Source organism: Polyodon spathula, chromosome 15 (genome assembly GCF_017654505.1).
Source record: "Polyodon spathula isolate WHYD16114869_AA chromosome 15, ASM1765450v1, whole genome shotgun sequence".
NCBI classification, from domain to species: Eukaryota; Metazoa; Chordata; class Actinopteri; order Acipenseriformes; family Polyodontidae; genus Polyodon; species Polyodon spathula.
In genome coordinates, this window is record NC_054548.1 from 24,680,691 (window position 1) to 24,929,360 (window position 248,670).

Below are 248,670 nucleotides of genomic sequence, written 5' to 3' on the forward strand. Positions count from 1 at the left end.
GGTTTAGGGCTCAATTCACATGTTGATTTCCTTCAGTTTAAAGGCAACTTCAAAATCCTGTTCTGTCTCACAGTGTTCTGGAATTATGGAGCCAGGTAGCAACCCTACCTGTAACCTGTATTATTCCAATCTAATGTTCATTAATGTTTATTATTATTATTATTTATTATTATTATTATTATTTATTATTATTATTATTATTATAATAATAATAATAATAATAATAATAATAATAATGGAGATATTAGTATAATCATCATCATCATTATATTCTTATTAGCTCCATTTTTTTTTATATAGCTCCTTTCATAGTAGACCACCATAATAAAGCACTTTACAAGATACAAGACTATAATTGTTATTATTATGTGGTTGTTTCAAAGTGACCACACCCTCCAAATTGGGTTACAGTTTACAGGGTCATTATTGGGGGTAGCAATCAAATAGGTTTTTTATTATTATTATTGTTTTAAAACTTCTTTTTTTTTTAACTTACACCAAATTTGAATCTGAAATGCATTGAACAAGCAGTGACAGCACTAAATAGTGAAAAACAGCATTGTATTTAAATTAAGCGCTTACAATTTTAGTAAATTTAAAAATGAAATTGCTAGCTGACATTAAAAATGTATTTGGGGCAAACAATGGTAAAACCCCTTAATCTGGAGGATAGATCAGTTAACAGTCTTGTCTTGTCTACCTTGTCTCCTCAGACAGTTTTACTCAGTGGGAAGGAAAGCTGTATCTACTGTGGAGTTGGCAATTTGCCAATAGTGTAAAAAGACCAGGTCTGATTTAAGCATTTCCCTAAAAACAGGTTTTACGTTAACTTATTTTTTCGTTGGGGGCTGCAATCCACCGATCACCAAAAGCTTAGTTTATCTGGCCCACAGAAAGCATCTTTAATGTATTCTGGACAGTTTCCTACAGTAATCGACTTGGCTTTGAAATGATCTTCCAATACCAAGACCTCAGAGAAAATTGTTAAAATTGGCAATGGCTTTGAAAAATTCTCATTAATTGAAAGAAAGCATTTTGCAGCATTGAATTGGTAAACTTCATTCAAAACTAACACAACGCAAGAAATAAATTAATTTTATTCTGTAGGCTGTCAAGGCGATTACAATAGAAGACAGTCATATTGGTGATTTTGAATTTTTTTTTATTATCCACAGGTAATTACATTGTTTTTCCTTTGAAGATATCCTTCATTTGAGTCTTTGTTGACTGAATTACTTAGGTGGTGGTAGCAGTAGCAATTCTCTGTGTATTTATTACCGTTCACATTATCAACTGAAATACCTACAAATACCTACAAAATAATGTCTTGCTAAAAGGCGAACACAGAACTGTTAGAAGTTTACCCACAGCTAGTGCCAGTTCTGCACATCTTCCTGCACATCCTCCTCAGAAAATACCAAAAATTGTTCTGTACTGCAGGGTAAGAAGGCCACAGCCACAGCTGTAGTGGTATTGCCCATTGGTAGATGTATTATGCTATCATCTAAATTGTAATGTAATGCCTTTTCCACACACTGCAAGTTTGTGACAATAAAATGTGACAACAGAAATCTATGGGTTTTTTTCTTCCTGGTGATAGAAGATACAGTGGCAGCGACATGTGGTGCTCTACGGGTCAAAGTTACAAAGGAGACTGTCCAGTGTAAAATGAGGAAGAGGATGAGGATGATGATAAAAACATTTTATAATGATTATAATTGACATAATGAGGTTTGCAATGTTTAGAACAGAAAAGTCATTCAGATAAACTGATATCTCACCGTGAAGGAGATGAATGTTAGTCTTATGGATTTCTCAATTGCCTGAAATAAGAGGTTAGTACTTTTTTGTTTCCCTGTACAGTCTGAGTGTAGTGTTTCTAAAAGTTTTACTATTGCTCCAATGCATTTCAAATCCCAATGATTTAGCACCCTGTGACAGTTAGTATACATCACAAACCCACTGTCAATGAAGCACAATGGAAGCGTCTGCTTGAAGGAGGTGCTGGACTGAATTGCACGGGTTCTTCAGAATAAAAAGCTCTGGTGCCAGCCAACCCCATGCTTGTCTGCCACCTAGAGCATGAGCACTAATTCACTAGCACTGAAGGACGAGGGTAATAATATTGGAATTGTTGGCCTCTATTCAAAGCCTAACCTGCAAGTTATTTAAATATTGTTGCAAAACCCTGTTTTTAATAAAATACAGTTTATATTTCATATCACTGTTCTAGACTGTTGTTGACTTCAGAGGTGCTGGAACAATTTTTACAGTGGGGGTGCTGAAAGCCACTGAGCAAAACTGTAACCCCTGTATATGATGGAAGCCATGCAAAGCCAGGGGTGCTACAGCACCTCCAGCACCCCTAGTTCCAGCGCCCTTGGTTGACTTATTTAAATAAAATAAAAAAGTAATCTATAAGAGCAGTCTCATAAAAAGCCAGTTATATTTTGCTTACAATGACAATTAATATTTTAATAACCCAGCCATTGAGTTTTGTGGAATAAAATACTGTATTTTAGTTCATGACTCTGAATAGATAGAATCGTTAGGATAGAATCTCTGAGGCTGAAATTTGCCTGTTTCCAGAGACAAGTTGTTAACTCAGGTTGAGTTTTATTGCCTTCCCCAGACCCAGACACATTCCAGACGTTACCGCTGAGGTCACTCAGCATGAAATTTAGTTATTTAGAAAAGTCTCAGCCAACATCAATTACGCTACTAAAGAGGCCTTATGGTCCTCGATAGTGGAGAAAGTCAATGTCGATGTTCCCAGACAGTCAACCAGATGATGAAAAGGTGAAATTGGGTCTAGGATGACCTGTGGAGTGGATAACACCTTAGCACCGCATCCTCCGGAATCCCAAACAAAGTGACCCTGAGTTTTAATATGCAGTCTTCTCCATCTTGCCCTTCTTCTTCAAAGGTTTTCCTACAGGTCCTTAAGAGCCAAGGTTCGCCACATCAGGAAGTGTACCACAGCAGCCATCCTGAAGGTGTGTGCTTTTATACAGCTCTTAATTACTTACTTCTACAATGGTTTACACCTTGTAAGAGGTACAATATTTTTGTAGGGTTTGCAATTGCCCAAGTGCAAAATCTTTACATCTCTTTAAGTTTGCGTCCGCTTAGTATACCATATCCCCATGCAATTCCATGCTCTTTTCTTCATTTGAATACATTTCAATATTAGTTAGATGGATTAATGTTGTCAAAGTTCTAATTCCTATATAGTGGGTGTAGAACGGCAGGTGAAAACCATTCTTTACATATAGCTGGTGCATGCAAAATGCAGATTTTGGCCGCAATATGGGCGTTTTGAAGCCGCACATCACTTTGCAGATTTCGTTATATTAGCCCCTTAGTCTTATGAAAGAATGTGTTCATGATGCAGATTGGTACAGGACAAGGCACCTTAACAGATAACGTTTTCTCTTCTATCCTATGGAAATAACGGCTTAAAATAATATTGTTTTGGCAATTACTCCAATTTGCATCATAGGAAAGATATCATTGTATTCTACATCCTCAAGATAAGCTCACAGACCACAGGCTCATAACCATAAGAATCTGCTTTACAATGAAGGGAAGTTGCGTTCAAACTCAATCTTAGTCTCGGAGGCCATCATTGGTTGTTAGTGGTACCAACTTGAACATTATGATAAAATGTTTTTACCTACCTGATAACCGGATCTGTTGTTTTTTTTCACATTGCCAATATGTTAGTAATTGCTCAACCTCTGTATTGATTGCAGTTCATGTATAGTATTTGGATTAACATCTGTTTTAACATTATGACTCTCACAAAAGAGTACTGAAAATGTTAGCTGAACAGCCAAATCTATTGGTTTTAAAGCTACCTTCATAAAACAGTATTTGTATTACATAAAAAAGACGATAATAGTTGCATAGTAGGTCTCTTTGACCTTCATCCATAGTATGTGCAATATAATCTCTTAATTACCTCTGCACAGATGTCGGTAAATTGTGGAAACACAATGTACACACACACACACACACACACACACACACATATATATAGGAGCTAGGGCTATACATTGTCAATATGGAATAAATATATCCTCCAAGTGTCTTAATACAAAGTATTCATAGTGGACAGACTATCACAAATAAGAAAACATAACCATCATTTCCTGGTTTCTCGCGGCAATAAAAAGTGTTTCTAAATTATGTTGCACCCCCAATATACAGCGATTCCTTGTGATTTCCCTTTTTTGTATAAATCAGAGCTATGTAAAAGTAGTTTCTGGCTGCAGATAGCTTGGTCTTCATTTTAGCTTTTCAAAATGTCATGAGATAATGGGACCTCTCAACAGCTAACAGTCAAAACATCACAGCATCAGATTGCCTATAATGAGGTAATGAAAAGACTGGGCAATCAGGACTCAGCATTAGCAGTGAAATTAAGCTTAAGTCCAGGCACTGTGAGGTAAACATAATATTCACTTGACTCCACCACACGTGAATAGCAGTTACTGTTTAAAAGAATACAAGAACTATATAGTTTAAACACAGAAATAACAATGCAAACTGTACTAAATACAGCAAGATTAATTTAAATTTCTAGATAGGGAAGAAAAGCAGTGAGGAGAGCAACATGTCAACAGATAAATCGATGCCTTGTTAACAACACACAAAATACAAAGAGTGTGAAAGTTAAAACAAATATTATTTCAACAAAGAAATCTTTACACAATTACAGTGTCAAATCAAACTGGACAGAGTCGGTGACAGGCATGAAGAGAGGTTCAACATTGTACTGCACACAAACAATATGTTAGATGCCCACATTATGCACATCATGTTCCCCATGATAAGAGATTTTCAACCCTGAATAAATGTTCTGAAATATATACATTGTTTGGTAAATCAATATTGACCTTACAAGTTCTAACATGAATTATTTGTGTTACACTCTTGCCCAAAGTGGATGTAAGAAATTCCACATTTGTTCCACTTGGTATTTCTTATTGATGGTTACACTGTGGTGAACCACATCTCACCAAGATGTGATGACCGAAACTGAAAATAATACAAATACGGACAAGAAGAAAAGTACATGTGATAAACTCTGAGAAGAGTACGGTACTAGCAACAGTTATTAAAAAATTCTTAGCCAAATGTAATCAACATTAATTACAAAGCATAAGGCAAACTGGATGAAAAAAGTCAATGAAACCATTTACATCATTTACCAAACTACCAATTAACTCAGCTTGATTAAAAAAAAATAAAAATAATGCATATATTTTCACCATTATTAAAACATTTATCAAATGATACATACACGCAAGATGCAATGATCCTGTACCTGCTAATTCACACAGCTGCGTTTAAAAGACCAGGGCTCATAACTAGTGGAAATGCAGCCTCTCCTAGGACACTCTGTAACAATGTCTTTTATAATTCACATTAATGCAGTGATTATAATATATTACAATTATTGTGTCAGGACAGCAAGACAGGCTGAACTCCTGCATGTGTCCACACAGTAGGTATAGAAAAGGGAAGCCATTGGGCCCTGGACAGTCCAGCTTCTATGACCATCCAGTTATTCAGAGGTGTCCAAAGTTGACCCTTCTGGTCCTTGTTCCAACCCTTTTCTAAATTGTTTAATTAAACCTCTATCTAGGCCCTGAAGTAGTTAATTATATAATCTGACCTATTAAACCTGGAGTGGAATAGCCCTCCAGCACTGTGAGTTAACACCCCTGCAGTTATTTATATAGACTGCATACATAAGTTCATACCCAGCATCTTCAGTGGTTTTGTGATGTGGAAATCCAGTCCCCAGGATCTAGGCTCAGACCCACAAGCATGCCCTTTGGTTCCTATCACGTTTGGCTGGAATTCTAAATGGCTGATAAAGATGGAACAAGGTCCTGTCCACAGAGTCACTGGTGGTATTTCTCAGCAGGCCGCGTTTCCATTTATAGACAGCATTTGGACAGAAACAAAACTAACAATAAGCTAGTGCTGCTGAACCGATTATTGGATTATTCAGAGTGAGCTCTCCACAGAAACTAGGTGCTGACAATCTGGTCAGGGTCAATGGTATTGGACAGGGCTAGCTTACCAAGTGAAACAAGTGAAGTAAGCTGCTGGGGTTAGTGGTGATTGCTGCTTTTCTTAGACTGTGGAGAACAGCAATCCACACAAACCCAAGCAGCTGTTTCTTCACTCATTGGAATGCTAAAGTAGGCCAATCAACACCAATAACACCTCACCCCCTAGTTCTTCATCCAAATACTCGAATAATTCTACTCCGTGTAGCACTACAATGAGCATCTTATTACAATTACATTGAAGAAGCTATGAGTAAATATCAAAATATATATGTAAAATATATATATATATATATATATATATATATATATATATATATATATATATATTTTTTTTTTTTTTTCCAGAAATGCTAAAAAAAAAAAAAAAAAGCTGCTTTGCTTCATATCACCATACTTCTTCCACTCCGGGAACTTTTTTCCTGCAACAAAAAAAAAAGGAAAAATGATGCAGAAAAAACTGATGTTTTTTTCTGTCTTTCCTCTGCCAGAGCTAACACATTATAAACAATATGCTGTAAATTTTAATCTCATTGGATAAAATCCCTATATAAAGCCTCCCCTCCTCAGTTTATTTACTGTTTTAATATGAGCATTTGTAGTTTGGTACTTACTGAATATACATCATTGTTGCGGTGTGCATGGTTGTTGGCTCTCCGTTGAAGGATATCTACCGAGCTGTAGCTGGGAGGCTTTTCCGGCCAGTCTTCTTCCCGGTCCCAGTTGCGACTCCTGCCGTTGCCTCCCCTCCAGCTGAGGTCTTCGTCAGAGCTCCAGCAGCGCTTGCCTGGCGGGGACAAGCTCCTCTTCCTACGCTGTGGGTGCCGTGGTTCATTGAAGAGATCATCCCTGCTCTTCGATCTCCAACGGCCCCCATACTTGCTGCCACCGCTGCCTCCAGTGTCACCACGCCCCCTCCTCCCTGCGGCAGGCCTCCTGTGGCCATCGTATTCCGACTCGTCGCTATAGCTGCGCAAGTTTTGCCGGCGGGGAGGGGAGAAATCCCTCCTGGGGCTCCGTCTGTTGTTCTGTACATTGTCTCTCCTCCTCCTGGCATCCTGGGGCTGTTGCCGGTTGAGGAAGCTGGAGTCCTGACTGGATCTGGATCCTCCCTGGTTGCGGGGTCCTCTGGCACCCCTATCGCTTCCTGAATAGTAACCCCTGTTTCCCTGCGATGAGTTGTCACGGGACAGGCCCTCAACGATGGCCGGCAGTTTGATAACGCGCCTGTCAATCTCCCGCACCTCAATGTCATTCAGCGATGACAGAATGCTGGGTGGGCCTCCCCGGAATGGGATGTTGTTTGCTCCGCGTGGTGGCGGCGGTGGCAGCTGCTGCAATGGGTGGTTTGAGTCCAGGGTCCTCATCTGATTCTCAATGTAGTCCAGGACAGAGTTATTGGCAGAGTGTTGAACTGTCGGGGGAGGCAGCGGCATCATTGGGATGTTCTGCTTCAAGGAATAGTCTGAAAAAGCAAATCATCATCAACAAGCAAGTGAAACAGAAAATAATCATCAGAAAAGCAAGACTGTTGCTTACAGATAGACGTGGATTTGAGATCTTTACTAACTGAGTGAAAATCAGCATATGGCTAATCCACCGTGGCTTCAAGGCTCATCAGATTACACTTTTCAAACCAATATGACTATAAAAAGTTATTTTACTTTACTTTCAGCTGTAATATTGTTCAACCCAGATCAATCTAAAAGCAGAGAAATATGATTTAAAAAAGTGACTCATGTTTTTAAACTGTAAACTCAATATGCTTCTAGATTTGATTTATTTAAAAAAAATTACAACCACTCAACTTGCTAAAGATATACAGTGCCTTGAAAAAGTATTCAGCCCCCATCCCTTTTTTCACATTTCAGATTCTGAATTTGAAATAGATTAAATTAGGATTTTTTCCCACTGATCTACAAAGCTTTGAGCACCATGTCAAATTAAAAGAAAAATTCAAAAAGCTTTCAACAATTTACCAAAAATGAAAAAACTGAAATTATCACATTAAAAAAGTATTCATACCCTTTGTAACTGCAAGCCTAAATTTGCTCAGGTACAATATATCACCTCAGCAAGTCACACAATTTGTTGATGGACTCCACCTGTGTAAGAAATTGGTGGATCACCTGCTTTAAATTAATCTGTGAGGATAAATACCTCTCCCTCTGTATGGTCCCACAGTACGGTAGAGACTTAAAAAAAAAAAAAAAAAAAAGAATCAAAATGAAGATGAAAGAGCATTCTAAGCAAGTCAGGGATGAGATTATAGAGAAGCACAAATCTGGGGAAGGGTACAAAATAATTTCAAAGGCATTGAACATCCCTTGGAGCTCATTGCAGTCCATCGTACAGAAGTGGGTAAAATACAAAACCAGCACACTGCCTAGATCAGGCCACCCCTCTAAACTTAGTTGCCGGACAAGAAGGGCACTTCTTAGGGAAGCTACTGTGAGGCCAACTGTGAGACTGAATGAGTTACAGAAGTCAGTGGCTGCGATGAACGATGATGTTCATGTATCAGCAATCTCCAAGGTATTCCACAAAAAGGGCCTTTATGGGAGAGTGGCAAGGAAGAAGCCCTGGCTGAAAAAAAACCATATCCTTGCCCGCAAAGAGTTCACAAAACGTCACCTAGAGGATACTGCTGTTATGTGTCAGAACGTCTTGTGGTCTGTTGAGACTAAAGTGGAACTTTTTGGCCTGAACTATAAACGGTATGTGTGGCGCAAATCAAACACTGTACACCAGCCAGGTAACACCATCCCCACCATAAAGTATGGCGATGGTAGCCATATGGGGATGCTTATAGGGATGCTTTTCAGTAGCAGGGACTGGCAATACTGTCAGGATTGATGGGAGGATGAATGGCAAACAATACAGAGAAATCCTGGATAAAAAAACTGCGCTTCTCTGCCAAAAAACTCAAACTGTGGAAGAAGTTTGTCTTTCAACAGGACAATGATCCAAAGCACACTGCCAGAGCAACAGTGAAGTGGCTTAAAATGAAGAAAATAGATGTCCTTGAGTGGCCCAGTCAGAGTCCTGACCTTAATCCCATCAAAAATCTATGGCAAGACCTCAAAATTGCAGTCCATCACTGTTCTCCAACTAACTTGACACAGCTTGAGCAATTTTGCAAGGAGAAATGGGCAAAAATTACTAATAAGTTAAGTTAATAAGACTTATCCGAAGAGACTACTGGGTGTAATAACTGCCAGAGGTGGTTCAATCAAGTATTGACCCAGGGGATGAATACTTAAAAAATGATGACATTTCAGTTGTTTAATTTTTATTATTTTATTGTTTACTATTTAATTTCTTTTTGGAGGGGGACTCTGTGAAGAAGAATGTGTGACTCACAAATAAAAATTCCCAATTTAATGCAAAAATCCCAGGCTGCGAGACTCTTAAATGTGAAAAAAGGGATGGGGGCTGAATACTTTTTCAAGGCACTGTATCTAGGTTGCCGGTACTGTAGGCTTTAGGCTGTATTGCTTTGCTTTACTGCCACCTACTGGCAGGAAGAAGTCCAGGAAAACATAAAGTCAATTAGACACATGCTCCAATGAGGAATCTTTATCATAATGTTGTAAATGCTAGTTTTATTACCAAATTTCTTTTAGTAGTACTGAATATATAATTGTTTTTTATTTTTACATTATTTATTTATTTAGTGTGTCCAATTATTTTACCTCCTGATTTTCTCCCCAACACAGAATCTCTAGTTTTTTTCCCCTCACCATAAGTTCCCCACGCAGCTCAGACCCCCTCACCACAGTGGTTCCCCACACAGCTCAGACTCCCTCACCACAGTGGTTCCCCACGCAGCTCAGACCCCCTCACCACAGTGGTTCCCCACACAGCTCAGACTCCCTCACCACAGTGGTTCCCCACACAGCTCAGACTCCCTCACCACAGTGGTTCCCCACGCAGCTCAGACCCCCTCACCACAGTGGTTCCCTACACAGCTCAGACCCCCTCACCAGAGTGGTTCCCCACACAGCTCAGACCCCCTCACCAAAGAGGTTCTCCGCACAACTCAAAACTGAAGGTTCAGTGGGCGTCCTTCGATCCCACAACCAAGCCAGCTTTCTCTTTTACACTCAGAAGCTCGAGAGTGAATGTCAGCGAGCTACTGGCCTCTGGAGCACAAAGGCCAGTCCTGCAGGTGTCCACCTGAGTTCACACAGTGCCTGGCCAGTACGGCGCGCTGTAGTGCATTGAGAAGAAAAAATCCCTGCCTCGCTAACCCATGGAAGTGCCAGAGCCAATGTGACACTCTCTTCGGAATTCACAGCGAAGTCCGGCAACTTTGCACAACCAGGATACAAACCTGCACTCCCCTGACTGTATGACTCACCCTGCACACCACGTGGCTGTGCTTTTACTAGGTGAGCCTTAATATATTATGATTGAGTGTGAAAAGTTCACCCGAACTGTTGCGGTGCATGGACTAAACAAAAAGCAGAAACATTGCAGATAGCTTTGCATGTTCACCATGTAACAAATGCATTGAAGATGCACAATACTCAAAAAATAAGAAGCCCTCTTTCACCGTAAGGCAGTGCTGTACTGTACCTCTAAGCTGTGGGTTTGAGCGGTAGGCTGAAGATCCAGAACCCACCGGTGCATAAATAGGTTGTCCCATTGCCCAGGGCATAAGAGCCTTTTGTGCTTCTTTTACCATCTTGTAGCGCATCACAGCTGAAAAGAACACAGAGATGGATACATTAATATGTGCAGATATTGAGAATGTATTACCACATGTCAAGAGGCATAAAATACAAAAAAAAACCAACCATATGTTTTACACAAAAATCATTTTTAAAAAGTTGAAAATAATTAAAATCACTTTTTCTGTTTACCCTACATGAATTAACAAAAAGTGTGTGTGTGTGTGTGTGTGTGTGTGTGTGTGTGTGTGTGTGTGTGTGTAATATTATATACAGTGGCTTGCAAAAGTATTCAGACCCCTGACCAATTCTCTCATATTACCGAATTTTTGATATTTTATTTTTAAACACTGAAACTCAGAATCAATTGTTGTAAGGTGACATTGGTTTTATGTTGGGAAATATTTTTAAGAAAAATAAAAAACTGAAATATCTTGCTTGCATAAGTATTCAACCCCTGTGCTGTGGAAGCTCCCAGTTTGCACCGATGAAAGAAATTGCCCAAACGAGGGCACAATTACCTTACAATTGGCCTCCACCTGTGAACCATTAAAGTTGCTGTCACATTTTCTGGATAAAAACCCCACTGTTGAAGGATCATTGGTAAGGCTGTGAATCTGAAGGAAAATGAAGACCAAAGAGCAATCTACAGAAGTTAGAGATAAAGTAATACAAATGCATAGATTAGGGAAAGGGTACAAAATAATATCCAAGTGTTTGGATATCTCAGTGAGCACAGTTGGATCAATAATCAGGAAGTGGAAGCTGCATTACACTACCCAGGCACTACAAAGAAAAGGCCGTCCCTCAAAACTCAGCGCTCAAACAAGGAGGAGACTTGTGAGAGAAGCCACAGAGAGGCCAACAACCACTATGAAGGAGCTACAGAGTTCAGTGGCTGGGAGTGGAGTAATGGTGCACCAGTCAATCATATCAAGAGCTCTGCATAACACTGGCCTGTATAAGAGGGTGGCAAGAAAGAAGCTGTTACTCAAAAAGTACCATCTGAAAGCACTTCTGGAGTTTGTCAGAAAGCATGAGAGTGACCCAGGTGCGATGTGGGAAAAGGTTTTGTGGTCAGATGAGACCAAGACAGAGCTTTTTGGCCAAAACTCAAAGCGCTATGTGTGGTGCAAACCTAACACTGCCCATGTCTCAAGACACACCATCCCTACAGTGAAGTAAGGTGGTGGCCATCATGCTGTGGGGATGCTTCTCATCAGCAGGGACTGGGCATCTTGTTACAATTGAAGGAAGAACGGATGGAGCAAAATACAGGAAAATACTGCAAGAGAATCTGCTTCAGTCCGCTAAAAAATTGAAGCTTGGGAGGAAATTCACCTTTCAGCAGGACAATGATCCCAAGCACAAGGCCAAAGCAACATTGGAATGGCTCAAGAACAAAAAGGTGAATGTCCTACAGTGGCCCAGTCAAAGTCCTGATCTCAATCCCATTGAGAATCTGTGGCACTATTTGAAAATTGCGGTCCACAAGCGTCGTCCAACCAACCTGAACAACCTGGAGCAAATCTGCCAAGAAGAATGGGCCAAAATCACTCCGACACTGTGTGCAAAGCTGGTACATACTTACCACAAAAGACTTAAAGCTGTTATTGCAGCGAAAGGTGGCTCTACCAAATATTAATGTGTGGGGGTTGAATACTTAGTCAAGCAAGATATTTCAGTTTTTTATTTTTTTTTTTTAAATATTTCCCAACATAAAACCAATAACTGATATCACCTTACAGTAATTGATTTTGATTTTAAGTGTTTTAAAATAAAACATCGAACAGAACGAAATTTCAATGTACCATTTGTAATTCAGTAATATGAGAGAATTGGTCAGGGGTCTGAATACTTTTGCAAGCCACTGGTGTGTGTGTGTGTGTGTGTGTGTGTATATATATATATATATTAATATATATATAATATACTATATATGGCACTGATGCGTTTATTTTAAATTGATCAAAATGACAGCGACGCTTAAAAGGGGGCGGTGGTTATACGAGGACAACCTTTACTAATAATACAACGACTTTCAAAACACTGCAATATTTTATTACATGATTTATGACATTTTATAAGTGTCGCAGTTGCCTATGTGTATGTAGCAGCGTGTGTGGCTAACCTATTTTGACTACAGTACATTTATCAGAGACAGTTACCGAGAGCCTATTAGGTGGGAGTTGGAAGGTCAGAAGAGTACTGTACCAGTGAATCAGAAGTGTGTATTGGTTGTTAAGGGGCGGGACAATGCTGGTGTGGCAGTTAAGTCCAAGAATGTGACATAGTTGTTTTTCTGCAGAATATCAGTTAGATTATTGTAAAAACTACAATATATCCTACTCAGTTATTTTTTCTCACTGTAACTTGCTTGTTTGTAATTTCTCTGCAAGAGAAACCGAAGCTAAATCTTCTCATAGATAGTAAGCATATTATTTTTATTTGTACGGGATTGAGTACAGGAATTACAATTGAACTAAAAAGAAAACAGCAAAACCACCTATAGGAACTTCAGAAGGACTGTTGTTCTGTACATAGTCTTACTATGTGTGTGTACATTAGTTTGTAATTTACGTGCTAGGTTGAGGCTCCCATCTCTCGGGGTGTTACATGTACATAGTCAGTGCTGCACGTTTATTTGTTTACTGTGTTTTTTTTAGTAGGGGGAGTGTAACGGGAGGCTTGTGCTGACTCTTCTGGTGCATTGATAGTGGTACAGGAAAGGGCAGCAGGCTTACAACACCCACCTGTCGGATATGGCAGTGACAGTGAGAGGTGGGAGAGAGGGTGTGTGGCTTTCCCTTTCTCTTGAGTGGCTGAGAGAAGGGATTTGGGGGATTGCTGGCCCTATAAAGATTATGCTCTGTGTTCTCTCGGGTTGCCCCCTCTAAGACGAAACGAGCCAGCTGGCGGAAGTTGGGCTGGTGGATCGAGCACGGCCAGCAAAACAAAAACAAGCGAAATAAATCGAACAGAGAAAGATTGTAGAGATCAGGGAATCCTTGGACAATGAACGTGCATAGGTGGAGGGAACACTGTAGTGTAAGACGGAGACCCGGGCCGTGAGGATAGCGGCAGTTGGTGTAACGCTGCCGAGTGCAGCACCTTTTATTTGTAGTTTTGATTACTGTGTTTTCTTTTCCTTTTTCCTTTCGCCTTTGGTTTTTGATTATTGTTTTGAGCACCTGGAAGTGTGTCCGCACTTGAACTGTACCACCTTTGGTATTCCCGTGGTTTGTTTTTCCATCGCTGGTAGGCAGGCCACGATCAACAGCGCCCTCTGCGGGCTAAAAAGTGAAAGCACCCTGTCAATAAAACTGGTCACCTGTGTGGTGTATTCAAGTACCCCTGTCTGTCTCCTGTGTCAGTGAATTACCCACCATCCTTCCACAAGGAGAAAAAAATACCTTAATGTTTCTTTATTGATAGAACGTTTATTCGCGGGCGGCCTTTATTATAAAGCTGATATATGACTGCGGTGTCAATACAAGGGCGGCACCAAATTGAAGTAATACGGTGTGTGTGTGTGTGTGTGTGTATATATATATATATATATATATATATATATATATATACACAATGCCTTGCAAAAGTATTCAGACCCCTGGCCAATTCTCTCATATTACTGAATTACAAATGGTACATTGAAATTTCGTTCTGTTTGATATATTTTTTTAAAACACTGAAACTCATAATCAATTAATGTAAGGTGACATTGGTTTTATGTTGGGAAATATTTTTAAGAAAAATATGTTGTTTAAGTTTGAAAAGCTGCATCACACAGTTGTTTGCAAAATTTGTCATTGACATTCTTCAGACACCTCCATGAAAACCTCAGGGTGTAAGAATTGTTCCAGTGGTTTGATTTCATATGCACAACAAATCAACACAACAGAAGCAATGGGGTTTTCCAATAAATGTGCTCTCTATTGAATATACATATCTATAACAAAAACAATGTAAAAAAATAAAAATTAACAAAGTCAGAAAAGCGCAACAGCTGTTTATAGTGGCGATACCAAACACAAGAGCCTGAGTTAGGAGAAGCAACAGGGGCAACCTTGTCAAGCATCAAGCAAATAGGCACAATTGGAAAGGTGCTGGAGCTCAACATTCATCATAAGTGAGTAATAGAGAGTAATAAGTAGAATAACATAAGAGAAATGAGAAAAGATTTTAAAGTAAAATAATGGTAGAAGGGACGTTTGGACAGTATTGAAAGTGTGAACACTGTATTATTTTCGTTGCAAATGTACATCCATGAGCGGTGAAAACAATATGTTTAAATGTGTTAATTGTTCATTTTCCCCTGCACCAGGGAGGTATTGTAAATTAGTGCCAGGTGCAGGGTATTTAAGAAGTGCAGTCAGTTTCCTCGAGAAGGCTGAATAGAAGAAAGCAGGAGGTGTACCCTGCTGCCGAGCTGTCACACGATACATGCTGTGTAAACCTGTGTGGTTATTATTGTTTTTATACCAGGTAAAAGGCTTAGCCTTCCTGCGAGCTAGTCACATAAGTGTTTAGTAAGAGCTCTGAAGGAGCTAGGTATTTGTTTTGTTTTTTGTTTATTTTTGTAATTAAAAGTGCGTGTCAGCACTATTTTTTCCAATTCCAGTGTGTGGGTTGTGATTATAGTAGGGAAAAGAACCGGAGCGAGCCTAGTTGGCGAGCAGGCTTTTACAGTAGGTACAAAACAATGTTATGAATGGTTAAAAAGGTACCTATGTATGTCAGTGCTAAAGGGTAGTATATTAACACATTTTAATGCTGAAAAAAAAACATTATTCTCCTTGTTATAGAGGTGCTATGAACTTAGGCCAATGTAAGGCATTTGTAAAGCATTAGGTCTCTTCATAAAAAGGCCATATTCATGTCCTTTGCATTTCCTGGCCATGGTTTGACTTCAATGAGTACATCATTTGCAAGCACCCATTTTCCAGTGGCACGCACAGCAAGTTGAAGAGCTGACTGAGTAAGTTCACGTTTCATGACTGGAGAAGTTTTGCATTGCCTGCATTTGCTACCAAGAATCATTGCTCATTTGTCATTTCTATAAATGAGTTCTTCCAAACACATGGAATCTGCACCTGCAGGTACATGTACAGGGTAAACATGCAATACCTGTCGGTTTGATGAGCGGTAGTTACATCTAGTAGCATAGAATGTCATGACTGAAACCATGCAAGATACTTAATGACACATTTCATATAATTTGGTGAGAAACTCTGCAACATCTTGCTGCTCACCTCTATTGAAGGCTTTTCCTAAGAAGTGACAAATATGCACAGTAGTTAGAGATGCAGTGGATGGCAAGTGGTCGTAGTTGTGAACAAAGCTCCTGATAGCCTCTTGTTGACTGTGTTTTAATGAATCCTTCAGAGTTTGCAAGTGAGGAAGGCACTGCAATGTTGCATTTGCATAGCATGAGGTGAAACTGGGGTTGCTCAAGCCTGTGAATGGATGTGTAACTGCAAGTGTGCTCTTAGAAGATTGAGGCTTTTGCTGTCCCTAAACATTAGTGATGGCTCGGTGAATGAAATGCTCTCGATATTTTACCTTCTGTCCCTTGTGCCTGTTGGTCTCCTTCAAGCTTATCAACTTAGGGCAATAAATCCCTCTGAGCCTACTGTACTCTGCAACTGAAGTTTGAGGTGCCTTAATGCAGGTGGGGTCAAAAAGTTGACAAGGTGGACAGCGCTTAAGGATGGAACTCTGGAAAGTGCAATGAAACTTTGTCCATAGGAGGAAATGGAGTTAACAAGATCCATCCTAACTGTTTTTGGAGTCACACCCTGGCATTTGTGAATGGTGATTGCATGAGCACCAATGACTGTGAACTGCTCTCGAACAATGTAGACACTCTGTCCATGATTTCAAACTAAGTGTAAACGTTCAAAGGTATGGGTGACTCCATTGTTAATTTTGATGGTTATGACCATACTTGTGTTTTCCAGATAGTAAGAAAAAGCTTGAAGCTTCCTTATTGCCCCATTGATGGGACCAGTGGCAATGTCAATGTTCTCGCAAATCACTGGTTTGCAGCCTATTTTGACTCGTATGGTAGTTTCCAGTCCAGCTGTACGACTTCAGTCAGCCTTGTAGGCGTTCATTTTTTTAAGATCATTTCTCTGGAAGTTACAAGGGCAGTCCACAGTCCATAACATATATGTCTTTCATGTGTTTGATCGTTTGTTTTTGTAGCTGGAAATATCTCCTCTTCCATAGGTATCAATCATAAAGTCAACGATCTCCAATCAGCTTGGTTGGTGGCTCCGAGTCGAGCACAGTTAAAAAGGTTACCAAAAGATCTGTCCTGTTTCTGGTGCATATTAAGTGTGAGTTGATCATATGCAAACAAATTTCACAGATCCACTGATCCCATGGAGCCAGTCAGTTTGTGCAATTCCTCTTGAATAACTGGCACATAAGATGGATTCTGATGCACAGGAAATCATGGACACCTCATCAATAATGAGGAGGGACACATGTCGCATGTCTGTATGAAGGCACTACAGTACTTCATCAGAGAGGTTACGATACACTTGTGTTTTTCCATGTTCCACTGGAAGCATTAGTAGTCTGTGAATGGTCATCCCATTGATATTGTAAGGTGCAACTCCAGTGGGTATTGTGATTACCACTTCTTTTCTCAGGCTTTGTTTCACCCATGCTGTGACAGTTTGAGTAAAAAAAGTCTTCCCTGTGCCTCCAGCGCCACTCACAAACATGCAGAGGATGAGGGCGTTTGTTTCAGTTTGTTGTTGCAAAGTTTTGGCAATGAGGTCAAACACTCTGTTGATCTTTATTAAAAGGTGCTTGAGCATGTCTTCTACATTTTGTAGAAGAGATTGTGCCGCCACAATTCAGCCATTGCCTCTGCAGCCTGCAGAGGAGCAAAGTGAACTTGATTTTCAGGTCCTTCAGTTTCAAACTCATTGTCCTCTTTAGCCTCTATTCCCTTTTGTTTCTGCTCTACTAGTCGGGTTAACTCCTCACCAGCTGCAGCTTTTTTCATGTAGTTGGTCATGATAGGCCATAGCTTTTTGAAGGCTATCCCTAAAAGCATGGAAGGATTCCACATAGGAATGGCACCCTTCAGGAAGGTCTGTTCTGTCTTTCCATGGCTAGAAAAGTAGGCTAGCATAGAAATGAATATCCATATTGCCTTCCCAAGCTAGCAAAATGGCTTGATTGTAGTCACTGGTTCTGGCTTCTGCACTACTCCATGGTAGATCACAGCCTGCCATGAGGTTTGAGTGCTTTCCGGCTAGCAATGGCTTCAGTCACATCTCAGATTACCACACAGTTTGTTATTTTCTGGGAAATCCAAAGCGACAAACTATCAACACCTGTTTTTGATTTTCTTGGATCTTAGACAGTACTTGTTGCATTTATGTTGCTGCCATTTCAAGACACAGTCTCTGAGTACAGGTGCTCTCAGGTCATTTGAAATGCTACAGGTGACATGTTGATTAATGTACTGTGCAATTTGTCAGTTGGGGAAAACTCCAATAAGTGGTGCATCTTCCACCCAAAGAAGCATGTGTAAGTGATGCATTCCACGACCCTGGTACTCTCTGTGCCAAAAGTAATGTGTAACTTTCCCGAGAGGGCCATTTGGGGATGTGATAAAATGCAGGATTGCAAGAAACTTGTTGTGCATGAACCGAGATGCACCGACAGGACCTCGTGCGACAAGTTCACTGATGGGCATGTTTGCAAACCCTGGTCGATTCACCTCCTCTACGTATTGTCCCAGGTCAGTCCAGGTCCTCTGTTAATCTGGAAAATATTGGCCTGATGCTGCAGGTGAAAGATACATTGCTGATTCAGCCTAAATTGCGCGTGGCAAACTCTTGGATTCAAACGGGGCGTCCGATCAGCATGCATTCCATGAATTCCATTATTGTACAAGTCTGGGAAACACAGTAGGTCTAGTTTTTTCCCCCCAGTCTTCCAGAGCGTCATCCTGTATGTGAAGCAATTGGTAAAGATCAGTAGCTGTACCTTTCTTTCTTTCACTGTGTATGTATGGTAAATGACAGCCTCTTCATCCAGTTGAACCTTACGTAGCAAAGGTTCTTTGGGGTGAGGTTGTTCTTTGGTTGTTTCCTCCACAGTGATTTCATCGTCATCATCTTCTTTATTGTCAGAATGACATTGAAATGCTTTCAAGTTGTGATTAGTAAGCAAGTTGACAGAGTTCTGTGGCAAGATTGCCTTTTTAGAAAGGATTGCTTTCCTTCAACTTCCATAAAGGATTATACACTTTACTGACATCCACAATGTCTTCACAAACAGTTTTTGACATTGCTGGTGCACTGCATACCAGGATGTGGCATTCCAAGTCATCTGGCAAAGCTTGTTTTGGCAGGGGCAGTTTGCTAAGTGTTTCCTAAAGATCTGTCTGTTTGTGAATAAATTATTTTCCTGTTGTTGAGTTTGTTTGTTTAGCTGTTGGTCTCAATGATGTTGTTCCTGCTGCTGTTGGGGTCTGGTCTGTGGCTCATTGTGATGGTGATTCTGCTGGTTTGTGTTACAGACAGCTGAACGACGGTATTCCATAATGGGCAGATTTCGTTCTTATAATGTAAACAACAGACGCTACAAGCAGGGAGTCCCAAGCTTTAAATGTGTTACTGTTTATGTAAGAACTCAACTTTATTATGAATAGTGTGTAATGTTTTAAGCAACATACTACAATAGTGTTCATTATGGTAAATGTTTTTTTATTAGTTTTAAAATGATTCGTAAAACGTGACCTATTGTTTAACCTCATTAGTACAACCAGCCCCCGTGCTAATGACATCTTCAGTCAGGGTCGTAACCCAGTATAAATCTACACATTTCTGTAAATGACTTTAGACGTACTTCTAAAGATGCAACGTGTTTCAGCAAACACAAACGTAAAACAAGAGGGGCTGACATTGCAAGGGAGATGAAGGGAGGTCTCACAGTTCTGATGAAGAGACTGTTTTCTAAGCATCATTTGTGAATGCTTATTCGCCATTGCTACACCCTTTTAGAAAATTTACTTCCCTGCATTTTTTAAAAATGATTAATCACTTAATCATAAAATCACAATTTACAAGATTAAATACGCTACTATACTCCTACTGGGAGCTGCCACAATAGGGTCACATGATACCGCACGCCGCTGGCTGTTGGATTTTGCTAAATTAGAAGCTTGGCGTATAGCGAGTTATGGAAAGTAATGATCATTTGAGTTGTATTTAACGTGGTGTATATAGTGTTCTGAGGACAAAGGACATTGAACATCAGAAAGTAGGCACTGTGAGATGAATGATCCTGCTTTTAGCTCAGTTTTGGTGTGAAAAGCGTATATCACGTTTTGCATCTAAAAATCATATATATATATATATATATATATATATATATATATATATATATATATTATTATGATTGTGGAGCTGCATTTGTGCCATATAAAAATGTGAGAAACGTCATCCATATGTGTGTGTGTCCATCTGTCTGCGGTTAATGTTCTTAGACAGTTCTACGGTTATGCACCAACACACGGTTTATATTTTCTGCACTGTTAAATTAAGGATAGTTCATACACTAGTTCAGGGTGGTCTGTCAGCCCTGTCGACTCACTCATATGTGTTCATGGGTTGCTTTGAGCTCCCTATGAGATATTCGGATACAAATAAGCCCTGTATCAAGCTAATTTGGTACGAATCATATGCAAAGTTTGAAATGTACGCATGTTTTCAGTACTGTAGGAACTATAGACATTGTCATCACAAATATATTGCAAAATGTCATGGACTTTCTTATGTTATGTTCTTATGATGTTATATTATCAGGAATCTACACTGAATGAACCTTAATCTAATTTGTCTAGCTTTGCCTAGAGATAACGATCAACCTAACACCTTGAATGCACCAGGCACTCAGGAAACAAAAGGCTAATCAAACCCGGCTCCGTGATTTAATTAACCCGTCTAGTGAGAGAGAGGTGGTTTAGCATAGGAGTCTGAAAGAGAGAGAAAAATGTCTTAAAAGATTTAAGACAAATTTCACATAATATTGATTTAATACCACTGAGTACAAAATGCAAGCTTTTTCATTCTTAAATTGCCTAACAAGTATATAATAACCCAGGTAATCTGAATTATTCAGCAAAAGTTATGCCCGTTTTAAAGTTTCCCCTTTCCAGATGATAATCAGACAGAGGAAGGGGGGGACAATCAATCAAGATTGCAAGCCCATGTGCTACAAAATAGCCAATCGGAGCATGCAGCGGGAAATTCAAATAATCTCTTTGTTTGAAAAGTATAAAACCCCTGCTTTAGCCCAGCACCTTGCTGCCCCAAACCTTTGCTAGCTGCCCCAGACCTCTGAAGCTGCCCCGGACCTTTGATGGCCGCCCCAAACCTTTGAAGCTGCCTCAGACCTAAGAAGACTCTAACAAACTAAAGACTGCACCTGGAGCCCTCAGCTCTAAGTATTTATCCATCAAGGCTGGGAGCCCTGACACTCGGAGAAACGCAAGGTAACGGAATGCTGAAAGTGACTACTTTTCAGGCTAGGTAACAATACTCTTAAAATATCTATTCAGGTATTATGACCCCTTGTGTCAGTATGTATTAGTATTTCTTTGGTGAATTGTTGTTTTAAACCTTAGTTCTCATTGTGAGGCTTTTAATGTGACATTTAATTATGTAACTGTTTTGTGTGATTTTCAAACTTATTTTGGTTGCATGCTTAATAAATACCATCTTTCTAAGAAGAGATTCCCAGTATTGAATCATTTGCTCATGTTGAACAAACATGATTTATGAACTTTGAAGAGTCTGGAAAAAAAAAAAGTCTTGGTTAGATAAATATTCACCCCCCTGAGTCACAAATTAGCAGCAATTACAGCTGTGAGTCTTTTGGGGTAAGTCTCTACCAGGGTTGCTCATCTGGATCATCCTTTATTCGACTACTCTTTTTGGCAAAATTTTTCAAGTTCTGTCAAGTTGGATGGGGATCGTTGGTGGACAGCAATCTTCAAATCTTGCCACAGATTCTCAATCGGATTCAGGTCCGGGCTTTGACTGGGCCATTCTAGGACATTCACTTTCTTGTTTTTAAGCCACTCCAGTGTCTTTTCAGAGTCTCCCACATGCCTTTTTGCAAATTCCAAGCAGGATTTTACATGGGCTTTTTTCAGAAACGGCTTCCTTCTTGCCACTCTTCCATACAGGCCAGATTTGGAGTACCTCAGCTATTGTTGACACATGGACAGTTCCTCCCATCTCAGCCATGGAACGCTGTAGAGCTTTCAGAGTTGTCATTGGCCTCTTGGTGGCTTCTCTGACCAATGCCCTTCTTACCCGGCTGCTCAGTTTGGAAGGACGGCCACTCTAAGCAGATTCTGGGTGGTGTCGTATAACTTCCACTTCTTAATGATCGACTTGACCGTGCTCCAAGGGATATTCAATGCCTTTGTAATCTTTTTATACCACTTCCCTGATCTGTGGCTTTCCACAACTTTATCCCGGAGTTGCTTTTAAAGATCCTTGGTCTTCATGGTAGTGTCTTTGCTTTGAATGCACTACCCAACTCTGGGACCTTACAGAGACAGGCGTATTAAATCTGAAATCATGTGAACCACTTTTACTGCACAAAGATGGACTCCATTTAACTGTGTGAATTCTGAAGGCAATTGGTTGCACCTGAGCTTATTTAGCAGTGTCATAGTAAAGGGGGTGAATACTTATCTAATGAAGACTTTTCAGGTTTTTATTTTTAATTGGTTTGTTTTTCATCCCCCCATCATTTTTTTAAAACATTGAAAGTGTTAAGTAGGTTGTGTAAATAAAAAGGGAAAAAAAATCCCATTTTAAATGCATCAAGATTTCAGGTTGTAACACAACAAACTGTGAGGAGGGGGAGGGGGGGGGGGGTGAATACTTCCTATAGGCACTGTAGGTCATTGGTGAAAAGTACCAGACATCATTGTGGCTGCTTACATCTTATATAGTTTTTTTTTTTTTTTTTAAAGTCCACTTATCCAATGAGCCGCTCATCAAAATGTAATTGAAGTTGGTTTAGCTATTCAAGTACAGCACAACTAATTCTATTCTTAACAACTATGTGGCACCACTTACTGTATTATAGACATCGAAACATTAATGAAGTCTTAATCCCAAAAGGTTTAGGATATATTGACAGTACAAAAAACAGAATGCATTCCGCATTCTTCAGCCTTTTCCTTACCCTTCTCCGGGCAGCAGCACCTGGTAGGGCAGCAGGCACAGCGCACGTAACAGCAGCAGCGGTGTGGGCAGCACTGGCACCAGCAAACCCCGAGCAGCAGGATCAGAAGCAGGATGCCCAGGATGATGAAGATCACTACCAGCCAGTCTAGAAGAGGAGATCAGAGGAGGACAGAGTGATCAAGGTGACGTGAGAAATGATCGTAATGGTTTGGCTTACCAAATACATTTTGCAACCACATAGACTCTCCTCCTGTACAGCAGATATCAAAGCCCCATCCGAGTTAAAAACTCACTTTCCTTCTAATAGTACTTGAGGTGGTGGCCCAATGCCTTCTGCACAGGAAGTCAAGTCAAAAGTGCCTTAAAAGAAACTTGAGTCAAGCAGACAAACATTTTGTCCAGTGCCTTCTTTAGTGTACTTCTTCTCAAGGCTCTGGGCATTTATTACTTTAGTTTATTAGTATTTCTAATTAACTCATTCAATATCAAGGGACTAGAATTTTTTTTTTTTTAAAAAAGCAGCTTTCACACCCACCGCCCCCCCACTTACTATTAAAAATCAGTAAACGGATAAAAGATATTTCTCCAGTTACTTACTGTAAACCACCAGTTTGATCTCCTTATCAGAGTCGCCTGTGGTGTCGCCCGATGCTTCAATGGAACAAAAATAGACCCCATGATCCCACCACATCACTTCACTAATCACCAGGTCAGCCTCTGGGAAAGAAGAGAAATGCAGCGATTATAGTCCTACAGCACACCACCCCTTCAAGAACAACATAATCAATTCTATTTACTGCAATAGTGCCAGGTTGGAGACTTTCCTTCCCCTATGATCTTATTAAATCCTATAAACACAACACTGAACAGCAAAAGAAATTAATGTGTCAGCACAGCTTCAAGCCTTCCCAGTTAACCCTCCTTGCAGTCTCGAGACTCCATACGGAGTCACGACAAATCCCAATAGGCTGAATGTGAGTAGCCACACATCAACAAGGCACAATGGCATTAATACCTTGTATCAAGTCCATATGAAGCTGAACATACATTTTGCAAGGCCTTGGGGTTTTCAGTTGAAATCAACTACAGCCTCAAACCCAGACCTTGTAATCTTCCGTAGGTTTTTGTTATATTGTACAACATTTTATGCTAAATTCATTTTTATTTATTTATTTTTTTTATTGACAATATATGATTGACTAAACAGTAATTGATCATTGAAACAAAAGGTTTAAACCTTGACTGCAGGCTTATTTATTGTTAAACCTAGGAAAGAATGCAGCAAATCTTTACCCAAGAATTCTATTTTAGTATAAAGCTGAGCAGGATTTAGGAATGCTAACTTTAAAAAATGTCTTCCTCCAAGGCTGAAATGGATAGGACAGGTGGTAACTACAGCAATTTTATTAGTGGTCTTGGGACTGTGTTTACATACCAGGTGTTTCAAACACTTACTGTCTTGAATGGTGATTTTCCGCTGCCTGTATTCGATTCCCAGGACAGGCTCATTCCCCCCTCGTTTTTGGATCACTACCCTCACCTCTCGCATGCTGTCCGAGCAATCATTGGCAGGGTCCTGGCCCAACTGCAAGGAAGCCTGATACCCTGGAAAATACCATGCATATACATTATCAATCACAAATTCCTATGTGTTTTGTCCTGCTGCTAAACATACTGATGTTTTTGGTTTTGGAGAACGTCTGCCGAGTAAGACTTACTGGAAATATGGACAAATTCTAAAAATACAATTGGTTGATTTTTCATACGCAATTTATAATGTGCAAACCAGTAGACAAATTCAAGGCTCAGTTTATTTATTTATTTATTTATTTTTTTATGGATGTGCGTTTTGGGGGTTTTTTGGGAGGAAAAAAGTTAGCTTTAGACTGATTCAAAGTGAAAATTTAAATTTCTAAAACAAGCATGCTGCATCTTAAATAGGCATGCCATAGAGAATAGTGTTTTGTTTTGTGCAATCTTTGCTTCTGTCCAGGAGGTATTTATTTTACCAATCAACATGTCTTATATTCTTGCATTGCATCAGTATAAGCAGGTCTGTTTCACCCACTCATCCTACATCCAAAACGGACTGCAAACAGCTTTCATTGCTTACCTGCAGAATAGTAGTCAAGGATGGGGTCCTTGCAAAAGGACTTGTAACGCCAGGTGACCAAAACATCCTGAAGGTTGCTGGAGGTGGAGTAGTCACATCTTAGTCTAACAGTGGCAAAGAGTGAAGTGTAGCGCTCTGTCTCAGGCACAATCACCAGGATAGCAACGCATCCTGGAGGAGGAGCGAGCGAGAATGAGAGAGAGAAAGAGACGCTTTAAAAGCTCTTTAATAAATCAATTACATAAAATATAAACAAACAACATTGTCATCAAAACAAAAGGAACAGGATTAATCAATATCAACAATACAAATTTTAGACAAATTAACCCTTAATTCATCACCCTCACAAAGAGCATTGTTAATACACCATTTGAGGGTTATTTTGTAAAATGTTAAATCAATTTTAAGCCTAGTGACTATCAGCAGCCTTAAAATACACAACACACTGTGAACACCTCCCCTCTCTGACTTGTGCGATTTTAAAACAGCTACTTTGGCTTGGCCCACAATAAAGTTGACAGACAGACAGACAGACAGAAGCATCAGTGGCATGTAGAGAGACCTAGAACAGGAAATACAGGAGTACCTGCTGACTTGGAGGTTATTTGCATTCTTGTGTTGTATAAATATCCCTGTTGCAAGGGCAGTCACGAACACTTGATCTAACACTTTGATAGTCAATGGCAGGGGCTGGATTACCAGGCGCTTCCACATCTAAGATTTGAGCAATGGTCAAGTATCCCAGGGACTGAAATAAGACTCCTAATGCATAGTTGTTTCGCCCATTCCAGTTTTTACTAGGAGCATGATCATCCACAGTGAATAGGTAGCAAACTCAGGTCCTATTAAACTTGTAGTAATTCTAAGACCGGATCAAACTGCTATGCCATGGGAGTCTAATTTCCACTCTTGTATCCTGACAGCAGACTTGTCATGTTGTATTACTATCATTTTGACTGCCTATTGTTGCCCTACATGCTATGCATTATGCTAGGTGGTTTTGTTTTCAGTCACTGTATGTGTTTGGTATAAGCAAAATGACAGGATGGGTGGGGGGGGTGGCTTGTTTGTAAAATTTGACATATGAAATAATTTTCAAATCAAAATCAAAAGCAGCAGGTGGGCACATTTAACCCCACCATAAAACTGGACTATACAATAGTTTGGTAAGCCAACAAGAGGCTGTTTTTACTGAATCTACAAACTAAATCTCTCATTGGCTCCCTCACGTTTATTGACAACCGTATTGAACCTACAGAGGAGAAGCTACAGTATATACTTCTCCAATGTGACTGGGTCTGATTGATGTTTTGTTACTAACTGTTCCTGCAACCCAGGGGTTCCCAAAGTGCGGCCCGCAGGCCAAATGCAGCCTGCAAAGACGTTTGGTGTGGCCCTCCAAAGCCAGCCCCTCCATTCTGACCATTTACTTTATTTTTACATATTCTGAATTTTCATAAAAAATTGTGCATGTAATTTGGGGGAAATTAATAATACACAAAAATCAAAGTTCATAAAAAATTCCCTAACATACATTTTTTACATGTTTTGGATCAAATCTGGACCCTTGCAGTCAAATTTTATTAATTAAGTTGTTATGGTCATTATATGTGCACTGTCCCTTTAAAAAAAATAAAGGCGCCTGTAGTGCACAGTAGATTTGCCATGCTGAAGGAAAATAACATGGAACCTCCTAAGAAAAGAAAAAGCGCTTCTACTTTTCTTAAATTATTATTTTGTCATCTCCTATTGCTTTCCACAGGGGAAGATACTCAAAGACTCTAACATCAGTCAAAAAAACTACTCGCTTCTAAATCTTTTGTAGTCATTTTTGTATTACTTTAGTATAAATACATGTTAATTTTCTATACTTTTGAGGCATAAGCAATGTGGAAATAAAGACACACATTTGCCCGTTTTCCCATTGGAAATAGTGATATTTTGAAATATCTGCACTTTAAATAGAAATGTGTGATTATTTTGTTGATTTCATAAAGAAAAAATAAATAAAAACATCAAGGTAAAATGCAGTAACGTCTGTGTTTTACTTCTGCACATTTACTATGGAAATAGCTCTAAACGTCCACACCATGGGGCAATTTACATAATTTGTTTCATTTGAATTTTGCACATCTCAAACTATGGTCCCCAGAGATTTGAATTAAGCAGAGTTCACTGTATTATATTTAGCTCTCAGTGAAGTGGTTAGTTGTACAAGTCAAGATGCATTCTGCCTCACTACTGAAGAAAAGAGTTTAATTGGTATAGTCTGAAGACTACATATTTTGGTATTATCTTCTTTAATTGTTGTGACCAGGGCAATGCAAGATGTTACAGCATAATATTGGTGCTCAAACCTAAGCCTGCTGTGGCACCAAGACACAGGATAAAATGCAAATACATTTCAAAGCTGCTGGTGTTGCAGTGCTAGTAATATACATTCCTAATTTAAATACAAAAATGTATAGGTAATAAAAAAGGTAGGATTTGGGACACATTTCAGTTTCTTGAGTGGTACATTTTCTTGTGCGGCCCCCCATCCCATGCAACCCCCAAAAACTGGCCCTCCATCACCAAAACTTTGGGAACCCCGGCTGTAAACAAACACAATATTGTCAGTGCACAGCAAGCCAAAATGGGCACCACAATTTCTCTGCTTCTTAATGAAGAAACAATGTGTGCAAGAGAGCTGTGAGATAGCAGGAGAGAGATCAGGATTTTGCTTCTGAACGTCAGGATGATGAACATCTACTGGGAAATCATGAAGGAACTGATGGCATGCATGACTTCCTGTCCTACTTGTGTGTACTGGACAATGCAGATACTGGTAGATCAATAAATCCAGCTGAAAAAATAAATTACTGTAATACTGAAAGGTCAGGGCAGTCCAGGTCCTACATTTTCCTCAAACATGACTACAAATTTGATGAAATACATTCCCTACCCTTTTAAAAACAGAATAATAAGTGGATTCTCAAAGTCTGGAGGAACATACTTTGTGTACTACACATAATCTTTGTGTGAGCCTCGTCTTGCACATAAGGTCACCTTTACTTCACAAAATGTATTGTGTTTTTATTTTTGTATTATCAGAACCTCAGTGCCCCGTACCCGTCCCCATTTCTCCTTGTTCAAACGCGGAAAACTAGTTTTAGTTTCCAGCTGAAAGCTGTGATTCCCCAGTAACATTTTTGGTTTACTTTTCTTCTTTACTGTATACAAAAATATTATATGTAATATATTTGTCCATAATATTAATTTTATAGTTTAATACATAGAACTACTGCTTGGAACCTTCTGTCTGAAAAAAAAAAAAAAAAAAAAAAAAAAACACAATGCACAAACTCTATCCCCAAATCGCTGTCAGTCATGCTAGAACAGAAATGTAACTAAACGATTTAGCGAAAAGGCTAAAACCTGTTCCATTTCCAGATCGAACAAGCAGAACGTGCCTGAATGTGTCCGTCTCATGCAATTCTGCCTTAATTAAGAGATGGTAAAATTTCAGTTTAAAAAAAAAAAAAAAATTACGTGTTTTTGGTATATTAATTTGATAAGTGAATGGGATTCAATAGACCAGTGTTTTTCAATTCCGGTCCTCGGGGACCCCTGTCTTATGGTTTTCATTCCAACTGAGCTCTCAATTACTTTCCTAAACCCTAAATTGAACTATGATGTATCATGGAGGCACGTCCAATCTCTGGGGTCACTTTACAATCAAAATTTACCCTTCGTTGCAGCCCTAAAATGTAGTTATAATTATGTTTGACAAAACTCTGGTAATAACAGGTTTACTGGCTTCGTCACTGTGAAAACTACACCACACCAAAACTTAGCTTTACTGTCCATTGTTTATGGTTTCAGTGCTGGGCCGCACAACCGAAACAAAGACACGAATACAATGGTCACTTCTCAACACTAAATTCTCAAATGTAAACTGAAAAAAATAATTTAACATTTATGGCAGCTGATCCAACATACACCACCCACAAGTTCCGCTGTTACCTCAATACACTATCAATACAAACTTCTTCCCCTTCTTATTATTATTACGAACAACAACAGAATGAATACACGCACACAATGAAACATACTTCCTACATTCAAATAAATAACACGAACAGCACAATAATGTCCCTAATACTGTTTTGTTGTTGATGAGTTAATAGTACCAGTTTCACCTGTCGGGCATTAACCCTGAGCGCATGCGCCATTTCCCTAGAACGCCGACAGTCAACTTTTTAATTACTTTGTGGGTTAAAAGAGTAAAATATTATCGTGTAAGCATTTGATTAAATATGTTGTATCGACGTTAATGTGTGATAGTACATCAAAATCTTGGTTTTAAACTTACCTGTTGAAAGGCAACCAAACAGAAACTCAGCCAGTATCAGTTTCCTCATTGTATTTGATTCTCAGTTCCCAAAGGTTACCGTATTCATCCGATTTATTTTTATTTATTTATTTTTTAATAATCACATTGTAATAAAAGATCGACGTTTCTAGATTCTAGATTTTTTTGTCAACACTTATAATCTTAAATTCTGTGTTTTATCTGTTGAGATCTGTATGCGTCTGGTGGTATCATGTTTTCAAAAAACCGGTTTCAATAATTTCCCTTTAGACAGCTCTGCATAATAAAAGCATGTCCTCCCTCTTCTGTTTGCACTTGTTGCATGACCCCTCCCAGACACAGGTGAGTCACATGACATTCAAGAGAGCAGGCTGCCCGTGCGTATTGTCATGTAAAATGACTCGGAACATAAATACATGTTGTTCTTTATGCGTATTTAAACCTCAAAATGTCGGTTCCACGTTACGATATTAAAATCGAGGTAAACTGGTTTGCTGCAGATGTGGTTTCTGTATCAGATAACTTACACAACTTAAACACGGGTTTTTGAACAACTTGGAAGTTGGTTACAAAGCACCGTGTCCTTTTTCAGTGTGTTTTAACTAACTTACACATCTTGCTCAATTAATATATTGCTACCATCTGAAGGATAATCGCTCCCTCTTTAAAAAAAAAAAAAAAAAAAAAAAAAAGAAGAAAATGTTAATAAAAAAAAAAAAATCTATCAGCAGCATAGTTGTACCCCATATATTACCGGCTTGTTTTGCCCCATTTACCCCCTTAGACAAATTGCTCACTACATATCGAGGTATCGCAAGTTCTTCTTCGTATTAAGTTGAAGTCAAAGAGTTTTAAGTTTTCTTTCAATTAAAGCTTATCCTCACCTCAGTTTAATAATATTTTATTCGCAGAGAGTGTCTAGAACAGCCATTGCGAGCTCCAGTTGTTCTGCGTTTTATTCACTATATCTGATCTCCCATATAAAATACCTAATCAGCTTTGACTAAACTCGTGGGCCCTAAAAAGAGGGCTGTCCTGGGAAAATCAGGACGGTTGGTACAGTAGCATTACTAGGACCAGTAGCCTACTACTACTAATAGTAATACCATGATAATAATAATAGCTTTTTAAAATATTTTCAATATTGTATTTTCAATTATAATACTTGTAACTCACCTTAGATAAAGGTGTCAGCTATATTACTACTACTACTAATAATAATAATAATAATAATAATCCTAATAATAATAATAATAATAATAATAATAATAATAATAATAATAATAATAAACACAACTGTCTTCTCAGTTCATAACAATTAGTAATGTGTTACAATTAAATCTAATTCTGGATCTTAAGTCATATATTTTCATATGGTCATATAGATATAGTCATATGTTTTGAGTTCACACCTCGTTACTGCAATTCTTATTGAGTTACATACAGTCTTTGCAAAGTCCCAGATTATTGTATGCTTTTTTGCCGTTTTAGTGTCAAAATCCATTTTGGGCAAGGATAAATACACATGGGTGAGGTAGAGAGATTCCTCCTTTGAAATAAGTGGCCAAAAGCTATGGATGAATTGGATTATAACATGCTGACTTGTTATCTGTGCCATGTTTGCACGCTGTTTTCATATCAAAATCCTTTTTGGGCTGGGATAAATACATATGGGTTCCCCATGTATGAGAATCAGCTTTGAAATAAGTGGCCCAAAATGATTTAACCCCTGGAATATCCTAGTAATTTATTCAATTTGTGTTACATTTGCGGGATGCGATTAAGAAGCTGGAATGCGATTCAGCAGTTGAAATGCGAATAAAAAGCTGGCAAATAAGAAGCTGGGGAATAAGAAGCCAACTTTAGCATCATACTTTGGACCCCGTTTATCAACAAGAGCAAAGGGATTCCTATGCATTTTTATTGGTTACACTTTGAGGTGCTGCTGCTCATGGGGTACGGCTTGCTCACTAAAATCTTTAGTGCTTTTGCAGAGGGGGTGATCATTTATCTAGGTATTCTAAATACCTCTATATTTAGTGAGCAAGGCGTCTAAGGGGGTAAATGGGGCAAAACAAGTGGGTAATATAGGGTACCGCTATGCTGCTGATACAGGTTTGTTATTAATATTTTCTTTTTTTTTTTTTTAATTTTTTAAGAAGGAGCGATTATTTTTTAAATAGTAGCAATATATTCACTGAGCAAGATGTGTAAGTGAGTTATTAAAACACACAGAAAAAGGACACCCCGCTTTGTCAACTACACCTCAACTAAGAAACCGGGAATAAGTAACCAACTTCCAGGTGATGGTTTTTGACTACCGGTATTTGCAATAAATAAATACATAAATAACGTAGCATTTGACCCCACGTTTCTCACAGGTGAAAAAACGCTGAAATAACAAAGTCCATAAATATATTTAAATGTACTACCATTATAAATGCAACTCATCTACTTGGCAGATCACCACATGTCACTAACTCCAACAGCTTACTGATCAATCACCCGGCAATCTTTTCTTTCCCATCTCTAACAGGGGGAGGGGGTAACACAAGCTACCCAGTGAATCTCATAATGTATGTAAAGCAGTAGTGAAAGTTCAGGAAACTAGTGCACACATTTGTAGCCTGTGTGGTCAGATGATTTATTGAATTATACTGGTAGATACATTTAAAATAATGTCATATTTAAAATATTTAAATCTTGTATCTTTTTTTTTTTTTTTTTTTTTGTGAAATAACATCACAAGAAGCCATGTGGATATAATAAGTAATCTTCTTACTGCTGCTGAAGTACCATTAGTAAAAGTCTTGAACGTTTACAATGACTAAGCAGGCCATCCAAGCGACCCACAAATTGACATTAAAGCAAACGTTCCAGCTGATGAAACTTGGGACCTCTGCTAAGTGGCAGGCAGAAGGAAGCATGCAAGAAGGTGATGCAAGCAGACCGTAATGCAAACAATGACAGCCTGCACTGATGAGTGTACAGAAGATTGGAACTTTAATTTCTGAATTGAACCATGACAAGTCTATATTTGTTTAAATCATTTTATTGACATGGGTAATCGCCACATTTTTCACTGGTTGATAAAAGCATTTTTTTTTTTATTTGGCCTCGGGTTTAGTCCGCAGTGTGAGCTGTCAGACGTCAGCCTGAAAAAAAGACGACGACCGGGGCCCCAACTAATTACTATCAGAAGGCAGCAGTTTGCCTTTCATCCTCTTCTGCTCACACACAGGAACAGCGGAGGGCTTGTTATCCAGTGGGGGAGTGCCTGAGAACAGTGTCCTGAGTGAAAGAGGGAAATGTCTTCATTCTTAAAGGGATGCATTTAAAAAGTCTTTGAGAGTAGATTTAGAGGGATCCCATATTACAGCATTAGGCCTGGATTTGGACATGGGCCAATACTTATGACTTTTAAAAGGTATTAACTCTTAACTATACTGACAACTTTGAATGCCTCTACAAAAGCGTGGTTTCTCTTTGTATTTTACCTTCTTGTAATACTGCTGCCAAAATTAAGTTTTCTTAGAATGGTCTAGTTTTAACCCACTTGTTTGTATATTGGCTCGAACCGCATATTAATGTTCTTTATCTAATCGGCTATTAGATAAGTTACTGGTATGAATTACAGTAGATCAGTCCCCTCTAAAGTAGGCTGGCCTATTTAAATCCTGTTATGCTTACATAGTTACAGTTCTGAGGCAGAAATACTAGCTTAATTCTCAGGTGAACAGCTTACTGGTATTGAAGTTTCGGTCTGGGAGCTTTGCTAAACACCAAGTAAGTTTCCTCTGACATCGGAGTTACCCTGCATATCAAACAACTGCGTTGCAGTGGCTGATTAAACTGTTTCTGGACTGCTGTAATTCAGTATTCTAAAATAGAGCTTGATATTTCCTGAACACGAATACAGATGGTAGGGAAGGTGTATTGTACAGTATTAAGGTAGTGGGATTTCCTTACTGCTTACATTTATCATATCACAGTACAAACATTGGTGGTGGTTTTGTACAGCCTGCAGACCTGGCTTTGTGGGGTTCTCCCCTTGAAAACCATAACTGATTCCCTAATAGAGGTGACCTTGACTGAGATATTTAATTAAATTTACTGAAACAGCAAGGCTTTTGTCTTGTTCTCCCAGTTAAACGCTTCATGTATTTACTAAAGTAAATTGTTTTTAATTTCACACAATAAAAAATAAAATAATAATAATAATAATAATAATAATTTGGTTCACTGCTCAGCTGTTATTCTGTAATGTTGAATGTTAGGAAGGATTTTCTTTTTAGCATTTAGACACAACTGGTTAGCAAATAGTCTATTCTTTCATTCCATGTCAGATGAACCAAAATTAAACTACAGAAGGTGTTAAAAGACACAATATTTTGAAAATAAGTCATAATAATAAAAAAAATAATAAAATGACTTTTTTTAAATTTTATTTTACACAAATAAAAAATATACATAAAACAAGATAGAGATAGATCGTATCAAGATGCTGTATAAAGTAAGACTGTTCAGGTTAAACAATATAGGATACAGGTTAAACAACATATGATACAAATAGAAACAAGACAATAAACTGATGAAAGCATTTACACCAGTCTGAAAGGTTACTCCTATTTTAAAAAAATATTACAAAATGAGAAACAAACAACTTGATAGTGCTGAAAAGATTCACACTTTGAAAACATGTCCCCTGGTTTCCTCCTAGTTGTGAAAAATCTCAGCGTTATGAAACTAATCAAATGTCTCACATTTTGCACCGGAATGCCCCCTGAACCCCCATGTAAATCCCCACCTCGTCTTTGGTTCACAGACAGTCCATTTCCCCTGAGTTTACTGTGATGTGTTTCTACAATACTACTTTATCCCAGAGATGGAAATAAGACTTATTGCATAGCAGTGTTGTCCATTCCAGGTTTTAATAATGTACAAGCTTGATTAAGCCAGTGTATAGGTGAAAAGCTCAGATGAGTCTTACTAAACTAATGGTAAAACCAGGAACAGATCAAATTGCTATGTAACGGGAGTCTTATTCCCATCCGTGGTATCTGCAGATGGCTTTTGTCAACTCTTTGCAAATAACTTACTTCTATGCTGTAGCCATCTTTTTGCATACATCCCCACTGCCAAGAGTTAAATACAAAAACGGAACCATCAGTATCATGACCATGTAGATCACCATGACTACACCCACCTTCTGTACCTGTAAACATGTCAAACTGAGCCATTCTGCACGTATAATAATACTGTTAGACCACACTTTCTTTGCCAGATGGATCATTCTTACCAAGTTCTTTCTTTTGAATAAATCTATCTTTTATACACCGTAATGAACAGACAAATAAAACATTACAAAACTAATGGCAAACAACGTAGGCACACTTAGACAAACTAAATTAATCTTCTGGGTTGTTTGTTTACCAGTTTTATATACATTATATATTTTTAATACAGCTGTATTTTTAATTCACAAAAAAATGGTGTAAACCACAGTTTGGCGTAAATATAAACATGGCCCTTCTTTAATGTATAAATAATGTATATTTGTTAAGAAATACAGTCTTGTATATCAAGGGTAGGTGTACAGCAGTGGTCACACAACAGAAACTTAGTAGTTAAAAAACTGGGTTACTGTGAAAAAGCTTACGGATTCAAGAACTAGCATGGACATGTGCCTGGTTCTTACAGAGCTGCCTCAGCTGTCTGTCACACTAACCACATACTGTAACTACTGTGTGCATTGAGTAAGCATAATGAAACACATTTGACACCAGCTTTGATTGCACTTGGAAGGGAAGCTAGGTGATATTAATACTATATTTCACACCCCTTTTTCAGTCTACTCACAAATGTCTGTTAAGGTTCTCTCTTGGGCAGAATCAACACCTGTCTTCACACACAATGACAACTATAAAGTGTCCGCTTGTAATGTCTTATCAAAGCCTGTCAAAGATGAAATCCTCAGTGTCTGGTGAAATGTGTTCCAATGAGAAATAACACAGAGGTAATGGTAGGTAGCTTGGTCAGCCATTCACAATGCTATGTAAGGTTACTTGTTACCTTAATTTACAATGCTTTCCAGTGCTTTACCATTCTTTCACTGCTTTATTACACTTTGCAATACTTTTACTATGGGAAACTTTTCTAAAGGAACTGCAAGCAGAAACTCTTCTGCAGTCATTGCAGTGGAGACTCCTCCTGTAACACTGATCTTGTTGGGGGACACCTTGGGGATCATTAAAAACCCCACACTGACTGCCAACATTAAAGTTGTGATAAATAAGGTTTAAAACTCCCTTCTCATGTTCTTATTATTAGTGTCGCCTGATGAAGATGAAGCTGCTGTTTGTTGCTGCAAACTGCTAAGGTAGCCAGATAGTTTCTCTACAGTGTTTGAATGATTGCATATCCTGAATGAATGTGAAAAACCAAGAACCGTGACTTTCTCAGCACAATAAAAGAGGGATCAATTATGTTAAAAAAAAAAGCTAGTCAGAGAAAATACGTCATATAACAGCCTTTAAATTATGCTTAATGGTTTATTTGTAAATGTTTTTCTTATCTTGATGTGTGCAGATAAAGCACTCTATCGTACTTTAAACTAATAACTGCTTGCTATTTGTTTTGTGGATAAGTAATCTTGAGTATGACAAATATTACATTGGTGTGTTGCTAACTGAACTTCTTGTATGTATTGTGTAAGTATAGAAATCTGTATCTAATGTACACAAATATATAATCTGCAACAAGAGTTTACCCCTGTGCGTTGCTTACATACAACATGTACACTGTGTAGTGCAATATTCTATAAAGTAGAATGGCATTCTTATAACATACCTAGAGCTGGTAACATGGTCAGCATCCACTTACACCTCAATCAAACTACACATACACACTGGAATTCACTTAGGCAGGCTTGAGTGTGTGCCAAAGAATGCCAATTCTGAGTTACCAAATTGCAATTCTCATCAAGAAGATTTATATTTAAGTTCTTAATGTGTTTAAAATAAAAAATAAGGCTAAAGTGAACACGTGAGCCAGTGAAAGGCACACGTGGTCACTGCAGTCATGGCTGATCCAGTAGCTGGATGTAACTGCTCTTCCCATGGTACAAGAGTCACTTTTAATAAATAACACAGAGAGTAAAACATGCGAGTTCCCTGTCGTTTTGCAATTCAAGGCAGCTATATAATGGCTGTGTGTGGCAATGTTGCCCCGCCCCTGGGTGTATTTTTGTGTTGTATGTTGCATGTAGTGTGTTAATGTTGGTGTAGTCATTGGTACACGGGATGTAATATGGGGTATGCACACTAGTGTTTAAAATGTTTATTTGTATTTAGGCACAAGGATTGCACAGCACTTCACGTGCAGGTAAAATGTAGTAATATGTGAGCACGGGGAATTGCACTTATTAATTCACGTGCAGTTGTACCGAGACTCCAATTGAATGATTGATTAGCAATCAAGTCTCGGTACAGCTGCATAAAAGCAGCATGTTTTCACTCACTCGGGGTGGTGTGTTCGGTGAGTGGAGAATGGGTGTGGAGAAGGAGAGTAAACAAAGTAAAATAACGTAAATAGAACTGTCTTGACTCACCGTGTTTGTTTGTCTGTTAGTCCACTGTTTCGTGTAGTGTTAATCTGTTTTGTTTGTCTGTTTATTTTGGCCTCAAGTGCCATGTGCTGGTTATTTAGCCTTTTTATTTTCTGTCTGTTTGATTATTAAACTGCGCATCAGCTCCTTCACCATTGCAAAACCTGCATTCTGTGTTGGTTCCTGTTTCTGGTCTGACGTCACCCACTGCAGTGGGGGTCGAGAAGAGCTACTTCCTTGTAGTGACCCCTGGGCAACGTCTCTGACGGCAAAAAGCTCTTCAAATCGAACTTACCATGCAATGCTTAAGCAAAGCAATGTTAGGCTTGGTTAGTACTTGGATGGGAGACCACCTGGGAATACTGAGTGCTGTAGGCTGCATGTTAAGCTCATACGATATATATATATATATATATATATATATATATATATATACCCGCACTAGCCGTCTTTGTGACACTGTGTAATGAAGTATTGCTTGCTATACACATAATAAAAGGAAGGTGCCATGTGGAAAATATTTGGCTTGAGATGGGAAGACCCCCTGTCTTGTAATCTTGGTTTAGAGTATCACTATTTTATTCCTGACACTCCATCCGTTATTTTATCAAGCTCAACAGACATTATAAAGCAGTTAGGCTCACTCTTCCTATATCTAAAACACTGAATATTTAGACATGTAGCAGCACACCATTAACTTCTGTGACTATATCCTTCTGACAGAACTTTTCCTTTTACAGTCAGTAGAGCCGGGGAGTCTGAATCTGAATCTTGGACAAGTCAATGAATCTTTCAGTGCAACTGTACCTCCCTGTCACTTGTAATGTTATACAAAGACACAGGACCCTAATCTGTCACTTGAGACCCTACTTGAAGCTGATCAACAGATCATCATTTTGAAATACCGTTTTTTAAAACACTGATATGACCATGGATATTAAGTGTAAGCTATTTTCTTCTTTTAATTATACAGGGTGGTTAAAACGTCATCCAGACGCTGCACCGGTAGAGCAAGCGAAATTGTAAGTGGAGTTATCAGGTGATGGACCTGTTTATTAGCCAAGTGTATCTGTCCTTAAAATGCATCTGTTTAACACATCTTGAAAATAATACTGCACCACCATAGTCAGACTGTCATTTCATTCATACAGCAGAGATCATTAATTGTGGCAATCTGGTTCATGGCTCTGATTTTTTCCACATGTCATCTTTCCTCATTGTAGACAATCCTACAACTCTGAATTTTAAAATAAAAATCTAAAAAAAAGAAAAATAACTGATAACCTGAAAACTCAGGTTAGCTACTAATTAGTTTTGGCTTCAGTCTTCAAGTAGCATGGTAGAAACAGCCAGGCACACTGATGTGGCTTTGTAAGTTTGAAAGTCTGAAAGCTGCACAGTGACTTACAGATGAATGTTCTTAGAACACTGTGACATTGACAGTACTGAGCTGGAGTTCCAATCCTGGCTCCTCTATCAATCCTGGACTGAAATCTGTAGGTAACCAGTCGGGCAGTACACAGGGGCCTCTAATCCATGTGGTACTTACAGTACATCTCCATCAAACAATGCCAGGAGAGTGAAACCTAACAGTACCATTGGACTCTGGTGTTCCCTTCTCCTTTGAAAAAAATTGATTCATCTTCTTTTTCAGTTTCACACTATAAGGGAATCTCTGCTGGGTACAGTGTTCTGTAAAACACCAAAAACGAGGTTAAATAAAGAGCTTTTCAAAACCTCACATAAACATGCACGTGACTACCAAACAACTACACAGCAAAATCAAGAGATTGGTTAGTTCAGGCTGTAAAAAATAAACCACACAACCTATAGCATTACCCGGAATTAGAAATGTGCAATCAAGTGTACTGTACACCAGATTAAATATCTGTTGATTAATATTCAAAAACATGTCAGTGAGTTATCTTGCATACACATTGCCAAATTAAACGTAAAAGGTCCACAAATGAAAAATATACTTCATATTTGATTTCTCCGCATGACAGTACTGTATTAGTCTCAATTCATATACAGTACTCCCTCGCTATAACGCAGTTCTCGGGACACACACAATATGAGCATAAAACCAAAGAGCGTTATTAACAGGGGAGGGAGTGGAGGGCTCTGCAGGACACATAACACACATCTGACTAAAATACAAAATAAAATAACTCCCTCTCTATAATGCACATGTAGTGAAGCAAAAATTTAATTTTCAGTGAACTAACGATACATAAAGCACCATGTAATCAATGGTATATTTTTTACAAAAAAAAAAAAAAAAAGGTAACATTAGCAGTTTTAAAACTATAATTGGCCTGGCTAAACGATGGTCGGGAGTTCAGTTCAAAGTGACAGACAAGCAAACCAAGTGCGAGAAGGAGAACAGGTCGGGCGAAGGGAAGAGGGAATGGGCTTGCCCCAGGTTCAGTTGCCGGAGCGGGGCTGAAGCGAAGCTGAAGTGTCTCATCTCCTGGAGAAAGCTGCAGCTCCTCTCACAGCAAAAAAGTAAATACAGTAGGAAAGATAACCACATAATAGGCCTAATATTTATTTGGTTAGAAAACTAATATTAATAAGATGTCTGTGTTATAAAGTGCCAGCGCGGCTTTTCTTCAGTTCAGATACTGTATCAAAAGGGAGAGACAGAAACGGAAGTTACTGAGAAGTTGTTTACTGACTGAACACCACCGGTACTGTATTTACTGTTGAAATATTGCATGAATCACTAGTATAGGGAATTGGGGGACTTGCTGTAGGAGTGTTATATCCAAGGCGCATTATAATCGACAGCCTTATAGCGAGGGAGCAATGTAATTATACTCTCACTCATTCAATACTAAATTAAAACTAAATTGCCTATCTTTGTAAGCTTTATTTTGTGCCTATAATTGGATGGCGATAATCTTTTTTGTATGTTAAATGTGCTACAATAACAAAAAGTCAAGCTAATAACACAACATATTTTACAACTGAGTATTGCTTTGCTTCATGGAGGGGTACTTATATTTTCCCGATTAGGTGTACAACAAACCTACAAGTAACTCACCGTCTTCCTGAGCTTCTCCCTTTCCCTCCTCCCATGCGCAGCGTGCATGCTGATATCATGTGTGCCATCCCTTGTGTAGGAAAAATGCCTTGCTGAGGACTCCAGTGGCCTGTGCCGCTCGGCGTCTCTCTCCGAGTAAGGTGGCAATGAATCTTCCTCTTCGCGCCTGTAACTGGGAGATCGGTTGTAATTAATGTCGCCGCTCTTTTTGGAGCTGGATTTGAAGGGAGTCTCACAGTTGAAGCTCTCCTCCAGACGTCTGCCCCTGGCTTTCTTTTCCAGAATGCTTGTTAGGTAGGTGTTGTCGTAGGCCCTGTTTGCAGTAGGGTACCGAGGCGGGTAACAGTCACTGAGGTCTCTCCTCTTAGAAGGAGGGCTGTACGGTTGCCCCCTGTCCGACTTGTAAAAGCCCTCCCGACTTCGGTCTCGCTTGCTGTAGTACTCGTCAGGGAAGGACTCCTGGTACTGGTGCTGGTCCATTCTGGCTGGCTTGTCATCATGGTAATGGTGCTGGTCTCTGAATGGGGGTGGACAGTGTTCCTTGGTCTCGCAGTCCTGTCTGTAATCCAGCTCCGACTCCCTGTACTCAGAGCGCCTCCCTTTTTGATGGTAGGATTCTGCAAACTCCTCCAGCTCATCCAGAGACCCTGTGCGTCCACTGGCTGGCAACATTTTTCTCTGAAGATGCTCAGATCTGGGGTTCCACCTGCTTTTATAGGAACAAAACAGTACTCATCATTCTCCATGTCCCAAGCCAATGCTAGACAAGCTTCCTATTTAAGGACGGTTCAACATTGAATTATTTTTTTAAAGATATCTAAAGATATTTTATATATATATATATATATCTATATATATATATATATAGGATATATAATATAATTATTATATAGATATATATATATATAATCAGTACCCTAAATAACATTAATAACCAAAATTCTAATAAAATTGGCTGCTTATTCTTTCCTTAGGTACTGTAAGCCTGCATGCAGCCTGTAGCATTGAGGTCCACATATTTAACTATTTCTTCATATTTTGATAACCTGGTTGTTAAAACCAGTGCAAGGCAGTGCACCTTGCAATTGCTGTTTTGACACATGACAACATTTGCATATGTGGCAGATTTTTTTTTCTAATTTTACTTACATTCTCAATTTCTTTGGCCAGCAACATCATTCAATCCCATACAGTACAGACTCCTATAGGTAAAGTTTATCATAAGTAAGAGAAGCCTTCCACCTAGTTTTCAGGTGGATTTGACAGGGTTAACGGACCACACCCCACAGAGCACAAGGGTGTGTATTCAGGCCCCAAATTACAAAGATAAGAAAGTGCTTCTCTGTGAGTGATTTTGTGATTAGCCTCAGTATTTTGAAGTGAGTGCTAAAGCCAATTAAGACTTATGTAATGAAGTGATATTCTCAGTGGATGTATTTCAAGTTCACTACTGACTGTGTGGTGTACAGTACTTATTACATAAAGACACACACACACACAGACACGCACATGCAGACACACAATTTCACATTACATTCCTATTACATTCCTCTTCAGTAAAGTATACTTGACTTTACTAAACTTAAGTTTGTATATATCAAAATGCTGTCTGTCTAAATTAGCATTTATATCTACCACCTCACTTTCACTTTCATTATTTCTAATCTGCTATTATCCACATTTCAATCCACAATCATAATTACTATTTTAATTAAACATGTGCCTGCTTGGGATACAGACATTTTATCATTGAACAACAGGCCTGCTATACCCAGTCCTCCTTCAGTGCCTTGAGATTTAGGGATATGCATATTCCTTAAGTGTCCAGCACTTGCATATAGCATATTAATAATACATTGTATGCCAATAATACTGTATGTAACCTTCTATCATCAATGGGGGCATCCTATGAAAAAAGGCTCTTAAAAGCTTCTGTTTAATTATTTCTGTACACAGTGAAGCAATTTCTCTTTTGGAATAATACATAGGACATATTCCAGAAGAAAGCCATTTGTTTTGGAAAGAACTACTCTACTGTAAAACTCACCCATGTAGCACCTGGGGCATTTGGAATTCAGTTTAACCTGTTAAAAGTCTCAATATCAAATTCAAATGTGATTGCTCTGTGAGTAAGGCAGTGAGAGTGGTGATAAGGAGGTTTTAATAATGAGATTTAATATAGTCGAGAGCCTAAGGTCTTGGGAGACTATGTTTAGCTAACTATTCTGTTTTGCAAATGTGGTTTTTTTTTTTGTATTTTAGTATTACTAAGTTAGTCGACATTGTGGATGTATTTTATTTGCAGATTATTCTTACTTATGCATATCAAACTGTAACAACTATTAGAGATTTAACTGCAGTGTGTCGCAGAGGTTTTAAAACCACAGTTGGTGTAGGTGGTGCTGTTTTGTACTGGAACTCCTAATGGAAGTGGATATGATTTCTTTTGCACATCCTCATTGCTGACAGCGACAAAAGAGGCCCCAAAAAGTCTATTATATAACACCAGGTCCTCATGGTAGGGTGTGCTTAAATCCAGGTTAGCAGGAATGAAAGGTGAATGCTACCTGCTGTGGTACTGCTCTTCAGACCTGTTCATGCGCTGGGGGTGCCGGGCCGACTTCCTCACGTGGGCGGCTGCAGTGGGGGTGAAGGCAGGGTCGTCATCTCGGTCACCGATTGGTGGAAGAGCCTTTTTCTGAGCCCGCCGGTAGGACTGACGGAAATCAGCGTCCCCTTCGTGAAGAGAACTCAGCTCTGACATGGTGCTGGCTGTCGAGACATGAGGCATACAGCACACAGCCATCCGTTAGCTACGGTCAGACAAACTGGCCTACATTAAGGGGTGCGGTAGGTCTGAGCTTGGCATGTATCCATTTCAAAACAGTTAAAGCGGATGAAACTTCTAAACTATGTTAATGGATATTTTAATGGATAACAGCATATCCCATATACTATGTGTCTTATCAAAAGTAGAAACAAAAAAAACATTACAGTCACAGGCAGGAGAAGTGGTGTATTGTTTTTACAAAGCAAGGTCAGCCTCATGTTAGCGACTTCAATGTACTGATTCGAAGTTCTGTGCATCTCTAGGTTCGTGTTATGTTTTAACAAGCTATAGTTTGCAGTATGCTATTGATTTACAATGAATGGAAGCTACACAGCTGCAGGGTTCTTTTTATATACTAGTGTTTAATTTCTTCCTTTACAGGCAGTGAATTGGTTCTTGCTGTAAAAAAAAAAAAAAAAAAGGGGAAACCTATTCAGGTTTGACACTCATGACATCAGTTCCCTAAAGCACCAGGGCCACATAAAGCAATCAACACTTCACAATGCTTGACTTGTAAGCCTTCATTGATTTCAGAAGCTATTACAAACAGTACATGACTGGCATGCATTTACAGATAGTTTTACGGTTAGATTTCAAGAAGACTGCGTTTTCCTCGAGTTCTTGTGAATCACTAACCCGGGGAGCCTTGTTGTGTGGAGTCAGATCATCTCACATGCTCGTGTTGATGAAAATCTTGAAAGTCAAGTCAAAGTATGCCTTACATTTCTCATACGTTCTCTTGGCAGGATCAAACTGAGCAAGCTCCTTTTCTACGTAGTACAGAACCTTCATACAGTCCTGTTCCTTATTGGCCTGGATTCGGTAGCCACTGCGAACTGGGGACAGAACAATAAACAATGCGGACATGTGATAAAAAAAAAACATCTTCCTCACTTAAAAGGGAATAAACTTTAAGGGTTTTTCCGACTCTCATAAGTTAGGTTACAGAATGCTGCACAACACAACCCAGGCTTCTTTCAGCTACAGAATTAAGGGAGCCACACTTCAAAATAAGTGTTCAAAACGAATTAATGATCGGGATGGCGTGGGCTGACTTTATTTAGACATAATTACTTTTCAATTACCAACATTTATTATATATTACCACAATAGGCATGTTCCTCCCCCAGTTACAGTGGTTCCCGTTACCACGGACTAATACAGTGCATGTTCCTGGGGTTACTATTTTTCTATGTAAGCAAATCAACTGTAACTTGTAAATCCCCTGGTGAACCATCAAGTTCCACAGTGCTCTGTAGAAGTTCTTACACAGAAGCCCACCATTGGTGCTGTTTCAAAGCACTGCAGTGCTGACAATGAATGTGTTATTTCAGCAGCAACTAGTATTTACCATTTCTAGTTTGAGTTCAGCAGCTTACATTAATCCAGTGCTACAGCAGACCAATTAAAAGCTTTGCATTAAGTTTTTAATCAAAGCATTATTATGGCATTGCTGTTTCCTTGCAACAGGTTCTGACGCAGTGCATGGTAACGGGAATCCTGGTGAATACAGCAATCTGTTTTTTCCTGGATCCCCATAGGTAGTGAGTCCAGACAGCAACACAAGAAGCTGTAGCACCTGCAGGGCCTGCTGTACCCTGGGTTTCCCTTTAGACCAGACACATGTCATATTCATCCCACAACTCCTGGAAAGTGATGGTAAACTTGAATTAAATGTTTTATCTCAAGCCCTGTACTGTTTTCTATATGCATTGGTCAGTTCAAATTCATTGATGGTCATGGCATTTAGCTGTAAAGTTAGTTAGACATTTAGTCAGTTAGACATTTAGGAGGACTACACGTCATTCTGATGATATAGCGCTATTGAAGGCACTAGCCAAAGGCAGCTGACACGATTCAAAAATAGACCTAGAAAAATAGTTCTCTCTAATTAATAAATTAGGCAGCAGTCTTTTTTTTATCCCTCCTTAAATTTATAAAAGACAAACAAGAACTGGATTTCTCCTCTGTGTTTTTTATGTAAAAGATATGCACAAAAAAATATTCATATTGCATTTAACAAAACACAACATGACCCACACCTTTCCCTTGCTGCAGGCATCCTTTAGGCTGACTAGATATAAACTAATAAAATGTCAATTTACTAGTTACAAATACAAACCAGTTATCTACTGTGCCACTTATAAAACGTCAGACAGCAGTGACTAGTTGTGACAGGGTGCAGCCTGTCTATGTGTTTTTGTGGTGTTTAGAGTGGATGTGAGTGAGTCTGCAGGATGGATCTGAGTAAATGAATTTGTGTGAGGAATGCGTGGAATGTGCCCGGACTAATGAGGTGTTAATTAATCAGTTAGTCCAGGCACCTGTATAAAAAGAGAGTGGTTGAGTAAGAGTAAAAGAGCAAGAGGACCTGTTTGGTAGCAGCGAGTGAGAGTATGTTAGCAGTGTTTTTGTTAGCTGTTTATTAGTCATTGTTTAGATTGTTTTATGTGTCTTTATTTGGCCATCGTGCCCTTTTGGTTTGTGTGTTGATTATTATTTAAGTGTTTTATTTGCTGCACTTTCTGACTGAGTCTCCTCACTTTGGCTACCCTGCAACAGTTTGTGTCAGCAGAGTGATAGCGCCCTCTGGAGACTCAGTGCAGTTTTTTTTGTTTGCTTTGTTGTTAGGGGGGGAGAGCAGGCAGCAGCAGAAGCTGCAGCAGCAACAGCTGGAGGACTCAGCCAGCCAGCTTGTTCCCATGGTGCTCCTATGCGGGAAGGCGGACCACCGCTGGCAGGTATGTCCAGATGGGCCACCGGCTGACTGATGTGGTCGCTGCGAGGAGGAGAGGCACAACTGGGTGGGATGCCCGTATGTGCCGGCCCAGCCATCCGCAGCAACACCGGTAGCTCCAGTGCCACCGGGTTTACCCTCATCATCTGGGATTGGTCGATGGACGCGGAGGGGGGCCGCTTGGGCGACCTCCCGCTGGCTATCAACATGCTGTGGTGTCGAGATGGCGAGCAATGGGAGGTCTGGGAGAGACAGCACCACCCAGCGTCCCTTTACGATAGGACAGCCATGGTGCTATGTTACCTGGCTGAAGATATGGCAGAGATACCATCATTCCAGGTACCAGAGTGGATGGAGCTGCCATCCTGTGAATCAGAGGAGCCATTGTTGCCATCCCAACAGCTGGAAGGGGAGGTGCCATTGCTGCCGTCTCAAGAGCCGGAAGGGGAGGGGCTACAGTCCTGTGAGCTGGAGAGGGAGGAGCGGGAGGCCAAACCCCCAGATTTTTTTTTTATTTCCTGCTGAAGGGAGCCTTGTGGAGATGCTCACCCCCAGGGACAGGGTGCAGCCTGTCTGTGTTTTTGTGAGAGCACCTTTTTGGCAGTGGTGAGTATGTTAGCGGTGTTTTTGTTAGCTGTTTATTAGTTATTGTTTTGTGTGTCTTTATTTGGCCATTGTGCCCTTTCTGTTTTATCTGTTTTATTATTTAATTAAAAGTATTTTATTTGCTGCACTTTCTGACTCTGAGTCTCCTCACTTTGGCTACACTCCACAATAGTATACTCCCTGAAAACGGAACACAAGACCCCCCTGCATACCTTACACACATTCTTCAAATTCCAGTCAAGCAGCAGAACACACTGACTGTTACTTGACTCATTATATATATACACACAACAAAGTTCAAACATTGCTCACAAGGGCAAAGTTGTATGTTTCAGCTAATCGGCCTCCGATCCAAACAGAATCAAAGTCATTTTGCTGTACATGCTAGTACAGCAGAAACAGCCAACACATCCCCAGCACGAATCAACTGGGTGCGAGTTATTGCTTCTCAAAGAAAAGAATTGAAATCAATCAGCCATGACACAATAAACAGAACCACACAGTTCAAGAATAACTGGAGGACTAACACATGTACAATGAGGACTTTCACTATAATATTATAGTTGAGCTTTTATAGAAACCAAAAGCTAAGTTTAGCTGTGAAAGCAGGTTTTTCACCACTGTACTTTAAGTACACATAATGTATCATAATAGAGCAACGTAAAATACAGTATATTATTCCTAAGTAATTTACATTCTTGCAGTCTCATTGCAACTAAAAAAAGCATGGAATTGATGACCCTTAAATATAAGAGATTACAACACAAAATAAGGTCTCTGTTGTAACTACAGTACCTCACAGCAGCCCATAAACCAATATTCTGGACTGGGAGATTTCCAACCCACCTTCTATTCTACACTTCTCACACGGTCCTGAGCATTAACTATGAAAACAAAAAGGTTTCTAAGAAACAAGGTCGAGTTAAGTCAACCTCTCCTCTAAAAACACATAACCCTGTACGTTACTAAATAGATCAGATTTAGAATTTATTTTATTTTATTTAGATACAAGTTTTTCTCCTCTAATTTAAGTTAAAGACAATGGTTACATACAAGCATCTGAAGCTAGTTTGTTGTATTTATGCACATGTGGTTCACAGTTGAGGAGGGCCCCACACATGAATGCAACACACAATGCAGGGTGGGGACTGGTTTGTCTTTTAAGCAAAGCCTGGCTTGGTACCATTGTACCCCGACTGGGCTATTCTAAGGAAGAGCATGGCTATTGTCACACACTGTTCGGACAAGTCCCTTTTGTGCTATAAGTCATTAGATCCTTTTGCATGGAAGGCCTCAGTTGCAAGGGTGTGCGGTTCTTTGATGGACCCAGATTCAGTTAAAATGTGTTTGCCCACTGCTGATGGGAATGAGAATGTAGAGAAGGGAGCCCAGCTAACAAGATTTAAGTTTTTGCAGGTATCAGGCTTTTAAAGACTGTCACCCACACCTGTGAGCAGAAACTGACCCAAGACTGTCACAGCTACTGGAAGCAGGCTGATCTTTGGGATACAAATTGAACATTTATGAAACTGCAACAAATATTGTAATGACTGTAACGTGTTTTAGAAAACATTTTTAGCAGATCTGCATAGGCCTGTCATGGTGTTCGCAGAACCAGTTCGAGCTGAGCCTGGCGCAGAGTTCAAATCCTGTTGGGAACGTGCCAAGTTCAAATCCTGTTGGGAACGTGCAGAGTTAATAGACATGGATTGGATGATTTAAACTGGCCTGTATTGACTGAAGTAATATGATATACTCTGTCAATAATTATAGTAATACTGTATATGTTCCTTTCAAAAAGATCTGTATACTCAGTAGAAAACAATGGATAGCTGTTGTATGCAGTCTATGAAAGCCCCTGCTGGAAGGAGGCAAACTTGGCAGGCTCTTATCATAAGGCCTTGTTATCATATTCCAGTTTTATGAGAAAAAGTAGCTTCTTTTGTTACTTTACTTTCATTACTTCATGTCTCTTATTAATCAACACCAAAAAATTGGCAAAAGGCTAGGTTGTCTTAAAACCTGCTTCAACTGGATTTTGTTTTATGAACAGACTTAATTCAGTAAAATAACATTAACTGTTATACTGAAGTAACTGAATTAGAAATACATGTTATAAAATTATTTAAAGTTAAACTGTTATACAAACAGTATTATTGTTGAAAGAACATATTACAGTTAAAACTGTACTAACTGACACTGTCAGAATATTGTAATAATTGTGTTTTAAAGACTATAAAGCCAGCATACATAATATTGCAGCAAATTATGAACAGGTTACAATGATCTGAACTAAGAAAACTGAACAAGTGTTAATGTTAGAAAAAAAGCTTGTCTATGTGCCTTTGTCATTCGTGCACATACACTCTTGGAAGCCTGTAATCTTGAAAGAAGCAGGTATCTGCGAGAACTAAACAGAGGCTAGATATTGCAAATTAGCAAAAACAAAAGGGTAACTGTTTTTAGACAGAACGATATTTGAACCTAAAAAGACCTATTTGATTTTATTTGATTGTGTTGTTACTAAACATAGAGGTTTTAAATAAAAACAAACATATCCTGATCTAATAATAGCGTGACAAAACTCTGAAGAGAAATAATATGTTTTAAGTATTTTGGTCTATTAAGAAACATAATATTTAAACTAACAAGTGTTTTTGCTTGTTTAAGGCTCTGAATACAAATAGACTGTAAAAGCAGGAGCAATCATTTAATTGAATCAATTTAAGAATTAGTTCAGTTTCTTTCTCCAACTAAACAATTTGTTTTTAGACATTACAATATCCACTAAATTAAAGAATATAAATGTTTAGTTTATATAAAGGTTTTACTGCAATAAAAGACAGGAACTGGTTACAATATTACAGATAAAGTGTAAACTGTATTCAATAATTTTAGTACACAAAAAACCTACATAAAAATAGCCTTGCCCTTATCTGCTTGCAGGCAGAGCGGTTCTAGATATGGAAGGATCTTTTTGGCAATTTTTACTTGTAGTCCACAATTTTGAATCCAAGCTCTTTCTATGATAAGAAAACCTGGCAGTAGAAAGGAGCTTTACACGAATAAGGGAGCTGTGTCCAGTATCAGATTATCAAATAAGTAGCGACTTTGGGAGAAAAAAAGACTTAATGCAGTGATTCTGGAGAAGCGATTACAATGGTGTTTCATATTAATCAAAACAATAGTCTTGGCAAGAAAACAGGGTGTTTGAATCGTGCTTGAGCAGCAACTTTTAGAAACAGAGAGATAGAAATAGAAGATGTTTTAAAGACCTTGACTTCACTAATTCAGAACCTAATTTAGCCAAGCTTTTATGTTAATGCCTGTGGAAATTAATTTCCAGCTAAAATCCTATTAACCAGTATGAGATAACCTTTGATTTTCACCATCAGCTTGTGAAGATTGAGATCAAGTTAAATATACTGAAGTTATATTCTTCAATTTCAATGTAAATGAAACATGACTCCTTACAAAATGTAAGTTTGAATGTACTTCCTATTGGGATAGAAAATGAAAAAATACACTCGGACATTCCTGTACCTACCCCCTGTGACACTGTTCTCCATTACTGGAGGCTGTGTCTTTGGACCCATCATTGCTGGAGGTCCAATGGCAGCCATGGGGACATTAGGCACATAATAGGGAGGGTAGACCGGTGCAATATGAGGGGAGGCACATGTCTTCACTGTTTTACCAGCTTCATACACTAACAACAACACAAATGAAAAACAAGAGTTACAAAACAGGTATGGGTCTAACAAGTAAAATTATGAAAAATGTACTGAAGGACCTTTTGTACCATAACCCTACAGGTACCATAGAATATGTATCTTTTTGTTTGTTTTTCTATACTGTTCTCTTTGGATTTTCTAAAGAAAAAAATAACTTACAATGCTAGAATTTTGATCAGAATTATCCTGCCATTGCAAGTTTAATTTTGTTAAATTATTATTATTATTTTTTGCCATTAACCCATTCTAAAATGACAGGGAACATTGTAGCCCAAATTCTTTATCTTTGTGAAAATCAACAAATATTTTGTATTTAAAGTTATGTGCATACAGCCCACCATTATCTCTACTGAGAGCACTTTTCCTTCCCGGCAATATCTGATTCAACCAGGATGACGATGTGTAACCTCTAACAGGTTATACTGGTCTGTTTAGATTAATTGCCATTACAAATAATGTGTTTAATCTGCTGTGACTGTTAGCTGTTAAATGGAAGAGGCGGGTCACTTCTAGCTTTGACACAGTCATGTGACAGGGTGGTAAGAATGAGGACGAGATTCCCGCAGTGTACTCACAGTGTCGCGGGCAGCAGCATGACTCGGGGCAGCAGGGACACTGCACATAGCAGCAGCAGCTGTGAGGACAGCACTGGCACCAGCAGATACCCAGAAACAGAATGAATGTGAAGGCTCCCAGGATCACCACACCCACAAACACCCACTCTGGAAAACATACACAGAAATATAGGGACCATCAGGGACTAAACACACACACAGAAATATAGGGATCATCAAGGACTAAAAACACACACACAGAAATATAGGGACCATCAAGGACTATACACACACAGAAATATAGTGACTATCAGGGACTATACACACACAGAAATATAGTGACCATCAGGGACTATACACACAGAAATATAGGGACCATCAGGGACTATACACACACAGAAATATAGGGACCATCAGGGACTATAGACACACAAATATAGGGACCATCAGAGACTACACATACAAAGTTTATACATAAAAGAACTGTATGTTACTGCTGTTTGCTACAGAATGTACCAGTATAAACATATTTCAGTAGTGCAAGATAAACCCCAAAGACACAGAATTTGAGAATACTGATATATTTTATTAATGATCATGGAGTATGATAAGAGTTGAGCAATTTGGCAGCTAATCCGCTTGGTTTGAGGGCCACCGCCTGGCCGGCTGGATAAAGTCATAGACACTCCCCCCCCCCATGATTTAACCAAGAGGAAATTGAAAAAACAAAAAGAGGACATTGATTGGGGAGGTGGGGGGTCCGAATCAATTGCATTTAAAGGACAGGTGTGTCTGGTTTATTTATGATCTCCTGATTGTTTAGTAGATGACGTAATGAGTGTGGGGGCAGTCCTTCCCCTCCAACTAAACTTATAAACTGTTATCCGGAATGCCTGGTGACAGATCAATGGTCACATAAACCAAGTGATGCTATCAGCCAATTCAAACCTCACCCTCCTCAGACCCACACTGAGTGGCTCTGTTGTCTGCCATGCTATAGAGGCTGAAGTTTAATTGAGAGGGGCCTTTGATCTCATGTAAAACAATGTGGGGTTTTAGGTTTTAAATCTGCTACCATGCATGCCCTTGCTTGTGACATTTATTATTCCCATGTATTTATCACTAATGGCCAGCAAATATCCCTTCCAGAAATTATCCAGTGGATTTCTGTAAACCTGTTATATAATTCATAATGCTCCACTGAGCACAATACATATATCCCACCATAATGTTCTCTTTAGTGAAGTTCAATTAACACATCTAAGCTCCACCTCAGATCTGACACGTTTTCACTGTTTGAATGAGCTTCAGGTGTAACCCTTGTTTGACGCCAGCGGAATTTTGAGGCTACTTTTTATAAAAAAACAAATATTCAGATAGTCTTACTAACACACATGCCTGCTCCCACTACTTCCCCAGCAGAATAAAATAATTTCTAAAAACTGCAGGTAATATAGCAGACAGCTAGGACTTGGAAGTCCTGTCAGCAACTGCAGTGTAAAAATAACACTGTAAAGTTCTAAACACAACAAAGTTTAGAACAATAAACAAGCACAAGTCACTATGGCAGTATTAGGAAAGTCAAGACTAGCGGAGATTCACACTGGCTACAGAACAGGCTTTTAACAACTCCTGTCCTGCAAGCCTGTACTGCCTTAGGACAGACTTTGTTTAAGCATAGAATCACGAATGGGTCATTCCTTTGGGTATGTTCATAGTTTTCTTCCTACCACCTGCTGTTGTATTTTTAATATGCAATCCAAAATACAGACAGTATTTCGGTTTTAAAATCCTACAATATGTGAAGAGCAATGCATTTTTTTTTTTTTTAAAACATGTAGCATTTTGTTGTGTGGATTACTCCACAATACATTTAATTCAGTATTTTAAGTAGCTTGCTAAGAAATAAATGAAATAGTAATACAAATATAGCAAGTTGCTCAAACCATGGGAATGCTGCTAAAACCCTAGTACAGTGCTATAAGGGGAATAACCCTTTACCACCTTTCATTAGCACAGCAACTTTTTTGCAAATCCTTCATTATCTGAGTGTGTGGAACGCTCAGGTGAAGAGCTGATACCTGCTACACAAGAAGCATATCTATATTGTGGTTGCAGGATAACATTCAAGCTAACTAGTGATCAGAAAATGTTTTTTTAAGCCTTGAGTATCACCCCTTAGAATAATCTGTCCATTTGTACACAATTAAGATAGCAGACATGCTGTAGATAAGAAAACAGTAAAAGATCTGAAAAAGTATAACTACAAGCAAGCACTGCAAGTGTAATTAATCGATTCTGATGAGTGATCTACCCAGACTATAATTTTATAATTCAAAAAGGTGAAGCAAGAGCTGGTCTTAATGTAATGCTGTGCCTTTAAAATTTAAACGATATTTGTTTACAAATATTGCGCAAAACCAGGAACCCATTGCAGTTAAATCTGACTTTTTTTTTTTTTTTTTTTTTTTTTTTTAAAAGTGCATCTTAACGGCAACATTTTGGAAGGCCGGACAGACAGACAGCGGAACGACTGGTGAAAGTTAATGGTACCTGGCATAATCTTCACATCAAAATAGGGCAAGAGATCATCAAGCAGCCCTGTCTTACCTAGAAAGAGAAGAAAGGAAAAAACAAAGTACAGGAAAGTAAGGCAGGTTCTTGGCCCAATGCAAGCATGAGAGAAAAATCTTGTGTACTGTAAAAGTTTCACACTCTGCTATTTGTTGGCTGTGTGGTCCAGTGGATAAAGAAATGGGCTTGTAACCATGAGGTACCCAGTTCAAATCCCAGCTCAGTCACTGTGACCCTGAGCAAGTCACTTATCTCCTTGTGCTCTGCCTTTCAGGTGAGATGTTCTTGTAAGTAAACCTCAGCTAATACATAGTTTCACACACCCTAGTCTTGTAAAGTGCTTTGTGATGGTGGTCCACTATGAAAAGGTGCTATATAAAGATTCTTAATAATAAAAGTATTGAAATAAGTGGATGAAGTACAGAAAATGCAGCTCAACTGCTTCAGATATGCTTTGACTCCTTTTCAAAATTTCACCGGCAAATAAATACAACTTGAATTTGCAAACTACCTTAATTATAACTGTCACTTCAACTACATTTGAAGTAAGCATGAATTACTTTTGAAATAATCTTTTAAATTGTGTATCAGTTTCACAAAGTAGAGGTTGTGATTAATTCGTGAACACCAAAACCTTTCATAAACGCTATCTTACAAGTAATAGAGCACATTACAAATGTATAATAGCAAAGTTGTGCATTTCATGAATTGGCCATTATCTACACAGTATTTGCTTGGGATCGTGCCCATAGCATCCCACTCCATTTTCTCAATCAAAAAACTGGTTGCAGACAACAGTCCTCCACTACACAAGAAGTCATGTTTCAGAGCACCCTGCCTAATAATGGAGGTGGGGGAGGAAGGAAACCTTGTGCTGCTGTTGTGGAACACTGAGCGAGACAGTCATATACTGACAGTATGACATGTAAATAACTGGGAAATATTAAAAAAAAAAAGATGTGAACAGCAACGCAAGACCATGCAGTTGGTGTCTTCAATATCTCCCCTGAACCAAATTAAAATTCCTACACTGGGCCTGTGCACAATTAAACAATTCTGAAATGAGACACACCCATCTGATAACCATCACGCTTGCAGCCCCCTTTGTCTATCAACATGTTGCAGTCTACTTGCACTGCAGTGAAAAGGGGAGTTGAAAGGTCTTGCAGTGGCTTCTTAATAAATGATTTTACCACTTTAGTTTTTGTAAGCTAGGTATCCTATACAATACGACTCGTAATCCAGTCACTGTGCTTCACATATCACTTCCAATTCTCAACTTAAAGAATAATTCCAGGCATACAGACTTCCCAATCTTAGGAAAACAATAAGCTTTTATTTGCTTACATCCAATAATAGTCAAACAAGTGGAACATCCTTCCAATACAGAAAATATGTTCATAGACACTAACTCCGTTCAAAAGCATTAATGAATATTCTTTAGTTTAACTATTGTCTTATCCTTATATCTTTATATCCTTTATCCTTAGGTCCTTTTATATTCTTACCTTTATGATTTCTATGTATACAGACTTTTTACTAATCTACATACTTATCAGCGGTTGAAAACTGTATTTGTGCCTCCGCTTACAAAATCTTGTGTGTCATCTGCCCTCTTTCTTTTTACCGTTTACTCTCAAAACCGCATTCTAAAATAATAATAATGTCATTAGCTATAAACATAACTACTACTTGAGGGTGCCGTGCATATAAAAGGAGCACATATCAAAATACAAAATTGCAGGTCTTTCATTATTGGCCACACCTTTATTCTATACCCCAAACACAAGTTCCCTCTTCCCACATTTTCCCCCAAACCTTAAAAAAGTCCCTGTTTGTAGCGAGGCACACAGCACTTGTTAATTATTAATCATATTCATAGTTCCAGAATATTTTTTCCATATAGGTTACTATACTAAATTAAAAGTATGAAAAACTATAGAAATTAATGGTAACAATACAATAGATAGGGGAGACCGGGGACATTTTTTGCATTTCTCTCCATTAAGCACAAATGATTTGAGCTAGTGTAACCAGGGGTTGACACAAACAACTTACAGTACAACTGTCCTCTACCAATTCCCATAGTTATCCTGTTATGGCAAGAGGGCTTGAAATGGTGTCCGATGTTACAACTGACCCCATGGCCAACATTCTGTGAAGAATAATTAAATAAACAACACATTTCATTTAACTCAAGAATTGAATGTTTTATTGAAGAAGATCAATTTTTACATGAAGCAAATATGTTTGTTTTATTTAACTCATAAACTAAGTACCTTTATTGAAAAATTGACTTCATAACATCCTGTTCAACTAGTCTATAGAAGGTGTTAATAGATGCATTTGGGCTAAAAACACTTTTTGGTTTAAATGGTGTAATGTCCCGAACAGTGTTCTCGCTACCTGTATATGTAGTCATATTCATAGAGAATAAATGTCTCTGTTTGATTTTCCTGAAGAAACTAAACAGATCAACCTTGACATCAAAGTAGTTTCTTTAGTTTTAGGTACAAAAGATAATCCTTTAGACTGATGATTGGGAGTTTCTTACTGGAAAGGTTAATTACCGTGTCTTGTTGCAGTTGCGAGTCTGGGATCTGTATCTCGTATTGTCCTCTTTCCTCTTGCCCCTCCTGCAACTCTTTTTGGATTGTGTGTGGATCTTTAATTCAATCCTTCTCTGCCTTCTAAAAAAGTTCCTGTTTGTTGACTCGAATCATTATCACTTGGGCAATCGCGCTCAACTTTTAAAACTATTTAACATCCATAAAATTATAGGCTTTACCAAGCAAGAATATGTCACTCTGGGTCACAACTGTAATATATGAACATTTTGTTTCATTCAGTGCAAGATTCATGTGCCCAAATATAGTTCACCTGTGTATAGGCTCAATTGTAACACGTGTTACAGAGACCTGAACTGAGCATGTGCCCAGTGAGTGATGGCACTCTAGCTTGCTTGTGATTGGATAAATTCAAGGTGTTACAATGTCCCATGTTACGATACCCAGTCTCCCCTATGGTTATAGTGTGTAGTTAAACGTGGCCATGAATTGGACAGGGAAGGTGCAGTGGTTGTGCAGCAGTTAGAGGTTGTTTTAAGTTAATGTGAAAAACAGTAATACTGTAGACTGGTTTGTTCAGATGATGGAGTTCATGTTAGATTGAAAATATCACATGAAAAATACAATTGGGTATGTAATTCAATATGGTAAAGTAACATTATTCAGTGAGTTTCATTCGAGTTTATGAAGCAAATTTTGTTAATTATATCGAGTGATGCAAACCTTTTGGCCATAGTTGTAAATTGTTTTAATAAAACTCTCCCTTTCCAAAGTCAAAGAACTCCTGTTTGACAACCAATTAGATTGATGAACGAGTGGGTGAACAGCGTCTTGGTTTGAACTTGTTTCACCTTGTACATCGAGTCAAAGAATACCATTGCAATTTTGGTGCACCACACAGCAAAATGGAAACAGTGACAGCTATCCTCAACTCCCCTCTTCAGACAGTCACCTCAGCTCTGATTTTTGGAGCTGTGTTTTTGTTAATTTTAGAGATTCTCAGGATCAAAAAAAAAACCACCTGGGCCCATGCCTTTGCCTTCATCGGAACACATAACATTTGCGCAGGTAATGTAACAGCCTGTACTTCAACTTTGGCATACTCTGTAGCATAACCCGAGATTAAATATGAAATGCTGAATCTGTCTGTTTATGTGTGAATATAGAGTGAAAGACTTGCAACTCACACAGGTTAAAACAGGACCCAGGACAGAGTTGCAGTTTAAAGCGCTTGCGTGCACTTTTAATAACACAGAAACAAAAATAAACAAACACAAAATAAAACAACTAGCTCTTACTAGAGCACTAACAAAAATAAACCTAAACTATTCAACAGGACAGCTAAGCTGTTTACCCGTTACACCAGCTAACAAAACACAAAAAGAGGCTTTCACACAGTACCTTTTTTTTGTTTTCGAATGGTTGAAAGCACAATCAACCGGGCCCGCCACACAGCAGCAGCCCTCGGCACACTGGCTGCTTCCTTTAAATACCCTGCACCTGGCTCTAATTTACAATGATAGCCAGGTGCAGGGGATAATTAACAATAACACAATTAACACTAATCTAATTCAATTAACAAACACACAAATGTGCATTTGCACATGTTTTTGGCAGGGAGGATATTAACCCCCTCCCTGCCGTGTTACTCATCCTCCCCTTTGTCTTTACAAGACACTGGCCATTTAACGGCCACCTCCCCCTCCTCCCTTAAAAAAGACCACCCACCCTCAAGTCCACAAATGTAAATTTTCGCCCTATTCCACGGGCGGGCTTGAGGGTGGGCTGGTCCCTCCGGCGCTTCCAGGGAGGGACCGCGATCCGGTGACAAGGGACCCCACCATGATTACTGCAGAGACGACCGGGGAACAGGCGGCTGCAGCAGCAGACATAGGTCTTCACCTGGCCTAGTGATGTCCGATCACCCAGGGGGAGCACAAGCACATCTGGCAGCAGCCGAGCGACATCTGGGTGGTCGGGGAGAGCGGAGTAGGGAACCAGGGGCAGAGCTGTGGCCGATGGTGCAGAAACTGGTCTCCAGGTCTAGCGCAGGGAGGTCTAGGAACATTGGCAGGGTGTCCAGGAACAAGAAGCAAGGTACCACCCACAGTAGCGCCGGACTGTATTGCAGGGGTGGTGGTCGGGGCTGTGGTAGAGGTGGGTTCTTCACCTCCTCCCCCCTTGTTTGTTGCTTCTCCCTCAGGCGCTGGAGACTGCGGGGCTTCTCCCTCAGGCGCTGGAGACCGCGGGGCTTCTCCCTCAGGCGCTGGAGACCGCGGGGCTTCTCCCTCAGGCGCTGGAGACCGCGGGGCTTCTCGTGCCTGCTCCCACTTTTAGAGCAGCAGCTCCAGCTCTGTGGTTCCCACTCCTTTGTTTCCAATGGGGCTAACCCCAGCTCTTTCTCCCATCTCTTGTTCTGCTCTAACTGAGCATCGGTGTTCCGGCTGATCCTGCTGATCCAATTCTTATAAACCCATTTTTCTCTCTGGGTCTCTAGGGGCGCCCACACACGATGCCACCAATTGTGAACCAGGCTTCAACTCTGCGGTTCGTTGCCCCTTCAAAAATGTAGACCCAGGCACAAGAACTGCAGTTTCACTTTTAATAACACAGAAACAAAAATAAACAAACACAAAATAAACACCTAGCTCTTACTAGAGCACTAACTAAACATAAACCTAAACTATTCAATAGGACAGCTAACAAAACAAAACACAAAAAAAGAGGCTTTCACACAGTACCTTTTTTTTAAATGGTTGAAAACACCATCAGCCAGGCCGTCCACACAGCAGCAGCCCTGAGCACACTGGCTGCTTTCTTTAAATACCCTGCACCTGGCTCAAATTTACAATGATAGCCAGGGCAGGGGATAATTAACAATACAACAATTAACACACAAACACACAAATGTGCATTTGCGCATGTTTTTGGCTGGAAGGATATTAACCCCCTCCCTGCCGTGTTACTATATATACTTTTTTCACATTTTGTTGTGTCAGTGTCTCAGAGTTTCATACATTTAATGATGATTATTCCCACTTATCTACACACCATACTCCATACTGTTAAGGGGAAAAAAAGTTTTTGTTGAGAAAAAAATTATGTATTAAAAATACAAAACTGAAAGATCATAATAGGATAAGTCTCCACCCCCCTGAGTTAATACTTGGTGGAAGCACCTTTGGCAGCAATTACAGCTGTGAGTCTGTTTGGATAGGTCTCTACCAACTTTGCACACCTAGATTTGACAATATTTGACCATTCTTCTTTACAAAACTGTTCAAGCTCTGTCAAGTTCCTTGGGGAGCGTTGATGGACAGCAATCTTCAAGTCATGCCACAAATTTTCGATTGGATTTAGGTCGGGGCTCTGACTGGGCCACTCAAGGACATTTACCTTTTTGTTCCTTAGCCACCCCAGTGTAGCTTTGGCTGTGTGCTTTGGGTCATTGTCATGCTGAAAGGTGAACTTCCATTCCAGTAGGGATGGTGTTCTTTGGGTGATGTGCTGTGTTAGGTTTGCGCCAAACATAACGCTACATTTAAGCCAAAAAAGTTCCATTTTAGTTTCGTGAGACCACAAAACTTTTTGCCACATGGCTACAGAATCTCCTGGGTGTTTTTTTTTTTTTGCATACTTGAAACAGGGTTCAAGATGGGCTTTCTTGAGTAATGGCTTCGTTCTTGCCACCCTACCATACAGGCTAGATTTGTGGAGTGCCTGGGATACTGTTGCCATGTTCACATGCACACTTTGACCAGTCTTGGCCATAAAAGCCTGTAGCTCTTGCAAAGTTGCCATTGGCCTCTTGGTAGCTTCTCTGATTAGTCTCCTTCTTGCTCGGTCAGCTTGGAGGGACAGCCTGATCTAGGCAGGGTCTTGGTGGTGCCATACACCTTCCACTTATTAATAATCGTCTTGACCGAGCTCCAAGGGATAGTCAAGGCCTTTGATATTTTTTTATACCCATCCCCTGATCTGTGCCTTTCAACCACTTTGTCCCAGAGTTATTTTTAAAGCGCCTTGATACTCATGGTTGAGTCTTTGCCTTGAAATGCCCTACCCAGCAGAGGGAACCTACAGGAACTGCTGAATTTGTCCTGAAATCGTGTGAATCACCACAATTTAACACAGGTGGAGGCCACTTAACTTGGTGTGTGATTCTGAAGGCAATTGCTTACACCTGAGCTAATTTAGGATTGCTATTAGAAGGGGGGTGGACACTTGTCCAACCAAGCTACTTCAGTTTTTATTTTTAATTAATTTTCTACAAATTTCTAGGATATTTTTTTCACTTTTAAGTTGTGGGGTAGGATGTGTAGATAAATGAAAAAAAAAAAACTATTTTAATTATATATATATATATATATATATATATATATATATATATATATATATATATATATATATATATATATATATATATATATATATGTATGATGTATGTATGTACAGGTAGTGGGCAAAAAAATGGAAACACCTGGGTAAATGAGGGACAGTAAGTGGCCGGTGTGGCTCATGCGTTAAATAAGCAAATAACATCCCATAGGGTAACATCATGCATAGGGTCATGTATAAAAATTCTGGACAGGCCCGATTACCTGTAATTATGGCTAGCATGACTGCAAGTGGAGACCTCAATGACTTTGAAAGAGGGGTGATTGTTGAGGCACGTTTGGCAGCAGCTTTAATGACCAAGACAGCTCAACTTGCTGATGTTTCACGAGCAACGGTGTCTAAGGTGATGTCAGCATGGAACTCTGAGGGAAAGACATCATCAGCAAAGGGCAACAGTGGGCGGAAGAACATACTCCAAGATCGTGATATCTGTGCATTGATTCAAAGTGCAAGGCAAAACATGCTAGCAACTGCAGATCAACTGACTGCAAATTTCAACCTGGGACAAGAGCAGCCAATTTCATCAAAAGCGGTCCACCGAGAACTCCACAGAGCAGGACAGCATAGTCGGGTTTCAGTGCACAAACCGCTGAACACACCTGGCAATGCACATAAGCGAGTCCAATGGTGCAAAGAGCACAGGCAATGGAAAAGCAGTGGAGAAATGTGATATGGTCAGATGAATCATCCTTCACCATGTTCTCGACAAATGGATGACTGCACGTGTGGCGCCAACCTAAAGAACGCTACAGCTCTGTGAGTGGTTGATTCCAACAGTGAAGGGTTCTGGTGATTCAGTAATGTTGCGGGGCGCATTTTCCTGTCATGGTTTGGGTGCACTCATTCCCTTAGAAGGCAAGGTCAATGCTAATCGATAGTTAATGGTACTGAGTGATCATCTTCACCCCATGTTGCAGCATTTCTTTCCTGCCGGGGGGGGTGTCAATGCCCCCATCCACGTCGCCCAGTGGTTTGATGAGCATGACACTGATGTTATTCATATGTCATGGCCTTCTCAGTCATCAGATCTGAACCCAATCGAGCATTTATGGGATATTCTGGAACGATGCCTGAGACAGCGTTTTCCACCTCCATCAACCAGGCGAGAGTTGATTGACTTTCTCGTGGAAGAATGGTGCCGCATCCTTCCTGCAGAATTCCAGAGGTGAGCAGACTCTATGCCATAACGCATACAGGCCGTACTAGCCGCATGTGGTGGCCCAACCCCCTGTTAAGTGACTTTACATTGGTGTTTCCATTTTTTGATCCACTAACTGTATATATATATCTATATATTATATATAAGATATATATTATATATAATATATATAATATATATATATATATATATATATATATATAGGTATAAGTTTGTTTAGTAAACACTGTAAAAAATATGGTGCCGGTGCCAGATCTCCCCAAAAATAACGAGATCAGGGCTTTTCAACCGACTCAGAAATAACAAAACTAATACATTTAAAAAATAACGATCTTGAATTTTATTTTTAAAAAATGTTGAAAACCACTTCTGTAGATGAATGCAAGAAACCCTTTAGAACTGCATATAATAATACTTCTAGTGTGCTGAGCGAAGTAAAAAAAAAAATGAGTCGAGCGGCAGTGCATCCATAATTAAGCTTAATTTGTCACAATGACCTTTTCTTCCTGTTATTTAGTAACAAAGCAATAAATATAAAAACTCAATAATGTTAATTACACTTATATTCCATATTCAACAATATAGTCGTAGTTGCATATGTATCAATGCTTTTACACAACACATAAAGGTGTGTGTCTTTTATTCACAATAAGTTTTTATAATTGATGCTACGTAAATATTATCAACCAGTTTGTCAGCCAATAAATATAGTTTTATATATATATATATATATACACACACACACACACACACACACACACACACACACATATATATATATATATATATATATATATATATATATATATATATATACATATATACATACATACACAGTGCCTTGCAAAAGTATTCAGACCCCTGACCAATTCTCTCATATTACTGAATTACAAATGGTACATTGAAATTTCATTCTGTTCGATATTTTATTTTAAAACACTTAAACTCAAAATCAATTATTGTAAGGTGATATTGGTTTTATGTTGGGAAATATTTTTAAGAAAAATAAAAAACTGAAATATCTTGCTTGTATAAGTATTCAACCCCCACACATTAATATTTGGTAGAGCCACCTTTCGCTGCAATAACAGCTTTAAGTCTAGTGTCGGAGTGATTTTGGCCCATTCTTCTTGGCAGATTTGCTCCAGGTTGTTCAGGTTGGTTGGATGACGCAATTTTCAAATAGTGCCACAGATTCTCAATGGGATTGAGATCAGGACTTTGACTGGGCCACTGTAGGACATTCACCTTTTTGTTCTTGAGCCACTCCAGTGTTGCTCTGGCCTTGTGCTTGGGATCATTATCCTGCTGAAAGGTGAATTTCCTCCCAAGCTTCAGTTTTTTAGCAGATTCTGAAGCAGATTCTCTTGCAGTATTTTCCTGTATTTTGCTCCATCCATTCTTCCTTCAATTGTAACAAAATGCCCAGTCCCAGCTGATGAGAAGCATCCCCACAGCATGATGCTGCCACCACCATACTTCACTGTAAGGATGGTGTGTCTTGAGACATGGGCAGTGTTAGGTTTGCACTACACATAGCGCTTTGAGTTTTGGCCAAAAAGCTCTATCTTGATCTCATCTGACCACAAAACCTTTTCCCACATCGCAGCTGGGTCACTCTTATGCTTTCTGGCAAACTCCAGACGTGCTTTCAGATGGTACTTTTTGAGTAACGGCTTCTTTTTTGCCACCCTCCCATACAGGCCAGTGTTATGCAGAGCTCTTGATATGGCTGACTGGTGCACCATTACTCCACTCCCAGCCACTGAACTCTGTAGCTCCTTCAAAGTGATTGTTGGCCTCTCTGTGGCTTCTCTCACAAGTCTCCTTCTTGTTTGAGCACTGAGTTTTGAGGGACGGCCTTTTCTTGGCAGTGCCTGGGTGGTGTGATGCAGCTTCCAATTCCTGATTATTGATCCAACTGTGCTCACTGGGATATCCAAACACTTGGATATTATTTTGTACCCTTTCCCTAATCTATGCATTTGTATTACTTTATCTCTAACTTCTGTAGAATGCTCTTTGGTCTTCATTTTCCTTCACAGCCTTACCAATGATCCTTCAACAGTGGGGTTTTTATCCAGAAAATGTGACAGCAACTTTAATGGTTCACAGGTGGAGGCCAATGGTAAGGTAATTTTGTCCTCGTTAGGGCAATTTCTTTCATCGATACAAACTTGGAGCTTCCACAGCACAGGGGTTGAATACTTATGCAAGCAAGATATTTCAGTTTTTTATTTTTCTTAAAAATATTTTCCAACATAAAACCAATGTCACCTTACAATAATTGATTCTGAGTTTCAGTGTTTAAAAATGAAATATCAAACAGAACGAAATTTCAATGTACCACCAGGGCCGTTTCTATGTGAGAGTTTCATAACCTTTGGCACAGGTAAGGCAGGACCAGATGACATACAGTTGGAAATCAGGTGGAGACAGAGTTAGGACAGTGGGTAGGAGACTGTAACAGGACAGCGTCACAGCCCAAGCTGCCTTACCGGCAGGAAAGAGACCCAGAGTCAGCAAGCTGCAGTTTAAGCGCAGGTGCGCACATTTATTAACAAATACTCAAAACAGATGGCGCACAAGGGTCACAATAAACTGTTTGAACTAAATAACTACATGCAAGCTGGGCACTGGCCTTCACTACAACACTACAAACCAGTGTAAAGAATCACAGCACAAACTCCTTCTTCAAATCAAAGCTTTTCTCCTTTCTATACATCTGGCCACTCCCCAATTGGCATAAATTACCTAATTGGAGAATGGCCACACCTGTGATTGCTGGCAGGTGTAGATTTAACCCCATCCTGCCAACCTTACATTCCCAAACACACTATTTACAGCAGCTGGGCTTCTGCCCTGCCAGAGACACTTCTTCACACAGAGAGGGGCGAGGGTATGGAATGCCCTCCTCTCCTGGAGTTTATCTTGCCTTTTGGTACCAGTACTCCCGATCCAGCCGGCTAGTTTGGTCTGCTCCGAACCCCCTTACCATTCCAAGTGATCTGTCAGAGCAGGGACTAAGCGGGCCAGGCCAAGTGAAACACTTTGGGGTTGGGGTGGGGCGCTACTACTCATCAGAATGCAGATTAACATGTAAATACTACATGCTTGATTAGCCACAGTGTATAAGTAACAAGCTCAGGTTGTCTTATCAAACTACTAGTAAAACCAGGAATGAATCAAACTGCTACGCATGCGAGTCTTACCTCCATCCCTGAAAAATGGTCATGTACTGTGTCAAAAACCTGATGAAAATATATATTGTAATAAAGTAGGTGTTCCCAACCTTAGTTTGGAGGCTTTAGGACCCTGGGAGTTTAGGGACCATCTACTCCATCTTGGTGAGGGTATCTGCAAAAGGCAGCTAAGTTAATGAAAATGGTGTAATTGGTTAATTTAATTGTATGATTTGTTAATTGTTTTGGCAGGTGGCATGACCATTGTAAATCAGAGCCAGCTGCCCACACTTGTTACTGAGGGACATATAAGCCTCACAAGTTGTTAATTCAGTGCTGCCAAGTTGGAGGAAGCAGAAAGCTATGTGCGCTGCTTCCAAACAGTTATGTAGTTTCATATTGGTAAGCAGCTTAGCTGCCTGCTGGTCAGTCAGGGACTGTACTCTGTTTAGTTAGTACTCCTTTGAGGAGTTAGGTTTTTGGTTTTTTTTTTTTATTTATTTTTTATGAACAAATATACAAGCCCTGTCCTGTTTAAATTACATCTGTGGTCCAGTACATGTTTCTTTTACACACATGAAGACAGTGAAAATGTCCTGAATTGTGGCAAGGCACCCCCACTTTGTCACAATAAATATAAAAAAAAAATTATTTGAAAACGAAAATCTGCTGATGGTTCAAAAGGAACACATATTTTTTGGTTGAAAAATGTTAAAAGTTAGTGTGTACTCTGCAATGCAATCACTGTAGTGAGGCACTGCCCCTGCTGTTACTGAAACTAAAATCAGAACTTTGCCCTCTGCCAGAACTCTTGGAGTGAATCGGGGGTCACTGAGCAAAAGGACATTCCAATGTTGTGTTTGTAAATGAGTCAGGCAGAGCACCAAGACAAGTGTATACTAAAAAATAAAAACAATACAAATAAAAGGACATGGCTACAGGTTACAGCATATGAGCATCTTCAAGGTACATGTCTTAGAATCTCACTATTGTATGGATCTAACCAAAGTAAACTGATAATGTAGTGCTAAAGTTTCCCACTTTCAGAAACTGTATTACATTAAAGTGTTTCTCTTTTAAATTAGTGTCATTTCAGCAAATAAGTGTTTGTGTAACTATAGTTGAACTGTAAATGCAATGAGAATTATAATAACCATTTACTTTGGATAACAAAATAGAGATTACATGCAGTTAAACTGTCCTATACAGTAGGCCTACAGTGTTTTTTAATTTACTTTCACTGTAGTCTTTTCTCTAAATGGGTGATGGGGATAAAATAGATAATCTCCCAAGTTTTAGAATGTCTGGGAAAGGTTCCAAGACATTCAGGAACTTCAGGGAAAGCAGATTAAATACTGTACAGCACGTCCCTCTCCTTCTTCAAATAATAACAGCTTCCATTGTTAAGATGAACAGGGTTAAAATAGGATGTTTATAGTTTCTCTGTCCCTTTTTTATTGTTTTAGTTTGCAACTCCTTTCCCAGATTGTAGCTGCATTGACTCGGTTGGTTTCCAAGGGTAAGAACCATCCGGAATGATTCATGTTGTTTGGCTCTGTTACTGTCTTGTGTCATGACAATTCTGCTGTTACTCTCACATTATCACTATTACCAACCAGACCAAAACATTTGTATCCTCCCCCTGACATACTTCATCAGCAAATACTTTCAAAAGCAAGGATGGCATGACAGAACACATATCTGCCAAGTCTCCTAGTTTCCACTGGCTGATATGATTTAAGGTAGTTTTGTTTGAATTTAATTTTACTATGCATCCGCTACAGTATTGTAGTTTTATAAAGAAAACAAAGTTGGTTTCAATAATGCAAAGTTATGTATTTTAGTGCAACAAGCACCTGAACAGATTCCAGATTCCTCCTATTTTTGAAAAGCAGTAAAAACACCTAGAATTTTATAAAACTAGAACCTAACAACTAAGTTGATATATTTCAAGTAGTCTTAAGATCTCTCAAAGGGTTTTGTTTTTCATTTCGTAACATTAACATGATTTTCTTTCTCCTTTCAAAAAAAGGAGTTAATTAAAGAATGGAAGAACTGCTTTGAAAATACAGTCCATAGTTTCCTGTAGTTTGTCCTGCAGTATCTATAGGAAACTATAGTGTAAATTTTAAAGAACCAAATCATAAGAAGTAATTCTAGGCCCTCCAACAAGGCATACATGGGCCCTGTAGCAGACTATGCTATTGTGTAAACTGCTAATATGGGACTAGAGTCTTGAGTAATGATGCCATCCATAAAATCATCAGAATGCAGACATTTTACAGCAACATCATTGACAGAGGGTTCTCAGTTGAGCTAAACAGTGGCTCGTCTAAATACCGACACCCTTACCTTTAAAAACAAAATACACTTAGGAGATGTTGCAACTAAAACAAACTTTAAAATGTTATTTGGTCTTTAAATGACCCAGTTCAGACATTTATTTTGAAGAAAAATGTTACTTAATTACAGGCATCTACATCATTATAGTTAGGTGTATCATCAGACAAGCTAACCACCACTGTACAGAAGGTATAATTTATTTATTTGCAAGCTTTTGCGAAGCAGTTAGCAATTACAGTTGTCACTAGTTGCCAAGCTACAGTACAAAGAGCAGTTTTAAGTTTGAAAGTTTTCATCTAAAGCTCACAAAATCACAGGCACATTTAGCACAGGTCTCAATTACAGTGTTACTAAGAAATCACGTGTACATTTAGTACATGTACTGCTTTTGGTGAGGTTGTGTGTTGAGATAAGACAGAATTTGAAAAAACTACTTTACATGTGTCTGTAAGCTTACATTTCAGTCAATTAACTTAATGAACCCACACACTTTTAATTGCTGGAAACTGCACTAACATAATGCACACAAAGAGATACCAAAAAGAAACAGCAGCTTTTAAATCGATTTTGAGTGTCAACATTAAAGAGAAGCTAGTAATAATCTTACTAGTAATCATTCAAAATGTAAGAAATGTATGACTATAATTATGTAGATGCTAATTATTGTCTAACATGTTTACGGCAATATGTGGTGACGACTGGCAAGAAACCTGCTGAAAACAACAAGCACTGCCAGCAGTGTCCAGAATTGCAGGGCTGTATCTACCCTGCATTTATGGAAGGGACATTTTAAATTCCTCAGCTTGAGCATCAGCGCACATTTCCAAAATGTTTTATATGATAGTATCCAAAAATAGTATGCATATGAAAACAAATCTGTAAGAAAATTTAAAGTTAAAACTTTGTCAGTGTTTGTCTACTTGACTCATGTTTTGCCTTTTAATCTTGATTGAGTGTTTGTAGTTATGGCTTGGTTCTGTGAAAACACACTTGGGGGAGCTCAGGACTGAGAGCACATTTCCTGTACTGAAAGCTGGCTTCACAGGAGTGTTATGTTCTTCTGAACCAAAATTAGTTTATAAGATTAAATATTTATCTGTAACTTCAATGGGATGTAATGTAGGGTTTATGCAGTGCCATTATATTGCCATACATTTACATACAGAATTTAAACAACTAAAGGCCAAACAACTGTGCATAAAATCCATCTTCAAAGCTTTTTTTTAAACCGCTACTAACACTGATTATAAAGAACTTGTATCTGTACATCTGGCTGCCCAGTCCATCCCTTGTCATGATTGAACTTAACCACATTAGCACAGGAAAAGTACGGTTCATTAGTAAATGTGATTCAGGTCTACTTCCCATTGCTTGCTTATTTTGTAGCATAGTTAGACATGGCTCTATAACACTGGTCCTCAAAGTAATTTGGGCACGGGCATAAATTGATCTTACTTGGCTGTTTGCGGGCACGCTAACTATTGCATAGGTTCTTATCTTAAACACTGCCTCCTCGCGACATACACAGCATAATATATATACTCACTTGGCTTCAATTTTCATGCAGAATACCGTGAACTGCCTTTGCTTGCTTATAATTGAACAACTGCATAAAACTTGGCAGATATCTGACTCTCGTATTGGTTAGGACACAGTTTATGTCCCACCCAGCTAACTTATGATTGGGTTACCGCAGAGACAATGCAGATATTCAATTGGTTGATCGTACCGCAAAAGCCATTCTGAAAAAAAAAAAAAAATGTCACGTACATACAAGCACAGCACTATCAACAGGCCGGTGTGGTGCTTTTGTTGGAAAAAGTGTCTAAAGCTTTCTTTATTTTCCCATGCTACGACCCGCCAGAACTGTGTTCACTACCTGTAATTTAAGAACAGCTGCCGCAGGCACGATGGCCTGGCTTCGCGGGCATGGCTTTGAGGACCACTGCTCTATAAAAAGCTAAACCACTTTCCAACATATTCTGGGACAGAGACATATGTTCAAAGCCTTTACTTAATTAACTCCTATTTTTCAAAGCAGTAAAATTAGAAGTAAACACTAGCTTCTGATATATATATATATATATATATATATATATATATATATATATATATATATATATATATATATATATATATATATATATATTTGAAGCACTCTTAATCACTCTCAGTGTGTTTTGTTTTTAGATAGTTTTAAATGTTTCACACGGGAATTCGTCCAAATGCTGCAAAAACAAAACAAACAATACCCCAAAAACAGCTCTTTCCGTCCACAATGAAATCAACCTTCTAATCCATTAAACACTCAACAAGCAGCTATTTCTACAATGGGCAATACAACAGAAAACAAAAGTTTGAGACATCAATGTCAAGTTTCAACTCCTAAAAAAACAAAGTTGGTTTCAATAATGCTAAGTTATGTATTTTAGTGCAACAAGCACCTGAACAGATTCCATGGTGTGGTTATCCCATACAAATAGGGCCATGTTTTCTAAGAGTTTACTCCAGGTTTTAATTAACTCCTATTTTTGAAAAGCAGTAAAAACACCTATAATTTTATAAAACTAGAACCTAACAACTAAGTTGATATATTTCAAGTAGTCTTAAGATCTCTCAAAGGGTTTTGTTTTTCATTTCGTAACATTAACATGATTTTCTTTCTCCTTTCAAAAAAAGGAGTTAATTAAAGAATAGAAGTTCCACAGGCTTTCTATACTACCAGCAGCTTCCTGAAACCTTTGTTCTCTGATTGCGGCATCTAGCCTAGTCTGTCTCAGATTACTTTATAGTAGAAAAAACATTCTTGCTCTGAAATCAGAAGAATTCAGAAGCGTTAAAAAGCATGTGATTCATAATAACCATTATACACATCTTAACAGTGGTGTGCCAAGTGGATTTTCCCCCAATTCTTGTGAAAATATAACCCTGTGAATTCGGATTGGAGTCACGCTAACCAGAAAACAGCTGTGAAATGAGCTAAACTGTCCTTGTCTGAGAGCTACCCGTGCCAAGGCTTATAACATTGAGGAGAAATGCAGAAGTAAGCATTTCATTTAATTAAATTAGAAAAGTGTTCACAGTGAAATTTCTTATCAGAAAAGCAGTGACTTTAATTGGGAAGAAGTGTGTGAGCCAAAAAAAATGCACAGGAAGAAAACAAGCTAATTTAATTGGCTTGAGAGTGTGTTCACAGTCAAGTTTCTTATTTAGAAAAAGAGGTAACCTTGATTTAGAAGCAGTCTTTAAGCTAAACACACGTATTCTAACCTAATTGAAACAGAAGTATTTATTACAGGGACACTGTCAATGTTTACAAGTGAAAGAATCAGTACAAGCGGTGATCAAATTGAATAACCTTGGAAGCTACAAGTCTGTTTTAAGCACACAGTGAACTTACTGAAAAAGGGGACGATTACCTCATATATTTTAGAGATCAGAAAGGTAGAAAACCTGAGGTCATATCCAATTCATTTTAAAGGAGTTGCCAAGACTTTTTAAATATATTATTCATTTAAAGATAAGAGCTGCCAAACTAGACCAAATGTTTACATTTAATTAAGTCTTCTGATGCACAAAGCAGAGGAAAAGTTCTACAAAAGTCATGGCAAGACCCCAGTCAAGTATCATTCAACTTGCTAGCACAAGCTGCTTGGCCCATTCTCTGAAGATCTCTGAAAAAGCTGGTTGCTGTGTGGTCATATTCAGAAGCCTCTGTCTTCAAAGACAGCTCTTGTCATTACTTACAATCTACACAAAACTTCCATATACTGGGAGGTAAGCATAACCTTGAATTCATATCTCACTTATACTGATGCACTGCTATAGGGTTAGGAATTATATTTTAGCTTTAGAGAGTGACATATTGGATGCTGTAGAATTTATCGGTGGGCGCTTTAGTGTTTTGCATGGATGGCCTAAGGGCAAAACATGTGATAACCATAATTGTACTAAGTATAAGTGTTAACATTGTTAAATTTGTAAAGGCACTGGATCGCCCAGATTGCCTATCAGCTGGAATCCAACGTGGTCTTTAACCACTCAATACATTTTTAAGCATTTAAGAAACGGAAGGAGTACTAATACTGCTCTGATTCGTTAACACTTCAAACCTGAATGGGTCTGTGTTTCAATTGTCTGGAATATATTGTAAGCCAGTGCACGAACAATCCCCTTGCAGGAGTCTCTCCTTAGATGTCCCCCGAGTTTAAGAGTGTGCTCAGAGCATAAAAGAAGTACATGGAATCTGACAGTGCTAATAACCACAGTAAAAGAAAGTCTCAGTTTTTACTCTTGACAATGCAGTGCAACTGTTGCAAATGTTTTTTTTCCCTTTCATTTCACACCAGATATGTTAGTACCATCAATAGGTAAGAAACTGCATCCAAGCTACATTTAACTTGCAACATAAACGGGATAAAAATGTAATTTTTCTTTGACTGACTACTTCAGTAAAAAATAAAAAGTAGTACTTTGATATTATCATTTGATCTATTCATTTAGTAGGCTTGTGTCCAAAATGAATCACATGTGTCTGCACTGTTCCTTAATCTTATAGCACATTACAGTTTTAAGGACAACACTTGTTTCATACAGGCCATCCCATAGTCTTGTGGTTCCCATGACAACAGCATGGTCTACTAATTGGAAGCCTGCATTTTCTCCTTCTTTTTGTGCAATAGTCCTTCAGTGTGAACTTTTTAAAATATAACAAACAAAACGTATACAACAGCCTTCAATTTACTGAAGGAGTATGCAGACCCAATTAATTCATTCGTTCTCTTTTTATTGGCTGCAAGCTTACTGAAAAGCAGAAAGCTGAACAAAAGAACTGCTTAGAAAGGATCAAAGGCTGTTGCCATGACTGCCCTGGTAACTGAGGTCTGAACTGTGGAAATTGTCAAGGGTTAAGGCTTTTTACAATTGTAAGAAACCCTTGCCATCAATACATTATGTGAAAACTTAAATACAGGCATACTAGCCACATTTAAATATACATCTATTACAATAGCTATTAAATATATAGCTTAATTTCACAGCCAAGAATCAGAGCTGGCTCCAAACTAGAGGTGTATCGATTAAACGTGAATCATGATTTCTTCTCACTTTCTTTACTTGATATATCGTATCATAATAGAGATATGTATCGTATGTACTGTGATACAAGAACAAAAGCACAACACCACAGCTCACTGTCATTCACCAAATGGATCTTGAATGAAGAATAAATGCGTTATATTTGGCATGAATAGATACACTCCTTAATATTCCATTTTTGTCTTTTGCCATTTATTAACAGCTCAATTTGAAGACATATCTTTTACTGTGGCTGCTGGCAATTACTAGAACATTTGAACACCTTTAAAGTAGTGGGTTGCCTCTTGATCTCTGTGCTAGTGTCTGGTCATGGGATAAATGAGCTTACTCTGTGTCACACATTAGCACAAACTTTGCTAGATGACCAGGAAAATCAAAAAGCATCGCGTAGCAAGTGACTGCTGTCACAGAAGGTTCTCGCAGGTCCCTTTTGTCCTATAAGTCATTAGATCCTTTTGCATGGAAGGCCTTGGTTGCAAGGGTGTGTGGTTCTTTGATGGATCCAGATTCAGTTCAAATGTGTTTGCACACTGATGATGGGAATGAGAATGTAGAGATGGGAGCCAGCTAACAAGATTTAAGTTTTTGCAGGTATCAGGCTTTTAAAGACTGTCACCAACACCGGTGAGCAGAAACTGACTCACAGAGAGCAGAAATTGACCCAAGCCTGTCAGAGCTACTGGAAGCAGGCTGATCTTTGGGATAAACATTGAACATTTGTGAAATTGCAACAAATATTGAAATGGCTGTAATGTGTTTTAAAGAACATACAACCAGTAGAAAATATTATTAGCAGATCTGTGTAAGGCCTGTGAGAAGGGAGTTCATTGCATTGAAGGTCGGGCTGACTAGCTCTTGTCAAACCCTTATCAGAAGTAGGCAACTCTTTGATTTAGGTGCCAGACCTTGGTAGCTAACTTTCTGGAGAAAGCTGCTGAGCTGAGTAAAAAAGGAAAAACATACTGTGAAATAAATATATACATGTTCTGTTAGTGTAGATGTTTAAGGTAGAAAAATAATAAAAAACCTTGTAATGGGAAAACTAAAAAGACTTAGAAAATGAGTGTACAGGGTAACCGGTTAAAAGAGCAGACTCACAGTCAAGTCTCTTGAAGTAACTTACAAAAAATGATGGTGATTAAGTAGATTCAAGAAAATGCAGAGTTCTTTTCTTCAATCAGTTGCCAGGTTTACTGAAATATGCAGGGAGTCTGGTCCCAGGTACAGGACAAACAGAATACTCATCATTACAATGTTTGCATGACATTAAATACCCTTCTGTATAGATGGTCCACCTCTCCTTTCTCTGACACTTAACCAATTGCAAAGGTAATTTAATTTATTGTGTGAGTGTGTGTGTGTGTGTCTGTGTGTGTAGTCTAGTGTGACAACCTCTCAACTCAGTGCATTCTTCACACTCCTGGAGACAAAAGGTCCATACATCTGCCTTTTGTTATCTTCATTCGACCCCTTTGATCCCAGTGGCATTATCTCTTTCGATCTCTCTGAAGTCTTTAGAGCCTGTGCTAATTGTAGTCCACAGCATTGTTATCTCGTTAGCTTGCAGTCATTGTTGGGCAAGAGCTTGTAGACGCAACGTCTCTATCAATGGTTAACAGTACATGCAATTTGAACCAAACAGTCTGCTATCTGCAATATTAGTCTCTTTTCAGAAAAGAACACCAGTATAGCTCTGCCAGTCCACATGCGTAGCAAACTGCTAATCAATTCTCGATCCATGTTTTCCAACATCTCTTATTTAAAAAAAGGAGTGAGTCTGAGAAAAGAGTGATGAAAGCAGAATAATTGAATCAACAATTTAAAGTCTTAGAACTGCTGCTATATTTATGGGAGCTAAACAAATGCATATTGTAAATGACTAGGCAGTCATGTATCTTATTTTAAGTAAGTATTAAGACTTGATCTAAAAGGAGCCCTGAGTTAGAAGTAAATCTTTTATTTAGATTACAATAATACAGCTATTAGAATGTTGTATTTAAAAGAAGCAAGGCAATAAAATAAAATAGTATAAAATGTAACTCGAACAGTAAACTGTAATAAACAGTAAACTTACTAAGGGAATACAAACTAATGTTGTAACCTTGGTTCTCACCTGCTTGTAGTACAGGCAGTGTTGAAGATGATTCATTGATTTTGGCCGATGAAGCAGGGATTTTTGACGGTCAGCGATTTAAAAGCCAAGATCCTCTCTATACTGGGCGATCTTGTTAATATTAACGAACGGAAATACCATTCGGATAACAGAAGATAGGTGTCTTACAATAATAATTTTCTATATATAATATAAATTAATTAGAACCTGGCAGGAAGAGATGGGAATGGAAAGGGCAGAACGTGTTAATACGTTAAGTTAGATATTGGTTTGAAATTATGAGTACTGAAAAATGCTTACGATAGTGTTTCATATTAATTAACCCTAAAATTGGCAAAAAGCAAAGGTTGTCTTAAAACCTGCTTTGACTGGATTTTGTATGAACAGTGAAGAAGGTCAGACTTAGTTCAGTCACTATAACACTGTACCATTCTAATATGTTAAAAGTGGCCTGTATTTAGATAAATCACTGGACCTTTGTGACCAGGATGGCTTTGCAGGGGTGACGTCAGAGCCAGAAGAACACAGACTCCAAAATAAGGACTGGCTGGTGAAAACTGAGATGCGCGGCGCTCAGTATATTTATTAAATGATAAAACAAACAAAAGATTTCAACAAAATACACAACACTTGAAAATAAAGGGCGCGTTGGCCAAACAAACAGACAGACAAAGCAGATGTGGACGAACAGAAAACAAGTACCGTGCTGGAGCTTCCAGCACGAAATAGCAATTGTTATTGAGATATCAACGTCCATCTCTCCCGTTCTCCACTCACGAACACACAACCCCGAGTGAATGAAAACATGCTGCTTTTATGCAGCTGTACCGAGACTCGATTGCTAATCAATCATTCAGCTGGAGTCTCGGTACAACTGCATGTGAAGTAATAAAAGTGCAATTCCCCATGCTCACATATTATTACATTTTACCTGCATGTGAAGTGCTGTGCAATCCTTGTGTCTAAAGACAAACATACATTTTAAACACTTGTTCTCGTAACCTATAATTATAGCCAGTGTATTTTATACATAAACACCAACATTAATATAAACATTATAAACATAAACACTACATACAACATAAAACACTAATAAACATAAAGGGGCGGGACACTCCGCCACAACCTTCCATTCAAAACTTAAAAGATTTATCAATGATAACTTAACTTAATTAGAAATACATCTTATAATGCCATTTAAAGTTAAACTGTTGAAAGAGCCTAGTAAAAGTTATTATAACAGAAGCATGGTGTTGACAATATTGTAAATATATTAAGAATATACATGTTTAGTTCATATAAAGATTTTACTTCAGTAATAAACTGAGGTCATTTGCAGAAAAAGCTGTAGAGTTTGAAAGTGAAATAAATAATTTTGGGGTCTGCGGTTTTTCTGTAGATGTTTGTCTCAGACACACAGTATAATTTTGGAAGGGCATTAGACCTTCAAATGATAAGGCTTAGTCTTTGGCACCTCAAAGCAGGATTCGTGGTTGGCTCTTAAAAGCGGGATTTGCCAACTTTGAATGATAATCAACAGAAGGTGCTATAAGAAAGACAGCAGTATATATCTCATTATATTATAAGAAAATAATGAAAGCTTAGTTATACAAATTTGGATGTACTCTTTTTTGTATTATCTGAAAAGATACCGGTCCTGACGTCTCTTGAACGACTTCATGCGGTGAATTTGAAAAGTGCTTACAGTGGAGTTTCATATTAATTAAAACACCGGCCTTGGCAAGTAAACTGGGTGTCTGAAACCTGCTTGTGCAGGCGAATTTTTAGAAACTGAGAGAGGGGTCAGTTTTAGTCCAAGCATGGTACAAGTTAATATAAGGCTATTATATTTAACATGTTTCATTATAGCTTAAATTTAAATGGCAATAACTGAACGGACCACTGTATGCTTATTCAAAGGCTTGTGATAAACCCCTACAGTGTTTTTGTTCTACACTTTGTTAACACACATTTGTACATTAAGTTAAACTGACCCATTGACAACACACTGAAAAGGTAACATAATATGTGGCTAAGAAGTTAACGGAATTAAATAGATCTGGTGTTACATATTAGAAACATCTCTCATATACACACATGTACTTGTATTGCATTTGGTAGCAAGGACCCTGGGAACTCCAGTTCACCTCATTTTTTTAGGGAAAGGAGGGGTGGAAGATATTGAACCATGAGCTCACATTCAGTTAATTTTGAAAACAGAGTTGAACGGATCCTTTTAGAAAATATCATTAACTCAAAGATAGGAACTGTCAAGGCCGAGTGATGATTAAATTTACTTGGGACTTCTGATGTATTCAATGGAGGCAAAATCTTATATAAGCCCAGAGCAAGACCTCATTCGATATTGCTCAACTTGATAACTACAAGTTGTGTGATCCATGCTCTGAGGGCCTCTGAAAAACCGATTGATGTTTGGTCGAAGTCAAGTCTCTGCCTTTTGAAGACAGTTCTTATTTTTCAGTATATCCTATACTGCACGTCCATACACTGGAAGGTAAGCATATATTTGAAATTAATACCTCTTTTATATTGATGCTTTGCTTTAAGGTATAGAACTTATGTTTTAGTCTTAAGAGAGTGACATATGTATATTGAATGTTCAAGAATTTAGCAGTGGGCATTTTTAGCTTTTTGCATTTTATAGCCTAAGTGCTAAATATTTGATAACCACATACATATTACTGTATTGAAGTACTAATGCTGTTAAACCTGTACGGCACTGAATTGCCCAGACTGCTTTTTACTTGGGATTTATGGTGGTCTGCGCAACCAAACAATCCCATTTTTAAAGCATTTAATAAACCGAAAGAGTACCAACACTGCTCTCATTCATAAAACTTCAAATTAAATAAGTCTGTGTGATTTTCTTGAATATTAAAAAGTTGTCTGGACATATAGCCCACCCAGTGCACGAACTAAACCACTACAGGAGTTTAAAACATCTCTGTCCTCCCTGAACGTCTCCCGAGTTTAAGAGTGTGCTCAGAGCATATATATCGATAAAAAGAGTATGTGCAAAAAATTCTGACTCTGCATTATTGGCTTAAATTGTGTTTACAGAAAATGAGCCACAGACTTTTCCATTTCAAAAATGGTAAAAAAAAAACAAAAAAAAATTCTTTATTACTCACCCAACACTAAGAGCTCCATTCTGTCCTCATTCTGTCCCATTAAGTCATCAGAAGTAACCACCTTGCAGTAATACACCCCACTGTCCCCCCACTGAAGCTCTCCAATTCGGAGATCGGCATCTAGAATAGGAAGCAAATCACATATTACACAGTGGTTGGATTTCATTGTTTTTTGGTTAAAATGTGATGCACTTCAAGGGGGGAAGCAGCTAGATCTTTTAAACACTGTCTGTTCTGCATTCTCACCCATGATCTCTCTGAGACGCTCCCTACCAGCATGTCAATAGGCACATTTGATTGGGATGTTTGTGGTGAAACAGTAGGCTAAGAACACTAGAACTCACTTCACTTTGCACCCAGCATACTGACGTGGACCCCTACCAACCTGGAATCGAGCTTGCAACCTCTGAGGGACCTTTTTACTTTTCTTTATTGAGTGCTTAAATTCCCCTTCATTTATGTTATTTATATCTCAGATTAAGGGATATTCAATATGAAAATAAATTTAAGTTAAGAGTAAATGGAAAATCTGAAACAGATGTAGGGTCAACAGAATCCAGCTTGAGGTCTATGATTGATGGGGGTTTATCTGGTTTTGATGGAACTGCACAGCTTTTTGTGATGCCACTCTTTTGCCACACTCTCAAACTCCTCAAACTCTAGAATGTCCTAGCAGGTACATTTATAAGAAAAATACAGATATTTAAAATCTTGGTAATTTCTTGCATTCTGATTGGCTGATGACTCTCCAATCTTGTATGCTGAAGCGCGCAACCATTTTTCTGGCTGACATCCAATATAAGAATGATGGTACCCTACAACTTTAAGACATTATAAGGAAGGCTTTTTTCTCTTTCTTTTAGTTCCAATCTATTGTTATGCATGTACCAACAACACTATTTACAGAAGAGGAAATGGCTTTCACAATAGGGAATGCTTGCAGCTGTGGAATGGATCTACCACACGCACCTTATCTCACACAGCTCCTTCAGCCAGTTAAAAAACATAAAGCTGGTCCCCTTCACAATGTACTTTTATAGGATATCCTTAACACAACCTAGCTCTATCCACCCACTTACAACAAGCCCCTACAAATCCAAAGCACAGACTGAAGGGGCTAAACGCAGCAACTCTAAAGAAGTCAACGCCACAGATCTTTCAACCTGTATTTCTGCTACACTAGTATCAGTTTCTTAGGACAAACCAGACTTTTTTTTAAATAGAAAATTCCAGTGAGGGGTGTCCTGATTATCTGAATAGGAAATACAATTAAAACCCATACACCCAAAGGAAGTAGCAAAGCAACTAAGCTAATTTTCATTTTAATTGGAATTGTAGATTAATGTTATATAAAAATTAGAGACAAAATTAGTAACATGGTATGAACCTGAACCTTATTTATTTAATAACTGACCTTAAATTGTGTGCTAATTTATCTATATGCAGAGCTTATCACAATGTGTAAACAGTTTATTTACCATAACCAACATTGATCTTTTTTGTATGCTGACAACATTCAATATTAAAGTTGAACTGAATCTGACAGAAAGGAAATATGTACAATATCAAAAGTCATTGAGAAAGACATCACAGAAGTCTAGAAGTTTATTTTTAGTATTACAGTACTATAAATGAATATGGAGATGTTGATAGCAGACCAAAGCTGACATGTTGAAGATTCCAGTCCGCATAGTACTGTAGGTCTGCTATGTATGGCTCATAAATTATATTTCGTCTCCTTGCGCAGAAAATGAATCCTAGCAAGCAAACAAAGGAGACATAAATCTGTATATAAATGTAATTGTAGTTTTAATACAGACAAAACATTATGACAACTGATTATTTACTCATTATAATACTCATTTTCTAAGACTGTATCAGAGGCAAGAGAGAAATGGAGGTTGTGTATTTTTACAATTGTATACACATTTTTATATATTCATGCATGTTTGTATATACTATATGCTTTTGTGGTGTATATGAACGGGTAATTAATAACACCAGATCAGATCAGGGGACAGACACATTTTTGCAATTGGGGATCTGATTCTACTTCACAGTTTTCTGTCCCATCCCCCAGTGGTGGTAAATAAAATAAAGTGGATAAACAACCCTGTTTGGTTGAGTTGAACAGACAGATTGAACCAATATGAACAGATACATTTGTTATTGGCCCTCAGCCAACCTGAGCCATCCCTTTCAGGTGCTGTTCACGTGAACAGCCACAGACCCGATGGTGCGCTTCACTGAACAGTTCTGTGATCGTCCTTTCATGGGATAGGATGAAGAGTACTAGCACCACACTGCAGGTCCAGTGTGCCTAACAAAAATAACATTAACAGAACATAAACAACCAATCACAGAACACACACACACACACACACACACACACAGAGACACAGAACACGCAGTCCAGTGGCTACGCCCCCCTACTCGCGCCGCAGTTCTGAGAGCTCTAAGCTGTCAGTCTCGCACCCAGCAACGCAACACAGACGCTCACCGTTAAAATATCTTGTCTTTAACCCAGGATTTGCACATCACAGGAGAGTAGAAGTGAGTAAACTCTGTATCCCTGTGTACAATGAGAACACTGTGGATTCTGTGTACTTCCTCAAGGCAAACAGACACATGTAAAATGTCAAACTGTCTGAGTTTAAAAAAAAAAAACCCTGAGCACATGCAGTCAAAATGTTGTCAAAATGTCCTTGTGTGCTTGGTTCCTGTCACACAGGTCAGTGCAGTCCAAGCAGTTTTACAAGACTTGGTTTCCCTATACTCTTACTTTCATATTTATATAACGTGACGAAAATGTAATATTGCCATTTCTGTAGTGACTTAAAGCCCTTTATAAGCCTTCTCAAGCCCCAAACAAGAAATACATCAGCCAACTTTCACAAACTGGTAATTTACTTAACAGTCCAACTGTAACACACGTTTCTTTTTTACTAGTATATTGAATAAAGTTAAAGCCAATAAAGATCCCAAACCAGAAATAAAAGCATTTTAATTTAGGGGCTGGTAAGCAGTCTTAAGTTTTTTCCTAATTGTTTTAGGATCATAATTGGTGTCTCTCCTTTCAGAAGAAAGACTACGCTAATGACGATTTGGAGTAAATGACTTGGAGACTCTCTATTCTGTCTGTTACTGCTGCATTTCTCTGTAATTTTCCATATATATATATATATATATATATATATATATATATATATATATATATATATATATATATATATATATATATATATATATATACAGTATGCAGGAAGCCACCTCTAACATTTCCTGTTGTATCGGAGAGAGGGTCGATGAGTAAGCCATCCTGGAAATGTGGCTTAAAGACATTCAATTCAAATAGTTTTTCAGCAAAATTAACTCAGGGAGGCACTCCCACTGAGAACCAATTGTTGAATTCAAATATTCATCAGTGTGACACAGTTACTGTAAATGGTGCTTTTTCTGCACAACGATCATGTTTTTTTTTTTTTTATTCTTTGCAGAACTGCTTTCCTTGCACTGCCTGGTTTTAGATAGGCAAGTCCTTTCACACATTCTTCCTGTAAACTGGAGCTCCTTATTAATGTGTAACAAACAACTGATTCGTGTCGGCTTTTCTTGTTTATTTGCCTGCTATGGGCACCACAGAAATTCCTAATTCATGGTAAAAAAAAAACTAAAAACTAAAACAAACAACAGTACATTATTGTTCTTTCATCGCATCAATAAAGGGTCACGTTTGTACTGTACATGTCTAAACTTAGCTGTTCTTTGAAATCTGTATGGGAAAACTTCTTAACTGACTTTTCGCACTGCTGGTTATTGTTACAATAACATTAAGAAAGATCTCAGAATGGTCTTACTGTTAGTAATGGTGATGTCTCTTCCCTTGTAATTCTCCCCCAGTGTGAATGTAACTCCTTGGCGAGACGCCACAGGCCTGACTGTTCTGCTGCTGTCCCTGCAATCCAGGTGGGAAGTGGAGCCTTGGTCTGGGATCTGGTGGGTGACGGAGTCTGTGAAGCTGAATGCCTCCCTGGTGCGGTCGTGGCAGTAGGACTTGTACCACCACTGCACCACGGGCTGCTGACTGGAGGAGGTGGAAAACTGACAGCGAAGAACCACGGACTGGAACAACATCGCAAACTTCTTCTGCTCAGGAACTGTCACCTGGACACCTTCAGACCACCCTATTAAAAATAATGCATACAACCCTATAATAATAATAATAATAATAATAATAATAATAATAAGGTGGTCCTCCTTTGAGAATGAAATAAAAACCCTTGTCAGTGAAATGAAAAGTAGGGTGCTACTGTTGTGTGTTTAACTTCTTTTTTTTATAATTGTGTGTAGTTTGAGCGATTTTCTTGTAGTGTGGAGTGGTGTGAAAATTTTAGCTGAAATTATATTTTCCCCAAAATTATTGAAAGTTGGAAACCACACGATGTGAACTTGTGAATAAATTACAATTTTATTTCAGGAATTTTCAATTTGTTCACATAAATGTGTTATTAAACTTCTTCAAAGCCACTGCTGGCACTGTGAATTGCAAGGAGGTCCTCACTCAAATGCCTTGAATGAGCATTAATTAGCACTAACTTTATACAGTTTAAAAAAAACATACACTCAGATCAGCAAGAAACCTCACCACTGATGCTCTGAGGAAAATACAAAAAATTCACACATCATCAGAATGCCTTATAATACTGTTCAAAGTGCATTCTCCCAAAATGACTTTTAAAACATTTCTATATCAAAGACTGGCTTTAATGAAGCACCCTATTATACGATAATGAATCACTCCTGAAATTTACTTTGCAATTGTTTATCATCACTGCCATTCTCTGCTGCCGTGGAGATGAAAGGGTAACAAACACTTTTAAAGAAAACAGAAAGGAAAATTAATCCCAAAGTGCTCTGACAGCCTAATGAACTCCTGATGGAGTGGTGCTGGCTGCTAGTTGATACAAGACATTAAGCAGAGCACACATCTTCTGTTGCACAATTTTTGCTAACATAACAAGATGTGAAACTTGAGGGAAAAAAGTGCAAAATTGAATCTAAAATGCAATCAGTCAAATAGAAAAGCAACTCCTTGATAGCACAATTATGAATGTGAAGGGAAACAATGGTATTACATAACTGGGATTTTCTTTCTTTGACCTTTACTTTGCAGTTGAACTGCCTGGAAAATACCATCCTGTGTTCAAATGCCAAACATTCAAATAACTCTTTTAAAGCACACAGCACACCTGTAAACCCAATGGCGCACTGCTAACATCTTCGGGAGCTCAAGTGTTTGACCCTCAGCTGAGATGGACTTTCTTTAGGTCTACAGCTAAAGCTAATAATACACTATGCTAGTCACATGGAAACTGCTCCTTCAACATATGGAACAGGAAATACTAGCTTTATTTAGACCATTATTACAACTGTCTTATATTATCAACAGTGCTTGTGTTCACTTAAAGCAATGCTAGCCTTGACTGTCACTATTTTCATCCTGCCTAGTACATTATTGATTGGCTGTGCTGGTCCTCAATCAGCAGGTGGGCGGGTCTCGACCGAGTGTCCGTCAGGTTAAAAACATCCACGGGAGATAGCTCGGGGCTGCTGCAAGGCCTGCCGTTTTCACGGCACCTTTGATTTATAATTTGTTGTATTGTGTTTTATTTTGAACTTTTTGTCCTCCTTGCGATACCAACGCTGGTAACGTCACATGACCAACTTTATTTACTTTTGTTTTCTGTTTGTGAATAAAACCAACGCGCCTGTGTCGGCGTTTTCAACTTCACCCCAGTTGTCTCTCTGCAGCTACCCACACACGTGACACGAGTAAGACCCTGTCACACTGGTCAACCTTCCTCAAGAATTTATTTTTATTACCCGCTGTGCCATAACCTTGAAGTAAAATAAACCCAGTACCAAAAAAAAAAAAAAGAATATACCTGTACACCTGTATATACACAAATTTATTTTCAAACATTTGTTTATTTCATTTCTTTACCGTTTTATGAGGTTGCGCTTTATGTAATATGTCTGCATATAAACACATTTCTGTTCAAATGTCCATTTATTTACAGTGTTTCGGTTGTGTAGATGCTTTACATGATGTTCCTGAATAAAATTACGACTTGTATTCAATTGTTTGTCGTTTCATTATAATATTTATGTTGTTTTTAATAAGCCGGTGAAATTGACCACTCATGGTTGTTCTAGGTATGCTTATAAATGCGGTCGTTCCAGTGTTAAAACAAAAGTTTAAAAGGTAAATGACATACCTGACTTTTTTTTTTTCTTTTTTTTTTGTAAATGCTGTATTGTATTTTATCATTATGAACAAAACCTCAGCTACAATAAGCACACAGCTTGTATATAACTAATAGGGAGTTAGGTTCGTATTTTCAGAGGTTGGAGTAGGAACTCATAAACTAAATACAAAGGTTCACAGGCTAGTTAACCTTCACAGCTGGCACGGCTCAGCTTTGTTAGGTCAGTGATATAATGGTGCAAGCAACTTTTCATCTTTATAAATGAAATCTACTGTATGACCAGCCATTGAGGTAACAAGCACCTCAGAAATCACCAGCAATTGTTTTGTGGATTAAAACACAAATCATCAAAAGATTTGTGTGCCTTGATTTTTATTATCTTGTTTAAGCTTCTTTCTAAACTGAAAGACTTAAAATACAGTTCTAAACAGGTTCCTTCTTTAAAACACAAAATATCTTTACAAACAACCAAGTCCTGGCACAAGGAGCTTGGCTTGAGACCAGATGAAGCCTAGTGATTCTTTCACTTTGAGATTTCCACTGCTAGCTGATTGAGGCCACAGCTGAGGATCTCTTTGTCCCTCAGTTTAATCTACATTGTTTTGCGATTGTCCTGCCCCACTGGGGTCCTGGTGGCAGCGCACCCTCTGCCTGTGGGACCCATTCAAGCGAGATGAAGGCAGCGGATGTTCCTCCCTGCTAATGAGATTAGAAATGCAGGACTCCTTGGATCATGACTGCTGGGTTCAGCTATTTCAAATCTAAACAAGAACGGTAGAGCTCACAAGCATGCACTGCTTATTACACTTTACAGGTTTTCAGATTTTCTTATTAAAGTTTCACACCATCCTTTTACGAAACACGGGCACAGACTTGAGACCAGCTCTGACATCACTGACTGGTGCAAAGCGTTACATCTGTTTCATAAAAGACTAAGCTAGATTCTGACGCAAGTGCACAAAAAAAGGCAGTTTTTTTTAAGGAACATTAATAATATTGGTGGCTTGCGGTATTGACAGTTATTGATGTGTTTTGGTATTGCATCCAGTGTTAGTATTAGATAACTGCACAGCTAAAAGCCAAAGGATGAGCTTAAAATGTAACCCTAGGGGTATTTTTTTAATTAGTTACAATAAAAGCTCTCTGTGTAAGGTGACTGTTGCATCGAGCAAATTGGTGGCATGTCCCCTTTTGACTCGACTTTTTGATATCCTTTCCACAAAGTATATACTGGCATTGGTGTGTGTGTGTGTATATATATATATATATATATATATATATATATATATATATATATATATATATATATATATATACACCCACAGAACTGTTACTGTACCAAACCTGATTTGCCCGCTTTTCTAATAAGGGTCACTGTGAACTGTTAAGGCCTCGTCACACCGGCAACCTTTGATGATGGCAACAGCGCCATTTATTGAGCGCCATTTGTGCCAAAACTATCCGGCCGTAAGTTTGTCAATTCCTTTGTTAATTCGTGAATTTGTCAATTTGTGAATTGGTCAATTTGTCCAGCAATTTGTCATTCATACAGTAATTCATAAACTGTATTTAATTCATCTCATAATTAATTAATTAATCTGATTAATACGAAAGGCTGTACGGACCTGCAAATTCTGTGTCAAACTTCCCAACAACTAGACTGTTGAATGATTGAATCAATACGCTTCTTTAGACCAATGTTTCTGCGCATACGCCAACGAACGGGACAGTGCTCAGAAAATAAAATTTTTCATAATAACTACGTACTGTCAAAATCTACTTCAAAAGTTTTATGCATTTTTCTTAACATGGCAACATTTAACGCCTTCATTGACTACAAATAATTTGAAGTAGTAACTGGTACTATCACAATTAACTTCGCGCAGTGAGATACACTGTCTCCACACTTTCGATCAACAGAGTCGAGTATCTTGGCTAATAGAGTATCTTTTGAAACGCCCTTCTAAATATTATTGGCTGAATTAGTTTTAAGTGAGGTTGGATTTTCATATACAATATACTAATTACATTATAAAAAATAACCCTTAAATAAATAAAATAAATAAATAAAAAACGAAATTCTATTTTTATTTATGTATTTATTTATTTTTGTCACAAATTATCGTCCATAACTGCATACACGGTAAATTAATTTAAAATAAAACAGATTTAAAAATAAATTAAAAAAAAACCCCGCTACACGTGCATTTTACTACTGTAGAATTGTATTCATAGCTTAAATATGCTACTGTAATCGTGGACATTAACATTCGCTTATCCACGTACACACTGTATTGCATATATAGACTACATATAATTAACTGGATGAAATGCAGGAATCAGAATGCATGTCTGTGTCAAATTTGATTGGCTAGTACTGAAAATGTTGCCTTCGTATTACCTGAAAAATATAACGGTAAAATGTACAAATTAATTTGAAGTAACACTGGTACTGTACTTTAACTTCACCATTGTTGTTACACTGTATTCACACTTTCGATACCTGGTTTAGTTCGTTGGCTAAATTACTTGTGGAATTACAAAGTAATTTAGAACAATAATTTGTTTAGAAATTGCTTCTATTTCTGTTAAATGCCTTTATGGGAGAAAAAAAAAACCCTTAGGCATACAGCCTAATAATAATAATAATCAACTATAATAATAACAATGCAAATAATACGGTTCTAGTTCAGTTATGTTGCGCACTGTTTCGTGAAATTCCGTACACTAATTAGCCTACAGTGCAAGTTTTCAAACTTTAGCTTGAATCAAGAAGAAGAAAACAAACACAATAACGACGTACCTGTTAAGCATAGAGAAGCAAGCCACCAAGCGAGTAAAATCCTCATTTTCCAGCCCATAATGTCTGCATTTTTCAAGAGTGGGAAATCATTTTTCTCACTTAACTGTTCTCCTCTCTTCTCTCTTCGTGGGGAATAAAGCACTACTGTCAATCCAGCATTAGAAAGGAATGCACCACTTTATCGAGGGATGGGAGCGGTGTGAGAACAAGTTAAATACAGTTCTGTATGGAAACTGTGAATATAATTTAACTCCTGTACATACCATTTGAGCCCATTGTTTATATTTTGATTTGCTTTTTAAACCCAAAAATAACTGTGAATAAAACACACGCATGTATGTAACATAGACACCCCTGTGTATTTTTGTGGTATATCCCATCACTTGTCCTAAATTGTGAGGCTTTTTTGTGCAAATGAGAAGCTTACATCATTATACAGATAGGGTGGTTAAGTATAGTCTTTATATGTGTGTTTGTGTAAATACATTTAAAACGATGTTATTTAAACGGGTTGTCTATTTTCCGTTTTTTTAAATGAAGGGATGAACTAACTGCAATAACTATTTTGTCGTGTTACCGTTAAAAATATTTAAAGTAAATTCACATTATGGACCAATTGTAAAGGCATATTTTCAGACATATATAACTACATGGTTCATTTAACAACCATTTTAAGTCCATTTTTATTTCATTCATTCATATATATATATATATATATATATATATATATATATATATATATATATATATATATATATATATATATAAATTACAACTTCCTTAGAACTTTAATTTAGAACTTAGAACTACAAAAATGAATTGTGACGCGCACAAAGTTTAATAAGGGTATATAGCCATTAACATCTAAAGCTAGTTAAGCTTAATTAAAATAACATATTAGCTATAGTAAGGGTACATCTAATTCAAAACAAGTTATAAAATCTAAAACAAATCTACATTGATTAGAAACCAATACTGCTGATTATCTCATGGACTGTGAACATATCTCCTGTTTATTTGTTTAAACAACAAGCCAGTGTTTGTTTTAATTTCCAGATCAGCCATTTCATTGACCGCATAACACTGAAAAGCTGCAGACTTCTTGAAGTTTACAGGTCCTATGGAACAGTTTAAAACTATTTTTCACCCAAAGAAAATCCTAAAATGCACATTCCACATCTCCATTGCCATATAATCCCAATAAAAGCCAGCACCATCCAATGATCTGCCACTTTGGAAACAAGGTTCCTTTTGTTTTGCTGGCAATACACTGCTGTGCACTAGGTGGCACTGGTGGTTACTGATATAGGCATGTTGGCTGATATAGCTTTTATTACAGATGTTTAGGGCAGGCAACTAAAAATGAAGAGCCACTCTTGACTTCATAGTCAAAACACCTTAACACAGATTCATCAAAATAACTTAAACACAGTATTTGAGAAATTGAAATAAGAACCACAAAGAATTGGAAGAATGGAAATGATATAGAAAGGAAGGGGGGAGAAATCAACAAAAAAACAGAAGGGAGACCGCATCAAAACAAGAACAACAACTCAGGTAAGACAACCATTAAATGTATTTATCTAAATGCTAGAAGTATCAGAAACAAAATTCTGGAACTTGAAGCTACTGCACTAACAAGTAACTATGATGTGATAGGTGTTACTGAAACTTGGTTGTCTGAGAGTGATGGGGACGAATATAATATTTGTGGGTATACACTGTATAGGAAAGACAGGCAGGACAGAAGAGGAGGAGGGGTAGCGCTATATATAAGAAAAAGTCTTGAAGCCCAGGTGTTAAACCTGGACAAAGAAAATAAAGCCGAATCAATATGGGTCAGAATAACGGACAAAAATTCAAAGGGCATAATAACAGGAGCATGCTATAGACCGCCAGATTCAGACGGTGAGCAAAATAATCTGTTATACAATGACATTAGAAATGCGTGTAGCAAAGGAGAAGCCATACTAATGGGGGATTTCAACTTCTCCCATGTAAAATGGGAAAACCCAGTGGGTAGCACGAAGGATGAAATTGAAATGGTGGAAATGGCAAATGACTGCTTCCTAACACAATTTGTCACGGCACCGACTAGAGGGGAGGCATGCCTTGATTTAGTCTTTTCAAATAACGAAGACAGAATAACTAAAACAGAGGTCAGAGAACCACTGGCAAACTCAGACCACAACATGGTCTCATTTGAAGTGTTTTTTAAAACCCCAAAAGTAAAGACTAAAGCTAAGATTTACAATTTTAGAAAAGCAAACTATGAAGGTATGAAACAGAGACTAACAGAAGTAGATTGGAGTAAAATAGAGAAAACACCCACAGAAGAAGGATGGTTGTTCTTCAAAAATGTAGTACTAGAGGCGGAAAACAATTACATCCCTAAAGTAGACAAATCTAAATGTAAAACTAAATTGCCAAAAGGGTTTAATAGATCAATAAAAAAAATATTCAGCGGAAAAAGGCACTTCATAGAGCATTAAAAAAGGACCAAAAAGAAAGTACGCAGAAAGAGTACACGGAACTGCAAACGCAAGTCAAAAAGGAAGTTAGAAAGGCCAAGAGAGAAATAGAAATGAACATTGCTAAGGGAGCTAAAACCAATTCCAAAATGTTTTTCCAATATTACAACAGCAAGAGAACATTCAAAGAGGAGATTAAATATTTAAGAGATACAAATGGCAATTTCGTAGATGAAGAAAAAAAAATAGCAAATATATTAAATGATTACTTTTCACAAGTTTTTACAAAGGAAGATACTGACAACATGCCCCACATGTCATCCAGTTCCTATCCAGTTTTAAATAACTTTAGCATAACTGAGGCAGAAGTGTTAAAGGGACTAGGAGCTCTTAAAATAAACAAATCCCCTGGGCCGGATGAGATCCTCCCAGTAGTACTCAAAGAAATGAAAGAAGTTATTTACAAACCGCTAACCAAGATCATGCAGCAGTCTCTTGACACAGGGGTGGTACCGACAGACTGGAAAATTGCAAACGTAATACCGATCCACAAAAAGGGAAACAAAACTGAACCAGGTAACTACAGACCAGTAAGCCTGACTTCTATTATATGCAAACTTATGGAAACTATAATAAGATCCAAAATGGAAAATTACCTATATGGTAACAGGGTCCTGGGAGACAGTCAACATGGTTTTAGGAAAGGGAGATCTTGTCTAACTAACTTGCTTGATTTTTTTGAGGATGCAACATCGATAATGGATAATTGCAAAGCATATGACATGGTTTATTTAGATTTCCAGAAAGCTTTTGACAAAGTCCTGCACAAAAGATTAATTCTCAAACTGAACGCAGTAGGGATTCAAGGAAACACATGTACATGGATTAGGGAGTGGTTAACATGTAGAAAACAGAAAGTACTGATTAGAGGAAAAACCTCAGAATGGAGTGTGGTAACCAGTGGTGTACCACAGGGATCAGTATTAGGTCCTCTGCTATTCCTAATCTACATTAATGATTTAGATTCTGGTATAGTAAGCAAACTTGTTAAATTTGCAGACGACACAAAAGTAGGAGGAGTGGCAAACACTGTTGTAGCAGCAAAGGTCATTCAAAATGATCTAGACAAGATTCAGAACTGGGCAGACACATGGCAAATGACATTTAATAGAGAAAAGTGTAAGGTACTGCACGCAGGAAATAAAAATGTACATTATAAATATCATATGGGAGATACTGAAATTGGAGAAGGAATCTATGAAAAAGGCCTAGGAGTTTTTATTGACTCAGAAATGTCTTCATCTAGACAATGTGGGGAAGCTATAAAAAAGGCTAACAAGATGCTCGGATACATTGTGAAAAGTGTTGAATTTAAATCAAGGGAAGTAATGTTAAAACTGTACAATGCACTAGTAAGACCTCATCTTGAATATTGTGTGCAGTTCTGGTCACCTCGCTATAAAAAAGATATTGCTGCTCTAGAAAGAGTGCAAAGAAGAGCGACCAGAATTATTCCAGGCTTAAAAGGCATGTCATATGCAGACAGGCTAAAATAATTGAATCTGTTCAGTCTTGAACAAAGAAGACTACGTGGCGACCTAATTCAAGCATTCAGAATTCTAAAAGGTATTGACAGTGTCGACCCAAGGGACTTTTTCAGCCTGAAAAAAGAAACAAGGACCAGGGGTCACAAATGGAGATTAGACAAAGGGGCATTCAGAACAGAAAATAGGAGACACTTTTTTACACAGAGAATCGTGAGGGTCTGGAATCAACTCCCCAGTAATGTTGTTGAAGCTGACACCCTGGGATCCTTCAAGAAGCTGCTTGATGAGAGTCTGGGATCAATAACAACCAAACGAGCAAGATGGGCCGAATGGCCTCCTCTCGTTTGTAAACTTTCTTATGTTCTTATGTTCTTATAAACAATATAGGGGTCAATATAAAAAAATGAACACAATTTGCGCAGTAATGGTTTGCAATATATAATCTTTTGAAATTCCTGAAGTGGAAGATATTATTGGGATTACATGCCAATGGGGAAAATGAGCTCCATTAAAATAAACCAAGCGATTTGTTTTCATTGTTCAGATTGTAGTTGTACAGAGACATTACCTCGAGCTTCTGGTCCATGCAGGTTAACAAGGAATATGACAGTAGCATCACATGGCTGTAGTTGTGTGGCAGCAGAACTCAGGAAAGATATTTTCTCAGCATGACACTTGTATGGCGCTGGTTACAAAAATTTGATATTATACATAATGTATAAATTTTGAGATTTCATTCATTTATTTAAAAGACTGCTGCTCTTGTGTCACCATTTACTCTTGAACCAATGCAGTAGCATTGAAGATCATTTACTATCATGTATTATGCACTTTCCGCTGTATTTAATGTATTATGCTTTTTTTTGTACTCTATATCGTGTATTATGCATTTCTCTGTTTTTTCGTTGTTACTACATCTTGTAAAGCACTTTGTGATGGTGGTCCACTATGAAAGGTGCTATATAAAATATAGATTGATTGATTGATTTGGTAAGGGAATGTACAGTGAAGTAGATTAAAATAACTAACATTAGTGCTCATAAACTGCTCCATTAAAAAAAAAAGACAAAAAGAAAACTGGAACATAGATAATAGCAAAAACAGTAGACGAAAGATAACAAATATGATTTGCGCTCACAAATAGTTACATGTAGATGTCTACAAGCAAACAGAGCTATGCATATACTGTAGAGATAAAACTTCTACAAACAAGGTTCTTCCTGAATGGAAAAAACGCTGTTATGAAAGCAGATCTTTCATTTTTAAGGTAATTATGCATGAGTATTATTCATCTAACTGTGTGTATTTAAGTGTTGCTTAAATTGGTTGTAATTTAATAACTGATATTTACATGCAATCTCTCCTAGACAGCAATGAAATTGCAAGACATTCTGTTGCTTCTTTATAAGGATTCAGTACCAAATCCAGGCTAATTGGGTAGATTCCTTTTTGACAAGTCAATATTGGTGGTTCATTTTTGGATGATGTGGCAGGCTGGCGAGTGGATAGAGGCCCAGAGACAGACTGCAGTTCAAAAAAATAACTATTTTATTATAAACACAAAATGAAAGGGCACAAGGGCCAAAACAAAGCAATTTAAACACAAAAAAAGATAAAAAGCAAAACTTACAAAAATAACAGTTTCCAGGCTGGGCAATGCCTTCACTGGATTCAAACTTTCTAAACAACCAAAAAAAAAACCAACCTGCTTTCTCAGCTCCCTCTCTCCAAATGAGAAGCAGAGGCCTCCTTTTATATCAGGTGGCTGGGCGCTGATTGATCGTTAATCAACCTAATCAACTAATCAACCCCAGCCACCTGAACATAATAAACCCAGGCAGGCAGGGGAAGTTAACCCCATCCCTGCCAATTTAAAGGGCAGAGCTTTGCTCTGCCACACACCTCCCCCCATGTACAACGTACACCGGCCGCAATCGGCCAACTCCCCCCTTCCCCCCACCCTCCCCACCCCCCTCCCCCCAAGAGTCCAATTATGTCCCTTGGGTGGGCTGTTATGGTGGGTGGTGGTGGGCGGGGTTGATGTCGGAGCCCCCAAGCCTTCTTTGGTTGAGGGGGCCCCGAATCTCCAAGGTAGGCGGTACGCGACGGCTGCCGAGGAACAGTGACCGGGGCATCGGCCCGGCTCCCTCTGGTGGCGGCGGCGGCGGCGGCCCGGCTCCCTCTGGCGGCGGCGGCGGCGGCCCGGCTCCCTCTGGTGGCGGAGGCGAGGCGGCGGCGGCCCGGCTCCCTCTGGTGGCGGAGGCGGCGGCCCGGCTCCCTCTGGTGGCGGAGGCGGCGGCCCGGCTCCCTCTGGCGGCGGCGGCGGCGGCGGCCCGGCTCCCTCTGCCGGCGGAGGCGGCCCGGCTCCCTCTGGCGGCGGCGGATCCTCACCCCTCTCTGGCTCTGGGGCGACGGCAGATCCTCCTCCCTCTCTGGCTCTGGGAGCGACGGAGGCTCCTCCTCCCTCTCTGGCTCTGGGAGCGACGGCGGCTCCTCCTCCCTCTCTGGCTCTGGGAGCGACGGCGGCTCCTCCTCCCTCTCTGGCTCTGGGAGCGACGGCAGCTCCTCACCCCTCTCTGGCTCTGGGGACGACGGCGGCTCCTCTCCCTCTCTGGCTCTGGGGACGACGGCGGCTCCTCACCCCTCTCTGGCTCTGGGGACGACGGCGGCTCCTCCTCCCTCTCTGGCTCTGGGGACGACGGCGGCTCCTCACCCCTCTCTGGCTCTGGGGACGACGGCAGCTCCTCACCCCTCTCTGGCTCTGGGGACGGCAGCCCCTCACTCCTCCCTCTCTGGCTCTCGGGAAGGCGGCTCACCCCTCTCTGGCTCTCGGGAAGGCGGCTCACCACTCCCTCTCTCGGGAAGGCGGCTCTCGGGAAGGCGGCTCACCCCTCTTTATTGGAGTGACCGGGGCATCTCCCATGTCTACCGCCAGGTAATTAACCACCATGAGGGCAACCTCTGGGAAGGAGGCCGGGTGGTGCTGTTCCTCCCACTGTTCCCACCTCTCCCCATCTCGACGCCACAGCGTGTTGATAACTATGGGGAGATCGTGGACGAGGTCTGCCTCAGGGTGCATCAACCAGTCCCAGATCCCTGGATCTCCTGGTGAAGGTGGTGGTGCTGGAGGTAGTGGGGTGGCTCCTGATGCCCGGGGTGAACACGGCACCTCTTCCTGGGCCTGGTTGTAGGGGCATCCTGCCCAGTTGTGGCCGTCCTCCTCACACCGGCCACACCAGTTTGCCGGTGGCACGTCTGGGCAGGACCGCCAACGATGGTCCTCCTTCCCGCACCAGGAACACCAGGGGAAGAGGCTGGCCGGGTCCTCCAGCGGTGGCTGCAGCAGCTTACATTTCTTCAGCTGCTGCTGCTTTTCCTGCTTTTGTCGCTGTCTGCTCTTTCCCATTTTTAAAAAAAAAAAAAAAAAAAAAAAAAAAAAAAAATTCCCAAAAATTCCACAAAACAAAACAAAAATACTGCTCTGAGCCTCTAGGTGGCGCTATCCCACTTTGACACCAAATGTGGCAGGCTGGCGAGTGGATAGAGGCCCAGAGACAGACTGCAGTTCAAAAAAATAACTATTTTATTATAAACACAAAATGAAAGGGCACAAGGGCCAAAACAAAGCAATTTAAACACAAAAAAGATAAAAAGCAAAACTTACAAAAATAACAGTTTCCAGGCTGGGCAATGCCTTCACTGGATTCAAACTTTCTAAACAACCAAAAAAAAAAACAACCTGTTTCCTCAGCTCCCTCTCTCCAAATGAGAAGCAGAGGCCTCCTTTTATATCAGGTGGCTGGGCGCTGATTGATCGTTAATCAACCTAATCAACTAATCAACCCCAGCCACCTGAACATAATAAACCCAGGCAGGCAGGGGAAGTTAACCCCATCCCTGCCAATTTAAAGGGCAGAGCTTTGCTCTGCCACAGATGAATAATAAGGTTTTTAAAAATATATATTGCTACCTAGCAGGTCAAATAAAAGTTTTTTCGATTTATTTGACTTAATTGTATTAGTTTATTATACTAAATAGCTAATTTCTCCCAGTGTAAAACCAACCCATTTGACACCTCCTTTTCTGTTATTAACCTACTAGCTGCTTCCCCTAGACTGACATACTTTGTCAGTGAAGACATTGCTGAGGTGAAATGACCTTATAAGCATAACAAACTACATGAAAAGTAAGGATTTCAAACCGAGAGCTTTTCTTTAACTTCAAATGAGCCTATAACTGAATATTATACACTCATGTTCCAGGGAATTAAAGGGAATTGCCTTTATTTGTATCATCATTTTACAGTGATTTCAGACCATAGCAATAAAAGCCACGTAACATTAGTTTACAATGCTCTTTCAAATTATAAAAAAAATAAAAAATACACACATATATATATTGCATCAACCCAAAGTTTACAGTTATACCCGATACCAATATACAAAAAAAAGTATTATATACCAGTATATGTATGCGACAAGAGAATAAAAATAAACCACTGTAAACAATATGGTTTTAGACGCATACTCATCATTAAATTGTATTCCCCTCGAGGCCAGTGACATCCTCTAATGGGACAAGAGTAGAATACATTCAAAATTGCTTAAAGTGACCACTTCAGGGGCTGACCCAAAATGGTTTATAAATGCAGCTGTTTTAATTTGGGATGTACACATGGGGATTCATTAGAGGTCGCTACACACAAGCATTCCCTCTAGTAGTCTGTAAAGTGCTTTGTCATGGTGGTCCACTGTGAAAGGCACTATATAAAAATAAAGATTATTATTATTATTATTATTATTATTATTATTATTATTATTATTATTATTATTATTAATAGAGGTTTGTCTGTAGTATATATCTGCACAATCTTCTAATCGTTTTCACTGACAACAAGGTGACAAAACTACTCTGATTCAGGATTCAAATATATGCTGTGTCCCCTTTATATCAGACTGCCCATTATGCTGCAGACCTGGTTATACAGTGGAATGGGAATGGGTCGATTTAACCCATTGTGCTACAGACTGCAGCACTATAAAGAGGGAGCACTGTACTGTACACGGTCCATACTTCTTGCATCATGTATGTATGTATGTATATATGCATGTATGTTTAGATCACATATTTCTATTTACAAAAACCTGACCACAATTCCTATCATCTCCTATTTTCGCAACTTAAAGTACAATTATGCTTAGAAAATACTCATTTTAAAATATGTTTTATTATGTAATTACAACACCCATACTATATACCATATTACTGAAAACCGGCAACTTCATTTTATAAAATTCATTAAATATAAATTCATTATATACCTAATATGCAATTGGTTTCTGAGGTCTCCACTGCTACACCTTGCCAGGTGTGTCAGGAACCATCTTATGGGGCATGTTAAGGTAAAAAGAAAAAGCAAGCAACTGAAATTCCATTTGGCAATACATGGTTAAGCATAGTAACTAAACATGATTATAAAAACAAACATGTAAAACATGACATTTAAATCAAATACAAAATATTTTAAAGTATAAACAAAATTTGAAAAGATATTTTGACTGTGTGTGTTTTGAGCAAGCGATGTGATTGACACCCGCAGAAACCACATTTCTAAAAGTGTTCCAGCAGTTCTGCAATCACACACATTGCAGGACTAGTTATACAGTAGATGCGTGAGATTGCATACTTGCCAGAGTACTTATTTTTGCTAAACGATATTTCTAAGTTCTAAAAAATAAACAGAGGAAATGACAGGAAAGAAATAAAGATGGCTGGATTCACACCCTACCTTACCTAAGGTAACATTAGGTAGTCCAATATTAGTGCCAAACTGGGGTCTGTTAAACCCTGATGTTTAAATTGAATTAATAAAATAAAGGGATCCGTTCTCCAGTGCTTAGTCTCTTTCTAAAAACAATACAGCAAGCAAGTATACTTAAGAATCAGAATGGCTCATATCCTGTGGCTTGCTAGGTGGCATCATGGGAGTCCTGGAGCGTTCGTTCTCCTTCTCCTCCTCCTCCTCCTCCTCCTCCTCATCTTCCTCCTCCTCCTCCTCTTCCTTCTTCTTCTCCTCCTCATCATCAACATAGTACATGTCTCCGTTGTGGGGGGGCTCGGTCTTTTCATCACAATATTCTTCTGTGTTCTTCTGGGGCTTGGGTTCCTCTCTTGGAACCCTGTAAGAAAATGAATATTGTCTCAACAAACAGTACAACAACCACATGGTAATTAAATGGGAGGGACAGCTGAGCCTGCACACAGAATTCAAGATGCCCTGGTAACAGTACAGCATGAATTATCTTGTCAAACATTTTTATGCAAGTACAGGTTTTACAGGAAGAGCCGACTGTGCCTTTTGGTAAAGCTGCACCCCACACCTGGACAGACTTGTTTATGTCACTGTCTTGTGGATGGGTTATTACTGTTGGATTTGTAATGGGACATGAAATGAAGACTTAGATGAAATCAGTAAGTTCCTGTGATCATCTCTGCCTGGGCAACCTTGTAAACACGATGAATCACCTCAAATGTTTTTAGAAAGTTTAAATGAATTAATTAATGAAGGAACACAAGCAAGAATAGTACCTTTATGTTCTAAGCCTTGACAAAAGCTACAGTAGGCAGAGAGGACCAAACTGCTTTTCTTTTTACATAACCCCCTTCAATGATATAGTCTGGCTCTGATTGCTTGCAGCTCTAGAATTGAAAGTTAGTACTTACTCCATTTCATATTCCTTGGGTGGTCTGGTTGTACGGCAGCAGCAACAGTAAACCACTATTGCAATGATAATGAGAGCAACAATGCTGGCTCCAATAATCCCGGCAGTCATAGCAATATTCATGGAAGCTGGAAGACAACATTAACATGCTTATTGTCTTTCTTTTTTTTTTTTTTTTTTTTTTTTTTTTTTTACCAATGCAATTTGCAATTATTTCAGAAAAGTGGCCTGTTTTGGTTCTTTTCCTTACACACAAATGCAGATGTTTCACACACTCTCTATTCCCAGAGGATTTGGAAGTGGTGTTTTGCTATACTTTGTTACTTCCTTGTTATAGTCAATTTTTATAAATCCCTAGTTTCTTTACATAACATCTTTTAATGGATACTATTATGTTGGAGTTGTGCCTGCATGTCTAATGTTCATTAGACTGGAATACATGAGAAATCTTTAGCAACACAAGACTGTATGTGCTCTACCTCTTAACAAATAACAAATACGCACCATTCACTGTATAAAACTGACAGCTTGGAACTTGTACAATCTTGTGTAGATTTAGGACTTGCACACCTAAACTCAAAAGATGCACCATTCTAGAAAGTCTCATCTAGCTTAACTATATCATTAGGGGTACAAATCGCACTCACTCATTTATAGATTCTACGTGTCAAATTTTATACCAGATCTTGAGGGATGACTCAAACGAGGCCCTCCGTTTTATTCGTTGCTTTTCACAGTTTGTCATGACTATTGATTTGTGTGTGTGTGTGTGTGTGTGTGGGTGGGGGGGGTGGGGTGGGGGTGGGGGGGGGGGGGGGGGCACGACATGTTTCGGTCAGCTAATGTTTACAAGTTCTTACAGGTAATGTTTTTCAGAAAACTTGCCCAAACCTTAACCCTACAGCAATGTTTAAAACTGTAAATGAATCCACAAGAACCTAAGGCTGTGGGTGGTGTGCGAGTATCATTTAAAATTGAAATTGGTTCTCCTCGTACACGTTTTACCCAGATAGCTTTTTGTAGAGCAATTCACCTGACCATTACTTAGTCATAGTGTTTAAAGGCTGTTTGACTTTGATCATACCACAAAGGTTGTGGTTTGCTAGTTTCCAACATAAATATTCCATACAGTAGGAAAATGTGTTTTGGTCATCTATTTGGTTTTGCTAAAGGGCTGAGATTCAACAAAAAAAATAAACGCTAGCACAACAACAGAAAATGTTAATAGTAACGTGATTATTACATTATTGCAAGACACTCACTTTTCCTTTTTCTACTGACCAGGGAAGAGACAAGGCTCCTGATCCACAGCTTTTCTAATGTTTAGTCTAACCTGATCTTATTGAGTCAAAAAGAACTACTGTTGAAACCTGTGACAGATATTCGGGAAACAGCCGAGTTACTGAGAACTTTCAGTAAAATATCCCCCAAAGCATGTTTTTGTTTGGTATCACTGAGGTGATCTTTCTTAATACAGCAGAAGATTGGGGGTTAAGCACAGGACCATAACAATATGGCCCAGCATAGCACCCCAATTAATACATTCAGTTGAAATGGGAGGCATAGTTAATCGGGAGCTTCTTCTGGTCCCCTCCAAGTCCCCATGTGTTTACCCAATTACTCACGAGGCATGACAGCAAGGGTAATGTTGCAGGAGGAGGAACTGATTTTATTGGACGAGGTGCAAATGAAGAATCCAGAGGTGTCCATGGAAACATTCAGCAGAGTCATCATTCCATTTTCTAGTGTGACAAAATCATAAACATTGTTTTCATGAAAAGAAGAATGTCTTGTCTTTGTCAACTCTTCCAATGTTAATTTAACAACAAATTTATTTACTGATTGGTTTAAGGCTAGTAGTGTTTCAATTGCTCTCTACTGGGAGTTGAACCAGACCTCCATAAAGTACCAAGATAATCATCTAAGCAAGTTGAACACTGCAATCAGCACTAATATATAAATGTCTCTGTCAGTACAGTTGAGTTATCTGCAGTATACTAACCTTACAGCTTTCACACTTAAACACACGTCCAGGTCTTAAGCAATTCAAATTCAACCTTAACTTGCTGTAAATATTGACATGAACGTTTCACCTACCCTGTTTGGATTTTGGTGGATCCGGCCTCAGAGTGTTTCTTACATCATAGCTTGTCCACTTGTAAACTGGTGGAGGAGACCCTTCTTCTGAGAAACATTTCAGTCTGAGGTCCTGCCCATATTCTGCCTTTCCTTCCAAGGAGCACAGTGGCTTTGATGGAGCAACTGTGAAACAGCAAGTTGGCAATTTTTGTATCTGTGGCTTATTGCAATTACAAACAATAGGGAATCTTTATACAAGTAAGTATGTGAAGTCATCCATTACAGATACACTAAATGGGAGGGGCTCCGGGCTCCTGGGAGACTTTGCAGGACAGAATCAAAAATCAAAAGTCTACTACAACACAGGAGTTAACTGCCAGCCAAGTTGCAACGTGAAACATTAGCGTTTACAAACTGCACAACGAAATCAGGGCGCAGTCCAACTTGAAAAGGCCTGAGGGAAACAAACTTAACTCACCAGTAGAAATAAAAAAATCAAAAGAGGAAGCTCAACGACAAAATAAGCATGGACCCTGATTACTGTTTTAAGGTAACAAGAAACTGAATTTTTTTTTTTTTTTACATAGGTGAGCGCTGAAGGAATTTAGTGAACTGAAACTGAATCGAGTTTTCTTTCTACACTGCTGTAAATACAGGTGTGCAGTAGATGGCGCTGCTGCTTACTAAGTTTCAGACAGAGTGGCTGATCTAGCTGACAGTATGCTACGTATGCCTGTGGCTGGCAAGCCACTCATGATTACAAACTTCACAAAAAGGCAGAAATTACATTTTGAAACAGCTCCCCGCCATGATATTTAACAGCAGGAAATGCACTCCAGGGGCTAGGATGTACTCTTAGATGTTTGTTTATCTAGACTATTGTTGTTTACATAGAATATTGTACATAATTGATATGCCGCTGTGTTCTGTGATTCTGTTAGTCAAGTTCCATTGTAGGTTCCAGTAATAAAATGTCCATTTCACTGCCCCATTGTTTTGAACTTTGACTTTGCCCATATCAATTCTAGGGGTCTCATGCTTGATAACATATTACAACCCATTTCATCAGAGATGCCATTCCCCTTACATTGTGCTTTGAGGGATGCTTGGCTTTTGTTCACAAAATAAATAAAATCCAGTTTCTCGCTTGCTTCTGCTTGCCAGCCACAGGCATACGTAGCATACTGTCAGCTAGATCAGCCACTCTGTCTGAAACTTAGTAAGCAGCAGCGCCATCTACTGCACACCTGTATTTACAGCAGTGTAAAAAGAAAACTCGATTCAGTTTCAGTTCACTAAATTCCTTCAGCGCTCACCTATGTAAAAAAAAAAAAAAACAGCATTTCAGTCACTGCAATAAGAACTAAATTAAGGGGCCAGAAAATAAAATGTAATTTGAAGCTACATACATTATAATGATTAAAATGGCACCTGTTCTGCTCAAGCTAATAGATGCTAATAGCTCAAGAGTGCTGCCTCCATCTAAATCTTAATATTAGGTGTTGATAGAACAGAGACATTTAGCATGCACTGTTTATATAATCCTGAAACTCTAAAAGTCCAATCTGCCCTGGAAGTTTCCACTGAGAATGTGAAATAGTTTATGAGATACGCACAGCTGAATGGGGATGCCCAAGTACTTACCCAATACAAGCAGATTTGTTGCACGCGTGTTTACCCCAGAATTGTCTTTTGCAATGTTGACAGCACACTCCACAAAGCCACTGTCCTCTAGAGTCACTTTACTGAGGTAGATAGAAACATCTCCCGTTTCAGGTTTCGACACAAAACCAACTCTTCCTTCATACTTTGCATTAATATCCAACTCATTGGCTGGATAATAATAATCAAGTATTTTTGACTGTGAAAAATAAAAGGAAACAAAGCGATTGTATAAAGATGCATGGCAGACCGTTAAGCAGGTTTATTTTTATAATCAACAACCAGCAGAGAAGAGATTTTTGTATTGTTAAGTATGCACAACATAAGGAATGGCATACTAGAAGGGTAACATTTTGAAACCATGTATTACAGCATTACATTCCAAGGGCTTGACTGACAGAGATCCGGGGTTACTCCATAATCATCAATACAACTATCACTATTCTCAAATTCTGCGTTTTGGAGTTTGTCCTGAACTACTGAAACTGGATTTACGAAAAAAAAAAAGTTGAAAAATCATGGGGGGTCTGTAGGGGGCACTGTCTGGGTAAAAATGATATATGCATGTGCACAAGTTGAAGAAAGGCAAGTGGAAAGTATCTTGCATTTGTAGTTAAGTGCTTTAAAATAAAAGTAAGAAACGTAGACTACTGAATGAAAAAAAAGGTTTTATAATATAACAGAGCTCCAGTTAGCCTACATTTACACTGTGTCTAATTAACAGTATTAGTAATACTAATAACAACAACAATAATTGTGTAAACACAAGAAAAACATAAATCAAGCGTATCAATACAGCTAATGAGTCTCACAAATCAATGCATAGGAAGCACTGATTGATCCTATGCTGACTGATCCGACCGCCCGGTGTCTTTTACAATGCATATACTGTGAAAACCAGCATATAAATACTCTGCAGCATTTATATGTTAATATACTATAGGCTTCATGTTCAGAAATTAAGAGGAACAACACGACTGCAGGACTTGTGTGTTATCGTAAAGGTTAAACAATGTAAGCTTCTTCTGAGTGCATGTTGGGAATACTTCTGGTACTGAGCCAAATTAAACCTCTACATATGGGCTGTGCCCCTGTGCCAGGTTCTCGGCTTGACTTGGTTACTCCAGAAGTAAACTTGTTGCAGTCCTTCAGCAGCCACTTTGTTATTGCTGAGAGGCAGTGTCAGGGTGCGTTACCTGGGGTTCAATACAGGAAACAACGTCAAATCAGAGGCTTTTAATTGAGGGTGTAACGTCACCTTCGGCTTCAGAAATCGAGCCCTAGATGTTATTTTACCTTAAAAATTCAGACTCTTGCTCAATACATACAGACTAATGTGTGATTAAAAAAATTGCACATAAAAACGTACCGCGGGATCTTGTGGGTTTTTTGCAAGTCGAGCCCAATGAACAGTCAGGACTTTAATCTCGCTCAGAATCAGAGTTGACTTGAAGCTACATGGTATCGTCACATTGTCTCCTCTTGCAACCTCATATACATCTTTAGGTATGCTCACAGATATGGCCAAAGCAGCAGATAAAACTGGAGTGACAAAAGGAAAAAACAAACACTATAATTGAAATCTTCCCTTTTTTTTGGTAGACATGCTTTAAGAAATATAATTGGAATAAAAATGTAGGACATTAATCAACTGACACAAGTTATTTGTCTGTACAGAAGTGTTTTGTAAGACTTAGATAATAGTACTGTGCAAATATATATATATATATATATATATATATATATATATATATATATATATATATACACACACACACACACACATATATATATATATATATATATATATATATATATATATGTTGTGGTGTGTGTGTGTGTGTGTGTGTGTATATATATATATATACATAAACATGTATGCAGTTACTATATTTTGACTTTTAAAATGCTGCGACTGTAGCCACATGTGATTTGGCTGGCTCTTGTATTTTGTAATTTTTGCATATTTCCCTACAACCCATTGCTTTTAAAATGTTTCAAATGCTTTTATGCAAATAGACTTACATAGACTAGGGTGTGAACACTGCATCAACAATTGCTGCTGCAGAGTCACTTACAATAGGACCTTGGATTTACGTCTCATTCAAAGGACAGAGCACAAGGAGGTTAAGTGACATGCTTAAGGTCACACATAGTGAGGTAGTGGCTGAGCTGAGATTGAGCAGAGAACCTCTTTGTTGCAAGGCCTTTTCTTTACCCATAGGACCACTAAGCGTTATATTACACACACACACACACACACGTATGAATGTAACTTTTCATTAAACCAACAGGTTAAATAGAGAAATACATTAATAGCAAGGCATATATACAGTGTTCTTTCTTATGTGATTATACATTATTTCCTAGTTCCATAACCCTCAGTAACTTTTAAATTCATAAAAACTTAAAAAGCCCCCAACCCCCACTGAAATGGTCTTACTTGACAGACCCATTGGTATACAGTGCATCCTTAGGAAGGCCAGCTGGGTGAAATGTAATGGCTGCCCTTACACTGGTTTACCATGGTATTTTTGTACTTTTACCATGTTGTTTCCAAGGTAATACAATGCATTAACCATAATTTACCATGTTAATATGTTTTACCATACCTCACTGTTCTTTACATTTCTTTGCTGTGTTTTACCATGCTTTCGCTATGCTTTATTATATTTTGCTATGCTTTACCATGCTTTCACTATGCTTTATTACACTTTGCTATGCTTTTACTATGGTAAACGACTGTGCCACCCTTATGCACGGGTATTGCCATTGGGTCCCTGTACAAGGCTCGGTTCTGTATCCAAAAGTTGTCTACGAGTAAGAATTTCATACAGGCAAGTCACAGTCCCAAAATAAAAATATTCCAATGCTAAGCTTTTCCTCGTTTTTAGCAAACATTACTCACTCCAGGATGATGAAATGTTTACTGATGCAGAGCCTTTGGTTAAGTGTTTGACTTTGACTAAGCCTACATTACGGAAATGAAGCAACATCCATATAAGACGTCTCAGAAGGTATTTTTTTCCAAGTTCTTCTGCCAACATATGAAAAATAAATGATACAGGATCCTGAAGGCTCATCCGCATGCAAGGTGAGTCAGATCTTAACTGTACTACGATTGTGATCTCGGATGGAGGACCACATTGATCTTAGCTGCCCAGCGGGTTCAGACATACAAATCCCAGGCTGGGCCCTTACCACCAGGGTCCAGGAGCGCTGCCACATTTCAGCTGACTTTGTGGATGAAATGAGGAGGGGACAGTAGGAAAGAAGCTCACTAGTTAGTCTTCCTGAGGAACGAGGCACTATTCAAACTGGAAGCTATTTTAAAAAATAGACAGACATATTTTGTTTAACACAGCAGAGGTGTAATTTGTCAATATGCAAGCATGCACTTACTAAAATGAGGTAAACATGCAAGCATTTCCCAGCAGTAGCCTTAGTATCACAAAAAAAGAAAAAACATATGTCACAGGAATAGATAAATAAAGAGAAAGACTGGGGTTGGAACACGTGTTAGATGTTTTAGCCATTCGCTGTATAGACACCCCGGCTTAAAAAATAAAAATAAATAAATGCAATAACTTCTGTAAATAAAAACCATGCAAGGCTTCATTAAAAAAAAATGACATCTAATCAGCACACCCCATTGAAGTATTTAGGTGGCTGCCAGATATCTCCAGGACTGAAACTGCTGCCCAGTTAATGATACGTTTACATATCTATGTTATTATGCTGCATGTGATGGCAGCTTGAATTTACAAAAGCGCACATGTGAGCACTAACACTGTTCCTGAATAAACTCTATGATGTGCACATGGGTCCAGTAGATGTTAACATGTTTGAACTAGGCCTACTTTCCACTTGGTGAGTTTAAAATCTGCATTAAAGAGTAAGTAGTGAGGTTCTGAAAAAAAAGTGTTGCTACAACTATTTAAATAACAATTCCAGATTTTTTTAAATCAACTGATGGAAATGTCCAGTCTACTTTTATTGTTTTCAAGCAAATTGGCTTCATCACTGCCACTCTCATGTCCACTTTGACACTTTACACATTCTTTCCCTTGCCCAACGCTTCTTTAACATGTTATGCATGCCAGTCTGACACAGGGCGAGATCGCTATGAGCACTGTATCCAATCAAAACTGGCCAAAATAAATGATCCACTCGTTATATGGTATAGCCTAGGGGGTGATGCTGGGACGCCAGAATCAGTGTTGAGTTCTCTTGAGGTGTCGTGGGCTAGTCAACGAAACACAGAGGATGGAAGATGCCCACTTGAAGACCCCAGAGATGTACCCTACTTAGGTCAATCCAGATGGTTGTCACGCTGATGCGCTGGTGAGACCGCACTGGGTTGATCCCCGGAGCCAGCATCGCAGCCGTTGTGTGTGCTGATGCGCGGGGGAGGCAAAATGAGTTGATCCCTGGAGCCAGCATTACACTTCAGCAATCAACACCAGACAGAAGGATATCTACATCATCAGATGAAAAACAACGCAAATGGATGGAGATGCAGATGAATCAAATTAGTTTACTGCAAAGCTACGTTTTAGTTGGTGCTTATCTTGGCAAGAGCCGAGTTCAAATCAGCATGAAGTTCAACATCTACTCTCATGTAATGGAAATCATGAAGATCTGGATACATCCAGTGATTGCTGTGAATTGTGCAGCTGGCAACAAGGGAAAGACCTCCTGACAGCATGGAGAGACAGCTGACTGGAGGAAAGAGACCCCATTGGGGCTGGCAAGGGTTAGCTACCCTGGTCGGCAGTATCCAGCTCTTTGTTTTCAAAGGTAAACAGGATGCTGGAGATGCCAGCCCAAGGCTTCTAAGAAATTAAAGAGAAAAATACCCCTCGAGTCTGCGAGAGGGGGGCAGAAGATGACTCAACGTTGGATAACACGGTTAACGATTTAGGAATGGAAACAGGTGTGAGGATGGAGAGCACTTCACAAAAGACTAGTTCAAGATCTGCAGATAGCAAAGACTTGGAACTCCAGGTTTGTGTCTGCGGCTGGAGCAAGGCAACAACAGTCAGGGGTTTGAAGAGTCATCAAGGGAGAATGAAATGCTTGAGGGAGAAGGGACAAGGGCCTCGCATTGGTCAGTACTTCTTACGAAGTCAGTCAAGTCAGTCGAATGAAATCCAGCGACAAGAAGCAAACCACAGTTCACAGGATATCAGCACCACTGTCATAGATGTCAGGAGGACTTGCGTGCATACAACTAGTGATGAACCTAATGATCCTTGCGAACCCGGTCATACGAACCAGGGTAAGAGAGAAAAGAACCTCAACAGGAACAAGCCTGGAGTTAAATGGCCAAGAGCTTGTGAGAAAACTGCGTGGGACACAGTAAACACGGATCTCTGTTTTACTTTTGAAAGGTTAAATGGAACAGTTGAAAAGAAGCTGGATAAATTTGGGGACCTCATCTACACATATGGAAGCGAGAGGTTTGGAATTGAAAAAAGGAAGGAAAAAGTACAAACTATTCCTGGAAAGTCTAGACGGCAGCAGGATATTGAACGCTTAGTTAGAGAAAGGAGGCAGTTGAGGAAGCAATGGAAAAAAGCAGAACAAAGTTAGAAGGAGGGACTCAATGTGTTACAAAGGGTCATAAAAGATAAGCTTGCAACATTGCGCAGAGCTGAGCACCTACGGAAACGCTACAAAAAGAAAGAGGGTGCGAGAACTAACTTTTATAAAGATCCATTCAAATTTGTAAAGATATTCACCAGCGAGAAAAATGGCACATTAAAATCATCAAGTTTGAGCTGGAGAGATATTTGGAGGAAACGCATACAGATTCAAAAAGGCAGCAGCCTGTGTTAATTCCTTCAGACATCCCACCTATCAATCCACCCGAATACCAAATGGAGGACTGTGCACCTAAGTGGAAAGAAGTAGAGCAAGCTGTGAAAAAGCAAGGACATTATCATCTCCAGGGCCTAATGGAGTTCCATACAGAGTGTACAAGAGTGCTTCTGGAGTTCTACGAATCCTGTGGAAATTGATGAAAGTGGCATGGGAAAAACAGGTTGTACCAAGAGCATGGCGTCAAGCAGGATGCTTAGAACACATCAGCGTAATCTGGCAACAAATTCAATCAGCAAAAAAAGAGCGGAAGGAGCTCCATGTGACATTCCTGGATTTGGCTAATGCATATGGTTCAGTGCCACATGATCTTCTTTAGGCAGCATTTGATTTTTTCAGCGTAACGATGACAATAACAAATTTAGTGAAAGCCTACTTTGGAGATTTGAAACAAGAGCTGGTCAAGACACGTGGTTACAGTACGCTGGTGAGCCCCAATAAGGATGAAACGAGTGTGTAGTTACTGAATGTTTCGGCTGCTTGTATATCTATGAAGTTCTCCAAAAATAATTATTTTAATAAATATTTGGATTAACAGGTAATAAATACTACTTTAAAAAGCTGAAATCGAATACTGATTTGCAACACTAGGGTGGGCAAACGTGTTTATAGATCCAAACTCAAAATCAGAACACGTAATGATCAATCATGCTGCAATTGAAACATTTTAAAATAAATGTAGAAAAAAGTTTATGCACTTAAGTAATGATGGTTATTGATTTATTTGTTTATTTACTTATGTATGTATTTTAAGTCGCCTTGGATTCTCCTATTACACTGTACTGTTTTGAGTTTAATGTTGTATTTGGAAAAGAAAAATACTCAATTCTTTTGTTTAGGGGTTGGTTAGGAGGATCTGCCCTCATAATTTGATCAACCACTGCACTAGGTGTGGTACAGAAAAAGGCGGTGGCACCTTCTCACTGTCAATGAGGCAGGCTCCGAGCGCACAGCATATTTATTACCTACCGTCACTCTAGCAAAAATACCTTAGTTGAGTGGCTAAAGAGCAATGTATATTAATATTGATGACATCGGGTATTAAACAGGCTTCTAAGTATAACAACTCATTTCAGACTAAAAAAGACACACTTGTAGCTGTGTTTCTATAGTTCTCAGTTCATTTTCATTCACCAGAATGGAAATAGTAACAAACACAAATACCACATTTTGAATTTATTTTTCACAAACACGAAAGAAATTATTATTATTATTATTATTATTATTATTATTATTATTATTATTATTATTATTATTATTATTAAAAAGAAAGATCTAAAAACATAGTTTAACATAAATTGGACGGATCTTAACAATTCTGTCATTGTTACGTGATTCATTACCAAGTGTCCACCCTCTTGACACTTTTTGAATCATTTTGAATCACCCTCTTGACACTTTTTGAATCATTTTGACACTTTTTGAATCTCAATTTCTTATTACGCAGCTCAAACGTTTGCGATTATGAAAATGAAAACCGTTAAGGCAAAATCAGAATGTAGAATATATTACCGAGATTAGGCAATTCCTCTATCTCACGTAACTAGCGGACAGTAAAAACGTACACAAATTACCGGCACTTCCCCTCAGCATACACCTCAAAGAAGGCTATCATTTGAAAGCCCGCCTTGAAAACGAGAGGATGTACACATCGCTTCACAGTGGTTTACGAATGTAAAGAGTAGAGCATTCATAAACCGTTTGTTATTTGTGAAACTGGTATTCTTATTTCTATCTCTCAAGAGACTTTTGTTTTCACATAACATGTTGGGACAGACAGTTACGTGAAAACGTACGACACCTTCTCATGTTGATTTATCATACTGTGCTTCCCCTATTAACATAAATAAAGATGTACACAGATTCTGCACTTCTGCTTCTTTGAACATGTTAGCAATTAGCTGTATACATTTGTCCTGATTTTATGTAATCATTGTTTACTTTTATGAAAACTCGATGTCCCATTTCTGGTCTGCCGAAAGTGGAGATTTATGCCCAAGACATCCACGCAGAAAAGAAAACAGTACATATGCAACAAAACTGTCTCTGTTGTCTAAATAATCTTCAATATTTTACAAAAAATAACTATCATTTTTCTATTCAGATAAAATACCCCATGCCTTCCACTACTCTAAAAAGGAGCTCTTAAGCAAATAGAGCCATTTCTATAGATATTTATTTATACATTAATTTATTTAGGCCTATTAGTTTATTTTTCATTTTGGCTAAAATATCCATCATATCCGGGTGCATGAAAATATAATGTAATTAATACAGAACATAGATTTACAAAATTGTGGCATACAATGAGCCCTCCAACTTTTTCTCTCTGTGTGTCCTGAAGAACTTGCTTTATTATATTCAAATAAATGTATTGTTCTGAAATGTATCTTCACCTGTTTCTCCATATCGCCTGAAACATGTCAGTTTAGTTTTTCTCCGCCTTTACTACCTTTCAATCCCACCTGCTGATTGACTGAAATCCTGAAATCATTAACATATGGGTTTCATAAATACTGGATATTTATTCCGCCACTTTTATGTAAGTTTCACCTATTCCACCTGTCGGAAAACAGCAGAAAGGTTTTTAATTTTATGATGGAAACAACGCTCGGGCTGAAGTTTCACTTTTGATATTCTGGGCCATTGTTCCTATAGATGCGAACATTCTACAGCCCTGCCACAAACCACAAGGTTTACAGTTTAATATTATATATTATATATATATTATATATATATATATATATATCTATATATAATATATAATATATATATATATATATATATTAAATATTGTTGAATGGTAGAAAGTGTATATTTAATGTTTTTAATCGACGGGCCCAGGTTTGAAGTTAACAGATGTGCAATAAAACGTGTTTGGCTTTACAAGTAGGTGCTTGACCCACCTTTTTATTTTCAGGCTGCTCAGCTACGCTCAGAATTTGCTAAAACTTTATATGGCTGATTTTCAGAAAATAATAATAATAATAATAATAATAATAATAATAATAATAATAATAATAATAATAACTTTTGCAATTAATTTAATAAGTTTATTTTAGTATTTTGAACCAGTGGTGTTTAATAGGTATGGGTGTCCTACCCCTTCAAAACACACAACATAAAACACTGGGCTCCCAAGAGTCCTCATTTTGCATATCGATTTGCATGGATTTTTTGACTGCTCCCTTCATGTACCATTAATAGACCAATAGAAAAGACACATTTGAATTACTTTATAAAGATGTTATGGGATTTTAGTTTTGAGAAATTGAAATTCTCTTAATGTCCCAATTTTTTTTTTTTTTTTGTTCGTTGTTCATTAAGTATTTGGAAAACTACAAAGCGTATGTAATATGTTACGGTAACATTATTCAGCAGGTTTCATTCATTGTTACTTCTATTGGGTGATGCAAAACTTTTGACTACAGCTGTAGAGCTTCTGAAACTACTATGGAACGGGAGTCTTACATTTTACCTAATTATTCTCTCTCTCTCTCTCTCTCTCTCTCTCTCTCTCTCTCTCTCTCTCTCTCTCTCTCTCTGTATAAAGTAAAGGCTAACATTACAAATTCATTTTTATATTCGCCACCATGACATTGATCAGAGCCATCTATGTAAGTATACATACCTTAATTTTAGGATTTGGGGTTCAGGATTGTTATTATTATTACTACTAAACAAGATATACATTATTAACAAGCAAAACCATTCGTTTTCCTATAATAATAAAGCTAAACAAACTATTCATATAGCTGTTTACTATGTTTGCTATTCATATAGCCTCCACAAGTTCTAGTATACACCACTTATTTTATTCATCACAGGGTGTGTCTTTTCCACGCAACCTGTCTCAGGCGAGGGAGCGTGAATAAAGTGCAGCAAGTTAAGATATAAAAAACAACAACTTACCTGAAAATATTGTCACCAAAAAATATAAAGCCATTGTATAGTTGATTTTCCTTTACAAACACTAACGTTATAACACAAAACAGCGATGTTTACAATGTGTTAACAAATCCGCATTTCATTCGACTTAAAAAAAAAAAAAAAAAAAAAAGAAGTCCTCAACCAGCTGAAGTTGTTGCTGCTTGTGTTCCACCTCTCTTACCGCCCACCGTTTTGTTTGTGTGTTTGAACGTCACGAACTGAGTAAAGCAATCGCACAATATCAGAAGTTCACTCCTCTGTCATGGAATTAATTAGCTTGCCCACATGGGAAACGCTAGATGTATCGAATTATTTTTTTAACAGCCGCTACTGAGAAGCAATAATAACAACAACAATATATATATATATATATATATATATATATATATATATATATATATATATATATATATATATATATATATATACGCGTTAGTTATCTATCTGTCTAAGATAAATAAATGTAATATACATTTTGTAGATTTTAAAGCGATCTTTATTGACGGGAGTATAGATTCATGTGCTACAGAGGCAGAAGTTATGGCAACTGTAGACCCCCTAAATAGGCCCATGCACGTATAACTAGACTTAAAAAATAAGGATTGTTTTAATTACGACGGCGCAATATATTACGACGGCACAGCTATTAAATACAAGAACGATCCAATTCATATTTTATACAACAATAACAATTTCTCAGTTATTGTATTTAAAGACAATGAAACTGGAAGAAAATCTGAATACTGTGGCACCATTAAGAAATATAATTAAAAAAACAAACAAACAAACAAACAAAAACAAACAGTACAAAATAAACCAGTTTAAAGTAAATAATAACCTGCAAAATAGAGAACTAAACGTGACAGAGAACAGAAAAAGAAAGACAGGTGACCCAAAAATGGAAATGGTACTAAATACACTAAAGATAACACAGAAAACATGGTATTTAATTTATCAAGTAAAACTTTAACCATATCCCAAAAAGCAGGATTGAGTAAAGGACTTAAGTCTATACCGATTAAAAATACACTGATAAAGATAAACTGGCCACCAAATTAAAGGAGTGGGAGAGATGCATGAGATTAGCAATCGCATGAGATTAAATAATCTCAGATTCAGAGGGTAATTATGAGTATGAGATTAAGATTAATAGTACAAGCAGGGACTCCTCCGGATGGAAGAGATAAATGGTAGCTATGTATATTGAAGTAGTTAAACAAGAAATTATAGTAGGACTAAAGAAAACATGTAAACTTAATTTAACCAATATTGAAGAACAAGCTATGACTGAGTTGTTAAATGATGATGATATAAGTATAAGACTAGCAGATAAGGGATCGGGAATAGTGATAGTGAACACAGATGACTATATGAAATCTGAAAAATGTGAATTAAATAATACAGATACATGTGAAGAAGTTAAAATAAGATCAATAAATCGGTAAAAAAGAGGTTAAGGAAATTGCAGAGAGACTATACAATAAAGGCATTATATCAAAAGAATTAAACAAATACATGCAGCCACATAATGCAAGAACAGGCCTAGCAAGAGGAAATATTAATATGCACAAAAAATATCACCCTATGCAAATGAGTCAGCACGATTGATAATCCAACACACATAATACCTGAAATAGCAGAAAAACAATTTGGGTCACACGTTGAGAAATGACCAAGCTATATTAAGGATACAACACAATTTTTAAAAAGACTTGAAACACTAAAGCACAACATTCCAGAGAATACAATTGTCCTAAGGTGGAATAGTAAACACCACATTGGCATCCTAAGGTGCCATAGAGTGTAGTACAGATGCTCCAAATAGTGGAGCAGAGGAACCAGTACTTTCAACCGGTAAAACCTCATAAAAGTATGCAGTGTAGCCCAACTGGCTGCTGCGCAAATGTCAGACACCAGCACCCCTCTAAAGAGGGCCCAGGATGTCGCCATACCCCTAGTGGAATGCGCCTTCAACTGCCCTGGTGGTGGAAGGCCTGCAGCTTCATAAGCTAACTTAATAGCATCCACTATCCAATGGGAAAGGTGTTGTTTAGACAACAGCTGACCCAAGGTCTTGGAACCATGGCATATGCCCGCACAGGGCAGAGCATGTGTAACTGTTCTTCCTCTGGGGAAGAAAAAGGAGGAGGATGGAACGCCATCAACTCGACTGGTTGGTTCATGTGAAATGGAGCTATGACCTTAGGTAAAAAGGCTGGATTTGGGCGCATGGAGACCTTAGAACCGTCTCCTGCGAAACGAGTACATGATGGATGCACTGACAGTGCATGTAACTCGCTGACATGTTTGGCTGACACCACTAACAGCAGAAACGCGGTTTTAATAGACATGAGCTTCATATCCGCAGTGTGGAGAGGCTCGAATGGTGCCTTGGTAAGGGCTTCTAGCACCACGTCAAGGCTCCATGATGGTAAACTGGTCGTTCTTGGGGGTCGCAAACGTCTTGCGCTCTTGAGGAACTGCGATGCCAGAAAATGGCAAACTGGTGATAACCCGTCAATGCGTACATGGCAAGCTGATATGGCGGCTAAATACACTTTAAGTGTAGAGGGAGATTTCCCTTCATCTAACAGTTTATGTAGAAACTGTAATATCGCTGCCATAGGACACGATATTGGGTCATGGCCCCCCACCAGACACCAATCTTGGAACAACTGCCACTTGTACATGTACTGTGACCAGGTAGAGGAGCATTAGCACTCTGGCACTCTGAATGGTCGAAATCACCGCCATCGAAAGCCCTAAGGCTGGCAGGTGGTCCCATTCAGGGGCCAAGCCCATAGCTGCATGAGCTTGGGGTTCGAGTGCCAAAGTTGGGGTTCGTAGCGTCCACCAGTGGAAAGGACACTAAACCAGCTTCACTGGCCCCCTGCATAGTAAAGGCCAAAGCCTTGCGAGAAGTCGCAGGAGCAGAGGCCGGAGCCCCCCAGGTAGACTGCACCTCCTTAACAAAGTCCAGGAATGCCGGAAGCATCCTAACCTGATGGGACTGGGCTGAAGGCGACTCAAACAGAGATCGCCGGGGAAGCTCTGTCTTAGGCCAATCGATGCCCAAGTGGCGGGTTGCTCTCTCCACCACAGACCACATAGGGTCATCGGTATCCAGCACCTCGGACTCAGTGTCCTGATCTGAGTGCTGGGAGGCTACCTCAGCCTCTATACTGTCCCCTTCCAGGATGTCAGATGCATCCCTGGAAACCGCATCGATATCCCAGTCCTTCTGAGGTTGCATTGGAAGGGAGGCGACCGGTGGAGGTTGTTGAGGAGCCACAGGCTGGCTAATGACAGACCCAGTTGGTTGTTCTGGGGCTCGGGACACCGCATTGGCTAGGGACATGAGGATGGACTGCTGCCCCATCATAACCTCCATGAATGGAGACATCTTGGAGGTTAACTCCACCACCTCTGACCTGTCTCTGTATCACCTATCGCGACGAGAGGAGCGAGAGCATCCTCTGCGTCGAGACGATCTGGAGAGCGACCTAGACTCCTGACGAGGGCGTACCCGAGAAGGGGAGGGGCTGCTTGCCTGAATGCGTCTGGTGGGGGACCTCTGACCAGAAGGGGAGTCGGGCTGCTTGCCTGATTTCGCCCTTTGTGAAGGGTGATGTCTGGAAGCCAGCACAAAGGTGGCAAAAGGCTCTATCCACCAGCGCAGATGCGGCGTGCTCTGGTCCGAGACATGCCACGCAATCATCATGTGGGTCACTGGCAGGCAGCTTTGCCTGACAGGACGTGCAGTGATGAAAGCCCGACATCTCCGTCGAGCATGGCGCAACGAACATTGAAGGTGCATAGAGCATCGAGCGTCGAGCGCCTAGAGTCGAAGCGTCGAGTGTCTAGCGTCGAAGCGCCGAGCGTTGAGCGTCAAAGCGCCAACGCGTCAAGCGTGTAGCTTCGAAGCGCCGACTGTGTAGGCGAGCGCCGCGTAGAGCGTCGATACGCCAAGCGTAGAGCACCGACGCGCTGAGCGTCGAGGTACATGCGTCGAGCACCGAAGCGTCGAGCAGCGACGTGCCGAGGTGTGCGCGTCGAGGTGCGCGCGTCGAGTGCCAAGTCCGAAGCGCGGAAGCGCTGCACCAAGCGCCGAAGCGCTGACACCACGCAGAGTGTGAGTACCGAGCATTGAGACTCCAGCACGAGACGCGTAAGCATCAGCTGACCCGTAGAGCGGAGACGCTAGTGCTGGTACAGTGTCTTATTGGTGAATACTAACCTTGTTGCTTAAGGGAGTATATATTTGGTGGTCGTCTTCTGAATGGTGAAAAAAGGGAATTTTTTTTTGGGACGTTTCAGCAAGTGCTTAGTGACTGTAGGAGTGACTGTAGGGCAGGCCGTACAGCTACCACGTGGTGGGGAAACACACAGCAGTGAAAAGATTTATATAGGGCTGCAGAGCAGACTCCACACACACGCAGTCTAGCCAGAGGCAAGACCGAGGCTGCAGTGCACACATGGCCAAACCAACAACACGCATCCTAATATATATATATATATATATATATATATATATATATATATATATATATATATATATATATATATATACACAAAATAATATATATATATATATATATATATACAGAACACCCAAAAACACACAATTAAATATTTATAATAATATATTAATAAGAAAAGACGAAGACCACGAGAATAAACAAAAACGCAATGCCGAAGCAAAGCGTGAAGGATTATATAAAGTAATATATAATTATATATACAGAATTATATAAACAAAAAATACCAATAAAGAGTGTAACTGAAATAAACTCGGAGAAGGGGTAAAAAACCAGCTTCTCAAGCTTAAGCTTAATGAGTACAGTCATTGCCAAGCTCTAGTACCTACCATTAACGATGCTGAAGACAAAAGAGGAAGAGAGTCTCCGCTTGCTGCGTATAATAAGCTCCCAGGGGGGCGGGCTTACACGTCAGCTCGCGCAGAGGCCTATCGGCAGCTTTGCTATAAAGCTCAGACAATCCCTACTGCCTGACGGCAATGTCCCATACCTTGATGGTTATTTTCGACTTGAAAGGGAACAGCTAAGCTGTTTACCTATTACACCAGCTAACAAAAGGCTCTTTATTTTTTTTTAAAATAATGATTGAAAGCACCATCAACCGGGACCTCCACACAGCAACCACCCTGGTCACTCTGGCTTCTTTCTTTAAATACGCTGCACTTGGCTCTAATTTACAATGATAGCCAGGTGCAAGGGATAATTAACAATAAAACAAATAACACAAATATCGTTAAACTAAACCAATGTGCATTTGCACATGTTCTTAGGCAGGGAGGAATCTAACCCTCTCTCTGCTATCTTTATATATATATATAAGTAAAGTAAACAGGTGCTTTAATATCAATGAAATACTTATCAAAACCTCATTTACTTATTCATTGTTTTCACTGCATTTTGTTCAACTCTATAAACTTAATTTGGTGAGTCCTAATTTTATGTTTTAAGAATGTTTTGATAGAAGAATAACAGTCTTGAAAAACTGTATTCAAAAGTTTTATTTTTAACCAAATAAAATGTGACTGAAAGACATGGGAAGTGAATTATGACATACCTTCATTTACAATACAAACAGCCGTATAAAATCCTACAAGGTAAACCCTTCAGAAGTGACTGTCAAAAGTGCTTTAGCTGCTCAAGGACGATTCTTCTGGTTGTGTTGTGTAGCCAGCATTGTACCAAGGCTAATTCTAAACAGTGTCTGTAATGCAATATTATTACAATTATTCTCTGCATATATACATATTAAACATATACAGTGCCTATAGAAAGTCTACACCCTCTTGAACTTTTTTCACACACCATACTCCAATCTGTTAAGGGAAAAAAGTTTTTATTGAGAAAAAAATTATGTATTAAAAATACAAAACTGAAAGATCATAATTGGATATGTCTCCACCACCCTGAGTTAATACTTGGTGGAAGCACCTTTGGCAGCAATTACAGCTGTGAGTCTGTTGGGATAGGTCTCTACCAACTTTGCACACCTAGATTTGACAATATTTGACCATTCTTCTTTACAAAACTGTTCAATCCCTGTCAAATTCCTTGGGGATTGTTGATGGACAGCAATCTTCAAGTCATGCTACAAATTTTCGATTGGATTTAGGTCAGGGCTCTGACTGGGCCACTTAAGGACATTTACCTTTTTGTTCCTTAGCCATTCCAGTGTAGCTTTGGCTGTGTGCTTTGGGTCGTTGTCCTGCTGAAAGGTAAACTTCCGGCCCAGTTTCAGCTTTCTTGCAGAGGGCAGCAGGTTTTCCTCAAGGACTTCTCTGTACTTTGCTCCATTCATTTTCCCTTCTATCCTGTCAAGTGCCCCAGTCCCTGCCAATGAGAAACATCCCCATAACATGATGCTGCCACCACCATGCTTCACAGTAGGGATGGTGTTCTTTGGGTGATGCGTACTGTTGGTTTTGTGCAGACCGCAAAACTTTTTGCCACATGGCTGCAGAATTTCCTCAGTGTTTTTTTGCATACTTCAAACAGGATTCAAGGTGGGCTTTCTTGAGTAATGGCTTCCTTCTTGCCACCCTACCATACAGGTCACATTTGTGAAGTGCTTGGAATATTGTTGTCACATGCACACTTTGACCAGTCTTGGCCATAAAAGCCTGTAGCTCTTGCAAAGTTGTCATTGGCCTCTTGGTAGCCTCTCTAATCAGTTTCGGTCATCCAGTGCCATACACCTTCCACTTCTTAATAATCGTCTTGACCGTGCTCCAAGGGATATTTAAGGCCTTTGATATTTTTATACCCATCCTCTGATCTGTGCCTTTCAACCACTTTGTCCCAGAGTTATTTTTAAAGCGCCTTGATACTCATGGTTGAGTCTTTGCTTTGAAGTGCACTACCCAGCAGAGGGAACCTACAGGAACTGCTGAATTTATCCTGAAATCGTGTGACTCACTACAATTTAACACAGGTGGAGGCCACTTAACTTGGTGTGTGATTTTGAAGGCGATTGGTTACACCTGAGCTAATTTAGGATTGCTATTACAAGGAGTTTTTATTTTTAATTAATTTTCTACAAATTTCTAGAATATTTTTTCACTTGGAAGTTGTGGGGTAGAATGTATAGATAAAAAAAAAAATATATATTTTAGTGCATTTTAATTCCAGGCTATAAGGCAACAAAAGGTGAACATTTTGAAAGGTGGTGTAGACTTTCTATAGGCACTGTACATATTATTCCTCTTGGAATGAACATTATATTCTGACATAATCAAAATATCAAGTTAGTTTAGTGCACTGTGTTTACTTTCCTTTCTACACAGCTGAAGAAGGGCTTTTCTCAAAAAACACCCTGAAATAAATCATTTTTTTAAATAATTTAAACCTTTTGTGTACATCCAAAAAAAAAACACTTTTCATTTTTGTACACTGCAGTTATATCTCCTTTCAGATCTGGATATTATACATATACCTCTGCTACTGGGTTCTCAGAACAACTTGTATTCAAACTGGAGTGAACAATTGCGATACATCTCTGCTATGCCACTTCTGCTATCTAAGCGACCATTCCTCAGTAAGGCAGGTATATTGTCAGAAATGGATTGCCTGTGTTGACAAGCCTTTCCAAAGCTTTCAAATAATAACCTAAGTGCTTCAAGTGTAGGTGGGGGTGGGGGGAGGGATTTGTTTATGATTTCCACAGCATGTGGTTAGAATGAAAAGATACAACTGCTGGTGCCTTGAGCGGCAGAACCGGTTTTTCAGCTCTTGTAGTTTTATGACTCATATTCGAATAGACGGGGTGTTGTGTTATTTAACAGAGTTGTCTGTTTCGCAGTATTATTAGTCAGAGGCTTTGTTTTCAACTTGAAAAACTGTTCACTCAGGTGTGTCAGTTTACTTCTCACGGCTTTCATATCCCTAAACAAACCCATTATTGAAATGTTGCTTGGAATGCATTCTAATCTCCATTTTATATTTTTTAAATCATATTAAGTATGTTGAGTGTAGCAAGGGGGCCAGTGCGATGCAAAGGGCAGAGGAGCTGCCCTGCTACCAGAAGATGAATACAGATACTACCCATTGTATTAATTAACTTATTCAATTACTGCTATTAGTTAATGGCAGGTAATAATAAAGTAGTTCTATGCACAAAGTTACTTTATTTGGAAGAGCAGATGGACTCTCACCACACATGCAGACAGGGGTTCACCACACCCAAAGGTTTGTTTAAAATGAAACAGTGTATTGTTGTCACAGGATCATCCCAGTTAAAAAAATAAGCCAATTCCAATGCCAATGTTTTTCAGCAATTATACACGTAAAGGCGGATATAGGAACAGGACATGATTAGCAGCCTTAAATAATACCTCAGCAGGTACTGTATCAACAATTATCATTAACTCATTTCAATAGCTATCAATAACACCACATAAAAGAAAAAGCATCAATCACTACCCACCCCAATGGCTAGGGTCCTGAGACACACAAGCACTTGTAGCCGGGATGACCCTAGGCAGCCAAGCACAGCACGACCAGTTAGTTCCCCCTTACCTGAATGGCGCCATTTCATTGACTAAGCTTTTTGCCTACACCAAACCCTCTATTGTATAGAGGATGGTACACTGAAAAGCTACTGCTCCCCTACAAGTAGCAGCACTCTGTACACAGCTCAGGACACCAGGAATACAAGACCAAAAAGAGACAGCTTTGTAAATGTCCATACATTGTAAATAAGTATTTTTTCATTTCATTCAAACCACGTTTATGTATAATAACTAAAACCAGAAAGAGAATATGCACAACATTTTTGAAGTATTATACCTCACTGGGAGTGCAGTATGTCAGATTGCACATACTTCTTTTATTGCTGTCTGCACACTCTTAGACTCAGGGGAGACGTTTATGAAGGACAGAGATGTTTTGGACTCCTGTAGTCAATTGTTCATGCACTGTGCTTGCAACCTATCCAAACAACTTTTAAATAATCAAGAAAATCACACAGACTCATTTAATTTGAAGTTTTAATGAATCAGAGCAGTATTAGTACTACTTCGATTTATTACATGCTTAATAATGGATCGAGTGGTTGCAAGCACTTTGGATCCCTGCTAATAGGCAATCTGGGCGTTTCCAGTGCCTTTACAGGTTTAACAGCATTACTACTTCAAAACAGCAATACAAGTATAGTTATTATAAGCTAGCCATGCAAAAAGCTGAAACGCCCACCACTAAATCATAAAAAATACAATATACTGTATCACTCTCCAAAGCTACAATATAATTCCTATACGTTATAGAAATGCATCAATATAAATGAGATATAAATTCAACATTTTTCTTAGCTTCCACTATATGTAAGTGTAGTTGTAGAATACAACATAAAAACAAGAGCTGTCTTCAAAGGCAGACTTCTGAATACGACCAAACAGCAACCAGCTTATTCAGAGATCCTCAGAGCATGGACCACACAACTTGTAGTTAGCAAGTCGAGTGATACTTGACTGCGGTTTTACCTCAGCTTTTATAGAGCTTTTTCTCCATATACTGCAATATGTCAGCAGACCGAATTAAATCTAAATATCTGGTTTGTTTTGCAACCCTTATCTTTTAAGTGAATAATATATTTAAAAAAGTACCATTGACTCCTTTTCTGAAACTAATTGGACATGATCTCATGTTATTATATTAAGTTTCTTATTTTAAAATCTCACAGTTTTCTATTTCTTTAAATACTTTTGTTTTTTCTTACTATAGTAGAACCACAATCCTATTTTTAATTCAGTTGTTTCTGGCATATTAACTGTGCTCCATAGCCATAGCCACCATTGCCAGTCTGTTCTCGCTGGATCGGATTGTTTGAAGTTCTGAGTCTAATTAAAAAAGGTGCTTTTGCCTGATAAGGGAGGTTTGGAACTTTCAGCAGGTCAGCCTGACTTTTTGATATGAGGAGAACTCTTTTCAGACCTTACACATTCACTAATAATATTTTCTACTGTTATACTAGAATAAACAGGGACATAGAATCCTACAATATTCTCATAGACTAATACAGAGTACATTATACATATATTTTTTTCTGAAGTGTGTTTTAACAATTTGTTTAATATTTCAGCTGGCTTTATATTCTTTAAAATACAGTGCAGTCATTACAATATTTGTTGCAGTTTCATAAATGTTCAATTTGTATCCCAAAGATCAGCCTGCTTCCAGTAGCTGTGACAGTCTTGGGTCAGTTTCTGCTCACAGGTGTGGGTGACAGTCTTTAAAAGCCTGATACCTGCAAAAACTTAAATCTTGTTAGCTGGGCTCCCATCTCTACATTCTCATTCCCATCAGCAGTGGGAAGACTTCAAATAAATTAAGCTATTTCTATCAACGAGCCATACGTCATACACCTTTCACTCAAAAAAGGTGCTCGCACCTTGTACAAGGGAAGGCTGGTTTTAGGATCACTCGTGAAAATTAAAATAAATGGACAAAGCCCCCGATATAAAATAATGATCACGCTATGCAAACCAAGAATCACACTTGAAAATGAGGCTGTCGTGTGTATATTGTTAACCACTCAGCTGACCTCAGAGAATTGAAGAGAGACCCGGCTTTTGAGACAAAGTGGTGAGGGCAACTGGTGTTTCAGTCTGGTCAGAGTCATTAAGCTGGTGGTGATTTTGATCCAATGTGCAATCATTGGGGCCAAGCACTATCTGGAACTGTTTTAATGCTACAGAAGAATGTCCATAGCAATCCCAGAAATGGTTTTCCATATGTCCCTTATGTGTCAGCCATGATACTGGCACCCACATCTGCACCACTGACTTGCAACTAGCTGGTTTCGTCACGTGCAAGTGGGAGGCATCCAAGCCAGTTGTCTTGTTGTGAGCGCCCTATTTAATGTAAAGTTAGGCAGCCTGTCACAAGACCAAAGTGCTGTACATTTGGGTTTTGCTCCACTAAGACATCCAACTAGTGGTGCTGAAGCTGCCCAAGCATGTGTTCTCCAAGGTGCTGACAAATGGAACCGTGTTTGATCTCCTGGGATGTGAGCTAAAAGGCACCCCTTTGGAGCACAGAAGCCAAGTTTAATTTGCCTTCGTGCTGAAGAAATCCTACAAGCTATTACTGATGATACTTTTCTTTCTGACACAGATGCCTCTACTGCTGCACCCCTTTTCAAGTTAGTAATCTGGATGCTCATTACAGAGCCCTACCTGGGTAAGTGGAATGCCTTGTTCAGATCCTGTTATTTCAAAAGGGAAATTATTTCAGATTCCCTTTGCTTAGAGGTTTGAGCCATTCTATGTTCCTGTCAGCCTATATTCCTTGTTTCCTGTACAAAAGGAACATGCTGTGTCTAATTAGGCTTAATGGCATAAGCTGCAATGCAATGAGAGCCATACCCTGATTACTGTGGGGCCTCATATTGGGTATGCATCCCACTCAGTAGGGAATAGCCCTTAAAAACCTGCATCCTCACACATGTCCTTTAATATTCAGCCCTTTCTATAAATGAACAGTAGGTGGCACTAAGAAACCGAAGTTTATGTTCTTTCACCAAACACAGCAGATTTCAAATTAAAACATGATGCACGATGTATCTGATGAGCATACAATAATCCTTTGTGAAGAATTATTGTGAATGATGTTTTGAACAGGTTTTAGTATATATATATATATATATATATATACACATACACACACACACACACACACACACACACACACACACACACACACACACACACACCGTATTACTTCAATTTGGCGCCGCCCTCGTATTAAAGATGCCCTCGTATTGATGCCACAAAATAAAAACAATGTGCTTACTATCTATGAGAAGAATTAGTTTCCGTTTCTCTTGCAGAGAAATTACAAACAAGGAAGTTACAGTGAGAAAAAAATAACAGAGCAGGATATATTGTAGTTTTTACAGAAATCTAACTGATATTCTGAGGTAATTTTTGGTGCAGAAAAACATCTACGTCACACATCTTGTCCCACCCTTAACATCCAATACACACTCCTGATTTGCTGGTACACTACTCCCCTGACCTTCCAACTCCCACCTAATAGGCTCTCGATAACCGTCGCCGATAAATGTACTGTAGTCAAAGTAGGTTAGCCACACACGTTGCTACAGACAGGTAGGCTACCGTATTACAGAAAATAAGCACCTGCGATACTTCTAAAATGTCATAAATCATGTAATAAAATATTGCAGCATTTGAAAATCGTAGTATTATTAATAAAGGTCGCCCTCGTATAAAGGCCACCCTCTTTTAAGCGCCACAGACATTTTGATCAATTTAAAATAAATGCTGTGGTGCCAAATTGAAGTAATATATATATATATATATATATATATATATATATATATATATATATATATATATATATATATATATATATATATATATATATATATACCATCTTCATCATCTTCAGCCTTTTTCAATCCACTGCTGAAGGCCTTCCCGAGATTCTTCCACAAAAGCCTGTCTGCTGCGTCTCTCATCCACGTTGCTCCAGCATAGTTTTCTAATTTCATCTTGCCATCTTCCTGGAGGTCTTCTTGGTTGCTTTATATCTCTTGGGATCCAGTGTAGTGTCTCTTTGGTCCAGCGATGGTCTGTTCTTCTTGCTACATGTCCAGCCCACTGCCAGAAGGCGAAGTGACATATATACTGTTGTGTATTTTTACAGATTGTATTATCAGAAAATTCTTCATGTAGGAAGGCCAGATGAACTTCAGGTAGCTCGGTTTTAAAGGCGTCCTAGTACAGCAGCAGGTTACAGGTTTCAACAATACGCATAATGACAAGATACTACACAAAGTACACACTACGTTTACACAGTACATACACTTGGTCTATTTAAGAACTGGAACAACAGTTTTGCTTTTGTTTTTTAATTACTACAGGAGATGTCAGATCTGTAGCAGCAGAAAAAACTAAAGATTTTCTTCCTGCAGCACTTTTTACAGATAAATGCCACAGACATTAGGTAGGTAATGTGTTATGTGCCTGAGGCAAAGTGATTGAGTGGAAACAGGTGCAGCAGTGATACAGTGCATGGTTAAAGAGACAAAGAGTTATAATCCAATTGGAAACAGGTTTTATTAATCCAGGTCTGACGACCAAATAATAATCATTGGAACCGCACGGCCCGAAGTGGTTTATACCACTTATAACACGGCTACCTGTCATTTGTGGGAAGAAAAATAATAAGAAATAATTAAAACACATTCAAATTAAGACAAAACCAGAAACTTTTATTGTGTATATATCCGCAGTGTAATATAGTCCCAAATTTTATTTACTTAATTGTTCACTTATTAAAAATAAACTGCACATGTTCGTTTATTGTGAATTTCTGTATCAAAAGTGCCATCTCACTAGAGGACAAACTAGATGATGGGCGGAGTTTCAAATTACACTAAGGAAGTAAGGAGAGCAGCTGATAGAGACTGAAGCCGGATCTATAAACTATAAAGTTTACACATATTCTAGTACGTTTTCATTCTTTTGGATCTCAAAATATGTTTTTGTTATTTGTCAGACACCCTTGTGTCCAAGTCTTGCTAGATTAAGTTGACGATCGAACCAGACTTCACGTACCAATCCGACCGCGGTGTCAGGGGACAGTACCTCAGTTTCCTGCAGATGTTTAAAATCCTGGCCGGTAATTAGACGGGTCGTGTCTGGCCTTGTCGTTACCTGCTTTTCTAAGAGTTTTCCTGACTGACATGAATACATTCCTGCTGGTTTTAAACTCGCTGTCAGCAGAGATGTTAAAACGCTAGTTTACCTACCATAAACCTGGTTCCCGGAAAGAGAAGATGGCCACCAAACATTGTTATGGGATACACTCCTGCCTACTTGTAGATGTCACTGAGCTCCTATGTCAAAGCCTTTCCAGCCTCAAGCAGATCTTGCAGAAACTGCAAGATGGCAGGTATGGGACAGGAGATTGGATTATGACCGTTAGAACGGCACCAATCTTGAAACCATCTCCACTTACAGGCATACAGTAACCTAGTGGAATGCGCCCTAGCATTCTGCGGTGTACCCACAACCACATCTGAAAGCCATAGGGCTGACCAGCGGTCCCTTTCAGGGGCCAGACCCATAGCTGGAGCCTGCCCGGCTCCAGGTGCCAAAGTGTGCCTCTCGCCTGACTGAGAAAATCCCGGCGAAGCGGGATTTCCCAGGGTGGGCTGTTCAGTAACTGGCACAGGGATGAAAACCAGATTCTCCTGGACCACCTGGGGGCTACGAGGAGAACTGACGCCTTCTCCGACCTGACTTTCAGGTCGGAGAAGGCGAGAACGTGTAAAGGAGCGCTCTGGGCCATACGTGGGTTAGGGCATCTACACAGAGTGGACTGTCACAGAAGTGGAGGGAGTACCATAGGGGGCAATGTGTCATCTCCGCTGAGGCAAAGAGATCGACCTGCGCCTTCCCGAACCATTCCCAAATGCGCTCCACCACCTGAGGGTGGAGCCGCCACTCCGACGGATGCGGGCCCTCCCTCGAGAGGAGGTCCGCCGCCCGATTTTCCACGCCTGGAACATGCGTCGCCTGAAGGGACAGCAAGTTCTGTTGGGCCCAAATCAGCAGCCTGAAGGCTAGGCGGTGCAATCCCGGGGACCGAAGGCCACCCTGGTGGTTGACATAAGCCACCACTGATGTATTGTCTGTGTGGGTCAGCACATGGAAGGCAAGGAACACCGCTTGCAGCTCCAACTTGTTGATATGCAGGGACGTCCTGTGGCCTGACCAGGGCCCGCTGACTCCTCTGCCTTCGCAGACCGCGCCCCAACCCGAGTTGGAGGCGTCCGTCGTCACTACCCTGTGGGTGTAAACCACCCCCATTCAGACTCCTTGGCGCAGGTGAGAGGGATCCTCCACCAGCACAGGGCTGCCATACACGAGACACACTGTCAGACGACGGTGCCTGTCGCATTTGGGATGCAACCAGAACGCATTGAGCCACGCCTGCAGCGGGCGCATACGTGGTAAACCCATCCCGATGCTGATATTGCTACAGCACAAGACAAGGGGCACCCTCGATCCATGTCGAAACAGGGAAAGTTGGTGCTGGAGAGCTGTGTTGTCCGACAGGTGAGCTTACTTTTAATCGGCTCTAGCATCCTAAAGGGGAGACCCAGTCTCAACCAGATGCTTCATCAGAAATAGCTGTGTGGGCACCATTCCTTCCTGCGACTGGGCACATTAACCAGTCATACAGGCAATCCATCACCCTGATCACTTGCCGCCGCAAGGGAGCGAGGGTGTCACCCGTGCACTTGAAACGCACGGGGGTAAGGAGCCAACGGCCTAGCGAGCCACCATACGGCTCAGCCGTGTATTGAAGCACTTAGGCCCCAAGGGTGCAGACACACCGAGGGCACTGAGTGAGGTAAAATACACTACTGGTGCACCGAGCATCGGGGACACAGAGTGTTATTAACACAAAGCATCGAGGCATGGACGTGAAGTCAACACAACCCGGGGTAGTGCATAGCAGACACTGGGCTGGATACATAGCTTGAGTGACTGCAGTATGCAATCAGGAGAGCAGTACAGGGGAGCGCACGGTGCTGCACCATGATGCAGGGAGGTGATAACCTGGTCCTGGGCCGCGTGCAATCACACCACGTGGCAGCGTATAGTGTATGCCAGAGTGGAGCACAGACTCAAGGAGCTGCGGTATTTTTTGCAGGAACAAAGTGACACATTCCCCATGCCAGACGGGTGACCAAGCACGCCAATAGGCGGACTAAAATAAACCTGCTGATTCAACTCAACAGTGGGACCCTGCAGAGGTGGGTCTCAGTAGAGGAATCACGCTGCTACTACTTTTTCTTTTCAAACTGCAAGGCAGTAAAGAAAAACACATATACACAACAACAAATGTGAATGTAAAATAACAGGTCAACATGGCAGAACATGTGTCTGTTCCGTTTTGTTTTATAAACAGCGCGCCGAGTAGGCGGGCTGAAAAGGCTGACGTATTCAACTCAACAACAGGAACACAGCAGAGCTGGGTCCCTGTAGAGGAGTCACGCCACTACTTTCTTTTCAACTGCAAGGCAGTAAAGAAAAACACATATACACAACAACAATTGTGAGTGTGAAATCACAGGCCATCACGGCAGCGCGTGTGACTGTCTTGTTTTGTAGACAGCGGGCCAAGTAGGCGGGCTGAAAGAGCTGATGGATTCAACTCAATAGCGCTAACACAGCAGAGCCACTTACGCCACTACGTTTTCTCTTTAAACTGCAAGGCTGTAAGGAAAAACACATGTACACAACAGCAATTGTGAGTGTAAAAGCACAGTCACCACGGCGGGGTGACACAAGCTGGCGGATTCAACTCAACAGCGAGACACAGCAGAGCTGGGTTCCCATGGAGGAATCCCACTTATTATTACTTATTTCTAACTGCACGGCAGTAAGAAACGAACACACATACATACAGGCGGGCTGACCAAGCCGACGTGTGCAACACAACAATGGACGCAACAAAGCTGGATTCCGGTAGAAACCATATGACATTTTCTCTTTAAACTGCAAGGCAGTAAAGAAAACACATATGTACACACCCAATTAAAACGGCGCGCCGAGTAGGCGGCTGAGGGAGTCCAGCAGAGTCAACTCTACAGCGGAGCACGGCAGAGCCAGGGTCCGATGGAGGATCACGCGTCTCTTTCTTTTAAACTGCAACAGAAGAGGAAACATCAAAAAGCGAGCGCTGTGAGGTTTAAGTAGGCTGCAATCGCAAAGCGATGCAGGCTGTTAAACAGAAAAAGAGTAACACAGCATAATGGCCGGACAGGGGTGTCTAGCCTGGACTATGTGCAGTCACATGACTGGGGCAGCGCATAGCCTACAGCGGAGTGGAGCACCGTCTACAGGTAGAGGCAATGAGGCACTGTTGCGCTAGGTCTAATGTGGTCAAGTACTGTGTGCACTGCGTGCAACGTCTACCGTGCAGCATCAGATACCACTTGCACTGAGTACTGCATGCACAGAAACACTGAGTACCGTGCAGCGCCAGGCACCGTGTACCGTGCAGTACCGGCGCACTAGCCTGTATCGGTACAGTGAGACAATGAGCACTGTGCGCACTGTAGTACCAAAGTAGCACGGGCAGAGTTTTACTCACCGCAGTATTAAAAAAACACCGGGGCAGCTGTGCACAGTGTCTACCCTGACCACGTGGTCACACACCTGAGCAGCGTGTAGCGTACACTAGGGGGCACAGGGCCGAAGCCGCAGCGGGTTCATAGTCAATAAGCACCCGCGCACCGTGGTACCGAAGTAGCACGGGCAGAGTCTCACGCACCGCGGTGTTAAAAAACACTGGGGCAGCTGTGCGCGGTGCCTACCCTGACCGCATGGACACATGCCTGAGCAACGCGTAGCGTACAACAGGGGGACAGGGCCAAAGCTGCGGTGGCCGATTGACTTACAAACACAGTAATAAAAACAGTTTTTAAAATACAAAAAACAGTTCAATATTACAGGACAGATGGGGGAAAGCACTCTGTCTATTGATTAGAGCGACCTACACAAAGGTGGTTTAAGTTTCAACCCAACAATGAGGGAAGCCTCGTGAGGAGTATATAGCCGTGCCCGGCGAAAGCAACCGCAGAGCGCCTAGCGCTCTACGTGAGTACAGGGACGCGTTCAGCTTAGGGTAACCACCCGTCCCTAATTGGGCGGGACAGTCCTGAAATGTAAAGATCAAGTCCCGGTCCTGGGCTTAATGCCTCTGGGACGGCATTTGTCTTGAATTCGTAGACAGTGCAATCTTACAGTTTAGCATCAGTCAAACTATAGCTTATGTAATAGGTTGAAACTAAGCACTGCCCTTTTAAGGAAGAAAAAAAAATAGTTTCAGCGGGAAGATATTGTATCTATCCAATCAATATGGATGAGGGGCGGGACAAGTAGGCTTGGTCTGAAGCATGATGGAGAATACATTTTCTGCAAACTAATTTTTTAATAATTTTTTTTCCCCTTACAACAGAACTGCTATTTATTTTCTTGTTTTTTTTAGAACGAACTGTGCTACTGAACGTTCTCTTCTAAAGCAGACCTTGCCAGCGAACTTAATTTTTTTAAAAGATAGATTGAGAAATTGGATTGGACTGAGCTAAAGAGCTTTATTGTATGTGGATTTCCTTCCAAAAAGGAGAACAAGAGGGGTTAAAAGACTCACAGTTAAGGAATGAAACACCGTGTTAGTTGTACTAAAAAACAGCTTACACTGATTGATTTTTTTTTTTTTGTGTGTAGTGAAGGTGCCGCTATTGAGTATATATTTGTACTTGAAATGTTAAAGTTTGAGTGTTGAGATTTATTATTCTTAACTGAGAGTATTGTGTAGTTTGGGGTGTAACTCTTATTACTGATAATTGGTTAATTGGGTAGCTGTCACCTGACAGAAGGGGACCAAATTTAGAGTTCAAGCTTTTCTCCCCAAATGGAAGTAGTTGCTGTTGGTGAAAAAATAACACAGAAATTAAAGGAAAGTTTTAATTTTATTTCAGTTTAATTGTTTTTTTGTTGAGTTGTGAAGCTAAGATTTCTTGTAAACCGCTGTTAAGGGATATCTTTAAACTAAAAGTTATTTCCTATTATCACTGACGTGACGGTTGTAATCAGGCCCTGTGATAGACAACCCCACGTTACACGTTACGTCAATGCTCGCTTGCCAGTTAAAAAAAAAAAAAAGTATGTTTTTATCCAGGCACACTCACAGAAATCTTTCACATGGTACGCACAACTAACCACACCAACATCTCATCTCATCTCATGCCGATAACGACTCTGCATCAACGTGCTGTAAAGTGTTTCAGTCAGAGTGCTACATTTCTGTTCTTTCCTGAGTTTCCGCTTTTGAAAATGAATAACATAGCACGCTGCCATCGAGACAGAACAGCAGCTACAGTGACAACAAAATTTATTTCAAACCTATTTGAAATACAGACTTAAAGGAAAAATTAGCTCAAATATTTGATGCTGGTTCCATTTCTAATCATTTAAATCTAACAATCACTACAAATAATCATTGCTCCGACCCCCCCCATCCCCGGTCATCATAGTTCAGCTACAATCAAAACAAGGCCCAACCGCGGCTGGTGGGCAAAACTCGACAACGGGAACAAGGCAAGCGCGGTCCTGTGGAGTAATAGCGCTCTCTGAAGTAAGAAGGGGTGAAAACACACACAATTCTTTAGAGGAATACTTACCGTACTAAGATGGACAGAGAGAAAGAAGCAGCCTGACACGCGGAGCGAGCAGGTGCTGAAAGTCAGAAATAGAATAAAAAGCCTACGAATTTTTAAACTAAGGGGAATAGTAGCTTGTTATAAGAAGTCCATGCAACACAGCTTTATACCTTAACTGTGAGACTGAATTTTCTTCCCCTGAGTGACGATTAAGTACCCTCGGGAGGCGGGACCAAGGACGTCATTGGGGGAAGGGGGCCTATCGGCAGCTTTGACATAGGAGCTCAGTGACATCTACCAGTAGGCAGGAGTGTATCCCATAACAATGTTTGGTGGCCATCTTCGAATTGAAAAGGAACTTCTACTGTTAAAATATGTGTTTAGTCCAGCTAAGCGTTATAAAACTGGAGACTGAATACTGGTTTAGTTTAACTTCTTGCACGGGCATACAGTTCCTTTATGTTAAGATTTTTTAAAATTTATTTCCATAAAATGAATGTCCAATTTTTTTTTCTTCTTTAAGTACATTAACCAGTCTATGCTGTTTTTTTTTTTTTTTTTAATATTGTTTTCTTCTATTTCATTTATATGTTCCTCATCAACTGTTGTGTCTATTCTTGCTCGTGCACTTATTTTATTTTTTAATTTTTTTCAGATGGACTGCTGTCTTCACTCAGAAAGTTGGTGTTGTACCAGTTATGTGGATTCTCATCCCCAAATATATTAAAGGAAATAAGTGAAATGCCACTCATTTTTGGCAGTGGTTTTGTAACTAATAACAAATAAAACGGCAGTTTGTCATGGAATTTAGAATGTAATGGTGATTTATTCAGCGTGAAGCGGCTCATTAGTATGCAAGCCATGGTATACGCTATATATATGCATGGTCATGTGATGCTGTTTATCATTCAGAGGTGGTTATTTTTCCAAGCCATATATATATATATATATATACACACACACACACACACACACACACACACACACACACACACACACACACACACACCCACACACACAAAATGTATTCTTCTTTGTTCTGCAGATCTTTAAGAACATATCTTACAAGTACTGTACAAGTCTAATAGCTTCTATCTATATATGATAAACCCTTTTTTGCAAGTTTTTTTTTTGCAACATGTAGTACTGTATCTTATCTATGAACATATAATTATATGAACTAGTCGTTTTTTCCTCAGATCTTGACATATATATCATTAAAATAGACAAAATATGTTTCTGTTCATGTGCTTATCAGACAAAACATCACAGCAGTGTATGTTTTTGACGTGGGCACTAATTAAAGAGCTTATTTTACAATTACTCTTCAGCCAAATTCATTTGACCATAATATTCTGTAACTCTGAACTGACCTATCATACAGTACTTGAAGCAATCTAATGGTAAGAATAAAAGGCATTATAACAACGCCAGATTTATGAAATCGGCCATGTAAAGTGATCTCAGCATTAACACAATTGAACAAAGGGGGTTGTTTTTTCTTCTTTAGAATAATGATCTCATCACTGTAGTTCATGTTAATACTTCTAGTTATAAAATGTGATCTCAATGTTAAAGAGCAATTGACACCCATTTCATTTGCATGTGTTTTTACTTCCCCCTTTGTACATTGTTCATGTTGTAGTCATTGTGATTGTTCCTTTTTACAGTGACACGAGTCACAACATTTGAATAATTGCAGTATAAACTGTTCAGAATGATTGCAAATATAATACAGAAAAAGTGTATAAAAATGATGTTTGATGATCCTTGCTCTTTGGCATAGTGAAACGCCTTTGGCGTCATTTGTCAATGTGAACACTATTCACTACTGGCAACACATTCCACAGAACGATAAAAAAGGGCCAGCGCTGTCTTTTCAGTTTGGTTGCTCTCCTTACCTTGGAACCCAGACATTTCCAATGCTAATTAAATTGAGCATTTTTAAGACTTTTTTTTTGGATTTGGTGAGACCCATTTATCTTGCCACCACACTATAGATTCATTTCCTGCAACAGGTGTTAGGACCTTCCCTGAGCCTCAAATTACTGTACATTTCTATCTGCCACTGGGATTGACTGTTTGATATCAATCAGCAGCAGAATCAGCATGCAGAGAAAGGTTGAATATAAAGGCAGTATGTCAGACACTGTATCCCCTTCAAGGACACTAGTTTTCCATTATACTGTTTTCCACTCCCTTATGTTGTTGAAAGCATGGTAAAGCACAGATATGCATTCTTAATCATCATAAGTAAGGCATAGTAAGCAAATTACATTGACATGGCAAGGGTACCCGTGAGAAAAGCATGGGAAAACTGCAAAGCTACTGTAGCTCAAGGGGTTTTTATGCCAACTGCAAAGGGAACTTAAAAATCTGTAGGTGGGTTGCTATTGGATACCCTATTATTAGACCGTTAATACACCTGTATTTCAGCAAGAGCAGATTCAAATCCCCTTAATTTATTATAGTTTTAAATTAGATTTAAAATGTATTGAGAAATAATGTTTTCATCTATGGAAATATGCCTCATTGCAGTCTATAGCTAACCCATTTATTCATGAGTGGACACAGTTTTATTTATTTATTTATTTAAAGATGTTCTCTTGTATGAATAATACAACACCATGCTCTTCCTTGCAGGGGACATTTTTAATACTATTATTTTCATAATATTATTTTATATTATTACTCAGAATATATTTTATATTTAGCCCCACCCACATTAAAAACCTTGTGTAGAAGGTGGCCATCTCCCAAATTAATTAAGTGATTAATTTGTTGCTAATTAGGAGATGGTCAACTGCATACAAGCCTGCAGCTCTATGCACTCGGGGCGGGTGTTCGAGAGGAGGAACGAGCGTGAACGAGAGGCGAAAGAAACAGAGATTAAAATAAAAAACATAGGATCAGTGATAGCAATCTGCCCAGTCTGAAGTGTGCTTTGTGTTCATGATTTGTTTTGTTTAAACTTTTGTTTTGCTCTGTGAGCAAGTATGTTTTTTTTGTTAAACCTTGTATTTTATTTTTCTGTTGAAAATAAAATGGCGCATGCCATGTCTTTTGCCCTGCAGTACTGCCTCTGGCCTGACGTCACCACAAAGCCATCCTTGTCACAGTAACTCTTTTAGATTACATGACATACATTGCCATTAACATTAATTACTGTTAACTGTGTCTTACTTAGGTGAGTGTTATTTGTGGGTTAGACCCAATGAATCTGCTCACGACAACAGTTTAGTGAAACAAGACTTTTTTTAACAGCATGTCGTAGAAATACAGAAAAGGCATTATTTACCAATTCTGGAGATACAGAGTGGCAGTCTTCTCTCCTCCCTCTGATCTAACATCCTTTCCTCATTGTCACTGCTTCTCTTTACATCGTTCCTCAATCCATTATAAGTGTTCACCAGGTATAGCTTAACCTTCCTATACTTTGTCTCATCTGGCCACTTCTGAGTTTCAAAAACAAACACACTTATAACTCATGCATTAAAAACATGATACAAAAAGACACAGAACACCTCAATATAGCATACCCAAATAAGAAGTCTACTGACTTGTTGCATAGACATGTGTCATGCTGTCACCATGCAATTATATCAGCTAAGCAGATGTAGTTACAGTATAAGATTATGGACCGTTGGTAATTACCCAGTTATTCCATTCTAATTACAGTGATGTTCATGTCCAGTAATCTAAGTTCTACCCGAATTTTCTCCCCTTCCAATTGCAAAGTCACCCTACATATGAGGTCAAAACATGATGCAGCAGGCTGAAGCCCAGCTGCTGTAGACAGTGTGTGTGGGAATATAAGGTTGGCAGGGATGGGGTTAAATCTATTCCTGCCAGCAATCACAGGGGTGGCCATTCCCCAATTAGGTCATTTATGCTAATTGGGGAGTGGCCAGATGTATAAAAGGAATCAAACTTCCTCCAGCAGGCAAAGGATTTCTCTTTCACTTTTATACATGTAGCTTCTTTTATACAGATGTAAACCCATCCCTGCCATACACCTTACACCCCCCCCCCCCACACACACACACATACACACACTATTTACATCAGTATGGCTTCTGCCCTGCCACACATGGGATAAACTTTTCATGTGAAGTTGTTCATTTTAAGTTATCCTGTTACAATACAATTTTACAAACATGAAAATGAGTGGTTCTTTCATTTCCAATTTGAGACGTGCATGGAATCCAAGGTAAGAATCTTGTTTTGTCATTTAATTAAAACTATAACATTATTGTGACAGGGTTGGCTGAGTGGTGACGTCAGGCCAGAAGCAGGAAGAAACAGAGGCAGTACTGCAGGGCAAAAAGACGCGGTGTGCGCTGTTTTTTTAAACAAAATAAAACAAATATTTCAACATAAAAACACTGCTCACAGAGTAAAATAAAAGTTTAAACAAAATAATCACGAACACAAACAATAAAACAATCCTAGGTCATGCTGGACAGTTGCTGTCACTTCCTAGAATGTGTTTGTTTTTCTTTTTCAGTTTCCTTTCTCCTCTTGCTCTCCCGTACTTCTCCTCTGTACTCGCACCCCTCTACAGAGAGCTGCAGGCTTTTATGCAGATGACCACTTAATTAATTCGGGAGATGGCCACCTTCTGCACAAGTTTATTAATGTGGATGGGGCTTCCCATCCATGCTGAAACACAGTACAAAACAAACCACACGGCTGGTGGAGGTGGGAGCGGCTCCTTCTTGGGCTGTGGATGCACCATCTTCCCCCCCTTCAGGCGCTGGACGCTTGGGCTCCCCCTCTGGGCGCTGGATGCTCGGGCTCCCCCTCTGGGCGCTGGATGCTCGGGCTCCCCCTCTCTGGGTGCTGGATATTCGGGCTCCCCCCCTCTGGGTGCTGGACGCTCGGGCTCCCCCTCTGGGCGCTGGATACTCGGGCTGCCCCTCTGGGCGCTGGGTGCTCGGGCCCCCCCCCTCTGGGCGCTGGATACTTGGGCTCCCCCCCCTCCCCCTCTGGGAGCTGGATGCTCGGGATCCCCCCCTCTGGGCGCACCGACTCCTTACTCTTGGCCTGCTGCTCTCCCTTTAGTGGTGGAAGCAGAGGTCTCTTGTGAGGTTACGGAGGAGCATAGCCCCTGGCGATGAAGGCAGGAACAGGAAGCCCTTCCATGGAGGTGACGATAGGAGTGGCAAGCAATCCTTCTCCAGCCATAGGAAGGTACAGGTGGTCGTCGGGGCAGCCGACGACCCAGTGGCCCTGTTCCCCACAGGCAAGGCACAGGTTCTCGGCCTCAAGAATGCTGAGGCAGGCCTCCTAGCTCCTTTCTGGCTGTCTCTCCACCTTTCCTGGCCTAGGGCAGTTGATAATGGAATGGCCACTCTCCACACCAACTCATTGTCTCCACCAGGCAGAAGTATTCGTCCTTCCCTGGGTCCTGGATGCTGGGGAGGCTGCTGCTGCTGCCTTCTTCTGCTGTGTTTGCCTACGTTATTATTATTATTATTATTATTATTATTATTATTATTATTATTATTATTATTATTATTATTATTAATTTTTTTTAAGAAAAAGATTTTCCAAACCAAATTAAAAAAACACAGTCCTTCCCTGGTCTGACTTGGAGACTGTGATTTATAAAACACAGGACACCATATGTGATCAGGAGGGCTTGAGTGGCTGTATGCTGACGTCACGGACCAGGAAGAAGTGCAACAACAAAATGGGTACAGGTGCTGAAACTGAGCGCATTGGCCAAACAAAACATACACTAACTAATATGCTTTCTTGTAGCGAGTACCTTTTCCGCTGGTCAGTAGCATTTGCTCATTCTCTCCTCCTTCTGGCCTTTGCAGCCAAAGCTGCAGGTTTTTATAGTGGTGACTGAGGGATTAACTAGCTATTAATTATCTTGTTTACGCCTTGGTCACATTCTGCATGGGTTCACTATGGATGCATGATTGTCAGCTAATTATATTATGTAGCTGATCAGTCACACATTCCCACAAGGTAGTTTAAAAACTAAAACAATAACAAATAATGGCGGCAGCTTTTCGTCCGCCATATATAAATAAACTCATAATACAATAAAAATAAATAATAACAGCACACATAATATATACATAGGGGGTGGGCACTTTGACACAGGAGGTCATGCTTAACTAACCTACTTCAGAGGATGTTACAACTAATGTAGATCATGGCAACGCTTAGAAGTCTTTCGACTCCCACATGAAAGACTTTTACATAAATTAAAATCAGCAGGGATACAGTCGAGGACATGTAATTTTATACAGAACTGGTTAAAAAACAGAAAGTAGGTAGTAATTGTACATGCTTACCTCAATACATCTGCACAGTAATTTTGCAGTTTTTGCATACTTTTTCTACACCATACATTTACCACAATTGACAATTCTTACCCATGTTTTAGCATGTTTCACTATGCTTTTACCAAGGTAAACATTTATACGGGGTGATGCTAGAATTGTTTTTCCAAGATGATTGTACACCCTCTGGCTTTGAAAATGATCCCTGTTCATGATGAACCAACTGCCTTGGAACATACTGTACCACTGAGAACGGCAGTTAATACCTGCCAAGGGTGGGATATTTAATAATATCACTTAGATACTATCAAACCGGTTATGTCAAAACTCTCTCCCATGTCTTCAAATGAGCCACCAACGCCTGCCAGAAAACCTGTCATATCAGTTGTGGGGTTTGTTTTTGAAACAGTGTCCCTAGAAGATGACAATGGACCTCAAAGAAACTGAAGGAAGTTATTTCTCGTGCTCCCTGTGTAAAATTACCCCAGGCTTCCACTTATACCTTTCAAAAACATTGGCTTGCTGTTGTCATAGCACAAACATCTTGTTTTAACCTGCTTTTTGATAGGCTATAATTTAAGTTTACAACAATAGTGAGTGGATCTGGTTGGATGTTAAATATCAGCAGGTGAGTTTCTGAAGGATTTACATGTTGTCGCTAGCATGTGACACAGCATATAACAAGTTTTTGTTACAGTTTTATTGAGACAAATTTGAACTGACCATACAACTTTTAGTCATGCGCTTCAAAAAACAAATAAAGTGCCTGGCAACAGAGTGCATCCCAGGAAGAGCATCTACTGCTTTGACTTGATAAGAAGTTGTTGCAAATGTAGCTCTTGATGTCATATGATCTGTATGTACTGTGCCGTCTCAGTGTTACTATAAGCCATGGGCATCAATACTAAAAAGCTTTTGTAACTTTTTAGTGTTATAATGAATGCAAGTGTGTTTATTTTCGATGAGCAGCTATTTCAGAGTGTGTCTACCCTTATAAAAGTTTACCATAAAAGTAAAAGCACAGCAAGTACAGCATGGTAAAGCATTAATAAACACTGTAAAGGCCAGCAAGGTATTGTAAAGCATATTAATAATCATGGAAAACCAGGATAAACTATGGTGCAGAGTATAACCAAGGCATGGGGGAAAACTTCAAAAAACAGCGGTACATTTTTATAAGGGAACTGTCTGGTTTTAAAATAGCACCTCGTGGTTAAGATGTGACTTGAAGAGTCCAGAGCAAAATTAAATCCTCTAATCTTCAACAAGACTCCCCAGGGATAGTCAATGTGAGGGAGGGCCCCACTGGAACTGGAGGAGCCTCTTCTGGAGGAAATCCAGGCCCTGGATGCAGATGGCACACGATGCGACTCCTGACCTGGATCTCCATGGGTCCCTTCCCCCATGTTGGTGGCAGGCCTCCAGTCACAGTGTGCACTGCAATAGGAACCAGATTCTCCTGGGCCACCTGGGGGCCACTAGGAGAACTGACGCCTTCTCTGACCGGACCTTTTCGATAAAGGCCGGGAGCAATGGCAGAGGTTGGAAAGCATAAAGGAGCTCTCTGGGCCATACGTGGGCTAGGGCGTCGACTCAGAGTGGACCGATGCAGCGATGGAGGGAGTACCATAGGGGGCAATGAGTCGTCTCTGCCAAGGCGAAGAGATCAACCTGTGCCTTCCCGAACCATTCCCAAATGCGCTCCACCACCTGAGGGTGGACCCGCCACTCCGACGGATGCGGGCCCTCCCTCGAGAGGAGGTCCGCCGCCCGATTTTCCACGCCCGGAACATGCGTCGCCCGAAGGGATAGCAGGTTCCATTGTACCCAAGTCAGGAGCCTGAAGGCTAGGCGATGTAACCCCGGGGACCGAAGGCCACCCTGGTGGTTGACATACGCCACCACTGATGTGTTGTCTGTACGGATCAACACATGCTTGTTCCACACTACAGGTAGGAAACGCTGGAGGGTAAAGAACACCGCCTGCAGCTCCAGAATATTGATATGCAAGGATGTCCAACGGCCCAACTAGGGCCCGCTGACTCCTCTGCCTTCGCAGACCATGCCCCAACCTGAGTTGGAGGCATCCATCATCACCACCCTGTGGTTGTAGACCACTCCCATTCGGACTCCTTGGCACAGGTAAGAGGGGATCCTCCACCAGCGCAGGGCCACCACGCACTCAAGACACACTGTCAGCTGACGGTGCCTGTTGCGCTTGGGATGTAAGTAGAAAGCATTGAGCCATGCCTGTAGCGGGTGCATGCTCAATACACCCAGCTCGATGGTTGATATCGCTGCCGCCATCAGACCCAGTAACTTCTGTAACTAAATAAGGGGCACCCTCGATCTCTGTCGAAACAGGGAGAGGTGGTGCTGGAGAGCTGCTACCCTGTCGTCCGACAGGTATGCGCGCATCGTAGTGGAGTCCAGCCGAAGCCCCACATACGTTGTGCACTGCACCGGCGTCACCTGACTATTGTCATCATTGATGGTGAGGCCCAGCCTCACTAGATTCTCCGTCACCAGCGCCGTGTGGACCACCGTTCCCTCCCGCGACTGGGAACAGATCAACCAGTCGTTGAGGTAGTTCATCACTCTGACCCCATGCAGTCTCAAGGGGGCGCGGAAAGCGTCTACACACTTTGAAAATGTACGTGGAGCTAGGGAGAGGCCGAAGGGCAGCACGGAAAGGCGAAGCGGAGATATTTCCTGTGCTGTGGACGAATGGGAACGTGAAAATACGCATCCCGCAAGTCCACCGTGGTGAACCAGTCACCCGGCCGGACAGACTGGAGTATGTGACGATGAGTCAGCATTTGGAACGTCCTCTGTTTCAGAAACCGGTTGAGATACCACAGGTCCAGGATGTCCGAGGTGCATGCCAATAATGCAGCTAGTGTGCCGAGAGGTGGGTCTGAGGCCCAAGCCTTCAGGAGCCCTGCTGGGGCTGCTGGACTTGTGGCTGGTCAGTCTGGGGTGGCTGCCTAGGGTGGTGGCCCTGGAACCGCCTCCTGGGACGCTGGTGCTTGGACTAGCCACAAACTGCGTTTCCCCTGCTTGTTGGGAGGGGACAGTTATTCACTGATGTGCCCTATAAGCAATGCCTTATGTCACCCAGCGGGACCGTGGGAACTGGAACTGTCCTGGTGACAGTCTGCATCTGAGGAGCTTGTCTGCAGTTCGACCTGCCCCACATGGGAGTGCTGGGATGTGAGCAACGTGGCCACCTACCAGGATACCTTACGCTCCTGTTGGGATCTCTGCAAGATCTCCTCCACGGCTGGCCTAAAGGTATGTCCTGGGGATATAGGCATGTCTAGAAGCATGGCCTTTTCTGCATCAGGAACTCTGGCTTGTGACAACCCCAGCTGTCCACGAGCCACCGCTAGGCTAGCTAGGCTCCGGCCAAGAACTTGCTCACACAGAACATCGTGTATATAGGCCGCCAATATACCTGCCGTGTTCGCCAGGCGGGTTACCTGTGCCTCCGCGGCGTACGCCCATTTTAGGTGCATCTCCATCACCCTCCATTGCGAGTTCAGACACTCCAGTTCTCTGGCTAAGCCTCCCACTGGCGGGGCCTTGACCAAGGCTGCGATGGTGGAGTCTACCGGGGGGCACCCCGCTAGGCCCAGCTTGTCCATGGAGGCTCTGTCCAAGGAGAGTGCTATCGAGAGCGTATCCTCCTTTGTGGGTTGGGGGCGCTTCTTCCCGTTCACCCTGATCTCCCCTGGGGGAGGGAAGGTATGGTACTTGGGACAGGGTTGGAGCTGTGGCTGCGACTGGAGACGCAGGTGCCTGTCAAGACAGGAGCTTCAGGACCTGGCGTCTTGACCTTTGTGTCTTGAGGTCCATAATGTCCCTGGCCTATTTAGACCACTTCACCCTTCTCATCTGTTGGGATGGGAAGTTCTGCGGGAGGCCTGTGCGCCGGAGATGTCCAGCAGGGGGTCCTGGAACAGTTCACAGTGAGAGGGGCTCTGGGGCTCCAAGACCTACCAACGGTCCGGCCACTGAGGACGCGGTACTCACCCTCGTGGCTCTCTCCAACCTGTTCTCCTTCACCCGGGGCAGAAAAGCCGCACAGATACTGCACACCACCTCTCTCTCTTTAGGGCCAAGGTGGCATGCTGGTCACCCAGGCACCGCGCACAGAGAGTGTGTCTGTCCTCCTGAGGGATGTTGGCCCTGCAGGACGTACAGGCATGGAATCCGGTCTTGCTCTCGACTGAACACAGCGTGCACCGAACACTGCTTGCATTGGGTACACCGTGATCTATAATGACGTGCTATCCAGCAACTATTGCACTGCGTGCACCCCGGGCACTGTGTGTACTGAGTGCTGTGTGCACAAAGTACCATGGGCACTATGTGCACAGTGTACCGTGCAGGGCCATGTCCGTGTCTGTACACTGGCTCTGTAGCGATGGGCACAGTGTTCCATGTGCAGTGAGCACCGTGCGCACCTAGATACCAAAGTACCAAGGGCTATGCATGCACCGCAGTACCGAAGAACCGGGGGGGCTGCCATGCAACAGTGTCTACACAGACCAGGGAAACACAGGGGCTGAAGCCGTGGAGGGCGAGTTGAATCAGACAGCAAAAAACCACGGTAGAAATAGATAAATAGGTGAGAGCACACTGTTTGTTTACAATGCCCGACTCACCGAGGTAGGCGGGCCTACACAGCCGGCGAGATCTAGTTGACAGCGGGGATGTGACAAGGCCTAGCCCTGTGGAGGATCTGTGCTCTCCCAAGAAAGAATAGACAACCACTCGTAAGGGTGACTGCACAGGCAGTCGCTCACACACGACAGACATATAAGAAAGAGCGGTTTACTACGCAAGCGAGGAGGCCGCTGAAAGACAGAAAGGCAAAGAGCTTTTTCAGAGTCTTTGATTCCTGGAGAGAGGTGAGCCAACTTTCAGCACGAATGCAAAGGAAATATAATCAACTCGATTCGACTTGAGAGGCTCTTTTCTATCAACACGCTGAACGCAGAGGTTCTTATCGTACCGTCTTGAGAATGAAAAAGAGAAATGGCTTCTTCAGTATGGTGGATTTAACCCTTCTGTGGGCGGGACCGAGTGCATCATCCCAGGAAGGGGTCTACCTACCCAATGGGCAGGCATATCCCATACACAAGGTAGTTGGTGGTTGTCTTCAAATTGAAAGGGAACGTGGTGTTGTCTAATCCCCCATTTCTCGTTTACTGGTCCTCGTATAATACCAGAGAGAAGAAAACACAGGCTTTATTTGTCCATTGGAACCTACCTACAGTGCTTACTATTAGCATGCCAGATATACACAGAACTGTATTCTAAGTTTGTGAAATGCTCTTCAACAGTGCTGCCATGGTGCCTCAGTCTTTTCCAATTCAGAACCTTGCTTTGTTACTCAGTCAAACTATTAGGTTCAGTTGGACAGCTGGAACAAGGTACTAGTCTACTCAGTTAAGTAATAAATGACATGGTTTGAACAAGGTCATAGACTGAATGAAAAGAGACACACAAGAGTATCAGTACTCTACAAGTAAAGCTTAAGGCGAGTCAAATTCACTTCTACCCCCCCTTTGCATACTGTATTTCAGTAGTCCTTCCCGCAAATCAGTGGTTCTCACAGCATAGTGGCATCCAATCAGAAAATGATATACTTCCTGGACCTACAGCCAATAATATTGATCCTATTCTTCACAAGGTAAAGTATCCTCCGTGGAATCAATGGCTTAAAAATGTTACATATTACTTTGTTGGGGTACTTTCTCTGGCTTAGAACATGGATTAAGTGAGTAGTCCTGACAAAGCTCACAAAGCAAAACATACAAACAAATAAAATAAAATACATAATTTAGAAAGGGAATTGTTTTTAAAATGATATTATATATATATATATATATATATATATATATATATATATATATATATATATATATATATATATATATATATATATTTTTTTTTTTTTTTAAATATTGCACTGCACCTTTCCATAAGGGAACTCTGTTTTCAGGTTTAAAAGTAGTAGCCTATTGAAGAGCTTTTATTTAAAGGAATCACTAAGTTTAGGCAAATAAAGTGTTTATTTTAATAAGTTGTGCCTTAAAATGATTAATACTTTCAAAACTCAATAAAAGGAAGGAACAGTGAAGCAGACATATTGACATGTATCGTAATACAGTGGATTCCTTTTGTTAAGATTTACCAATGAGACTGAGTTAAATTGTCTTACTACGGAGTTGATCCAAATATAAAGAGATGTTCAGAGCTAGTCTCGAGATGGGAGTTTACTATACGTGCTAGTGGATCCAAACAGCTGTGCTTGTTTTAAGAACGCAGTACAGACATGTTGTTGAGGCAGAATTACTTTAAGACCCAGCTTGACAAAGTTTTGAGGTCTGAAACAGACAAGATTTGATGTGCCTAATGGCCTCTTCATTCATAAATGTTCTTATGAGTAGTTTATTTTTATTGAATCCTAACGGCAGCATGAAAGAAATGTTTTTATTGTAAATGTTTTGATTTAACGTATTAATATTGTCACGAGAGAGCAGTTTTGGATTTCAGAACTTGCATTTTAGTCTTAGTCTAAATTTTATTCTTTTGGATTTCAGAACTTGCATTTTAGTCTTTTTTGTATTAAATAAAGCTTTAATGCTTTATTAAAAAGCAAAGCTGTCTCTGAAAAAAGGAGTTAGTGCCCAGCATATTTCAGCTTCTGTGTGGTTACCTAATAACAAAACAGAGGACAGCAGGAAATACTGTGATACAGTAGATCAGAATAACACTTTCGAAATAATTCCTTTTCCGGATTCCTCAAAGAATGCTTTGGCAAATTCAAGACAGATTTGTGCATGTGGGTGAAATATTCAACAGCTTCCCTGCATCTCTGGGATTGTGTAGATGGCATGATCATATTTTACAATACTGCACAGCTGCAAAGAAGAGCCCTAATTATAATTTTCCAAGCGTAAAATAAGACTTTAGTCCTTTTTAAGCTTAATGGCCTAGAAATGAACAACAGTGTTTCTAAAGTGAGATGACTATTTGTCAACTATTAGAAGTAAATTTCCAGTATAATCGTAAATCTCGAAAAACTACTCACTTCTAAATCTTTTGTAGTCATTTTTGTATTACTTTAGTATAAATACATGTTAATTTGGATTCATATGTTGTTTTTTTCTGACTTTATGTGAACGAAAAGACACACATTTGCCCGTTTTCCCATTGGAAATAGTGATATTTTGAACTATCACTGTCCTGGTCACAAAAGCAAAGTTTGTGGGGAATAATAGCCATTTTCTATACTTTTGAGGCATAAGCAATTAGGAAATAACACTTACTACCCAGGAACAAAAATTGTGTTACGTAGTGTTATCAATGAAAACTGTGCATTATTACATTGCTTTGGCTAAGTGGTGCTCAAGTCTAAGGCTTTTCAGAGGACTTCATTTTAATGTATGTGTTGTTGGTGTGGGCTCCAATTTGACATTTTTTTTATAACTAAAAATTAAATACAGCAAAAGGTTGCCTTTATTCATGGCAGACTCAAAACGAGGCTTGGTGTGCAAATGTCAGCTTCTGGCAGCAAGTCAAACTGCAGTGGAGTTGTAGTCGGAGAGAAATATGGCGTTGCATTGTTGGTGTCTTATTCTCCATGTGCTTCCATATTTTCATCGCTTTCCCAAAGCGATGTATCTTCACATAACAATATGAAAAACTTAACCTTGATCTTGGTGCAGGCCACTTTGTAGTTTAACAAATTATTTATAAATGAATAATGTTTTATAAATAAATCCAAATACATAATGTATATACAGTAAATTATTGTGTTTTTAACCCTGTGTTTTTAATACTCATATTCAGAATACTGCTGATCTTATTACAAATATGCTATACTTAGCAGTACTTATTTGGAATACTGAGTATTCTGAATAATAATATATTAGCCTCTATGTAAATATATTGTTTGTTGTATATGAACACTAATATGAATTCAGCACAACTGCACAAGATTCAAAACACATAGGTTACTTTATACCTAGTCAAATATTACATTCAACACATTGTAAAATGCTGATTAACATTCATTAGTTATGAAAAATATTACGTTAAGTTACTGGAAAAATAAATGTGAACAACATTCATGGGACATCCTGTATATGGTGTGTCTACTGATGTAACAATAAAGGGCTTGTCAATTAAAAATATATACTTGAACTTGAAATGATTAAACAGGTTACACAGCAAAATGGTAACACTGCAATATACCTGGGTGTGAGCTTCTGTGACTGGGCTATACAAGTCTTTATTAACGCATGTGTGGCAAAGTGGTGAGTACGTGCAGGTGAGTGCAGTGCAGAGTGGATTAATCACACAGACAATGATTCACAGGTGCAAGGGTGTTTATTAATGATTATAATGTCCAGAGTCTTATGGCAAAACCTGTAAATAATAATGATGGAAGTGGTACAGTGGCTTCAGTTTTTGTAAATCCCACGGGTTTGACCCACAACCAAAAGTCCCGTTCTTTTTCACCCACACAAAACACAAACAAGACACAGTTCTTACAGCGTGTAAATGACGTGCTCATGGTGAAAAGACAGTTCCTCAGTGAAAAAGTGAGTGGTGATATCCGGGTTTGATGCTGGCCTGGGGCTGCAGCTCCGGATCGTGTTAGTAATCTTGAAACAGACAATACAAGATAAACTAACAAACAGTCACGGTTACTTTCACAATTCACGATACTCCTTCTAGGTTGTTTTGATAACCATATACAAAGGAAAAGATCACTTTCACTACGCCCCTTATTTATACCCTCACCCATGACCCCTAGGTTAACGAGTGCATCAGCTCCTCCAATCATCGATTGTCACACCATCTTCTGTCTGAGTCATTGAACTTGTGTGCCGTATAGCTCAGCCCCCTTCTTAAATGACCAATTTACATCTCCCCTAAGGAATAAATTGTCATGCCATTTAGTTAAGGGTACTCCGTTCCTTTTACACAGTGCGCTCACAGGTCAGGAGGGAGATCTAACACCAAGAATCATTCGATCTCTGTCACACGTGTTAAAATAACACACAATGTGTTTGAATAAGTAAAGAGTTTGTCACAAAATGCGTGACAGAAAGGGCATCCTTTACATTCTCCTGTCTCTTAACTGTATTTAGAAAGAATGCACAAACACATGATTAATACCAGTACACATGGAAACAATACACAAACAGGTAGTTAATAGCAACACTGGACATATTAGTTAAATTAAACGTTCAAACTAAACCTGACAGACAAACACTTTTTTGAGGATATACGTTAACACAGTACGGTATTCACTTTCCGATTTTCAGATAAGACACTTTATAATTCACCTTCAATCTCATGAATGTAACCCTCGATCCAGCTGCTGTACCCTTTGTTGTGTGCTTTTAGGAATTTGCATATCATTATTTGCCCAGTTATCAATTTCCCTGTTTAATTGGAGGTACACAAATCGTTGATTCACTACACATACCAGTGGCTGCGGCAGCCATGCTAGCACACCAAGCCTCGTTTTCAATTCCTACATGGCCGCTGCATGAATAAAGTCCATTGACGCACTACCTGTTACACCACATTTAGGAATCTGGCAGCCGGTTTACTTTGCTTCCGGTAAATGATTTAACACACCGCATAGAGTAGCCCGATTTCTTTAAAATGTCTTTAAAGAAAAAGACACCAGCTGCATCAGAAATATTTCAAGAAGGGGGCATGTCTGTTGTTATTTTTACATTTATTTATGTTTTTGTTTTGTTCGACAATTCACCGATGGTGAAAATAGAATGTCTTTAAAAGGTGGCGATAAAAAACAAAATATTCAGAAATTTAACATATACTGCTGTTCAGTTAAGTATTTAAACATTTTAAGAACATTTGTTGTATAATATCTCTAGAGAAAATGCTACATTTTGAATGTGACAATGCTATTTTTTCTGCTTTAAAAAATACTATGTTTAATGGTAGAATATCTTGAAATACCTCTTTTAGACTGAAATGCTGTGAAATAAGCCTTTTTTTTACAGTGATACAAATATAGCCCATGTCATTATTAATTGGAGATGCTAATCCTTCTTTTGTTGCCATTTCTTCAGTTAAGCATTCTGGTACTTCATGGTGGTGTGACGTGCTGATATATCATAACAGCATTGGGTGTTAGAGAAGACTCCTGTTTCTTTATTCTGTCTTTCAGTGGGAAGCTATCGTGGTAGTCAAATTGTTGAGTAAGGAAAGGTAAAATACAAAGCACATAGTTTTGTGCTATAAGGGGATCTTAATAGAAACATTTAACAAATAATTCCTTCAGAGTTGAAAAAAAAAAAAAAGCAGAGATGACAAGTAGAACACTCCAGTTACAGCTGCTGTAAACCCAGATGGCCATACATAGTTGGTACATATGGTTCTTTAAAGCACGTGACTTTAACCAGTATTGAAAATAAAACACAACTGAACTGACTGGTACCAAACATTTTTTTTTTTTTTTAATTTAGTCATTGCCAATTATTGTTTGTTATTTTCTCCCAACATGAAATGCCCAATTATTATTTGGGCTCGCTCACCGCTACCACCCCTGTACTGACTTGGGAGTGGCGAAGACGAACACACGCTATCCTTCGAGGCGTGTGCCATCAGCCGACTGCTTCTTTACACACTGCGGATTCACCATGCAGCCACCCAGGAGCTACAGCGTCGGAGGACAACGCAGCTCCCGGGCAGCTAACAGGCAAGCCCACAGGCCCATGAAAAGACTGCAGGTGCTGCCGGTGCGTGGTGAGCTGAGGGCGCCCTGGCCGACCTAGGCCCTTGAGTTGTGTTGTGCTGCAAAAGGTGTCACATTTATTATTTATTTATACAGTGCTCAAGGTCGATTCTGCCAATTGGAGCACAGCTGACCATTAGTTTATGTAGTAACAGCTAACATCCAAACCAAACCATGTCAAATTTAAACAAAGCAGTTGTAGCGAAGCGGTGTAATTAGACTTTTATATACAGCCCAGGATGAAACAGGAAATTATGAAGTAGAGTAGCAGAGCCGGGTTGCCAGGGGAATATTTTCATCGTCCCAAGACAAGTGGTTGCGCTAGCCAAGTGTAGTCATTCCTGAGGTTGCCAGTTGATGATGATCCATTATTTCACTGATACAACGTGTTGGATATAAAAGTCTACAGCTCCTTCTATCTGTTGGTTGTTTTTTTAAAGGACTCCAGTTGTGAGCTCAGGTTGAAAGAGGCTGTGTAGCAGCTATGGAACTTGAGTAACGAAACTGAGATGTGTTTGTACTGAGCCGTGGCACGTGAGTCACGTCAAATTAAACTGAGTTTTGTCTGGGGCTGTAGTATAACTGATTGGCTATAATTACATGTTTATCTATATAACTGTATACCTGAGAGAATATTTATATGGTTTGAGTTAGGTTTGTGCTGCTAATGTGCAATGTACTGTATGCAACAGAGACCATATTTGAAAATATTCTGAAGTCTTATGGTTATTACCTAAACAGTAAAGAGATATAAGAAATATCCAATATTTCCAGTAGGGCCATGGCTTGTTAGATGTATGCAATGCTACCAATAATTAATCAAGAGGGAGAAAAAAGAGTTCTATTAAAATATATTGGCTGAATCAATGTTCTGCTTTCCTTCCATACCTAAGCTTAAAAAGTATGTTAGTACCAACTGTGATGCTCTGTTTTACTCTTTTTTTTTTAAACCCATGACAGTATGAATAATTGGAATAAAGACATTTGCCTTCCAAAAATTGCATTGTTTTAAAACTTATATTAGATGAACAAACATGAACTATACAGTAGCAGTATTGACAGAAATACATGTAAGGAGTTTCCACAGCTTGTCTGCCTGTTTCAGGGATAACAGGCTGTTAAGCGTACATTGAGAAATACAAGCAAAATGCAGGTCAAGGGCTGGAAATTATGGAAATTTTGCATTGCGTTGTTTTAAAAGCCTACTCCTACATTTGAAACTTTGTTGTTATCTTTATCACTGAGAACCTTACCGAAAACCACATTGGGTTACAAGGCCTCACTACTGGTGGGTCCTTTTGGCACTCAGAAATGGTTGCTGGAGTATTAAGTACTTGAGTTGAATATGTAGGTGTTAATAGGCAAGCTAGTACCATGGGAATGGTAGGAGAGCATTCTGAGAAAGTGTGTTAGAGGAAGAACAGGGAAGCAGTAGCAGGTATAGGCAGTACTGTAGACACAACATAGAAAACAAACCTCAGAAAATCAGAAAACCTCTCTCAGAACGTTACAGCCAAATAAACTTCACATAGAACAGGGATCAATTAGCATCCTGAATCGTTAGAACAAATGCATGTTTCAAAATAAATACAGGTTGCTAAAGTATCAAATATATGAGGTTAATTTAGGAGACATATATTGTGCCATAAAAATTGTTGATAATTGAACTATAATTGAATTTCACACAAAAGGCAGGGGATCTACACAAACAGGTGGCGGGCTAATGGGTTCTATTGAACATCTGATGTTTGATTTCCCCTCTGCTTTGGCAGATTTTCTGCCATGGGTAAATGGAAAATGCATCAGTAAATGTAATCTGCTTGACCTGAAAAAACCTGGAGAGCTCTAAGCATGTTCAATAAATCTAATGTGAACAGCAGCATCTTATTTTACTCTCTGACAGTACGTGAGTATCCACAGAGCTTTACAAATGAAATGTTTTTAGGCTGTTCTTGAGAAACCAAACAATATCTTACCAATTTCATTTAAAACAGGCCTTTTAAGAAAAGGGCACAGTATTTTTCCATCTGCGCTATGAAGCTAGTCTGTAAAACTTGTTTGATCTGCAGTCTAATGTGCCTCCAGACGTTACATAACCTTCATAGCTCGTCTAAATGTATCACGATTTTACCATCTGGTTATTCATTCATCAACATACACAGAGACAATTGGACCAACAGAAAAGCAGCCTGTTGAATTGGGATGCATTCAATATTTTGTGCCGAAGATAGACACAATGCATTTGGACAAGCAGTGTTTCCATTAGTTTAGCAGGTCTGCCATCACGTGTGGTGGAATTCTTCACACACACCACAGGGAACTGCATACTGCATTTGCTGCAAAACATGCAACCTGCCATACATCAGAGAAACAAAGAGAACTCTTACAAAGCACAAAGATTCATTCCAGCTCATCATCTGCACCTAAAAATGTTAATACAAATGGACATGTATGGACATTGAAGATGTGTTTTCCTGACCAATGTGATCCATGCCGCCACCTCTGTCCATATGATTTCATGATCTTAATCTTTACCTCCCGAAGCACAAACGCTCCTAGCAGGAAGTGCTGAAGGGCATTTTGGTTTGATTTTGCAGAATGTGACTTACTCATGACTGATGACAGATCATTTATTCCACCCTAAAACCTGCCTTTAAGAAAACTGGAATAAAAATAAGTTATTCTACATAATATTTTCATGGGGTAGCTATAGTTTTGCTAATAACTCTGATCCAGAACTTTTAAGACTAATTATTGTTCACTTTGACTATAATAATGTTTTCCGTTCAGTTCAGTTCTCAAAGAATTTGTTAAATTCACCAGTGCAGGGATATAAAACAGGGAGTCTGAAGTGGCCTCACATTACTTTGATTTGATGGAGTTTTTTGGCATCCAAAAGAAGGGCAGAACTAGGTACACCATTTTAATAATTATTTACATATAGTTTTCACCTTGGAGTTTTTTTTGATGATTCACCAACGATTTTGAGTTTCCTTTTGTGTCTAACGACAGATTGTTTGATTTCCGAGTGCCACTGGTGTTAACAATCAGTGAATATAACATTATATGGAAAAAAAAAAATAATTTGATCAACTTGAAGGGGTGACCCAACCTAATAATAATAATACTGTCCAATATTAGGGTAAATACAGTATAATCGTAAATCTCGAAAAACTACTCACTTCTAAATCTTTTGTAGTCATTTTTGTATTACTTTAGTATAAATACATGTTAATTTGGATTCATATGTTGTTTTTTTCTGACTTTATGTGAACGAAAAGACACACATTTGCCCGTTTTCCCATTGGAAATAGTGATATTTTGAAATATCACTGTCCTGGTCACAAAAGCAAAGTTTGTGGGGAATAATAGCCATTTTCTATACGTTTGAGGCATAAGCAATTAGGAAATAACACTTACTACCCAGGAACAAAAATTGTGTTACATAGTGTTATCGGTCTGTCCAAAACAGTAACAAAAGCAACTAACATCTGTGTGATTGCCGACCTATTTAATCTGACGATGATCACAGGACCTTATATATCTTGGAAAGTAGGCAGAGTTCTGCCTCAGCTGTAAGGATGTAGAAATTATAAAGCATGGGAAGGCAGTTTAATTTCTTACTTAACACCTGTGACATGGAGAGCCCTGTTGCTGGTTCTTGAGTGCATGTGTGCCTTTATGGAAGCAGCTTGGATGTGGAACAGGAGATGCCATGCTAAACAATTAATTGAGCAGGTAGGCTAGTCTGGTGCTGAATTGGTCTGGAGGTCTTATTGGCTGGGATGAGTGCTCAGGGATGCTGCGGGCAGCTCAAGGCTACTGCACAGCCATAGCCATACCATTGCTGGTACCCTAGTGGCAGCACAAGTGTTATTAAATCTGCATGCCTGTGCGGCGTGTCAACACTCAATGCTCTGTGTCTGCCTCAGTATTATTCAGTGACAACCCGCATATGTAACATCGCCCTGTTACAACACTGTGACAAAGTGGCTGGTGATTGTGAACAGATGTAGAGGTGATGCAGTGCAGGAGTAATCACAGACAATTGTAATCCAGTTTGGAAAGCTTTATTGTAATCCGGGTCTGGTGACCAAAAGAAAATGCCACGGCAATACACAACAATGTGTACTGTGCAGAGCCAAAAACCACCGCGTTTACAGTCCCAACCAACAATATTTATCCGCCCCAGAATACTAAAACATGGTCACCAGTCCAGGGTGTGTGTATTAGTGCTCGTGGTGGGTGATAACACATAATTTTAGTGACTCTTGTGAGGTGCTGTTCCGGCTTGTGCTGACCAAAAAGTGACAGCTCCGGGATCGTGTTTAGCTGTCTGGTGATTTAACAAACAAGACAATTACTAACAACACCGAAAAACAAACAAACACTCGCTAATATTCTTTTCACACAAAGACAGTTCACTAGCAGGAACTACTGCGGCTCTCACAGTCCTTCCAGGTCAATGAACAAACCAAAGCAAAGGAATAGATTAACGATTCTCTGGCCCCTTTATGCTATCACACATGACCCTTGGTAAACGATTGCAGCTGCCTTTGTTGCTTGCTTTACATTCCTTCTTCCAGGCTGACCGACTTCCCGACCCTGGAAATGAACTGTCAGGTCAGCCCGTCCAAAGACTTTCCCTTTCGCTACTTTGTGCCCTCACAGGTCGGGAGGGAGATTTCCAACCAGAACTCATTATATTTCCATCACAAACACCATTAGGACATTTCAGTCCAACTGATTTATTGACATTTGCATAATACAGAATCGATTGGGTTTAGAGAGACACAGCAACGCCCACAGATTGCCCTATTTAGAATGATTTCACTCTGTTGAGGCTACCTTGGACAGATGCACATTGCTGGGTGTGTGCCTTGTCCATCCAATATCCACCCAGGACATTTGACCCTTTCTAGGCTAAACAAATTCAGTTCCCTCCTGAAAGCTCTTCGCTGGACCATTTCCAAAGCCCCAGTGCGATGACCGGATTTGCACATAGAGTTCTCAATGCGGCCCAGACATTACATCATCATAATCACCCTCGATTTGTAAATTGACTTTCGATTCAATCAGAAGCACGGAGTACAAATCAAAGACTTCCCAGAATGCAGTTCTTCTTTAAAGTCGTGGTATGTTGATGTCATGGAAGCAGCTATCATTTTTTTCTACAGTGTTAAAAACTGAATTTTATAGTAGCTAATTATGCAGAGACCCATGCATTACGCTGCCTGGCTGATAATGCTATTTTTGTTGACTGTTATAATTCAGTGAGTTTCAAATAAGACTCAGAGCCTAGCAGCGTATTGTAAAGTGCCGTGCTGTGATGAAGGAAATAATAATGCATAGGCCTTATAAACAGTTCTTGTCTGAATGTGACTGTCGATGATATCTATCTTACTACGTTCAAATTTTGAACAGTGTGACCCATGACCTTTACTCCCTAAGTTAGGTTTTCATTTATATTCTTATATAATGTAATACTCCACTTCCTGTTCTTGTACTGTAGAAAATAGGTTGTAAACTTTGTTTGGGCTTTCTCAATTGACTTTGTTTCGTTAGCAATTATATCCGGTATACATTATACAGTGAAGTATGGTTCAATTTCTGTTCTCCATAACTGATTGGGAACTCGCCAAGAGGTATTATTGCATTTTCAATTTAATTTAATTATTGCAATAAAATTTATTGCAATTTGCAAAAAAAAAGGTAAGTGTATTGTGGGCACAAGCAAGCAATCCTGTGTGTACAGTGTCTCTCACAGTATTATATGAAACATGTCCTGGGCTGTCTAACAACAAGTGGTAAGGCACATTTTCTAGCAAGAATAGGAAAGAATAAAGAAGTAACAGGAAGATACTAGCAATCTTTTTCTTAGACCAATTTACCGGCTTCTTCCTGCAACTAAAGTGGTTTCTTACTAGGTTTATAACATTTAAATGCTTTATTCCTTCCATAAAATGTGCAGTTTGGCTGGTAAATCTGTGCAAAATTTCTTTTTTTGTGCTATGTTCTATAGGTTGACACCTGTACACAGGACAAAATGTACTGGCAGTTTTGCAATTGAAGACAGAAACTGGGCCAATGTACCGGTATACTTTTCAATTCCAAAATAATTCTTAATTGGCTAAGAGGTGACTAAGTTAACCTAGTTAAGTTAAACTGAAGTGCTTCCAACAGGTGTAATGAAATGCAGGACACTGCAGTGTTTGATGGTTCTCAGATAGCTCTGTTGTGAAAGCATGGTTTGTTGGTGTAGACTGTAGCCCTGCTAAAGAGTCAGCCAGCGAAAGCAGAATAGACTTACTGTATAAATAATTTACGGTAACACCTACAGTATTGGAATTTAGGGTATTTCTGTTGGTGGCAAGGCTCATGTAGAGTCTATTTGAAAATAATTGCTATAAACAACAAACCTCAATCATCCAGACAGCTGTGTCTGCCCTAGGCATAGGAGGAAGCTCTATTAGTGTTTCCAGTACATAAGTCTGCTGTGTGAGTGGGTGAAGTCTATTAAGAGATAAGGGAGTCAGGCATGTGCATTCAATGGGTATGTGGTAGGAAATGGCTGAGCGGTGACATCAGACCAGAAGAAGGAAGCACACAACAATGGTATCTGCAGTTCAAAAAGACACTCTGTGGAGCGGTTTATTGCAGAACAAAAATAAATAAATACACTGAACAAAAACAGAAACTCAACATGCAACAATTTCAAAGACTTTACTGAGTTGCAGTTCATATAAGGAAAACAGTCAATTGAAATAAATTCATTAGGCCCTAATCTATGGATTTCACATGACTGGGAATACAGATATGCATCTGTTGGTCACAGATACCATAAAAAAAAGAGATAGGAGTGTGGATCAGAAAACCAGTCAGTATCTGGCATGATCACCATTTGCCTAATGCAGCGTGACACATCTGCTTTGCATAGAGTTGATCAGGCTGTTGATTGTGGCCTGTGGAATGTTGTCCCACTCGTCTTCAATGGCTGTGCGAAGTTGCTGGATATTGGCAGGAACTGGAACACGCTGTCGTACACGTTGATCCAGAGCATCCCAAACATGCTCAATGGGTGACATGTCTGGTGAGTATGCAGGCCATGGAAGAACTGGGACATTTTCAGCTTCCAGGAATTGTGTACAGATCCTTGCGACATGGGGCCGTGCATTATCATGCTGAAACATGAGGTGATGGCGGCGGATGAATGGCACGACAATCGGCCTCAGGATCTCGTCACGGTATCTCTGAGCATTCAAATTGCCATTGATAAAATGTAATTGTGTTAGTTGTCTGTAGCTTATGCCTGCCCATACCATAACCCCACTGCCACCATGGGGCACTCTGTTCACAACATTGACATCAGCAAACAGCTCAGCCACACGACGCCGTACATGCTGTCTGCCATCTGCCCGGTACAGTTGAAACCGGGATTCATCCATGAAGAGCACACTTCTCCAGCATGCCAGTGGCCATCGAAGGTGAACATTTGCCCACTGAAGTCGGAATTACAGTCAGGTCAAGACCCTGGTGAGGATGACCAGCACACAGATAAGATTCCCCGATACGGTTTCTAACAGTTTGTGCAGAAATTCTTTGGTTGTGCAAACCCACAGTTTCATCAGCTGTCCGAGTGGCTTGTCTTTGATGATCCCACAGATGAAGAAGCTGGATGTGGAGGTCCTGGGCTGGCGTGGTTACACGTGGTCTGCGGTTGTGAGGCCGGTTGGACGTACTGCCAAATTCTCTAAAATGACATTGGAGGTGGCTTATGGTAGAGAAATGAACATTCAATTCTCTGGCAACAGCTCTGGTGGACATTCCTGCAGTCAGCATGCCAATTGCACGCTCCCTCAAAACTTGAGACATCTGTGACATTGTGTTGTGTGACAAAACTGCACATTTTAGAGTGGCCTTTTATTGTCCCCAGCACAAGGTGCACCTGTGTAATGATCATGCTGTTTAATTAGTTTCTTGATATGCCACACCTATCAGGTGGAAGAATTATCTTGGCAAAGGAGAAATGCTCACTAACAGGGATGTAAACAAATTTGTGCACAAAATTTGAGAGAAATAAGCTTTTTGTGCATATGGAAAATTTCTGGGATCTTTTATTTCAGCTCATGAAACATGGGACCAACACTTTACATGTTGCATTGATATTTTTGTTCAGTGTACTTAAACAAAAATAAACACTTGCTCACAGAGCGAAATAAAAGATAAAAGATCGATCCAGATCAGGCTGGGCAAATCGCTTTCTCTGATCCTAGATGTTTCTTTTTTGTTTTTAAATTAATCTCTCTCTCTCTCTCTCTCTCTCTCTCTCTCTCTCTCTCTCTCTCTCTCTCTCTCTCACTTGCGTTCTGACTCTGAACACCCCACCCGGCGTGCCGAGAGCTGCAGGTATTTGTGCAGGTGACCATCTCCCGATTAGCAACAAATTAATCACTTAATTAATTCAGGAGATGGCCACCTTCTGCAAGAGGTTTAATGTCGATGGGGCTTCCCATCCACACTGCAAAACAATACAAAAACAATTACAAAACAAAACGCACGGCTATCCCCTCGTATTTACAAATATAAAACAATAAACAAAACACACAGCGGTTTGCCGTCATCTATATACAAAATAAAACACAATACAAAAAACAAATAATCACATACAAAATAACACAGGGGCGGAGGGGGAGACCCCGTTCTAAAAATAAACAAACAATACATGTAAGCAGGGCTTTCCTACCGCCTACTGTATTCTATGATTCTGTGGATATCATACAAAGAAAATGAAACGTTTTGTTTTACCTAATATTGAGGTTATGAGACACAGAAAATATTATCCTTATTTTGGTGCATTGCTGAATTCTTTGGTTTCCTCTGTTGTTCAGTAAAAATAAACCATCTTAACCTCATATCAATGATACTGACCTCATTAACTTTGAGATACTGGCTTTGTAGTTACATTCCTTCAGTTCCATGACCAGTGTTGTCCAGTAAAAATATATTATTTCATTGCCACATTGTTTTAGCCACAGCCCATATTATTGATACAGTTCATTTTAACAATTTATTCAGGAATGCCATTCCCCTTACAGTCCCTTTTGATTTTGTTCACAAACAAATCCACTGTTTATATGTGTATAGTATCTGATAATAATGTTGATGGTTGACAAAAAAAGAACAAAGAAAATCAAACAGCTCAATAAGGCCAGCTGTCATCATTAAATTCCGCACTGTAAGTAGAGCATCTACATCGAACTGTTGCAGCTCGCTTTTGTTGCAGTGCACTGAATAGCATTAGCTTTGTAAACGTATGTAATCCTAGTGCTTGGAAATTTAGCTCATCTAAATAAACAGGCAATCTGTTTATTTTGGCACTACTGTAATTTATATACTATGCAGTTACTGTGAAGCAAAAATAAACACATATAAAATGTTCTGCAGTTAACTACAGGCCTCAGCTGAGGTTTTTAAAATATTGTTTTGATTTGCATCATAGTGGTAAGTTTGAAAAGGTCAGTAATATGGGAAATGCAGGATAGCAACCCCTGCTGAACTTGAATATGGAAAAAACAGCTAACTCAGAATGTGACCCTGTGACAGAGATCGAATGACGCTTGGTGTTAGATCTCCCTCTCGACCTGTGAGGGCACTAGGTAAAGGGAACGGAGTATCCTGGACTAAAAGGCATGACACTTTATTCCAGTGGGTAGGTGGAAGTCGGCTGGCTAGAAAAGGGACTGAGCTACGGTACCCGAACTCAATGACCTGAACGGGAAACGGCGTGACATCAGAGGATTAGAGGAGCTGATGCGCTCGTTAACCTAGGGGTCATGAGCGAGGGTATAAATAAGGGGTGTAGTGAAAGTGATCTTTTCCTTTGCATGTGGTTAGCAAAACAACCTAGAAGGAGTATTGTGAATTGTGAAAGTAACCGTGACTGTTTGTTAATTTGTCTTGTCTGTTTCAAGATTACTAACACGATCCGGAGCTGCAGCCGCAGGCCAGCATCAAACCTGGATATAAAATAGAGGTGTAGCAAAGTAATCTGTTCCTTTTCAAATGGTTGGATTTCACCTTGAAGGAGTAAAACGTATTGCTGAAAACCGTGAGTGTTTGTCTTGTGTTTTTTAGTGTTGGTTGTTTGTCTTAACTAGACTACCAGTCACATGATCCGGAGCTGTAGCGCAAGCCAGCATTAACCGAGACATCACTTTCACCCCTGCATTTCACAGAGTACTGTAATCACACCACTAGCACCTAATTCCACTCGCTGTCTTGTGTTTGTTTGTTTCTTGTTTAGAGACATTAGTAGATTCACGCGACAAATGCGGAAGGGAGGCAGCACCTGTGTTGAAAACTGGAAGAAAATGGACGGCAAAGAAAGCTGTGAAAGATGCTAAGGCTGCCCTTCGAATAAGAGATATTATGGGGCAAGTTCAGCATGGAAAAGGAGGTTTTGGTCTCAGTTCAGCTCCTCCTACATGGCATAAGGCAACCCCAGCTCAACAGAGGAAGCTGGTAGTCAATGAGGTGCAAATGCAGGAGGAGAGGATGAGGTGTCTAAAGGCCATTTCCCCCAGGCTGAGCAGGGAGAATGGATGAGATGGGAAAGTGTGTAACAACATAAGATTGGCTGGCAAGACCTATGGACAATGGAACAGAGCAGGATCAGTTTCTTCATCAGATCAGCATATGATGTTCTCCCATCACCACAGAACCTAAACCTCTGGGTGGGTGTCCTTTGTGTTCATCACCTGCAACATTAAGACACATTTTGACAGGATGTAAGGTGGGTCTTAGCCAAGAATACTTGGAGTCATGACCAGGTGCTGCAACATTTGGCCTTAGCATTGGAAGACAAACGTAACCTGACCAATAAGTTGCCACCGGTTCCATCAAAGCATTACACACAAAAGACAATATTTCTCCGTCCAGGAGAGCAACCACCAAGAAAAGGTGTTAAAACCAAGCCTCGCCCAGAACAACTGGAAGCTGCTAGAGACTGAAAGATGCTGGCAGATGTTGGTCAGCGGCTTATTTTTCCAACTGAGATTACCACCACTAACCTTCGACCAGACATTGTCTTGTGGTCTGGATCAGCATGCTTTGTTCATCTGGTAGAGTTAACAGTGCCATGGGAAGATGCTGTGGATAAGGCATATGAGAGGAAGAAACTTCGGTATGCTCAACTAGCTGCTGAAGCAGAAGAGAGAGGATGGAGAGTCTGAGTTTATCCATTGGAGGTGGGTTGTCGAGGATTTGTGGAACACTCTACAACCCGTTTTCTCAGAGACGTTGGGTTCAGTGGCCAAGAGTTGCGTCGCACAGTGAAGAACTTATCTGAAGCAGCAGAAAGGAGCAGCAACTGGCTGTGGTTGAGACGGAAAGATTCTGGATGGAGATTTCAGGCACAATAGAAAGAAAGCAACGCTGATGTACAGGTAAGTAAGCTGGGCTGAGCTGAGTGGGGGATGGAGGGGGGTGATGCTGGGACGCTAGAATCTTGAGCCCTCTTGAAGTGTTGTGAGCTAGTCAACGAACCACAGAGGATGGAAGGTGACCACTTGAAGACCTCAGAGATGTACCCTACTTAGCTCAATCTAGACGGTTGTCATGCTGATGCGCTGGGAAGAGCGCACTGGGTTGATCCCCGGAGCCAGCATCGCATTCGTTGGGTGTGCTGATGCTCTGGAGAGGCGAAATGAGCTGATCCCTGGAGCCAGCATGTGACGGGGAACTCCCCGTCTATATGAACATGTTTGGAACTGGCAGGGAGGGGGTTAAATTTCTCCCTGCCAGAAAAAGATGTGAGAATGTGACTGGAGCTCTAATTGAATTGAATTATTGATTAATTGGGCTCCAGCCACAGGGGATAAAAGCCAGGGGAGAGACTCTGGCTGGCGGTGTGTGTGTTTTCAGTTTGGAAGGGTGTGCTCTTTTGTTTGGGAGTTTGCTTTTATGTTGGAGACTTTTTTTGTATAGAATTAAAGGAAGACCTGGAACTGACTGTTTATTTTGTAAGTTCATTTTGATTATTTCTGTTTGAATCTCTTTTTGTTGGCCCTTGTGCCTGTTTGTTTGACTATTTTTGTTTAATAAAGAACTTTATTTTGCCTTTACTCTGTCTCTGAGCCTCAATCCACTCGCCAGCCTGTCACACAGCATTACACTTCAGCAATCAACACCAGACAGAAGGATATTGTGGCAGGCTGGCGAGTGGATAGAGGCCCAGAGACAGACTGCAGTTCAAAAAAATAACTATTTTATTATAAATAAACACAAAATGAAAGGGCACAAGGGCCAAAACAAAACAATTTAACCACAAAGAAAGACAAAAAGCAAAATTTACAAAAATAACAATCTCCAGGCTGGGCAATGCCTTCACTGGATTCAAGCTCTCCAAAACAACCAAAAAAAAACCAACCTGCTTCCTCAGCTCCCTCTCCCCCAAATGAGAAGCAGAGGCCTCCTTTTATATCAGGTGGCTGGGCGCTGATTGATCGTTAATCAACCTAATCAACTAATCAACCCCAGCCACCTGAACATAATAAACCCAGGCAGGCAGGGGAAGTTAACCCCATCCCTGCCAATTTTAAAGGGCAGAGCTTTGCTCTGCCACACACCTCCCCCCATGTACAACGTACACCGGCCGCAATCGGCCAACTCCCCCCTTCCCCCCCCCTCCCCACCCCCCTCCCCCCAAGAGTCCAATTATGTCCCTTGGGTGGGCTGTTATGGTGGGTGGTGGTGGGCGGGGTTGATGTCGGAGCCCCCAAGCCTTCTTTGGTTGAGGGGGCCCCGAATGTCCAAGGTAGCATGGCGACGGCGGCCCGGCTCCCTCTGGTGGCGGAGGCGGCGACGGCGGCCCGGCTCCCTCTGGTGGCGGAGGCGGCGGCGGCGGCCCGGCTCCCTCTGGTGGCGGAGGCGGCGGCGGCGGCCCGGCTCCCTCTGGTGGCGGCGGCGGCGGCCCGGCTCCCTCTGGTGGCGGAGGCGGCGGCGGCCCGGCTCCCTCTGGCGGTGGCGGCGGCGGCGGCCCGGCTCCCTCTGGTGGCGGAGGCGGCGGCGGCCCGGCTCCCTCTGGTGGTGGCGGCGGCGGCGGCGGCCCGGCTCCCTCTGGTGGCGGCGGCGGCGGCGGCGGCGGGCGGCGGCCCTCTGGTGGCGGAGGCGGAGGCGGCGGCCCGGCTCCCTCTGGTGGCGGAGGCGGCGGCCCGGCTCCCTCTGGTGGCGGAGGCGGCGGCCCGGCTCCCTCTGGTGGCGGAGGCGGCGGCCCGGCTCCCTCGGCTCCCTCTGGTGGCGGCGGCGGCGGCCCGGCTCCCTCTGGTGGCGGAGGCGGCGGCGCCCGGCTCCCTCTGGTGGCGGAGGCGGCGACGGCGGCCCGGCTCCCTCTGGTGGCGGAGGCGGCGGAGGCGGCGGCCCGGCTCCCTCTGGTGGCGGAGGCGGCGACGGCGGCCCGGCTCCCTCTGGTGGCGGCGGCGGCCTCCTCCCTCTCGGGCTCTGAGAGCGGCGGCGGCTCCTCCCTCTCGGGCTCTGAGAGCGGCGGCGGTGGCTCCTCCCTCTCGGGCTCTGAGAGCGGCGGCGGCGGCTCCTCCCTCTCGGGCTCTGAGAGCGGCGGCGGCTCCTCCCTCTCGGGCTCTGAGAGCGGCGGCGGTGGCTCCTCCCTCTCGGGCTCTGAGAGCGGCGGCGGCGGCTCCTCCCTCTCGGGCTCTGAGAGCGGCGGCGGTGGCTCCTCCCTCTCGGGCTCTGAGAGCGGCGGCGGCGGCTCCTCCCTCTCGGGCTCTGGGAGCGGCGGCGGCTCCTCACTCCTCTCTGGCTCTGGGAGCGACGGCAGATCCTCCTCCCTCTCTGGCTCTGGGAGCGACGGAGGCTCCTCACTCCTCTCTGGCTCTGGGAGCGACGGCAGATCCTCCTCCCTCTCTGGCTCTGGGAGCGACGGCAGATCCTCCTCCCTCTCTGGCTCTGGGAGCGACGGCAGCTCCTCACCCCTCTCTGGCTCTGGGAGCGACGGCAGATCCTCCTCCCTCTCTGGCTCTGGGAGCGACGGCAGATCCTCCTCCCTCTCTGGCTCTGGGAGCGACGGCAGATCCTCCTCCCTCTCTGGCTCTGGGAGCGACGGCAGATCCTCACCCCTCTCTGGCTCTGGGAGCGACGGCAGCTCCTCACCCCTCTCTGGCTCTGGGAGCGACGGCAGCTCCTCACCCCTCTCTGGCTCTGGGAGCGACGGCAGCTCCTCACCCCTCTCTGGCTCTGGGAGCGACGGCAGCTCCTCACCCCTCTCTGGCTCTGGGAGCGACGGCAGCTCCTCACCCCTCTCTGGCTCTGGGAGCGACGGCAGCTCCTCACCCCTCTCTGGCTCTGGGAGCGACGGCAGCTCCTCACCCCTCTCTGGCTCTGGGAGCGACGGCAGCTCCTCACCCCTCTCTTGCTCTGGGAGCGACGGCAGCTCCTCACCCCTCTCTGGCTCTGGGAGCGACGGCAGCTCCTCACCCCTCTCTGGCTCTGGGGGACGACGGCAGCTCCTCACCCCTCTCTGGCTCTGGGGACGACGGCAGCTCCTCACCCCTCTCTGGCTCTGGGAGCGACGGCAGCTCCTCACCCCTCTCTGGCTCTCGGGAAGGCGGCTCACCCCTCTCTGGCTCTCGGGAAGGCGGCTCACCCCTCTTTATTGGAGTGACCGGGGCATCTCCCATGTCTACAGCCAGGTAATTAACCACCATGAGGGCAACCTCTGGGAAGGAGGCCGGGTGGTGTTGTTCCTCCCACTGTTCCCACCTCTCCCCATCTCGACGCCACAGCGTGTTGATAACTATGGGGAGATCGTGCACGAGGTCTGCCTCAGGGTGCATCAACCAGTCCCAGATCTCCTGGGACGGTGGTGAAGGTGGTGGTGCTGGAGGTAGTGGGGTGGCCCCTGATGCCCGGGGTGAACACTGCACCTCTTCCTGGGCTTGGTTGTAGGGGCATCCTGCCCAGTTGTGGCCATCCTCCTCACACCGGCCACACCAGTTTGCCGGTGGCACGTCTAGGCAGGACCGCCAACGATGGTCCGCCTTCCCACACCAGGAACACCAGGGGAAGAGGCTGGCCGGGTCCTCCAGCGGTGGCTGCAGCAGCTTACATTTCTTCAGCTGCTGCTGCTGCTTTTCCTGCCTTTGCCGCTGTCTGCTCTTCTTTTCCATTTTTTTTTTTTTTTTCAAAAAAAAAAAAAAAAAAAAAAAAAATTATCCCAAAAATTCCACAAAACAAAACAAAAATACTGCTCTGAGCCTCTAGGTGGCGCTATCCTACTTCTGACACCAAATGTGGCAGGCTGGCGAGTGGATAGAGGCCCAGAGACAGACTGCAGTTCAAAAAAATAACTATTTTATTATAAATAAACACAAAATGAAAGGGCACAAGGGCCAAAACAAAACAATTTAAACACAAAAGAAAGACAAAAAGCAAAATTTACAAAAATAACAATCTCCAGGCTGGGCAATGCCTTCACTGGATTCAAGCTCTCCAAAACAACCCAAAAAAACCCAACCTGCTTCCTCAGCTCCCTCTCCCCCAAATGAGAAGCAGAGGCCTCCTTTTATATCAGGTGGCTGGGCGCTGATTGATCGTTAATCAACCTAATCAACTAATCAACCCCAGCCACCTGAACATAATAAACCCAGGCAGGCAGGGGAAGTTAACCCCATCCCTGCCAATTTAAAGGGCAGAGCTTTGCTCTGCCACAGATATCTACATCATCAAATAGAAAACAATGCAAATGGATGGAGATGCAGATGGATCACATTAGTTTACTGCAAAGCTACATCTTAGTCGGTGCTTATCTTGGCGAGAACCGAGTTCAAATTCAAATCAAGTTCAACATCTACTCTCATGTAATGGAAATCTTAATCTTGGTACGTGTAAAACCTGGACTTTTGGTTGCGGGTCAAACCCGGGGATTACAATTACGAGTGATACACACTGCTGTATCACTACAGCATTTATTATTTACAGGTGTTTGCCTTAAGGCTCTGGACATTGTAATTATTTCAATAAACACCCCTGTACCTGAAAGTAATTTATATCCGCTCTGCACTGCACTCACCACTTTGCCACAGGCCCATACTGTTTTCATTACAAAAAATGAAACCAGAACTACCATATTAGCATTTCATATCCCATATAATACTAATACTAATATCAATACATATTTAAAATAACTTCATCCAGCAGCCTTGGAATTCTGAAGTGTGTTGTTTTATGTCACTTTTTTTTTTTTTTTTTTTCAGAGATTGTAGGGGTTATTGATATGGTTAGACACATTATGATTTGTATTTTGTTCAATTTTAGATGAATATCATAGTTTCAAATGAAGTTCAATTGCTTTAATATCCAAAGCTGCTGAATGCACCATACAGTTAAGTGATTCAGTCCCTATAGACAAATCCCTTTGTCATGGGAAAGCAGAGATTATACATTTCAGACTACTACTTGAAGGTAGGCAGTATGATTTTAAACAGATACTTCTGGAAGAGCCTTTTCCTTTTTGCAATGGCAATATAGTGTCACTATAGTGCTGTAGGGAAATGCAAGCACAGGGCAGAAACAGTGGTGTAAACCATTAGCAGAATGGGACCACATTGGGAACATTTTCATATTGTGAAATACCAGTGGTATCAGATTGGTATAGGTCAAGCTATGAAGCAATGCACACTGGGAATCAATTGCAGTACCCAGTTAACATATAACATCAGTGCACTGCCATAGAAGGACCACTGTGCAATATTTGCAGGGAACTGCACTGGTATAATAATAGTACCCAATTACATTTTTATACATTTTCTATAACAAAAACTACAACTACAAAAACATCTGTACATTATTTGTTTTATCAAGGCAGCAGCAACTATTGCTTCTCATGGTACTTGTGAGCCTTAACCCTGGTCGGTGTTCAACTATCTTCATCTCACTGAAGGTTGTACTTTTTCAAACCACTATCCTTCATCAGGCAACTCAAGGATTGTTTTGTTCACAGGCCTTGTGCATTTAGAAACTGGGTGGAAACAGGAAGTCCCATTTTCTTGGGTGTCATCGATTTAAACAGTTTATCAGGAAACACAGTTATCTGTTACCTCAGGTTCAACGACTACATAACAAGGATGGCTTACTCCGTTTTTTGTATACTATATATGAAAGTGGTTTTGGTTTTTTTAGCCTCTCCACTGCCAATCAAAGCCATAAGCGAAAGTACATGTTCTCATGTCTTATCTAATGATTTTTTCTGGCATTAAGAATCAGGACTGCTAATCTTGGCAGGATTGAGTTTTTGTATGGGATTAGAACAGAGTTTATTTTTTTAAGGGGTAACGTCGAAGTAACATCAGGGGGAGCGGTTCCAGAAGTTTCCACTCATGAGTTATTAACTCATTCACAGTCAGCCTTGTTTTTAAAAGAACAGAACTTATAAATACTATCTAGTCTTTTGTTTCTTTTATTTATTTTTTAACGTTCTTGGAATAATGAACAATTTATCATCAGTCTGAGAGACTATAACTGTAAAAGCAAGATAGTTAGTAATATTTAAATAGACTATGGTGTCTAATCAATTGATCTAAACAGCGGCACATCAAAAAACTGTCGTCCAGCCACTGTATACATCAATATAATAGAGCCTTTTGTGCACTACGGTTATGAACATGGATCATTACAGGTGTTGTCTCTGTTTGTGGTTGATGATAGAGAACCTCAAGTGATGGAGAAAAGGGTTAGAGAATAGATGTGGTGTGCATGCAACAGTAGAGCTGGGTAACTCACACAGCCCCATGTGGGGAGAATGTGTCTGAAGAGGGTAAATATGCCTATTTATTTTAACTTTGGTTTTTGTTTTGGCTGTGCGAGATAAGGCCTAGACAAGGGATTCCTAACACCATTTAGACACCATTTAGACACCTAATGCATTGATAATACCAATGGAAAAAAAAATCATTTAAAGTAGGCTACAAACTTGGCTGTGGACTGTCTCTCTTTACCGCACACAAAAACTTGCAGACTTAATGCAACTGTGTTAAGATTTTAAAAAGAAAGCATTTTATGAGATTTTTAACTGGAGATACCTGCGCTCTGACTCTGCATGCCCAGATGTTCCGGGGCTGTGCCCGGCAAGCCCCGGCACAAATTAAGCATTGCATGCATGCCCCTTACCTACCTACGCTCTGGTGACGTGGCATTTTGACTTTAAAACCACACCCACTATAGCACTTCAGTATAGCCCAGTATAGCGGTATAGCCTTTCACCCAGGCAGTTCGGTTCAGTGCCGTCGAGGTGGTTCAGAGATGGCATAAAATATGACTGTTCTGTGGTGGTATAGGCAATTCACACAGTCCTATAAGCCGCTTCAGTGGTGGTTCTGAACCTTCATAACTCCTTTGAGCACAGAGTAAAGAATTAGTAATGTAAAATGGAAGTAAAAGAATGTAAAAGTCTCCACTCTCTGCCAACGCTCCGCATGGGCAGATAAGTTATAATGCTGATCAAAAATAGATAACATACATAAGACGGCTAAAAGCCTATCAGAAGTGACTGACTTTAATTAAAAAAAACTGTCAGTACTAAGCTGAGTGTGCCAAAAAAACCAAAAACAAAACACTGTCAACGAGAAAAAAAAAGTGAAAAACTTAGTGCCAATCACGGGTGACAAAAAGCGCATTACCTACTGGGGAGTGGCAAAAACATGTATTACTTTTCAAAATGTCATAAAGTGCAATGCACAGAGCTGAGCAGCTGAATAAGAACTTTAAATGTTGCTTACCAACGGTGGCACAAGAAGACACAGGCTGGACTTTATTTGGAGGAAAATTCCATTTTAAACAGGTTTCTGTGGAACTTGTTAAGGAAGAAATGAAATACAGCAGTACAACAATACTTGAAAATGATTAGACGAACATTTGTCAATGCACAACATTTGTGTCGAATTGTTTTACAAACCCTTAAGGTTTACCATAGTAATAACATAGCAAAATGTAATAAAGCATAGTTAAAGCAGAGGCAAGCATTGTAAATTATAGCAAGGTATGGTAAAGCATACTAAAAACATGGCAAACCATGGCAAACCATGGTAAATGCATAGTATAGCATGGTAAAGCTACAAAAATGCCATGGTTTGATCAGATCAATTAAGGGGATAATTAGAATCAATAATTAGGTAGCTCTTCAGGGGTGTGTTTGGGAGGCCCCATCCTATATAAAGATCAGAAACTTTGTGAATTTGGTCTTAACCATACAGGTGTGTGGAAACACATCCCGCCATGATCAAAATAAATCTCTGAGGACCTCAGAAAAACAATTATTGATGCTCATCAGTCTAGAACAGGTTACAAAACAATTTCTAAGGATTTGGGGCTCCACCAATCCACTGTCAGACATACAGAAAGTTCAAGACCACAGTCACTCTACCCAGGAGCGGTCTTCCTACCAAAATCTGTCCAAGACCAAACTGGAAAATCATCAAGGAAGTCACAAAGAACCTCAGAGTAACATTCTGCAAGCCTTAGGCCTTTCGCCAAAGAGCAGATAGATGATCCACAAGACTTCTGGAACAATGTTTTCTGGACAGATGAGTCAAAGGTAGAACTTTTTGGCCTCAATGAGAAACGTATTGTTTGGTGAAAACCAAACACTGCGTTCAAACAGAAGAACCTCATCCCAACCGTCAAGCATGGCGGTGGGAGTGTGATGGTTTTGGGCTGCTTTGTTGCCTCAAGACCTGGATGGCTTGCCATCATTAAGACACAACCATGAATTCTGTATTGTATCAGAAAATTCTGGAGGAGAATGTCAGGCCATCCGTCTGTGAGCTGAATCTGAACCGAAAGTGGGTCATGCAGCAAGACAATGATCCTAAACATACAAGTAGATCCACAAAAGAATGGCTGCAGAAGAAGAAATTCCGCATTTTAGAATGGCCTAGTCAAAGTTCGGACCTAAACCCCATCGAAATGTTGTGTCAGACCCTGAAGCAAGCTGTCCATGCAAGGAAGCCCTCAAATGTCGCAGAGTTGAAGCAGTTCTGTAAGTTGGAATGGGCTAAAATTCCTCAAAACTGATGTGAAAGACTGACCAACGGTTACAGGAAACGCTTAGTTGAAGTCACTGCTGCTCAAGGGGGTGCCACCAGTTACTGAATCTAAAGGTTCACATACTTTTCCACACATGGATATTGAATGTTGAATCATTTGTGGATAAATAAATGTTGAAAAAGTATCAAGTTTTTGTGTCATTTGTTTAATTATGTTATCTTTATCTATTATTAGGACTTAGATTAAGATCTAATAACATTTCAGGTTTGAAATATGTGAAATATATGAAACTCCTAAGGGGTTCACAAACTTTTCCTTGACACTGTGTGTGTATATATATATATATATAATATATATATATATATATATATATATATATATATATATATATATATATATATATATAAATTAGCTTGTATATAAAAAATATTGTCAACCCATACTTCCTAATCATTCAGCAAATGCCTTTACATACTTTACAATACTTTCCCAATGTGTTGCCTATTCCCACTGTGCACATTACATCCCTGCATCTCTTAGATAGCTCTGGCAGATGCATTGTGTACCATTCCCTCTTTGACCAGATGATCACAATTGGACTGAAACCAAGATCGTTTTCTACAAACATGATCATAGATTTCTACAGAAACTGAGTTATGAAATTTGCAAATCCCCAAAAAGAGTTGAGATTAGTGACGATTCCTTTCTCTTGTGAAGAAATGAATACTGCCCAGTACCTGCAGAGCTTGAGGATATAGAAATAGTTCAACATACGGATTGAACTTAAAAAGTACAACAGGTTCTTTCTGGTTTGCAGTAAACAGATACTAATCTGAGAAAGACAAGTGTCCTGAGTAAAATATCTTAAGACTATAATTTATAACAGCATATCAGTGCCAGCAATAATGCAAGAAAGTTAGTTGGTTTTCTATAACACACCCTATCAACCAGTGGTTTCATGTTTCATGGTTTTATTATAATCAGAGAAATAGCCTATAGAGGCCATTTTCCCTGCACAGTTTTCACTACACCTTCATACCAGCTGACTTCTTAACTTGTCCTTAACATACCTTTGTTGTTCTTTGTCCTTCTTCTGGTCTGACGTCACCCCTGCAAAGCCATCCTGTTCACACAGCCCTATACAGTACCTATTACAATGGGAATGGAGGTGGATCCTTATATTTTTTTATGCTATATAGAACAGTGTGCAATCTTATAATAACATTTTGTTAGAGAGATAAGGGACATTTTTGCTTATTAGAAATGCATTTAGCACTTGCAGTAAACCTCTGGTATTCCAATTAATAATCGGCTACTATGCAAAACAAGGAACATTCAATGTCAGCCATAATACATCATAAGAACTTTCACCCTTTCACTTAGGTAAACTTGCTTGAGTGCTAAGACTTCTGAATACTGGCTGATGCACTGTATTCACCATATGGCTCCTGTTTACAGTGTTGTCAAAGGAAAGCTGTTTCTTGCAGCAGCTGAGGTCACACGCGTACAGGCTTAGTGTCCTACAATAAGACTCAGTTGTATACTAAAATAGAATTCCTGAGTGGCTGTTATACTGTAACAGGATTTAAAGAACCTTTTTTCAGTTTGATGTTTCTGAAACTGTTCAGGACTACTGATGGTTTCATTAACAACAATAAACAAGAGACTGGAAAAACCATTCTTTAAACAACCCACAAGTTCAACCTCTGTTAATAGAGCCCATTATTTAGTGTTAACCCTTCTGTGTGCTGTGTTCGTTTTTAAAGCAGACACTGCTTTCCAGGCACAGCTTCCTTCAGCAACAGGAGGTTATGAATGTGTTGTCCTTGCTATTTCAGGGTCTAGAGTTTTTAGATGACAGTATGTAGACCTTCCAAAAAAAAAACATTGTTTATAATGATCCCCTACTAAATAGGCTGTTGTTTTTTTCCACCTTTCCTGTTCATACCCACTTTAGTATTGGCTACTGAAACCCCCTGCTTGTCTTGGATGTTGTTGTGAAATAACTTCAATGAAATAATTGTGCTCCTATACAGAAGCAAACATAAAATGCTACAAACTGTGAAACTGTGGCCCGCAACGCAGTCCTGCAGGAGCAACACAATTATATATAGAGAAGAAACAGTGAAATACTAACGAAGAAAAAAGAAGATTCAAATGAAAAAAGAACAATGTAGGTGAAGTTCCTTCACAGTGTTACAGGTTTAAATGTTTTCAATTTGGCAATTTTTCTTAAGTGCTAAGAGTGGGTTGCAGTGCCTAATGCAGGTAAACAGATGTGCCTCAGGACTGTACCAAAGCCCAAATTCAATTAACTTTTAGCAAGGAAAAGTGAGAGAGGTTTTAATTTGACTTGTCACTCACAGAGTGCTTATGAAACCACTCAACATTCGCTCATTTAATTGCACTGAGCCATGAGCAGTCAGTACACAAACATGCACACCCTTGTATATCACCTCCAGGTTGTAGGAAATCTCCAGCTTGATTATTTAGGCAGCAGAACATGAAGGAGATTCAAATTGACTGATTTTCAATTGACTGGAGCCAGGCAGGTGGTTTCAATGCAAAATTGTTCTTATCTTTTTTGGTGATGTGACGGGCAGTGTTGTGTGATACGCAGCAGTTAAGGATGGTGTCCCGCCAGTGAGGTGAGATGAGGTTAGAAGCCCCGTAACCATGAAAGCTGACGAGCACAGCTCTTTTGTATTGTGGTTTGCCGGGTCGCAGGTTTGTGCCCAGCCTCCGCCCTGTTAATTTTTAAAAAATGTGTTTTATAATAATTTAGAATCTCCAATTATTTAAATTTTCTCCCAATTTGGAATGCTCAATTATTATTATTTTTCTTCTTCACCTCAGCGATTCCCCACACTGCTCAGGGACCCAAGGCTCAGTTGGCGTCCTCACACAAGCCAATCGGCATCTTTTTCAGCCCAGGAACTTGAGAGTGGATACCAGCCTCTGGAGGACAAAGACCAGCCCAACAAATCTCCGCCCCCAAGCTCACGCGACGTCTGGCCTGTAGGGGTGGCTGCAGAGTGGGGAGGAGAAACAGTCTAAGCCGGATCCCACCTCCCCAACCTCGGGAGCGCCAAAGCCAATGCAGGGCCTCCTTGGAGATCCCAGCGAAGACCTGCTGCCTCGTACAACCAGGATGCGAACTTGCGATCTCTGTTTGTATGACTCACTCTGCATGCCGTGTTGCAGTGCTTTTACCAGGTGAACCATTCAGGGACAGCCCTGTTATTTTGAAAATACTAACTGTTCGATCTGAATATATGGCAATAATTAGGGCATACAGTAAGTTCAATATGTACATGTCTCACGGGAAAGTTTGAAAAACACCAGGGGGATGCCATGTTATACCAATGTATTGCCCTGAGGAATCCCAAGCAAAACTGTCTTGTAGCGTAATTAAACAAAACAGCAATCACCTTTCATTTTCCACTGAGACAAAGTGATTCAGCCTTCTTAATTAGTTTACTTTGACCCTTCCCCTTAGAGAACATCCTGATTGGTTCAGAAAATCTGCAATTAAATCCAAAAAATGACAAAAAGATAAATAAAAGACAATTCTAATATTGCCCTGTTCTGCATTGAGCTTCTTTGAGACTAATGCAATGCAGACATAAAGAGAGCAAAGATGTGGAGAAATAAAAGATACGCACTTTGAGAGCTGTACAGTTCTTTGACTAAAGAATAACTGTTATATTTCAGCTGAGTAGCAAAGTTTGACTTTTTACTGTCATACCTTGCTTCAAAGTTGAGATGCATAGTGGAAAGCTATTATCTGACAGGGAACTGTATTGCACACAGCTGAGGGCAAAATTCTCCCCAGAAGGACACTAAAAAGATTTGTTTCTCAGTGGGGTGTCAAAGGGCTCCATCTTTGGACCACTGATGTTTCTTATCGAGAGATAATTAGCGACTTGTGAAATTTGCATATATATATATATATAGTGAGAGATAAAATCAGGGTGTTGTTTGTGTTGTGGTGGTGGTTGGCAGGGATGGGGTTAATTCCTGTCCCTGCCAAAAACATGTGAGAATGATGTAGCTGTTCCCAAACGAGATAATTGGTGTGAAATGGAAACAACCACATACTATGAAAAAGAGCTTCCAGCTCCATTAGAGAGAGAATACCAGGGAGCTGGTTTATCAAGTGAAGTTCAAGAAAACGAAAGGTGTTGTGTAAAGTTACACTTGTGTGTGAAAAGTGTTTGTGACTGGTAAACGGCTTAGCCGTCCAGTCTGATTGTTAGGGACTGTCTAAAGTGCAGTTAGGCTGGTATCTGGTATCAACAGTAACACTCTCACACAAACACTGCAGACATGTCTACTTCTGTTTAAGGGAGGGTGACTCGATCACTGCCATCCCTTTTTGGTGGACTTGCTTCAATGTGTGTGACAGTTTAGCCACATTGTATCATCGCTTCTACTGTGATTATCTTCATATTGCCAATTATAATTGGTCATTTTTAATATAAATGTTGTACTTTTGAATTACTGAATCCCATGCAGTGAATCAAATCCCATGCAAAGCAGATACAGTGATTTATTATATAGCAAGGACCACTCCCCTGGGTAGTATTGATTCATTTAAAAAGCTCCATACCTGTGCAAACACTCTTAGTTTTAGAGTTTGGAACAAGACATCGATTTTGATTGGAAATAAGTAAAATAAAAATAATCTATAATACATATATAGTGGTTTGCAGAAATATTCACCCCCACAAACATACATTTACTATCAGTAAACATAAAAACACACATATTTACAGCATGAAGCCATCTTTTGGTACACATACAAACCCCCCTTTTCCTTGCTCAGAAGTTAATTGAGCCGAGTCTCTACAGAACGCAGGCTGTATCTTTATATATACAAGCAGGGTTAATTGAAGCAAGTCTCTGCAGAGCACAGGCTGTATCTTCATATATACAAGCAGGGTTAATTGAAGCAAGTCTCTACAGAACACAGGCTGTATCTTTATATATACAAGCAGGGTTAATTGAAGCGAGTCTCTGCAGAACACAGGCTGTATCTTTATAGAAGCAGGGTTAATTGAAGAGAGTCTCTAACAGAGCACAGGCTGTATCTTTATATATACAAGCAGGGTTAATTGAAGCAAGTCTCTGCAGAGCACAGGCTGTATCTTTATATATACAAGCAGGGTTAATAGAAGCAAGTCTCTGCAGAACACAGGCTGTATCTTTATATATACAAGCAGGGTTAATTGAGCCGAGTCTCTACAGAACACAGGCTGTATCTTTATATATATAAGCAGGGTTAATAGAAGCAAGTCTCTGCAGAACACAGGCTGTATCTTTATATATACAAACAGGGTTAATCGAAGCGAATCTCTAGCAGAGCACAAGCTGTATCTTTATATATACTAGAAGGGATTCAAGAAACATCAACTACACTCTGACCTATACTGTGGGGTAAGTACACTTTATCATGATGTGTGCAACTTTTATATTGGAAAATGTCACAACTACAAAATTATAGTAATTGATTTTCTGTGAAATTTTGTGAAATGTTTTAGCTCTATACTAGGATAGTACAACTGAGTGACCTACTGAGTAAAATCCTGGTCAGAAATTAGAATGAATTGTTCTGCCTTCCCACTGCACTGTGGTTTTCGGTCACATTATGAACACTTTATAAGCCTTGTGAGAGAAGCACTTGCACATCCCGGGGGGATGTGATCTACCTGTTGTGCTTGAGTGAACCTCTTTGCGACATGCCTGGGTAGTTCTTTGCAACTCAACAGTGTACATAAGAGCTTGCAGGTTGATGTGGAATAACTCATCAAAAGAATATTGAAATCTTAGTCAAGAAAGCCAGTAAACTGGAATTGGGTCAAAAAGATCTACAATGTTTTCACTTATCACACAGTGCGCCCATGTGGTCAAATTCTTTAATTGCTGCTGTGGTCTTAAATTTTTTTTTTTTTTTTTTGTTGAATTAAATGTACCAGTAAATACAATAAATGTATGGATATGAACAAGTGATATAAACAACTGATACTCAAACTAAGCGTTTTCAGTTTTCATAGCCTCAACATGACACTGCAGTTGGTACATTTCAGACTGCTAGAAACTGTGTTTTATAGTGACATTAGACAAACTTCAGGTCATATAATCAAAAATGAAATTCATAAAGGGTTGAACAGTTATTTTAAGGCAGGTTTTTCTTATATAAATGTGGAAGCAGGTCAAACATTTATTCAGTCATTTTTATACCAAGTTATTAATTATTTGCTGAACTGTGTGTTGTATTTTACGGGGATATGCAGTCGTTTGGTAACCAGTCGTGTCCAGATTCTGTATGTCACTGAGCAAATAAAATGACAAGCAACCTCGGATTATATCACAACGGGCCAGTAAAGCGAAGAAGCAATCCTTGGCATTTACCAAAACGATCCAGCACTTTATATAAACGACACAGAATGCTACAGTACATACATCTTTGCAGACCTCTTATTTCTGGCTAGTTCTATAACATTACCAGTTTATTTAATGCGTGTGTGCATTCGTAATACATAACAACGTCACACACGTAAGGTGATTGTTCAAAGTACAACGTACTAATTATTTTTCCATTTTCACTTTCCCGTTATTCTTTACTAGTTATTTGTCGTGTGAAAACGTGGGTGTATGTTATAGAGGTACAAGGAGAAGAAGGTGGTCAAGGGAACGTGTTTGTTCTCACAATTTGGTCGGAACTTGTGTGATACCTAGAGAATTGTCCTTAGCGTCCTCTTTAGTATATAACACGTATATATATATATATATATATATATATATATATATATATATATATACACTGTCAATATAATAAATGTCAATTAGTCTGTTTGGAGGTTAATTATACAAGTACAAAGTTGCCCCTCAGTAAAATGAAAACCTCAGCTGGCATCCTCCCTGGGCCACTGATTATACCCAGTGATGGAGATATATTTAGCCCTGCCAGCAACCTTTCAAAAACAATAGCTTGTCTGAGGCTTTGCATACTTCAGTGAGGAAAAATGTCATCAATACAGATGAGACATTTTAAAGAGAGCGAGGTCTTACACTCTATCACATTGGTTATGTTACCCCACCAATATGCAGCCACAACATTATTAAAAATAATGAACATATCTGCAGCTTGTCCTGCAGTATGGAGAAGATGAGCAGGGCCTCAGCTAGAACAATGGGGTGACCACATGTCCTGGTTTGAGCTGGACTGTCACCTTTTTCCATTAAATGTCTCGGTGTCGCGACATTTTTCCCCCAAACTTAAAAATCCTGGTTTGCAACAAGGCCAGACAGCACTTCATATAGGTTTCTATAGTAAATTAAAAGTATGCAAAATTATAGCAATTAATGGTAAAAACAGCAATACATATACACAGACAGTACTGCAGGGCAAAAAGATGCTGCGGCACTGTTTATTTAAATAACAAAAACAAAAATCATGAACACAAACTGACTAGGCTGGGAAATCGCCTTCACTGTTCCTATAGGTTTTGTTTAAATTTCCTTTATCCTCTCGCTCTCCCGTACTCTCCTCTGTACACCCACCTCGAGCAGGGAGAACTGCAGGCTTGTATATCTTGGCCGAGGGGTTTAAGTAGCTGGTAATTATTCTATTACCCCTCGGCCACAACCTGCACAAATTTATTAATGTGGATGGGGCTTCCCATCCACACTGCAACTCAAAACAAAAACACATGGCTACGCCAGCACATAAATACAACAAATAAATCTTAATACAAAATATGCACAGGGGCGGAGAGTACCCCATTCTTAAATAAATACAAAATAAAAACAAAACAATAACGTGGCGGATGGCACCTCGCTCCTCCGCCACATATAAAAACAAACACATTTTCATGTACAGGGCTCCTGGCCCTGTTACAAGTTGTAAAACAATTTTGAATCTGTGTCCTGGTTCTGAGCTTTGGAAATCTGGTCACCCTAACAAGTACTGATTCACCTCAAGCTTAGTAAAGCTGGAAACTGTCTAGACGCAGAGATCCTGAAGGGAATAGAATTATATGAATTATAGACATTTCTAACCATGAATAAGGTGAACTGACAGCTACGCTGACCGTTGAATTGATGAGGAGAGTGTGTTACTTTTAATGAATCCTCCAATCACAGCCATGTTTTGAGATGTCATACCCTAATTATACGATTTAACCTGAATGTTAAATTTGAATAGAGAAAGGAAAAAGCAACATTCTCCATGATTCTGTAAAAGAATAAAGTAAGCAAGACTCACAGGGTCAGGTTCATAAGGCTCTGTAATAAGCAAGACTCACAGGGTCAGGTTCATAAGGCACTGTAATAAGCAAGATTCACAGGGTCAGGTTCATAAGGCTCTGTAATTGCTGAACAGCTTTAGGCAACGATCTGCTCGCTTTAAATTCACAGGATACCAAATGTACAATAGTTACTAGTTAAGAAGTGGAATTTAAATTGTAACTGTCAAATTAAAATACATATTATACAGAAAAGTGGGCAGACATGACAAAAGGTATAAAAGAATAATAGAAACACCTCCGCACACAATGCAGTGTCAGCTGAGCTGCCAGGTATCATTTCTTTGTGTAGAGCTAAAGAAAGGTCATGTCCTGTAAATTAGATGTCAAACACATACAGCCTTGAAAGATAAAGTGCTGAGGTAATTAGGAAATAATTTCAAATAAAAAGTTAAATATGCAGAAAGAATATCAAGAGCATGTAGTTTAACAGCTAGCAAATGAAGCTGTGACTACAATACAGTGTAAATGTCAATGCCATGATTATATCATGCACTATTAATAAGAGAAAAAGAGTCTGGAATGATTCCAGGCTAAAATAATATCAAATAAGTCTTAAGTACTGACCAGTGACATTGTGCTTGGAATCTGTGTAAGTACCTTCAACTGAAACACAATGTATAATGACAGGATAAGCAGTCTTAAGACAAAATATGATGCTGTAAAGGCACTGACCATTAAATACTGTGCTTATTCTAAAGGCAATATCAACAGAAATGCAACTTAGATATTCTGGTTGCATGTTCATTGGTTTTAAATGATGTTGCGGTCTAAAAATAGGGATGAACACTGATACTAATTGGCCCCTTCAGAATTTTCAGCTTAGAAAAATTGATGCTGTGTGCGGATGCTGTAACAAGACTTAACATTGCACTTTAGGGTGGCACTATATTAGCAGTTAAGCTCTTGTATCACTGTCATTTGCAATTGGTTAATGGCAGAACATTCTTAAAGGTTGAGGTAAGGTAAAAGAGAACAACCCTGCTTATGCTTAAAGGGAGTTCAGTTTCATGAAATTGTAAAAACAAATCCTTCGCAGGAGGTTATTGTCCTGTGCCACTATAGCTGGTACCAGATCTGCAGCATGCAAGCAGAGTATGTGACAACTGCCTTTAACACAGCCCGTAGATTGCTGCCTAACCTTGTTCTCTATCTTATTAGAGCCAAAGCGAGAGTGCCCAGACTACACCACTGGGGGTAATAACAGCTGTTACATTGACAGTGGTAACACAAAGGCTTGGGTGGTCTATTGCATGAATGTCACTGCATGGAACACAGACTTCAGAGGAGTGCTGTCTGGATGTTGTAGACATTGGTATGGCTTGCATGAGAAGTATTACAAATCATGCTTGTACCAGCGCACAGCATGCCTATTTCCAGACTGACATGCTTTGCAGCCAATATTTCACCCCAGAGACACTGCTGAGATTGTAAGGCATACAAACTAAGACATTTCTTTAAGCTAGTATGCTATCTGAAAGGTGTTGTTTAAATGTTTGCTAGAACATGTGCGTCATGCAGAGTTGTGTTTTTATGACGCTATTATTAAAGGATTCCATAATTCCCCATACAGATTAATAGAGAGTTAAAGGGTGACAATATTTCAATCTGCTTCTGTGAAAAATACTATAACAATAATATCACATGGAGATTTTTATATTACAGCAATTTTATATTAAATTACTCAGCACGTTTGTCAGTATGACCAGTCTTGCCAGAATTATTATTTTTTGTAATATTTAAAATATTGGGATTTGTTTTGAAGGTAAAGCACATTACTGTATCCACTTCTTCAGAAGCCACTTACAAGGCTGACATTGCATGACCGCATATAAATAATAAATCAGATTTCCAGAGGGAAGCCAGTGCCTAAAAGCCATAAAAATTATTCATAAAAGCCCTGAAATTACTTTAGATGATAAATAAGGCTTTCTCGTTTATAAGGAATTGTATTTTTTACTTTAGAACAGAAAACTCTAAGAGCTATAAGAAAATGGTCAGTAAAGTTTAATGTTTTAAAATATCACATTTGCATATGATCTGAATTTTAATAAATAATGTACATTTTAATACTATTTAGATTTCTACCATTAAAAAGCACTGGTCATTATTTTGACAGAAATGAGATGTGTCCATTTGTATTAGATTTTATAATAAACTTTACTATCATGCATGTTTTTTGTTTTGTTTAGAAGCAAACTGATAAGAATCGTCTTTTCTTTTATTGTGTTCCTTTTTAATGGCTGCTTAAACAAATCTGGTTTATTGCTGCCATCTGCAGGATGTTTAGATTAGAAATGTCTGCTTTGCAATAATCTACCTATGCAAAGCGATGCAAAAAAAAAAAACAAAATATGTACTTCAAAGCACATTAGAAATGAACAAAAAAACACTACATAATACTACTACTACTAATAATAATAATAATAATAATAATATTATAACATGACGCTTTTGTTCCCCATATGCTTCTCTGTATTAATACTTCACAAGAAGCAACATAATGCTAATGGCCTTTCCTTACTGTGTGTAAGATGTCTCCTGTTCCTTTTACAACTAGTACTGCTTCAGCACTGCTTCATTCCTAATTGCTGTTGATATTGGGGTTTTTTTTCAATGTAATTGTATTTTTTGCTTGAAGGCCTCAGTCATCGTTTAAAACATTCAATGACAGCCATAATGCTAAAAGCACGTCATTGTTGTATTGAGGAATATTAAAGTCTGTTTCTACATATATGTAAAACTTAATTAACCTTTTTAGAAAAAAAAAAAAAAAAACTCTTTGAGATATACCCATGGTATATTGTATATGGTAAAATAATTTTCCCTTGTTATATCTATTTACAGTTGAGCCAGACCCACCCACTAACATGATGTATTTGTTTTCAAACAGCAGCCACAGTGGTAGTGGCCAGACTGTGCTTGTGTCCTGGCTTGCCCCCGAGACAGTGGACGTGGAGAGCTGGCTCATGCTGGTTTACGAGCTGTAGTTCCGATGGAAATCAGAGCAACACTGGAAAGTAAACCAACCCTATGAGGGTGTGGACAGCACATTGACAACCCAGGGAGCACACCTACAAACAGACAATCAATCAATCAATATGGTTCTCGTTTGGGTTTCATTGTATAAAACTTGCTCTCTGCAAGATGTGCATGAGGATCCTGCCTGTTATAAAGAGGCCTGTCTTTCTGATTGAAACCCAGCCAATGATTGAATGCTTTGTCAGCATGCAATACTAGCAGGTACTTCCAAAGAAGAGGTGCATGTCTAAAATATCCCATTTAATACACCTTCATGTTAGTTTAAAGCCTATCTAGTATTGATATTCCCTTATTGTAGAATGCTTGAATGCACTCTGCTTCGCCTCCTGTACCAGATGCATGGCAATATCCCACAACGATACATCCTGTCGTGCTATACTGTCTGGATGGAAAGCATCCAGAAGTCTTCCATGGACTTCCTGACCTGAGGTTTACTGTTATTTTCCCCACACTGAAACCCTGGACATTTTGTGATTTTCTAGATTTCTTTGGGGAGAGCGTTATCTGAGCTCTTATTTCACTGGTCAATGCACAGCTCTACTTTTGTTTTAGTCATTGCTTTGGCATTCTTTTCATACAGCATCGCTCTCAGCCCAACAACAGGACCGGGCAGTCACGATTTATAGACCTGTGTGAACAGAATGAGCTGAAGTGGGGCTGTGCAGCTTGCTCCCTGTTTACCAGACTTTGGACATAAAGCCATCTTCTTGGAACTCAAAGATTCAAAAGGACCAAGAGAAAACCCAAGCATCAGAATTCAAACACCTGCGGCTCAAAAAGCACAGACAGCCAAAATGATCCTTCTCCATACAAGGTGAAGCTACCTGGTGCTAAGGGTGGTGTCAATAAGTTGGGTGATTGTGGAAACTTAAGCTACACAACGGTGGAGGCCCTACGCCTTCATCAGGATGCTGCACCTGTGACTAGAATGTCCTTTCGGATCCAGCCGGAATAATGAATGTTTGTGTTTGGATCACAATGACCCCTTAACCCCTTTACTGATGTGTCACATCTTTGAGAAGTAAGCCATGGTCCGAGCGTCTTTCACATGGATATCCCTCATGAATTGGTTCTCTGGTTGAAGGCAGGACTTGGCCTGAGGGAGGGAGCCGGGTTTATCTGGTAAAAAAAAAAGAAATACCCATTTTTAAGCCACAGCTGGTGTCTGGATAGTGATTTCTGGTTTCCCACAAGTTCTTCAATTTAGAGTCTAATTTTGGAGTACACAAATAAAAAAAATCCATTCTTGTGCGTAGCTCGGTCAAATGTCATCCTGGTTTTCTGCACACCACACAAAGACTTTTAGTTATATTTTAGTTTTTTCTTTAAAAATTCTATTTTGAATTTATTATAAAGCCTTATTATAAAAATATAAAGCCATGTATCCTTCTGAATTAACTTCTGAGATAGAAAAGAAAAACTACAACAGAAAAAAATGCAATTTAAAAAGAGAACGCCACAACCAGAACACCAATAAATAAGTTCTTATTGCCAAAGGAAAGGCATTTAAAATAGTAATATACAAGCCTTTGAAACATGTCTTGCCTCTCATTAGCATAACTACACTAACAAGTCCCTATCATTTTGCTGTTGAAAGCTGTTGAAAGCTTCGTTTCCTAAGCGGGTATGTGGCAGGGCTCTCTCCCCCTGCACATGGGTTATATGTAGTTTATTGTATATTTTTGGGTTAATTGTTGTGAATAGATTGATTTAATTAATTGTTTAACTGCTGTGGCGCTCTGCCAGGGACGATTACCCTTCTGCGTGGAGCAGCAGCTGAAAGCAATCAGCTGTTCCAGCAGACGGGTGGATGTGTCTCAGCGGAGCGTCAGTATAAAAACATAACGATCACTATGATCGGGGCTGCTGCAAGGCCTGTTGTTTTCACGGCACCTTTGGTTTATAGTTTGTTGTATTGTGTTTTATTTTTAGTGTTTGTACAGTGCTGTACCATCCCCTGTGCACTACCATTGCTGGTAGTGTCACATGACATTACTGTTTGTTTGTTTTTTGTTTTGTGTGTTAATAAATATTGAGCGCCGTGCTGGCGTGTTTCACTGCTGTGTCTCCGTGCCTCCATTCTGACTCTCACCTGCCTGCTTCAATGCTACAGGGTGAAACGCATTTATCCTGCCACAGCACTGTAAGTCACACACAAAATGTGTGACAGAGGAAACCATATCGCTTTCAGACCTACTGTGTTATAACATACTAATTGGGACATGTGAGGTAATAGATATAAAATATTGTGACATGCGAGGTAATAGATATTAATATATAAAAATTGCAATTTGGTTCTCGTGTCTAATGTTCTTAAAGTATTAAGTAAATGCCACGTGGATAACACCTCATTTTCTCATCTTTGATTAAAGTACAAACAGGTTCAATTCTACAGTTATGTTAGGTTATCAAAAATGATGTGGCTATTCTGTTGTGTGTGTTTTTCTGCCTAGAATCGTCTTTGTGCCTTACGTCAGCGACCCCAGGAGAAGTGGGACCATCAGCGACCCCAGGAGACACAAAAGAAACAGCTTTCCCAGGCGAAGCAGCACAGCAGACAGCCTCAGGCAATGCGAAGCGGCTGGCAATCCCAGGCGATGCGGAGCTGCAGGCAACCCCAGGCGATGCAGAGAGGCCGGCAACCCAAGGCGATGCGGAGCAGAAGACAACCCCATGCAATCCAGACGTGGCATCCCTGAGTGGAGTGGGCATGGCATCCCTGAGCGGAGTGGATATGGCATCCCTGGGCAGTGACGTGCAGGAATCCCCGGGCGGCGATGGCGGCAGCAGACCCCGGGAGGCGACGTTGGCAGCGGACCCTTGGGAGGCAACGGCGGCAGCGGACCCTCGGGGGGGCGACGGCAGGAGGGGAGGCCCTGGCCATGAAGGCAGCAGCGGGAGCTCCACTTCTCCCCCTGGTGAAGGAATCAGGACTAGCTGGGGTGCTGGGGTTGACCCTCTCCGTGGCTGCTGCGGCCAGGCAGTTTTCCCCCGTGCTCCGCTCAGCAGCATATGTAGGGGCTGCTGAGGATCACCAGCATTCTGTCTTGGTACTTCTAGTGGTGCGAGAGGCAGCTCCTGCTTTTCTCCCTCTGGCAGTGGTGGAGACAGAGGCAGCTCCTGCTCCTCTCTTCCTGGTGGCGAAGGTGGCAGTGTCTCCTCCCCTTCTGGCTGTGAAGGAGGCAGGGGCTCTCCCCGTTCTGGCTGCGAAGGGGGCAGGAGCTCCTCCACGTGAATGTCTTAACCACAGAGCTTTAACCTCCTCTCATCTCACCGATGGGACACGACCGAATCCGTAACGGCAGAGTACGACATACACTGCCCGTTACACATTAACTGACAAAACCCAAACATGCCCACATAAAAGTTTAAATCAGTCATTTTGCAATATTCAGTTCCATGTTATATCAGGTATAGTATACACAGTTTAGTATACTTGTTTTTTCTTACTCATCCTTATTCTCAATAAAGCACATTCGCCTGTGAAATTTTTGTTAAAGAGCAAGTTCATTTTGATATGACTTTGTTACATTTTTTTTTGTTAATTACATTATGATATTTGCAATAATAATAATAATAATAATAATAATAATAATAATAATAATAATAATAATAATAATAATATTAATAACAGTGGTTCTAGGTTCTGTTGCTTCCTTGGTTGAGTTTGTGTGGGGAATCATAAGGGTGGGCACTGATTAACCTTCCTTATTCCTGTCAAACCATGTGACTATATGACCTTTCAATGCTGCCACGTGTAGAGTAGATGGGGCTGATATAAGGCTAGTAAGTGCTGGAACTTTTGATTCTACAGCAAGCTCAAAGTCAGGTTATGAAAAAAAAAAACAATTAAAAACTCAATTTTGGTTTAACAAGTTCACTGCAAGCATCATAAAATAATAGTACATGTAATGCAAAAAAAAAAAAAAAAAGCTGATTACTCTTTAAATCTTTATCATAACAATGTGTTCTGTTCCGTTTATATTTAGTGAAATAAAAAAGAAATGCATGTGCTAATAAAAATATATGTTGTGTTCAAAGTGAACCGGTTAGCAATTTGCTTCAACCTTTGTTCCCCCTCAGGTGATGAACAGGGCATCCACATCAGGATATCATTTTGTTTTCCTGTAGACGATTGCACTTTCATACAGACTTGATGCAAACTGGGATAAGTTTCAACTTTGCTGGCTTGTTTCTCTTGGATGTACGTATATACAGTGTTGCATATTAATGCATCATTATTAATTGATAACTACATTTAACATTAAAGGCTACAATTATAATTAATTATGAAATATCAATTCAAAGATGGATTTAATGCAACTGCAGAAACTACAAAGCTGGTGTTTTTAATGACTTTATTTTATTAGCTGCATAATGAGATTGGACAGCAGCTCAGATGAATTAGTTTGACTACATTAGCTACCCTTTAAACATCTGCGTGCTGCATGTGTACCACGACACCAAGATGAAACAAACTGGTTATCCCGTACATTTAATCAACACTTGCAAAGCTCATGAGGAATGGTAGGCAAACAAAACAAATGGCTGAAATGTATTTGTGTGAAATACCAAACACAAAGGCTGAATTCTCAAATCAGCCACTCCAAATCGTTGTTTGCATTTTATTTTTTTTAATATAAAAAAAAAAATAAAAATCAGGAAGGAAAACACATCCAACAACTTACCAAATCAGAACCCCCTACAGCAGCACTGTCTCAGCTGTGTTTGTCTACCAATGCTTACAAAAATCAAAGCCCAGTCTGTAACAGTGTATCGAGTCTCGGTTTTGTACGTGGGGTGCACTTGTGTTATATATATATATATATATATTATATATATTATAAATATATATATATATTATTATATATTATATATATTATATATATATATCGCGGAGGCTTCCTGAAAGATAAGACAATCCTCAGTAAAGCAAATAAGTGAAGTGCCTTATCAGTTTTCTGAGTGCAGTATTGGTTGAACCCTTGTAAAAGTTTCCCATAATTAAAGCATAGCAAAGTATAATAAAGCACAGGGAGGCACTGTAAATTGTATTAATAAACTGGGATAAACTATGGTAAATGCATAAATGTATAGTATAACCATGGGAAAATGATGGTAAAACTGCAAACGCTGTGCAAAAACTTTGTGGTAAGCCTTTATAAGGGAACACAAAGCATAAAAATACTTGTAAAATCTTGTAATTGTGTCCTGTGTGGTTGGATTCTTTGCAGTACCATGGATGACGTTATCTAAATGACCTAGAACTAGGTTTTAATTAGCTGCTTCAAATTGTTTCTATAGCACATCTGAATTCTTATTAGAATAGAATGTGCAGGCCTGATAAGGCTGCATCAGCTAATTAATATACCGGTGGAGATGACATTATTAAGCCAATTATAAAAGAGAAAACTGAATCCATGGGCACAGGCAGCAACATGAGTGAGAATTTTAATCAGGGCAAGTCGACCACACTCGAGTTGATAGCCCCAATAAGGATTTGAATACGTTATATTGACAGGAAAGAGGCTGAAAGAAGCTCTTAAACCATTTGGAAACTGTACATATTGGTAATAGTATCTTATCTGTAACTTTATTTGAAATAACTATTTATATAAATATACTACTTTGGATGTATGATTGATCTCTATTAAATAAAATGTAAAATTATATATTTGATCATTGGTCATGTAAAGCGGTCTGACAGGTGGTGAAACATATGCATAACATCACAATTTGTATTTTTCTGTGTATCATTTAGTGTGATCAGTAAAACTTGTGAAATCTGCTTCAAACCGTAAATGTATTTGTCTTAATCTTGATTGTGGGAGCATGAAACTACACTGTGTATAACTATATGACACCATTTAAAGGGTTACAATCTTTTTTTACTGGATCAAAAGAGGCAAAGCATTGAGAAACACTGCAGTTTTGAAAGTGGGTATATATATATATATATATAAGATAAACTAATTGTAGTGTCTATAGTGTTTTCAACTTAGATAAAAAATAATAAAAAAAACAAAAAACGTATGGTACGTTTAAAATGCCATATAACGTTTGGCTGACAAATGCATCTGTATCAGTAAAAGTTACATGAAGAGTAGTGGGTTGCGTAGAAATAAAAGCAAAAGAACAGGTGTAAAGATGGGAATTCAGGCAGAGGGGTCGACTGCTGATCTACTGAGTGGCAGAATGAAATGGCACCAGGCGGGGTGTTGATACTCGTTCTCTGACTCGTAATTGCCTTTAAGAAGTATTTATCAACAAGTTTGAAAGAAATCCATTCATTAATGTGTTGATTTCAAAACAAGAAAAGCTGTCCTTCCATCACCTTTACAATGGAGTACCATCCTATATTAAAGATTTACTACTGGAGAATGCATTCTCCATCATTTAGATCAGGGTCAGGTCAAGTTGAACCTTCCAGTCCAAGTCTATGTTCCAACCCTGTTCTAATCCAACATGACAAAACTGAACCAGTTAAAGCTCCAATTCATGCCCCCCAGGACCGGGATTGGAAACCCCTGGATTAGATCAGTTTAATAGTAATGTAATGCAGCACAGTGAAAGCACGGTAAAGCATAGGTACTGTAAAACTGTAAAGAACTGCAAATACCTGTGCAAATAAACTTCTATAAGGGACATATATGTGTAATAAATAGGCAGGTTAATTTAAAACCTACAGAAGTCTGAAATCTTTAAATTTGACAAAGTAAATAGAGCATTGCACCTTAAATAGCAGTGGCAATATGTTTTCAATATGTTTCAGTTAATTGCATTTCTTATTCATGCAATGCAAGTTTGTGAGTGTGCATATAATATAACTGCTAATCACGAAAAGAATGGACTGTTACTGAGAGTGTTTTACTTGTTTTGCTTCAATCCAAATAAGTTTGCATTCTTCTGGCAAGCCAAAGCAGAAGCTGTGCCCAGTCCTTGACATAAGGGCCTGTAACACTCAGTGTGCTCACATTCTCCACCCAAAATAGCACTGATTGCATTGTCAGCTATAAATAACATCTCCACTTCCCAGCAGTCATGATGGTAAATAAAACCTTTTCTAAAGGTGGGGTTAGGCCACACATGCCGGTGATGATAATCACAACAGCAACAAGAATAATAATAGTGCTACTACCACTAATAACACAGTGATTACAATAGAAAGAATCATGCTGACTCAAATCTATGAAAAGGATCTAGGAGTTTATGTTGACTCAGAAATGACTTCATTTAGACAACGTGGGGAAGACTACACAGTAATCTGATTCAAGCATTCACAATTCTAAACGATATTAACAATGTCGACCTAAGGGACTTTTTCGACCTGAAAAAAGAAACAAGGACTAGGGGTCACAAATGGAAATTAGATAAAGGGGCATTCAAAAGAGAAAATAGGAGACATTTTTTTTTACACAGAGAATTGTGGAAGTCTGGAACCAACTCCCCAGTAATGTTATTGAAGCTGACACCCTGGGATCCTTCAAGAAGCTGCTTGTTGAGATTCTGGGATAAATAAGCTACTAACAACCAAATAAGCAAAATGGGCCAAATGGCCTCCTCTCATTTGTAAACCTTCTTATGTTCTTATGTTCTTAACTGTCTGTACATAATAATAATAATAAGGTTGTAATTTCCATCAAGAGGTTTTGTTCACAAGATAAGAAAAAGACAAAGTTCAATAAAGCTGTTTTTACTGTACTTCACTGGTCAGATGCCAACCAAGGACATCCCCCTGGGAAAAAAAAAACTGATGCGAAGGCAGAGGAGCACTACAAAAAAAGAATTTAAAGTGAGTCTACAATAGAGGTTAGTTTTTTATTTTGATGTATTTTTTTTTGATGTACTGTATTTCAAATGTAGGAATAAATATAATTACATTTTTAAAGAATGAACCTAACAACACATCATAAAGCCCTCCAATAGAGTACTGTTACATTTCAAATCAATTTTATAACATATTATTACATGCATGTGTTAATGGAAAGTGCTATGCACTACTATATAAACATCATAGCTAATGTCTATTTTTTTAAATGGACAATGTTCGAGTCTACTGTAGTAAAGATATTATCAGATATTTTGCACCTGGCACTTCTGACAGTCAATTAGTAAGTGTTAGATTTACACACAGTAGCATGGAGAAATGTTTTGCGGACCTTTTGAGTTGAAGTGAGGGCACATCTTTGCTGTTAAGAAATTCAGGTTGTCAGCATGACAATGGTAACAAACAGCTTGACAGCTCCATTGCTATGGATAACAAAGCAGGATGTCATTGGTACAACATGCTTCTTTACTAGGTTAATTGTGAAATCCATCTGTAATTTAGAAGTGTCTCTGGTGATCAACACTTTGTCTTGTTGGATTGCAGGTCTCTATACATATTTCAGATTTGTTTTAAGAAACACGTTTTTTTTTTCATTAACTGTTGACAATTAGCTTAAACAAATGTTAATTTTGTGTTAATAGTTAGTATATGGTAACTTATTAATAGACTAATAAAAGGGTATAATACACTAACACCTGACTTCATTTGCTAAATGTAACTACAGTAATAACTTTAACAGTGCCTTTAAACAAAATTAACAATAATATGACCAGACTCAAGTTGATAGTCCCAATAAGGATTTGATGCTCACTGAAGTTCAAGGCTGGTCATTTTCTAATTAGTTCATAAATACTTTACTATATATTAACTATTAACAAAATGCAAAGCTTTGTTAGTAAGCTACAGTAGTTGTTAACAGTTAAAAAAACTAAAAAAGAATGGTAAATGCATCCTAAAGTTATCGCCTTAGTACTGTATAATATAATATTATACATTAGTTGAAAGAGCACATCTATTTGGCTCATAGAGTGACTCCGAGTGGCAAGCAGATCACAGTCTAATTATCACAAACTGAATTTTAAAAAAAGCAAGCAAAGAAGATTTTTTTGAATCCCAATAAAGTGGGAAACAGTGATGATACTGCTAAAGGAGATAAGAGGTAAGTAAGCCTTTGACGTCATCCCTTTAAATCATATTGAAAGTGTAACATTTTACAAACTTCTTTAGTTCGAAAAATAAAGACGGGGGCAAAGCAGTGCCCTGACCAAAGCAAACTGAACAAGCCAACCGTTTCAAGAAGAATTCTTCCCTCTGTATTTTTTGGGGTATTTTTGCAGTTTTACCATGCATTTCCCATGGTTACACTATGCATTTACCATAGCTTGCCCTAGTTTGCCAAGTTTATTAAATGCTTTACCATACCTCGCTATTCTTTACTATGCTTACCCATGCTTCATTACACTTTACTATGCTTTTACTATGGTAAACTTGTATAAGGGTTTGTCAATGCATTCAGTGATACAGAGCTCACAAACACAAGAGAACATATACAAATTAGAAGATTGTTTGCTGTCAGCATCGGCAGATGTAGGTCCATAATGACACATTTCAAGGGAAGTCCATGACTCTGTGTGGTTATTTTATTCTTGTGGCAGGAGAAGACAGTAATGACCAGCACAACAGAGCTGAACCTCTGAAACCGAGACTATGGGATTCTGTTCAAACTGTTGATTTGCAGTGGCTCCTTCTACATATAAGAATATTATATAATATTTTATAATATGCCTGGTCTGTTTTTTCTGATAAACATTAGTTAAAATAGCTTAGTTTACTTATAACGAAACCAATGCACTGTGTGGTAAAGTACACAGTGAATGTCTTTGGCAGGGGTCTGTTTTTTCGTTGTTAATTGCTATCAGGGTTTAATGACACTAGGGGCCAGGGGCCACAAGCAGTTAAATCTCTGCAAGCACATACAGTAGCTTGATGTGTCTGGCTTCAGATGTCAAGGAGGGGTGGGTTGTCAAAGAGGACAGCCAATGTGACCGTGTTACTAAGTTTAGTTTCTTACTCAAGCTTTTCAGAGTCACACCGGTCTTGCTAGCAGGGGACAAAGAAGGAAATAGCCCTTTATCCAGCAAAGGTAAGCACTTCACTTGACATTTTTTATTATTGTATTTAACAAGCAAGCAGTTATGTTGTAGTATAAACGTTTTATTTTTGTTAACCTTTCCCTGTGCTTGCTATAGTATTTTACATTGAGTTCTGTGCTCTGTGTGTGTGCCCACACTGGTCACTCACTTGACACATTCCTGATGGCAAACAGCTGTCAGGGGAAGCTTAAAATATATTCCAGACTCAAGTGTTCTGTTAAAGTGAAAAGCTCCACTGAGATTCAGAAAAGGAGTCACTTTTTCTCTACAAACTAGAACGCTTGAAGAACTTTTGAAAGGCAGTAGACCACCTCTGCTCTTACAGTGAAGGTAACAAACGTTATGTTAAATGGAGAATTTCCAGTAATCACAGGTGTCCTAAGATATTACCATTTTGTATTTGTTTATTTTATTTTATTATATAATTGATTTTATTAGCTAAACAATCACAGTGATTAACAGTACTGTTGTTGCTGTCCAGTCCACTGCACCACGTATGATGGAATGGTATCAAGTTAAAATATTTGGAAGAATGTGCTCAGATGTTGCCTCTTGAAGGATTTGTATATATGCTCGGTCATTGGGCTGCAGGGGAATCTTACTGTCCCAGGGTTAAGACGGTTAAAAACAGTTGAGACACAATCTAGTTGATTACTTCTGAAACTTTTTTTTTGGTGATCGACTTATAAATAAATCCGCATTTTAAATATACTATACCAAGATACACTAGCTGGGTATCGAATCTGCAACAAAGCTTTATTTATGAGCTTTTTAAAGATTTTTTTTCCCTGCTATAATTAATTATATTAGGCTTTGTATTCATTAAACTGTTCCAAACTGTTGGTAAAGAAACAAGCTACAGGTTTTGGAAAGGAAAGAGAATCGCAGATCCAAGACAGGGCATTTTAAAACTGCAGAGGGCAAGTGGGATAACAGTATGGAAATATAATCAACTGAAAAGCCTGCCTAATAATGAGGATGATGGTGCTTAACGCGTGCCTTGATTTTTGCAGCTGAAAACTGGCATCATTGCTTAGCTATGGCATCAACACGAGACTCAGACCAGGAGCAGGTGGTACCGGAGGAAGAGCACACTGCAGATGTGCGATCTGTGCAGGCCAGATACCTCCGCAGCCCCTCTCCTAGCCGGTAGGTACAGATAGAACAGGTTGTAGGGTGTCTTGCTAGATGGCGCACAGTGTTGGTTAATTTAAGGTTTGCCGCTGTTCTTGGATGCCGTTTTAAGGTCAAAGCACAATGGATTACGGCTTAATCAGAACGGTTTTCCTTGGAAAACTCTTATAGAGCATTGGGCTCCTGCTCAGCAGTTTTGAGGAGGAAGTTCAGGTTTACATGATGCAAAATCATTGTGGTTAACATGAAGGTTTAGAAAAACAGTGTTATGGAACTGAAAAGAACAGTATACTGTCTATCGACCTGCCCATGGACTCAATATATAAGGATTTGTGTTATCGTCCAATTAACAGTTAGAAAAAATAGGGTGTACAATATTAAATAATTCCCTCACCTGCGGGCCATTTATGTATTTAGGTTTCTTATCCTTTTTTGTTAATTTTTTTACATCTTTGAATCCTATTTTTAAAATGTTTGAGCACAGCGTGGTTCATAGCAAACTATCACTGTTACAAACAGTTAAAACAGGATTCTGGCTAGTTCTCCCACAAGGGCTTTTTGCATCATTAGTGTGAGACCAAAGGTAACAGATTGTGACTCATTTGACTATCAGTCTCACCTTCAACTTATGTGCAAGGATGTTATGAAAAACAGAAGCAATATAAGAATTGGAAACTCAGATTACATGAATTTTATGTGGGTGAGAAAATGATTTTATTTGTACAGTCTATTTATTCTACCTTTAGAGCCAGGCAACAGGGGTTCTGCATGAATCCATGTAGCTGAGAGCAGGGGTGACAGTCAGAATTTACCATTACCCAGGCAACAGCATAATAGCTGTACCATCAGACAGAAAAAAATATCTTCAATCACAAAAGGTTTTTTTTTGATTGGCTATACAGTATACAGTATAATTTAAAAAGTCTTCTAGACTGTTGTTAAATGACTTAAGAATTCAAAGTTGTGAACTTTGTTTAATGAATCAATACACACTTTAAATAACTCACAGGTTAAAAATGGGTGAAAAGGGCTCCCCGAATGTCAGGCAGATTGAATTCATTTTTGCAAGCCAATATAAAAATGGATCCAACCATGCAATGCCATTAAACTGTGTTGGAAAGGAAAGGAGCCATACCTGTTGTATATCCCTTTGCAAACTATAAATATGTGTGTGTTTTAAATTCCTCCAGGTTTTCAGTTATGTCTGACACTGATACAGAGAGCATCTTTATGGAGCCAATTCACCTTTCCTCTGCAGTGGCAGCCAAGCAGATCATAAATGAAGGTAAGCCTACATCATTGCTAAATTAGCATGTGTGGCCAGCCACGATCCAGCTACCCCACACACCACAAGCGTGCATCTTAATCACAATGCAAAAGAGACGGGCTTGTCTGCATTTGTGGTTACAGAGCCTTCAACCTCACCTCATCTCAGCAATAGGGGACAGAATCTGCAGCAGTGGAGCATCACATACAGGTGTTAAAATCCTGTCAATTTATGGTTAGAAAACTGCACAGGTAATGTCAGTAAAATTACAACCACTACTGTAAATTAATGTATGAATACAACCACTACTGTAAATTAACGTATGAATACAACCACTACTGTAAATTAATGTATGGTTCCAAAAGTAGCATTATGACAATTGCTCTATATGCATTGTTTCGAAGCAGTAACAATACTGAAGCATGTTTAAAGGGAAAGAACACATTCAGAGGCATTAGTCCTGTTTAAGGTACCTGCAACAATGCTAGTGCTCTGACAAGAGAAAACACGCAGCGCAGCAGGAAAGAGCGTGAAGCGGAGACACAGTGATGCTCAGAAGAGAAATTCTCTTTCTCCTGGTGAAAGTTGAGAAATGTATCTCTGATGTGAGGATACAAATACGATTGGTAGGGTGATGCGTTCCCTGTAAACTAAGGCGTTTCAGTAATGGCGACAAACTGGGACCACGCTGAGAAAAAGGTAAATGCCCTGAAAAACGATCTGTGATTGTAAGAATACTACACAAGACTGAGGATGATTTGAACACATCTTGCCTCGCAAACACTGCATTGTCAGGGTTATAGCCCTGCGTGTTTATGAGCAATAAGACTTAAAACACACCAGAAACAGGATACAAGCAGGACCTCGTCACCAGCCTCAAATGTGTGTCTAACCTGAGAATTAAAAATTGCAGACATGACATAACATATGCTGTTCTGACCAAGCCCTTAGAGAAAGTATATATTTTTTTTAATTCATTTTGACTTTTATCATCAGTGAAATGGAAAAAAACACAAATATACACAATACAAAATATTTTTGGGAGACCAAGATATATATTTTTAGTCGTCTAGACATTTGTATTTGAATTAATACTGTAGTAAGTATGAAATCAAGAATATAGGGCATTGTATTACTGCTGTTCCAGGGTGAGATTCTAATTAGCGTAAAATATTGAGTTTATTGAGTGAAAAGGGGGCAGCTATTAATTGCCTGATGGGTGAACTCATCTGTAATATTAAAGCAAAATAGCCCACTTTGACCAATGGTGCCCATATTAACCATAATGCATTAACACTTATAGACGTCTGTTACGCTCCCTGTATGACCCAAGAAATTGTGACATGACAGCTTAAAGTGACCTTATAATTACTCTGTACATGTGCACACGTATTAAAAAATAGAATTTTCAAGTGTACAAGAACAATTTAAAAAACTTATGCCGTTTAACATATTCCATACAGAGTTGAAACACAAGGAGATGAAAGTGGAAGCGATGCCGGAGCAGATGATGGAATCTGCAGAGCAGCTGCTGGTGGAGGACCTGTACAATCGGGTGAAGGACATGATGGACGACAACAGCAAGTTTAACACCCCGTGCGTCCTGGATATCCAGAGGGAGCTGACACGGGACAAACTGGAGGCCCCCAAGAACCCTGTAGATGAGGTGTGGCCCAATGTTTTCATAGCTGAAAAGTGAGTAGAATGGGTAGCTGACTAGGTGACTGTACTGAATCTTGAATGCAACACAATCAGATTGCCGACAGAACATAAGTTTGCTTTGTGCTGGTTATGGAACCTTCTATAATGGTTTGGGTTTTAATTGTGATTCCTCCTATTACTCTCATTGTTAACCTCTATTGGCTTTCCACAGTAACAATGGCATGTGTATACCAGTAAGCATGGGTGGACTCATTTTGCCATCACCATAGATTTGCCTTGCAAACTTCTTTAGTAACTGCTATTGCAATTAACAATGTCCACCAAAGAAAGACAACACGGATGACTCTGCATATATATGAATATTAATTAAGTAATTAATGCAAAAGGCTTTCCTCCTCAAATTCAGATATAAGGGGTATCATACAAAGATACTGTGTTCAAATCACTGCAGTGTACAAAATGAGTGTAATCTGCATAGAGCCTTAATTAACATTCTGGTGCAAAATCTGGGCCAATATATTGGTGATCAAGAAGCACAAATATCCACAAAAACAAAAAGCATACGCTTATCCTCAATCTTAATGAGTAAGTAACTTAATATATTATGAGCAAATGCTATGCTTTTTCAGAACAATTCATGTTTTTTTTTCTCTTTTTTTTTTTTTTACTGTATTATCAGTTGCTAACAGAAACAGTATTGTCAGCAACATGACAATGAGTCCCCTATTAGAGCAGAAAGCACAGTTAGAGTTACATACAATGAGATTAAACTAGGACCAAATAATGAGCTCTAACAAACATTTAATAACCATCCTGCTGAGGAAGCATTACTCATAAAAAAAAAACAACTTGGTGGACGGTCATGCTGGAATAGGTTCTAAACTATTGTACAGCAGCAATCTCCAAACCCCTGCATCCCAGCTTGCTAGGTAAAACTAGCACAACATTTTTTCTTGTTAAAAGCCTATATTTACAATGTTGACACAATACATTACAATATGGAAACAACAAATGATCTACTGCAAGACTAGGGGTGGGGATTGCATTGACCGTGTTTCCTCACTCAAACCCCTTACTTACTTAATAGTTTGGTATCCCTGAATAGATAATCGTCTCCTCTTTAAAACTATGCAAACGATTTTAATGAGAAGCCTGTCCCTCTTATATATGGTACTGTAAGTATGATTCACTGACTGCCAATCCAAAAATATGATATTTTCTGTTCATTTTACCCTCCAAAATAAGTTTCTAGCTAAGCACTGCCAAAGACAACATTAAATTGAACAGTGTTCCAGTCTTGGCAGTCACCACTCAAGAAAATGGGTAAAATAGAGAACAAAAGCTCCACCCCGTCATTCAAAACTGTTATTAAATTATTCATATTTAGCTATCACAGCATTTGTGAGACAGATGGCTCTTTAAAATCTTATTTTTAAAGAGAGGACAATTATGTATCCAGCGATACCAAAATATTTAGCAAGTAAAGGGTCTGAGTGAAGAAAAACAGGCAATAAAATCACCACCCCCAGTCGTTCTGGAAATCATTTGTTGTTTCTGTAATTTGTGTCACTACTGTATATATAATGGACTGACAAGTAAAGGTTTCTTTTTTGTACTAGAGACCTAGAAGGTAAATATTTTGCTGTGCAGAGAAAATGTCAGGTCCCTGTTGGATTGCCTTATAGAAAAGTTCAGAGAATATCATTTAGAATCCATTATAATCCTTGAAGGAACCCTAGCAGAATTATTAGCAGTGCACAACATTACCAGCAATGGCAACACATCACTTGATTTGGAACAATTATTGCAAAGTGGTCCTGATACTGTACAGGGCTGTGATTTAGTTTTAGTGACCAGAAATAAAAAGTGCTTACATTTTTTATTTATCTTTCCAGGAGGGCCATAGGTTCTGATCCCATTTTATATACTTCAGTAAGTTAAAAATATGTGTTACAGCATATAAATTATTAACACCCTGTATACAAATTATTTATTGCCCATTAAATTGCAACAGTCTAAGCATTTATAATAGCAGGCTTATGTGATTAAACACATCTGTAGAGAAACAAATATCTTACTAATACTTTATTGATGAGAAACAAAATCCTCTTGCCATTTTTTTGTTTGTTTTCGGTACTTGTATAGAGTGTATTTTATCTTAAGTGTGGACCATACTTCTACATGGCACTGTCAGAATAATGTACAACCTAGCAAACTGCATATCAGTGAAGACAAAATAAAAAACTAACTAAAAATATCTGGGCTTTGTGTGTTTGTTTTTAAAGGAGTGTTGCTGTGAATAAAGCCCGTCTGAAGAGGTTAGGAATAACCCATATCCTGAATGCGGCCCATGGCACTGGAGTTTACACAGGACCAGACTTCTACACTGGCATCGATATACAGTACCAAGGCATTGAGGTTGATGACTTCCCAGACATGGACATATCCAAGCATTTTCGCCCAGCTGCAGAGTTCTTGGATGAAACTCTTTTGACATGCAGAGGTATGAGCAGCCGTACATGCTGAGCATTGATGACCAGGTCAATCAAATGCCAGTGCATACAGGAGTGCAATACGAGGTTTTAAAACCCACTTTCAAGCCTCTTATTAAAGCTAGCATTATTATCACTGAGACTACTGCTCTTCCTGTCAAGATCTTTCTGGTATTTTAGACTCATTTGTTATTGATGAAACATTGGTTGCTTCATCATGGTACCCAATCTTTTCATTTCAAAATCTCTTCAATGATCTAGCTGCAATCACACCACGTGACCTACAGCAAAAATCCCAGCATGCAGGTGTTTATCTGACGGGTCGTATCTGAAATCAAAGCATGCATGTGTTTATCTGACAGGATCTATCTGAAATCACAGCATGCAGGCATTTATCTGACAGGATCTATCTGAAATCACAGCATGCAGACGTTTATCTGACAGGATCTATCTGAAATCACAGCATGCAGGCGTTTATCTGACGGGTTGTATCTGAAATCACAGCATGCATGTGTTTATCTGACAGGATCTATCTGAAATCACAGCATGCAGGCATTTATCTGACGGGTTGTAACTGAAATCACAGCATGCATGTGTTTATCTGACAGGATCTATCTGAAATCACAGCATGCAGGCGTTTATCTGACGGGTTGTATCTGAAATCACAGCATGCATGTGTTTATCTGACAGGATCTATCTGAAATCACAGCATGCAGGCGTTTATCTGACGGGTCGTATCTGAAATCACAGCATGCAGGCGTTTATCTGACGGGTTGTATCTGAAATGCCAGCAACCACTAAGTGGGTTCTACTAAGCTGTGAGTTTGTATCAACTCACCTGTAATGCACAATTTACTGGTGTTACCTGCAGAAAGAAAAACAGGAGTGTTAACAATGAATATCCAAGTTGTACATTCATTCTGTCTTCACTTCTCAGCTCTAGGTATTAAGTGATAGGGATTACATATTAAACAGCGATATACATTTCTTCAAATATCATTTCCATTGCAGTGGCTTTAGGAGGCATTCCACGCATGTGAAGGTAAATTCCCGCAGCAGGATATCTTGAAAACCAGCAGCTTCAGCAGTGCTTTCCCTGTTAGCCTGACTTGATACAAAACACAACCAAGTACATTCCACTATTGCATGACCGAATGTCCATTAATAGAACAGCACATTCTAAATAGACCCTCACTGTATCTATGTACTCTTATTAATGTAATTGCTCGCAGAACTATAAAGTGTTTTATCATTCTTATACCTGCCGCGCCCCCCCACCTCTCTGCCCTCTACAACAATTTGGTTTACAAAACTGTATATACTCCCCCTTCTGGAGTATGCTGTCATTGCAATTATTTTCAGATTGCTGCTGACAGAATGTTCCAGTAAATTTTCTAAAGGTCAGTGTTCTGACCCAGCGCCTGCTGGTATCCTGCTGATACGACAAGAAGGTTTTGTGGTGAAAAGCCAGTACTCATAAAATGATACTGGAAGAACAGTAGTATAAGCATTAACCAAATAAACATCAATTATATTACTGTGGACCAGTGTGCCTTAATGCTGTTTATAACTGCAACACATATTGTTTTCCTTCCACATATCTTCCCAAAGGATTTGAATCTTAATCACCAAATAATAATCAAATTATTCAAATAATCCTGTTTGAAATTGTTTGTTGAAATGCCACTAGAATACTTTTTTCTTTCTTTCTGTAAAAGATCTAGTGCTGTTTTAGCAGGGTTGCTGTGCTGAAGACCCGTTTCCCATGAGAATACAGATACTGTGTAGATAGATGTTTGCAGTATAACAACAAGTTATGAAGCCAAAGATAAACTGATGAAGAGCCTGAAACAAGGTTTTCATGTGTTGAGAAATCTTTCTTCTCTGCAGCTGTGGGAATCAGTTTTCAAAGAGATCCAAGCAGTGAACCAATAACGGTCCTTTTGTGTTGCGAATATACTCATTAATTTAAGCTCTTCTATGACGTAGGTTTCAATGATGAATTGTGTCTTTTGATGTACTTTCTTTACCACTACAGATATGATGTTACAGCTTCAGAAAGACTGTCTACAGGTTAATAATTGAATAGAAGTACATTAGGTAAAACATCTAAACCAATGCTGCAAGTTAATTTTATGTGTGCACGCATTCATATTTTAAGATTATAGATGTTGTGCATTGCAAAAAAGGAATATATATATATATACACACACACACACACACACACACTCGTGTATATAAGTGTATTTAATAAACCATAAAGAAAAATTATTCAGAAATTAACATGGTAGTGTGTGGAATAGGGTATAATTTAAAAGCATTCATACATTACTGACCCCTACCTATACCTCATTATAATGTCAAGGTTCCAATGTTAAAATTCACAATCAATAATGACATTATTATATGTGCTACATGTACATGTTAACGAATAGCCTTTGCTTTCTCTCATCCTCATTTGCCATTTGAAAGGTTACCTATCCAACTATTATTATTATTATTATTATTAGCATTAAAAAAAAATAAACAAAAAAAACAGAATATACCATTTATCAACATTAATGGAACTTTGAAGCTAAGCTTTTGTGCTAAACTGGTACTTTCTACAGTGATGCATTTACATAAAGCCTTGGGAAACTAAAATCCATTAAATTCATATAGTAGTGTAGGTCTTATGCTTGTATCTCACAAGCAGGAGGCTGAAGGGAAATTGTAGCTGAGCTGCATCCAGTGGGGGCAATGACGCATATATCATGCAGAATATCACAGGGACCTACATAGACATTTCCCCATAGTAAAGCATAGCATGGTAAAGCATAGGTAAGAATTGTAAAGAACTGCGAAGTATAGTAAAGCATATTAATTAATATGGCAAACCAGGGAAGACTATAGTAAAAGCATGGACAAATTGCAAAAATACCATGCAAAAATACTGTGGTAAACTTTTATTAGGGAACAACCAATAATCTCCTCTTGCTCTGTATCTTTGTTATGCCCTTTGGTGACTAATTCTATCATGTTAAATTTTGTGAGGGTTAGCTATAAACGATCTGGCAAAAAGGCAGGAAATCAGGCAGCCGTTGAAATTGTAATGCTACTAAGCATTTTTATTGAACAAAAATAAAGGGAAAACGAATTATTTTAAAACAGATAATAACAATATGCAGTTGCACTTGGATGTTTTTGGCAGCAACCCCAGCCTCTACAGGACTGAACACAGAGGCCAGTTGCAGCCTTTTCTAAATCTGCATCATTTAAAACAAATGTAATAATTCATTAATTGGACCACCAGTTAGATCCACACGTTCTTCAATTCCAGTCACATTCTCACATAGAAATTAAGCATTTTAAACAAGGCTCCAATGTAACCATTTGCTTGGTCAAGTTAATATACACACTAAACAACTAAAACTGTTGTGACAGGACAGATGCAGAAAGAAAATACACAGGCAGTACTGCAGGGCAGAAAGATGCAGCGGCACCATTTATTCAAATAACAAAAAGAAAACAAAATATTTAAAAAAAAACAGGGCTCACAGATTGGAACAGAAGTTTAAACAAAATAATCACGAACACAAACAATAATACAGTCCTAGGTCAGGCTGGGCAGTTGCTATCACTGTTCCTAGAATGTGTTTGTTTTTCTTTTTCAGTTTCCTTTCTCCTCTCCCTCTCGCGCACTTCTCCTTAGTGCTGCAGGCTTTTATGCAGGTGACCGTCTCCTGATTAGCAACAAATGAATCACTTAATTAATTTGGGAGATGGCCACCTTCTGCATGAGGTTTTTAAATACTACTGGCAGAGGATGAGCTGCCGACCTCGCCTCTGCCAGAACACATTTCAATAAAACAAAACAAACTCACGGCTACGCCATCATTTAAAAATACATAAATACAATAAATAATAATAATAATAATAATAATAATAATAATACAACAAAACAAATACAAAATAATAAACTGCACAAGGGTGGAGGGGTACCTTGTTCTAAAAATAAACAAATAATCATGTACAGTACTCCTCGCCCTGTTACAACTATACATTTATAAAATAAATACATTTAAATATGACGATACAGATAATACTGTTCTCGATGTTGTTGGTAGAATAACTATCCATATTTATACTGTAGAATAAGGGATTGAATGAAAGCAAGCACCAGTAAAAACTTGGTTACAGTATTAGCACAAAATAAATACAAAATAAACACTATTTACATGTGAGGGCTTTTCACTCCCATCTCGTTTCCTATCTATGTATCTATTTTATAATGCATAATGTTTTTTCACAGTTTTGGCAGGGCAACTTCTCGTACCACATAGAGCTCACACACACACACACACACACTGTTTTTGAAATGTCTAGAAATGTTATTTTAAAAAATCCTGATCGAATGGGATATTATTCATTCAAAAGGTTGCTGGTTAATCACTAAAACTCAGGTGGTCACCCTCATTATATAAAAAAGAAAATAATAAAAAATTGATTTAATTCATAATCTTTTAAAGCATTTTTTCTTTAAAATGTCTTGTGATTTGTTTTGTGGTTGCTTTAAACTGAGTTTTTTATTAATGTTTTTACATATACTTGTACTGTTATTTTACTGTCATTGTTTAACTTCTCACAGGCAAAATCCTTGTGGTCTCTATGATGGGAGTGAGTCGATCGGCTGTCCTAGTAGCGGCTTACCTGATGATCTTCCATCACATGACTATCATGGAGGCGCTGATGACGATCAGGAAGAAACGCCCTATCAACCCGAACGAGGGCTTCCTGAAGCAACTTCGGGAGCTGAACGAGACCCTCCTGGAGGAACGGGCAGGTGATGACGACAGCGACACTCTCAGCCAGAGCTCAGTCATTGAGGCTAAAACCCATTCAATCATGGCAGAGGATGAAGATTCAAGGAGCGTGATGGGAGCTAAAGTCCACTCGATCATGGTGGAGGAAGAAGACAACATGAGTACCATGAGCAGCGTCATGAGCTCAGTCGCCAAGGCCAGCATGGCTTCCAAAAGACCCACCCTCATTGACGAGGATGAGGAGGATGAGCTGTATGCAGAATGGCGAAAAAAGCAAGGCCTGCCCCCCAGGGAGCCACAAAGGCATGGCAATGAAGGCAAGCTATCTAAGCTTCCTGAACAAGAAGAGGAGGAGGATGTGGAGCAGATGATAAGGGAATGGCAGAGCAGAAATGAAAGATACCAGCCTGAGGACTGGTGGCAGTCTCAGCTCATGAGTGAAGATGAACAATCCCTCCTTGGAGGAAAGGTGTTTTCCACCAGCTACCGGGGTGACGTGGAAAGTGTGAACAGCCTTGACATCCACACCCTAAAGGAACGTTTGACAGCCAGAGGCATAGGCAGGGTCCGCAGTGATTCCATCTCCACTGAAGACAGCTCAGCAGACTTGTGGACGAAGAGGCTGAGGGAGATCGAGGATCAAGCTGCAGCATGGTATGGTAGGGATGGCCAAAAGGGCAGGGATTCCTCTGAAAATGGGAAAAAGGAAAAAGACATTGATGAGGAAAGCCTCTTATCACAAACAAGCTCGTTGTATAACTTCTGTAAGAACAACAAAGATAAGCTCACCGCCCTGGAAAGGTGGAAGATCAAAAGGATTGAGTTTGGATGGAATAAAAAAGATGCAGAGTCTGCAGTAGGCAAAAAGACAGATTGCACTGGAGAACAAACAGAAGGAGAAGAAAACCCACCAGTGGGAGAAGTCAATCTGTCTGCCTACCAGAATTGGAAGCTTAAACACCAGAAGAAACTGGGCACCGAAAACAAAGATGAAATTGTGGAGCTTGGTAAGGGTGAAGACACTGCTTCAGTCAAGAGGAAGCAAAGACGGGAAGAGATCTTAGAACGTTCCAGAAAGACCCTGGAGGAGAGCCAGTCCATGTGTGGATGGGAGACAGAGAGTTCATTGAGCGGGAGCATCCCACTCTCTGCACTCTGGCCCAACATGCCAGCCAAGAGTATAAACGATGACACTGCTTCAATGTTAAGTATGCAAAGTAACAGATCGTCTGTTTCAAGAAGTACTCAAGGTCTGCCCCAAGCACATATGATTCCTTTGCCAAATATTCAGGTAGGCAGTGATGACACAATTTCCTTAGCAAGCATTCAGAATTGGATTGCCAATGTAGTTACTGAGACCATAGTACAAAAGCAGAATGAGTTGTTGATGCAAGGTAGCGTGCCTCCATCACAAAGTCCATCAGTTATGAATATGGGCTCAAGAACAGGCGCTATTGGGAAAAACATAGACGATGACAAGACATCTCTATTGAGCATGCAGAGTGGGACATCTTATGCAAGTTCTTTACTACGTCAGAAGGACATGCGAAGCACTGACACCCAGTCGGTCATGTCATGTGGCAGCTTGTCTGAAGGTTTTGGCTCCAAACAGAAGATCACACGTACCAGCAAGCCCCTCTACAGCCTGTTTGCAGATGACATTGACCTAAAGAAACTGGACACAAAGGAAAAAGAAATGAAATCTGAGATGAGAGGAAAAATGTTTGAGTACAAGAAAGAAAAAATCGCTGCAGACAACAAGCGCAGTACTTTGTTCAAGAAAAAGAAGGCTAAAGATAGCAGTGAGGATGAGGATGACCTCACTGAAACATCCGGAAGAAACTCCTATAAGAACCTTGATAAAATTGACACTACATCCAGTATTTCAGGACGATATTCCAGCTTGGGCACAGATGGCTCAGACAGAATAAACAGCATTAACAAATGGCTCAGCGATGTGAAAGCTACCTCTTCTAAATCTTCAAATTCTACCTCAAATGAAAGCTCTGATACTAAGTTCACCAGATCATCGTATCTCAATGAGGATACCACCGGATCATCAGACTACAAGTTCTCCAGATGCAGAATGGATTCCTCTGAAAAATCACAAAGCCCATACAGCAGTCATGAAGAGGGCTACCAGAGCATGTCAAGGTTCTCTGCTTCAGCTCGCATGACAGACACAAAGACGTACTCATCCAGAAGGTTTACTTCTGATGATCCAGGCATCTACGGAGAAACAAGTCCAGAACCTTATATCTACAGACAATCAGCATCCGAAACTGAACCGTCATGTAACGGCTTGTCTGAGACCCTGAACAGAAGAACACAACCACTCCACTGCTCTGATGAGGCTTTAGAAGATCAAGACCTCTCTGAATTTGGGCCGAAGAGAAAATTCACCCAGAGTTTTTCACGGCCAGAAGAAAATGAAGAAGTAAAAAAAAGCAGCAGTGATGAGGAAGATATATCAGTAACCAGAAGGTCTAGGTTAAGACCAAGACCCAAAGAAGAAGAGGAGTTAGATGATGATGATGATGATGATGATGACGCTATCATTGCTGCTTGGAAGAGTCGCCAGGAATCAAGATCAAGGGCTCAGAGAAGAAAATAAGTTTAAGTAGTTCTCTGTTTGAGGAGATTAGTTGTGTCCACTTTTTAAACTAATCCTTATAAAAACATACCATTGTAATACTGTGGTTTTAAGATTATGGTAACTATGGTAATGAATGGTGTATACATTATCACAGTGTGCCTAACAAGTGGTAATAGCGCTGCTAAAAACAGTATAAATTGGCTGTACTTTAATATAAATAGTAAATACAGTACCTTGACGTGGAACTTTACCATTTCTAAAATCAGTGGTACATGCTAAGGTATTCTTTACAAGAGAAATAATGAAATGTAGTCTCTATAAAGTTTGGAACACCATCTTAAATAAATTAAACATAAATTAAAGAACTAGCATAACTTATTTATTAGAAAATGGCTGCTGCTCTATAATCACTGCAATGTATTTGATTAAATAAAAGCCAACTGTCTTATCACACACTATATCTCTTCTTACATATTGTTGTGTTTTGTTTAATTTTCAATCACAAACCAAATGATCAGAAATGTAGTACCCAACTGAAACCCCACACTTACTGATGTTTGCCTAGCAACCTGAATAACACATGTATAATGCTGCATTTTGATAATGTGTTAATATTCTAAATAATATTCTATTAAACCTTTTTTTGTTTGTTTTTGAATAAATACCTATTAAAAACAAATAGCATTATATCTTGTACTCCCAGATGAAAAAATATTTTCCCCACATTTCTCAAGCTTTCATATAGAGAAACTGTTTTTTTTTTAACTTAAGTTTCCATTCCAGTCTATGATTTTTTGATTACTTTTCACTGGTCAAAATAATAAGAAATAACAGTCTGCAAAACTCGATCTCTTCTTGTTTCAATATCAGGCTGCCACCTGTTCCATCTGTAGTCTACAATCCAATCTGCAACCAGAAGTCAGACTGCCTTGATGTATCACTTTTTCTATAATTGCAACATATACATTAATTCACCTGCCTCCAATATTTCCCTGCTAATTTAACCCAGTCCTCTGTACTGCCTACATGTTTATGTGTTCTGCAGTCCAGGAGTAAAACCCGGTCTAGCGCCCTTTATATTGGCTGCCAATTAGGTAACTTCCTCCATCAGCTTGGGCAGATCATGTTCTGACCACTGTCCACAATTCTAACTAGGGCTGACGAAGATCCAATGATATTGGTCTCAAGAGGACGGATTGAAATCACTTTCAAGTCTACAGTGGCAGGTGGAAACATGGCATTAGTCAAAAGGCATTTTACATCACAATTCAAGAATGACAGTCATGTTTAAGGTACTCGTTTTAGTATATTATTTTGTGCTGTGGAATAAATAACCATCCAATAAAAATATAATGTGAATGTTATATGCACCTTGACTAGGACCTCTCATTTCAGGTGGGACCTACATGGACAGCTCACTTATTGTCCTGCATAAAAAAAAAAGAAATTATGAACAATCTACTGTTGTTAAATTGGGCCAAACAAGTTTTAATATCTGTTAAGGCATCAGTAAATAAAGATATGAAACCACTGGTTTATTTTATTCTTTTTGATCTACAGATGTGATACACGTGCTTCTTATAATATGCCCTCCACTGAATCAACTGCATGGAATCCAATTAATTTTAATTATGCTCATAGTAACTGCAGTGTTAGATTTCCTCTAGGATCTAAGGGGGGGGGGGGGTTGGCAATTTGAGTTCATGGCTGCCTGAACCTATGGAATTTTAAGCTGCACTTTTCAGTGACAAGGTCTCCATAGTACCTTCTAGTTCTTAACTAATATACTACACAGTAATGGATCATCCCTGATATAATCATGCACTGCATTGCTATTGCAGTGCATTGCAGTTTAGTTCAGTGTTTTTGACACAGGACCTTTTTATTGCACATATGGTCAGTAGTACTGCAAAGTTAATCAGTCACATGTACTTTATCGTAAAACATCTAGTATTGGATGTGCAATACATATACTGTAGGCAATTGAACAGTACAGCTCTGTTGCTATTGCTTACATGCATAATCACAAAAAAAAAAAAAAAACCCAGACATGTCATTGTGAAACATGGCTTTTTAGGACTTTTCATGTGTAGTATTATATGGCTCTGAGTCCTATATGCATATATTTTCAGTATTACAAATGTATTAAATGCCCATGTTTTTGTATTTCACTCAACATTGTTTGTGGTACTAAAAATGCAATTCAAACAACAATTATGAAAAAAAAAAAAAACATGCTATGTTTCTGAGATCCTGTCAGAAATGAGTTTTTAATTGTTGCTAACCAAACTTTTTTTTTTCTTTAAAGATTAGATCCATATATCAATGTTTGTAAAAATATACAATGTTTGTAAAAATGCTGAAACAACATTTTTGTTTGTTTGTTTATTTGTTTGTTTTTTTGCCATGGCACAGGAGTCAAGGGCGTTGCATGGCTGCAATAGCACATTCTATTTTAGGTGTACTGTACTACTTTTTGCCATTTATTAACTACCAGTGCCTGGTACTGTATTCAAAAAGCAGTCGGTGGATTTTAATATCTAATTTGCAAAATTTTAATGTGATTACAATGGCACCACAGACTAAAGGGTTGACTCATTAAATCTAAGTATAGTTGGAATAAGAAAGCTTTTGTGGGCTGGATGAACAGTTTGATGAATGCCCTTCTGTACTGTGCTGTATGCGATACCCAAATTATACTCAGGAACTGCACCCCCCACTGGACACAAACTCACCTTCCAAATTATAAAAATGCTTATCTTACCTCTTTTCAGCATTGCCAATATTATGAGTGGTACTCTAATGCAGTTTTCTTATGGACATGCATTTTTTTCAAGAGCCACTGCACAGTATAACATGTTAAAGTGGAGGTCCATTTAGAAATTGACCTTTATCACAGGAAGTGATATGACACCAGGAATAAGGACATGCGTGGATGGAAATAATATTCCTATATCAGAGCAGACTCACCCATTCCAGGGTTTAATAAAACATGATTAGCCACAGTGTATAGGTAACAAGCTTGTGTGTCTTATTAAACTCATAGTAAAACCAGGAATGGCTCAACCAGCTGCAATGGAAGTCGTATTTCTATCCCTGGCATGAAAACGTTAGTTTGTTACATTGTGATGCTTAAAAAAAAGTTTAATTTTTTTTTTTTTTTAAAAACCAAAGCAATCAAATAACAAAATCATCCCTTAGGTTAATATGCTGATTTTAAAATGTTTACACCAAACTGGCGAGCATGCTGTCAGTGAGGGATTTGAAATTGAAATAATTGGCTATTCACTCTTGATGAGCTAAGCCGAAGGGTCAAACACTTTGAATTTTAAATCACATATTGCTTCGGCCCAATGAGGGTTTTTGCAGGGATTTTTTTTTAATTACTGACACAGTGCTGCTTGGAAAGTGGAATCATCTAATATTCACTTCCAGTATCCTTAAGTGACTAGGAGACAGCATACAATTCCTTTGACTTGATTGTATGCCCCCGTGCAATCAAATTATTTTTTTTTGGTCTAGAGACATTTTACACTTTTAATTGTGGACTTACCAAAAAAGGTACTCAGGCTTTATAGAGGAATATGCACTGAACACTAAACTCCCTTCCACTCTCTGGCTTTCACACTCCCATCATACACAAACATACCTGGCTCACAATCAAGATGCAAATGGATCATTTTTCAAGAGATAGCATCAGGAGTGTTAACAAAGTTTTTAAGGAGAGAGTGAGTTAATCCGAAACAGAGGTTTTTAACCTCCGTAAAAAGGGGAAGGTAATCCAACAAATCCAATCACACATGGAATTATGATCATCCAATGAAAAGCACAGTTTTGTCCCAATGTCCCTTATGATAGGTCCATGCTTTTACAGGGTACATTCTTCCAAATCGTCTTTAAACCTTTACAGGTCCCATGCCCATCCAAAGTAAAGAAAAAACAAAAAACAAAAAACCTCTCCCACAAATCAGTAGGGTCCCCAGTTGCCCTGTACTATAAAATTATTGAGAGTTTTGAAAATGTTTGTAATTATTGCCATTTTGAGAGTGTTCATCTAATAATTCCCCCTGTTCTTAGCCAAACACAAACCCTGTAAAAGTGTTCTGGTTTGTGTTTGAGATTGTAGTAAATGCGATCCAGTGGGATATAACTAGACAACTCACTGAGCCATTGTGTTATTGTTGGGGGTTCAGCAGATCACCACTAAACCGCTGTACATTTCTAGGCTGCACACAGTGCTAAATTTAAGTATTTTTTCTGAAGAGTCACCAATCTCGAGATTTCCCAATAAGCATAGCTGAGAGGAGACTGGAAATTCTATTCCAGTACACAGTGAAATTACTTCAATCACTCTTTCCCCAAAGGTGGTTAGTCTTGGACAGCTCCACATCATATGAAAGAAATATCCTTTTTCTGTCTGGCGTTGCCCACATAGTTTAGATATCTCAGGGTGCATCTTATGTAGCCGAGATGGAGCATAGTAAACGTTGTGTATTATTTTAAATTGCAAAAGTTTATGACTTTGTATTATAAGAGCAATATTGAACATTTTTGCAAATAAGAGACCAGTCTTCCAGGCTACTTTCTTCCTCTACATCTTCCTCCCACTGTTTAGAGATGGTTAGTACTGTCAGGGAGATAATCAGCCAACAATGATTACAGTGTAGATATAAGTTTAGATGAGCTGCCTAACTCTTTACATACCTTCTTAAAGCTTGAGGCTTCAAGTCTATTCAAAGATTTCTGAACTGTGCTAATAAAGTGCCTTATTTGTAAGAATCTGAGAAGAAAGTGAGTTTTAGGAATATCAACATCTTTCTGGAGCTGATTAAAAGAGGAAAGTGATCCTTGCTGTAATAAGTGTTTGAATTCCTGTAACCCCAAAATAAGGTAGGTACATTAGTTGTAGGGAGAAATGTCAGAGGCTTCAATCTTTACCCAAGAGGCTGGATGGTTATCAAACCATAGGTTGATAGGTCAGAGTTATGCTTCCCAATAATATAGCCTAATACCAGGTGGGCTTAGACCCCCTAATTTAAATTAATTAAGTCAATTAAACTTTGCATCCTTGTGAAAAAGCCAAGAGGGAGTGGGATTGGCAGAGCCTGAAAAAGGTAGTTCAATCTTGGTAATAGATTCATGTTAACAATATTAACCCTACACATATTAACCTGTGGATGTCAGACTCCATGGTGTTGATTATTGGGGAGTAATTAATACTTAATCCAATTTACTCTAAAACTTGAGACAGATCCAAAGGAGGTCAAAGTATTTAGTATTGCTGATAAGCAGGTTTCGGGGTCTGACAGATAAAGCAAAACATGATCTGCTTATAAAGAAACAACGTGGTTCTACTCACCTATATGAATTCCAGTCACACTTATGTGACTGAATAGCCACTGCCAATGGTTCGACAGCTAGCGCAAACATGAGTGTCAAAAGAGGGCAACCCTGCCTAGTACCCCTTGACAGACTGAATGGGGCAGACACTTGGTTATTTGTCTCTATTAAAGCTTTTGGGGTGCTATATTTAGAAGATAAAGACAGGTCCAAAATTCATTCTGGTTAGGACTGACAAAAGATAGTCCCATTTGACTCTATCAAATGCCTTTTCAGCATTGAGTGAGACAGCAACCTTAGGTTCTTTCAGTTGGCTAGTGTGGTTTATAATATTGGAAAATCGGAGATTATCTGAGGACAGCCAGCCCTGAATAAAACCTATTTCATCAGTGTGAATCATTTTTTTGCAAAACTACCTCCAGATGCATAATTACCACTTTAGCAATGTTCTTATAATCAACATTGAGCAACAATACCAGGCGAAAGGAGCCATAGTTCAATGGGTCTTTGTCCTTTTTAATCAATAATGTAATCAAGGCCAAATCAAGAGTCTCTTGCATTCTTGTCTAGGGAGGCTCTAACCATATGTATGAGAGGGTTTATTAATTTGTCAGCAAAACATTTTAAAAACTCAGAAGGGAAGCATCTAGCTCTGGAGACTTTTCATTTTGCAGACCTCTGATGACGTACCAGGTTTTTTCAGATGTAATATCTTTCTCCATATCAGTTTTCTCTACAGCTGATAAGGAAGGTAAATCCAAACTTTTTAGAAAATGGTCTAATTCTACTGACGTATTATTACACTCAGATTTTACTGTAGAAAGCTATGTCTACCGATTTTTATACTGATAAGCATTGTATCTGTCACCATTTGAATATTGATGAGCCATTATAATCCTTGTATAGTCTGCAGAGCCATGTGTTTTAATCATAAGCAGAGTTTGAAATCGCTATTAAAGTGTGAAGTCTGGCCTGGTCTGTTTTATTTAAGTAGAATCCTGAATGGAAGTATAAACAGTTGTTAGTTTGAAGCTTGGTAGTAAATAATCCATCTGTGGGGGCTCACCCAGCCAGGTTGTCTGCGAGCATTGGGGGCTTTAGTCCTCTAAAATAGCATCCTTTGTAACCATCTCAGACAGAATAAAATATTATACATTAGAATCACGTATTATACATTGTGTGACCTGTTAGGTCTAATTGTTTGGATCCCTGAACGTGTTCGTGCAAATGAGAGACCAGTAGACATTAGTTCATGTTTTTCGTATTTGCTCTTAATGGAAAATCATTCTCATTCATTATCATACCGGTACTTACTACATGTTCTTACTGGACTTTATTCATAAGCAAATATTTACTATAAGTTATAACTGCTCTTAGTCAAAGTTGTTCTTACTTATACCTTACAATATTATTTATTTTGCTCTTACTTAAATTTGATCTTGTTGTACTTTCACAACTACTCTTATCTGTATTATGATATTCTGTAACATGATATTTTATAATGTGATAATTTGTAATGTGATATTTTATAATGCAATACTTTGTACTGTGATATTTTATAAGTCGTCTTGGATACGGGCTTCTGCTAAAAAACAAATAACAATAATGATAACAACAGGGCAGTTTTATTTACAGGGAATAAATAAACAAAAGCTTTTAATGAAAACAAAAACCTAACCCAGTTTATGGGTGCTAGCTTACTTCCTGAACCCTCGCTACTTGTTATTATTTGGCTACTCGAAACAATAAACAAAAGTCAAAACAAAACAGAACGATAATGGACTTTTTCTCTCCTGGACTCTTCACTTTGTCAGGCAGGTTGGTATTCTTCTCCAGATCACTCCCAGAGGTAAGTTGTGATTGAAAAGTCCCTCATTTACTTATCTTCCATTATTTGCCTAGTTCCAGCTCCCTTGTCCACAGGTCCTTTTCCGTCACTTTGGCAACACTGGTATTGCAGGTAAGTATGTAGCTCCCTTGTTCCACCCTCCGAGGACCTCTGCTGGCAAATCCTGAAATGGCACTCCTCAGATTGTACTTTGCTCCATTCATTTTCCCTTCTATCCTGACAAGTGCTCCAGTCCCTACCGATGAAAAACATCCCCATAACATGACGCTGCCACCACCATGCTTCACAGTAGGGATGGTGTTCCTTGGGTGATGCGCTGTGTTGGGTTTGCGCCAAACATAACGCTTTGCACTTAGGTCAAAATGTTCCATTTTAGTTTCGTCAGACCACAAAACTTTTTGCCACATGGCTACAAAATCTGAGTGTTTTTTTTTGCATACTTCAAATGGGATTCAAGGTGGGCTTTCTTGAGTATTGGCTTCTTTGACTTTGACCAGTCTTGGCCAGAAAAGCCTGTAGCTCTTGCAAAGTTGCCATTGGCCTCTTGGTAGCCTCTCTGATCAGTCTACTTCTTGCTCGGTCATCCAGTTTGGAGAGACGGCCTGATCTAGGCAGGGTCTTGGTGGTGCCATACACCTTCCACTTCTTAATATAATCGTCTTGACCATACTCCAAGGGATATTCAAAGCCTTTGATATTTTTTATACCCATTCCCTGATCTGCACCTTTCAACAACTTTGTCCCGGAGTTCTTTTGAAAGCACCTTGGTGCTCATGGTTGAGTCTTTGCTTTGAAATGCACTACCCAGCAGAGGGAACCTACGGCAACTGTTGAATTTATCTGAAATGTGTTCGATTTTGAAAGTGATTGGTTACACCTGAGCTAATTTAGGACTGCTATTACAAGGGTGTTGGACACTTATCCAACCAAGCTATTTCAGTTTTCATTTTTAATTTTCTACAAGTTTCTAGAATTTTTTTTTCACTTGGAAGTTGTGGGGTAGGATGTGTAGATAAATGAAAAAAAAAAACTATTTTAATGCATTTTAATTCCAGGCTATAAGGCAACAAAAGGTGAACATTTTGAAAGGGGTGTAGACTTTCTATAGGCACTGAATATCATTTTATTTTAAATGTGCTCTTGGTTAGATAGAAATGTAAGGCTGCAAAAGTACCTAATTTTAGTAAAGTTCTCTTATTCTAACATCCCCTTTCTGCCACGAAAAAAAGGGTTAAGTTTTCAGCGTAGCCTATACTGCTGTGCTTTCCAGCAGAGATGCATTGTGAAGCCTAATCTTGCTGAAATAACAAAACTATAAAAAAAACAGTGTTACATATAGTTCACCTTTAACACTGTGCTGCTTATCCATTATTGTTCTTATATTCCTTAAATGTAAGGCTGACCAAACAAACAATAACAAGCTGAGCGTTTTGAATGTTGCATGCGATGCTGCACGTTCACTTTGTTTAAAAGGAAAAAGTCAGAAATACGCTGTTAATTTAAGTAAACTATCTTTTTTATGAAAAAGAATGCACACAAATATGTTGGTCAAAAGGTCCACTGTGTGGGGAAATTACACCGTCGCCTACTGGTATTGTACCTCTGCCATTTTGAAACACGGACCAAGTAAGCTCCTCAGAATGTTAGCTAACGTTACGAAGCACTCGCGGCGTGCAGGTCATTCAATAATGCGTAACACTTGGGAGCTTAGAGACGAGTAAAATGGATTACTGCCATACGTCGTAAAAAGTGGAAGCCAACAATGTACAGTCATTAATGCAGCGAACACTTCATAACAGGTAAGATTCAGCTTTTCAAAAATACATAAGTTATGTTGTAATTGAAATTAACCTCTATATATTTGTCATAATCACGTTAAAAACTGATTTTTTTTGTCACTGAAATGTTTAATTATTTATTTTAATGTGTAATGTTCCCGCCAAGTCGCGCTAACAGTGCATTGGTCGGTCAGTTTTTTGTTGTGTAGGAGGAACAAAACTGGGTGTGGAACAGCCAAACTCAGCTAACAAGGTGAGGTTGCTGAAGACAGTTTACTGTCAAAAGCCATACACCATGGCAAGACTGAGCACAGCAACAAGACACAAGGTAGTTATATTGCATCAGCAAGGTCTCTCCCAGGCAAAAATTTCAAGGCAGACAGGGGTTTCCAGATGTGCTATCCAAGCTCTTTTGAAGAAGCACAAACAGGCAATGTCGAGGACCGTAGACGCAGTGGTCGGCCAAGGAAACTTACTGCAGCAGATGAAAGACACATCATGCTTACTTCCCTTCGCAATCAGAAGATGTCCAGCAATGCCATCAGCTCAGAATTGGCAGAAAATAGTGGGACCCTGGTACACCCATCTACTGTCCGGAGAAGTCTGGTCAGAAGTGGCCATCATGGAAGACTTGCGGCCAAAAAGCCATACCTCCGATGTGGAAACAAGGCCAAGCGACACAACTATGCACGAAAACACAGGAACTGGGGTGTAGAAAAATGGCAGCAGGTGCTCATACATAGAGTGAAAGTCATTAAGAACTATATTCAGCGTAAAGAAGAACAAGGAGTCCTGGAAGTGATGGTATGGCCCCCACAGAGCCCTGATCTCAAAATTATCGAGTCTGTCTGGGATTACATGAAGAGAGAGAAGCAACTGAGGCTGCCTAAATCCACAGAAGAACTGTGGTTAGTTCTTCAAGATGTTTGGGCCAACCTACCTGCCGAACTCCTTCAAAAACTGTGTGCAAGTGTACCTAGAAGAATTGATGCTGTTTTGAAGGCAAAGGGTGGTCACACCAAATATTGATTTGATTTAGATTTTTCTTCTGTTCGCTCACTTTGCATTTAGTTAATTGATAAATATAATCTATTAACACGTCTATTTTTGAAAGCATTCTTACTTTACAGCATTTTTTCACACCTGCCTAAAACTTTTGCACAATACTGTATATAATATATAATATATATATCGATAGATAGATAGATAATGCACTTTCATTTCAAACTAACATCTCACAAATAATAAGAACAAGCAGAGTGCAACTGCAACTAAACATTGTGTGCTGTCAAGGGTTAAAAAAATAATAATAATAAAAGTGAGGGTGCACAACGTTGGACGAATAAATCTGTGCACAAAGTTCCAAAACAAAAGTGTAGCTCTTACTACTAGTAACATTCTTTAAAGAGGTAAATGTAAAGCATCTGACTTGTTACAGCTGCTGCTGAGGTATGACAGGGGGATCACAAATCTGCACATTAATAACGTTACATTTGTATAAACAGCATTCATTCATTGAACTGATATGTGCTTATTGTATACAAACAAACACTTAACCAACTGTGGACTGGAATTAGCTACATAAAACAAACCGGGTTCTATAACACATCGTCGAATGTTGTTCTTTTTAAAATATGTAGCGCAATTTACAGAAAAAAGTAACAATTTTCAAAAACACTGCTAAGCCAAAAAAAAAAGAAGAAATGGGAAAACGTGTAGATAGATAGATCAGCTTTTTAATATGTAGCTTAGCAAAGTAGGTTCTTTCGAAAAAAGTGGAAGGTTTCATTCAGTTCAGATTTCATACAAAACTGCACACTTTAACGTAACGTAGCCATGCAAACCCCAGTGTTGCTTTCTCTCTTATTAATCGCACTGAGATCAATTATTTTAATTATAGAGCAATAAGGATTATATAAAAAAAAAAAAAAAAAAAACTGATAAATACATGTTGGGGGGTATACTTCGGTCAGTATCATTCAATCAGACCTCTTTCCACTACAAAGAAAAAATGTTACGATCAAACTTCAGAACGTTTGTTAATTTAAATTAATCGCAGTTTATGAAAAAAGCGCATTATTATTACACAACAGTGCCACACCGCCACATGGACGAATTGTTTTTTTTAAAAAAAAAGCTTTTTCAGAGTAATAGTCGTATGACCATATGCCTCCCACAGTAAGAAACGTGTGTGTAGGGTTGGTGAGGGAATGGCCCCATGGTGGCATCGCTCATAGTATACAGTGTATAAAACAATTTATAGGATACGTAGGAATCCATTGAAACTATTCGCTTGAAAACTATTATAGGAAGCACGATGTCTTCCCTTCCTTAATCTAATTGCTTAGAATGCCATGTTTTGTCACACTTGAATTAGAAAGTTAGCTGGTTTCACAGATCCAGATTAGCGATAATAGGGCTACCCCGTGTTAATTTAGGGTAAAGCAGTCCAGTAAATAAAGAGTCGATAGTATTTCTTACAACTGGATTGTTATCTATATAGTTCTCAAGATACCATGTAAAACTTGTATGTGACTTCAGTTTGTAGCATGTACTGTAGTCTAGTTACACTAATTTCATCATAATAACCCGCTAAAAAGATTACAATTATGTTACTCTCTAGGCTACAGGTAAAATAGGCTTCACTTACATAAATGCATTTCGTGATTCCAGTATCATAATTTGTGCGCGTTCTTAAATGGCAATAGCTTTGACATTACAAGGGTCTGGCTCAAAATTACTACTATGCAATAGCCTAAGAAAGCTGAAAGTAACTTGCTATGTGTGTACTAACATTACACATTAATATACCACACATCACATATCATTATCCCCAACACCATCCTGGAAACGTAGTATATTATATCTTACAATCCAACTTTCCTGGGCGCGCACCCGACAAGCACACTCTCCTGCCGGCGCGCGCCGCCGTTTCATTCTTCCTCTGTTTCCGGAAACGTCCTGACGTCGATTTAAATACACTTAATTATGAATAAATTACAACATTATTCAAAATGTTCTAAGAAGGTGCAAAATTAAACTTGTAAGATTATACTTCAATTTGAAATGTCCAGTTTCTCTTAAAAATCACCGTTCAGTCTTTCGGAAGTTTTTTTTTTTTTTTTTTTTTTTGTCTGAAGTTCGTCAGTTTTCGTCAGCTGTTTCCGAAAGTGAGCCGAAAGCTAGCAACATTTTTTATTTCAATAATCTTTTGAATTTGAAGTTAAATTTTGCAACAGTGGTGTAAAATGTATGGGGTTTGTTAATATAGCATGTATTTAAGTGTATAGTTTTTTTTTTTAAATCGCATTGCTTAATGTAATGCAAATACTTTGGTTGGCGCGGGGTGTGTAGTTCTGTGTCTCAGGGTTGGGATTTCGGGTTAAATATTCAAAATGGCGGACGGAGGAGCAGCGAGTCAAGATGAGAGTTCAGGAGCAGGTAATCATTACTGCATTTTACATATTCATATTCATATTCAAACATACTTTCTCTCAACCCAGATTAGGCTGGAGAGGATCAAAACAACCTACAAACTTAGCATAATGTATTAGTAATCAGCATCATTATAATTAATACATATAAATGTCGCCGACACCGGTGGGAAAACGGGAGATTGCCATGCGATGGTAAATTTATAAAAACCTCTCCCCCCAGTTTGTGTGATTAGAGCAGTGTGCACTTTACATATTCATATTCTCGCGCAGAGACCGGGATAATTTATTAGCAATCAGCGTCGCAGTACTGTGATTCGCAACGAAATTACGGAGGTAGAGAAAAAAATTGTTGAAACGCTGGTAAATAAGCGTTGTTTCTTTGTGTCTGTGTTGCAGCATGCACTCATTAGAGTTTATATATTTATGTATTCACACGCTTACCAGTCTACTACTGTGGACTGTTTCTTCTTACTTTGTTTCGTTATAATGGGTTTAAACTAATGGGAAATATAACGCAAGCGTGTATTTTTTTTTACTGGCCCACGTTTTATTTCTTTGTGCCTTTGCAACTGCATGCGGATTGCATATTCATGTATCCCACTGGAGAGTATGCAGTTAGCATATTTTATTAGCATCATTCGCTATTATTCCAGTTGACAAACAGATGCAAAATAGTAGCTAGAGGCAGAGCAGTGGAAATACGAGCATGTTGTGGTGAACTGGTTGGATAAAACCTTTTTAAATCTGCGGGGCGGCATTGGTTTTTCACTTGTACAGTTAACATGCATTCACAAAAGGGAAATTCTGCGTGATTGGTTTGTAATTTTAGGAAACACAAGTGAGACTGGTACACTTGATTGGAAAGCCTTGTTATTCTCTTTTTGTGACATTTCATAAGGCAGCATTAATAACTACATACCTCATTGAATAGGCTGGATATCGCAATCCATATATGTTTGCGAATGTAAATGTTTTGTTTTGATGACATAAGTAGTCGGTACATAGTAAGTAATTGAAAAATAAATACATAAAGAAGATACTGTCTTTTATTCTTTTCATTCCTACAGGGATGACAGAGCGAAAATAACACAAGTTAAGTCATTTTCAATTTCACAGGGATAATCTAGTAGCAAAATATTTTACAATCGCATGAGCATTGTTTAGTACCAGTACTGTAACGTAACCAATATCTCAATGATGTCACATGCTTCATAAAAGCCCGCAATTTGTTAATATCGCTGAAAATACAGTCACGAATTTAGTATACATCATCAGTAAGTACTTAAAGGGACCGCGACGAACGCGTTGTTTTTTAACGGTAATGGTTTTGTATGTTTCGCATTCGTGGATTTTTGTTTACTGGGGGAGGGGAATCAAATGGAATGAATATATTAATGATTTCCCGCAATTTACAGTAAATGTTTGTTCTATGCAAGCGTTGTAGGGGTGGTGTGCGTGTGTTTACTATCCTTGAATACATCAGTCTCTCATTAGAATGTCTAATTTGGGGAGGTTTCTTTTATTTAAAATGGCTGTATAGATCCCCGCCTCTCATGTTTAGTAATTTAAATCTTTAGCAACCAACTCAAGCCTGTTTATCTTTGATATCGAACCATGTGCTTTTGTGGGTTCGATGATTTTATCTCTTTTTTTGCCAGACAAATGCGGCCTAGTTCATTAGCCCAGGTAGCAAACTGTAAAGCAAGGCCCATGTTTCAACAAAACTAGCAGGCCTCTATTTATTTATTTATTTTGTGATTTCAAATAACTACTTTAAGTGATTCCTTAAACTTGTCTTATTTTTATTTTTTATTAATTCATACTAGGAATACTAGATCTAGATCAGGATGTTTTTTAAACAGGGAGGTATAACTACTGAAATATCTTGACAGAGTACAAAGGAGATAAATAAATAAATAAAATATTATCATTTAGATGCAACCCAGTAGTATACCTAATATGTTTATAGTAAAGGCATGAATACTAACAAAAGGACAGTTATCATATGCATAGTTTTGCCAGCATTTAGATTAAGCAATGTTTAATGCTAGTGGTAATCTGCCAATTTAAATTAAGGTTTGGCATAAGTATGTGAGATAGCTTGAGCTTTATTGAACCTTAGTGTCTTGAATACACATCTCAAGTTTAACCAAGCTATGTATAATTGTTAACTTTTTTGTGGAAACCTCACTTAATAAACCATTTAGAATGAAAAATTTTAACTTTAGCTGAGACAAGGATGAGAAAATGTATCTGTAAATTGGTTGGCTACAACAACCCAGACCTTTGAAATACCTCTGCTTCTGAGTGTGTTTTCTCAAGACAGCTAGGCTATACTGTATGTTTAGAAAACTTGGATTGGAAGTGACCCTACTAGGCATTGATATTTATAATATTTCTCTATTTTACTATTTTACATAACTCAGGAACCCTTTAACTACAGACATAACATTGCAGCTATAATTTAAAACACTTGTTCAACATTTGCTGAGATATAATTATGTCAATAATGTTTTTGTTCTGATCAATTGATTGGTGTGTGCATTCCCTGGCATAGTGCTCTGCAGTTTTTTAATTTTTTAAAATTCAAACTCTATCGGTTCTCTTTGAAGTTAGCACTGAAGTCACTACCCAACAGTTGTGTGTCTGTCATTACAGATAATGCGTAACCTGTAGGGCAGGAATATTTAATGCATTCCACTGCACTTTTAAGGTAAATAAACAGATATTACACAGTAAGCATCAAGTGAGTTTTTCAAATTAATTTTTACTGGCTAAGTTTATTGTTTCTGGACAGTTCATGTGATTGACAAGTAGTATTTAATGAGCATTCATTTTAAATCAATATTCTGCAGTCATCACAAAATATGTAAATCATGTTCTATCCTGTGTTAAAAAATGTTATTTTACTTGCTGTAATGTGCCGTCTTTAAGATTGACCAGTAGTAAAAAATAATTTCACAAGTTATACATAAAGCATTTCAAGTACAGAAAAAAGTGCATTCATTTTGGGGTGTAGTTAGGAGAAAGGAGAAAGCTTTCTGACCCAGACTTTCATTGTTGGGATAACAAGGATCAAGTTAGTAGGAGACATAGGGTGATTTTATTCATGGAATAAAATAGACACTGTTGCTGCTGTTGTAATATTTCTAGTAGATATACAATGAAGATGTTTTGATTATATACTTTGTAAAGCCAAATTAATCGTTTTTGAAAGAAGCTGTGATGTGTCATCAGCTGTCAAAGAAAACATAAGCACACTATAATAAAGCAATTCACTTACTCAAATACTGGTATGTTTGTATCCAAATTTGAAATAATAGTTAATTGTTCAAACTGTAAAACAATTAAAAACCGGAGAAACTACTTTAATTCTCTTTAAAAAAAAAAAAAATCCTTAGGTGTTGTAATAAAGGATACACACCACCCACTAGATATATCGTGGGTGTTGGGGTCCAATACAAATTCGCTGTATAGCGAGAGACCCATAGAAAATCAAATAGGCTAATAACAAATACTGTACAACCATTCCCTTTTTTATTGGGGGTGTCAGGATCCAGTATAAGTCCTCTACGCACCCGCTTTCTCATTTTAGTATAAAAAGCAGCGCACCGTTTTAATTCGTACTGCGGAGGGTAATTGCTTCTCATCAACTTCAGTCTCCAGTTAAAATTTCATAAGTCTTCCTCTTTCTCAAATGCCCAAACCCGCTGCATTGAAAGTATCCCATTCTCAACAACATAGGAGGCTTGTTGCTAGGGAGCTGAAGCCACTGCCCTGTGACTTTTACTAGTGTATTGCTGCTGCCACAAGTGAACACCTTGTTGGCTAAGATAAAAACCCCTTCAGCAAGTAGATATTTAATTTGCTTTGTGTTATTGTGCAATGCGTGTGTATGTGATAACAGTACGATATTAATGCTCAGTTTTTATTTGTTTAGTATATTTGTGTTTGTGATGTGCACTACGAAATAAAACGAACAGTAATTCTAAGTGAAATTATCTATGAATATTGCAGCAAAGGCATGCTCAGTTACTGTACTGTAGACTGTAAAAATGGGGAGCCAACTCCAGCACCGCGATATAGCCGAATAGACCGTAGTATAGCGAGCGGCGATATAACGGGGGTTGGGTGTATTTTGATCAGCAAAAATAATGCACCAGGTTATAGTAAAATTTGCATATGTTGTGTTGTATTATCTTTTCATTTGATATGATTTCCTGGGATACATTTACTGGCCCAGCAAGTCACCCACGGCTGAAATTTTGCTGCTGGGACAAACATGTTTCATCTTCAATTGTTATTCAAAAAGTCAAACAAATATTTAAATATTCTTTCATTTTAAGTTAGTTGAATAAAAATATATAATTGGTACCAAATTACAGTAAAGAAAACTCTCAGGAGTAAATAGTCAGTTACCCCATTAGCATTAACTTCTGTGCAGTTAGAATGTGTGGTGTTTATTTCTGGTGTCCTTTATGAATTGGTTTCCTTTGCTTGATATTGCTTGATAATCATTTCTGAATGCTGCTATCCTCAGCCAGTTATGCTTACTTGATAATGCATACTAATATTTGTTTACAGTTTCCACTTCAAGAATGAAAAGTTTTCTGGATCTGTATATCATCATTCAGAGCTGGCAGTTCTAGCCCAGCCCAAATTCAGATCCACACTTAATTTTCAGATCCTACAACTGTCACTTTCTACATGCTTTTTTCCACCCTAATGTAGAGAGGCATCAGTATGTTAACTTGTTCTGTGTTTTCACTAGATGTAAACCACATTTAGCATACCTGGTGGTGAGAGGGGCTGGTGACTTTGTTACCATCAGATATTCCCCAGAACCAAGAAGTGCTGTATACTAGGCAATATACAACAAAGAAAAAAAAAACACACACACAATAACCTTTTGGTCCTAAATTATCTGTAATAACCCTGAATTGTTGTGTTATGTCTTTGTCATGTTAAGTCTAGTTTTGAGTTTGTTGGATAGCTTAAAAACAAAATAAGCTGCAGCTGTAGGATTTACTGTACATTAGAATTATGATTCAGGCTGACCACCTTGAACTGTGAATTGCATCTGCTGTGATATTTTCCACATGCGGTTTCAGGACACTTGTAACGAGTTGTGTTTATATGAGAGATTTTTTTTAAATTTCTTAGTTCATACACTTTTCTACAAACTCGCCCGCCCCCATTAGTCCGTTTCTGTTATGTTCCAAAAGTTTTAAACGGTGTGCATTCTTCTATATTCAAGTGCAGGGTAGCGTGAAGTGGAGGGAACTTCCCTTTCTATTTGAGTTACTGGTGAAGTTGCTGATTGATTCAACTTTTTTTTTTTTAAATTCTTTCAGGGTATTATTGTCCAGTAATCCCTCTGTTGCCTGGTGTCTAGTGCATGTTTGAGTAATATAAATCTTTACTAATTCGATTTCCAGTTCTAAATGCCTCTATGCATAAGCTTATAGATACATTTTAACACTTAAAAAAAAAATAAAAATAATTAACACTTCCTTCTACAAACAAGTGTTTTAGTTCTGTTTATTTGTAAAAAAACTATCAAAGCAGATTGGTTGCTGTGTTGGATTTTACTGAGTATAAACAATATTTTGAATATTCAATTACGCACTTGTTTTAAATGTCAATATAATATTTTTTAGTTGTGGGCACCAGTATCGATGTTTCGATATGATATCAGTGTCATTCGATATTGATAATAATTGCGATATCGTGGGATATAAAAAGATCACATATAATTGCAGAGACATACTTTTTATTGCTAATACTGCTAAAAATACAAATCAAGTTTATTTTATATTAAGATACAATAAACCCTGTACCAATCAATTAGTCTCGTAGGCAAACATCATGCATAAAATATTATTTAACCATTTTATTCCATTGATTGGCATTTTTCTTTTTCTAAGAACCCAATTAACAAATGTATTTCAAACATTCAACACCTAGAAATCGAGAAAAAACAACACATTCACATCCTGTGTACCCTCTCTCGTATGCTCTACTCCCATTCACCTGTTTCCTCTCACCAACCAATCCATTACCGGAAACTATATCCTGTTTTCAAAAAGTGCTTGCATCAACTAATTAAGAAACATGACCGTCGTTTTTAAAGGGATACACACCTAAAAACTAACTTAACTTAACAAAACATAATAAACAGGAAAATTGGCTTAAATAATTTGAAATGTATTATCTTTTTTTCTTCTTCCATTCAGAATGTGCTCGCAAGGTACCGAATGCTATTTGCATGCTGCATTAAGCACTATTGGGATTATTGTGAGATATGCGCATGGGTCAGTGTGGTTCGTTGCATTTTTTCCATGCGATTGCTTACACTACTGTTAATGTATTTTTAAAATGTGAACGTTCAGTATTATAAATGATATGGACTTTTAAAACATCAGAACACATCTCAAGTAATGCAATATTTGGCGCGACACCGTACTTAATACTTTTGTGTCGTGCATTTATACGCAGAGAGGATTTAAATTACTTCTGGACTGCCTAGCCTGTGCAGTGAAGTACAATATATACATATTTCGGTTTTGAGGTTGCTGATGATGGCATGGAATAGTAAAACAATAGGACAAGACCTTGTTTTTCTCCCTGGATATTGTGAAGCAAAGCACCACTAAGTTAAAGTAAGTTATTGCTTTTCCTATGTAAATACCTGTTATTGTCTATGTATATACATTTCATAATGCATTTGTGTTATTATATTTTTCTGTGTTTTGGAAGACTGATATTATCTATTGAAATATATGCACGACATTGATATACAATTTTCACATTGATACTCACCCCTAGTATTTTTGTGCTCCTCATTAAATGCAAAGGAATACATTACTATTTTATTTTTCCTGTTTGCCAATTGTTTTTTAACCTCCCTAAAAAAAATTGCGTCCTGTCAGTAGTGGTTAATGTTGAACTCCTTGATCATTGTTACATTTGCCTATTTGAAAGTTTGCGTCCACCTAATTTCCATTCCATCTTATGATAACTTGATAACTGACTAGCAGGCTGCTATCCGAAGGATCTACAAATTCTTTGCTTCTAGGATTTACATAAAATACAGTAAACTTCTCTTTGTGATGGTCCTGACTTTGCTCTGGTTCACGGTTTCATTTTCTGCATAAGAATTGAAACATTTTCCACCTGGGTATTCCCGTCTATGCTGCAGACAAGAAACTTCATTGTACTTCTTTTGTAGGAAATGTATAAGAGGACTTGTGGAGGATTATGACTTCAAAAGCAGCATACATTCCTTAAATGAAAAGGTGCTTTTGTAAAGTGAGACTGTATAAGCTTGCTTCTTTGTTGGAATTTTTTATATTTGTAATAGTGCTGGGACAAATATTCAAACAAATATTTTTTGACATCTATTTGGATACAAAAATCAGATGTTCATATTGGCTAGAAATGACAAAAATACCTTGCACTTATTTACCGAGTTAGAGTTTAGATTGCAGCTTTGCCTCTCTAAAACACATGCTGAATGCTTTGTCTTAGTAAAGGTACTCTGTATAGCTGGCTTAATGGAAAGCTGTGTACTTTTACTCTGAGTGCTGTGTTTTAAATGGGTCTTCTCACTGTGAATGTCTCACTTTATTCAAATTATAAAGAGCATATCTCCTGAGTTTTTAAATTACAAATCTGACCTTTATTTTTCCTCTGGGCCGCCACTATAATGCTTTTTCCCCCCATGTCACTTTCCAGTATTCAATCCTCTGGGGAGCTTTAAAACTGCATTTTGTTGCCACAGTGAAGGCGCTTTTGTTGTCAGTTTTAGCCTGAAAAATTGCTGTGGAATTTAGTGTATTACTTTTATCTAGAATAAGGCCTTCTCTGCCTGATATTCAGGACAGTGGCTTGAGTTATTAATGACCTCCATGTACTGAGGCACTGTATATAGCACATACTGTTTTTTTTTGTTTGTTTTTGTTTTTTTTTATTTAGAAAATTGCTCTTTATAAAGCTGGTTGTTTGTAGGAAGGTGGTTAGTAGAAAGCCATATTCATAGGTTATCAATTGTAAATGGGGATGAGGGGGTTAGTGGACACCAAAAGCAAAGCCTTTTTTGTAACAATTTCAAATTATTATTGGATTATGTTTTTTGTCCTTAGTGACATCATGCTGTTAAGGAGATTTTAATAGATCTGTTCCTTTTATGTAAGCAAAGGCATAATTGGCATGCCCACAGCGAGTGGTCAAACTTTCCATCCAATCACACATGAACATATCCTGTTAAATGTAGCCAGCTGTGCATATTATGGTAGCTCATTAGGGATTTTGGGTTAAATCCTCTGTAAATTACAAAAAAATATAGGTTAATTTTAAATGTTTTTATTCCTGAGTTTACACCAATTTTATTTTTTGGTAATTAAAGTCCAAATGGGCCACTTTTTGCTCTTGGAATTGAGTGAAGTGGTATATTTAAGTATTTATTACAATTTATTATGAATGTTTTTGGAAGACTATGTAATGCATGGTAGAAGCTGCACCATTAATACTATGGCAAGTTGTGACCTTAACAAACGTACAAATGTAATGGGCTTTCAGAACTGAGTAGTTCTGGTTTGAGGTCCTCATTTTTTATAATTTTGTAGTCTTGCTGTCTTGTCTCCTATTTGCCCTCTCCCAGCATGCAAAATGTTAATTCTTTACTGCAGCCACTGCAGTGCCAGTATCCCTCATGAATAGCTGAACAAAGCAAAAGGAACAAACTCTTAGTGGTGCACTGCTAACAGCATGACTACTGAATGGGCCGCACTGTTCATATGTGCCCAAGTTTACCTGTTTTTTTTTATTTTATTTTTTAAACTGTTTTGTAACCAATTAAAAATAAATACAAAAAACCCCCCAAAAACTTAAATAGTTATAATTTTCTGACTTCAGAATACAAGGATATTTTGTATCGTTGTCATTACAGCTGCACAGATAAAAATATCTTTTCAGCAGAACGGTATACCCCAAATGACAAAGATGCTGATATGAATTTAAATACATGGTGAATTCAGGCAGTCGGCAGGTGTGAAAGATTGTCTTACGTGCTTGTTTTTATATGTGTGTGTGTGTGTATATATATATATATATAAAATGCCTAACGCCTAACATTTTTGTAAAGATTTTTTTGTATCAAATTTTGGATCCAATGCAGCAGCATAAAACTCAAACATGAATAAATAACATTTATTTTTGTCCCCCCCTCCCCCAGACTTCTTTTGAAAATGCACAGCAAGATGACATGCAAGGTAAAATATTTCCTATAGTACATGTGTCCTAAGAAAGAATTCTACTAGTGTTTTGTTGGTCTACATTTGTCAATTTAATTGTAAAACTGCAGCGATTGGTTAGCTACAGTAGTAGTTGGTTAATTGGAGTAGAGGTAGATTTGGATGAATTTGGATATGAAAGAAGAAATTAAGTGCTGAATAATGCATGTGACAAACTAAACTGTTTTTTGTTAGATAATCTAAAAGTTGCTGAAATGTGATATCCAGGTGAAAAATACACAGTACAGAACAACCCTGGAATTGCTAATTGTAATGATTAGTACTTCGAATGGTGCCTGCTTAATAAGTACGCTGTACAGGGCTATACATATAAATATTTCTGTATTGCAAATAAATTAAGAAATGAGACGTTTATTTTTACTCTTAACACTACACGTACAGTAAACTTGCTGTACTAGCATAGAAATTTCATTTAAATCGATTTGAAGTCACAGTCAACATACTGGTCTGGTATCTAATAACTTTGTATGTAACTGACTACCAAAATCTACTAGTTGCAGCCCTATAACAGAAATGAGTTGTCCATTTACCTTGCTCAGTTAACATCAAAAGTAAAACCCAAACCTAAAGTACTTTTATTTGAAGAAATCAAACTTGCATATGAACAATAACTTTTTGGTTGATTTATTTTATGTGTGTCTTCTTAGGTAAGGTAACCATTTTTATTTTGGGAGAACTAAAATAACATACCAAAAAATAACTGTTACATTGCTTAGTTTTACATATGAAAAAGAAGTTGATATTTCTCTTTGGTTTTTAGCCCTATTTTGTGATTTAGTACCTTGATTTTCAGTTTGAAGGGTTGCATGGACTGCTAGTGACTTAATATGCAACATTCAGTCATGAGAGTTAAACCTGCTCAATAAAACCACCAGCTGTAACATCTAGTTAGTTAGAAATAAACATGCTAGAATACTGAATAACTTAGCTTAGCAGTAATGAGAAGATAACACTTGCACAGAATGTAAATGTACGTTTTCATAGATGCATTGGAACTTGATGCAGTTATTAAAAAGTAAAATGCTATTTCTGTAGGGGTTCTGCCAATTTTTTTTTTTTTTTCCACTTGTTTTGAATAGAGATTTTTTTTTTTTTTTTTAAAGAAGTGCATGCATTATTAGCTCCTTTGCTCCAGGAAGAATTTAATTAAAAGTGCTTGAGACTGTGTAACATTGTTTCTAATTTGTATATGTCACATTTGTGACATTTAACAGGCACTCTGCCTGGTCATGGTGACAATGTTTGGCTGTGGTCAGGGTTGACAATGCATACAAGGAACTTCATTTTGCCCCTAATTATAATGCTTGCACTCTGGTGATAATTTCCCTTTTATGTGATTACTCCCTGGCTATTGTGCTAGGTGGAATTTTTTTTAAGCTATCCAATTAATATGCTAATGAGCTGATAAATATTTATGTCAGATTTAAATTATGCAGAAAGCTTTCAGTGCACTCTGCAAAATGAATTGCTCATAGGACTTCAAAGCGCACTCTGCAGCTCTAACAAGGGGGGGGAGAGAGAGATTTACATATGGTACTAATCAGCTGCATACTGATTAAGCTTCATTATGGAAACTGCCAGCTGCAATCTTTGTTTCTATTTTATTACAGAAAAAAGGGGAACTTTTTCATGCATCAGTTGTCTTGATCGCAGAGTAATATAGCTTGCAGAGAGGCTCTAAAAGTGCAGATACTGAAGTTCACTTTGCAGTATTGCTTTCTCAGATTGCTGTAAAGTAACTGGGCTTTAGTTTTAAGTCAAGTTGCAAAAGGTAAACTGCTGAGCAATAGTTTTGTGTTTCTTTTCTTTACGGACCTCTTGACACCATGTTGGACTGCAGCGACTATGTTGTAGGTGGGTGTGCTAAGCTCTTTTAATCGATCTTGTTATTTAAATAAGTCGTTGACTATGCATGACTGTGCAGTTCCATCATTTAAAACCAGAATATATCTATGTAACTTGTCATGGTATTTAAATTTGGAAAGTGTGTTTTGCATTTCTTTTTTGTATCTGAACCACACTATGTTAATAAAAAGGCATGGTCATGTCATGAGCAACTTTATTGAATGTGCCACTGTTTCTCTTAACTGTAAATAAACTGTAGTGGAATTGATTAAATGAAAGGAGGACAGTAATCCATGTGTATCTGTTTTGAATCTTTTGTGTGAATTTTTACTGTAAACATGAAATTATTGGCAAATAATACATAATTTTATACAACAGGGATCTGTAATTTTGTAAAATATGTGTAATTTCTTGGCCACCTGTGTTTGTATTAGTTAGTTACAGATGTAACTCGTTTTTAGTTTTTTTTTTTTTTTTTAAGATTTTTATAAATCTGTCAGGTTTATGTGTTTGCTTTTTGGTATTTTGGTTGATTCTTCTTAGAAGGGGTGTTTCTTTTTGATATCATAATTTTTACCATTACATGCAAATCTAACCAGCATTTCCGTAATAATACTTTAGGCTGACTTGAAACTGGAGTTACTGAACGCACACACCTAAAATAGTACATACACAGTATATGTGATCTCTAGATCTAGACCTAGAAGTCTGTATGCACACACACACACACACACATATTTAATTTTATTTAAATGGTCACTATTTCAGTGATCAAATAAATATATTTTTTAAAATCCAAACAACTTTGCCTGGATAAAATGTAACAATAGTTATATTTCTGTCTAAAAGAAATATACATAGTGAAATGTTGATGCATCTGATGCATCTTGATTATACATGCAACAGTTTTGCAATGTATCCATACTAATTTTGTCTGAAACTTGTTTTGCTTGTAGAATCAAGAATGAGTAATCCATCAGAAACAAGTAAACCTACGATGGAGTGTGGTGATGGAAGCACAGGTAAGGGGATTTTGCAGCTTGCTTACCATTGTGCTGTGATTATAGTTGGCCCAGTTGGGTCCACAATGAGAAAGTGTTTGCATCCCATTCACTCATTTTAAAATCAAATAGGAACAAAGGAGTTTGATAAGTGCCACAATGATTTTTCTTTTCTTTCAATATTTACTTAAGATATATATACAACAGGATATGGTCCACTACAACATCTAATTTGCTGGGATGTCCTGGCTGCAGGCAGCAAACTTGCAAGTAAGTTAACATGGATTAAAACAGATTCTGGCCTGGATACCCCTATATTTGTGGTTGGTCATATTTTTTTTTCATTGTAGTTCTGCTCTCCTAAAGTGCAATTTGAATTCTCACAAATCAAAAGATGAAATGAGAACTACTAATGGAGTTGTATCCAGGATTGAAAAAAAAGGGTAAAATACTACAATGAATGCATGAAGAACAGTTTCAGTAGCCTCCACAATGTACTGCTGCTTCCTGTAATAGGCATATCTCGAAGTATTCTGTTAAAGACTTTTCTCTTTGCTGCCCCACTTAGAGGAATAAACCATAATAATCTTTGTCTGTTCGGTTTGAGTTTCTCTTCACTGCAATGAAAAAGCATATATTTGTTAGTTACTTGAAAGTATCAAAACTTAGCTAATTTATTACCGTATTTACAAATTACCTGAAGTGTGAAACAGACAGCCTTGCACGCTGAGGTGTTGTTAATTCGTAAATGGGTCTGTGAACGTTCATTAACTAAAATAGTAGAAATGAAAGTGTTATCGATGTTGGCATGTCATAACTTAGTTTGAATCGTTAATATAAAAAAATAAAGAAGTCATCGTTCTTGCAGTATAAAAATGGTATCCCCAAGTCTATAACAATAATTTGTTCTTTAAATTCTAATTCGCCTTTTTGCTTTCCCATTTCCATTCATGTGGCCCTGATGGAATTACATTATTTTCTAATGCAATTATAATTTCAGTATTCCAAAATATTCTTAAACACAACACTCCTGTTTTGAAAGGTCTACTTGGAAAAATGGCTGTGTACTGTGTAGACATTTTGCTCATAAATAAACATCAATTGTTGTTTAAATATATCTTATTTGGGAATATTTATTTTTGTATTCTATCAGCTGTAGAAAAGATTAAGTCAACTTGTACAGAACCAAACCAATTTCAGTACCTTTACCTATTGTGGCAATCATATTGCAGTCATGTGAGCTTTTCGTCCAAATGCTCAGATAAGTTGGTTCCACACTACCAAGCTGTGTCTCGCTGCATAGAGTAGTTGGCGATCTTGTCTGAAGTGGCAATTTTGGAATTGATTGGTTTAACACAACTTGTTCTCTTCTACCGGCGGCTGTATGCAGTGAGGAGTCATTTAAGAAACTTTGAAATTTATACACAGTTTTAATCTGTCTCTTTCTATATCCTGGAAATGTATGGTAAGTCATGGTACCCTACTTTTCACTTGACTGATACTGAATTGAAGTCTATATCTTCGGTACTGCTCGCACAAATGTGTATGTTTTTACATTTGTTCAATTTTGGAATGTTTTATATTTATTCAAAATACCATCTGATCAATGCAAACATACATATTTCCTGATAATAGCAGAGGCAACATGTGTTTTCATGGCTGTTTGTATGTTTTAGAGTGGTATGTTAGAGCTCAGTGATGTACACATAATTGCAGTCTCAAATATGTTTTGCTTTTTAAAAAGATACAGAATTTGGGGGTGAATTTAAACTGTTATCCCCTCGGTAGTTGACTGTTGGGACCCACTGGCTGACATACAAATTAATTTTGTACAGCATTACTACATTGTAATTGCATCCCAGATTAAACCAGCGTTCTACTTGCAGCATACATTTACAGAGACATTTTTTTTTTTATTTACTTGACAGTGAATGTTAAGCCCTCCTGCTTTAAACTGATTCTACCCTTACAGTCCTAAGTTATTTTTATGTATTTTGTCAAAAAATGAATAAAGAGATGATCAAGTTAAGTGATGGAAGCTGGTAAGAAATTGATAAGGCAGAAAGTTTGATACTGGCTGCTGGTGTAAGATGGTGGTAATTTAATAATGTTCTGATAGAAAATAAAACTAAGTTGATACTAGGGATGGGCGTTTCTGTATATTTAGTTTTCATATACATGTAATTTACTAAATGATTACACCATTATACTTTATGTAAACGTACCACTGGCTAAAAATAATGCTTATATGATACCAAAATTGAAGCAATACTTAAAAAGAAAAAAACTACTATTTAACAATGCTTCAAGAAGTACCTTTTTAATTAACAGGAAGTGATATACAAGTACAGTATGCATAAAGCCCAACTTATGCATAATTTCCAAACAGCAATTAAAGACAACATTACACACAGATTATAATGAATCAATAAATTATTTCTTCTTTGGACAACTATAAAGTATACGTTAGTGTTTACATTAAGTGTAAATCTTAATGTAAACTTTTGTAATGTAATTGAATACAGTGCATACCTCCCAGTCTTGCTATACGTTTTTCTACATGGAGCCTTATAATGTAGTACAGAGTATATGTTAAATGATTGAATTTTATTAACTAAAATTACATTGTTATTATTACATGTATTTAACCCTGTCCTGCAACAGTGCTGATAGTCAGTGTATCTTAAGCGACCATTTAAACTATTGGAGTCATTATTCGCTCCTTTGTGGAGTCCATTTGGTGGAGCAAGCTGTAGTGGTTTGCACTGGTGCTTGTGTGCAAGGCATACTTGTATTCAAGAGCCTGAGGTGGGCCTCTCTCTGTGGGTAGGTGGATGCTTGTATCATAGGTGGTTACTCTAGTTCCTATGCTGTTCATATAGCTCAGTCTTTTATTGCAAAGTGGGGATTTTACTGTTTGTGTCTGCTTTGGTAAAATGTCCATGCAGTGGTGCTTTTTAACCACCTCCGTTACCCATATCTGCAGTATTGGTATCACCCTGCATATAAGAAAAAAAATATAATATATATATATATATATATATATATATATATATATATATATATATATATATATATATATATATGTGTGTGTGTGTGTGTGTCAGGCAGGCGCTTGAGTAATTTAAGGGCATAGAAAGAAATTATAGTTTATGTATAGTAATACTTTGGGCTGCAGCGTCAGGCTTGGCGTTGTTAGTGGGTCTTTTAAGACCATTTATATGTGTTGCAATACAAGGTGGATTATACTATTAGTCATTTTCTAAGCTGTTAACAGTTTTCTAATCATTGCTTGAATAAACATTTACATGTGCCCATCCCTAATTGATACCATTAGAAAATACCTTTATTTTTTTTAGGGGTGTTGAGTGGGATTTCCAACCTAGTAGCCCCAGTACTGATTTTAGAAAACTGTTTTAACAATAATCCTTTATTTTCACCAGGTGCCCAAACAAATGGATTGGACTTTCAGAGACAGTCTGTGCAAACAAGTGCAATCACTAATGCACATGCACAGGCATTACTTCATCAGGTAAACATTGAGCTGTCTGTCTAGAGATCAAAAATGAAATGGTTTCTTTGTGAGAAATGTCTGTCTTTCCGTAATCTACCTGTTTGTCTTGTGCCATCTACCGCTCTCCTTATATGTGTGGCATGCAACAGAAAATAAATAAGGCAAGTCTCTGCTTGTTATAGATACAATATGGTAACAATGGTCAAACTGTCTCCCACTAAATTTTGAATACGATTCATCTGAGATGGTTATACAAAAGGTAAATCATTTTTCATGGACTCGAATTAAGAACATTTTGTGACATACAATGGAATATTGTTTTCAGTATTTCATGTATGTTTTTGTTTGTGATGCATGATGAACTTGAACATTTAAGTATTTAAAAAATGGCTTTTTATTACGCTTCAATCTCTTAAGTAGTTCCTGGATTCATATAGATACTATAGAGCATTACACTCTGCTTAAGGATGTTTTATTTTGTATACATTTTACTACAGGTCCAGCTTGCAGGAGCAAGTTTACAGGCTGCTTCTCAGACAGTAAATTTCCAGGTAATCATTGTTTTGCAACAGGCTTGAAGTACCTCCTTTATTTGGCTCAAATTGAAATATGTTGAAAATATATTTGCATGTTTCTTTCAGGCACACTTAGTGTGCTTCTTTTAACCAGGAATCAATTCAACCCTGGTACATTTTGCCTAGGCGCTTTTAAATAAATGTATGCCACTCGTCATTATGAGGGAGGGGCATTTCTTTTCAAAATCAGATGGCCAGTTCAAATAAAAGATAAGGAGATGCTCAGTGTTTTTATAAAACAAATTAACTGTTTATTTTTTAAATTCTAATGACATACTGTATATTCAGTGTTAAAACTGAAGACCTCTGTTTATTTCGAAAGCTTTCGAAGATGCTTGTAGGCATCTCAATAACCCTATCAGATTCTCTAAGACAAAATATTATACAATTTTTTTATGTAAGAGGTTGATACTTTCAATGGAGTCATTTTTATATTTGGACCGTTTGATGTAAGCAAAGTTAATCATAGCAACATAAAAGAACTGTATACTGCAATTAAGAGCAAAATCTGTTCAATTGTAATGTACAGCACATGCTCAGTATTGATGTGTTCAAAAATGTGTAGGGTCACTACTTATTACATTCAGATGTTTCCCACCCCATATACCAAGATAGCATCTGCTTCTGTGGTGTTAGGGCTCTGTCAGTTTCCAGCTCAACTAAGAGATAATGCATCCTAAATACAGATATGTGGTAGGTAGGCAGACAAAATGACCTTGTCTTATAAAAAGAGATAGAAAATTGCCTTTGTTTCCATGGTGAAGTTTCATCCCTTAGACAGATGTTGGCAAACAGGCAGTCTCCAGCACGACGTGTTTACAGTCCCACACTGTAATTATCTTGGAATGACTGGCAGAATTAATCAGCACTTTATGTTAATTAGTTTCTCTGCAGTCTAAAAAAAACAGGTGGTGGAAAGTATGCAAATCTATGCAGAATTTACATGTGCCGCATAACCAATTTTCTAATTAAGATAAACCCTCTCACTCTGTCCCTCTTGGTTGCAGTATATTTTTAGTGCAGTGTTCCCTTTAATATAAAGTATTATTGTCATAAAATGAAAATGCTATGTTATGCAGTATTTTTTTGAAGTTATGGCAAGTTATTGCCTTGTTTTTTTTACTTGAAAAAAGAAATAAAAACATTGTGCAGTCCTTTTTTTAATTAAAAGCATTCAACAGACTGAATTGCTAATCTATAGAAAGCTATTGCTTGTATTACAGATGCAGTGCCACAAATCATTTCTTTTTAGTAATAGTTTGTACTTAGTAGGACGGATGATGACATACACTATAAATATTCTGTATCAGAAGTGATCTAATCTTTGTTTTTAAAATAAATGTATCTTAACAGTTGTTGTCTTATAAAATTTACACTGTTTCTAACCTGAAGTTTAGTCAGAAAATGTTACTTAGGTTAGCAATATCACAGCCCATGACATGTTTGAATGAATTCCCCATTTTTAAAGGTCAGAGTTTATTATGCCAGTATTATAGATTGCTTGATAAGTAGTACATAACAACACGGTTAGCTTTTTCTTCAGTGCTGTTTACATGATTGTAGGAAAGGGGTGGTAATTATTTTTAAATGCTATATTTCAAAGATTGTGCTAATGGGGGTAATTGGAGCAGCTTCATTTTGATTCTCACTAAAAAGTACAGCCTCAAAAGCTCCCCTTATTTCATGACCCCTGCGGCATAATTTAATAGCTTTTATAGGCACCAATCATTATAACACAGTAGACACTGCTCTTAGACACTATTCATCTCTGTGTAGCAAATGGGGTTCTGTGTGGAATGGATGTTGCATAGAATGTTTTTAGTTAACACAAAGACATTTAGCAACTTAAATATCATTTAGATAGGCAAAAGTAGTTTTTTTCTGGCCCACTATATTGTATAGAAAAGAAAGGCAGTGTAAGCAGAATACATATCAGATAATTGAGTGTAGTATGAGTAGAACCTTACAATGGATCAGTACCTAACATGCACTCTGAATAAACCAGTGAAAATAGTAAAGTCACTAAAAATGACAAATCTGTGTATTGGAGGCAAGGCGATATCAAAGAGATTTTTACATCGGCATCAGTTACGACTGTAGTGTTAAACTCTTTTTATGCAATTTTCTATTTTCTATTTTCACAGAATATTACTGAACATATGTAACATGATTTCTGTTTGAAGTTAAGTTCATATTTCTCTAGGTATCTATCTATGAAAGATCATAACCCCTTTTTTGTACCTGAACTATACGGTAGCTACACATATTATTTTGTCTTTTAAAACCTTGCCTAAGGCAGGGGTGGGCAAACTTCTAAGCCTGAGGGCCATATCAGGTTATGGAAATTGTATGACGGGCTGTTTGAATGTACACTAAAAAAAATGGGTTAAATATAACACAATTTATAGACCTTTTCACACTGGTGGGTTGATAATAATAATAATAATCTTGAATTATGCTAAAAATAATAATGAGTTAGGTTGCTTTCGCTTCATAGCTTTAATGAGCCATTACCTTTCTTACATTTATGTTAAGTTTTAATATGACGTTTGAGAGCATTTTTTTCTTGTGTACAACAAATGTGACCACAACATGAAAATAAAACGCCTGTTTCTGTGCAGCTTTCAACCTTTTGCTGGACACACATATTCATCCATAATATAAGTATGCTACTGCACATGGCTGAAACTGCAATTTGATTTGCAAAACACAAGCGGTTGTTACTTTGCACATTGCAGAAGAGACATTATGCAGTTTTGCTGTTAATAGACTGAAGTTGGAACAAGAGATATTAAGACGAGTAGTGTTGGGGGGAAGAAATTTAAATTAAAAAGTACCAATCCTACTTATAATCCTCAATAAATCCTCATAACAGTGCACAAAAGAGGGAACAAAACTTACCTATCCCTTTGCTTAATGTGAGTAATGTAGCTGGTTGTGCTTCTTTAGGATGGCAATGTAGTCCGGTGCTGTTGTTGCAATCCGCTACACCGAGCTGAGATGCTTGTCAATTAACTGGGATCTGTGGCGAGATTTGTTGCACTTCAGCAGTGAAAATGTTTACTCGCACACACAGGTGGACATGAATAAAACCAGCATTTTCTGGGCGTATTTACGTTGCGGATATTTGGGGACTTTGTTTCACTCTGAGGAATAAAACTTGTCCAGATATCCACGCCAAACGCAAGGTCCAGTTTGGATTATTTAATTCAGATAAACAGTCTTGCCCCTTCATCTCCAAGAAAAGGCGAATTTCGTCCTTAAGCTCCCATGCTCACTGCAGCACCTTTCCTAGACTGAGCCAGCGGACATTTGTATGATAAAGTAAGCCAGTGTGTTCAGCATCAGTGTCCCCAAGAAGGGAAATTAATTGCTGTTGGTTCAGTCCCCTTGCTCCAGTGTAGATCACTATTTTCACTGCAGTGCTAACAATGTGATCCATATCCCGATAGTCATAGGCTGAGTTGTTATTTTGGACCCAAATGAAGCACTGATCAAGATTGATTAAAGGAGTTTTTATATTTTGCTATTTTTAGTAATTGAGTAATTTAAAAACGCAACAAAGCCCCATTTGGCCCGCAGGCCATAGTTTGCCCACCCCTGCCTTAAGTCCACTTTTGTAAAAATACCACTTTGCATTTAAGGACACTTTTTACAGTTTGATTTTTCACCTGTTAACAGTAATGTAAAGTCATTTTTGTTATTAAGGCTGTCATCTGCCGCCCAGTTGTATAAAGCCTCTGTTAAAATGGCTTTCAAAGAAGACTAATATGATTTTAAACGTAAACAACAAACCCTCTGAAAACGTGGATGCTACTTGTTACTCATTTGCACATTTGATGTAGACAAATGAAAACAACAGTAATATCCAGAATTTTTTTTTCAATACAAATCTTATTAGCTTATTACAGGAAATACAATCGGCTAGATTCTCAAAGCTGATGACTTCAAAGTGTCTTTATCACGATATTTTCAGACAGTAAAAACATATCCAATAAAATAGCCCAATCAGAAGTAAATTGCTCTAGTTAGTAGTCTAAGTTGTTGCTTATTTGTATTAGAATTGTAACTGGTGTTTACTCCTTTGACAAAAATAATGGCAATGACGATTTGGGAGTAAAAACTTTGAGAGTTTAGCCCTAGGTACAATATCTTGCATAGGATATTTTATTTTATTAGTCCCTTAGTCTTACAGAAACCCCTACAGTGTTTACAAGAAACAACACGAAATGCTTTGCTGGGGCCCCGTGGGCACAACAGTATAGTTGAGTTTAAAAAATAAAATTTTTTTAATTAATAATTTTTAAATTAATTAAGGGAAAAATTTTAAAAAAAAATGAAATCAAATCGTCTGCAGACCGTCGGCAAAATGTTTTTTTTTGCAACCGAACACAGGCAAGTACGACGAGGATGTTGTCACGCCCATATAGCCCCCCCTTTGTCTTTTGGTCGTACAAGAACGTCCTCCCTCACCCAACCCAACCCAACCCAACCCGAGTGGGCTGGTCTGGGCTGCCCCCCCCTGGGCTGGGCTAAATGATATGTAGTTTACTATGATATATACAAACTTATATGAACAAATTTAATTACTTTGTTCTTTATAAAAAAAAAAAAAAAAAGACACTATTGTATTCAACTTTAATCAGGGGTTCAAATAGCTTGTTTTCATAACCTTTAGAAGAATGGTCATTAAAGTAGTGTTTCTTTTAGTTGAGTTAAGCTGTTGAGTGCTTATTTTAAAATATAAAAGTACACACAATGCTTCTGCAAGTAGAAGAGGGCCAGTTATTTGAATCCCTGTCATGAATACATTAGAGTATTATCTTATTATCCTTAACTTCCCATATTTTTTAATTCCAGTCTAAAACAGAAGAATCTGCTGATTCTCAAGTCTCAAGTCATCCTTCCATTCAGCACTCAGTACAGAGTGCCCTCCCGCAGACTCCGCTCATGTTGGCAGGGGGACAGATCACTGGAGTAAGTTAGCATGCAGCTAGCCTGTGTTTTAAATTCTAGATGGCCTATGTTGTAAACTATATGTTTCAGACAGTCATGGCCATGAAAATGGGTAGTTGTGGAAGTAGCAAGTCATTGTGGCCACCCTGCCTATTAGATTGTCATGTCTCAAAGCCTCTATCATCTTCTGTCCATCAGAGTACACACATCCCCAGTCACGCTGCAAGTGCCCAGATCCAAATAAGCAGTCTCTGCTGCACAAGTCCACAGAGATGCTGAAATGGCAAATAACTGCTGGTCTTTCAAAACCTTGTTTGTTTTTATTATCCCCCTCTAGAGACATACTGGAGGCATCCATACATGTGCCTCACTTCTACACGCATCTAGAGACTTGCGTTTCCAATTTCAATTAAAAGTTGCTCGGATACTCTTTGGCAAAAGTTATTGAGCATTTCGGAATCTGGATGGGGACTGTCCAACTGGCTGACCATCATTCAGTAAATGTCACTTTCTTTTTACCTGCACAGTGGATGTTGTCATGGTGATCTGCTTTTTCATGATACTAATGGCTTTTGTATTTAAAGCTGTGGTCTATGCTACAAATTAAAATAAATAAATAAATAATTCTGTCTCTATATTGACACATGGGTAGCCAGGAAGTTTTGTGAAATTTTAGTGATTTTTTAGGTGCATGTCTGTACTCCTTTTTTTTTTTTTTTTTTTTTTTTTTAATGTTGAGAGTCAAGGTTTTGGAAGACCAGCAATGTAATGGTACTAAGAACAGAGTATACTAGGGCCTGTAGTCATCAAGTTGTACTATTTATTTATTTGTTTGTTTGTTTGTTTGTTTGTTTTGCAATATGCTATATAGTTCTTAAACAATAATAATAATTGAATTTGAAAAAAAAAATGCTTGATCCTGGGTTAATGTAATTGCTAAAGCAAGGGCACATTGCAGGTGCAAAGAGAGAATAACCTGTGTTCAAAGCCATGGCATGATTCAACACCATTTCAGGTGACTGGTTTGTTCAGGTTATCCTCCTTTTCCTGCCAGTTTGGAGCCGGTTGATGCAATATTGCTGCTATTTTTTAATATGTATATTTATTTATTGATTTATTGTCAACTGCATATACCCTACAGAATAAAGCATGTACTTCATCGCAACCCTTGTTGAGATTGTTAGGACTGCAGTGGACAAGTACTGTTTGGTAAATGCTCACTGGTCTAAAGCTGGCAGCCAACTGTGCCTATGTCTGAATAAATCTTGAATGTTTTAGGGAATTGCTGGAAATTGCCATTTTAATTCCTACTTAATTCTCAGCTTTCTACTAAAATAGCCCATCTGTTGCAATATTTCCTTCATTTACGTATATCTAAATCTATCTGTCCATGTAATTATATATGTATCTTTATGTTTGTACATGTTTATGTAAAATAAATCAAGTACAGCATGATGAGGGTATTGGGTAACATTCTGTGTACCTGGATTGTTTAGAAAATGTTCACTATGTTCTGCTTCTGAATTCTTCTAGTAGTGCAATAACTGGAGAAGTATCTGATGCTGCACTTCAGTGGAAAGAAGGTGGTGAAATCTGTAGGGCAGCATTCCAGCTTACCTGTTGTATTTTACTTTTAAGTAGTTTATAAAAGAAAAAAACAAGCATTTTAATAAAGTCTACAATAAGAAAAGGCATACCATGTAATGCAGAAAAGCTTTCTTCCGTAGCTGGCTTAAATAAAAATGTTCTATGTTTTGAACAGCTAACCTTGACGCCCGCACAGCAGCAGTTGCTACTCCAACAAGCACAGGCTCAGCTGCTGGCAGCAGCAGTCCAACACTCTGCCAATCAGCAACATAATGCCACTGGGGCAACCATCTCTGCATCCGCAGCTACTCCAATGACACACATACCCCTTTCACAGCCTATCCAGATAACACCAGTAAGAATAAATGCTTATTTTCCTTTATATAGATAGATAGATAGATAAAATCTCACACATTGGCTTTGGAAAGGTGCATAAGCAAAGAGATCCTGATTTTACACTTTAGTCACATATTGTGTGCCTCTGTGATAGTTTAGAATTATGTGGATCAACTTTTCCCCTCCAACAGCTAGAAAATCAGGTAAAGGCAAGATGCATGTCATGGGCTTCCTTGGGTTAGTAGTTTTAAAATAAGTTAATAAAAACCATGTGAGCTTTCCCTTTTTAAACATAGTAATGATTATTGTTGATGAGTTAATTTAACTCTAATCAAGACATAATTACAAATTACATTGTGTAGTTACTGTTTTAAAGCAGCAGTGTTACACAACAAAAAATTCATTGGTGTTTATGTTTGCAACATTCTTCTGTATCATTCAGTGTACTTCATAGAATTAGCTGATGTTTTTACATTTGGTTGTGTGTGTGTTTTTAAAAATGATGACAAAAAAACTATTGGTAGGCATGCAATGTTTTACAGTCAATTTCGTGTTTAGATAATTGTATGCTTTATTTAAGGACCTGCAGCAGCTTCAGCAGTTTCAGCAGCAAAACCTGAATCTACAGCAGTTTGTATTGGTGCAGCCGGGACACCCAATTGCAACCCAGTTGCAACCGGCTCAGTTCATCATATCACAGACGCCACAGGGGCAGCAGAGTAAGTTTCTGAAACGGATGTTCTGCTAGCTTATGAGCAGGCATTATAAACATTAGAACTCGAATAAGGAAATGCCTGCCCATCTGTTTCTATGCACATACATAGTCACGCTTATTGAATTTGTTCCTGGAGAACGCCTACCCAGTTTAATAATTGAGAAATCTTGGTTACATCATTCTTTACCGCAGCGTATTGGAAATCACAATCTCCCTGTTTGTATTACAATGTTAGATGTACATACAAGTCAAGATGATCTACTTTTTAAATAATTGTACAGGTTTGCCAAAGCAACATTTTATTTATTTTGTATAAAATAAGAATTCATTGTATTTGCATTTATACATGTAATGTACTTGTGTACTGTAATTTTATGTGTAATGTACAATACATTTTAAACAAATCGACCTGTTTTATTTTAATGTTAAGGTCTCCTGCAAGCTCAAAATCTTTTAACACAACTACCTCAACAAAGCCAAGCTAACCTCCTGCAGTCACAGCCAAGTATCACCCTCACTGCACAGGTAATGGACATTTTTAAATTGACTTTAATGCATATTTTAAGTAAAGTCATGTATAAATCAACAAGTAACAAACCAGGAGCTTTGTGCATGTGAAATATGTTGTAAGAAAGAAGCCTACCTAAAGGAGGCAGCATTATCCAAAATGAAATACATCCTGCAGATGAATCTGGTGGACTTGAGTTTCTTGTTATTTTGTATTTGTTTTATTATGTTAAATACAATAAATATTTGGTTGCTGTTTTGCAAATTATAAAATTCTCAATTGCAGTTGTTTATTAAACCCCATGATCAAGAGTTGTGAAAACATTTTCTTTAATAATAAATATTTATTCTTCGTGCAGCCAGCTACGCCAACGCGCACAATAGCGGCGACACCCATTCAGCCCCTTCCACAGAATCAGATGACACCAAAGCGCATAGACACTCCCAGTTTAGAGGAGCCCAGTGATCTGGAGGAGTTGGAGCAATTTGCTAAAACTTTCAAACAGAGGAGAATCAAACTGGGATTCACTCAGGTATGGACAGTTTACTGATAGTATATGAACGTCCTGGTTGATTTTGTATGTGCTTGAAGTATTGAACAAAAACAAAAGTAAAGGCACACAAACAGACGATGGTGAAGTGCAAATTGTAATTTTGTCCACCAACAGATGTTGACTTGTGGAGTAATCTGTTTCATATCTGACAATGTTTTCATCTTAAGATGCCTCATACTTTTTGGTACTGTCTGGCTTTAATTGGTGACTGGTCAGCTTTAAATGTAAAATTAATCCCTACAATTATTATATCAAAAAATATGTAGTTAACTAACAAATGATCATCTTTGGTAACTTTTTTTTATTTTTAAATGCTCATGTTGTCATGCCATTAAAGTTACCAAATGTGCACGTTTACCAGTTTTCTGGGTTTTTTTTGTTGTTTTTTTTCGAGCTTTAGGATAAAAATTGGCATAATATTTTAAAGTGCAAAGATTGCAAACATAAAAAATATTACTAGAACTGAAAATAATTGTTTTAAGAATACTGAATTTAAGTAATTTTTTTTTTAAAGACAGATATTGAGTAAAAATATAACTGAGCTTAGTTGGAGAGGTTGAATCCTATTGGCAATAACTTCTTTTGCCAAAACAGTCTTTATTAATAAAAGCGATCAGTGGCTGCAATGGCATATTCAGCCACTGAGCAGGTGCATATTTAATAGCACCACTTTATCTAAATGTAATTGCATAGTGTGCAAGGGTAACTTGTCTGTGTGTGATGCTGGTTAAAGGGTTAGATTTTGTTTTGTTTGTAGAGATTTGACAGTTCAGTCAACTTTGGTCCTATTTTCACAATGCTTATTTTGGGATGAATAATATGGGCTAGGTAAACAACTTTTTAAAAGATCTCTGTAGTATAGTATTGCCCTGTAGATCAAAAGGGGGTGATTAATTTGTATTATTTTCTCATAGGGCGATGTTGGACTTGCTATGGGGAAACTGTATGGAAATGATTTTAGTCAAACAACAATCTCTCGCTTTGAAGCCTTGAACCTCAGCTTTAAAAACATGTGCAAGCTTAAACCCTTGCTTGAAAAGTGGCTAAATGATGCAGGTTTGTATTTGTATTTTATTTTAAATATACCATGATGTAAACATGTCAGTTGTGCAAAATACACAAATAATAAGTCTTGTAGTAGTGTTGGATAATTGTGTAATTCAGATAAGCATTAGAAAGGTTGACAATGTTGTGCTTATAAGAATGTTTCACCTGAAGCATGGCTGCACTTCTTTACAATACATTAAGCTAACATTTTGATGATGTTACATTTTAAAATGGATCCAGTAAGGAGGCTTTAAGATTTACAATTGTAAATGATGTACTGATGTCATTGATTCTAATGCAGAGAATTTGACATCTGACCAAGCTTTGTCCAGCCCAAGTGCCCTGAACTCCTCAGGAATGGGAATAGAGGGGCTGAATCGCAGGAGAAAGAAACGCACCAGCATTGAGACAAACATAAGAGTGGCCTTAGAAAAGAGTTTTCTAGAGGTCGGTGATATTTCAGATTCTTCATCTTATAGAAAGAGAGAACAATGAATGAATTCCATCCATTACAGCCACATGTTCAAATGATTTTTTTATTTATTTTAATTTTGAAGCAGAACCAAAAGCCTACCTCTGAGGAGATTACAATGATAGCTGACCAGCTGAATATGGAGAAGGAGGTTATCCGTGTGTGGTTCTGTAATCGACGGCAAAAAGAAAAAAGAATCAATCCGCCCAGTAGTGGCAGCATGAGCAGCACTCCTATTAAAGCAATCTTCCCAAATCCTGCTACACTGGTAAGCCTTGTTTGTTTTCAGTCTGTTAAAAATAAAATGTACTGAATGTGTAAAATACCTCAACATTGTGATATGAAGTATGCTCGGCTGTTTAAATAACCATGCTTTTATTTTGTTTTTCTCTGTCGAACTAGGTGCCCAGCACTGCTAGCCTTGTGACCAGTAATACACCGACTACACTGACTGTAAACTCAGTTCTGCCTATAACAAGCACTGCTGTAACTAATATTGGCTTCACAGGTATGAGGGACGCAGATACTTCTGCAATATTGCAACAACTTTATGCTTATTATCACGGTAATTGTTGCTTATAAGATTATACTGTTAGTAGAAAGTGGTGTTTAGAGTATGTGATGTATAAAGCATCTTGAGTTCAACTGTTTTAAAAGATGTGCAGTCCTGATCCCAGTTCTGTGCATCCTGTTATTGCCCATCAAAGTTGGGGATATATATATATGTGTGTGTGTATTTATGTATGTATGTGTGTGTAAATTTAATTAATTAATTAGTTGGAGAAGCCCAACATGGATTTGATGTTTAATTTTCTGTACTGTATTTACCTAACTATTGCTAATTTACTTCACCTAACAATTACCTGATTTGTGGTTGAATGATATTTAGTTTGTATACACTCTGTTAGAGTTTTCAAATTAATCTTATTTTCATTGACTGATCGCACCAGAGAGCATTTGCTAAAGATATGCAAATCAGTTATATTTTAAGAACTTGTAATATCCATCCAATACCATTTAAATGGATTACATTTTGTCATGTTAATTTTTGTTGTAAAAGTGTATGAACTAATACGTGCTTTTAAGAGGTAGTTGTAAATGTAAATGTATTACTCAGGTATCTTTTTTCCTTTTTGTGTATCGCTAACTTCTCGTATGATGTGTAATTTTCAGGCACAACAGGAATTGGGTCTGCCACTAACACAGCATCAGTGATCTCATCCACACCGGTCGCTTCGTCAGCTGTGACCTCACCTTCACTCAGCCCTTCCCCTACTTCATTACCTACATCAGCAACAGAATTAGTCAGCACACATGAGACCAGTACCACCACACAAGCATCCACTGCCATGTCATCTCCACTGGGCACCAGCCAGGTCATGGTGACAGCATCTGGACTGTCGGCAGCTTTGCAAGGAGCAGCCACGCAGCTGCCTGCTAATGCAGGGTTGGCAGCTATGGCAGCAGCAGCGGGGCTTAATCCTGGTCTGATGTCCTCTCAATTTGCACCAGGGTAAGATTGTACTTTTTATTAAAGTCCCTGCTGTATGATCAAAAATAAGCTTGAGGGGTTTAGCCTGTTTTAAAATTACATGCTTGATCAGATAGTTGTAAAGAAAAATCTTAAATATAATTGTGTGTTTAATTTTCAGTGGTGCCTTACTAAGCCTCAATCCAGGAACGTTTGGCAGTGCTTTAAACCCAGCATTGTTGAGCAACAGTACCCTTATTCAAGGTCAGTACAGTGCTTATTAAACATCATTTTAAATCTGCTTCATACTGTTTTATTTGTTGACAGACATATAATTGTTGATTTGTAAATGGTCAAGGCAGCTTTATGGCTCCCGCCCTGGTAATATCAAAAATGTAATTGTATAACAAATGTGAAGCAAATAAGTGTAAAGTATTTTCCTTCTGTTTTGAAACACTTTTTGTTTTTTCCCCTCAGCTCTTGCATCCGGCGGGTCTCTTCCAATAACCTCGCTGGATGCCAGTGGAAATCTCCTGTTTGCCAATGCAAATGCAGGGGGTAACCTTGTGACTGCCCCGTTGTTCCTTAACCCGCAAAACCTTTCTTTGCTCACCAGCAACCCAGTCAGCCTGGTTTCTGCAACTGCTGCCTCTGCAAGCGCTTCTGCACAGGCCTTGAACCTCCAAGTCACGTCAGCTATGGCCGAATCAAACCAGAACGTTGTCACTTCTGTAGGCGGGGCTGCTGCTGCATCAACCATTACTACCGCCTCCAAGGCCCAATAAACTCAAATGTTTTTTCTTCTTTTTTTTTCTTGTGCTTTTAAAGCTTGTTTTTGTTTTGATTTTTGCTGCCACCAAAAAAAAAGAAACCCTCTAGAAAAAAAGGACCTTCTTTCTACCCCATGTGCCAGAAGCTTTTCTCAACCTTGACGTACATCAGTCACTGTTGGTACTGCAAGAGACTAACTCTAAATGATTCATAGTCTTCATCTGTCAGGAGTTTCTCGACTAGATTCTTGTGTGTCTCGACAGGGCAGTATTATTGGCTGCTTGTGGCACAAAAAAATGGAATAACTTTGCCTAATTTCATATTTTTGGTTTAAGGACTACTTCTTCAACTAACATAGAAAATTATAACCAAAAATGAGATGATAGACTTTATCAATTCAGTTAACGTAAGGGTTTTAAGTTCACTTATATATGTTATATTAGGGTATTGTTGTTTTAATTGTATTGGGTCTGTTGTACAGGCCTTTTTGTTTCTTAACGGTGTTTATATCATGGTAAAAAATAATACTGTTTTTTGTTTTGTTTAATTGCTGCAGTTTAGACAGGCGCATACTTTTTGGGGGTGTATTTGTGTGTGTACTGTTCAGAGTTACTTATTTACTTTTCTTTTAAGGTTGTAAAATCCCTAAATGAAAATGTTGATTAGCAGGCTCTAAAATGTGCCCCTTGCTGGAAATGAAGACACTGGCGGTTTCCATAAGTCTTGGTTGTTAGGGAACATTGCAACTTGAGTGGCTCTTTAATTTCTCACTGGAAACACTGATGATAAAGCAGCCTTTTGTATAAGTGGATTAATAGCAGCTACACTGAGGGAATAGTGATTTAAAAGTGTTTATTCAGGGTTGTCTGCAAAATCGCATATGTGCAATTCTTTGTAAGCTTGACTAGAAGTTAAATGCAGAATAAGGAAATAAAGGAAGAGTTTGCCAAAGGGAGGGTCACACTGCTGTGGATCCCAAGAGTTTTTGCCTATTTCAGGTTAAGTTATTTTCCTTTTTATTTGAGTAGCTGATGACGTGGATTAATTTCTAGCCGTGCTGTGCAAAAAGAACAGAGAATGTTGTATGCTCACATGCGATTATGTGTGCACTGGAAGTTTTTATACTCCAGTTGGTGGGTTCTTTACTGTTTTTATGAGAAACAGTAATTTTTATTTTATTTTTATTTATCAGTTGATCAAATTGGGATTTGTTACATGGTGATAATCTAGTAGAGACAAAGGATTGCAGCTGTAATTTTAAAATCACTGTTGGGGGGGTGGGGGTGGGGGCTAAAATTATAAAAAGGCTCACTGGATGTTTTTAAGCATAGAAATGTGAACTGAGGGGAGAAGCTGTCTGTTACGTGATGGGGTTGATTTTTGTGCAGTATGATTTTAAACTTTTCCTTCTACACGTGCACAGTATCTGTACCAAAAAAAAACTGGATAATAGCGCTGCTGCAGTTAACTTAGGGAAAATAAGGATTCAGTCAAGGAAGTTTTGTGAAAGCCCAGGACTCATGAAAACCTTATTTAATGTAGTTATAGTTTTTTCAATGACCAGAAAAAATCTACAATGCTGGGATTATATGTGGCTAAACTAAGACCATTTAAGAGATTAATGCAATATATATATATATATATATATATATATATATATATATATATATATATAATATATATATATATCATATATATATATATATATATATATATATATATATATATATTCCAAAGACTAGTTCCAAGACTAGTTAGACTAATTTAGAATCACATCTCCCAGGCTTGTTCACAGGGTAGTAGTGGTCTGATAATGGAAAAATAACCAAAGTGAAGCAAATACGTTAAACTAGGGATAAAGACAAGATCTGCTAATTCAGTCAATTATAAACTCAACTTAAAAATACATGTTTATTCATGATTCTGTGTCATTGGCACAAGCAGTGTATTGTGAAGTAACAGAACATTTGGGGAGACACTACTTTTTTAATAGCTTGGACAAAGAGAATGGTTGAAGTGTTTAAAAGAACAGAACATTTAGTCAACCACCAGGGATTAAGGTTGATCCTTGAATTTTTTTATTTATTTTTTGGGGGGGCGGGGGGTGTTTTATAAGTTTTGATAATGTTGCCTGGGTTCATGGATTTTTAAAATGACACTCCTTTTTTTTGTTTCCTAGTAAGACTACTAACTTATTTTTTTCACTAAAACAAATGAACTGTAGTCAAGAAAACTAACATGGCTGTTTTCCTACCAATAGTCAGCCATCTTATAAAGCTTGAACCAAAGTCATTTTCTAGCAAGCTGCTGTACCAATGAGATCATATGTATTAAGTGCAGTTCATGTGCGGTGAGGATTTACAGGTCACTGACTTCTTTTTTTCTTTTTTCAGTGCTGTTTTTTTCTTTTATTTTCCTAATTTCTTGGCCAGAATGTTCCCATTTTGAAAGTGGGCTTTCATCCTTGAAAGGGTTGGAGTAAGTGTATTACACTTTTAGTAACAGTTGTGCAATAACTTAAATTAAGAAAGAAAAAAACATAGTTGCTGTGGAAAGATAATTTCGAGGGTTATGTGTTAACACAGTTCAGTCATCTATTTCACGTATAACGTTAAATAAATAAATAAATATTGGATTCTGTGAATTTCCAGTTTCTTTTAAATGCCTCTTGAATATTTTTGACCTTTTTTTTATTTAAAATAAAAAATCTGTTGACCAATGCAGTTGGAGCATGGTTTATTTGTGACATTCTCCAGCATTTCATCACCTCTAAAACACAGCCGCAGGTGTTACATTTTCATTAAATTGCCATAACGATTTAAAAAATGACAACCTCCTCTCTCCTGCGTCTGTAATTTGTAATAGCAGGCAAAACCAAACATGTGGCAAGACACCATTATATTTATTTTATTTTTTTATTTCTCACGTGTACGAACAGACAGAACTAATGTTGATGCATAATTCTGAAAAAAAAATTTAATCTGTGGGTATGAGACTAAAATTGAGTAACTTTTTTTAAATATGGTAATATTTAAAGTAGCCTGCTGTATACAGGTACAAGGACCCTGACCCCCACCCACCCCTCAAAGATGCTGCAGTCCCAATTTCTAGTTTGTAGTTTCAGTAACAGTTTTTTTTTTTTTTTAAAGCCTCACAAATAAGGTTGACTTGTCTCTGCTTGCTTTTCAGTTCCATTCATTGAAACAGTCATGAATGGCATATCCTGAGGCGGGGTGGGGAGGTATTTTACCTAACTATTTAGTGCTCTTCTAAAACTGTTCTTACACCCTTTAATCGATGAAAGGCCCTTGTTTGTTGAAACCAGTGCGTTCGTTGCTTGCATGTTTTCTTGATTTCAAATTTCTTTATTTTTGTTTAAGCATTCCTTTAAAAAAAAAAAAATACCTCAGTATAGCTTAGCAATTTATGCTCTATCATAAGTGAAACTGTAGAACTACGTTGTCAAGATCATATTAGTTCTAGAATATAGATGAACTGTTAATTTACTTACGTAATTTTGCTGTACGTTTTTAAAAGAAATGTTTATAGGAAGTGATACATGCTACTACTTTTTTTTTGGGGGGGGGGGTTCTTGTTCAAACAATTGATTCTTGTTTTTATCTACTTGCCAAAGCAAACACCTATTTCTCTTCAGCTGGTCTATTTATGGCCTGAACCAGAGCATGCATCATGCAGCCATCTACGTAGCCAGTTTGTGTAGCTTTCTTCTGTTTTGTTGGTAAGTTGAAAAGGTTTGAAGTTACTCTGCTACGGTTCTGGGAAGACTATTAGGGAAATGAAAAGCATTTTTGTCCTCTTTTGTGTTACAAATTGAATGTAGTGGTTTGTTGTGCTTATAGTCAAAGCAACCTTTTAACTTTTATGATAACGATGCTAAGTAATTCTGTCTAGACCAAAATATAAAGACCTGCTCATTGCACCTGAATGGTGGTGGATTTGATACGGTAAAATGGCTGTTGCTGGCGCTTTTTCCAGGCACCTTATTGGGAAGCCTGGCTGAATGGTTCTTATTAGTTGACTATCATGGCTCTGTGTATCCAATTTAGATTGGGAGTTTGGTAATGCAACTTCTAAGCTCCCAATATTGTGCTGCTGTGCTTTATTGTGGAGGCTTCATATTAGTGGTTAACAATCATTTGTATTTATTTATTGTTTTTTTGAAAGGGTAGGTAAGATCACTGGTTTATACAAGCCTGACAGTTGTTTGAGCTAGCACTGATACATATTTTGCTCCTCAGAAGAAGAATCTGAAAGAAGAGTTTTGTGGCTTGATACACACAAACCTTTAGGTAATGCATCTTTTTCATGTTTTTAAATGGGAGAATTCCAATTATATATGGATTGGATTCTCCACTGTGTTTATAAACCAGTGAACTTCTTGCCTAGGGTATGGGTTACAATAACTTGTTTTTGCCTAGAAGGTTGACGTTTGTTACAGAAACCTGTTTGGAAAGCTTTACTAATATGACAGTATGTGAAGGTGGTAATGGTAGTTGTAATAGTTTTTCTCTTTTTGTTTTGTTTGGTTTTTTTGAGCTAGGTTGTAGATAATAGGAATGATGTGATGATTTAAATGGTGTAAGAAGAGCACTTGGAACAAATGTTTTGTATATAAAATAAATAAGTTCCTATAAAACACAGGAAGAAAAAGAAATTGCATCATGCTGTTGAACAAAGTACTATTGAAAGGTTAAATGTTGAAGTTTGGCGTTTTGTCTGAACCACAATCTTTTTCATGTGATTTTTTGTGGAGGAAAAGGAAAAAAAAAATAACACTAGCTTTTGGGCAAGATTGTATTTTGTAGTTACTGCCTTTGGATTGAATTACCACAGTATTTGTGCTAGTCTGTAGTTCATGTCGATTTTCCCTTTTATTTATTTAATGTAAACTTGTAGTTTCTTTAGAGGGTTTGTAGTAGGGTAATTCCTTTTCTTTTTCTGTGTAGTAAATATGGGTGTGGTGGGTTTGTTGGTGTCCACTGCAGGTAAAGGAGCTGTTGTATACCTCATTTTTAACTCGTGACAGAGTAAACTTGCTTTAATCTTAAAACCCCCTCAGAGATGCTTCTTCATGCCCGCTTAGCGTATACTTTGTAAACATGGCTTGTATCAGCACCACATGGCAGTACAGTTTAGTAAACAAACAAACAAAAAAAAAAAAAACATGACTGTCTCGTTTAAAAGGGACAATTGCAATTTGAGTTTTCATAATTTTGTTATACCTGATAGACAGTTTGACCCCTTGGCTCATTTTCATTTTCCATCCTATAATGAAATGTGTACGTTACCCTAGCAAAGTGACTGTACTGAATAACATTGTTCTTGCAGGCATGAACTGCCACATTTTATTTATTAAACGCTTTGTGACCAGATGT

General features: G+C 39.0%; 5 protein-coding genes and 1 long non-coding RNA gene across 22 annotated transcripts; 3 read left to right on the forward strand and 3 right to left on the reverse strand.

Annotated features, from left to right (window-relative positions):
- Positions 1-6,399: 6,399 nt before the first annotated feature.
- LOC121327956 (immunoglobulin-like domain-containing receptor 1) lies at positions 6,400-29,752 on the reverse strand. The gene is made up of 8 exons (XM_041272340.1): positions 29,469-29,752; positions 25,115-25,285; positions 24,457-24,606; positions 23,599-23,718; positions 23,000-23,146; positions 10,668-10,793; positions 6,701-7,551; positions 6,400-6,508 (listed from the first exon to the last, which is right to left on the reverse strand). Exons 1-8 carry the CDS (start codon positions 29,515-29,517, stop codon positions 6,470-6,472), a joined length of 1,653 nt encoding a protein of 550 aa, XP_041128274.1. The 5' UTR covers positions 29,518-29,752; the 3' UTR covers positions 6,400-6,469.
- Positions 29,753-37,479: 7,727 nt separating this feature from the next.
- On the reverse strand, positions 37,480-86,356 carry LOC121328158 (immunoglobulin-like domain-containing receptor 2). 2 transcript variants are annotated; one of them, XM_041272683.1, is made up of 10 exons: positions 86,242-86,356; positions 81,027-81,353; positions 77,170-77,289; positions 53,138-53,194; positions 50,606-50,752; positions 49,844-50,005; positions 43,676-43,789; positions 42,691-42,895; positions 40,124-40,832; positions 37,480-38,766 (listed from the first exon to the last, which is right to left on the reverse strand). In XM_041272683.1, exons 1-10 carry the CDS (start codon positions 86,297-86,299, stop codon positions 38,731-38,733), a joined length of 1,935 nt encoding a protein of 644 aa, XP_041128617.1. In that variant the 5' UTR covers positions 86,300-86,356; the 3' UTR covers positions 37,480-38,730. The 2 variants fall into 2 exon arrangements, with proteins under 2 accessions (XP_041128617.1, XP_041128618.1); XM_041272684.1 differs by lacking the exon at positions 53,138-53,194.
- An 8,169-nt stretch (positions 86,357-94,525) lies between these two features.
- LOC121328034 (cell surface A33 antigen-like) lies at positions 94,526-110,699 on the reverse strand. 2 transcript variants are annotated; one of them, XR_005951632.1, is made up of 8 exons: positions 110,518-110,699; positions 102,092-102,264; positions 100,705-100,921; positions 99,079-99,243; positions 98,607-98,723; positions 96,983-97,109; positions 95,581-96,438; positions 94,526-95,021 (listed from the first exon to the last, which is right to left on the reverse strand). XR_005951632.1 is itself a non-coding variant. In XM_041272487.1 (7 exons), the coding sequence occupies exons 1-7, from the start codon at positions 110,549-110,551 to the stop codon at positions 96,195-96,197; spliced, it is 1,077 nt and encodes a 358-aa protein (XP_041128421.1). In that variant the 5' UTR covers positions 110,552-110,699; the 3' UTR covers positions 94,526-96,194. The 2 variants fall into 2 exon arrangements, 1 of the variants encoding a protein (XP_041128421.1); XM_041272487.1 differs by having other exon boundaries at positions 94,526-96,438.
- Positions 110,007-130,466, forward strand: LOC121328035. The gene is made up of 4 exons (XR_005951633.1): positions 110,007-110,222; positions 121,680-121,745; positions 123,451-123,533; positions 130,427-130,466. It is a non-coding gene; the product is annotated as an uncharacterized LOC121328035 (long non-coding RNA).
- A 57,709-nt stretch (positions 130,467-188,175) lies between these two features.
- LOC121328077 (serine/threonine/tyrosine-interacting-like protein 2) lies at positions 188,176-202,658 on the forward strand. 2 transcript variants are annotated; one of them, XM_041272556.1, is made up of 6 exons: positions 188,176-188,242; positions 189,266-189,401; positions 190,577-190,671; positions 192,117-192,348; positions 194,601-194,818; positions 199,435-202,658. In XM_041272556.1, the coding sequence occupies exons 2-6, from the start codon at positions 189,292-189,294 to the stop codon at positions 202,221-202,223; spliced, it is 3,444 nt and encodes a 1,147-aa protein (XP_041128490.1). In that variant the 5' UTR covers positions 188,176-188,242; positions 189,266-189,291; the 3' UTR covers positions 202,224-202,658. The 2 variants fall into 2 exon arrangements, with proteins under 2 accessions (XP_041128490.1, XP_041128489.1); XM_041272555.1 differs by lacking the exon at positions 188,176-188,242 and adding an exon at positions 188,481-188,582.
- Positions 202,659-214,328: 11,670 nt separating this feature from the next.
- Positions 214,329-243,307, forward strand: LOC121328023 (POU domain, class 2, transcription factor 1-like). Of its 14 annotated transcripts, none has more exons than XM_041272454.1 (18): positions 214,329-214,613; positions 223,845-223,881; positions 226,725-226,790; positions 226,962-227,039; positions 230,213-230,301; positions 230,781-230,834; positions 235,719-235,835; positions 237,577-237,756; positions 238,318-238,456; positions 238,883-238,977; positions 239,319-239,492; positions 240,428-240,569; positions 240,862-241,007; positions 241,118-241,300; positions 241,435-241,597; positions 242,206-242,545; positions 242,685-242,767; positions 242,981-243,307. In XM_041272454.1, the coding sequence occupies exons 1-18, from the start codon at positions 214,596-214,598 to the stop codon at positions 243,286-243,288; spliced, it is 2,412 nt and encodes an 803-aa protein (XP_041128388.1). In that variant the 5' UTR covers positions 214,329-214,595; the 3' UTR covers positions 243,289-243,307. The 14 variants fall into 14 exon arrangements, with proteins under 14 accessions (XP_041128388.1, XP_041128392.1, XP_041128389.1 ...); XM_041272458.1 differs by having other exon boundaries at positions 241,435-241,540; XM_041272455.1 differs by having other exon boundaries at positions 241,121-241,300.
- The last annotated feature ends 5,363 nt before the right edge of the window (positions 243,308-248,670 follow it).

What these genes read in the sequence shown, in the direction of transcription:
- LOC121327956 (XM_041272340.1), bottom strand. Translation starts at nt 29,517, where the DNA reads ATGAGGAAACTGATACTGGCTGAGTTTCTGTTTGGTTGCCTTTCAACA. An exon ending in CCTTGACTACTATTCTGCAG is followed by an intron (nt 24,607 to 25,114) that starts GTAAGCAATGAA and finishes GGTATTTTCCAG; the next exon opens with GGTATCAGGCTTCCTTGCAG. An exon ending in GTGCTGCTGCCCGGAGAAGG is followed by an intron (nt 10,794 to 22,999) that starts GTAAGGAAAAGG and finishes TGTTCTTTTCAG; the next exon opens with CTGTGATGCGCTACAAGATG.
- LOC121328023 (XM_041272454.1), top strand. An exon ending in CTCAGACAGTAAATTTCCAG is followed by an intron (nt 230,835 to 235,718) that starts GTAATCATTGTT and finishes TTTTAATTCCAG; the next exon opens with TCTAAAACAGAAGAATCTGC. An exon ending in AGCCTATCCAGATAACACCA is followed by an intron (nt 237,757 to 238,317) that starts GTAAGAATAAAT and finishes GCTTTATTTAAG; the next exon opens with GACCTGCAGCAGCTTCAGCA.
- LOC121328034 (XM_041272487.1), bottom strand. Translation starts at nt 110,551, where the DNA reads ATGGCTTTATATTTTTTGGTGACAATATTTTCAG. An exon ending in AAAACCCACAAGATCCCGCG is followed by an intron (nt 100,922 to 102,091) that starts GTACGTTTTTAT and finishes TATTTTTCACAG; the next exon opens with TCAAAAATACTTGATTATTA. An exon ending in TCCACCAAAATCCAAACAGG is followed by an intron (nt 98,724 to 99,078) that starts GTAGGTGAAACG and finishes TTGTCACACTAG; the next exon opens with AAAATGGAATGATGACTCTG.
- LOC121328077 (XM_041272556.1), top strand. Translation starts at nt 189,292, where the DNA reads ATGGCATCAACACGAGACTCAGACCAGGAGCAGGTGGTACCGGAGGAA. An exon ending in CGCAGCCCCTCTCCTAGCCG is followed by an intron (nt 189,402 to 190,576) that starts GTAGGTACAGAT and finishes AAATTCCTCCAG; the next exon opens with GTTTTCAGTTATGTCTGACA. An exon ending in CAAGCAGATCATAAATGAAG is followed by an intron (nt 190,672 to 192,116) that starts GTAAGCCTACAT and finishes TATTCCATACAG; the next exon opens with AGTTGAAACACAAGGAGATG.
- LOC121328158 (XM_041272683.1), bottom strand. Translation starts at nt 86,299, where the DNA reads ATGGGCTGGAAAATGAGGATTTTACTCGCTTGGTGGCTTGCTTCTCTA. An exon ending in TGCTTCTCTATGCTTAACAG is followed by an intron (nt 81,354 to 86,241) that starts GTACGTCGTTAT and finishes TATTTTTAATAG; the next exon opens with GGTGGTCTGAAGGTGTCCAG. An exon ending in CAAGAGAACGTATGAGAAAT is followed by an intron (nt 42,896 to 43,675) that starts GTAAGGCATACT and finishes ATGTCTCGACAG; the next exon opens with CCAGCACCATGTCAGAGCTG.